The sequence below is a fragment of the Silurus aristotelis genome, assembly GCF_946808225.1.
Source record: "Silurus aristotelis genome assembly, chromosome: 5".
NCBI lineage: Eukaryota > Metazoa > Chordata > Actinopteri > Siluriformes > Siluridae > Silurus > Silurus aristotelis.
The window spans coordinates 3495436-3726390 of record NC_139578.1 but is presented as its reverse complement, the minus strand read 5'-3'; the positions used below and the strand labels follow the sequence as shown (position 1 = coordinate 3726390).

General features: G+C 40.1%; 6 protein-coding genes across 7 annotated transcripts; 5 read left to right on the top strand and 1 right to left on the bottom strand.

Moving 5' to 3' along the window:
• Window positions 1-4147: 4147 nt before the first annotated feature.
• Window positions 4148-9314, top strand: psmb5 (proteasome 20S subunit beta 5). Its single transcript, XM_083541873.1, has 3 exons — window positions 4148-4400; window positions 6462-6768; window positions 8627-9314. The coding sequence occupies exons 1-3, from the start codon at window positions 4194-4196 to the stop codon at window positions 8911-8913; spliced, it is 801 nt and encodes a 266-aa protein (XP_083397999.1). The 5' UTR covers window positions 4148-4193; the 3' UTR covers window positions 8914-9314.
• A 30731-nt stretch (window positions 9315-40045) lies between these two features.
• Window positions 40046-190089, top strand: cdh24b (cadherin 24, type 2b). Of its 2 annotated transcripts, none has more exons than XM_083541609.1 (14): window positions 40046-40319; window positions 102458-104250; window positions 121392-121686; window positions 124666-124785; window positions 130968-131135; window positions 160826-161007; window positions 178917-179173; window positions 180921-181057; window positions 183502-183623; window positions 185552-185669; window positions 186075-186383; window positions 186658-186862; window positions 186943-187366; window positions 188137-190089. In XM_083541609.1, exons 2-14 carry the CDS (start codon window positions 102742-102744, stop codon window positions 189022-189024), a joined length of 4734 nt encoding a protein of 1577 aa, XP_083397735.1. In that variant the 5' UTR covers window positions 40046-40319; window positions 102458-102741; the 3' UTR covers window positions 189025-190089. The 2 variants fall into 2 exon arrangements, with proteins under 2 accessions (XP_083397735.1, XP_083397736.1); XM_083541610.1 differs by lacking the exon at window positions 40046-40319 and adding an exon at window positions 40793-41023.
• A 20767-nt stretch (window positions 190090-210856) lies between these two features.
• gig2q (grass carp reovirus (GCRV)-induced gene 2q) lies at window positions 210857-213984 on the top strand. Its single transcript, XM_083542398.1, has 3 exons — window positions 210857-210897; window positions 212053-212140; window positions 213394-213984. Exons 2-3 carry the CDS (start codon window positions 212067-212069, stop codon window positions 213872-213874), a joined length of 555 nt encoding a protein of 184 aa, XP_083398524.1. The 5' UTR covers window positions 210857-210897; window positions 212053-212066; the 3' UTR covers window positions 213875-213984.
• A 3815-nt stretch (window positions 213985-217799) lies between these two features.
• Window positions 217800-222137, top strand: LOC310726679 (tripartite motif-containing protein 16-like). Its single transcript, XM_083542433.1, has 6 exons — window positions 217800-218196; window positions 218273-218368; window positions 218470-218706; window positions 219788-219944; window positions 220042-220101; window positions 221082-222137. Exons 1-6 carry the CDS (start codon window positions 217891-217893, stop codon window positions 221624-221626), a joined length of 1401 nt encoding a protein of 466 aa, XP_083398559.1. The 5' UTR covers window positions 217800-217890; the 3' UTR covers window positions 221627-222137.
• Window positions 222138-223274: 1137 nt separating this feature from the next.
• On the top strand, window positions 223275-228358 carry LOC310726326 (tripartite motif-containing protein 16). The gene is made up of 6 exons (XM_083541796.1): window positions 223275-224007; window positions 224988-225083; window positions 225173-225415; window positions 225951-226110; window positions 226199-226261; window positions 226354-228358. Exons 1-6 carry the CDS (start codon window positions 223786-223788, stop codon window positions 226911-226913), a joined length of 1344 nt encoding a protein of 447 aa, XP_083397922.1. The 5' UTR covers window positions 223275-223785; the 3' UTR covers window positions 226914-228358.
• Window positions 227692-229014, bottom strand: cUnh22orf39 (chromosome Un C22orf39 homolog). Its single transcript, XM_083541900.1, has 3 exons — window positions 228881-229014; window positions 227922-228089; window positions 227692-227837 (listed from the first exon to the last, which is right to left on the bottom strand). Exons 1-3 carry the CDS (start codon window positions 228905-228907, stop codon window positions 227706-227708), a joined length of 327 nt encoding a protein of 108 aa, XP_083398026.1. The 5' UTR covers window positions 228908-229014; the 3' UTR covers window positions 227692-227705.
• Window positions 229015-230955: the final 1941 nt, after the last annotated feature.

Below are 230955 nucleotides of genomic sequence, written 5' to 3'. Positions count from 1 at the left end.
CACCTCCCGCATACATCATCTCAAGGCAACCTACATGCTAATACCTAGAAAGTTTCATGTCTCGGTGACACATGGGTTGGTTGGCCTGCTTGATTAATTTAAAGACAGATAAAGAATAATCCAAAGAAAGACGAAGTAGAAGATTCAGTCAATTACACAAATACTAATAATCCCCCCCCAAAGTGCTTGGCCCCTTAAATATAGCCTCTAACAGTGAACAGGGCTAACATTTACAGTGGTAAAACCAGCTAACACAGAACATGCAAGTAGCCTTAGACTAGTTAGTGTTTTGTAATGTTCTGCATGGAAGGGGTTTATTGTGAAATTAAAATGAAAAGGAAAAAAAAATCCCAAATGGTATTTTTTGAAGCAGTGATTGAGTTACTGAATATTGTCGCCACCTAGTGTCGAGTTTAGATTTGACAGGTCAAACCCGGTTTTCAGTTTTTGAGATTTACATTCACGTTTATGGCATTTGGCAGATGTTAGAATTGGGCCTTGTTAAAGTTCATGGTGGTAATGGGATTTAAACTTACAGCCATTCAATTACAAGTCCAATGTCATCTAGCTACCAGTTCTCTTCCTGAATAATGAAGAAGAAGCGATTAGCAAATGGTTAAAGACTATTTTTAGTTAAGCAGAAATGAAATGTGATCAAGAAGATCAAGAGGTCCATGCTTGGAAAAAAGAAAACGGTGGATAATTGATCCACATCATATGTGTAGAAAACAGATGTACACTAAATGAAAGTGAAAACCAAAAACACAAGGAATAGTTGTACAGAGCTGTAATTGCTGGATGTTTGCATTCAGGACAGGAATGCAAACATAGAAGGAGCTTCAGTCCATGTATAAACATAGACCTTTATTAACAAAAGGCTTATATTAGGCTTAAAACAAATCAAAACTATCATCATTCTATGGGTTATTCTAAAATAAACATTGAACAAGTGCGTTATAATGCTAATGTTACACTTTATGAATGGCAATAATTATTATTGAGAAAAGTACATGTACAATCATAGATTACAAAGAGCAAAATGCTGCACAAAACTGTATTCTTGCACAGAGAATATTCTAAAGCTGACAGACCAATACAGCAAGTTTGTAATAAAAGCTCTTGTCACCCTATTATTTTTGCTTTCAAGAGTCGCTTCTCTCAGTCGCTCCCAAGCACAATATCAAATGTCCTAGTGTAGGCATATTGTGTGTATGTGTGTGTGTACTGAGAGAGGGAAAGGATGAGTGTGTCCAGATGAAGAGGCGTATCCTCTTCTCTTTGGTATATAATAACAAGGAGAAGATTGGCTTTCTGTCCATTTCATCCGGACCGATTTTTTGCCGCCACTTAAAGTACTTCACTTCTGGAGAGTTTCATTTTGTAGAGCCACAGCAGACATCTGATGGATATTTAAAGAGATCACTCGTTTTTTCAAAGGGATAAAGACTTCAATTTCCTCCTCTCGTACCATACTACTTAGGAACTACAGGAAACCAATTTTGATGAAACCAATTGAGCCAGGGACCAGATCTAATGAAATTTCTCTTTAGTTTCTCCACAAAACCTTGAACAGCAGATATACTCGTTTCTCTCCGAGCTTGGGTGCATTGCAAAGCTCGAATTGGCACCTGGTCGATTTCTTGCTTCGACGTCCTTCGGCTCATTTGCGTCAACCGATATCAATGGATTTTTCCATAAGAAGTCAATGAACAAGCGGGGGTTTTGGTATTAATGATACGCATGTGCTTTCTTCTCATTTAGGTTTCTTGCATTTCGGAGAACCTGGCAAAATGAAGTAATGGGGAGGGGCAAGTATCCTGTTCCTTAAGCCCATTGTACCACCAGGTTACAAATTTTGTTCCACAATGGTGGAATTTTTTTCAGAAAAATATGTGTCTACTCACTCTTGATGGTCAGCACCTTGGACAGCATATATATCCTTGGCAGGTGTGAACTCCAGGAGTCTGGCTCCTTTCCAAGTTTCTCTCAGTGTGTTTGTCCTTGCCAATGTCGCCACTGGTTTTCCCATTAGGGATAAACTTATATTTTACGACGCTAAAATTAATATGTGTGATCTGTTTCATTCTATAAATCTGCTTTAGGACAAGGTTGATTGTTAAAAGTGCTATAAGAATTGAATGGAATTTAAATAAATTGAATTGAACGTAATGCCTCCACCAGCTACATACATACGATTGTGAGTCCTTTCTACAGTCTTATAGTCATTTGAGGTTATGGAACCAGGAGCTACTGAGCAACTCATAAAATAGCTCAACATTTAAGATCATCGTAGATCCCACACCAGCTTCTCCATGCCAGAGCCTTTAAACACTCGAAGAGGTCCAATGTCCAAACTCCACATGAGGTGGAATCCAAATGGCGCTGGTACGTCTCTAGATGGTTCGGGATGTTTGCGGGGTTGGCATCTACTTCTTTAAAGGGCCACAATCTTCATAAGGTGGGACACTACTGGAGCTGGCGCAACCTCAGGATGCCTCGGCTAGTTCACTTTCCAGGTCTGCTAGTAATGTCACATTAGCAATGCACATACACTCATTTCTCACAGAAATAGCAAATATACAGGAAAGATTAGCACCTAAATCACCACACACATGTTGAGTTTCTGTTAATAGCACAAATCTAGCTTCTCTGGAAGCTAATTACTAATTATGGTTTATTACTTTTTTTTTTCTTTTTTTTACATCTTTTGCAAACTGTGTTTTTGTATTTACTCTGGTGATCTGAATCAATCAAGTACAGAAGTCCTAAGAGGCCATGCATCGTTTCTTTCTTGTTTTCTCGTGATCATGACGTAAAAGTCGTTTTCTCACGACCACGTCTTTGCTTTCTCATGATCTCGCCATATCAAAAAATCGTTTTCACGTGATCACAACTTTGTTTTCTTCACTCGCTTGCACTGCCATAAATGTTATTAGCCACGATGCTGCCCTTTAGATCATTTCTTGTTATCACAAGAAAGTTAAGCTGTGATCATGAGGAAACGAGTTTTGTTATGTCGGGATCGTGAGAAAATTGGCATCATAACAAGAAACACCTTTTGTTATGCTGAGATCACGAGAACATTAAGTAATGATAACAAGAAAGAAAACAAGAAAATAATTATTGGAATGCAAGCCCTCTTATGACTTCCGTACAAATACTTTTTCACAGCACTGTACACCTTTTTTGCTTGGTATTGTATGAGGAAGTCTGGTGTGTCAGAGAAGTATGTAAGGGTGGTGCAGGATATGTATGAGGACAGTGTGACAGCAGTGAAGTGTGCAGTAGGAACAACCACTGATTTATGGTGGAGGTTGGATTGCATCAAGGATCGGCTCTGAGCCCTTTCCTGTTTGCAGTGGTGAAGAAAAAAAGTCAGTAGGAGTAAGACAGAGTACATGTTTGTGAATGAGAGAGAGGGCAGTGGAGGGGTGCGGTTGGAGGAAAAAGAGGTGGAGAAGGTGGAGGAGTTCAGGTACCTGGGGTCAACAGTGCAAAGTAATGGAGAGTGTGTTAGAGAAGTGAAGAAAAGAGTGCAGGCAGGGTGGAGTGGGTGGAGAAGCGTGACAGCAGGAGTAATTTGTGATAGAGGAGTATCTGCAAGAGTGAAAGGAAAGGTTTATAGGACTGTGGTGAGACCTGCGATGTTGTATGGTTTAGAGACAGTGGCATTGAGTAAAAGACAGGAGGTGGAGTTGAAGGTGTTGAGTTTTTCATTGGGAGTGACGACGATGGACAGGATAAGAAATTAGTTTATAAGAGGGACATTGCATGTAAGACATTTGGAGACAAGATGAGGGAGGCGAGATTGAGATGGTTTGGACATGTGCAGAGGAGGGACATGGGGTATATCGGTAGGAGAATGCTGAGGCCACCAGGAAGAAGGATGAGAGGAAGACCAAGGAGGAGGTTTATGGATGTGGTGAGGGAAGACATGCAGGTAGTTGGGTTGAAAGAGGCAGATGTAGAGGACAGGGGGGTATGGAGACGGATGATCCGCTGTGACGACCCCCAATGGGAGCAGCCGAGAGAAGAGGAAAAGAAGAAGCTCTCTTCGCTCTCTCTAGGACTATGAGAAATGGCGTGGTTCCTCCAGTACTGTAGATGTCGCTGTTAACTCATTACACCATTTGTGTGCTCCCCGGCAAAGTAGAAGAAGAAAAACCCGGAAGTGAGGTGAAGGTTTGGTAAAGATGGCGCTGGCGAATGTGTTGAAGAGTGAGTGTGCGGATTTTGAGGCGCCTTTGGCGTTCGGTTACGGGTTTAACGACGGCGATGCCGGTTTCGGGGGAACATCCGGAGACCCGCACAGCTTCGTGCTGAAAACCTCGGCAGGAGAAGAGGATGGAATTGAGAGGAAAATCGAGTTTCTTCACGGGACAACCACCTTAGCGTTTAAAGTGCGTGAGTTATCAAAGCGGTGTGTGAATTTAGCTAGTTATATCAAGTTATATTTACAGAATATTCAAGAAAAAATAAAATATATGGTGTTGAAAGACTTGACATGTTGAATGAGAAAAAAAAAAAATCAACGCTAGCTAACCCTTGAACTAGCCTATTCATTACGCCAATTTGCTGTACCTTCTTTCAAACCAGCCGAAAATAACATTAATAAACCATTTTCATCCAAACAATCAATTATTTAAATCTTGTAATAATATTTAATTAATGTACAATTATCCTGAACGCAAACCCAACCGCTATTCCGATTTATAGCCGTACCGCCGTATTATTGCTCGCTTCAATCCCAAATTGCGCCATGTCCCCTACATCAGTGCACTTCGTCTAATGTAAAGTCTTACTCACTCGCGCCTTATATAGTGCACTCGATCTCAGAACGGAGGCAATTTGGGATTGTTCCCAAATAAGAATTGTAATTCTTAGTTTAAAAAAAAAGCTGTTTATTTATTCTTTCTATTTTTTTGTGGTGAATAAATGATTACAATTATTTTGACACAATAGGAAATAAAAGAAACAAATAATACACTTATTTAATTATTATTATTCATTTGCAACAAACTCAATAAATGATTAATAAATACAAAAATTAAATAAATAAAAATTTCATGTGGCTTTATTTAATAATAAAAAAAAAAATCGTATCAGCCCTATATCATCTGTAGGGTCGTTCCGTTCCAGTCATCTGGATAATTTTGTTTGATTAGTAAAAATATAGTTAAAAAAAAGATTTTGTGTGATTTGAGATCTATGACAAGCATAAAGACTGCAGGTTTTTTTTTCATTTTCTATTTAGCGGCATCTAGTGGTAATAAGGGTGAGGTGCACCCTTTGATGTTGAAGAAGTAGGACGTATTAGTGATGGTGAGATTCATTGGCATAAAAGTTAACTACGCGATACATCGATTTATAAAAGTGTAATACAAGTTGAATCACGACGCATAGTTAACATATTTTTATTAGTAAAAAAAACATTTTTATATGTAATTATCAGTAGATGCATTATACTTTTATTATTTAGAAAGTGAAGTCACTTATACAGTATGTAGATTGATTCCTCATCGCTAAGAGGAAGTCAGGTGTGTCAGAAGTATGTAAGGGTGGTGCATCCATGCATGAGGACAGTGTGACAGCAGTGAAGTGTGCAGTAGGAACGACAGACTGGTTCAATCATTGAGTAAAAGACAGGAGGTGGAGCTGGAGGCACCAGAGCTGAAGATATTGAGATTTTCGTTGGAAGTGATGAGGATCGACAGGATTAGAAATTAGTTTATTAGAGGGACAGCACATGTAGAACGTTTTGGAGACTAGGTGAGGGAGGCGAGATTGAGATGGTTTGGACATGTTCAGAGGAGGGACATGAGTTATATTGGTAGGAGAATGCTGAGGATGGAGCTGCCAGGAAGGAGAAAAAGAGGAAGACCAAGGAGGCGGTTTATAGATGTGGTGAGGGAAGACATGCAGGTAGTTGGGTTGAAAGAGGCAGATGGAGATGGATGATCCGCTGTGGCGACCCCTAATGGGAGAAGCCGAAAGAAGATTCCTCATCGCTAAACGGTTTCTCGAGAGCGTTCTCTCAGCCCCACTACTGCTGCCTGAACATGACGTATATCGCACCACTACGGAGTCCATACTGTCCTGTGAGAGTCACATAGAATACAGATTAACATGGCAGAGGTAGAGCTGCATTTTCCTAGAGACAGAACAGGAAAAGAAATATCTTTCTTTCTTTTTTTTGGCAATAAAAAAGCCTGTTTGTGATCGGGCCATGCATTAGAAGGCACTTGTATAAAAAAAAAAAAGGCTGATTTGCTGTCTGTCTGAACCAAAATAATAAAAGCGAACCAAATCGGATCGCACGTGAATCGTATCGCATTTCTAGCTGCTTCATACGAGTCTTTAATGCATCATACCGTTGGCTATGCATTTAATTTTATATCCGATGTATAATCAGATTTTTTGGTAAAAATCTATTGGTTGGTTTTTCAAATCGTTTCTCTCAGTTTCAGCATGGCGTCATCGTGGCGGTAGACTCACGAGCGACCGCAGGTTCGTACATCGCGTCGCAGACGGTCAAGAAGGTGATCGAGATCAACCCGTACCTGCTGGGCACCATGGCCGGCGGAGCAGCCGACTGCAGCTTCTGGGAGCGTCTGCTGGCGCGGCAGTGCCGCATCTATGAGCTGCGCAACAAGGAGCGCATTTCGGTCGCGGCCGCCTCCAAACTGCTGGCGAACATGGTCTACCAGTACAAAGGAATGGGCCTGAGCATGGGCACTATGGTCTGTGGCTGGGACAAGAGGGGGCCAGGTAATGCTTCTTGTTTTTAGGAAACACGATTCGAGTCACAATGGACTTTAAGAGGAAGAAAGAAAAAACCTGTACTGTTCACTACAGACCTACAAAGTGAAATATTATGGGATAAATTGTTAATAACTCAAAATTGAGGTCAGGGATATTCTGATGGCCTCTTTTAGTTATTCTGTCTCTATCCAAAGGAATCATTACATTTACTGATAAGTAATGCTTAAATAATTGAAAAGAATGTAAAGTCCCAGGTTTTAGAGCAGGAGTAAAGCAATCCCTAACGTGATCATGATTTATCTCGCCACCAGATGGCGATGCTTCACCCGCACAAAAAAAACAAAACACACTGTTCCTTAGAGCGCAATACGAAAGTCTGTCTCCAAGAGAGAACAATCCCCCATGTTTAATGAGGCCCCACGCTATGGCACGAAACGGAAATCGATGCGCCCGTGACCGTTGCGTTCCATTGCGATAGACGCCGGTTCTCCGAGAGGAAATTTGGGTCGTGTGTATAATCTGATTGGGTTTATGCAGAACTCGTAGTGACTAAAATAAAAAGACCTTTTTTTTTTTTTTTTTTTTATGTCTGACAAGCGCATGGTTAATCTGCCAGTCAAGTGCAATAATAACGGTTGTATAAAAGCCTCAGTGGCTGGACCTGTCTCTTAAATAAGGCGCGATTGATTTACTTTCTGCATACACATCGTTATTCATAACAAGAAGGGTATACATATTATACTATACATATTATTGTCATTTATAGTTTCGAAGGTTGGGTGTGAATGACTGACTGAAAAAAAGAAAAAAAAAAAAAAAAGGTAGAGGCTCCCAAAATGTTCCAGTCGGACATTTTTTATTTTTATTACTTTCTATATCTTTTTCTAGCTGTGCACGTCACCTTGCTTCCCCTCCATTCAACGTCAGAGCTTATTGTTGGCAGGTTGCGTCACCTTCCTTTCAACCCCCTCCCTCGTTCCTCATGCTAACGCGCACACACAAAGCCATTATGTCGGAAGTGTGACGGCGGGTTGCCTTTGTTGCAAAATGACTTCAGGTGTTTGGGAGACGTGGAGTGGTTTTTATCCGTGATTGTATCCTGAAGTGCACTCGCACAGTTCTCCCGACGAGTCCTCACACATCTCTGCGATGGGAAAGAAACTAGGCTTTTTTTTTTTTTTTTTTTTAAACAGATGTCGCTTTTTTTTTTTTTTTAATTCGCCACCCTGGCAAATTACCCCAAGCAGTCCGGGGGCTGTGGCGATTAACGTGCCGAGCCAACGACCTGCACGGAAGGCAGTTGAAAGCCTTTTCCAGCTAAAACATTTAAAGACTCCTCCGAGAATAGACGGATCTTAAATAGTCGGGTCGAACGCCTGACGTTTGCTAAAAGTTCTTTTAAGCAGGTGGTCCAACTTCGGCCAGCGCACATCTGCCGCCTGTGTGTTGACCGCGTGACTGACTCGTACTCGTTAATCCCCCGTCTGCAACTTGGCTCTGGCTGAGCACAGATGGATACTAGTCACCATTACCAATCTGTGCTCGCACCCCGGAGACCACACAGTGCGGTGCGACGCGTCCTATTGGTTTTCCGTAACCTTTCCAGCTGACCCCCTGGAGGAACGTACTTGGTCGGTTATGAAAGCCTTCCTAACGCTAGATCTGAATAATTTCTCTTCTGTGATTTGAGATCCAATCCTTAGGTATGGATCAATAATTAATTTGAGTCTTTCGGAGACATCGATATCACAAGCACCCCTGTGCCTCGTCAGCATCTTATAGAAGGCTGCAGAGGCACTTGATTCTGGTCTCCGCTGGCATGAGGCAGCACCGAATTACCTTTGCTTGTTTGTTTGATTTTCAGGGCTGTACTACGTGGACTCGGAAGGAAACCGGGTGTGCGGCGATATGTTCGCCGTGGGCTCGGGTTCCATGTACGCCTACGGAGTCCTCGACAGCGGGCACCGCACCGACCTGACCATCGAGGAGGCCTGCGATCTCGGGCGCCGTGCCATCTACCAAGCAACCTACCGCGACGCTTACAGCGGGGGTCAAGTCAACCTTTACCGCGTACACAGCGAAGGTTGGGAGAGGGTCTCGCAAGACGACGTCCTCGCCCTCCACCACCAGTACAAGAGTGAGAAGGCCTAGAGAGATGAGCGGGACGGGGAAAGCAAAGAAGGAAGTCAAACATTTGGAGGGTTTCAGGGTTTAGCAGACGAGTACAGTTAAACAAGGGCATGACTAACAGTCCTTGGAAGCTAGATTTAGCATTATATTCAATTGCATTTGTGCTTTGTGTCTTTCTAACCCAATTCACCACAATTTCAATTTGCTTGTTTTGCAATCTGCAATTAGTTGTTCAGTCAATATTTCAGTGACCTGACCTTTACAAGCCGGGGGCGCCAGTGCCTCATGTTTGGTGCGATTAAACAATGCACATTTCAACCCAGCCATATTGTGCTGGCCAGCTCTGTTAAAGAGGCATAACTGCTTCTCACTACATACATAACTGTTGAACACTTACAATAAACTTGGATTTGTTTTTGCTACCTTTTGTTTACTTGTATCTTGATTTAAATTTTTTACAACCCCCCCAAGTTAACGAGAGAAGGGCTTTACATTGCATGTAACATTACATCATAAATCCTGTGCACCCAGTGCAGGAGAGTACCGTAATTAAAAATGTATTTGCAAGCGTGGTGCCTCAAAAAAAAAAAACCCTTGTGCAATTTCTCCCTTCGCTCACCAAGTCTCGTCTTCACTTTCGTTTTTATGGGCGTCACCCACGCCGGGTGGTCTTTTTCACCTCTGTTTAAGACGTTCAACCGAAAATCTGGGTCTGATCTTCAATTGTAAATTAATGATACATTTTTTTGGTTTAAAAAACATTTTTATTTGGTTTATCAGTATGGATGCTCCATGGCAGCTCTGTTATCTAAACACTGCCCCAGATCAGAGGATGCACACTAAGGTCTAACTCGAGCAGGTCTAACTTTCAGCAGCGCCAAAGATCGGCAAACTAATTTGTTTCCGATGGATGTAAATGAGCCTCTTTTTTTTTTTTTTTTTTTTTCTTTTCTTCTTCTTTCCACTGCGTCGCTTCGAGAAAATGAAGAGGCGAGAGCCTGCTCACTCATAACAAGGCAGCAAATCGAATATGGTAGAGTTTTTTCCCAGGATTAATGTGTAAGCAAACAGTCCGCAACGGCAAAGTGTACAAGGAACCCGGTTTTGTGTAAATATCCGGTTTGCAGCGCTCCGGCATGCTTAATTCAACTCCTAAACACGGACTGCGTTTAAAAGGTTCACTTATTTACCTCCTCTGTTCACATTTCACAAACTGTCGGTGGGTGACCAGGTTGGTTTGTATAAAGCTGGTAATGATTAAAACAACATATAGGGCCATTAGGGAATATCCGGAACCTTGTTTTCTTAATGTAGCTCAGAATGACTGCTTCTTTTAATGTTCCGTTTATACCATGGAATATGGATAAGTTTTGTAGACATCCTGTTCCACATTTAGTTCACATTTGCTCTTATAATGATCTCCACTCTTTTGGGGAGATGTTCCACCAGATTTCGGAGTGTGCTTATAGGGATTTGTGTTCGTTCAGCCACAAAGCTGAATACAGGTAGTCCCCTACTTTCAACAGGGATACGGTACGACGACCCCATCGTAAGTAAAAAATACCGTAGGTCAAAGATGGTACTATTCCTGCTTTGGTCTTTCCAGCTTTTCTTCTTACTACCAGCAGGAGACGTACTTGGTGCTTGGAAGACATGCTTTTATCACTTAAAATACACACCGAGACAATTTTACTTCGTCAACCGCTATCGAGAGTGGGGCATCTCACAGGGCGAGAGATACGTTCGTCCCAGCTGCTCGTCAATCGTAATCCTAACTTTAAAAAATCGTAAGTCGAACCATCTTAACTTTGGGACTGTATACTACATGTGGTATATGGAAAAGTTTATAGATGCCCAATTTCACATTTAGTTCCATTTTGCTGTTAATAACCTCCACTTTTCTGGGAAGACATTCCACCAGATTTCAAAGTGTGAAACTTTGTACGGTGCCACAAAGTGATATCAGGTGAGGAACCCTTGCCTACAGTAAACATTCCAATTCATCCCAATGGTGTTCAAGAGGGTTGAGGTCAGAGCTCTACAGAGGGCCACTCAAGCAGCATCCAAAAATACACTCCCGAGTCCCCAGGTTACGTAAAACAAACCAAAGATGAAGTTGCCGTAACTCATTCTAAAATGGCTGACATTCCTGATGTAATTTGTCTGATTGACACCAACTTTGAAGTAACCAAGTCATTAAAAATCCAGTTACAAATCAGCACAATGATGTCATAATTTGGAAGTTTGGAGGATTGGACCGGTTGTGGCGTCTTAAGTCTCATTCAGCTAAATTAAGCAATTTTTGTATTCAAGCGGTTTCATTAATTTCATGTATTTGAGTAGAATAAAATGTCATTTCGTTTTCAAAAGCCAAAAACTGATCACATTCCAAAGAAGGACAAATCCGGAAAAACAGAAATAATTGATTACTGACTCAACTGAGCGATTTGTTCTTTTTGTGTTTTTTGTAATATGAAAAGACTGTTTCTGCTACTAAGTCAATGCCGGCTGTCAGATGACACTGAACGGATTCCGACCGGAAAACTTTCAGGCTCATTTCTGTTGCCTTTTGTATTTGTCAAATTATAAATGAATGTGTTGCTCTCCGAGTCAACTCTAGTCCATAGTCTTATAAAATACTCATTCAAAATAAACAAAGTGCTCATGAAAGACCCATCAATACAATGATGCAGTATACCAAATACAGTTAAATCCCCCCTCCCCCCCAAAAATAAATAAATAAATAAACTGCCTATGAGCAGTATGTCTATATTCTCCTGAAGATAATTTCCTGTTAATTTGTTATCGAGTTATGCCGTTTGAGCAAATTCGGCTTGCCAAAACCGGTTGCCGTGTTCCGGAAGTATTGTTTTCAATCCGCATTATGTTTTTGCCCTAATCATTTAGATTGGATCTGCGGGATACCTTCTTGTATGTGCGTACTCTCACGCTGAGATCTTTTTAACGAAGGGATGAAGTGCACAGTGTTGATTTGCACGCAGCTGAACCACTTTTGTCTTTACCACTCACAGATGCTCTCTTGGGCAACGTGCCATCTTCCCACCACACGGTTCCTGTTCATTTATTTATTTATTTCCAGTGGCTATGACAAAGAGTGAGAGTCGGAACTAAGTGTTTGCTAAGTTAGGTTAGGATTATTGATCGATTTAAGGTCAGGGTAGGGTTAGGATGTCCTTTAGTTTAGCTTTTTTTTGGTCACATATACATTACATCACTGTGAAATTCTTTCTTTGCAGGCTTCTATTCCAGATTTTTAGAGCACCCCTGAAGCAGAGAAGGATAAGGGTCTTTCTTAAGGTACCAACAGTGGCAGCTTGGCTAAGCGGAAGCTCACACCTCCAACTGGTCAGTTCCAATTGGTAACCCAATGCCTTAAGCAATGAGCTTCCACTTCCCTACTTGTCTTGGGCTAGGGATTTAGAGATTTCTACTCACTGATCCCTTTCATCTGTTTGGTTTTCCCACTGTTTTCCTTTCTGTTTTCACTCTGATATACTACTACAGCGTGGAGGTGGTAGCTCAGTGGTTAAGGCTCTGGGTTACTGATCAGAAAGTCAAGACCGGGTATCACCTAGCTGCCACGCTTGGTGCCTTTGAGCAAGGCCCTTAACCTCTAAGGGTGCTGTATCATGGCTTACCCTGTGCTCCGACCCCAGCTTCCTAACATCTCTGGGATATGTGTAGAAAGATTTTCACTGTGCTGTAAAAAGTACATGTGACAAGTGTAAAGCACCTTTCTTTCTTTCTTTCTTTCTTTCTTTCTTTCTTTCTTTCTTTCTTTCTTTCTTTCTTTCTTTCTTTCTTTCTTTCGAAACCATTCCTTGAACCAGATTTCAATGTCCAAAGGTTGCAGGACAAAAGTCCAGTCTTGGATACTGGTTTGGTCTTGATGCATCTCACTTTTATTTGGAAGCAATCATGACTTGATCTGGACCCACTTATGATTTATTCTTCAGTCGATCTTGGCTAGTCCTGGTTTTGGACTTTTAAACTGGAGGCATTGTCCCACCTCATGAAGATTGTGGACCTTTACAGAAGTAGATGCCATCTGGAGATCTACCAGGGTCATTTGGATTCCAATTAATGTGGCGTTAGGACATTGGACTTCTTTGTTTAAAGGCTCTGGCATGGAGAAGTTGGTGTATGATGATACTGAGTTGCTCAGTAGCTCCTGGTACCATAATATCAAATGACTATAAGACTGTAGAAAGGACATTACTCATAATCTTACATTACAGTGCTCATGTTAGTTCTCACTCTTCAGTGTTCTGAATTGTTTAAAGACTATAATCACACTCTTGATATCACCCAAATGAGTCTGGTTCCTCTCAAGGTTTCTTCCTCATAACATCGAAGGGAGTTTTCCCTTTTTACAGTCACCATGGCTGCTCATTAGGGATAAATACACATCCTTCACCTTAACTGATAAATTCTGTAAAGCTGCTTTGAGACCATGTCCGTTGTGAAAAGCTTTTTGTGAAGTGTCGATGTGGAATTATAGTTTGTCTAAGGTTAGGGTGAAGGTTGGTTTAGGGTCAAGTTGGGAGTTAATATTTACCGTGGCTTTGGATTGAACTGGAAATAAGTTTGTCCTAGGGTTGGGGTTGATGCCAAAAAGTTGACCATGGTGTAAAGTAAGTCTAAAGGCCAAAGTTAAGCATGCGTTCAATACACTAATACAGTAGTTTCCCAGTTTGGCTAAAATTCATATTTACTTACACACTTAAACTTAGGTGCATTTAATCCATGGTCTAAGGGTCTGCACTGGATGGATTTTTCAGTCCCACTCCAGCAAAGCCCACAGATAAAATGTATAATAGTTTTTTCAATGCATTCACTGATTGTTCCTGCTGCTCTGCTTTTTATTAGTTTCACATGCTTCCTTTTTTAATATGAATAAAAAAGGAATTGAAAATTTTATTGGAGTTTGACTTTATGTGTAAATGATGAACATGGACAAGCAACATTTCTGAACATAGAAAATCGACTGGAACGACATCTTATTAAAAAAGAAAACCGGCCAAGGTTTTGCTGTGTTGTCTGCTCCTTTCTTTAATAATGAAGTGAAATCTGTAGCACTCAGTGATTCTTCTCTGTCTTTCAGTTTCAGACGTTGTGCCTCGGTGTGCTCTAGCAGTCTACCGCGCATGAACCACGCGGGAGTTCGCTTCCGATCTTGTGCCTGTAAACAGTTGATTTGTTTTTACTCATTTATTCTTCTTTTTATATTTTTAAGACCATTTTGTGGGAGTCCCTTGAATGGTTTTATTCTCCCGCAACCCGCACCCAAATTCACCCATCAAATCTTGTCCCGTTCCGCACTCGTTAGCGTCAGGTCCCGCGGGTTAGAACAGGTCTCTAGTCTAAGGCTTCAAATGGCCACTAGAGGCCTCTAGAAGTCAAAAAAACATAGGCCTAGAAATTTTTGTTTTAGAGGTTTGTGTGCAAGGGTAACATTTTGCAATATTTAATGCTTTTACCGGGTATTTAATCTATGTACTGATATAAAATACACTTCTATAGCGCGTTTTACAATGGACATTGTCTCAAAGCAGCTATACAGAATGTAAGAGTTATAGCACGATCCTCATTTAGGTGACACCAAGAGTGTGATTATACATCATTAAATTATTACAAACCCCAGAGAGTGAGAAATATCATGAGCACTGGAGTGTGTAATTATAAGTAATGTCCTTTCTACAGTTTTCTACAGTCAGTCGGAGTTGTGGAACCAGGTGCTCCTGAGCAACTCATAAATTAGCTTAACATCTGAGATCATTATAGATTCAATACCAACAACCTCCCTGACCGAGCCTTTAAATGTTCAATGATGGAGAAACAGCATATGTAGAATGTTATTTTGAGTATTAAGAGGTCGTTTATCCTCAAAATCCAATTTCAAAAATATTGAAAAATGAGGCATAGATAAAATATAGATAACAATTTAACTCAACAATCGTGGTCAGGTGGTTTCAAGTAAAAAAAACAAGGTTATTATCATTTATACTAGAAACATATTATTACACCATACAATGGAATTGTATTTAGTCCACTTAAGGTTGTGACACAAATTAAGGGCATAAGGAAAGCAAACACAAAACAAAACAGACATACACTGATCAGGCATAACTTGACCACTGACAGGTGAATAGCACCTTGTGGGATGTTCTCGGTCTGCAGTGCTCAGTATCTATCAAAAGTGGTCCAAGGAAGGAACAGTGGGGAACCGGCGACAGGGTCATGGCCGGCCGAGTCTCACTGATGCACTTGGGGACCGAAGCTTGGCCTGTGTGTTCCGATCCAACAGACGAGCTCCTGTAGCTCACATTGCTGAAGAAGTTAATGCTGTTGATGCTCGACAGGTCAGAACTGTTTCGACAGCAAAAGGCCTGATCTGTGTATATTACAAATGTACAAAATTAAGATCCTGCAGAGTTAGATTGGGTCCATGTTGGTATTCCCATTATAAAGGGGTATGTGTTTGTGTGTGCGGAATATGCAGAGGCTGTCTGTGTAGTCCTGGTGAATATCGCCTTACTGGTGAAAACACACCAGTGGAGAAATTGGGTAATTGTTTTTTATTTGAAATCAAGCTTGTTCATGTGTTCTATAGGCAATCGTGTTTGTGGCTGCCATGACATTTGGTTAAAGCTGGGTCTCAAAGAACAAAAAAAAAATACAATTCCAAGTTGTAATTGTGGCATTGTAGAAGCATTCAAGTGCACTCAACCCGTCTTTGCGAAATTTCCCACAGGGCTCGAAGGCTGCAACAGAAGCACTTGGGACGCAAGTTCAAACACAATGCAGGAATGTTTATTCGTGTCTGATTAACCTATTGTAATATTTGCATGTGGGGAAAAATGGCATTGTTCACCCATCAGCCATAGCGAAAAGCAAACTAATATTGCGTAGGTTCTACTTGTGCCACCAAAATAGCTCTGGACTCCATGAGACCTCTTAAGGTCAGCCATGGGCAAAATCCTTTTTCAGTTAGTAAACATTGTGAGTTTTTTTTGTGGGCAGAGCTTAGATGGGGGCAGAAAGATGTCCCGTGACCTCTTTACTAATGCTAGCTATTAAGTTTTGGGTGTTTGTTTTTAAACAGTAACCTGTCAAAATTCTATTTGATCTGACTATCTAAAGCCACTCACGGTCCAGTACCATGAATGCTATTTGTAAAAGTTAACTTTGGCTGTAGATGATTTTACTTGACTCACCTGGGTCTGAACACAGGCATGAAGATCCTTTTGGTTGGCAAACGTTAGCAAAAAACTCTGGCAAACATTAATCAATGCAAATATTTGAACACACACCTGAAACATAACATTGCAGGTTTGACAACATTTATGGCAACTGTAGAAAAGACGACAGTTTTCTTTGTTTAGTCTCTGGTCATTAGCAAGCAGTTAGCAAACTTATATGCTAAAAATCAACTTGTTTGTTTTTGTTGTTGTTGCCCAATTTCTAATTAGGTTGGCATGCTTAAGTAATCTTTAGACATGTAACCAAAACATATCAACACAAGACAATGTTTCTTTAACCTTACCTGATACGAAGTGTGCGCTTCCAACGCGAGGATTTGTGATGATCGTTTCTGTTCAGTCTGCGCCTTTAATTGCATTTAACCACAGATGTCTTTTATTTTTTATCTGCCAGTGGCAGTAGTATGTGTTGAAATTTCAAATTAAAGACTGTACACCTTCAATTCTGGCACCTAACAACACAAAAATATGACATTTGTATTCCTTGTGTAGCCGATTCTGTGCTGGTTTGTATGGGCCTTCCTTCTGTTTTGCCTCCGTCTAATGATGTAATTGTGACGAGACTTAGACAACAACAAAAATGTTAGCAGCAGGTCTTTTTAATGTTGTTTTAATGTCTATGTTGTAAGGTGGGGCCTCCATGGATGGGACTAAGGGTTATCACGAGCCCAAACCCTTTTTTCCAGTTAGAATCAGGAGTGTCTTCCATCACTTAATGTTCTGCTTACTGTTAAACTGATGCTGAACTGTATGTCCGTGCCTGGTAGATACCACCAATCGGCAATCAAAACAAGTCCAAAACAGAGGGTACCCTCTACCCTGATTGGTCGCTTGCTGCATGCTTGACCAGTTAACTTGACGGACTTCGCAAAATGTAGTTGAGTAAAAAGATATTTGGCTTAGAATGTTGTAAAGTTAAAGTAAACATCTCATAATACCTCAGAAAAGTACTGCTATGCTTAAAAGCTACTTGAATACATTAACAAATTACATTTACACAATTGACTATCTATGGGGTTAAGGTAGTGTGGTAGTGGATCCAAAGCCTTACTCCTTAGGCTACACACACCCAGCCATCCATATAATATAAGAAAACATAAGACCAGGCCAGTTTCTTCCATTGCCTTGGTAGAGACCAGGGGTTACAATGGGCACTCTGACCAGTCTGCGGCTACATGGCACCATAGGTAACAAGTATTCTGCCCTGTATTCTGACACCTGATTAAAGTATAAGGGGACAACCTGCCACAAATGGCTCATGCTGTAGGTTTTGCAGCTTTTTTGGCTGAAATAGGTATAAATAATTGGAGCCAGAGATTGTGCTGTAGATACAGCTAGTCAGTTTGCCTTGTCAGATTGCAGAGACCCTACAGTGCTCAGCTCTGGTTTGCAGTTTTATTTATAATAAATCTGCTTTAAATCATCTACTCTTGGCTCAATTTAACTTGATATTAGCATGATATTGATTCTGAAGCAGGAGCTGTAGAAGAATCCTGGACAAACTAATGCAGATTGGAATCATCTGTGGTTGTATTTAGTTTTTACACAGGTGAAATTTGACATGCATTGCCATTAATTTATTCAAACCCAAGCTTTCTACTACCCAATAAACTATGCATTAGTGTTTACTTGCTGCACAGCCCCACCGATTCATACAATAAATAACGGAAAATTGAAGGGTCCTCGGCAAGTCCCCAAAGACACGTTTGACACCTTGATGTTTATGTGCATCTTCATTGCAAACACAGGCTAAACACAACCTAATGGGGATTTCTAGCACACAACTTTTCCTAACATCCTCCCACCGATTTAAAAAGAAAATGTCAACGCTAAAAAGCAAAGGAAAAATGCATCTAAAAGACACGACTGTTCGGTCTGCTAGTGAAAAACTGGTATCAAAAGTCGCCTCATTATTACATCCTGCTCCTTGAACCTGGCAGCATAAGTGCAGTGTATGGTTTATTGTCACTCCCTCACACCAGGGGAACAGGAGAACCTCAGAGGCAGAAAGCTGGGCCAAAACAACTGCCAGTAAGACATTTGCGATGATCTTCGCTCCAACATTTTGCTTTTTTATTGCTTTCGATAAAACATGGCCTACAGAGATGATGGGAATATATCTTTTTATTGTTTTTCATTGTTTGTGCATTGTGTGTTTGTTGATTTAGAGAAAGGGTACGACAGGGTGGAGAGAGAAGTTGTGGTATTGTATGAGGAAGTCAGGTGTGGCAGAGAAGTATGTGAGGGTGGTGCAGGACATGTATGAGGACAGTGTGACAGTGAAGTGTGCAGTAGGAACGACAGACTGGTTCAAGGTGGAGGTTGTACTGCATTAAGGATCGGCTTTAAGCCTCTTGTTTGCAGTGTTGATGGACAGGTTGACAGACAAGGTCAGACAGGAGTCTCTGTGGACTATGATGTTTGCGGATGATATTGTGATTTGTGGTGAGAGTAGGGAGCAGGTTGAGAAGAGCCTGGAGAGGTGGAGGTATGCGCTGGAGACAAGGGGAATGAACGTCAGTAGGAGTAAGACAGAGTACATGTGTGTGAATGAGAGAGAGGGCAGTGGAGTGATGCGGTTGCAGGGAGAAGAGGTGGAGAAAGTGGAGGAGTTCAGGTACCTGGGGTCAACAGTGCAAAGTAATGGAGAGCGTGTTAGAGAAGTAAAGAAAAGAGTGCAGGCAGGGTGGAGTGGGTGGAAAAGAGTGGCAGGAGTGATTTGTGATAGAAGAGTATCTGCAGGAGTGAAAGTGAATGTTTATAGGACTGTGGTGAGACCTGCAATGTAGAGACCGTGGCGTTGAGTAAAAGACAGGTGGTGGAGCTGGATTTAGCAGAGGTGAAGATGTTGAGATTTTTATTTGAAGTGATGATGATGGACAGGATTAGAAATGAGTTTATTAGAGGGACAGCGCATGTAGGACGTTTTGGGGACAAAATGAGAGAGGCCCGATTGAGATGGTTTGGACATGTGCAGAGGAGGCACATGGGGTATACCAGTAGGAGAATGATGAGGATGGAGCCACCAGGAAGGAGGAAAAGAAGAAGGTCAAAAAGGAGGTTCATGGATGTGGTGAAGGAAGACATGCAGGTCGTTTGTTTGAAAGAGGCAGATGTAGAGGACAGAGTGATGTTGAGACAGATGATCTGCTGTTGCGACTCCTAATGGTAGCAGCCAAAAGAAGATGATTGTTTTCCATTGGTTTAAAGAGTGTGCTTGATAATCTTGGCTTCAGTGCAGAGGTATGCAGAGTACCCAAAAATCATACTTGAGTAAAAGTATACATACGAGGCGGTATAAAAATATTTTCAAAACTTTTTATGCCACAGACAAATTATATTTGATACTCAGTAAAACTAGAAAGTAGCCAAAAATGACTTAAGAACAGAAGTACATTTACTCAAATACTTTACACCACAGTTTCAGTGCCCTTAAATCCTTTGAAGCACTCCAGAATCTGGAATTTGGAAAGCTTTTCAGTTAAACTTGTCAAGAGTGGTTATTTGACGTACCCCAGCCTTCCTTTTTGCTCAACCAAGCCAGTCCCCCTCCGACCTCTCTCATTACCAAGATGTGTCCGTCCACAGAACTCCTGCTCACTTATTCTTTTTTTGGATGAAATTCAGATAATTGTAGTTGTTCCTCATTATTATTCTATCCACAAAACCACAACACTTCTTGCGAAGAAATTATGTCCAGCAAGAGAGATAGAGAGAGTGGTCGAGACAGTACAGTGGAGAAAGGAAAAGGAAAGACAGTAACTTCAAATGAGGAAGGGAGCAAGAAGATGAAAGCCAAATGCACACTGTGACTATTAATAATTAAGCAGGAGGATAGCTAACAAGTTAGACGGATAAATATTTTACTAAGAGAAGGTGTTAAGAGAGGGTTCGGTTCTTCTCGCAATAAAATACGAATGTTTAGGTGTTGTGAATATTACTTAATATGTTTTTTTTTATATTAGGATAGAGTGATTTCCAGAGGGTGAAGTTTAACCTAAAGATTTTTGGGTGCCGTCTTTCCAGTTTTATAGTATAATTCTTTTAGCAATGTTTGGTAGATTGATAGGAGGGGTCTGGGATGCCCAGAAGGGTCTAGGATGGTTTGGTATCTGATAATGAAAAATGGCAGTTGGTTATAACGCTACTGGGCCAGATTGGAATGCCAATGGCATATTATCACTAGGCATATTATTATGGCACTATCATTGAGTTTGTGCCACAGGTGTTGCATATGTACAGTAAGTCGAAGTGGTGTTGAAATTAATAGTTTCTATGATGCGTCGCAATGCGGAAGTGGATGATTCTGTATTAATGCTGTAATAGAGCATAATCGATTACAGCCTACTGTCACACATACATGCTTGTCCTGCTAGCTTAAAATACGAGATATGGGCATATTTTGGCTTTTATGAACAACCTACTAAGCATGAATTGGATAAGACATGCTGTGTGTAAAGCCTGTCACACACACATAAAATATTCAGGCAATGCCACAAACTTAAACCATGTTCAAGCCATTTTCACCCTGAGGTGCTGATGCCTGTCAGCGCCAAGACGGATTTAGCTCAGGCAACATACACATAGTCCCCAAGTTCCGATTGTTCAACTAAGGATTTTTTGATCTTACGATGACTATAAAGATATAAAAAAATTTTTTGCCAGCAGCTGACAGAGTTCAGTTGTCTCAGTGTTAGGACACAAATTTTTAAACTTTTTAAATTTGGTTTTTAGTGTTTCGAAGCCCAATTTTAGCTCTCGTCTCTTTCCTTTTTATCGGCAACACCAGACCCCGAAACAGAGCGTGTCCGACCACATACATATACAGTCAACCCAAATTTGCGGGTTCTCATTAGGTACCATAGGGGCTGCGTCCAAAATTGGCGGGGGACCCCTGTACACTGTAATGTTTATACATTACGGTAGTGTAAATTTAGCTGTTTTTGCTAAATTATATACTGTAATTTGTTAAATTTGAGTATATTTCCCCTTACTATTGTTTAAGACGCCTGAGCAGGCTAGGCCATATCTCCAGTTAGGATATTTTCAAGTTACGATGGTGCCATTTTTCAGTAACTCTTGGACTAAGTGTAATTATAATATGCATGAATTTATGTTGTTTCTGAAGACTGACCATTTTTACACAAAAAATCAGCTAATTGATGTTGGGTTATAATTGAATGTTTTGTGTTTGTGTTAACATTAATTGTTTTTGAAAAAGTGCCCTACACTATATATAAGTACATAAATACAGTACTTTCGCTACATTCAGGAAGTTTACTTTCTGAGCAGATAAAACCAAAAGGGAGTTCATATATCTTCGAATAGTTGTCTTGATAATCGTAATTGAATTGTGGAACCAGTGAAGACTCGCATTCCTATAGTAAGTAGATTTTTCAGGTAGACTCTCCATATCCTGCTGTCTTGATTGTCTTACTGTATAGCCAGTGTTTGAAATTGTTACATGTCTCGATCATTTTTCCTCGGCCAGGCTTTCGGCTTGATATTTTGAAGTCCACGTTTCTTAACTACATATTTTAACTTATCACCACTTCAGGCAGATGAAGGTGCAATTAAAAAGGTGTGTGTGAACTATACTGAGCTACCGCATCAACATTTCTGGCAAGCTGTATGTGGAATGGGAGTAGAGGTGCCAAGCTTCAAGTCGACTGAATGCCAAACACTGAAAAAATGAGTGACAGTGATTTGAGTGGGTCGGGCTGTAACTGGCAGGTTTGGGCCTGGCTGGTGATAGGTATTATGATTATATGATGGATGCAGAATTTGGGAAAAGTGACAAGGTCTGCAGACTGTAAGCAAGACAGTGGTGGTACCATTTTATCGGCATAGTAATGGATGCTGGCTGTGATGCTGTCATGACCTGGTATAGCAGGAAATCAGCCTTTGTATAGATGTTAGTAAGTTTCATTTGCAATCTTAAGGACATTCCTTTTTTGTTTTAAACTTGACCTGCACTGGCTGCCTCGTTTGAAACTCTGTTTGGGTGTAACACAATGCCTCTGTCAGTAGAGGTCGACTGATAGTTGATTTTACCGATAATGATAGATTGATTTGTATTTGGCGATGACTGATTAATCAAACGATATTTTTTTTAAATGGATACTGAATAAAAAAAAAAAAACACTCCATGTAAAATAGTTCTAAACTTTTTAACAAAAATAAAGAAACAGCACTGGGTCATACTTAAATCCTAAAATGTAATGCATTATGATTTTTTCTTTCTTGTTTTCATGTGAGCACGACTACATATTCTCGTGATCTCGACATAACAAAAGTGATTTTCGAATGGAGGTATTGCTAATGAGTCTAAACAGTGCGCTCTGTTTCAGTGCAGGGCAATGCCAATAAATTGAAGAGAGACAAGAGGCTTGGGGTAGAGCTATAAGCGATGGCCACAAATGGTTATGGTTATCATCCATGATGCTGCCTCTAGAACATGCTCTTATGCCGAATACACTCTTGATCACGAGGAAATTAAGTCACGATAAGAAGAAAATGACTTTTGTTATGTCGAGACAATGAGAAAACAAGATCGAAAAAATATTATAATGCATGGCCTCATAGAGTAGAATCATGAAAATATGCTTAAATCTAATTCAAATGAATATATGAATTACATTAATACATATTACGGAAAATAAAATACATGCTGTCAAACTGAAACATAAAGTAAATAAATAAAAACAATTAATATCCAAAATGAAAAAAAGACAATTTTAATAAACAGCATGTGGTTTCAGTAAATTCGTCTCTAGAGGCCGCTCTTGTATTGTATAACGCAACCCGGAAAAACTATTAGTATGGATTTGCCGTTTCAGCAATCAAAAAACTATGATTTGATCCACCTCTTTGTGTCAGTATCTAGATCTCAACCAGTAGTTTGAATTTGCAATGGATCATGTTTAGCATTCGTCCTTGATTTTGGCTTAGCGATTTTCGTTTCATCTAGGTATTTGAGCTCGTGGAACATGGCTTTGATAGACAAGGAGTCCTAATCTTCTGTTTACTGCTCCTCCTTTCCCTCATTAACTGCTGCCGTGACTGTTTCCACTAACAGATTTAATTAGCGCATGCTTGTAGAAAAGGCCGATACACGTCGATATCTCGTGCACCGATTCGTGCGATTCTGTATTCCTTTTCTTCTTCTGCCCCGATTCCTTCACTTGCATCCTCACGGCCATTTCACAAATAATTAATCTGTTTGTTTATTTTCACAGAAGTTGGGTAATTTCTCACTGTGACGATGCACATGAAGCATCTTTTTATCTGGCAGATGGGACCCGCCGGTACTTCACAGAAGCACCATACAGGCTGGGCAGGCTAATGTTGCACAAGTAGACCAGGTGTTTCGCAAAGCAACGGGTTAGCCTGATGTGCTGATGCGTGTCAGTGGAGAGGAAGGTGCAAGGCCCGCTTACAATCATTTCCTTTTTCCAGCTCCGCCAATATGCTCCTCCTAGCTGTAGCTGTTTATTTTGAAGAAACACAGTCAAGTAAGGGAATAGATGGAGTTTCTTGGTACTTGTTTTTTGACACGGACCTGTATTCTGAATAATGTTTCAGGCAAAAATATGCCAATTTGCATATTGCAATGGGTAGAATTAATAATTGTCACCACACATATTTGTCCATATGGACTTAATTAATAATGGAGCTAATTAATGCTATAATACACCTAAATATAACCCTAACCTCAGTAACCAAAAGGCTCATTTAGTTTTGTTAATTTGCAGTTTTTTCCATACTGGGGACCACCCAAATATCTCCACAAGGTGAAAAAAGGAGATACAGTATTCCCATTCATTGTAAGATGTAAAACTACAAAAGTATTTGCTTTCAATTGTAATTAAGTATCCAAAGTGCTATGTTTATTACGACTATAATGTTCCTATTAGCATTTTTGTCACAAGACTCTTTGCTTAATTAACTAAATTTTTGTGAAAAGACTCAAATGTGACTCTCAGCACACTGCGCTATTAATAGAATGATATTGATAAGTCAAACACTGATGAGTCAAACCTTCTTTTCAACTACTTAAAAAAAAACCCCACAAATTATGGTAAGTTCGAATCAGGATTTTTCCCATCATTTATTCCTCTCAAAATGTTCTGCTTGATGTTGACCTGTATGTTGGTGATAAGTAGATGCCACCAAGCGCCAATCAAAACGAGTTCAAAACAGAGCGTGCGCTCGACCCTGATCGGTGGATCAGGTTACATTTTTATCCTCATAAATTTTGCTAAATGTAGTTGAGTAAAAAGTAAGAGATTTGACTTTGAAATGTAGTGAAGTCTCCAAAAATAAAAGTTGTTTGGTAAAGTATACATACACGAAAAAGCTACTTATGTACAGTTTAGAAACTGTGGCATTGAGGGGAAAAAAGACAGGAGGAAGAGCTGGAGATGGCAGAGTTGAAGAGGCTGCGATTTTACATCAGGAGGGACGAGGATGGACAGGATTAGAAAGGGGTTTATAAGAGGAACTGAGCAGATAGGACATTTTGGAGACAAGGTGAGAGAGGCATGAATAGGAAGGCCAAGGAGGAGGTTTGAAGAGGTGGATGATTTGAAAGGGGCAGATGTTGAGGACAAGGTCTGCTGTGGTGACCCCTAACAAGAGCAGCCAGAAGTTCATACATCTATTTTACATTTAAATTTGACATTTGGCAGATGCTCTTATACAAAGAGATTTACAATGATCTTAATAAGGACCCTGCTCAAGGGCCCATCAGTGGCAGCCTGGTAGCATTTTGAGTCCAGAAAGTTTCATAGTTTGGTACATACTATGTAATGGAAACCATTCGGTGATGGTTTTAACAGCTGATGGTTTGTAATTGAAACCAATATAATACCTATGAAAGTTTAGATGCAAAATCTGTTCTTTTTTCGGTATTCGAAAAGAGATCAACATTTGCTTTTCTGAGCTCGTGTATCCGACTCGACAGAATTGGCAGAATGTTTTTCTCTGTCATCAGTTAATTGCATCAATCGCATTTTCTCTCTCAGGGCCAGATGTACATACACGAGACGGCACTGCTGAAAAAAAAAAAAAGTGGTATTATGTGGCTATAATAACATTCAGTTTTCAAAGCCTAAAGCTAATCATGTAATCAGGTCCTCTTATTGCGACTTAATAACTCCCAGTAATTGGGAAAAGAAATGAATCGTGTGTTGAAGCTTTATTTCCAAATAGACAATATAGAAAAGTTTGTGGACACACCTCATCGCAAGATTCGCCTTTTTTTGAGCATCCCATTTCACATTTAGTCGCCATTCGCTATTAATTATAACCTCCATTCTTCTGGGAAGATGTTCCACTAGATTTGGGAGTGTGCTTGTGGAGATTTGTGAGATTTCGTTCAGAATCAAGGGTGTTAGAAAAGGTACTGATGTAGGAGGCCTTGGGTGCAGTCAACATTCCAATTCATCCCAAAAGTGTTCAATAGGGTTGAGGTCAGAGACATCCCATCTAAAGCATATCTTCAGGTTTGGTTCTCCAAATCATTTGAAGGAAATACAATTGTGCGCCTCCTATTTTGTGATATTAGTCTGGGAAGAACCACATATAGCTGGAAAATTAAGGTGTCCCAAAGGTTCTATCCATATAATGTATGCTTGACAAATTATTACAGACATTTAAATGTTCACTGGAGGCCCCTAGTGGTCGCAAATATAAATAAAAGCCAACATGAAACCATGTTTTGACTCATGACACCACTATGAGGCCAATGAGCTGTTTGTTCACATGAATGGTGAGATGTGTCTCTCAACTGCATGCATGAGGTTGCTCAGTTATCATGACAAATGGAAACGAGTCTCCTTAATGAACCACAGATACAGCGGGCACCATAACAGTATCAAGTTTGATTAATGTATGAGGCAATTCGCATTCGACGTTTGTTGCACCACTCTGATTCATTATTTAAATCCGTTTTTTATCAAATGCAAATATATCCAGATGTAACTGGAAGGTATAATATGATGATGTGAAGCAGTTTCAGTTATTGTGCCACAAAGAAGAACAATCAACTTGCAGGGAAAAGGCTAGTGAGCCATTTGGGATTTGGGAGTCGACTCTTGTCGGTGAGCTGAGCGGATTTTAAAGATAAAAACCTACAAAAGAACTCACTGTAGACACTTAATAGGACAGAGATAGGGACATCAAGCATCGATATAGAGCTTAATTTAATAGTGCTCTAGTCAGTAATCTGATTAATTAAAACTTCTGCTTTTTCTATCTCTTTTGCCAAGAGAGAAAATATTGAAAAACTGTAGCAAAATATTTTACTCAACCAGAACAGAAAGTGTCAGGTGACCTTCACAATGTGATTTGTTATTATACCTCAAGGTTCAGCGTATTTAAAATGCTTTTCTGCTCACCATAGTTGTAAAGAGTGGCTATATGAGTTATTGTAGCTTCTTTGCTACAATACTGCTTTGACCATTATTTCCTGACCTCTCATAATTTTTATTTAAATTCCCAAAAAGTAAAACAACCAATCTGGCATCCCTGGGATTTTTCTCTGATCAGCCCGTCACTAAATCTACAGTCGTTCCTAATAAATTGGACATCATGTACACGGCTCTATAATCGGTAGCGGCATTTAAAGTGATTTGCTCTGTGCAAGATCTGTTTGTCGATATTATTCGTATTATACATTATATTCTTATTAGAATAATGCATTGCCATTCATTTGGCAGACAAGATTTCATTTATTATGCATAATGAAACAGCCATCCCAAGTGCCAATCTATAAATCTTTTTTTTTCTTTTTTTTTTTTTCTTTTATATATATATATTTTTTTTACGCCAACAGCAATTTAATACAAACGAGCATTGCAGTATTGCAAATCATAGTAAGAAGTTGATCTTATTAAACCAAAAAGATCCCGACAGAATTGTGAGTATACCTTGAACACTGAACTGTAATTTTTTCAGATGTGGACGAACTTCAGCACTGCCTTAATCCTCCTGGGCATGGAATTCACCAAAGCTGCACAGGTTGTTGCTGGGATCCCCTTCCACTTCTCCATAATGACATCACGGAGCTGGATGTCAGACACATGGCGCTTCTCCACCTCCTGCTTGAGGCCCACAGGTGCTCAATAGGATTCAGGTCTCGAGACATACTTGGCCACTCCATCACCTTCAGCAAGGCAGTAGTCATCTTGGCGGTGTGCTTGTTGGAAAACAGCCGTTCGGCCCAGTTTCCGAAGGGAGGGCTTTATGATGTGCTACTGAAGGCCACAGTACATGTTGGAATCCATGTATCCCTCAATGAACCACAGCTCCCCAGTACCAGCAGCACTCATGCAGCCCCAGACCATGATGCTACCACCACCATGCTAGACTGTAGGCAAGATACAATTTTCTTATACTCCTAAACCAGGGTGTCAAGACAAGTTCATCTTAGTCTTATCAGACCACAGGGTTCCAGTAATTCATGCTTTTGGACAGGTCGTCTTCGACGTTTTTTTGTGAGCCAGCTTCAGAAGAGGCTTCATTTTGGGACGACAGCCATGCAAACCGACTTGTTGCAGTGTGTGGCATGTAGTCTGAGCACCCACAAGTGGACCTTCCCTTTTCTGCAACCTCTAAAGCAATGCTCCAGCACTCATGCTTCTGTTTTTTGAAGCAGCTTCTGCACCTGAGGAACAGCACAAGGACTCGACTTCTTTGATCGACTCTTGCGAGTCCTGTTCCGAGTGGAACCCGTCATGAAAAACCTTTGTGTGGCCCTGACCACAGTACCGTAACTCAGTTTCAGGGTGTTACAAATCTTTTTATAGCCTCAACCATGTTTGTGGAGAGCAACACTTCAAATTCTCAAATCCTCAGAGAGCCTTTACCATAAGGTGCCATGTTGAACATCCAGTGGTCAGTATGAGAGAACTCAAAACAACAAATCTTAACTGCTCTAATACAAGATACACAAATTGGGTGGTCCTGTCAAGCAGACAAGAACATGATGAATAGGATGTGGCTTTGCATGGTTAAACAACGTACAGCTACCATCATTTAGGGTTTACTCACTTTTGTTGCCAACTATTTTGACAATAATGGCTGTATGTTGAGTTATTTTTAGAGGACAGTAAATCTATACTGCTATACAAGCTGCACATTGACTATTCTAAAATATATCTTTCAGTATTGTCCCTTGAGAAGATACTAAAATGGGGTGTACTCACTTTTGTGAGACTCTGTATTTTTGTATATCTTCTGAGAAGATACTCCACTAGAGTATTCATTCAGCCACAAGGGTTTTTAGAAAAGTCAGGTACTGATATTTGTGAGCGGTGAGGAGGCCTGGGGTGCAGTCAGCATTCCAATTCATCCCAAAAGTGTTCAGTAGGGTTAGAGCTTTATAGCAGGCCATTCAACATCTTCTATTCCAAACCATGTAAACACATCTTTATAGCACATTTCCTTGTTTGTGCACAGGGGCATTATCATGCTGAAATAGGTTTGGGTCTCCTAGTTCAAGTGAATGGAAAATTTCATTCAAAGATATTCTATGCAACTGTGCATCTCTATGTGGTAACAAGTAAAAAAAAAAAAAAAAAAAGGGAGTTTCATAATGAAAATGTATTGGTTTATTATTTAACTAGAGACATTGGTGACAATGGCATTGGCAAGGAAACAGTTTCTGAGGCGAAAGGTGGGTGGGTGGGAGGGACCTTGAGAGGAACCTTACTCAAAAGGCTCAAAAAATTGCAAGACAGAAAAGGAATAACAAGTATAGTGGGAAAAAAAATGCTTGTAATTCAAATCTTGTGCTTGACTTAAGCTCATGTACCGGTTGAATGTTAAAAAAAAAGCTGTGTTACAACTTTTTACAGATCGTTAACCAATTAGGAAATAAAAGAGGCCAAAAATTTGTCTGGGGCTACGGATACATTTGAAAATGGCATTTTTGTTTAAAAATGCTCCCCTATCATTTTTAATCATTTACCAAAAGTTGTTTATCCACACCGAAACGTCTAAAACAGCTTTGTTTATTTAGTTTTTAGCTCTTGGAAACATCGCACCATGTCGAGGAACCTGACTTAAAACATTTTTTTCCCCCAAAAGCCTCCGTTTTCACATTCTACACTGCGAGGTATAAATGGTGTTCACTGATGGAAACGCCATCTCAGTGTGGATTAGCGTGGGCATGGCCCCGGTAAGATTGCCTGTTTGGAATACTGTGTGGTGGTCCATCGACAAAATTGTGTCTATAGATAGCAAAGAATATCTTCGATGCTATCCCCATGCATCTGTGTGTCTGATATTTCATGGCGTGAAGATAACATGTACCCTTCATCACAGGATCAAATAGAAAGAGGAGTCAGGAAGGAATAATTTGACGACGGTAGATAAGGATCACTGCATAGATCACCTTCCAAGGTAGAGCTGTGGAGTGCTGCTGTGAGTTTTTTAATTCATGAAGCATGTGTGCAGTAGGGGAGATAGTAGGTTAAGAGGCTGACCCAGCTGCAAAGAGAAAAGTGGACAAAATGAAAAGAGGAATGGTGGAGACATGAAAATGGGTGAGGTGAAAGTACACAATGTGTAATTGACACCAAATGCTGACTGGAGAATTCCATTCCATCTATCCATGTGCTGTTGGCTGGAAAACAGAAACATCTGTCTGTTTCACTGGCTGTATTGTAAGCCACGTTGGTAGCATATTGCTATGTTGAAGGTGGTCCGGTTTCTTTTGTCAGCTAGGTTGTCCTTAACTGAATTTACAGAGTACACAGTATAGATGAGACCAGCAAGGTGTAAAGCTCATTATACCTAATAGGACATAAAAAGAAAGAACCTGGATTTTAATCTCTGATTCTCATTAGACAACACTGGCAATGGATTTCACTCAGCCAGCTGGTAAATTTGAACACTTTAATCATCTCAAATTTCTTACACAAACGTCTGAGAAATAATCGCTCGGAGGGCCACGGGAATCCGAGAACGTAGATCGTGTGTGTGCTCAGCTAGCGCATTTAATCAGTTACTGAATATCGCTTTTTGTTGAGGAAACAAGGCCAATTCAGACGAGGAACGTCTCAACGTATCCAGAGAGGATTTGTTTACCTCAGAGTGTCAGCATGTCGTTTGAAAAGAAAAAATGGAATCGCTCCTGTAGCTATCGGACGTAAGCAGGTTTCACATGGAGGTCACAATGAACGAAGAGCAGCACAGTCGAGAATTAGTTCAGCGATTAAAGTAGAAGCATATCAGATGGCGGATCAGGGAATGAAAATAGAAACGCAGGATGGAATCTCTAGCGCTAACAATAATTATTTGATAGGGTAAACAAGATCGTTAAAAAGAAATCTGTCTATGCTCAGGAATGGGCAGGGAAGTAATGCCTGGCCACTGTATTCAAATGGGTGCTTGTGAATACTTGTTGCTATAGTACAAAATTCTGCCATTAATTCTGTCATGACCTTGAGTTCTGGCTGTTTTAAATTCTTTGTTAGCTAGTTGCAAAATGAGTAAAAATTCTTTATGTCCTTATAAAAACAATCCAGAGGCTTTACATGCTATATAAAGACTAACATTCTGACCCCTTTACCGGTTCACATATGTTATTTACATTCAGAAGATTTTTGATGACATTTACTCCTGTAAAGCGTTGCAATAACGACAACAATCTGTAGGTGGCACTAGGATGGTGCAATTCAAAGATGCATTAAGTGAAATTTAATCAAGTCGATTACATTGCCTGTCATGCCCCTTGCTAGAAATGAGTATAGTACCCCAGTGTATATTTTGGCCCCCCCTGCAGAGGGCTGAGTCGTTCAGAGACTATTAGGAGCGGAACTAGTGTGCAGAATGCTGCTTAGCATAACATGCCTGAGGCTGGATAATTAATGTGAACAATGGACCTCATATATTAATCTATTGGTTGTATGTAAATGTTGGTATAAGCCAAAAGGAACAACAACAAAAGAACATTTGACCAGATTTGGAAAAGTCTCGGAAATACTCAAGGGTATATGCCATATATAAAAGTGTGGCAAATTATATGACTGGAAATCAGCCAAGTAAATGGTTAGACTTTGCATAGATTTGTATGCAGCTTGAAGAACAAGGCCCAATGTCATTGAGAACTTGACTCCTACCCAGGAGAAACCTGTAAGGTATTTGCAACGACTACCAAACCCTTTCCCCTGGAAGGGATAATGCTAAGATTGTAGAACTTGGGAAATTGCATAATTATTACGGCATAGTTAGCATCCATGGTATCAAGTTAGCAAAAGATTCACAATAGGTTATGGTGAATACATCCACCACTCACCAGGCCAGCTGCAGCTTGGACAGGGGAGCTCTCTGAAATTTTCCTCCATAACAATGAGTTTAGCCTGAGGCTCACATTGCCATAGTTTGGCCTAAATAGTAGCAATTTGGCATGTACTGGGCAAAACAAGGACGAGAATGATGTAAGGTCATTGATTCCGTGAATGTGACCTTGGGTTAAAATCCACAGACCACTCTAGTTCAAGGCCCACTCAAAGGTCACTGGAAAGGCTGTCACATACATCTTTCGCTGTCTAGCCATCACTGTAAAAAGGGATGGTGGGAATCTCAAGGGCAGAAAACACCCATGTACCAAGAGGTCTTGCGTTCAGAAGTATTTACTGGACTGCTATAAATCAGATCTCAGATGGGGAGTCATTCTGGCGAGCAAAATCATGCACATGCACAGGTGACCTAGATGAGGGTGCCAAAGCTTTCTGTTCATTCGAGGCAGTAAATCTGCTCAAGGAAGAAGGTCGCCTGTGGCCACATTGTCGAACTGTGTGACATAAATTGGATTCAACCATTCTCAAGAAGCAGTCATAAAATTGACATTTCAATTTCACCTCTACCTAACAAAATCTACCATTGCCAAATCTGATCTACCAGTTGCACATTCAGATAGCACTCCCCAGGGAGCAGGAGACATGTCAGCAGTGCATCAAATGCATGTGTTCCAGCAGATGAGTTTCCCTCAGTGAGGGTAACAGCGACTGGGCCCACCTGAAGAGATTCCCTGCAAGGTAAAAAGTGTTGCTCTGATAGATATGACATGTGGCACCATCTTAGATCTGGTACGGAGAATCAGAGAGCCTCAGTTTCCCATAGTTGATGGGATCTAAGCTTATACCTGGTCGACACACACACCCCACTTGTGCCCCACTGATCCTTAGTGTGTAAACGAAGCATCCATTATTCAACTCCTGCTGGTGGGTCAGCACTGCTATGAAAGGCGCGTACCTCGGTAACAAAAGGCACTAGAGAGGCTCTGATGGATGGCATCCAGAAAGAAAGAAAGAAAGTTATTTGGCAGTGTGCAAAATCAGGGCTAAAGACACCCATGCTTCTTGTTGTGGTTTCTCTTGATTTCTCTTTCTCGGAGTTTAAAGAATTACTTTGCTCAAGGGTTGAGATATGGGCTTGATTCCTGTTTGCTACAGAACAGCACAATTAAGTAAAACAGATACACACATGCCAACAATTAGAGTGATGGAGAGCTGATGGCAGAATATATATAGCACTGATCAGAGCAAAATGGTAAGAGGACTGAGAATGCTCAAAGCTGGAGAAAAGCCAAATAAGGAGAAATGGTGAGCAGAGATAAGTAGGAAGTCACGAAACACGCTCTTGTGGCGAACTCTAAAAAGATCAAAGTAATGATCTGTCGAAAGACCAGATGCCAGAAAAATAGATTCCAATTTGTCCCAGGCAACAGAAGCCTTGAATACACCTTCAATTACACGGCTCTCCATCTGCCTATGAGATAGCATACTTTACTGAGGCCTCCCGTGTACCCAAAGGAAACAAAGTCTTCCCAGAGCAGCTCTTTACACAGCGTGCTTCAGTGGCAATTTGTCTAAAATAGTACACACATGGCACAGAGGAAATTTTTCGCCATCTCGTTACACAGGAATGACATCTATCACTAGTTTTAAATCATGCTTTTTGAGGATTCAGAACATAAAGATGTCCCTGTTGCACTTTTTTCACTTCAAATGTTTATGTACGAAGGGGGAAAACGCTTAGTCATACTCATTTTTTTGGGTTGTTTAAGTTGTTTGAGCTATTGATGATAAACTTTTCATTGGAGAGCTTGGACTGAACTAGGAACAAGGGGTATATCATTGGGCAACATTATAGTGCCACCCCCTATATTATAATAAATATAGAGTGGACTTATGCCATTTGGCAGATGCCCTTATCCAGGGACTTACAATAATCCCATAGATATAATTGAGTAGTTGAAGGTTATGGGCCTTGCTCAGAGGCAAGGAAAGAAAAAGAAAAGTGTGCTCTATACTTCTTACAAAGGGTTTCTGCAGGGTCTTAAAAAGTCTACAATCTACAAATCAAATTACGTTGTACTAGGTCTTAAATAATAATTAAACAGATCTTAATTTTTTTGATGTCCATGTAACACTACCTCTAATGTTTGTTGAATTGCTCCCGCAGAACTTTAGAATGTTTTTATTAGTTTGTTAATGTTGGTGAAGTAGTTCTTTCTTTCGCTGGTCCAAATATAATTCGCTGTATTATGTCTACAAATGAGACCAACACGCAACAGACGATCAGCTTTCTGTTATTGGCGAGAATCTCTCTTGGATTGTACCACAGACGTAAAACAAATCCGTAACAAATTAGCAAGAATTCTGACTCCCACAGACCCAAATTCGTACCGCCCCTTTAGGAAAGAACTCTTAATATCAACTAATGTATATAAAAAGACACCTGTCACAGAATCAACCTCTTCCTTTCAAACCTTTCCAACACCATGGACAAGACCACATAGCTGTCAAAGGATGTCAGGGACAAGATTGTAGACCTGCACAAGGCTGCAATGGGCTACAAGACCATCAGATTGTTGCCTTGGATCCATTAATGGCCCATCTTCAGTGTTCTGGCTGAGGTCAGGAGGTTCTCATCCAGGATTCTATAGTGCATGGCCCCGTTCATGTGGTGACATCTTTCTGTACCCAAAAGCAAAGAAACAGCCCCAAAGCAGAATGTTTCCTCCTCCATGTTTGAGTGTTGATGGTGTTCTCAGGGACCACATCGGTCTCATCTGACCACATCACATTCTCCCAAGCCACTGAATCATTCAGGTTTCATTGGCAAAATTCAAACAGACCTGTTCATGTGTGTTTTTGGTCCCGGCTCCATTGAGATCATTAACAAGCACCTCTAATGTAATTCTGGGCTGATCCCTCACCTTTCTCAGAATCATTCATTCTCCATAAGGTGAGATTTTGCATGGAGCTCAAGAGCAAGGACTTATCTTGTAGTTCTTCATTTTCAAATTATCATGCCAGGTCTTTTACTCAAGAAGCTTCTTGCTGATGGTCTTGTAGCCCATTCCAGCCTTGTGCAGGCCTACAAACTTGTCCCTGATGTCCTTTGACAGCTCTTTGGTCTTGCCAATGGTGGCGGAGGAATGGAAGAGGTTGATTCTGTGACTGGTGTCTTTCATACACATAATGAGTTGATATTAGGAGTTCTTTCTTAAAGGAACAGGACTAATTTGGGTGTGTGGAAGACAATTCTTGCTGGTTGGTAGAGAATCAAATACTTATTTCACACAATCAAATATAATTTATATATAATGGTAATTTATTTTTATTTTTTGTTAAATATTCTCTCAATTTCCCCCACCGTATGGGAAAGTGCAATTTTAGCAATACTTGTTTGGGGTTGTTCTGCAATGAAGGTCCAGAAGGAAGATTTTGAGCATGGCATAACACAAAGAGGACGTACAGTAGGTTGGACTCCCATTTAAAGTAACTTTCTTGTTGCTTTTAAGCACATAGTGATCCATATGATCTTCTCGCAGCAAAGCATGTTGAGAATGTTGGATGTAACCACTGATGGATTATGCGCAGATAATTGATTGGTTATTGTACAAATCCAATATTGTATTGTATTTCTTCGAGGGTCCCACAAACCCAAATAAGTGAAAAAATATATATAAGATGGCAAGAAACTATAAAAATATTTTAAATAGTTTACATTTTGAGTAAAAAAAAGAACAAAAATTGAAAGATATTTTATCATTGGCTTTTCATTTTAAATCAAACAGAGAATAAATGCAATGTACATAAACCCATTATATATATCAATATACAGTTTATTTACTGTCCTGTTGTACCACAGCATTTTTCAACAGTTTTGTAATTCCAACTAGCAAAATATGCAAAATGGTCAGTCTTAAAAGATACACTGGCATACGCAGCTTTTTCTTCTTCTTTTTTTTGTTTTTCACATCCAGGCCATTTTTAGCTCCATTTCTAATGACAAAAATGGCTGCAGGTGAGTGTAATCAAGAATCAGGGATGTGGCTATTTGCAGAGGTCTCTGGTAGATCTGGAGCTACATCTACATCTACATTGATAGCATTTGGTAGATTGTATTATCTAGAGCAGTGGTCTCCAATCTTTTCCAGAAAGGGCCAGTGTGGGGGCAGGGTTTCATTCCAACCAATCAATGGTCACACCTGATGGTCATTGAAAATGAAGATCATTAGATTTGAACAGGTAGAATTTGGTGTGGACTTGCTTGGTTGGAATAAAAACCTGCACCCACACTGGCCCTTTCTGGAAAAGATTGGAGACCCCTGATCTAGAGCAATGTACAACTGAGCATTTAGGGGTTAAGTCCCTTGATCATGGGCCCAGCGTTGGCAGCTTGGAGCCAGGATTTTAAACTCGCATTAGAACTTCTGATCAACATCTTAACCACTTCCCCTTCCCCTCGGAATTAGATTCAACAGCAGATCTTGTTCTTCGAAGCCAGAAATGTAAATGAATGTACTCCAAACTGATAATCCGCCACTGGATTTGCCAAAACTGATTCAAAATTGAAGTGAGCTTTTGGCCTTTCTGCAAGCGGTGGCTCATATGGGAATGCAAGTGAGTCTCACATGGTGTGAAAGAACCGAGGGCTTTATATGATGCAACCGGTGTGAATTCAGGATTACACAAAATGTGTCAGCTATACCGCTGCTTGTGTGCCAAGTGTAATATTTACTTGAGTTCTATTTCACCCATGGAACAGTTCACAATTCAATATTCTTGCCTCGTGGCCGGTTTGCCTTGCACCTCTGGGCTTGGAAGTTCGAACCATGCCTTTTTTCTCTGTGTGGATACAAGTTTGTATTGTGATGCATCATTTTAAACATATTTGCATCGGTAAAAAATATTAATTAGTAAGTGCCCAATATTTGTTACCAATATTTTATTTGTAGATTAATTTCTCCTCGCTAAACTGTTTTTCGAGAGTGTTTTCTCAGCACCACCGCTGCTACATGAATATGCCTTATCCCAGCACTACTGAGACCGAGGCGTGTCCTGAGAGTAACATAGAATAGAGATTAACATGGCAGAGGTAGAGCTGCACCTTCCTAGAAACAGAGGTCTGGTTTTATTTGATCTTTTTTCTCTTTTTTTTTTTTGCACAACAAAGGCCTTTTTGTTTAAGGGGGCCATGTGTTAGAAGTCAAAAGGCTCGTGCATGTGTATCTTTAATATATCGTATCGTTGACTATGCATCGAGGTGCGAATCAAATCGGACTTAGTTATGGAGGTGCACATCTCTAGTTCGCATGAATACCTCCTTCGTTATGGGTGACTTTTAGGCTTTCCAAATGTTCCCTAATTGTCCATGTTTGCATTTGTGCCATGCATTGGGTTGGTTCCCCATCCAGGGTCCTCACTAATTTATGCCGCAAGTTTCCATTGCTCTAGGTCCTCTGCAAACCTGTATAGGATAAGCAAGCATAGAAAATAGATATACATAAGCCACTCTTTATGGCTAACCCCTATTGTATTATACCCAGAGCTTGTTGCCTGTACCCTGCAAAAAAAATCCCTCCTTTTGCTTTTAAATGAACAAAATGCATCGCCTGACCCGCTAACCTTCATCACTGTAGCTGTCTGTAGTCTCTTGTCTCATTTTACAGCATGGTTTGATTAAAAGTCAGGTCACTGTGCTTGCTTTGGACAAGATAAGGTCTTTGGCTTTAGCTTTTGTATTTTGAATAGAATAGGTTATTCAGACCAAAGGTTTTTCGTAGACATTTGGAAAAAAAAACAAAAAAAAACATGCCAACCCAGACCCATATCAAATGCTTCTACAAAACCCACACATGCATAACAGCCTGGGAAAGTGTTGTTGATTTCATTGTCGTCTGGCATGGAATAGAAGCCAAATCAAGAACTTCAATGTCACTTAGAGTTGTCGGAGGATGGCTGGGAGTGGTTAGGTAGGAGGAACGCTTCACGTACAGACGCCTGTCAGCCTCAGGTAGACATGCCGAAGTGGGATGCTCTTTGTTGAGAGAGACAAGGAGTAGGATTACAAAGGAAGTGGACGGCGGATGACAGGCGTTTTTGTTCGCCTGTCTGTAAACCGCTTCTGGTCAATAGGCTGCCGGAAAACCGAAGGGATAACTATAGATATGTCATACAGCGAGCTCCTCAAAGCAGTGCCACTGTTAAATCTATTAAAGCTTGGGACACCGAGTGGTGTTATTTTGTTTGAGAAGCTTTCCTGTCCGCTTTCACACCACTCATGCCCTAAAGGATGACAGGGGGAGAGAAATGGGAGTCATTCACTTGTGCCTATCTACTCGAGTCCATAGATGACTGCAAGGAAACAAACACACACACATAAAGGGTCAGTCATTCACACTGATTACCATAATGAAGCCTCAGCAGTAACGCTGTAGATTGGTGGTTCTCCAAGCGAGGTTCGTCAAGCATAGCCAGTGGTTCTTTGATTGTTTTTTTTTTGACTGTGTAAGAAATAACAATCCAGCATTTTCAAAGATATTGCATTTATTATTGAGCGTTCATCCTTGTTCTCGCTTTAATTGAACGAGTTTCATCCAAACCTCAATAACTTAAAAGAGAAATTGATTTACAAATAACATCACATTGGACCTAATGCTGAATGGGGAAAAAAAGCTCCAGGACTTCAATAAATAGGCAGAATATTATGGTACACACAGGGCTGGTGCTAGCTAAAGACATAGCAGGCAATTGCCCAGGACCTAATTGGAGGCGGGGCCTCCATAACCATAACAAACCTATACACTATTTATAAAATATCATAATACCATCACTCACCTGAAGGGAAACCAGTTAAAATCACTGTTAAAATATGGGTCCCTGGCTTCTAAATGCATGGTGACTGTGTACAGAGATGAACAATTTCCAACTTTTCCGCTTACTGACCCGATGGCTCCGAAACGAACGCATCCGAATGATGGCCCCGAAAAGGGGGGTGCTATGCGAAAAGCTAAACAGGCAAGCAAAGAAGCCGCAGACCATTTTATCGTTATTTGCTGCCAGTGAGCCATCGATCCATGCTGTTTGACTGTACAGGGACATTGTGTCAAGAGCTGACGTCCATTCACATAAAATATATAAATAAACTGATAATGGGTTTTGCATGAATAAAAAAAAGTGACAGTTACATTACAACGTCTTCACCTCTCCAGGTTTAGAGAGCCGGGGCGCACTGTACCCCCGGATTTCTTTTCTTGTCGCTCTGAAAGAAACTGTTCTGTTGTAGCTCATCAGCCTCTAGGTTCGAATCTTGTACATGCTGAGATGCTTTTCTACTCCAGTGAAGGATAATCCCGGGAGATCAGCAGTCTCAGAAAACATGCCCGTGACTTTAAGTATGACTAGACCCAACTGAGTCACTGAATAGTCTCGAAGCTCTTGCGCTGCTACAAAATGATTGGCCGCCTGGATAGACCCATTAATGTCAAGAGTGTCCAAAGTCCAGGTTCTTAAGAAAGTGGTCAGCAAGTATAATTATGTGTAATGGGGAGGTGGGACCACTTTAACCACTCAGTGGTTACAATATTTCGGTTTGGATCAGAAGGTTGTAAGTTCAAATCCCAGCACCACCAAGCTGCCACTGCTGGGGCCTAGGGGGCAAGGCCGTTAACCCCTCAACTTCTCAGTTGTAAATTGCCCTGGATAAGGCCATCTGCCAATTGTAATTATAATACAGCTACTAATACTACGCCTTTTCCTAAACCAAGACTTGAACTTCAAGTCGGAACCTTTGGGCACTTTCAGGCAAGGGGGTACGATGGCTTGCACCACAAGGGATGGCGCTTAGATTCATTCCTTTGCTATTTGTATGGGTAGAATTTGAATCCAGTCCCTGTACATTGGAGGTTTCCCTCTGGTTTTCTTCTCCAGTCCATAGTCCATGCATGATTGGCATTTCAAATGTGTGTGGATTCGCACTTACTGCGATGTTAGTTAGAGTTTTTTCAGACAGGTTTTCCCCCTGTCTAGAATTCCAAGAAAAACCAGGGACCGGGTTGTCTTTTGAGGTTTTTATACGTAGATCTAAAAATCTGTGATTTTTTTTCTCGGCTCAGTGGGCTCATTGCTCCTTCTCTGATTAAGGAGCCTTCACAGTCTGGATGGCATGGTCTCATGGTGGTGTGGAGGCGCAGCAGGTAGAGTCGCTGTGTCGCAGCTTCACGGATTTCCGCTTTTATCCTGAGCTCGGTTTTCCGTCTGCACGGAATCCGCTGCCTAACGTGGGTTCCTCGCAAGTTCCTCCACGTGCTCCAGAGCTTGAACGAAGCCTTATTTCGGTGTCTGGTCCATGCTGCTTATGTCGTGGAGCCCAAAATGTCTTAGTGATGAGTCAGTTTAAAACATAATAATAATAATAATAATAATAATAATAATAATAATAATAATAATAATAATAGGTGCAGTCTATATTATAGTAGATGGTAATGGCAGTTATATTATATAGCATTTATTCAAGAGATGGTTATCCTGATCATTAGGATAAAGCCCTAGGGAGACTGAATTACTGAGAGAGAGGGAGAGAGAGAGAGAGAGAGAGAGAGAGAGAGAGAGAGAGAGAGAGAGAGGGAGGACGTGATGAGGGATTTTAAGACGGTGGCTTTATTATTTGGAAGAGAGGTTGAGATGGAGGGAGGGAGAAAGAGGAAAGGATAGAAAGAGAGAGGGAGGGAGGGAGGGAGAGAGAAAGATGCGATAACACCGTTTTGTCCTGTTCAGACTCCACTCCGTCCTGTCACTGAACACCGGCAGGTTCACGTCGCAGGAAAGAAAGTCCACAAAGGTAAAATACAAAACAATTGGAAAATATGATGCATGATAGAGAGAGAGAGAGAGAGAGAGAGAGAGAGAGAGAGAGCGCGTATATGTGTGTGCATGCATACACTATATATATATATATATATATATATATATATATATATATATATATATATATATATATATATATATATATATATATATATATATATTCTTTTATGCTTGATTGTCCTGTGTTTTTATTTTGTATTTTTTTTTATTCTGGCACGAGAACGACCTCGTTTCATCCTGCTGACTGCACACACATTCACGCACGTGAGAGCTTTCTCTGTGTGTGTGTGTGTGTGTGTGTGTGTGTAGGTAGGTTGTGATTATTTTGAACACTTGTCAAAAGTAAAGACGATTCCTCTTTGCCCGGGTGCTCGTGCATGCGAATAAGTGGGGAAAGTCCTTGCAAGGAGCGCGCGCGCATCTCGGTCAGTCAGTCGGTCGGTCAGTCAGTACGCGAGCGAGAGAGCGGGCGCATGCCAAACACACACACACACACACACCCCAAAATATAGGAGCTGGGTCGGCGCGTGCACAGAGAGCGGATCGGCGCGCGCCTTGGTGAGACGACGGCCTCCCGTTAGAAATCGAAAACGATCTGGGTGACGGAAAGCGGGACGCCTTGACGCACGCGCAGGAGTCCACGAGCGCGTTTTTCAGACGGCGCGGCGGGACTCGAGGGTAACGTTTTACGCGTGCGTGCGCGTGTGTGTGTGTGAGTGCATGCCTTGTTATTAGGAGATCGATTGTGGAAATCGATAGGTCAGCCACCTGTCGCCCTTGGCTTTTTTTTTTTGTTTATCTTGATGGCACGCGACGCGTCTTCCTTCAAGAAAGAAATGTTCCTTCAAGGGAGTAATCGCGTCTGGGTAATGAGATGTTGAGTACGCGCGTGCCACTGAGGACATAATATGGACTCACCTCCTTCTTTCTAAGCTTGATGTCTGCGCGTGTGCGTTCATGTGCATACATGAGCAAAGTCATTAACATTTAAATCACTGGTTTCCATCCATTCATAGATCCATCAATGCATCTATCCATCTGGTCATGCATGCATGCATACATCAATACATCCATCCATCCATCTATCCACCTGCCATTCATTCATCCATTCACGCATACATCCTTCCATGCATGCATGCATTTATCCATCCATTCATATCATCCATCCATCTATCCAATTTTCCATGCACACCTCCATCAATGTATTAATTCATCCATCCACCTCTTAATGCATCCATCCTTTAATGCATCCATCCATCAATCTATCAATACAGCTATACAGTACATCTATGCATAAATTCAACCATCAATCTATCAATACAGCTATACAGTACATCTATGCATAAATTCATCCATCAATCTATCCATCCATCCATCCAATTATACATTCATCAATGCATCTATTTTATACATACATACATGCATACATACATACATACATATATACATGTATCCACCTGCCATTCATCCATTCATCAATCCATTCACACATCCATCCTTCCATGCATGCATGCATTTATCCATCCATCTATCGAATTTTCCATGCACACCTCCATCAGTTTATTAATTCATCCATCCATTCATCCATCCACCTCTTATAGCAGCCATGCATCAATGCATGGGAAATTGCAAAGCACAAACCCCAAGCAAACGGAGATTAATTCCCATGCTATGTACCAGGCAATTCAGGTCACATCATACTTCTCAATTCTTTTGGCTTCAACAAGTAAATATTGACCTTGTAATTTTTTTTTTATCATTTATTTATTTATATATTTGTTATAGCTACGAGCCTGTAACGGCGGCGAGCACGTAATAGTTTACACCCATGAGCGCTCGTATCAGATTTATTCCCGTTGATGTTGAAATAGATATGACACTGTGATTTAGGGGAGTTGATGCCGCCGACGAAATTGCTCCGGTGAAGCATTAGGATGGGGTGTGTGTGTGTGTGTGTGTGTGTGTGTGTGTGTGTGTGTGTGTGTATGTCTGTGTGGTCACACTGACAGTGAAAGACTCAAGTTCTTTTTGCTATGGACACTGTTGTAAATTTCAAAAGAGACTGGGAAAACAGAGAGAGAAAGGGTAAGGGATAAAGAGAACAAGAGATGTATAGAGTGAAACATCTAGATGAACATGTCTGGGTTAGTGGTCTTGGAAAACAACTTAGAGGTGGATTCAGAAAAGAATTTCCAATGGATCATGGTGATATCTCATGTTGGTGGTTCTTTGGAAACTTTTTTTATTTTTATTCAGAATATCACTTCTTTTTCTTTTTCGCTCAGGAATATAATTTCCAATGGATCCTGTTGATATCTCAAGGTAGTGGTTCTCCAGAGACTATAAAAAAAAATCCCCTTTTCAATCCAAAATAAGAAGCACAGTGACCCAGATAACTTCTGAAATATAATTTGTGTGATTCCGAATATTTAATACATGAATATAAATGATTGACGTTCATGCTTGCGTTCTTTGAAGAAAACCTGGTTGATTTGAAAAAGAATTTCCAGAGACTATAATCCAAAACAACCCAGAATAAGAAGCCTGGAGACCCAGAGAACTACAGAAATATATTATATGTATCCTTAAGAATATCTTCTCAACAATATGCAAAGCTGATGGACCACCATGGGGTAACAAAAGAAACTCGGCAATCCGATATATATATAATTTCATTCTAGTTTTCATCCCTGAGATGCTTTATGGGGGGTTTATTTCTAATAAATTTATTTCTAATCTGAATATCATCATAGTGGATGATTCGGTTCCGAAGCACGTGGCTGGCTTCTCTGAGACGCTTACCGTCTAACAGCGTTCATGTTAAGCTGTGTGATTCAAGCCTTAAAAGGAAAAAAAAACAAAACACTGCTTTGGATTCAAAGCATGCTGTGAGTGGGAGGCGAGGCGCGAGAGCCAAGCGTGGGTGAGCAGCTTCGTGGGTTGGTGTGTACCTTGGCTATGAAGCTGAGGGAGTTTTTTTTTCAGCCGGACTTTTAAAATCTAGTGATGATGCGAGGAGACTGAGCAGGTGGAGCACAGTTGACCACGATGACGTCGGTATTCCTCACAGGGACACGTCAGAAAAGGGGTACGTGGGTGATGACAGAGGACGCTACCGGGAGGACTTGGTACCTTTTTGCCTGCGTGGTCATGGGGTACTTCAAACCTCCCTTACGCATAGATCATTGTCATCAACTCAACTTTTAGTTTCAACCTCCGCAGCCTCGCTCCGAGTACTTTCCAGATTTTAAATCGTGTTACGTGCCGAATTAACGGACGACAACGACGGAATAATAGCAGCACAGCTCCTACAGAAAAAGACGCCCCGTTTTTTTTTTCTCTACAAGTCTTTTTTGGCAAAGACGCTGCCTGTCGCAGACAGATTTACACACTCCACTGCTGAAAATCTCCGCTTAAATTGCCACCGTGCAAAACGACATGCCATGCCACATTTGAGATCTGAAAATGCCATTTTGGGGTCTGCCTCGCCGGACTGGCACGTCATGAGATGCCCCCCGACTCCATCCTGTTTATGGGCTGTCACGTTCGCAGTGCGCCGCAGTCCAGAAAGTTGAGACGGATTGGAATAGAAAAACGTTTTATTATTTTTATTCACCAATAGCCGAACGTGACGCTGTCAAATTCTCAAATCTGATTGGCCTATTATTATTATTATTATTATTATTATTATTATTATTATTATTATTATTATCATTATTCTATATATTTTTTACGGGTAGCACCAGACAGCAGGAATTCATATGATATCGGTGATAACTATAAAGGGTCCACTATAAAGTTCGACTCTTATGTCAGTTAGGGGTCCATTAGAGGTCGACCAACACGGGTTTTTCTCCAGCCGATGGCGATATTTAGAAATCAGGGCAGCCAATGGCTGATTGAACAACACAAGCCTCTCCAATCAGTGCACTTTTTGGGAGGTTTTGGTACATGTGCCTACATGTAGTTACTGCCATTCTCTAAATGTTTTTCTCATTCTCTCTTCAAAAGTAGCATCATATTTAACCGATGAAATATATAAGGCTAGATTAAGAAAACAAAGGATAAGAACTTAAAGCCCGGGAAACACAAAGCTAGTTTTTCCGGTGTGTTCCAAACTGTTGGCTCTAGTCGGAGAGTGTCAGCATTTTTTTTTTTTGGATAATTCTTTACGCCGAATCGGAGGCGGAGCTTGTCTGCGGGACGGAGAACCCCTATTGGCTATTCACTTTATTTGGCATTTGCCAAAAACAGATTGCTGCCACCTGCTGGTATGGGAAAATGATGTTCTCTCACTCGAGCATAAAACGTACATGTATCAGATGCGCCTGCCTAATAATCGTCATAATTCGCAGCACAATTGACCGATGCTGATCAATTAAAAAATGGCAAAATTTTTTATGATTGATCGGTTGACTTCTAGAATCGATGCCCCATTCTTCTGAGAACTTACTTTACTGATTTGAAAAGAATTTCCAATACACATCATTATTATCTATCAGTGTGAGGGTTCTCTAGAGACTCTAGTTATTAAAATGATAATTAATTTCTTATAGGTTACATTTGACAGGATTTGACGCCCTTTTTTTCCCAAGCAAGGGTTAAGGGCCTTCCTCAAGGGCCCTGCAGTGTTATCTTGCAATTTCGTAAACTCGCATCATTATGGTCAGAAGTCCACCGCTGACCTACCAATTCTCTGTTTCTTGTTTAGAGTTGGTTATAGTCAGTAATTATTCGGTTTTACAATTCAAATCTCTCTCTCACACACACACACACACACACACACACACACACACACACACACACACACACACACACAAACTCCAAACCCAATAATAATAAGATTTATGGCTCCATTGAACTGCCTAAGTATTAATATTTAATTAGATCCATTCAGAAAATCTGCCTATTTGAGAAATAGTTTGGCACCACTATTTGATAAGACATAACCTCTAGTTTTCTGGGAAGACGTTCCACCAGATTCCCGAGTGTATTTGGTGGAGATTAGGGTGTGAGGCGAGGAGGCGCGATCAGCGTTCGCATTCATCCAAAAGCTCTATAGGTTTATACATTTACAGCAGAAGATCTTCAACACCAACCCATGGAGAAACCATACATTCATGGAACTGGCTTTGTGCACAAAGGTATTGTCATGCTGTAGCAGGATTGGATCTCTTAGTTGAAATACAGGGAAAATTTCCTGCTGGTGCATCAATTCCAAGTTTGCGCTTTCAGTTTGATGAAGAACCAAATATGGCTGGAAAAATCAGGGGTCTCATAACCTGGCTGCGTTTTTTTTTTCTTTTTCTATAACAGTGCAATCTGTCTGGTTTCATTTCCAAATTGTGCTGCTATGACCTATTTTGCATCTAAAAACAATGTTTCACCTTAGCCACCCCACACACACACACACACACACACACACACACACACACACACACACACACACACACACACACACACTCAAATACCTCATACAGTCCCGATTACAATGCATGCTGCCCATCACCAATCACTTACTCTCATTTCAATTTGAGGCGGAACTGCGGCGGTTTCACTTTGCCGTACCTACATCATTACACCCACATCACACACCAAGCTGTTCTGTTTGCCTTCGGTTTTGAAAGCTTTGAAGATTCCCCACCCCCCCTCTTCTTCTTCTTCTTCCTCTTCTTCATCTTCATGCCTAAAGGAGTCACTACATCAGCGTGCATCTGCATGCATGACTGAGATGCACGGCGTTCGGTTTATCAAAGTTCCCAGCTTGCCGATCTGGGCTCGAGATTTCTCTTTCATGTGAAAGAAAACACGATTACGCACCATTTCTTTTTTTTTTCTTTTTTTTTTCTTTTTTTTTTTTTTGAGATAGAGAGCAGCAAAAGGAAGCTTCAAAAAGAATTATTAATAAATAAAACAAGAAACACAGGTAACCTGTAGTATTTCTAATACTTGTGCTAATACCTAAATAGACTCATGCAAACTAGCCGTCGTTAGCTTGTCGAAGAAGTTACCGTTTAACAAGAAGAATCGTCCACTACAAAAATATCCTCATGAAGCTACACTATATTTCCAAAAATATTGGATCACCTGTTCATGATCTTCTAATTTCCTCCACTCTTTTGGGAAGATGTTCCACTAGATTTTGGAGTGTGCTTATGGATATTTGTGTTTATCAGCCACAAGTGTATTATGAAAGGCAGGTACTGATGTAGGTGAGGAGACCTGGGGTGCAGACAGCGTTCACATTCATCCCAAAGGTGTTCAGTAGGGATACAGCAGACCACTCAAGATCTTCCTCTCCAAAGCATGTAAACCAGATCTTCAAGGATTCCACTTTGTGCACAGGGACATCACCATGCTGGAACAGGTTTGAGGTTCAAGTGAATGAAAATTGTATTAAAGCGCATCTAAAGATTTAAAGAACAATTGAGTGCCCCCAGATTTGTGGTAACAGTTTGGAGAAGAACCACATATAGCAGGAAAGATCAGGTGACCCAATACTTTTGGAAATATAGTGTATCTTCATGAGAATTGTCATGCTGGAACAGGTCTGGGTCTTTGAGTTTCTTCCAAAAGCAGAGTCCAAAAAGGTAAAGTGTAGAAATAGGGTATTTAATACATGGTTTTAATGGAATACTTTGAATTAGCGATCGCTAATCTAGTAAATTAACACATTAGCAAAAACACGTCGGCGTGTTCCAAAAGCACAGAATTACTGTATACATCCCTATATACTTAAAAGGGTTTGACCAGAGTTATTTCCATCAGGTGCTCGTTCACTTTCCGTAATGTGAAGAGTTCAAATTCTCCCTAGGAACATGTGGAAATTATTTTCGAGTTGAACCGACAAATACGTCATCGTTTTGAAAAACGATCTCCTTTTTCAGTCAACACTACAATGTGAAAAAGCAAAGTCGCGAATAGAAAAAAAAGAAAGATAGAAAATGCTCTGTCGGTGTGGACGAAAAGCTTGTATGTAGGATGTAAGATGATTCCTAGTAGCATGTATAAAATAGATTTTAGTTGGACCGCGTCATGTGACTACAAATAACAGAACGTTCACCATCTGATGGCGTCAAACGTCACAACAATGAGAAATCCGATACCAAAGTCTCGGATACAACGATCGTCAGATGCAGAAGTTCCGAAATCCGATGCAGCTAAACGTCGTGGTGTATTGCTGCTTTATGTATTACATAATACACTATATTTCCAAAAGTATTGGGTCATCTGACCTTTCCTGCTATATGTGGTTCTTCTTCAAACTGTTTTCACAAATCTGGGGGCACTCAATTGTACAGGACGTCTTTAGATGGCGCTATAATAAAATGTTGCATTCACTTAAACTTGGAAACCCAAACCTGCTCCAGCATGGTGATGCCCCTGTGCACAAAGTAAGTTCCGAAGATCTGGTTTACATGCTTTGGAGTGGAAGATCTTGAGTGGTCTCACAAACATGGCGTTCCTTGCGAAATGAGAAACCGTTTGGATTAAGCGTTCTCTCACTACAGGAAACTCTCACCTTAGAAAGGTCAGTTGATTCACCTAACTCTAGGTGAAAAATGAATTGAATTGAATGGAACCCTTAAGCCTCAAATGGAAACCCATCCACATGTAAATGGACGTTTAGGTTATATTGGAGTTCAAGACTAAAGCCCTGCTGCATCATTCTGTTTAGTTAAGGTGATGGATGAATCTCACAAAAGGTGTAGGAAACATCTCAAGAATTCAAATCCCAAAATTGCCACAATACCATTGTGGGGCACTTAAGCAAGACCCCTCAACCGCACAGCTGTATGAATGAGAACCACCCTGGATAAAGAAATCAGCCAAATGTTTTTAATGCATTTGTATAGATTTTACGGCTTCAGGCATAAATTGTTCCTTTTTAACGAAATACCTTGGAATCAGCACTTCCAGTGTTTTTAAGCAAGAACCTAATGTGTTAGTGTATGGAAATACATAAATATGAAAAAAAAAAATTTATAAAAAAAAAAAAAAAATCAATAATGTTAATGCATGAAAAAATTAGGGATAAATAGAGTTCAATATTATAAATTATATAATTTTTTTATTTTTTTTTTATTGATCAACCGTATTTTTAAAGGAATTTATTTCTGATCATTTATTTATAATTTTTTGAAATTCTTTTAATTTATCTTTATTTATCTTTATATTCTTTTTTTAATCAATCAATTAATTATTTATATTTAATTTTTTTTTTCTTATAATAATATATATAAAATAATTATTTAATGAATAATAAAAAGTCATGTGACGGTCAATCAGCCGTTCCAACTTTTGGGAAATGTTTAAAAAACGATAGTCCGGACACGAATTCGCTTTTAGACCAAAACGCCGTTTCCAGATTCGTCCGAATGACTGTAGACGTCGCCTAAGTGTTGCACTTCACAACCCGAAGCAGGCTCCTAATTGCGTGAGGATACTCTCCAGAGTAGGGCCTTGTGTGTGTGTGTTTGTGTGCCGTTGTGTGTGTGCGTCGGAGGGGTTGGTGGTGTAGTGAGGGTGCGGGGCGAGTGTATTCCAGGTTCATCAAGAGCGTAATTAATAGAGTACGGTTCAGTTATCGTGCGCACCATTGCGGCGCTGGCTTCTACTCGAGGAAGGCTTTTGATGAATGGGCAATTAGAGAGAGCCCCCTTCCGCCTGGTGGCTGAGTGATCTCTTTTTAATAGCGCTCTTGTTTCTTTGATAAAACGCAAAATGAATCATCAATACAGGCAAAAAGAATGCTGAGCTTGTGCTATATATATTTTTTCTTCCTTTTCGTAATACAGTGTTACAAAGTGCGGGTATATGTGTGCATAAGAGAGAGAGGAAGAAAGTAAAAGAGAGGGTTGCCAGGTTCTTATTGGGCTGGTGCGCATGATTGCGTTTATAGTGGATTTCACAGACTAATCGATAGTTAGGCAATTTGATTCTGAGTGTCTCTACACTACAATCAAACTTTCTCACTGAGGTTGCAGGGGTTGAGATTTGAACAGCAACACGATTGGCTCATTCATATCACGTTTATATTAATGCGGAACGCTCGTCAAGTATGCACCAATTGAGATTGTTTCTTTGCTAAAAACTCGTTCGTCGTGACTTGTATACATGTACAGGTGATCGGCTTTATAGGCACAAAAAACAAAACATTTAATCAATTATGTAGATTTTCATAAGTAGATATAAAGAAGGAGTCTTCAGTTTCAGTGCTTTGGAAGGGTTTTTCCACCACAGGAAAGTCTTCAGGACAGTTCAGAACAATGGTTCGGTATTTTTCCTAAATCCAGACGTCCTGACGTGCCCTAATTTCTCAAAAGTGTCTTCCTTAGCGGTCCTCGAACTCTTTTTGCTGATGTAATAATACAAGTCAGAAAGGGAGCAATTTTTCAATCCTGTTTCTTGGGGTTTTTTTTAGGCACAGAGGGTCATATTTTACGCGTAATTAATGCCAGTTGCACCGATTCTAAACAGCCCAAATCCATTTAAATTCGTCATGCTGCCTCTTCTCGGAAATATAAGCTCGTATTTGAATTGAAGCGCTGGAACAAACACGGCCGAATGCACGAGCCAGCTGGTCCATCTGCACACTGCAGTCCTCCATTGCTCTGGCCACGTGCTTCACTTCAGAGCCGGTAGCCAGAAATATGACGAGTTACAGGACGAGTGGACACGTGCAGGGAGAGACTCGAGCCCTGGGTTCGGGGGCTCTGGCAGACATGCCGACAGAGCAACAGTCAAAGTGACGCCGTGCGGAAGGGTGGTGTTAACAGGCAATGGCTGTGCTGGCTTGCTTCCAGTGGATGATTTATGGCAAGAAAGAGGCACTGCTATTATGTCTTCGGTTTGTTATTGGGTACCCTGGCATCAGCTTGGCAATCGGAAGTGAATTGTTTACGATAAACACTCGAAACGCCGCAGTGAATTTCAACGCAAGCTCTCTTTCCTCGCTACGGGACGCGATTCGTCTGAATGATCAGAGCCTCCAATCTTTGTGGAATCAGCTTAATCGCCTTTTCAGGGCTTCATTGTTTGCTGTGTAGAAGTGTTTCTGTTTGTGTGTGTGTGTGTGTGTGTGTGTGTGTGTGTGTGTGTGTGTGTGTGTGTGTGTGTGTGTGTGTGTGTGTTCCTTTCAGCCTAATGGCTACTAAAGAGAAGGGGAAGTCCCATGCTGTCCACTGGAATTTGAAGTTATTTTGTTTTTGAATCTTTGTGGCAAAGGTTTGCGATTTATTAGAAGTACATTTTTAGTTAGCATATCAGCAATATATTATTCTCATTGACCAGTCACTGATCACTTCCCAACCAAACACTATTCTCCACAATTTCCAACAAATCATTACTGATTTTTGATTACTATTGTTTCCAGTTAACAATCAATGATTGCTATTGAACTCAGTGGGCAATCATTATTCGCCACAATCACCAACAACCAATCACCGATCACCACCATTCCCAATGAAAAGTCAATATGACTAATCATTAAACAATGATTAATAATAAATGACTAATCCCCTTTGATGAATCATAGAACACTGTTGTAACCAATAACCAATCATTGATCACTATTGCTTTTAAATGACTAATCCCTGAGCACCATTGTTCCCAATGGCCAATCATTGAATCATTATCGCTACCAGTAACTAATCATTAATCACCATTGTTTCTGATGACCAATCCATGAACATAGTTGTTTTCAGTGACAATCATTTAAACCCCAATGTTAAACTTTTGGCCAATCAATAAACCTTAATGTTACTAATAATCAGTCACTTATCGCCATTGTTTCTAATGACCAATCCCTGAACTTCATTGTTTTCACTGACCAACCATTAAACTCCAGTATTTCCAGTGACCAATCATTGAAAACAATGGTGTTTAATGACTGGTCAAATGGAAACAATTACTTTAAGGGATTGGTCATTAGGAACAATGGCGAAAAGTAATTGGTTTTTAGTAAAAATGATGCTCACTGGGTGATCAGGGACTGGCCACTGATGACAATGGTGTTTACTTATTGGTCAATGGGAACACTGTTGAATAGGGACTAGACATGGTATCAATAATGTTGAATAATTGGTCAGGTAGCTTTCATTTAAAACAATGCCGTTCAGTGACTTCAAATGGAACAATGGTGTTAAGGGATTCATGATTGGTAGCAATGATGTTCAGTGATTGGTCACTGGAAGCGCTGGTGATCAGGGACTAGTCGCTCAGAACAATGGTTCCCAGTGACCAACCACTGAACATCATGGTTACCAATGGCTAGTCTCTGATCACAAGTGTTCCAAGTGACCAATCAGTGGACACGATTGTTATCAGTGGCTAGTCCCTGATCACCGGTGTTCCCATTGAACACCATTGTTACCAATGATGAAATCCTCAACACCATTGGTCCTAATGTTCAATCAGTGAACAGCATCGCTACCAACGACTATTAGCTAGTGTTTCCAATGACCAATCATTCAACACCATTGTTACCAATAACTAATTCCTGAACACCAGTGTTCCCAGTGACCAATCGTTGTGCACCATTGTTACCAATAACAAATCTCTAATCACTAGAGCTCCCGACCCGCATCTTCCTTATTCATTTCAAACTCGACCCTTGGCTATATTCCCTATTTCCACTATTGCATCTTTAAATCTGCATCTTAATAAAAGTGATTCTATCAATTTTATGGTGATACTCAAAAAAAAAAATTCACTAGCATAACATTCTATAACATAATTCAAACGCCATAGCATCTTGGATTTTGTTTTTGCGGCTGCGCCGTTTTTAATGCCGTCCTGTCCAACCAAAATCTATGGTCACGAGCCTGCGCTGAGTAATGTTGCATCTCGGCGCTGTGCCGGCCTCTATTCTAGTCTCCCTTGGGTAAAATCTCCCCGGATAGAAATATTCTCAACGAGCGCCTCTGCCTCTCTCATTGCGTTCATTGTAATCCTCCAGCGTGTAGCTCCACACTGATTAAAATTCTATTCTCATTGCAAACGGCAAACTCCTATTGATTGCATCAATCATTTACGCCCTGTGATATATCCTGTACTCATTTGGCAAGATTATTTCGCGGAAAAAGTACGAAGCGAAAAAATAAAAAAAAGATATTTACATAAATCTGCAAACATCTGTGCAGCGTTGAGGAATGTGAGGAGGAAGAAAGAGAGCTATATTCCTGAAAGAGAGACATATCCGTTGATTAAAAATCTCTGTTCCATACAGATAGATAGAGAGATTGTGAGACAGAGAGAGAGAGAGGGTGGGAGAGATGCAGCTGTCATTGCTTAACCTTGATGTTACAAGTCAAACGCCTATCTTGAATCATGACACAAAAATAAAAAGCATCACCCTTTCTTGATTTTATTTCCTCAGGGGTTAGATATGAAATGATTCAACTTCGATTTTTTCCAACGTTCTGGGTGAATGTGTGGAAAAAATCCTGTAAAACTATAATGGAACCATCGGCATTTCCGTGAACTCGATTAGCTTGTGATAAACAGAGGTCTTGGAAGATCGGTACTCATCCCAGAGTGCCCCAAGATAATTCCAGACTCTGCGATAACCAGTATTCTAGAGAGACAAACTGGGGTGGGTGTAAGTCTGTGGTTAAGGCTCTGGGTTACTTATTAGAAGGTCCGAAAATTCAAGCCGTGGTATTGCCAACAATTCTTGGGCCCTTTATCAAGGCCCTATGTGCTACAGGGGGTGCTGTTTCATCTCTGACGTCAGCTTCCAAAACAAATGCTGGTATATGCAAAGAAAATACATTTGACCTGTTATGGGTATGTGACAAATAAAAGCTATTTTATTCTCCAATGCCAGACGATACATTGAAGACCCTCTGATGATAAACCAGTGTTTAAAGAAAACCAACTATTCTCAGTTTGTATGATCGTTCGAAGCTTTCACTGAAATGTGGGTTTGATCCTATCAGTATATTCAGTAAATACTAACAAAATAATATTGGGACATCTGAATTTTTCTCCAAACTGTTACCATGAATTTGGAGTCTGTCTGTCTGTCTGTCTGTCTGTCTGTCTGTCTGTCTGTCTGTCTGTCTGTCTGTCTGCATTTGGGGAGAACTTTACTACATTTCAAAGTCAAATATCTTACTCTTTACCCAACTACATTTTGCGGAAACAGTCGTTCGTTTTCATTCACGAGGATAAAAACTTAATTATTCAAACACGCAGCAAGAGTCAAGGACACGCTCTGTTTTTAACTTGTTTCGATTGGCGCTTGGTGGTATCTACTTATTACCCAGATTCAAGTTCAGCATCAGTTTAACAGCAAGCAGAACATTTAGAGAGGAATAAACGATGGGAGAAAACTCCTGACTCGAACTCGCCAAAACACCCGCGGTCTTATTCGCGCCATTTTATCGAAATGGTTGAAAAGAAGGGTATCATTTTATTAGATATCAGTGTTTGACTCATTCATTTCATTCTATTAATAGATCGGTGTGCTGAGAGTCACATTCGAGTTGATTAGGAGTCTTGTAACGAAAATAATAATAGGAAAATTATAGTCATTAAATATTATAGTACTTTGGATACTTCAGTACATTTGAAGGCAAATACTTTTGTACTTTTACTCAAGTGAAAGTTTAAAGGGACATTTTTTACTGGAGTTGTATTTTACCTACTGTATCGGTACTTTAACTTAAGTACATGGATTGCATAGCGATAGACCAGTGCACTGTGTGAAAGGGTAAAAAAAAGAAATAAAATGTAATAAAATAAATAAAATAGGTGCTAAATCAAATCCAGAGGAGAAAAATAACACAATTAGAATCCAGGTTTTAGATACAATGGCACTGGGTGAACTTGGGGGAAAAAAAAAAAAAATATATATATATATATATATATATATATATATATATATATATATATATATATATATATATATATATATACACATATACATATACACACACACCAATCGGAGTCTCTTTTTTTTTTGACAAAGTTGAATTACTGTGCTCTAGTTTGTTCTCTCGCCTGCACTCGTCTTTTTTTTTTTTTCTTTTTCCGGCCAAACAGAGAAATGGAGTTCTCAGTTCGCTCAGTCAAACGTGAAATCACCAGTTTCTTCTTTCCATGGCTCACAGTCAGTGAAGTCTCACTCATGCCTGAAGGGAAAAAAAAGATTTCTTTTACAGGGACGGCATAACGGACAGCTATCCACGCACTCCTATATATACATATATATATATATATATATATATACACACACACACATCTCCATCTACATCTGCTTCACCCAAGCCGACGTGAAAACGGCATGTTTGTTTTGTGCGAGGGGGAAAATAAAAATGTTAAAGTGACAGGATAAAGAGAAAAATGTTTTTGTCATGCTGTCATGTTGTCATGGTGTGTTTTTTTTTCGTTTTTTTTTTCCTCCCCCCACATGCTACACGTTTAAAGCGGCAATGGTAGTGACACCACACTAAGTCTCATCAGCGCAGCCAGCAGCCAAGTGTGAATACCTGCATGGGTTATAGGAGCGATATAGAGCGAGAGGGAGGAAAGGATAAGAAACGGGAAAATAGGTGGATTTATTATAGCATATGTCGGTTTCGATTAAGGCTGCTGAGCATGTGGGGAGGGGGGAGGGGGGGGTTCAATGAACATTTAGAGGTGTTCATGTAAGGGTAAGAAAATCACCTCATATCTTTGGATGTAGATATTTTTGTCTGATATTTTAGACGAGAAAACCTTCAGACGAGTTAAACCATTAGGAATAAGTGTCAGGGATGATGGTTTCGTTGTTGGAGCCGTAAACAAGAACAGGAACTCATTTTAGGTCATATTAATGAGAAATCTTGTATAAAAGTAACAGAGATGTTGGACTTTATAGTATGATAAACTTGGCAGGATGATTCTTCTACTTCTTTTTTTTTTTTTCCTTTTGGCTGCTACCATTAGGGGGATCATCCGTCTCTCTATCACTTGGTCTTCTACATCTGCATCTTCCCTCATCCATAAACCTCATCCATGTCCTTCTATTTTTTTTTTCTCCTGCCTGTCGGCTCCATCCTCCAAATATGCTTGGTGGGCTTGGATAGAAATATCATAAATGTCCATGTATTGCAGACTTGCTTTAAATGAATGATTTTAATCCCCCCCACTTTGGTGGGCCTGAACTAGCTGGATTGTGCCCTCAAATATTATGAATTATTAATATAATTTAAGGAAATTCACATCATGATGGCAACGATACAATACAATAAACATTCTTTTGTGCCAATACTTTTGCACACACATTGAATAGACTGCAGACTGCGTTAATCATTTTTCATTTGTGAAGAAAGCCCTGGTGACCACCATCTCCGAGTCGACCAACAGGAGCCCGTGCTTAAGATCGTATTTCTGTGTCTGATTCGTCTTTGTGTTTGTGTGATATTAGTGGGAATTTTGATTGTAGTGCAGCTGGCGATGCACATCTGTTCTCCTCCCAGCCTTGTCACAACTATTATTGAAAGTAATTAGCACAAACACATCTCGTCCCTTGTCCTCCCCACTTCTCTCTTCTCTTTCCTAACTCGCTTCTCCCACTCTCGCCTCATTTCTCCTTTTTTTTTCACAAAGGCAGCCATTTTGGGGTTTTTTTTCATCCACTTATTCCCTATTTGAGTTAATCCTCTTTATTACTCAGCACACTAACACTTACCTAGCTCTGTTATTTCCGTCTCTGCCACCGCTTTACCACCACCCTGCCACCCTCGGCAGCGCTCCATCTCACCTCTGATCTATCGAGTACTCCGAGCTGCTTGTTTGATCATTGCGCCATCGAGTGGTTTATTTTTGTTGCCCTACGGCTCGTGAGGCCCTTCTCACTCCATGTGCCTGTGCTGCCAACACGCCTCGGGCTCGGAGAAAAGCAGGAATAAAAGCTCGTTTTCTCGTGCAATTCATCGTGCGGTGATTGCCCCGCATTTATTGATAATTGCCTTTTCCGTTTAACAGCGACTCCGGCGTTGGAGCATCAGGCGTATAAACTCGAAGAAATGCAGCTGTCACTGCAATTAACTTCTTGCTTTAGCTTAATGAAAGGATTAATCCGCCGGCGAAATCTCGGGGCCCTTTTCTTTTTTTTCCCGACGCGCCTTTCATTCATCGTGCCGCCACAACCCGTGCGGTGAAAAATAGACCAATCTGTAAGCGACGCCAAAAAAGCGCCATTCAGCAACACGGTTTGATGTCAGTAACTCTCGGCCTCTCCGTTTTGTTCCTATTGACTTTTAAGCACCAGCGTTCAGGCTTTGGCTTCCTGCGAACGCCTGCTCTGCCTGCCTGCCTTTGCGGAAAAAAACGGCGCTCTGAATCTCTTTTCACTCGCAGCGGTATCTTCCTCTGGCTTTTTCCCCCCCTCATCCTACCTTCCACAAACACACATGCACATATCCCTTGCATCTCGACATATAGTCAAAGATATGACACATTAAAAACACATATGAAGCAGCTACGGATGCGATGCGATACAATTTGATTCGACGCAATGCCATTCAATGCAATATGATGCAATTCAATATGGTATGCTTTTATTTCTTTGCTTCAGACAGACAGCAAATCATACATTTACTTAAGTGCCTTCTGACCGCTAACGTATGGCTCTTTCACCATCAGGCCTTTGTAGTGTTGTCTCCAAAAAGATACAGCTCTACCTCTGCCATGTTAATCTCTCTTCTTTGTGACTTTCAGGACACGCCTCGGTCTCCGTAGCGCAGTGGTACTAAGAGAACGCGTTCAAAAAACAGTTTAGCGAGGAAAAACTATTTTGTTTTCTCTGCTCTTTCACAACGACACGTCCTCAACCCCCTTGGTGTTTCGGGGTGTCGCTCATGGAAGCCGTACCAGAGTTCGCGATTGTCACTCACTGACCCAGATCGAAAAAAGGAAGCTTGCTTTCAATTGCCAGAGCGAGATCAATCAAGATATTGATCCTGTGCTCTTTTCATCCCGCTCCGCACAAACAGGTTACCCTAATAAATCAGAAATACCGAACAGTCAACGGATTTTATTTGCAGTTTACGCCATTTACCCTGGAACCCTTGATACTTGGACATCGGATTTTTCCAGTCGTATTCATTTCGCTCCCTGAAACAACTACCAAAAAGTCCCAAGGCTGTTCCAGCATGACATTGCCTCTGTGCAAAGCCAGTTCAATGAACTTGTAGATGTGATAAGGATGAATTGGAACTCTGACTGCACCCCAGCTCTCCTCACCTCACCTACATCACTACCTTTACACACCCCTGTGGCTGAAGGAAATCTCACAAATCTCCTCAATCCCACTCAAAAATCTAGTTTGCATGTTGACTCACATAAAGAATGCGAGTCTCACATAAAGAATGTATTAAAAATTAATCACGCCGCCTGGTGAGTTTGTTCCCGGTAAAATCTTCCTTTCGTGTATCTCGGCATCTTGAATTTAAGTAATCCCACTAACCCTCATACTAATTTGCCAATTCCATTTTACAGCATTTGGCAGATGCCCTTATCGAGACTGATTTACATTTATCTCATTCATACTTAGCAGCTATGGGGTTAAGGGGCTTGCTCAGGAGCCCAGGAATGGCAGCTTGGTGTGGCTGGGATTTGAGCTCATGACCTTCGGATCTAAAGTCCAACACCTTAACCACTAAGCTACCACCTTCCTCTAAGCTACCACATCCCCAATATATTGCTTTTTGAGACTAATATTTAAATACAATCATATATTTGTTTGCAATGAAATACAGCTATATACAAAGCCTCAAACACTTTCTACCCATAGAACAATCAGGTCCGCAAAAGAAGGAGAACAAAGGCGATGCCCTTTTGAAGCAAGCCTTCGAGTTAATAATGTGCAAGTCTTCAAGTCACTCGAGACGAGCGTGCCCGGAGAGGTCATGAGAAATATTCATAGTTCAGTTGTCCGCTTTGATGACGGCACACAGGCAGATGAGAGAGACCGAAAGAGGGAGCACTGTCAGATCTCGGCTCGAGAGAGAGAGAAAAAGATTGAAACATCACATTCCGCATCACACAAAATAGAAAGGATATTAAGGACGCTAATACCGACTATTATTTACTTGGGAGTAAAAATCTACTTCATCCAGCAGAGAGAGAACGAGATACAGAAATTAGAAGGACTGGGGGCATTCGGTGCAATTAAATGAGGTTCAAATTGAATGAATTGGTGGAGCGAGTACACAGGGGGCTACTTTTGTTTATTGATTCGCCTTCGATAACTGTGTTAATCCTGGTCCATGGTTGCAAAAGGCCGTCGCAGGAACATTTGCAGGATGTAAATCAGGGTTCACATTCTTGGGTTGATGACTCATCAGAGAGCAATATGAACCCAGACTTTTCATTCAAATTATAGATCATCCACCTAGGGGAACATTCATAACATGAAATGTGGTTTAGGAACTAGGTGGAAAACCAGGAAGCCGGGAAAACAGGACTTGACTTGAAATGGACAGAAAACAAGGTTTGGATTTAATGAGAAGGATATAAGATGGTAGGACATTGTGACCAACTAATCATGAACTTAAACATACAACAGGAAACATAGAAGGGCAACAAAACAGTGAAGCGTCTACACCTTAGGATAGAATTGAACACTGTGACTGCAAAATTCTAGGAATTTTCGAGAATGGAAATTATCCATGGGAATTACCAGGAATTGATGGGAATCAATGAGAATAAATTGGGAATTTACAAAATTGCAGGTGAGCCTATTACAGGCAACTTAACTGTAGTTAAAAAAAATCTTAATTTTGGGTAAAACAACCAGATTTCATTCAATTTCAGTTGAATTTCGACCTGACACATTCATCGTAAATAACATAAAAGTAACATACATTTATGTTTAAAACTTTGTGCTGTGTGTAAGCTATTGTGGAACAAAATTATACTAAGTATAATAATAAGATAATTAAGTCATAGTCAAAAATATATATTTTTTAATCTTTACTACAAAATGTTTCTATTTATATATGTAATTTTATATCAATTTCCCCCATTAAATAAAAATTAATTCCCACAGATTTCTGATAAGTTTCCAAATCAGAATATTTCCCAAATTCACAGATGAAGTTCTCATGGAAAGTTTCCAGAAATTGATCAGAAATTTTCAGGTCACAGGTCACAGGTTTCCTCCTTTCATGTGTCTTTCATTTCTGTCCTGTCCTTGGCTTGCTTTCCTATTGTGTTCACCTGTTTAGTGTTCATTCTATATTCGTTTTTTTATAGCATTATCGTCCGTATGTCGTTATTCTTGCAAAGTCTTAGCATCATACTGAGTCCTGCTTGCATTCTCTTTCTCACCAAACCTTACATTGGTTCCTGCAGTATTTCAGAGCTAATAAAAGTCCCATCAAACCGCTAGTCCTGATTCTGAGTTCATTACCACATATGGACATTGTTTTTGATCTGGTCTATCTAGTTGCATATTAGACTCTCTGGTTTTAAAATTCCATTGTTGCATTCCAGCAACTTGAAAATGTGTAGATTTCCCCCTGAAACCTTTTTTTTTTCTTTTTTGCCAAAACCCCTATGGCTCAATTTCCTGCTGGGTTTCTTAGTGCTGTGAAGTAACTTTGACATTCTACTGTACAGGATTTTTTTTTTCTCTATTGATCAAATCACCATTAGCTGGCAGATAAAAAAAAATCGAGTAATGCTAGAATAGGACGTTGTGCATTTAAAACATTCCGTATTTGCTCCTCAAAACATGCATTCTTCTGGGAAGATGTTCCACTAGATTTTGGAGGGTGCTTGTGTTGATTTGTGCTGCCTCAAATCAGGTTCTGATGTAGGTGTGGTGGACTGGTCAACATTCTAGTTTACTCAAACAAGCTTGAGGGCGGACTTTGAGCTGGATCATCATCTTTGGGAAGACGGTGAGGTCCGCAGGATCCAAATCTGGTGAGTAGGGTGGGTGTGAAAGTGAGATCGTGTCATTTCCGGCAAAAAACCCACGGACAGCTCCGGTTACACAGCTCTCAATATATGCAGGACAATGTCTTTTGGTACACTGGTATATAAAGCGTGGTGCTCCCTGTGACTGTGCCTGCAGCCTTGTGCTGTTGCTGTGTTACAAAACTATTCTTTGTGCTAAGATTATCATCATGTTGGATCAGGTTTGAACTGCTTATTTAACTAATGGGAAGACTTACAGTTTGCACAAAGTGTACAGTTTGTATTCCTTGGTTTGTGGATGAGACACACATGGCTGGAAAAGCCAAGTGTCGGAAATGTAAAATTTTTTTTTATAGGGTACATTCGAAAGGATAATGCAAATCTGTGAGAATCACCAGGACCGCCAGGGACATTTTGACATCTCTTTCTCTTTCAGTGTCATCTCCAGTTCGATCATTAGTCCGCTGCCCGGTTGTGCGTTGCTAATACTTGTCCTGGGCTTAGCACTGGCTGTGGAGATGCTGTAATTTATGGTTGTGTAAGCTCTTCAGCCCTGTGCCAGCATTTTTTTCCTTTTTTTTTTCTCTCCTCCACATCCTCACTCTTTTGTATCCCGTTGTTTTGATCCGTGCATCCTCGCTGACCTCGAACTTGCCTGTCCCGCTGTAAATTCGCGTCACCGCCGATGTGTTTATCGGGACGAATGGAAAGCAAGGAAAATTTACGCTTGCTATTGCATATCGTTCTATCCTTCCTTTTTTGGAGCCTTACCCACGCACACACATAGACACACAACCTCTCACCTCAGCTGCTCAGACATACTAATGACTCCCTGATTAGTTCATTAGCCTGACACTCACTCCCTGCCAGAGTCATCACCGTTTACTTTGTGGACAAAAAAAACCCCACGTCCCTGTCACAACCTTGATCTAACGAGGAGCTTCTGGGGAAAAGGAAGTGCATGCGAACACCTTTGAGGCTGCGGTTCCGATTCGAGGCGACGGCCCTAACTCGCAACCTCCTTTGAAGCGTCCATTCCTTTCACTGCTCTTATTGTATGAAATATAATATCAGGACTCGTTACAGCTTTTTTTTTCCGGGTGTTATTTATTTTCCTGCCGGGACAAAAGAGTTGGCTGGTCTTTCAGACACATTATTTTCTGAAACAGCTCCCCACTAATCTAAGCAGCCTGCAGCAGAAACCTACAGACGCTATCTGATTGGCTGACGAGCTGCCTGCCGGCACTTGATTGGAGGAGATATTACCATCCGTGTACATGTGAGAAAGAGAGAGAACAGATTATATAAAGGGAACGAAAAGGACAAAATAGGAAAGCTGCTGCCAGGTTGAGTAAATAGAAATGAATTGCAATAATATGAGGGTGAGGGTTAAGATGATGTGCAGTAGGGATATACACTAGAACTACTGGAGGCGAAACACATTGCTAGTATCTGTTTAGCACTAATAAAATCTCTGCCTCTTTTTAGAAAATTTGAAAAGATATATGGGTGTAGCCCACAAACATCAAATGCCAGCAAAGTGTTGTGAATTCTTGACTTCAGCTTCATTAGTGAATCTCATAAATTTACATTTATGGCATTTCACTGACACCTTTATCCAAGGAGAATCTTATTCTATTTTAGAATATATCGAATTCATACAACTAAAGTGAGCTAAGGGCCTTGCAAAGGGGCCCAGGAGTGTGGCTTGGTGTGGCTGGGATTTTAACTCATTCAGACATCTAGGGCAAGTTCATTCCACCACCGTGGTGCCAGAACAGAAAAGATTCTTAAAATGGTGGGACCAGTCGAGCAGTGCTAAAAAAATTGAGTTTCATTAGCATAGCAGTGGCAAGAAAACCTGAGAGGATATCACTTTGGCAAGAGAGTAAGTGTAGAGGAAGGAAAGGAAAGGGACACCAGTGGAGAGTCTGTGTGGAGCAAATTCCGAGCCCCACCATGTTACCTGATATGAGTGACCTTCCAGGTAGAAAGAAATCGCCTCTTGCTCACACATTTTATTTTTTTTGAAATAGGGAAGTGGTAGCTTACTGGGTAAGGCATTGGACTTTAGATCTAAAGGTTGTGGGTTCAGATTCCAGCCACACCAAGCTGCCACAGAACAAGGCCCATGACCCTCAACTGCAAAATACCGTGAATGTTTGTGTGAAGTGCAGTCCAGAGTCATTCTGTTGCCTTGGGAACTTTGTTAAGAAGAGGAAGAAAACACCTGAACGAGCCTGTTAGTATTTTGATTACATGATCATACGTCCTTTCTGCGTAAGTGAATACTTATTGTCTAAGTAATGAGGAACTGATGTACAGCAAGGACAGGAAGGTAGATCCAGACAAGAGAAGAAGAAGAAGCCCCGAAGGTGCTTTAGCTGGATAAGGGAGATAGAAAGATAGTAAAGACAGATGGATAATTACATAGGTAGATAGATGCTGATAAATAGGTGCCATTAAGACAGAGATGAAAGTCAGTACAGCGGGTGGCTTTTTCGATGTGCTGCCGCGCTGACGATAAGTAGAGCCCAGTATCTTCCAGCAGGGGTTGGACTAATTCTGGAGCAGCTGCCAAGCTCACAGGGCTATTTTTAATAGCATTAAGCCCATCTTGTTATCGGCGAAGCGGCCGAGCACCGAGTGAGGCGAGATTGAAACAGCGATTTCCAATTTGAGATTGTGTCCCACACATCTCTCTGCTCAGAGATAACATCGGCAAATCAGCCGCCATCATCTCTACCTCTCTTTCACTCTCTTTCTCGCTCTCACTTTCTCCATTTCTCTCCATCTCCCTCTCTCTGTCTCAGCTTTGCTTGCTTGCTTTTGTTTCATTAGTTTGCCACCTCCTCTCTTGATTTTTTCTTCTTTTTCTATAGTCGCAAATAACGTAACAGCGTTCTTATACAAGCTTAAATAAACCGAAAATATTTTCCCAGGTTGTTGGTGCTTACTCTTTCCTTCTCACTTTATCTGGCATTTATGTCCCCCCTGCTTCCCCGCCTTCCTATCCCCTCTTTTCTGCTTCTTTTTTTTAATTTCCGGCACCTTTCTTGCTCTAGCTCTTCCACTTGCTCTTTTTTTTGCTTCTCATTTCTCTTCTTGTCATGATGCATAAAAGCCTCGCCTGCCTTTCCGCCTGCCTCGATTCCCAGCCCGATTCCCTGTGGCCTTTTACGCGAGGAAAAAAATGGCATGACTTGTCAGTAATGCGCCACGCAAGGTTTACCGCTGGCATGACCTTGGCGTGATAGTCCTCTTAATATTCGCTCCAGGTCTCCGAAACTCTCCTTTGGGACGCAAATAGAGTTAAAACCAACGACGGGAAAAGAAACACAAATGGGCCTTGAACCGTAGGGACCTATTTTTTGTTCTTGTTTGCAGCAAATCGGACACCTGCTTTCACAGTGTGTGTTCGGTCACTCAACCTAATATCAGCATGAGTGGCTTGGGCAATTAGCTCAAACTGTATAGTACACCATAGGCAAATTTCTTTTGTCCTTTTGATTAACAGCCTACCTTTTAGACCCTATGTACAATGGCCAGCAAGCAGTGTGCTGGAGATTAACCATGCCCACCCACACATCGAGTCTGCCAGGTGGCCCGTGGTTGGTAGCACAACCGCATCAATGTTAAGCGGCTGCCTGCGGTGATCACTGATCTTTTCAATGCAGCTGGATACCCCCATGGGAACCAGGGCACCCCTCCAGCCCACTGCAGTATGTAAACACACACTTGCACAGATTCAGGCTAGGGAAGAGACACGAGATAATCCGCGGCACCAAAAACCAGCTAAAGGGGCGCTTTTTTTCTGGCAACGAGTTTTTTTTCTAATCGGCGCTCGAGGCACGGGGCGGCATGGCCAGAAAGACAAGCCAATTCTTTCTATCGCTTTTACCATGCAGCAACACGTGTCATTCAACCACGCATTTCAGTGACCTCACGATATAACTCGTTATCGATGACAGATTGGATAAGATATTTTCTCTTTGGGGCCGTCTTGAACATTCCGTTCACATGCCAAGCAAGAACAGGGTTTATTAGTATGGTAACCTCGTTGGCATGTTTCCGTCGGTTTCCTTGTATCCTACAATGACTCACTGGGCCTTAAAAGCCAAATGGGCACACGGGGCATGATTTCAGGTCTATACTAACAGAGTCATGCCAAGCTGCACAAGCCTATCAAGCACCTCTCCTATCTTGCAGCTCTGCCAGGATTTATCCTGCGCTTGCATTATCTCTGCCTCGTTCCTACTCGATGCGGTGTATCCTTCCACTGTCGCTTTTTGCATTTCTCTCTCTCTCTCTCTCTCTCTCTCTCTCTCTCTCTCTCTCTCTCTCTCTCTCTCTCTCTCTCTCTCTTTTTCACTGTCTAGTTTTTTAACTTCTTTTTTCTCTTGCCTTTACACTCTTCCTTTCCCAGCGCCTGGACACGAATATCAAACCGTTTCCAATTAAGCCAGGGCGCTTTGTTTTAGAAAATTTGGCAACGACAACAAAAGAGTTTTAATCCGCAAAAGTCTGGGAAGTCTTTTCCAAATGAAAAAAAACAAAAAAAAAACTTGCCTCTGTAGCACCCTCTCTCCTTGTGTATTTTTAACTTCGGTGGTTGAGTTCCATGGGTACCATCGCTGAGAGCGAACATTATCTCTCTCTCAGCAAGGTACGCCATTATCGTGAGTGTGTACTGTACGCGAGCATGTTTAGCACGCAGCTCTGTGATCTTGATGATGTTGATGTGCCTGTTTAAGGGAGAGAGACACTGGTGGAATTTGTGTCCTTGATGTAGGCGGTGAGAAAAAGGTGTGTGTATGTGTGTGTGTGTGTGTGTGTGTGTGGATTCGGTAAGTGTTCAAACACAAATCCCTTTCATCATTGTCTCATGAACACTTTCTAGCTCAGTTCTCAGGGTCTTTTTTTCAAATGGTTTGTTCTCTACCCACTCTCTTTCATACCATGTATTTTCTGTTGTATTTTCTATACGGACATGCCTAACGTTTCCAGCTGTATGTAGCTCCTCCGCAAAGTTCAAGGCACATGATTGTTCAGGATAATCTTACGATGTTACAATGAAATTTTTACCTTTATTTGAAGTAGGAGACTCAAACCTGTTCCAGCATGGCAATTCCTGTGCGCACAAAACCAGCTCCATGAAGATATGCTTTGGGTTTTGGTGGAAGATTTTCTGCTATAGCGCTCTGACCTCACATTATAATACTTTTATTAACATGCGCATGGACAACTACGAACGCTTTATGCAAATATATGTTTATTATTAGTGAAACCATCCTCAACATAGAGAATGAAAACTGTTTCAAAGGTCTTAGAACTTGTTCATGTCTATTAGACTCATGAAAAAAAGAACATAGAAATACCAGGTTTCCATCAGTTCTCTTTCTTTTCACTGAGCAATTTACTTACACAATTCTGTTTACATTTTAGGATGACAAGGCAGCTCGTAAAAATAGTCTTGTAAATCATCAGGACACCAAACAAAACTTTTGCTATGTTTCCACACGGACGGTTTTAATTGCCGGATTTGTGCAGCAGGCGGATTTTAATCCTGTGTTAATAAAATGTGTTAAAATGAAATGAATGATGCGACATTTTGAACATTTGCCTCAGTAAAAAAATATATTTTTATATATAATTAGTAGTAGATGCGCTATACTGGTATTATTTAATGACCAATTTAATGACCAACAATTTGTGACAAATATTTGATATTTAAAAATAATTCCTGTATGTTGAGTTATTTTATAAGGACATTAAATCTATACTTCTATACAAGCTGCCCATTGACCACTTTAAAATATATCCAAGTTTCATTTCTATAGTATTGTCCCTTGAGAAGATATACTTAAATGGTTGCTGAAATGTGAGCGTTGCACACACTTTTGTGAGGTACTGGATGTTTATATATACACAATAACAAATCAATATTAACATTCTGAGTATCTCACCATGTATTATGCCAATTTTCTGGCCTTCTTATACGGATTATGTGAATCACCTGCATGTAGTTGACATTTACATAGTTGCCAGATCTTTCTTTATTATAGGTGTCAGAGACAGGTTTTTTTTCCCCGATAGTGTCTAGAACCACGCCTGTAAACACAAGCAGACACAAATGAACACTGAAAATCTAGGCCAAATAGCAGAAAATGTGCTATTAAGGGAGCCATTTAAAAAAAAAAAGGCAGAAAATCGGATTGAAACAATTCATTTATGGGAATTTTGTATATCACTCATTAACACTGTGTCCACAAGCGTTTGTGGACACCGGACCATACCAAAGTTGGTGTTATAATAAGTTCCAGTCTTCTGGGAAGATGGTCTACTAGAGATTGGAGTTTGCTGGAACAGGTTTGGGTCCTCTAGTTCATATGAAGGGAAATCCCTTAATACTACCACATCCAAAAATCATATAAAACTGTATGGCTTCAACTTCATGGTAACAGTTTTGGGAAGTTCTACATTAAGCTGGAGGTCAGAATTAAGATTTTGGTCTCTTTCATTGTCCTCAATAGGCAAAAAAAAATTAATCAATAAATATTCAGAATGGTCCAAAAAAAAACAAAAAAACTCCACCACATTGAAGTAGGCACTAATGTCTAAGCTCTCAATACCGTTGCGTACCCCTTCAGCATTTTAAATCCTCCCCGCATTTTACTCGGAACGCATGCCTGAAACGTAGCCATGGATTAACCATGCAGGAGAAATGAATTCCATCACGCAATGCTTGAAAGCCTATATTAACGCACTCGTCTGTAGCTTCTCTCCGGTTTTTAGCACCAAGCCACGTACAAGGGCTGAAGAAATGTCATTGATTTATTTGCATAAGCCAAATCGTTTGCAACCAGGTCGTGTAGCATGACTCCCAATGTCAAATGACTCTTGATCCTCGACTGTAGTCTGCGCCGTCCCGAAGCACGCTTGTTGTGCAAGTATCGCGCAAGCCGAGCTGACTGGTGGAGCTAAAAATACCTGCTACTATCAATTTGTTTAAACGCATACATCATTGCTGATGTCTCCAGCTGTAGTTACATCTCTATTCCTGCAGAAAATATCCGTAATAGTTATTGCGTCCTATTCGTATTCATGCCCTTCATACTGTATGTACACGGTCTAACACACTGGAGCTCTCATGAATAATGTAGAACCACCATTTGAGATTCGGTGTTGTGTATGGGAATGTCGTTGTCGTTGTTGTTGTTGTTGTTGTTGTTGTTGTGGGTTTCTACATCGTCTGATAAAACTTTTTATCAAGCCTCTTTTTCACTCTAGATTATTGATCGATCCAATCAGGGTTTACCGGTTAATCATATTGCTCGGGTTGGAGGTTGGAACAACAGGATTAGCGTGTATGAGTTATTTACCAAGGATATTGCGGAGATCTTGCAGGTAGATATCCGAACACAAAGGATATTGCGTGCACAGTTGTGCACAGTTCACAGTTGGCGAACGCAGTAAATGGATTCGTCATAACCAAATCCATCATGACTATGAGTGGATGCTGTGAAGGTTTCGAAGATTGACAGTTTCCGTCGACCGCCCACTTTTGTGGTTGGAGGCTGGGGTTTTTGGGGGTACCATTGGTACCATTGGAGTTCAGGTACCTGGGGTCAACAGTGCAAAGTAATGGAGAGTGTGTTAGAGAAGTAAAGAGTGCAGGCAGGGTGGAGAGTATCTGCAAGAGTGAAAGGGAAAGTTTATAGGACTGTGGTGAGACCTGCAATGTTGTATGGTTTAGAGACAGGAGCATTGAGTAAAAGACAGGAAGTGGAGCTGGAGGTAGCAGAGCTGAAGATGTTGAGGTTTTCGTTGGGAGTGACGAGGATGGACAGAATTAGAAATGAGTTTATTAGAGGGACAGCCCATGTAGGACGTTTTGGAGACAAGGTAATGGAGGTGAGATTGAGATGGTTTGGACATGTGCAGAGGAGGGACATGGGGTATATCGGTGGGAGAATGCTGAGGATGAAGCCGCCAGGAAGGAGGAAAAGAGGAAGATCAAGGAGAAGGTTTATGGATGTGGTGAGGGAAGACATGCAGGTGGTTGGCTTGAAAGTGGCAAATAGAGGACAGAGGGGTATGGAGACAGATGATCCGCTGTGGTGACCCCTAATGGGAGAAGCCAAAAGAAGAAGAAGAAGATTGGTAGCTAAGCGAATTTCAAACCTCCCAAATAGAATCCAAATTATTCTTATACCATATCAGATATTGCATTAAAATGTCATTTATCACTTCTTTATATAATCTGCTTTTACCAATAGGTACAAGTTATTCAACCTAAAGTACCCAATAATCCCTGTAGTCTCTTTGGAAGTAATTTTCCCTTTCCAGGGCACTTTGAAGAGGTTACAGAGTAGCCATTTAATTTTTTTTTTTTTATGTTGATGAACATCATTTAGTTTCATAAGGGCTCTTCAAATGGCAAATGAAAACCCTGGTCCACAGGTCTTCATTTTTATCTCCTGTTCACAAAAAATGCTGGTCAAGGTTGTTTATATGTGTATTGGCTAAACAACAAGATAAAATTCACTGTAAATGATATACAACACCCTGTCTTTTATGGTTTTTGAGACACATGCATGTTTCTATGCAATAAAATAGGTTAACAAAAAACCAAACACACACAAGAATTGGACAGTGAAAGACCAGAAGTAAGTTCTGTGGACATGAGTCCAAATGTGACATTTTTAGCTCTGACTGAAGAACTTATGTAAGAACAGGAGAGAAGTTAGCAGAAGTTAGCAGACTGCCTCACACCCACAGTCAAACATTGTAGGTGGAAGCCTAATGGTTTTGGGCTTGTTTTGGAGCAGGGAAGGTTGAAAACTTGTTCCAGGTGAAAGCAGTACTGAACCAACATGGCCACCATTCCGTACTTCAACACCATGAAATTCCGTCTGGGCTGCGGCTAATTATTAAGTCAACAAGACAATGAGCAAACTGTCGGATGGAGTGTTATGGTGTTATTTATCGTGGAATGGCCTGCTTAGTCACCGCACCTAAATCCTATTTAACTGCTCTGGGATGCTCTGGATTATTAGAAAGAAATATCCACCACATTTTGCAAGTTCTACAAGAGGCATGGCAAAATATTACAGCTGAATATTTGAAGAAATGAACTGTCTGGATGCCAGGAGTGTGTAAAGCAGCTATTTAATCTAAGAGAGGATTTAGCAATGAAAATAGTCTGTACATTCAAAGTATAAATTTATTTGTATGTGGACCTAATCCATGTTAACATCATAATTAATGCCCATGGGTTCGGCCTGGGTTTAAGTTTTCTAGTCTGAACAATAAATTATTAACCACCATGTTGTAACATAAAATAATTAATTCAAGGGCACAAAAATTGGCAAGCCTAATATGTGCCCAAAGGTTCATAAAGATATCTTAAGCCAAGGCTGGAGTAAAAGAATCCGAGGTGGCCTGACTTTAAGTTATCCATACCTGACAATGAGTCTGATCTCACTAAAGCTCTTGTGGCTGAATGTGCACAAATCCCCACAGCCATGCGGTAAAATCGAGTGGAAAGCCTTCCAAGAAGTCTACCGGTTATTGTAAGAGCAAATCTCTAATTGGATTGTCAAGAATCCACCTACTGTATCGCCATTACCATAATGTGTGATTTGTAGTGTATGAATCGTTATTATTGTATAGTGTGTTAAGTATTACAGAATATTTTCATTTCTGCTTCCCTTCTTCGCAAGTGGCCCCTCATTTGCCATAAATTCAAAGGAATATGTTTGAAAAAAGCATTAAAAACATTGCCAATGGATTTATCTCAATTGCACTGGGGGCCATTTGCAGAGGCCTGGCATTGGCTGAAAGTGATTCAAGTTGCTGTATGACTTAAGAGAGTTATAATGAGCAGAGCTAAGGATTCACCCAATGGTGGCAAGAATTTGGGGTCTGGAAAGGATATGAATAAAAAAAAACAGCCAGCCAATGAGCCAACCAACGAACCCCCCAAAAAACCTCAGGAAATTGTAAGTAATAAACAAAATACCAGGATGCTTTCTGACCTCACTTCAAAGCTGGTCATTCCTTCCACTTCCTTGCCACTTTCCAACAATTACATTTATTTTAACTGTGAGGTCTGGATTCCGAATGCAACGAGAGCCTTCAGGCTTTTTCTCCATCTCTATCGTTTTCTCTTTGGTCCTCTCTTGCACAATATTTAGTTAATCTTCCTCCGCCGAGACAATACCATTTCATGCAATAGGTTTGATAAATGTCAAACGTAACCATTCCGACAACAGCTAATATAATGAATTAGAACGCAAGGTTGGATTGGCTGTCGAGTATCGTCACTCGCCGTCTCTCAAGCGCTGTCATGGTTCGGTGCGTGTTTCTTTGAGAAAACTCGCTCGTGACAGTTGCTCTCCGGCAAACCCGGGCTGTCCTTACATGGCATCTGATGAAACAAACAGAAACCTCAATGGTCTTCCAATATTTTTTTTTAATACCCAAAAAACCCACCTCATGATCCATATGAAAGTGACTCATTTGCATAATCAAACTCTTAATTGTGTTATTCACTGGCTTACAAGACACCTATTTTGGTCTATTTGTAATTTATAGGGTTTTTTTTGGAGAATGGAAACACCATACTATATAGATGGTATGTAATACTTTTCGATAAAGTCCTCAAAAACATCCCATTTCACATTTGCTCTTCTAATAACCTCCACTCTTCTCAGAATATGTTCCACAAGATCTTCGAAGGTGCTTCTGGAGATTAGTGCTCGTCCTTCCGCAAGGGCGTTAAGACAAGCAAAGTCAGGATCTGATGGGTGTAGAGAGTTCTGAGGAAAAAGCACATATGGCTGGAAATGTCAGAGGGTTCTGATGCTTTTGCCAATATAATATATCAATACTTTATTGATCTCACAGGGAAATTATTTCTTCACATATCATAGCCATGTTAGGAAGCTGGGGTCAGAGCGCATGGTCAGCGATATTACAGTGGCCCTGGAGGATAGAGGGTTAAGAGCCTTGTTTAAGGGTCCCAAGAGTGGCAGCTTGGCAATAACCCCAGTGAACCATCAACCTTCCGATCAGTAACCCAGAGCCTTAACCACTAAACTATAAGTAGCTATAGAAAGGAAAATATATAGATAGATAGACAATATAGCTTGATAGACCCTTGGAAGTGTTCTTTTGGTAATTTGACAGATTTTGCAAATACAACTAAATCCGAAATAAGATGTTATAAAGGGAAGATGTAGTCATCAAATAGTCTCGTACACCATGCTGACACAACAGCAGATTTAAGTCTACATACTGCATGTGTCACCTGGAAAAACTATTCTTTTTAAATCCCTTTTTTGAGTAGCAGGATGCTTTTAACTATAGTTTTACACTGTGATTGCATATCAGTGTGGCATGTATGCTACGCACTGTTGAAATTTGAACAAAGAGTTATAATACACTCAATTTATTTCTTCAGGAGTGTTTTAGCCCGAAAAAGATGTCCTGTATTTGCAGATTGTCCTTACTTGCAAAGATTTTCCGAGGTCTTTGCAGTAAAGATTAGGATCGTGTCATACGTTTCTTGAGAGCGAACCGGAGAATTAGAACGTATGCACCATCTCTGCTGACTGGTCGACGTTTTATTGGGTACGGAACAAAGCTGGTTTGGAGTGATGTAGGAAGACTGGGAAATTCAACAAAAGGGTGAATTGTAGCAATCAACAGCAGTGTGAGATAACACGAATGAGGGCAATTAAACATCCTGCTCGAAAAGTAGGATAAAATCCGAATCTTATACAATGGAGCTTTTGAAAGTCAAATGAAAAGCAATACACTTTCCGTATTGTGTTTTATTGTTTGTTTCCTCACCACCGTCGTGGGCTCAGGCGCTTCTGGCATCTTCTTCATACCCAAGCGCCTTTAGTTATATAATGGATTCGCATTTATATCGAAATTTCCTCACAACCCCACAATTAATGACTTCAACCTGGACGATTTGACCTCGCGGCTAATAGACAATCGCATATGTGATATATTGCTAAATATATTGTGAGATCACTAACCCGAGGTCATGTAATTGCCGCTGCCATTGAGCCGTTGAATTAATAGGACAGGAAAAAAATCCCTGTGCTCTCATGTAAAGAAAAAAAAAAAGGGTCTGTGATTCAAACCCCTGTCTTTGGATAGCCATTTTTAATTAAAGTTTTGAAGCAAAGGGATTTGAAGCATAGTGCCATTTCCACCTACATTTTATTTGTAGGAGGGCTGGTGGATGTACAGTATATACATATATATATATTTATATACAGAAACTATAATGCAAAATAGAAGCCATATGTGAACATGGTCCAGAAGCTAATCAACAGCTAAAAATGCTACATACCTGATGTCAATTAACTTGATTATTTGCTAGATCTTTTTTGTTGCCCTGATGCCAACTTTTTTTTTTAAACCTGTAGCAGGCATCAAATTTAAAATGAGCTCATTTCGTGCATAAAAGTGCTCATGTGGTTTGAAAGTCTTTCAGTTTTCATTTTGTTCAAATATAAAAAAAAACGTCCCAACATTTCTGGAATTCGTGTTGTATATTGAAAGAATTTTGTGTACATCTGATAATAAGATTTGTAGGGCAAAACATCCTTTGGGACAATCCACTAGATTTCGAGATGTGTTTGCTGAGATTTGGGTTCATTCATGTACTGATGAGGAATGGGGTCCAGTCAGCGTTTAAATTCAACCCCAGGTGTTTAGTAGTGTTGAGGTCAGAGCTCTACAGAATATTTATGACTCTAACCCATGTAAAGCATGTCTTCATGCAGCTATCTTTGTGCACATGCTGGAACAGATTGGAAACCTTATCAACTTTCAATGAAGAATTGTATATGCCTGGTAAAGCCCCAGGTCTCCTTATATTCTTGTCAATATAGTGCATATTACTGAATACATTGAAAGGACCTATAATTGCCATTGAACAGTGAATTCTTCTTCTTCTTCTTTTGGCTTCTCCTATTAGTGGTCTCCACAGTGGGTCATCCGTCTCCATACCCCCCTGTCCTGTACATCTGCCTCTACCTGCATGTCTTCCCTTACCACATTCATAAACCTTCTCCTTGGCCTTTCTCTTTTTCTCCTTTCTGGCGGCACCATCCTCAGCCAGTGAATTAATAGGACAAAAAACCCTGCTGTCATATAAAGAAAAAGTACCTGTGGTTGAAATATATACTGTACGTTGGTCTATTTAAATGGAGATCAAGAGGTCAACAACAAGATATTATGCAAGCATTCTGATTTCCTGTTGTATTAAACTACATGGCCTTAGGCCAATTGGCATTAGCTGCTTGTTGAATTCCAATGAATCAGTATCTCTGGCCTGTTCAGGATAGACTATTTAAGTTGTTCGGAACAAGCACAATTATTCCATGTGGCGTACATAAATTTGTAAGCGATGCATATGCTTCTGCAAGTCGATGTAATATATGTCTTATACAGGCACTTTCACAGACACAAATGAAAGCCTGAACATTGGTCTGCATCCCATCCTTCTCTCTCTTGTCACCACCCCAGGCTCTTCATCCATCTCGCCTCTTCACTCATTGCTGTCTGTTTGGCTGCATGTCTGCCTCCTCGTTCTCATCCTCCTCCTCGGCGTCCTCCTCCTCCTTTTTCTATCTGACCGGTCTGTAATAACGTGGCCTATAGCTTCCGACAGATGAGGGACGCCAATATTGATGGAGCGTCTTGTGACAAGAAAGACGAAGCCGCACTATTATTAGCCGAGACAATAATAACAACAACACCATAATCGAATGAAAAGTGCCTGCAGCAGGACGTCCAGCCACCACCAGGGCTACTAGATCAACCAAAGTGCAAAAGTGAACACGCAGGTCGTCCGATCTTGCAACAGATGAAACAAGAAAATACCACCTTTATATTTAGTGTCGAGATGAACCCTAGGTTGTGGAGAACAATGCACTTGCAAGAGCATTTGTGCTGTGCAATTTTGTAAAAACACAACACCAGGTACTGGGGAAAAATGCAGTCTGAAAATAACAAGTAGCGCTACCTGGAATTGGAAGACGGTATGTTTTTCTGAGCGTCTGATGTGTTTATTCCTATGCTCCTTTCACACTTGTAAATGAAAAGGATGCTGTTTAAATACAAAGACACACTATTTTCACAGGCCATGAAATATCACAGGTTTTTTTTTTTTTACCCCTCTGAAAATTGCTTTAATATACCGAGAAATGAGAGGACATGCTGCAAATAATGACCTACGGCGTATTTGGTCCTAATGAGAGAAAAATCTGTAGTGGTACACACACTGGTTCATTAGGCCAAAATAATCCACCTGGAGACTCAGGGAAAGAGGAAGAAAAAGAGAGAAAGAGTGTTAAAAAAGCATCATTTGAAAGAATATCACAGATATTATGAGATATGTTGTAACCTGTAAGTTAAAAAAAAAAAACAGGTAGGGGGGGGTTGGAATTGTAGACAGTCAAGGGATGTGTAAAGGACATTACACATTTGATACTGATGAACGTCCTCCTACATCATTCTGACAAGACAGGCATACATGGTGTAGAACCACAGGCAGCTCAAAGTAAGATCTCTGATTATATAACTCATGATGGCTTTTCAGTGACATTGTGTGGAGATACAATGAAAGACCTTGGTGTGATTGCTGACTCCAGTTTCCTTTTTGCTCATGTAGAGATTGCTATTATAGGTGGTTTTTGTTTCATCTCGGAAATATAACTAAAAGATATCATTTTGTTACATAATGGAAGAAAAATACTACAATCACACATACGGGGACTCTCATTGACAAAGCAACAGGGGGCCATTTATTTTTAATGAGAGCTGGAGACTTGAGCAGCTACTGGTGACTAGATATGGGTATGCCCTGTGAGAAGATTAACTTGCAAATATGGAATAACTACCTGCATATTTGAACCATCTACAAATGCGAATAAAGATAGTAAGTTGTCTGTAAATTAACCATCAATGGGCATAAAGGCAGTACCTTGATCCGACTACCAATGGGTGTAAAGACAGTACCTTGAGCCAGCTACCAATGGACCTTAAGACAGTAAATTGATCCAACCACCATTGGGCATAAAGTTGAGCCAACTACTGTACTTATGGTCATAAAGACAGTACCTTTATCTGACTACCAATTGGCATAAAGACAGTACCATGATCTGACTACCATTGGGTATAAAGACAGTAGCCAAATCCAACTACCATTGGGCGTAACAAAAAACAGTTTAGCGCACATGATTCATCTACCAATAGGAATGAAGACAGCTGAGTACTCATAATTCATTTACCAATTAGGGTAAAGATAGTAGACCAAATATGATCAGATCTCCTGTTGGATGCAATGTTGCGTCATTTACTGGTAAAAGTAGGAATGCCTACTGAGCCTACTAAGTGTGGGTACAAAAGCTTGTAAATTGACTACCAATGTGAATTACTTTTGGACTGGTATATACATTCAGTCACCTTTTGGTAAAGGACCAGTATCCAATTTCTAGTTCTGGGGATCAGGACACACCTGGAATTGGACACCAGGCTATTGCAGGGCTTTATAACTACCAATAAAACCAATAAAAATAGTCGTAGGCAAGTGGTAGTGCCTTTTCCTACAAAGCCACTCAGCAATATAACAGCCTTCCTGTTCAGGACTAGGTTTTGTTTTAGCTTAATAACTACAGCAATAGCTCAAATCTGGGGGCAGGGAAGGAAAGGGGACCCCATCGAACTTCACCCAGCTGACCATTTTTGGTTTCCAGAATGTCCTTTTATGGTTTTATAACATAATAATAATTATACAGAGATTATTCCTAGAACATTAATATTTGGTTCCCAAAAGAATTTCAGCATAGGAACCATATTCTAATGTTAGGGAAAAGTGTTTGTTATGGAGGAATTCATGGGGGTAAATAGGTTCGGATGCTGTCGCACTCCCTACCCCTTCTCATACAATCACTCAGGCTTGTTGATAGTGAATAAGTGGGTTGCTGATGTCCCAGGGTGCCCTCATGCCTGTGTTACCTTCTGGCGCTCATTTAGATATGCTGTCATTACTAGACCTGCCTGAGTCCCTGTCTGCATGATTCATCCAGATGCTTACCTTCTTCATCTGCCTTTCACCATGCATACCCCGAAGAGTTGAACTTCCCAATAACATTTAAACCCAAGTCTTATCTTTGTTTCAGTGGATAATCTTACCGGGCTAGTCTAGATTTGTTCCGAATTATCCAAAAGGCTTGCCTGCAGACTTTCTGCAGGGTAGATTTATTGAAACAATTATAAGACATCAGGTCTAGCACCTCCACAACTAACATCTGCAGGCCTGAGTGACTTTATCAAGACCACATCATGGCAAGATGGTGTTTGCTTGTTCTCGAATATTCTGCCACTGGTGGTTGGTGGGGAGTGCTTGGTGGGAGAATGGGTTGACATTAAAGGGATAAAATAAAAGTTTTTGTATTTAATTCTGGTCCCATGGTTAGTGTCCTTTATCCGTGGGTTAAAGAACACAGTGGAGGTTGGTCTCAATATCATGCAATTGCTCACTTCGGTCTTTTTTTTTTCTTTCATATATAATTAATGGATTTTAAAGTAAAACTGCAAAAGTTTTAATTAAATGGAGCAAAGTATTAATTATAATGGGGCTTTAAAGTGCGAATGATTTAGACTGTTAATTAAAGAAGAATTTGTTTTAGCACAATGATGCTGCCTAAAAAAAAAAGAACCTTAAAAAAAACCACTGCCCCGTCCTTGTGTTCTCCTCCTCGACTTCTTTTACACCGTTTGTTCGCGGGTACAGGATAAGGGATTAGTGAGACTCAGCTAGGATGCTGGAGCGATGCGGCCAGGGCCTTCAATCACTTACCTTACCTGCTGACTGAATTAGTGCTCAGCATCCTGGGCGCACGACTTTATATTTCTTCCCAAGGTGTTTTTATTTTTTTGTTCATCTCCAGCCACTCATTTTCTCCGTTCATCTTCACCGGGTGAACGACACTCTCCGTCTTTTTCCGAAAGTCATTCCGAGTCGCTTCCTCTACGGAATCCCTCTCTCGGTGTTTCTCTCTCGCTTTGTTTCCTCGCGCTCTCCGTGCTCCTCTCCGGCGGCAGATGAGATTGTTTTTTGGAGCCATGCTAAATTAGGCTGAAGTGATTAGCTCAGTTTGAAACGTGATTACATTGCTTTGCTGATTTGCCTGGCAGATGCCCTTAGCCACGGAGACTTCGGCAGACGTAGGTTGCGTCTTTACACGCCGCCCGCTCGTGCAGCTGCCGAGTTCGCCAGAGAGATTCAGGTTAATTGCTTAGATCGTAGCACGCCGCATTGCTTCTCGAACGCAAACGCATTACGCACTCCATTGCTCTCTGGAGTCCCGGAAACTTTCTTTCCCTATTTTAAAATGACTGTTTTCTTGCCTTTGTTTCTTTACGCTCTGTATGGGAGCGTCGAATTTAACCGTTAGGGTGAATAATGGCCTTAGATTGGTTCCACATATACCTAGTGCACACATATATATACATATATGTACACACACACCCTTAATAAATAAGTGTATCTAGATAGAGAAGCAGATGCAATCTCAATGCACAGAAGACTACCCACCGGCTAGATCCTACACAGGTCTGGCGCTAATCTCGATTTGCTAGGGCTTATATTATATAACAGCTCTTTCCTTTCTCTCACTCTTCTCTCTTCTCTCTTCGCTCTCTAATCAGCAGCTTGTACTTAGCCTCACTTTTGGCTTGCAGTGATAAAGAAAGCAGTTCACACATGACTCACTAGTTCGGTGCAACGCCGTGATATATTTGATGTTTTTTTTTTCCCTGTTCCATTTTCAGAACTTTTATGATGAGCGATCCGATCGCAGTCACCGGCACGCTCGTGCCGATATTTCACGTGGCCGGAATGAATGGTTTTAATTACAGGCCTAAACTGCGTGCATGAAATCACACGACGTCTGGCGTCTAATGAGGTCGACGCGTACACAAATCGAAGTAGGCATGCACGATTGCCTCCCCGCCTTGCAGCGCTCGCCCGTACATGAAGATGAAGGGGATTGGGGAAAATTACCGCCTGCCGATCTGTACTCGTCTAACTAGGCCCGCTTATCTGTTTATCCGTGCCGCTCTAATTTTCATCTCGTTCTCTCTGTCCGTTGGCCTCATGCAATTCCTTGCTTTAATCCGGTGTCTCATCCTCTTTGTTCGATCTCTTTCTCTTTTGCGCTCGTCTCTTTCTCTCTCTCTCTATCTAAAAAAATTAAAAATAAATATTATATATATATATATATATATATATATATATATATATATATATATATATATATATATATATATATATATATATATATATATATACACACATACATACACACACACACACTGTAAGGGCTGGCAATCGATTAAAATATTCCATCTGTTCTAAATGTACCTTAAATTGAATCCTTTCAAGTGTGCATGGACAAATAGGTGAAACCAAACTCAACATAGAGCACAAAGACCAAATATTGTTAATGTTTAAAAGTAATTATGGTTTTTTAATTGAAATAATCGTAAATCATCAGGACACCAGATGGAACTTTTGCTATGTTTCCACACGGACGGTTTTAATCGCCGGAAGTGCGCATCATTGCGGATTTTGGTGCTAATTTGAAACTTGCCGCATCAGTAAAATAAATTTTTAGTGATTGGAAAAAAATAAATTAATAAATAAATAAATAATATATATATATATATATATATATATATATATATATAATTTTTTTTTCTTTTATATCTGAGTAAAGAATGGAGGTCATGAATAAATGTTTTGCGTTGAAGGTTTTAATTTCACCTCTTTTACATTTTTTTTTTTTTAGATTTGTAATAAATATGGTACACAAACAGAAATGCGCGCTGCATTAATCGCACGTTAACGAAATTAGTGGAGTTAAAATGAATAAATAAACTGGGACAACCCTGATATATAGGGTTTTATATATATATATATATATATATATATATATATATATATATATATATATATATATATATATATATATATATATAGTGTTGATTGTTCTTAAGTTGAGAAGAGTGAGAGGAACCCCTGAGATCGGTATACTAAGCGATAAATTATACATATTTTTTTTATATAAATGCAGTGAATGCTAAATCTACATTACAAAGATGTATATCATTATTTTACTTACCATAATGTTCACCAGGTGAAGCACTACTTTTGCGTTTTTCTGCCATGGTAAGAAATTAGCAAGCGCTACAATCACTAGCAAAAATCACAACAGACTGTACAAATACTGTACGGAACACGTCTTCTCACAACGAAGACTTTGTGCAGAAGAAAGAGGTATTGCTCTGGGTCCCACAGTGCATGCCTGCCAGGTGTTCTTGTTCTTCTCCCTCTGTTTGTGGCATTGTGAAATCCAAATAGGATCCTCTTCCACTCCTCCATAATGACATCATGGAGCTGCTGGAAACTTTTGTCAATATAATGTCTGTCTGTCTGTCTGTCTGTCTGTCTGTCTGTCTGTCTGTCTGTCTGCCTGCCTGCCTGCCTGTGTGTGTGTGTTAGACAAAAAGAAATGCACCTGCATCCGGGTGCATTGTGTATTCGTTTGGCGCACATGTTCATCAAAGAAAAGTCAACGTCTCTCTCTTAACAGTCAAAACAGACAAACAAACTGCAACAAAGCGAAGCACAAGGCTTTGTTTTAGCAGAAATGTTAAACAACAATTTGAGGACGTAGACGTAATAAAAGAGTCCCCCTTTCAAACACTTTTCGACTCGTACAGCTTCGAACTCCTTTGTTCTTATATTGTGCTTTGTAATATGTGATGTGACGTTTTTTTTTCTTTTTTTGGCTTTTCGCTGGATGGTGCCATTCTAGAGATCTGACAAAAAATAACAGAGCTGCATGAAAGACAGGTTAATAGGATCTGATTCTTTGGACCCAAGAGTACTGGATAAAGAGAGAGAGGGGAAAATAATTTGGAAAAAATTACCCATTTAAATATAAAGAAAAAAAGGGATTTTGGAATTACAGTGCTGTGCATAAGTATTCACACCCTTAAACCGTCCTACATTTTGTAGTCATGCAATCTAGAAATAAAAATGACATTTTTATTTTTACTCTTTTGGGGTGGGAACCATAATACTGTAATGAGAGGAAGAAACTCCCTACTGTACACTGAAGCATGCTGATGGGTGCACCCTTGGGTTAACCTTAGCCTCGCTGTTGTTCGCTGTACTTCCTTCTACATTCATTGTTCAACTTTATTTTCACTTGGTAGTAAAGTTGCCTAGGATGTGATAGAAGAGTTTCTGCAAGAGTGAAAGGGAAAGTTTTATAGGACTGTGGTGAGACCTGCAATGTTGTATGGTTTAGAGACAATGGCATTGAGTAAAAGACGGGAAGTGGAGCTGGAGGTAGCAAAACCTGAAGATGTTGAGGTTTTCGTTGGGAGCGACGACGATTGACAGGATTAGAAATGAGATTATCAGAGGGACACTGCATGTAAGATGTTTTGAAGACAAAGTGATGAAGGCGAGATTGAGATGGTTTGAACATGTGCAGAGGAGGGACATGGGGTATATCGGTAGGAGAATGCTGAGGATGGAGCCACCAGGAAGAAGGAAAAAAGGAAGACCAAGCAGAATGTTTATGGATGTGGTGAGGGAAGACATGCAGGTAGTTAGGTTGAAAGAGGCAGATGTAGAGGACAGGGGGGAATGGAGACGGATGATTCGCTGTGGTGCCCCCTAATGGGAGAACCCGAAAGAAGAAATTGTAAATTTGAAAGAATGCATAAGTATTCACCCCCCATCTCAAACACACACATTTAAAGGGGACATAATACACAGTTTCGCCCAATCTATAGAGTGGAATTACATACATCATATCGCTGAAGAGTCAGTACTTCGCTCAGATTCATAAAATAAATATACACTCTCCGAAAAAAGCCGAGCTCCAGGAGGCATGTCGAGGGTGGAGCTAAAGAGTTGTGAGCATGTGCAGCTTTTGTCATAGCGATCATCTGCGAGCTTTAAAAAAAAATAATAATAAAAACAGGAACAAAAACTTAAGTCTTATATAAACTGTCTAACAATCAAACCCAGATGTACATATTAGATCCAGAATCCGATTCCGAGTCGAAAATCGAACAGCAACAACAACAGAAGCAAAAAATGACTACAGCAGAACTTGTCAAATTAAGGAGATAACAAGGTTCTCCTTCCCTCATGTTCAAAAACTTACTTCTTCTGAGACTTTTTTGCTGAAGGCCTATTGAGCGCTGCCAAAAACTTTTGTAATCAAATGAAGGTGATCGGTGTGTTTTTTGCCCTCTCTTGGCTCCAAGAGAAACGCCCATATGGGGAATTTCACCCTTCATGGAAAGAAGTACAGCGAACAACAACGAGGCTACGGTTAACCCAAGGGTGCACCCATCAGCATGCTTCAGTGTACAGTAGGGAGTTTCTTCCTCTCATTACAGTATTTTGGTTCCCACCCCCAGAGAGTTAAAATTAAAATGTCATTTTCATTTCTAGATAGCATGACTACAAAATGTAGGATGGTTTATTGGTGTGAATACTTATGCACAGCACTGTAATTCCAAAATCCCTTTTTTTTTTTTCATTTCTTTATATTTAAAGGGGTAATTTTTTACACATTTTTTCAGGAGGGAGTGCATGTAGCACAGATATATTCTGTCATATGTCCAAATACTTTTTAAAAAACGTTGACCTTGTTTAGCATGAGAATCCGGCGCTTAGATTAGATGTCAGATAGCAGAATATTTGAACATAAATACATTTCTTGTTTCTGTCTACAGAGTTTACACCCAAATGCCAAAAGACTCACCCAAATGAACATCTTTGTAATATTCGTTTTAGCCTGTCGAAACTAATCTTGTGCAAAATGTATAAAAAATAAGAAAGGTTGAAGGTTTGGATAAATCCATTATTTAATAATAAATAGGAAGAATCTGTCACGACATCAACTCTAACTAAAGGAAGCATTCCACCGAAAGTTAACGCAAGAAGGGTTACTCTTTCGTCAAATAAGTAACTGATGTACGAGCATGCAATCAACGCGAAAAGCAAACAGAGACAACACAGACACGAAGTGTAAGAAAAAAGGACTGCAAAAGGGAGAAATGTGTGAACAGGTAAAGAGAGAATATCAGGACAATAGCGAGTTAGAAGGGAAAGGTGTGAGGGATTGATAAATGTGAAAACGCAAAACTAATTCTCACTTCACTCTGAGCTGATAGATTAAAGAAGCATACAAGATCGAGTGGGTTGAAAGAGAGAGAACGGGAGAGTGAGTAAGAGAGAGTGATGAAGTGATAACTTCTACTCTGTGCCACTGAGAGATCTTTGAATGGCTAATACCCTGAAGTAGGAGAGATGATAGCAGGGGATAAATGAGTGATAAAGTAATATAAGGATGGATAAATAAAAAAATGGGGGGAAGAAAGCAAATGCTGAGATTTTTGATGAAAGCCAAGTAGGTATTGTAGAAGTAATGCCTTTGTTGCTCAGCTTTTCCCCCCCGCCGTTTTAAAATAGTGCCTGTACAGGGTTACTTTGGGTACTTGGGGTATATACAATATCGAAAACCTGATTTACCAACCATATTGTTTTTTCCCAAAAATAGTTTGAAGGTACACAATTGTATAGGATGTCTTTGGATGTGGTAGCATGAAATTTGCCCTTCACTTGAGCTTCCCAAACCTGTTCCAGCATAACAATACCCCTGGGCACAAAACCAGATCCATGAAGATATGATTTCCATAGGTTGGAGTGGAAGATATCCTGCTATAAAGCTATGACCTCACCCCTAGTGGGATGAATTGGAACACTGAACACCCCAGGCTTTGTGACTTCCACCTACATCGATACCTGACTTCACAAAGGTGGCTGAATGAGTACAAATCTCCACAAAATCTTGTGAAACATCTTCCGAGAAGAGTGGAGGCTATTATAAGAGCAAATGGAGGCTCGGTTAATCGTCAAATGAGGATGTGTGCAGATGGAGAACAAGATCGATACAACAGAGTTTTATTGCTGAACTCGATACTTAGCCTTGGTTAGTTCGATGTTGTCAAGCCTGGTGCTTGGTTACTTTGTTTTGCTTCTTTTGTTTACTCGTACCAGCAGCATGTGTTTGAAATAGCTAAAAAAAAAGCCACTTGACTTATTTTCCGAACAAGTACGTTCTCTCATTTCAACTTTTGGCTGATTGAACTAAGCGCTTGTGAAATTCCAGAAACTCATTACTATATTAAAGCTGATTTGCTGTGGTTGCTTTGGAGGTCTCTGTCATCTCTGACATATCTTTAAAAAAAGAAATGGATCCAATGATTAAGTCTCTCCGAATGCAACGATGAAATAGTGTTCTTAGCGGACAAAAGGCAAAAAGTAGAAAGCTACGAGTCAAATTTCTGCATAGATAGTACCGCTTTAAAGACACTAAAACCTTCCCCAGTGCTTTCATGCCTTGAAGAATCACATACGGAATCTGATAAAAAAAAAAAAAAAAGAAGACTCGTGGTGCGATCTGTTCCTCAGCGGAAGATATGGTGGCGTCTTTTCTACTTACACGGTTACGGATGTGGGATTTGACTTTTTGGAAAGTCCTCCGAACTTTAAACTGCTTTATATTCCGCTGTCATGGCCTCCTACACTTGGTGCTCTACTTACTGCACTGCCATGCTGTTTTTTCCCCAGTACATTTAAATAACAACCAGCTACTGCTTGTCTACCTGAGGCGACTACTGCGTGCCCTTTACTCGCAGGTTTCGAGTCTTGCCTTTGCATCGTGACCTTGAGCAGCTGTCGAGATGGCAGGAGCAATGAGGGGGGTCAGGGACCACATGGAAATGAAGGGGGAACAGCAAGGAGGGACTGTCTTACCTCTTAGACATCTGTGAAACTGTCTGCCTTTTTTTGGACCCGATCCAGACCTTCTTTCGCTCTTGCGTGACCCCGCAACCACACCCTGGTCACACCTGGTCCCCGAAATACGGTGTCTAAAAAACAACTCGTCGGGTTAGTCAGGCTTCTGAAACACTACTGCTAATCTAGGACTGAAATACTGCTTTGAAAACCAGCCTTTCAAATACATCATCAGAATAAACTCTCCCTGACATAAAAACGGATTTGTCTTTTACGTAATGCAGCGAAGATCAAACTCGAGCCCCGAATGTGTACTGAATTCGAACTAATAAAAAGCCAAGCAACCAGTTTATTGAAGAATGCCCCATAGCACTTCCATAGAACATCAAGGAAATGTATTTCAATGTTTGTACAACGGAGAGCAAACCCAATATCTAAATTCGTACTCAAATAAGGGGTGCTGAAGAAATAAAAGCTGGCTAAATAAAACCAGGAAGCTGTTAGCTTGTCTCATGACACTGAACTAACTACATCTACTGTACCCCTGCTGGCTGGTATCTACCCTGGGGTGCAGTCCAAATTAATACCTCACAGTATAAATGCATGGAGAGCTCTTAATAACCAGATATAGTAACAAACTAATCAACAGCATCAGCTCAGCGAGGTTATACTGTGGCTTTATTACACTATTCAGGCAAAGGTTTGTGGATAATTTGAATCTAATAGAAACTTCCATTCTTCTGGGAAGATGTTCCAGATTTTGGAGTGTACTTGATCTGGGCTCATTCATCCAAAATGGTGTCAGGTACTGATGTAGATGATAGGTGTAAGTGTTAAATAGGGTGTTCAATGGGGTTGAGGTCACAGCAGGCCATTCAAACTCTTCCATTCTAACCCATTTAAACCATGTCTTCATGAAGCTGGCTTTGTGCACAGGGGCATTATTATGCTGGAACAGGGTTCGGTCTGTTATTTTAGGTGGAGGAAAAAGTGTAATGCTGCCACATCCAAAGAAATCCAATACAGTTGTGTGCATCCAACTTTGTGTAAACAGTTTGAGAAGGAACTACATATAGCTAAAAAAGTCTAACTAATAACGTTTTACTGCAAATTAAGTTTTAGGTCAAACATCAGAGGAGCATCATCCATATTTATGATGTGGTGCGGCCCGATTCAGTGGAAGCGCATCTGATTTAAAATAAAGAGTTTCATTGTTTCACCTGAACCCGTTCGGCAGTTTCATTGGTCTAATGTTATGGGGCTCAGTTTTTTGGCTTGAAGCTTGTGAAACCGGAAAAAACCCCAGGAAAAATCCATAAATTAGCCGCTTCGTTGTTTAAGCCTCGGGGTTCAAAGCGTGGGAAAAAAGTAGCGGCTTATAGTCCGGAAAATACGGTATCTATTCAAGCTGCAGTCTGTAGTTACACTATATAAGGAAAAGCCATATATGCTTCTTCCCCAAACTGTTCCCACAAACACATAACTGTATCAGATATCTTTGGATGTGGAAGCATGAAATTTTCCCTTTACTTAAACTAGGAGACCCAAACCTGTTCCAGCATGACAGTGGACAAATCCAGCTCCATGAACATATGCTTTAAATGCTTTGGAGTGGAGTTTGGAGTGCAGTCAGAATTTCATCCCCAGCTATAGAGCTCTGACCATGACCCTATTAAACACCTTTGGCATGAATGTGAACGCTGACTGCCCCCCAGGCCTCTCACCTTTGTGGATGAATCTCCACAAGCACAATCTAAAATCGAGAATATCTTCCCAGAAAAGTAAAGGATATTATAAGAGCGAATGGGGACAAAGAATGGAACGGGATGTTTAAGAAGTATCTGCAAATCTTAGCATGTCTAAACCCAAATACGACTATAAAATTGGGCCCGAAACTGTAATGAGGTTCTTTTTTTAGGAGGAAGAAAATAAATAGAATACAAATTGGACTATATTTAAGAGGAAAAGAAAAGAAAACATCATTCTTATATTAGTGGAATATTATTAGATGTACAAATCAGGCTAGTCAGCACCATGAGAGAGAGAGAGAGAGAGAGAGAGAGAGAGAGAGAGAGAGAGAGAGAGAGAGAGAGAGAAAATGGTAATGGGAAAAGAGCTCTGTGACTTGTGGGATTAAAAACCTGAAGCTTGAACGATGGCATATAACCATACTTATATAGTGGAACAACAACACCAACAAAATAAAACTTTTTCTGAGGGACTATCAGTGATCTCAGATTTAGGAAAAGCTTCCAGAAGATTCCAAATATATATGGACAAAAGTTTGTGGAAAACTGATGATAAGATTCGTATAAACATTCCATTTTACATTGTCATTAATAAGCTCCAGCTTCTGGGAAGATGTTCTAGATTTTGGATTGAGCTTGTGTGGATTTGTTCTCGTTCCACCACAAAGGTGTAGGTGAGGAGACCTGGGGTGCAGTCAGAATTTCAATTCATCCCAACAGTGTTCAAAAGGGTTGAGGTCAGCTTTATATAGGTGGTCCCTCAGTGTCTTCCATATATTCCAATCTCTATGGCTGGAAAAACCAGGCATCTCAGGCATCTACTTTTGTCCATATAGTGTATATGGACACCTTTCAATGAAGGCGATAATAATAATTAATGAAACAAAAGCAGTTGGCCATTTCAGCTCTTAAAACAGCAATTAACAAAGAAATATTGAAACGAAAAGAAATCGACAAACAGGAAAACGAATCAGAGTTAAGCGGAGGACGGTTTTATAGCCGTGCAGAGCGGTGGCTCAGCTTTTTTTTCTTCTACGAAAATGAATAATCCTTATTTATCGAGGAGAGCGGAAAATACAATGTAATGAGAGATAATAGAAGGCTTGGCTCGCCGAGGCATACTGCAAAACCAATGTAATTCAAAATTTGATGAAACCCAGAAAAACAATAGATAATGTTCTCTGTACCAGTTAACATTTAGTTTCAGTGTTAGTTTAGTTTATGCAATAGTTCGTTTAGTTTAGTTAGTAAGTTTTTAGTTTTGATTGTAGTTCTTTTGGTTTACACATTAGTTTAATTAGTTAGTTAGTTAGTTTTAAGTTTCAATTGTAGTTAATTTAGTTTACACATTAGTTAGTTTAGTTAGCTAGTTTTTAGTTTCAATTTTAGGTTCGTTTGGTTTATACATGAGTTAGTTTCGTTAGTTAGTTAGTTTTTAGTTTCAATTTTAGTTACTTTAGTTTACACATTAGTTAGTTTAGTCAGCTAGTTTTAGATTCAATTTTATTTAGTTTAGTTTACACATTAGTTAGTTTAGTTAGTTAGTTTTTAGTTTCAATTCTAGTTCATTTAGTTTACACATTAGTTAGTTTAGTTAGCTAGTTTTTAGTTTCAATTTTAGGTTCGTTTGGTTTATACATGAGTTAGTTTCGTTAGTTAGTTAGTTTTTAGTTTCAATTTTAGTTACTTTAGTTTACACATTAGTTAGTTTAGTCAGCTAGTTTTAGATTCAATTTTATTTAGTTTAGTTTACACATTAGTTAGTTTAGTTAGTTAGTTTTTAGTTTCAATTCTAGTTCATTTAGTTTACTTATTAATGGTTTTAGTTTAGTTAGTACATTCTGTGTTTTGATTGTAATTAATTCGGTTTACACATTAGTTAGTTTAGTTAGTTAGTTTTTAGTTTCTATTTTAGTTAGTTAAGTTTATGTATTAGTTACTTACCATTTAGTTTCAGTGTTAATTAGTATAGTTTATGCAATAATCAGTTTACTTAGTTTGATTTTAGTTTTGATTTTAGTTTGTTTAGTTTACACATTTGTTAGTTTAGTTAGCTAGTTTTTAGTTTCAATTTTAGTTATTTTATTTTATGTATTAGTTAGTTAGCATTTAGTTGCAGTGTTAATTAGTATAGTTTAATGTATTAATTAGTTTACATAGTTAGTTTTTAGTTTTAATTGTAGTTCATATAGTTTAAACATTAGTTTTTAGTTTCAATTTGTTTTTTTTGGTTTATACATTAGTTAGTTCAGTCAGCTAGTTTTTAAATTCAATTTTATTTAGTTTAGTTTACACATTAATTAGTTTAGTTAGTTAGTTTTGATTTTCACTTTTAGTTCATTTAGTTTGCTTATTAGTATTTTTTTTTGTAAGTTTTTAGTTTTGATTGTAGTTTTTTTAGTTTACACATTTGTTAGTTTAGTTAGTTCATTTTTTGTTTTAATTGTAGTTAGTTTAGTTTACACTAGTTAGTTTAGCTAGCTAATTTTTAGTTTAAATTTTAGTTAGTTAAGTTTATGTATTAGTTAGTTAGCATTTAGTTGCAGTGTTAATTAGTATAGTTTAATGTAATAATTAGTTTACATAGTTAGTTTTTAGTTTTAATTGTAGTTCATATAGTTTACACAGTAGTTTTTACTTTCAATTTAGTTTGTTTGGTTCACACATTAATTAGTTTAGTTAGTTAGTTTTGATTTTCACTTTTAGTTCATTTAGTTTGCTTATTAGTATTTTTTTTTGTAAGTTTTTAGTTTTGATTGTAGTTTGTTTGCTTTACACATTTGTTAGTTTAGTTATTTTCTAGTTTCAATTTTAGTTACTTTAGTTTATGTATGTTAGTTAGCATTTAGTTTCAGTGTTAATTAGTATAGTTTGCGCAATAATTAGTTTAGTTAGTTAGTTTTTAGTTTTGATTGTAGTTAGTTTAGTTTACACTAGTTAGTTTAGTTAGCTAGTTTCTAATTTCAACTTTTAGTTTATTTTATGTATTAGTTAGTTAGCATTTTTAAAATTAGTATAGTTTATGTAATAATTCGTTTAGTTAGTTAGTTTTTAGTTTTGATTGTAGTTTTTTTAGTTTACACATTTGTTAGTTTAGTTAGTTCATTTTTTGTTTTAATTGTAGTTAGTTTAGTTTACACTAGTTAGTTTAGCTAGCTAATTTTTAGTTTAAATTTTAGTTAGTTAAGTTTATGTATTAGTTAGTTAGCATTTAGTTGCAGTGTTAATTAGTATAGTTTAATGTAATAATTAGTTTACATAGTTAGTTTTTAGTTTTAATTGTAGTTCATATAGTTTACACAGTAGTTTTTACTTTCAATTTAGTTTGTTTGGTTTATACATTAGTTAGTTTAGTTAGTTAGTTTTCAGTTTAAATTTTAGTTACTTTAGTTTACACATTAGTTAGTTTAGTCAGCTAGTTTTTAAATTAAATTTTATTTAGTTTAGTTTACACATTAGTTAGTTTAGTTAGTTAGTTTTTATTTTCACTTTTATTTCATTTAGTTTGCTTATTAGTTTTTTTTTTTACTTTAGTTAGTATGTTTTTAGTTTTGATTGTAGTTTGTTGGTTTACACATAAGTTAGTTTAGTTAGTTATTTTCTAGTTTTAGTTTTAGTTGGTTTAGTTTATGTATGTTAGTAAGCATTATTTTCAGAGTTAATTAGTATAGTTTATGCACTAATTAGTTTAGTTAGTTTTTAGTTTTGATAGTAGTTTGCTTAGCTTACACATTTGTTAGTTTAGTTAGTTTGTTTTTTGTTTAAATTTTATGTTTACACATGAGTTAGTTTAGTTACTTATTTACTAGTTTTAATTTTAGTAAGTTTAGTTTACACATTAGTTTAGTTTATTTAGTTAGTTTAGTTTACGCATACTAGAAGTGTACAAGTTGACAGACAGAATCTTGCAGCCAGTCAGAAGAGAGAAATATAGAAGTGGATTACAGGGGCTACCTATTTTTCAGTTGTGGAGTAAGTTCTGGAGTTTGTGTTTTGTTTATGACCTTGTGATACTTATGATCAACTACACAATTGGTGGCTACTATGTAGGTGCATTTTTCTGCAAAAAAAAAGTAGTTTGCAAGGACATTTATCTACCAGAGAGGGTGAAAAGTATACATTTTACTGTTGCTTCTATGTAGTGTACATTATATAGACTAAAGTACTAGGACACCTGAATATTCCTGTCATATGTGGTTCTTTCTAAAATTCCAACCACAAAGTTTGAGGCAAACTATTGTATAGGACGTATTTAAACGTGTGAAATTTTCCCTTGAACTTAGGAGACCCAAAACTGTTCTAGCATGACAATGTCCCATGTAGAAATCCAGCTCCCTAAAGAGCTGATTTCTATTAGGTTTCTGTAGAGCTCTGACCTCAACCTTAATGAACACCTTTGGGATGAATTGGAACGCTGACTGCACCCTTCTTACCTTACATCAGTACCTGACTTTTCTAATGCACAAATCTCCACAAATCTTGCAGTGGAACATTTTTCCAGAAGAGTGGAGGTTATTATAACAGCAAATGGGGACTCAATGTGAAATGGGATAGGTTTTTATCACACTAGTTCTATCGATCCGAGAGTGTTTCAACATATGTTTTGTTATAATGAGTCTTGGCACTTAAGTAGCCTTTTGCTAACGTCTCCCAGCCCCACCCCGGCATATTTTTTGTAAAAATCTATTGAACGAAGCAGCCGAAACAAATTTGCCATCGATTCGGTTAGCCCATATGACACTCCAATCATTTCAGAGCCCTGCATCATATTACAGCCCTCACGCCGTGTGGCGGTCGAGTAAAACAAATAAGACCCTTCTGAAACACGACACATCAGACTGCCTTGAGGTGAACTGAAGCGCGTGCAGACGAGCAAGCCCATCGATCTGTGTCCGTTACACATGTCCTGTAGAAACAACCGCTGTCTTCCGCATCGGATAATAAAATGAGCATGTCGTTAAAACCGAGCGCTTTTAAAAAAGGAATTAAAAAACAATCGCGTGTCATTATTCTGTCTCGTTTACATCAGGGGGGGATTTCAGAGAAAGCTTTTAGAGGCTGGATATATTTAAGTTTCAGCCTTAACCTTATTCGGTCGTGGATTTGTTTCGGGGGGCTCGTGAAGAGGAAAATAAAAATAATTAAATAAATAACTCTAGCTTCGCTCTGCAGGTTCGTCCTTGAAAAGTAAAGCAGAAGATAAATACAGAGAGCGAAAGCGAGAACGATTGAAGCAGATATGCTTTTCTGACAGGTTTTGTACACGAACACATTTTCCTGTACTCATGATGCAACCTTGGTTCCGTTCATAAAGGTTAGCGTGTCATTATTAGCGGGTGAGACCAGAAACGTGCAGAATGTGGGCTGGTAAAGTTTAGTGCACGCACAAACACACACAATAGCAAATTGCACAAAGGGTATAGACTCCAGAATCTGGGGATCTTTTTTTGCAAAATGTCAGTTTTTTTTTTTTTTAAGGATCTGATGGCGTTTTGATGTCGAGAGCCACTGATGCAGAAAAAGAAAAAAGCCCCAGTAGATGGAGTATCAGGTGTAATTTCTGCAAATGTCTTTCACACTCTTGTCGCGTCCTCATAGGTGGCTCAGACGCCTATAAGACACTTACTTTGCCCTGGTAATTCCCTAAGCTTCACGTCTCAAGCCACTCATCGTCAAATATCCACTGTATAGACACAGGTTTTTATCCTACAATGAGCTCCTATTTATTCTTATAAAAACCCCTACTCTTCTGGGAAGATGTTCCACTAGATTTTGGAGTGTGTCTATACATCATATAGACAAAGTACTGGGACATCTGACTTTTCCAGCCATATTTTGGTATTTCCACCAAACTGTTCCCACAAAGTTGAAGGTTCACAAATGTATGTCTTTGGATGCTTTAGATATGGTTTTCATGGGTTTAGAGTGGCCTGCTATAGAGTTTTTACCTAAATCCTATTAAATACCTTTGGAATCAATTGGAACCATAAGCACACTCCAAAATCTAGTGGAACATCTTCTCTGAAGAGTGAAGGTAATTATAAGAGCAAATGGGGACGCCGTGTGGAATGGGATGTTCCAAGTACACACCTCCGAATCTTAGGGTCGGGTGTCGATAAACTTTTGCGTGTCTTGTCACCATTGTCAAACATTAGCATTCCATTCTCCAGCCACCTTTTATCGAACATTCGAGATGTAGACATCGTTTTTCTCTCAAATTGTCGCTGAACGGAGGCGTTAAATTATTCAAATAATTTCAGATATTCACCCCGGGCCGGTGTGACATGAACAAATTTCTTCGTACTGTACAAAAGTCTGTATTATAAACACCCTCTCTGTCATACCGTGTTTTGTTCTTGCTTCGTATGTCTACTTGAAATTTTTGCTTTTTCCTAATGGGACTTGCAAACCCTGGGAATCGTATCAGGTTCCAACATAAAAATTTCACCGCTTTACCCAAATCCCCACGGGACACAATCCTTGGCTCGACCCTAACTCTTTGAGCGTTTGCATTAAGGACTCGATGAGGTGAAGACGTGAAGAAGTCATTTCCGCGGCTGAGCTTTTCCGCTAGTCTCACAGCGGGGAGCGCCTGTCACTTTGTGTGGCTTTTTCGTTTCTTTGTGCATATTTGAAGAATGATTCGCTCTTTTTTCTTTTTCCCCTCTGAGCATGCCGTTAAAGAATTGAGAGTCGGCTTCCTCCTCTCCCACTTCTTTGGTCTGGGGCGGCCTTCCCCCGGAGCATCCCTGGCAGGGAAGGGAAAAGAACGCCAGCCGAAGGTTTATTTACACATCAGTGTCAAGCGTGGGAGAAAGCTACCTTGAATGATAATGCGTAGCTCTCTTTTTATCTATGAAATGTATTGTAGGTTTTGTAAGATTGCTGGTTGAATATATGTTTTTATATAAGTGTACATTAGGAGTGTAGCACAATAACACTTTCTGTATTGTATTGGTGCTGAACCCATATATGGACATTGTTTTAAACTAGAATCCATCAGTGGCGGGCCGTCAGGACCAGCAAGGCCAGAATCAGAATCAATGGTTTTATCTTTTTGTCCTTGAATATACAGTGAGGAAAATAAGTATTTGAACACCCTGCTATTTTGCAAGTTCTCCCACTTAGTAATCATGAAGGGGTCTGAAATTGTCATCGTAGGTGCATGTCCACTGTGAGAGACATAATCTAAAAAAAAATCCAGAAATCACAATGTATGATTTTTTAACTATTTATTTGTATGATACAGCTACAAATAAGTATTTGAACACCTGAGAAAGTCAATGTTAATATTTGGTACAGTAGCCTTTGTTTGCAATTACAGAGGTCAAACGTTTCCTGTAGTTTTTCACCAGGTTTGCACACACTGCAGGAGGGATTTTGTCCTACAGATCTTCTCTAGATCAGTCAGGTTTCTGGCCTGTCGCTGAGAAACACGGAGTTTGAGCTCCCTCCAAAGATTCTCTATTGGGTTTAGGTCTGGAGACTGGCTAGGCCATGCCAGAACCTTGATATGCTTCTTACAGAGCCACTCCTTGGTTATCCTGGCTGTGTGCTTCGGGTCATTGTCATGTTGGAAGACCCAGCCTCGACCCATCTTCAATGCTCTAACTGAGGTAAAGGAGGTTGTTCCCCAAAATCTCGCAATACATGGCCCCGGTCATCCCTCTTCCTAATACAGTGCAGTCGCCCTGTCCCATGTGCAGAAAAACACCCCCAAAGCATGATGCTACCACCCCCCCCCCATGCTTCACAGTAGGGATGGTGTTCTTGGGATGGTACTCATCATTCTTCTTCCTCCAAACACCTTTAGTGGAATTATGACCCAAAAGTTATATTTTGTTCACCACATGACTTTCTCCCATGACTCCTCTGGATCAATCAAATGGTCATTGGCAAACTTAAGACGTGCCTGGACATGTGCTGGTTTAAGCAGGGGAACCTTCCGTGCCATGCATTATTTCAAACCATGACGTCTTAGTGTATTACCAACAGTAACCTTGGAAACGGTGGTCCCAGCTCTTTTCAGGTCATTGACCAGCTCCTCCCGTGTAGTTCTGGGCTGATTTCTCACCTTTCTTAGGATCATTGAGACCCCACAAGGTAAGATCTTGCATGGAGCCCCAGTCCGAGGGCGATTGACAGTCATGTTTAGCTTCTTCCATTTTCTAATGATTGCTCCAACAGTGGACCTTTTTTCACCAAGCTGCTTGGCAATTTCCCCGTAGCCCTTTCCAGCTTTGTGGAGGTGTACAATTTTGTCTCTAGTGTCTTTGGACAGCTCTTTGGTCTTGGCCATGTTAGTAGTTGGATTCTTACTGATTATATGGGGTGGACAGGTGTCTTTATGCAGATAACGACCTCAAACAGGTGCATCTAATTTAGGATAATAAATGTAGTGGAGGTGGACATTTTAAAGGCAGACTAACAGGTCTTTGAGGGTCAAAATTCTAGCTGATAGACAGGTGTTCAAATACTTATTTGCAGCTGTATCATACAAATAAATAGTTAAAAAATCATATATTGTGATTTCTGGATTTTTTTTTTTAGATTATGTCTCTTACAGTGGACATGCACCTACGTTGACAATTTCAGACCCCTCCATGATTTCTAAGTGGGAGAACTTGCAAAATAGCAGGGTGTTCAAATACTTATTTTACTCACTGTATGTTTAATTATTCCCAATAGTCTCTTCTCTTAATTTCATAGCGTTTCTTTCGAAAATGTTCGGATTTATTTTTGATTATCCATTCAGAGTTCAGCTGTCATGCATCCTATTGATTCACGTCTATGTTGTCTGAAGCTGTTTAACCAACCAAATTGCGACTTGCTCACTCTAAGACCCTCTAGATCAGCGGTCCGGAACCTTTTTTGCGCCACGGACCGGTTTAATGTCGGACAATATTTTCACGGACCAGCCTTCACGGATGTGGCAGAAAAATGCAAAAACTGGTATTTTTTAAATATAATAATAAACGTGAATCCACTGTGGTGTTTTTTTGTTTATTTATCTCGCTTGGGGGTTTGAATTTAGCGGTAATGTATTATGTGTTAGCAGCCAGAGCAGCCCCTTTAAGAAGGTAGCGGGTGGAGGTAAGACATGTGACGGAGGGAAGCATCATGACATGCATCAAGAGTGAGTCATAGACAGATGTGGCGTAGAGAATCCAGTAATCTTCCAAAATAAAACATCGTTCAGAATCAGATAATAAATAAAATAATGTAAGTTATGTATTCTTTCTGTGCGGCCCAGGGATTGGGGACCACTGCCCCCAATGGTCGAAGAGCGCACTAGTCAGAGCTCGCAACCCAAGTCTGTAGCACAAGCTCAAATATATTTATGTAAATTTAATCAATTTTTTTAAACTCCATAATATCTGATTGAGGAAAAGAAATCGATTTGGACGCAGATACACTCACAAGGACATTCACAAGACGGATTTTCCAAGTAAAGCCGGTCTTTGTGAGAAAAGGTCAGCCGAAAAAGTTAAAAAGAGTTATTACTTTTTTTTTCTAAACCATTTATACTTTTTTTGTGTTTTCTTTCTCTTAGAATTTCCACAATTTGCCTTTGTTTCAAATTCCCAGGAAAACAATAATGCATGCAAAAAAATGCATGGGGGACTTGTTATGAGGTTATCGATGCTTGCGTTAGGGATGATGTATGTGAGTGGTGCAGCTGTGGCTACAGTGAAAGGAGACTTGTTGAATTGTGTTATTTGGGTTTCTTGCAATAGTCATGGCTTTGTATGAGATACCTCTCTGTGGTGCAGCGCTCTGTTATACCACATTCCTTTATTATATTGATGGTTCCTTTAGCTGTTGTGTTATAATAACAGTTGATTAATTTAGGTAGGACACCTCTGAAGGCCTTATCATTGCATCCCAGTGACACGAATCTTTCAATCCTGATTACGGTTCTGTAAATCCTGCAAAATGATTACAGCAGTGATGTTTTTTAATTGGATCTTTTGAATAAGTCATAGTTGCATTCACTCAATACATTTAATTAAAAAAAAAGGCCAAGTTTTTAAGAGACAAATTGGAGAAGTATGATTTATTGAAATTTGCATGTTCAATCCACAAAGTGAAGGTCTATTAAATTCATTCGAATTTCATTTCAGGTACTTTGAATAGAGCAGTCACACATACATTAAAGCTAAATCCATCCGTCCGTCATTTTTACACATACCTGCATAGCACTTTGACTGTACACTTTCCTATGAAGGTATGGTTTCCATCAATTGAAGTAGAACCTGCTTTAGAGCTCTAAACTCAACCCTACTGAACACCTTTGGGATTAATTGGAACACCCTAAGCCTCCTTACCTTCACCTACATCAGTACCTGAATTTGCCTTGTGGCTGAATGAGCCCAACTCTCCACAAGCACACTATAAAATCTAGAACTTCTAGAAAATCTAAAAAAAATCTAACATCTTCCCAGAAGAGTGGACCATATTATGAGAGAAAATGGGGACTAAATGTGGATCGAGGATGTTCAGAAATGCACAAACCATTTTATGGTTACGTGTCCACAAACTTGTCCGTATAGAGTAACCCATCAGATCTCTGAATCAATCCATTATAATATAACGTATTCATATTTAGTTCCATCCTTAATGTTTCTAATGCGGCAGGTCTATACGTTTGCCTGAATACACATTCACAGCTCTTTCTCGGCTTCGGGTTAAGAGTTAACCGCAGCGAAATGCCACGCTTGAAATCAACTCCGGACCGTTTATCTGCTCGCACGGAAGTGAAATAATCAGCGGAATAACCTGGCCGTGTAAGAGCTGAGCAGACAATTACTTTTGGTCACTTAAAAAGAAAAAAGGAAGAAAAAAGAGAAGGACCACTTATAAAAGAGTGTGCTATATTTGCTACATGTTAAAACCTTCGAATTAAAGGTAAAAGTTCATATTGGCTGTTATCTCCAGTATACTGCCATAGACAGTGAAGATTTTCAGTGAGCGCTCCAATTTGCCCTAAAGGTGATCATTAGAATTGGGGTCCTAGCTCTACAGAGGCTACTCAAGATCTTTCAGATCTACCAACCAATTCAATTCAGTTTTATTTGTATAGCGCTTTTATCAATATATATTGTGTAAAGCAGCTTTACAGAAATAAACACATTACAAATATAAATTCGATATAAATCCCTATACGTTCGTTCCTAACGTGTAAACCAGAGGCGACATTGGAAATTGAAACAAATTCCTGACATGGTGTGAGGAAGAAACCTTGAGAGAAACCACACTCAAAATGGGAACCCACCCTGTCCATTCATTATGGTTCTATCAATTTTCAACTTATCATTCGTTCACTGATGGAGACTCGAGTGTAAAACTGTTCATGGTGATTGTAATCTCATTGTTACAGACTGTTTATACACTGATCAGCCATAACATTATGACCACCTGTCTAATATTGTGTTGGATCCCTCTTTTGCTGCCAAAACAGTTCTGACCCTACAGGAGCTTGTCTGTTGGATCGGACCACATGGACCAGCCTTTGTTCCCTACGTGCAACATCCATGTCACCGGTTCACCACTGTTTCTTCCTTGGAGCATTGACCACCGCAGGGCTGACCCAGTCGTTATAATTTTTTCAGACTCATTCAAATCCTTACACCCATTTTTCCTGCTTCTAACACGTCAAATTTGAGGATAAAACGTTCGCTTGCTGCCTAATAAATATGTCCACCTACTAACAGGTGCCATGATGAAGAGATAATCAGTGTTATTTACTTCATGGGTCATAATGTTATAACGTCATAAGTTTGCGAACAAGTTTAGACCTCCTAGTTCATTGAAAGGAAAGAAATTCATGCTACCACACCCAGAGATATCCTATACAACTGCGTGGGTTTGAGAACGGTTCGAGGATGAAGCACATATGCCTGGAAAAAACCTGAAAACGTCAATACTTTTGTCCGTATAATGTAAATAGTCTTTTTATTGGAATGCTGGAATGGAACATCAGGGGGTCGGGAGGAGAGTGGGACAGCGGGAACGGGCGAAACGGCGATCCGTAATTAAAATTTGCAGTCTCGTTAAGTTGGTGACAGCCTTCACTGCACTCCGGATCGATGGCAAGGATACGGCCTCCAATACTAATGAAGCGGGAGATCGTTCGAAATTTTCAGGGGGCTCAGGGAAAGAGAGGGGAAAAAAAAAATTAATTAAGATATTTATGGCTCCAATTAATCAGTTCACTGAGATGCTCGAGATGTCCGGAGGGCGTCAGAGGAAGCTGTGGAAGGCAGTCGGCAAAATGTTCTCAAGCAGTCTAGAGTTACATATCAGTTAAAAACAGAAGCCTATCGGTAATAGCAGTACTTTCCTAACCACATGCTGCCATACAGGCGCACACCTACAGACCTGCACGTTTATTTACCTGCCTCAGGAGAATCATACGCTGAAAGGAGTGTCACTCATTCGCTTACACACTCACACACACAAACCTGGGCACGGTTCGGTCGCCATGACAGCATCAATATGCTGCTGGCTCAGTGTTCCAGCTCCAACCAGTTAACCAGGTGTCCTTGTCAGCCGAACAGCCATCAACCAGCAAATTCTGCCAATAACATGGGCATGGATTGAACTACTAATCGTCATCGTGCTCTAATAAGTGCCCCGAAGCGCCTTCGTCTGCGCCCCCGGCGACCGTTTTACCCTTTTGCATGTCATTCAAACAACCGAGTACATATCCTCGGAAAGAAAATCCAGTCCTGATGTATATTTTTTTGTCTCTCCTCGTGGTCAAACACAATAACATGTTCTGTTTGATTTTCTGAAATCCATGCATTAATCTTTTGGAAAAAAATAAATAAATACACGACTTCGAGTTTAGCTCTGGCCTCGACGCGGGCGCTAGGCAAGCCGTCAATGTCACCAGAGCGGCTGAGAAGATGCTGGTTGATTGAAGCGCGAGACGAAATGCGGAGGGAGAGAGAAACAAAGATAGAGAATGAAAGAGGTTAGGGCAGGAGCATGATTGACACGAGGTAGCCGTGGCCGGGAGATGGGAGACAAGATCTAGGACTGCATACTTAAACAATACAGAGAGAGAACGACGGGGACAGAATGGATGATGGCGAGACACGGAGGGACAGGTGGTGAGTGGGTGAGGTGGTGAGAAAGCGAATTTAAGAGGAAGGGAATGATGCGAAAGGCTTTTTTTTTTCCGTCTTCGAAATGTGAGATTGAGAATGAACGTTGGAAAAATGTGTTTGAACATGCAAGGGAGCGAGAAATAAGGGGTAGGGGGGGAAGGAAGAGGAGGAGGATGAGGAGAAAGGGTGAAGGCAGATCTCGAGGGAAAGCTTAGATCTCAGTCATGGCTCGGCGGACGCCTTGACAGGGTCTCACCGCAAGTCCTCGAGTGTCATACAGCACAACAGACGACACAACACCCAGTGGAACACGGTACAAACATACCCCAGAGCGCAGCGCATTTGGTCGAGAACGTATCCCCCCTCTCTCTCATAAACCTTTCATTTGCTTTCATTACATTATAAGGCTGTTTTGCTCGCAAATTATTTCCACCGACGCCATGCCATTTCCTTTCGGCGACGCCACCATGGTATGTCTTAAATATTTTACCTGATATATTACCCTGGCCTTTAAACACCAGCAATACCGATAAATACTGTTATCACGTCTGGGCTTTTACGTATGACTGACAGCTTGAAAATGAAACTATTAGGTCGCGTCGATGGCATAACAAGTACGATGTGGAAGGAATGATTATAAAACAACACATGCATGTTTAAAAGGATAGACATTTACCACATTTCTTTTTGGGTTTTTTTTTTCAAATGCTTTAATACAGTCGCACCATCGACTTCGCACCATCCAACCCTTTTTTTGAAACAAACCAAAACATGCAACAGACAATTGAACTGCTTTTATTAGTTTTTTTCTGCTTAGATTGGAGGACATTTAATCAACTAGAAGTAATTTGGCATTAAGGAAAAGAAAATAATCTTGGAAGATTTCAAAAATGTGCATCGGATACAAGTTTGCATCCTTTTTTAACATATTTACATCAGTAAAAAAATATAAAGTTGATGCGCTATACTTGATTTCGGAAGTTAAAAATGTATTTCTGACCAATTTTTTTACGTAGATTGATTTCTCTTTCTTTCAGCACCACCACTGACACATTAATATGACATATTACAACACTACAGAGACCAAGGCGTGTCTTGAGAGACACCTAAACTGTAGATTAACATGGTAGAGGTAGAGCTGCATCTTCCCGGAGACCGAACAGCAAAAGAACGTCTGCTTTTATTTAATCTTTTTTCTTTTGTTTGTGAAAGGGCCATGTGTTAAAAGTCAGAAGGCACCCTAAGTAAATTGATGATTATTGGGGGAATTGTATCACATGACATAGGCAGCTGCTTCATATGTATCTTTAATGTATTGTATCTTTGGCTATGCCTTGAGATGCGAATCGCATCGATGTCACTTATGGACATCCCCAGTATCCAGATCTCTCCTGGATCTGTCCTAACACCAGTATACTTCAATTCTGGTTGGGTAGGTGTAACAGTGTCTATACTTCTTGAGATGTGAGAAGTTTATCCGTGCTTGAAATGTGCCCTGAATTGTGGTATGGCAGCGTCATGATGTGTGAAAAGATAGGAACCCTGCGAAGGGTTGTAAAAACCACTCAACACATCATTGGCACCCAGCTACCTGTCATTGCACACCTTCACCACTGTAGATGTCCAAGAAATTTAAAGATGGATTTAAACTGTAATTAATATCAAAAATCTGCTACAATCGCTCAGGATCACAAGTTGCATGCACAGTTTTGCATTTAAGCACCATTCACTGCACAACCCAACAATAATAGAACTGTAATGAATGGACATTAGATGCCACCCAAATGTTCCCTTTTGAATCTGGTTCCTCTCAAGGTTTCTTGTGCCATCTCAGAGTTTATCTTTGCACAGTCACTACTCACTCGCTCATTAACTTAAAGGCACTAAACTTATACATTTTTTTTTTTTACAACTTTATGATGTATCTGAGATCTAACCGCTGCTTTGAGACAATGTCATCAGGAAATTTTCCCATCATGCTTACAAATTGTTCAACCTCATTTTAATTGGATTTAGCTTTATTGACATTGCACAAAACGAAATACAGTAGTTTTTGCATATCTCAGCTTGTCAGGAAGTAGATAGGGTTAAGTGGCTTGCTCAAGGGCCCAACAGTGGAAGCTTTGACGGTTATGATCGCCTGACCCTATGATCAGTAACCCAGAGCCTTAACCACTGGAACACAACTGCCCTGTTTACATTTTACATTTACATTTTACGGCATTTGGTGGATCATTATCCAGAGCAACTTTCAATGATCTCATCCATACAACTGAGTATTAAAGGCCTTGCTTAGTTAAGGGTCTTGCTCAAGGACCCAGCAGTGGAAGCTTAGTGGTGCTGGGATTTAAAGTCATGACCTTCTGATCAGAAGTCCAACATGAGCATCAACTGAGCTACTCCTTCCATGACATCCTGCTATCCAGAAACAGATACAAAACCATTTACACCATTTTCAGGGCCGTTTTTTTCTAAACAACCATCACCTACACCAGCGGTCCCCAACCTTTTTTGCGCCTGACTTACACCACTTGGACAATAAGGTCTCACTGACACGTTAGACATATACCATTCTGTTCCACTCTGTACATTCTACATGTGTATGTATATAGTTTATAATATATATCTGTACAATATTTGTATATACACTGTGTATCATCTCGTATGAACCCTACAATGTATAATGTATGCATATCTCACATATCTCTGACATACATATTGTACATAGTTTCATAAATGAATGTAAGCTATCGAGTTTTAGTTTAATGAAAATGTCTTTCCTGATTGTGATCTATCCAATGTGGCAACATCCAGCCCTATTTCATCCATGCTACTTTTCACCTTCAAACCGTATACACCTGAAGCCGTGTAAAACAGCCTCGAGCGCTCTTGCCGTTACTGCCGGGAATACCTAATTAATGCACAATTTATTATCCCTGCAACATTAACACTGTAAAAGATACACGGAACGGGCAGGACGAAACAATGACGCTTTCAAGACTTACCGAACCCCCCAAAGCTTATCTCCAGTGAGTTACTGTGAAATTAGTAAGCAAGATGAAGCATAGGCTCACATACATATACACACACACACACACACACATATACATATATATATATATATATATACATATATATATATATATATATATATATATATATATATATATATATATATATATATATATATATATATATATATATATGCGCCATAGTAACAGCGTGCCATTGCTGATTAAGATAAGTCGGCGAGTTTGATAACTTCAGTGTGCTGTGATTGTTCCAAAGTTAATGAATTGGCCTGTCAGCTTCCGTGTTCGACTCCCCTCGCTGTGTCAATCCACGTTTAATTAACGTAGCGACGTGATTAAAGTTTTAACGTAATTATCTTTATCTTTCCACTCAGGGCGATCAAGCCTCCATGGGAAAGTGAGTGAAGAATTTTTTGTTGTTGTTGTCAGAAGAAGGAGATACTGTGGAAGGAAAGGAAAAAAACTGACTGACTGACACCTGCCCTCCAGCCCTGGTGAAGAACAGCTAATGGAGGAGTAAAGACCGGGTGTACAAGCTACAAGGTACAAGGGGAGAAATCAAGGTGCTCTTGAAAGAATGAAGACAACCAGAAAACAAGCCTACCCTTTTATTACCTGTGGTTTAAATTAATAAAGCACAATTTAGCGATCACTCAACATGCGAAGATTTCTGCTCCTGGTGTCTCTCTGCCTATGGGAGGGACTTGTAAGGGCAGAGCCAGTCCCAAAAGTCGTTAGAAGGAGAGGACTCCAGAGTCCAGGTCACTCGCAGTTGTATGGGGTGACCAATCAATGGGACCAACCAAGTTTGGACAAGAACGGAGTGCCATTGGTTAGGCTTAAGGAACTACTTAGTGCTGGCAAACTGGACGATGAGTTCATTGGCCACGCAAAAGCCAAGCAAAGCAATGAACCGCTGTCCGTCTCAAACCAGGAAGAACTGCATGACTTTAATGCTAAACAGCCTAAGCAGGAAAATGAAGACGCAACAAAAATGGACTCTAGGGTACTTAAAGCAGCTGATAGCACCAGAGATTTGCTTGAGAATCGAAGGATTAAGAATAACACTAAAAACAGTGAAATCCCAAAACGAGGACGAGTTGATAAAGGAATTCCAACGGACAACAAAATAGACTCTGGTTTGCACTTCAACAGAACCAGATACAAAATGCTGCCGAGATTTAGAGCGAGGCCAAGCCCTGGGCTTCTTAATAATGCCATAGGTCCAAAGGGAATGATATTGGATTCGCCACATAAATTAAACCTGACAGGAAACTTTGGTGTATTAAAACTGATTTCTAAGGACAACCTTGTGCGGATTGTAAATTCCCAACTCCAGAATGGTCTGACCTTTCAGAATAAGATTAGTCACAGTAGGAAGAGAGATTTGATTGATATCAATCACGGGCAAATGGAGGAACCGAAAACAAGGAGACAAGACAGTTCCGCGACTCCGAATGTATATGAATTGGATAGTCAAAACAAGACTTCCAGACTAGCTGTCGAGACCCAGTCAAGCACCATTCCAAATCCAAATGTCAGTCCAGTTCAAATTTTTCGAAGGCCAGTTATTGATCTCAATCCAAATGTAAAAGATGAAGAGAAAAAGACAGAGGCCGAGTCTATAGCTAGCGCAAAAAGCAAACACCACTTAACTCTCCTGGCATCAACACCCCGAAGTGAACTCATGGCCGACATAGAGGCCAATTCTTTTACCAGTCGCACCAACAACTCTGGGATTGTGCATGAAGGAACATCACATGCGCCCTCTGAGGCCGTCTCAGATAAGAGCTACTTTCTCGACTCACAAACTCAGACAACTGCCAAAGAGGAGTCAGGTCAAAAATGGTATGCTCTAGGAATAGAATTTAATGTCACCCAGGAACCGAAAGTTTCCGATTTTGTTGAAGACAGTCACATTCTGAAACTGCGCCCGAATCCAGATGGTGTAGGAAAGGACAAGGGGGAAGTTTGGGAGCCATCGCTTGCCTGGCCTCTGCATGGTGGTCATGGCCTCGTATTTCAGGAGATGGAGGAAGATGTGGGTAAAGGTTGGAGTAAAAAAGAAAGCGATAGGTCTCGATCACGAAGCAGACGGAGTTGGATCTGGAACCAGTTTTTTGTTATCGAGGAGTATTCCGGGCCTGAGCCTGTTCTAATCGGAAGGGTAAGTGAAAAAAACCCTTTCATGTTGTATATTATTCTAAGCAGGCCTCTTGACAATTTTGTTAATGATTAAATATTAACTACAATTACCTGGTGACTTTTAACGAACCACTGATTTCCGACACATCTGGATAACTGAATTACTATAAATGACTTAAAATTAAATAATTACACAGCAAGGCATTGAAAGGTTGCCCCATTCGGCGATGCCTATGTGGGATAACAAATTTATATTCAACTTTCATTGCTTTGTAACCGATCTCCCATTGAGGGCTCTGATTAATCTCTTTTAGAGCAGTGTTAATGCCATTAGACCGATTAATCCAGCCATTTTTTTTCTGTCAATCTTTGTCAATTTGAGTCTCAGCAGAGGCCAACCCCAGCAGGTTGGAAAATAATATTATAATCAGTCCATTAATTTAGAACTCTGATTCAGTGCTCTTTAAAACTACAGTGTACATGGCGATGAACTATTAAAATTGGACCTCCGGCAGACAATCAAGGGCACGGGAGGTGGGGGGTCGGGCAGGAAAACACAGTGCAGGAAGCCATCATTTCTCTGGGTCCTATCTTAGATGACTCATGCCTAAATGTTCTGAGGTGCTGATTTTCCCGAGACAGACTGGAGCTTAAGGAGTGCAGGGAACTGAAGCTGTTATGACGAGAAAAAAAAAAGTATATCATGAATCGGTTGAATTGGCTAGCTGATTAGAGAATTTGCTTAGCCTTGAGAAACCAATTGAGCATGATGTTGCGTGTTTGCCCGAGGCACCCATACGGCGTTTCCTGATTGGAAAAACAAACCTGCGCATTCGTTTTAACTTTTTTTGGGGTTTTTTTGTGCATGTTGCTCCTGCAGTTGCTTAATGGAATCCCTGTAGTGCTAATACTCCCACATATCCACCTGAGTTTAATGGCTTCGGACAGACTGTTTCAAGAAATACAGGCAGAGCACCATCAGGAATTAGTGGACAGTGGAAAAGAGTGAGAGGATGCATGCTGAGTGGTTATTGTGGAGTGGGGCTTATTGACAATATTGACTATGTTTGTTTCGCTGGATTTCCAAAGTCATGTTTCAGCCTCTATCATTGAAGAGCATGAATTAACTTTTATAATATATCTGCCCTCATCTGCTTCCCCTCAAGCTCACCCTCTTGGGTGGTAGTTGGTAGCTTGCCACAAAATCGAGCAATTTAAGCCTGCTTCAACTTCTCTTGAGTGCTGTTTTAGTGTGTGTTGTGAATTTCATTTATTAACTATCATAGCTGCTTCGAGGTTCAGGCGTTAACCACACACTACCTGCCCATGAATTCCCTAACGCCTACATTTACTCTCCTTGCCAGAAATAAATGAAGGATACAAGAAGTCTGTAGAGAGCTGGAAAGGTCAAAAACAGGTCAGATGTTCCCATTTATTGGGAATATGAAAAAACATGGTTGGGAAACGTCCCAAGAATTCCAAGAATGCCAATGAGCTTTGAACACATTGTCAAAATATATATTCTGAGCATCCCCCCTTTCTACCTCATTTGCACTGGTGTCTTTATTGGTAGAGACAAGTTCCCATTCTTACAAGTGTCTTACAATCGCTTTTTATAAAGTTCCTCAGAATGAATGATGGATGCCCTGTCGAAAAAAGTGAACCCAGGCATGGCAGTTAAACTCCCGGTTTCTTTTTTTTTCTGGTTCACTGCTTAACTAAGTGTTCTAAGTGAAAATATCAAATTCTTTATGATATGAAAAACAATCTGACTCCTTTTTTGACAGACTTGTACATTAAATTCGATAATTGCCAACACAAAAAAATACAAATTCCAAAACTTTGTGAGCGTCTACAATCTCATTTGTGCTTTGTTCAACTACAGATGGCTATACAACTATTTGTAATCGCAAAAAGTGGTGGGACAAACCCTATAATATAAAAGAAATTGGTAAGAAAATGTCCCAAGAGTCCCAAGAGCATCGTTTAACTATACTGTACCAATATATACCAATGACACTCAGTTATGCGTCTTGAACTATTCCATGCATTGTAGAGTGTGAGCTTTTACTTATAATGGTATGTGGAAAAATATACCTGAGCAGCACCCAAAATCCTTGCTCCCAACCCCTTAAAATCTGCAGTATTTTCAAATGCTTTTGAACTTGAAATTGACGCTTGCTATTATTAAGTTCTTTATAATAAATGATGAAATAAGTGCAGACATACATGAAATCTAAACTCCTCAGATTTGTGAAGTGTTTCTGGTTGACCTGTTTACTGTGTTTTATGCTTTGAGCAAATATCAATCCCTTTCGGATGCTATAGGATATTTTTTCTAAAACTTAAATGCGTGCTTTACATTGTACGATTTTGGGAGGTCTAAGATGAAAGATCACAATATGAAAGAATTGTGGTGATTTCTCTGGTTGCGGTTTTTGACTGATATCCACCCATTTCTTCTTTTACCTGTCTGTCCGTCCATCCGTCCGTCCATCCATCCATCCAGCCAGCCATCCATCCATCCATCACTCATCAACCACCCATCCAACTACCATCATTATATTCATTAACCTACGAATAGATCTATTGTCCATCTATCCACCATCTGTCCTTTTACCTAAATAAGGTCAGGGGTTCAAGCTCCAGTATTGCCAAGCTGCCACTCTTGGGCCCTTAAGCAAGGCCCTCAACCCTCTGTGCTCCAGGGCCACTAATTCATTTCTGTCTGGGACAATAGTTTTGTACTTTAATATTACCAATCATGACACTATTAGATTTGTTATTTCCTATCAATAAATACAATTCCAGGTAAAACCATTGCAATAATTCCATGGCCTGCTACAATCTTGTTTCGATCAGGTTCCTCCCTTAGACTACAAATACAAAATCTTTAAAAAAAAGTGTCCCAAAGCATCCCAAGAGCAACATCCACCTACACCAGTGACACCCAGCCATTATAGAGTGTGGGCTTCATTTCCCCTGCATTGACCTAAAACCAAGACCTGAGATAAAAGCAATGTCAAAATATATACCTGAGCATTTTACCCCCTCGTATTTCCCCCTGGACCTCATTAGTGAAAATTACACCCAATGACATTCGGTGCTATTGGCAAGTTGTATGATCTAAGACACAGGGCTTGAAAGTGCTGGTGGTTTTCTTACCCCCTAGATAAAAAAAAAGTCAATTTGTTTTCAGATTTGTGTGTTTTTAAGAGGTTAATATAATACAAAGTATTTTATGAAACATTTCAAATTAACTCAAGTAGTAGTATGTAGTATTTTTAGCCTAATTAGTGCACCGAAACACTCAGTGAATCATCTAATATGAATTCTGTGGCATTTTTATTTCTCCCAATGATATTTATAGAACATGCTGCATAATTGCTGTGACTGTAAATAATTTGCTGTAGCTCAGTCATGGACATTTGACTAAAAGACGGGAGGCGGAGCTGCAAGTGGCGGAGTTGAAGATGTGGAGATTTGCATTGGGAGATGGACAGGATTAGAAATGAGAGAAATTATTAGAGGGACACGCATGTAGGACGTTTTGGGGACAAGGTTGAGGGAGGTGCGATTGAGATGGTTTGGACATGTGCAGAGGAGGGACATGGGGTACATCGGTAGAAGAATGTTGAAAATGAAGCCGCCAGAACGGAGGAAAAAGGGAGGCCAATGAGGAGGTTTATGGATGTGGTGAAGGAAGACATGCAGGTAGATGGTTTGAAGGAGGCAGATGTAGGGGACAGGGTAGTTTGGAGACGACTGTGGCGACCCCAATGAGAGCAGCCGAAAGAAGAAGAAGAAGCTCAGTCATGGACATGATAGTTATTATGTATATACATGTTGCTGTTTGAGAGCGATCATGGGATTAATCCTGAGTTGAAGGGAGCCTGACGAAGCTCTTCATTCTGGTTTCGCAATTTGCACTACAGTCTCGACGGTTTTAATTTATCTGTTGAACTAAGGACTAATGGTTCTTCTGGTGTTATGAGACTGTGATGCAACTTTTATTTGACCCCCGTTTTCACTCATATTAACTGTTAAGAAGATGGTTGTGGTGTGCAAGATACAACAGAGCTCATGACTATATCCACCACACCACCCACCCGTCATCCAATATCGACCACCATTATATTTAGTAACCTACCAATAGATACGCTGTCCATCTATCTGCCCATTTGTTCTTTTATCTAACCAAACAATCCATCCATTCATCCATCCATCCATCCACCACTCATCTACCACTCATCCACCTACCATCATTATATTTATTACTCAATAATAGATCCACTGTCCATCTATCCACACACCTGTTCTTTTACCTATCTATCCATCCATCCATAGCTATTATTTTACCCACCCACCCATCCATCCATCCATCCATCCACCCATCCATCCATCCACCCATCTATCTACTATCATTATATTCATTAACCCACCAATAGTTTCATTGTTCATCAATTCACCCATCCTTTCTTTACTCATCCATCCATCCATCCATCCATCCATCCATCCATCCATCCATCCATCCATCCATCCATCCATCTACTACCACTCATCACAGCTAACATCATTATATTTATTAGCCCACTAATAGATCCACAGTAGGTCTATTCACTAATCTGTTCTTTTATCCATCCATCCATCCGTCCATCCATCCATCCATTAATCCATCCATCCATTAAACCATCCATCTATTTCTTCTTTCTTTAATCCATTTATCCACCCTACCATCCACCACTCAGCCATCCCTCCCTTCATCCCTCCATCCATCCCTCTCTCCCTCCCTCCCTTCCTCTCTCCCTCCCTCCCTTCCTCTCTCCATCCACATCTAATTTTCAACACAACTTCTATCCATCTGTCCATTGATTTACTAAATTAACCACCACCCATTCACCCACCTACTATCTATCTATCTATCTATCTATCTATCTATCTATCTATCTATCTATCTATCTATCTATCTATCTATCTATCTATCTATCTATCTATCAACAAATGCAAGTTTATTTTGCACACTAATCAATTTGTGCTGCTTCTGTCTAATTAACCAGAGAATTACATCACATGATGCAGGGTTAAGTGGTGGCTCAACTGACTGTTTAATTGATTTGTGTTTGTATGTGTGCTATCAATGTTAATCCCAATACACGCTTTCCCCGCTCACTCTAACAATCGCATGCTATTAGAAAGAGTTGGAAAGTGGATAGCAAGACAGACTGTGTTGAGGCCACAGCAGACACCTGCTGTGCATGAGATCATGAGAGATAATTCAAGGATGACTCTCAACAAAATAGTTTGTGTTTTTCTTCCCTTTCCTCTCGCTGTGAAAAATATTTAGCCTCAAGGCCTGAACTCAGCAGGAGCGAAGGAGCAATTAGGGTTGAAGAGATGCTGACAAGGACAAAGAGAGAGGGACAAAATAGAAGAGTGTGGGTTAAAATAATAAAGCAACTCGGATTAGAAGAAAATCTGAATGAGGTAGAAGAGAAAAGTCAGAGGCAAATAGCAGGAAATTGCGGGCACAATGTAAAGCGATAAAAAGAGAAAAATGCTGCAAATACTACTGGCGAAAAGAAATAGGGAAAAAACTGAACCATATAAAAAACATCAAGTTTCTGAAAACTTTAAATGGTATAAAGTTGTGTGTTTGTGTGTGTGATGTGATGTGAGTGTGAGCATTAGAATAAGGATAAGATCACCCGGAAAGAGCTAACACGTAAAATATAGGAGATTAATCAGGGTTGAATGAGTGAGACAGGAAAGGGCAGCACAAGAGCGCAATTGTGTTAAATACCATTTTATTACCAACTCCCATGGAGACGAAATTCAAAAGCATTTAGTTTCTGCGTGTAGACGTTACAAGAAACCAGAGCATGGGGGGCCTATTATTGCTGAAATTCAAAGGGAACAATCATAATACACAACAGCGCTCTTTCCGTGTATGCTTTGTGCTTTTTTGGGACCGTGCTAGTTGCTTTGTATGTCACTGCTAGGTGTGCTATATAACACATGATTGCCATCCGTGCCATCCATGGGATTCCGTAAGGTCACTTTAGACTTTAGATAGAAATCCAACAAAGTGTTTCAGTAGACAAAACATAAAAAAAAAACCCACCTGTAGCAAATCTGATTACCTTGATTTAGTCATCTGATCAGACTAGCTAGAAGGCTTGAAATATTTGTTCCAGAATAGGGAAACGTTTTACAGACTTTTTGTACATTCTTTGCAATTTTATACAACCTATATATGAGGTGATTCACGCTGGATCTCAAAGTCTGCAGGAGCCAAATCTGGTCAGCATGTGGAAGTGAGATCATGTGGATTGTACTCCGATGATCATTATGCGCAAGTTGCTGAATGGTTTGAACTTTTTCGGGGGTTGAGCTCATTGGAGGTCTTTCTGATTTTTTGTCTAAAGTTTTTCTACTCTTTTTTGCCACTCAAAACATTTCAAACCAGTCATTGCAGCATCGCTGTATGTCAAACGTATGTCATGTAAAATGTCTCTGTGGCAGATTTGGCCAGTTTCACGCAGAATTTCATGTTTGCTATTGTTTTAACTTGCTGTCTAGGATAAAAACGCAGTCATAGTAACACACGTGGTCAGAATAGTACCAGTTAGCATCATTAGTTTTAAAACGTTTTGATACTACCTTGTATGTCTAGAAGGTCTTTGTATGCTGCAGTATTAAGATTTCCCTTTACCGTAAGTATGCCCATCCTGCGGCCCATAAAGACATGGTTTGCCAAAGATGGTGTAAACGAACTTGAACTGCCTGCACTCAAGTCCTGACCTTAACTCCACTGAACACATTTGGGATAATTCAAAACGTCGACTGTGGGTCACACCTTTAGACCTGACATCGGTACCTAACCTCACTGATGCTCTTGTGGCTGATAGCCCATACTCATGCTTTAAGTCCTAGTGAAAAGTCTTACCGGAAGACTGCTAGCTGTTCTAGGAGTACAGTATAACAATGTCCATGGATTTTAAATAGGATATTCAGCAAGCGCATCTGGGTAATGGTCAGGCACACTGACTATATATGAGCTACATATCAATAGATACACAAAATGAAAAGATAAGCAGAAAACTGGATTCACCATCAAGGTCATACTAGAGTTTTCTGGCCACTAATGCATTCCAAGGCAAGCTTTTAATCATAAAATGCAACATCTCTACTTTCCATTTGTCTAAGAATTCTAAAGAGAGTCCAGCACCAAGAAGAATGCACCTTGCATAGAATGTTCCACAATGCTACGAATTCCCCGATTAAAAATGACAGAAAGGTTCTAGTTTAATCAAAAAGCTGTAACAAATAGTTTCAATTCTAACCTAGGAACATTTGAACTTGTAGGGTTAAGGTCAGAACTAGACCCTTCTATTGAAACTCAGAACTTTTAAATGCAAGTGTAGACATCATCGAATCCTGGCGTTCCTCTGAAACATAAAAGGAAAATGTTGGGAAGTAATTACACTGGACCAATGACTTCAGCTGAGGCTTGATGGCTGCCAAGTTGATATGCCCAGACGTGGGGATCTCATGTCCTGCATAATTTGACTTTCCCCCTGATTTTCCCCTGATCCAATTGATTAGATAATTATTGTAATATTAGATTGATGTGAGCACATGGTACGGACTTGGTGGGGTCATCCAACTTCGCCTCCTAAACCTACATCATGGTTACTAGCTGATTCCAACCCTTGATACAATGTACATTCTGTAGGTTATGCAACCTTGCCACTCCAAAACAAGCAGTTAGCAAATTAGCAAGAATTTTACTTGATTAGCTGGTTAAACCATTCACCGCTATTTTTTATTTCCAGATTATAAAATCCAAATTGTAAAATCTATTTGAGACAATAACTGACAAAATGCAGGGCAAAATGAGCCATATGTACAACCAACCACCTCCCAGAGGCATGTAAAGATTGTTTGTATAGAACAATGGGAAGTGACTAGCCAAATGCAGTTCAGTACTGCTGACAGGGGAAAACTTGATGCTACTAAGCTTGACAATTTAAAAAAGTTAAAAATGTCTATTCAGTGGAGTAGAAGAAACAAAAGGAATACAGGACAACTGTAGCTTCTGCTGTAGTCACAAGTTTCAAGCTTCTCAAGATCACCTAGTCTGAAGGATAAAATAAATCATTCACCATGCCAGCATTATTGCGCCGTACACTACATGGATAAAAGTATTCGGACCTGAAGTTTTAACCATGTGTGGTGCTTTTCAAATCTGTTATCACAAACTTGGAGGCACACAATTTTACAGGACGTCTTTGGATGCAGCAGAATTAAATTTCCCTTCATTTGAACTAGGAGACCCAAACCTATTCTTGCATAACAATATCTCTGTACACAAAGCCAGCCCATGGATATATATGTGTTGGAAGATCTTGAGTGGCCTGCTATAGACCTCTGACCTCAACCCTATTGAACACCTTAGTCATAAATTAGAGTGGTGACTGCACCCCAGAGCTCCTCACCTAAGCTCTATCAGTACCTTACTTTTGTTTAAATCTAATGATTTTAATTTTCAATGACTATTAGGTGTGGCCCTTGATTGATTAGAATGAAACCTGCACTCACACCGGCCCATTGTGGAAAAGATTGGACACCCGTGATGTAGACGATGCTGTCATTTAAAATGGAAAATATCACCATATCAGGCAATAAAATGTAACAGAAAAAAGCACATGGCATTACATTGACCGTGACATGGCCATCCTTAGACATTAAGTAAAGGTCAGAGACAGCAAATTGATTTTAAGGAAAAACTTTAGAATTGGAAATCCATATAGAGGAAAGGAAAAGAGGACCAGACAGCACTAAACTTACATATCTGTGTGTACATATGCATAACTTCGTTTAAAAATGAATTTACAGCTTGAAAACATTTCTAACGTCTAATAAATTATGAAAGCGATCGCTTCCTTCTTAAATAAATGAAATGCAGTGCCAATTAAAAAATGTTTGGATAGCCACTCAAAAAAATATATATATGAAGGAGGCCTGGGTGTAGTCTTACAAAAGAACAAAACGAGAACCTTTTTTCTAACTATTGAAGACATTACACAACACATATATCACCCCGAGTCATAAAAAAAAAAAAAGATCCACGAGTCACACGATCGCCAGTGTCCCGTCATACATCAGCTGATTATGATAGCTGACATTTGCATATTCTCGGGCCCGAATTGCCTTTTGATCATAAATAATTCATGTTTGCGAGCCGAGTATGATAGCGGTAAGTAGGAGAGCGCTCGAAGTAATAATGTAGAGCAATAACGTCCATGAATAATACACACAGTCCTGGCGTGAGAGAGATGGGTCCGAAGGCTAAGCCGAGTCAGGAAGAAATAGGTCAGATCAGAGCCTTTCTCTGCTCTGCTCTGTTCTGTCCCTTCACCCTGCAGAGAAAGAGCTTTAAAGGTCCGTACCCTGGAGCAATGGCTAACTGGCTGAATCGCCACTTATTACAGTAGCATGGCAAAAATATATATTCAGTATTTATAAAAGCAGCTCTTTTTTAACAGAAACCAGGGTTGGTTAAATCAAAGTTTGCGAAGTAAATGTGTTTATCAAGCATCATGTTGCAAAAGTGAACCGATCCGAGAACGGTTTCAAGCTTCTTTCATTTTTTGATTCATACGGGAATAAGGGAGCAGGAGAGGAGTCTGTGGAAGTCAGTTATTCGGCAGAGAAACAGGTGTTGCCTTTTCCCATTGCACATTACTTAACACACTGACTGATCAGACCTAAACAGCTCTAAAATCATTGCACATCCCATAGTCTCTGTAACAGATGCCTTGTGTTCCACAAGGCTGCCTGATTCCCTGAAAAATTTTACTTTACTAACTGAAAATCGAGTATAGTGGCATCAGGATGGTGGCAACAGCTTTCGTTGCTTGTGCATCAGCAAAAAAAAAAAGGGATGCTTAAACCTGGCTAGATAGGGCTTCTGTCAAATACCATAATGCAGCCAATAAACACCATATGGCCTCAGATGCATGGGCTTGGGCAGAGTTGACACCTCACAGTTTTACAATTCCTGGGTTTGAGCCAAGGCTCGGATTACTGCCTGTGCCTGTGTTGGGAGGTGGGTCATCTATATCTCTAAATAAGTTAATGTAGCCCTTAATACTATATAGCCCCAGATGCCAAACTCACGTAGAGTTGACACCCCGCAGTTTTACTATACCTGGATCTGATTGTGAACTGGAATTACTGTCTATTCCTATAATATATCTATAGGTGTTTGTGTGTATGGCCACATTTGCTGCACTAGTGTCCAAGGTGGGGAGTATTCCCACCTTGTGCCCACTGTTGCCTCTGACCAGAATAAAGCAACTACTTATTACCAGTTGAAGTAATTCAAAGCAGACTTGCTCGGCAGACTCCCTAATCTTAAACACTTGCATTTATCTTAAAAAACAGTTTAAAGTTAGGAACCCCTTTTAAGGACCCAGCAGGGGCACCTTAGCAGCCCTAAGATTTGATCTCACAACCTTTTGCTGTTGAGCTACCACTGCCAAAACCTTTGAGCAGCATTGCGGTAACCCTCACCATTCCACTACTGTAATTCTGTGGAAATAGCTGAGTGATTATTGCATTGAGCTGCTAAATGGAAGGTTACAAGTTCATATTCCAGTATAATTAAGCCTTGCCCTCTGTATTCTTGAGGAAGCTGCTTAACCTTATGTGATCTTCTGGGTCCGGTCTTGATGGCAGATAACAGGCTCGGCTGAATTCCCAGAAGAAAATCCTGAATTAAAAGCTTCTTTAAATAGCAGGGCTAATTTCACAACGGTGGTTCTATGCGATTGTGTTGGCTGTAACTCAAGACTACATATCCCACAGCCCAGCATGAGTCTGGTATATAGTCATCCGCTGCACTGCAAAATCATCAGTAGGGAAGCGGCGTATCTGGTGCTCGCCTCAGCTGGAATAAACAGCTTTTAATAATGCAGTTGGGCTGGTCAGGCACATGTTAATTATGTGCCACTAGAGGAGATAAAAGACCCTCCAGAGTATCGTGACAGAGATGCAGTCTCAGGTGTGGTTTTCTAGTCGAAGCATGGACAGATGGGAGATTATTTTGGGGAAAGCGTTAGGGTGGGTTTAAGGGGTCAGGCATCTGGCATGAAATGGGGACGGAGCCAAGCTAGGTCACTTCATTTTGGCAACGAGACTCCGAGAAAGAACCTCATTTGTCCAACAAGGCTGTCACAGTCTCATGAGACATGGCTGAATGCTTGAACTATCTTCCATGCAAACTGCAAACACACATTCATACACTATTCTGTAGTGTAGTTTAAATACCACCAAGGCGGTACATAAAACAAATATTGCACAGTGATGAGAACTACTTGGCTTTTTTCAAATGGTCTGGACCTAGTGTTAAATTATTCGACATACTCTGGCTAGCCGAGTCAGCCAGGCTGTCTAGGAGACCAGGGGTCATAACTGCCCGAGTGTCTCAGCTGATTTCAGGTCAATTCTGTATCAAGCCAGAGTCTTATTCTTTCTTTTTTATATTTCACAGTGTAAGAAGCAGTGGATTTTCTTCCATCACATATAAAAACTTTAATAGGTTTTACCCTTGTGGTCTGTTGTTTTAAACTGGGGTTTATTTTTTAACAGCATTTTGGTAGTCCTTTAGGTTAGGACACATTAGGTTATATGCTTTCAACCCTGTAACCTAACCATCTCTAGAAAATATCTGGAATATTCAAATCATAATTTCCAGAAGATTATATGAATACTTTTTTGGTACCAACTGATAGTCACCTTGAAACCGCGACACATCATTAATTAAAAAGAAACAATATGAATCCAAAACGATTAGCTAGTAATTACATGCTAGTTATCTATATTTAATATGCGAAGAACCTTAACGAAAAGGCCATAAAGCAACCGTAGGATCTTGTAAAATGAGATCTTGTTCAAGGGTTCAATGGTGATTACGGAATCCCCCCTTATAAAAGGCTAGAATGGATTTGTGTTGTGTCTTTGCACGTGAGTGTGTGTGTGTATGAGTATCCTGGTCATTGAACCGCTGTTTAGCACGGTCAAAGCCCATTTCACACAAGGGCACAAGTGTCGTTCTCTCCATCTGTGATCGTCAGCGGTTGAGAATTATATCCGCCGAAGAGACCACTTTCATTAGACTAATGCGTGTATGCAAAAACGCAATTTTTGCCTCTTGATTTTCTGCTTTCGTGATTTATCGTGCAGCGCAAATGGGAAATTGAGTATACACGTATAAGTTATTTAAGTCATTTAGAGGTTGACACTGAAGTTTGTGATGTATGGGTATTGAAAAATGGGAAATCAAGTATAAGCATATTACCTTATGGTAATGAAGGAGGCCTTACAAATGCGCCACGATCTCCTAAACAACTGTCCTCGCTGCTAAGGAGGGCTAACTCGAATGGATTTGATGGTCTGTGAAGTGGCACTGAATCAACCGAAAGGCGTCTTTTTGATGCATTATTACATAAAATCGTTCGAGTGCCATCGTTTCTCTTGACACTGCAGCCCATTAAATAATATGATATTTGAGCATCAAGCTAGTTCAGGCCACATTAGATTTGACAGATGTAATTGCATAGATGATTATTGTTACTGTAATGAGCCCAAACATCTGCTTGGCGTTGCGTCTTTTGTCCGTGGCCCCTTTTCAAGAGATACATGTAATGAAGTCGGGGAAAGAGAAAGAAAGAGAAAAAGAAAACTCAGTGTTTCCAGCAGCTTTTTACTCGTCCGCTCCCCACTGAGCAGTTTCTCCTCTTCGTACATCACCCTGCCGATGCTGGTTTTAATGATTGCAGCAGCTTCATTAAGGGCCTCGTTAAACCCCGTCATTAAGGCTGGTCATTAATGTCTTTCGTTAAGAACCCCAGGTCTGGAACTGTTATGTGTTGGCAGCTTTGACTGACTCTTGAGTGCGAGTCCAGCATTAATGCCTGGATCTTCGAAACCAACGCGTGGTGACAAGTGCACGCAAGTTTCCTTAGCAACAAAGCCCCACCCACTGGGTAGCCTGAGGGGGTCATAATAAATAAGCTTTCACTCCTTGTTGCCATGCAGTGCTTTAAGTGTCTCTTGCAAAGACGGCTTGGCATTATACTTATTGAATTATTATTATATTACGAATGGTATATATACACAGACCAAGCATAACATTATGACATTCTAACATTATTCATTATGGCACCTTTCATTGTGTGGGATATATTAGGCAGCAAGTGAACATTTTTCCTCAAAGTTAATGTGTTAAAGCTGGAAAAAATAGGCAAGGACAAAGATTTGAGCGAATTTGACGAGGGGAAAATTGTGATGGCTAGACGACTGGGTCAGAGCGTCTCCAAAACAGCAGCTCTTGTGCGCTGTTCCCCGGCCTGCAGTAGTCAGTATCTATCAAACAGGGTCATGGCTGGACGAGGCTCATTAATGTACCTGGCGGAGCGAAGGCTGTTCAAGTTTGGTCAAGAGACTTTTATTGTCATTTCTACTATACACAGTGGTATACAGTACACAGTAAAATGAGACAACGTTCCTCTGGAACCCTGGTGCTACACTAAACAACAACATAGAGCTACAACACAACACAAGCTACGTAAAGTGCTTAGAGTGTAACCTAGTGCAAACAGTGCAGACAAAAAACAGTGTAGACAGACAACACGAGACAAGACACAAAACCAGAGATAGTGCCGACCAGTAAACCTACTGTATACTTTGATTATACAGTACTGTGCGAGGAGAACTGTAAAAACTTGGTCCGATCCAACAGACGAGCTCCTGTTTCATGCTTGACAGGTCAGGAATGTTTTGGCAACCAAAGGGGGACCAACACAATATTAGACAGGTGATCATAATGTTATGTCTGAGCGCCATAAAGTTGTGCTTGCTCGGTGTATAATAGGTAAAAACTCCCTTAGATGGTATGAGGAAGAAACCTTGAGAGGAACAAGACTCAAAAGGGAACAAATCCTTATCTGGGTGGCACCGAATATTCATTTATTACAGATAACCATGATTGAGGTGTGCAGTGATGGTGATCAAATGCAACTTGGGGACTCCAGCAAGACTAGCTATGGCAGCATAACTATAAGGAAGAGCCAGAAGATAACACAGATATTAGGGATCTCTCCCATACGGAATCTGATATATAGCAATATATGCAAATTATATATATTTCATGCATTCATATACATATATTTTTTGTAAATGGTGAAAATGTTGCATTTTTAAACATTGCTTGTTAGTTTACAGTTGCTTCCAGAGTAAAAAAAAAAAAAAGCAAGCAGCAGGACATTATGCATTACAGAAATAAAGCAATTGTTTAAAACCTGTGTGCCAATAGTAACAGGCTGACCCCTACTGTATTGTACAGTAATCAATTTGCACTTACTCCTGAGCTGGAACTTGAAACACTGCATTTGATTGATTGTCCCAAACTGAAATCAAAAATCGTATTGTAAGTACCAAAATGCACATATCTAAGAGATTTAATTTAGAGATTTTAAAAATGAGATAACAAAAGACATCAACCCATCAATAAAAACCTTTAACAAAGAAATTACACGAGTAAAGCTAAGTGCAATAATAAAAAATACATACATTTTCATTTAGAGAGCATTCGTATGTTTGAGAGTTAGCATATTAGCAAAGGAAAATGTACGCTGGGATGACAAAGCTTTTAAAAAAAAACATAAATATGTTATCTGTAAAACATGATGCAGTCGACAGGACATCTTATAATAATAGAAATTACTTTATATATATATATATATATATATATATATATATATATATAATTTATTAGTACAAACTAATGAAATGTTACTTCGAACATTTGAGGCATTTAGAAAAAAATCTGATTTTTTCGCGAGTTACCAAATAAAAAGTCACAAACTATCAAGGTCGCGAGTGTCAAGGTCGCGTGTATTGAGGTTCCACTGTACTACTATGTGTGTCTGTGTGTGTGTGTGTATGTGTATATATATATATATATATATATATATATATATATATATATATATATATATATATATATATATATAGAGTGAATATTTAGATTTAAAAAAATTCCCCTTCTGGATCCATTGAGGGAAATGTGCTTAGCTGTTTCCACACATGGATGCTTCCGAAACGCTGCCATCCCAGTTTCCATTTTTCTTCCAAGCTCGCAATGTCACATTTCTGTAGGGAGTCGTGTTATTACGGGGCGCCTTTTTCCGGCAGACACATTCTGGCCACGTATGAGTGGTAATGAGAACGAATGCTGATGCTCAGGGCGGACTGATCCCCTCGGAGCACTGAGCATGAGCCCTGAAGCTTGATTGTGGGAAAGCTATACATAAACCTTCCCCAGCCTTGGACTAGCGCCGATCTGGGGGAGACTGACACGGCGCACTGTCAATTACTCGCATGTGAAGCTGCATAATGCCATAATGCTGTCACTTCCTGTTGTTACCTGAACACTGATTCGTACTTCAGCGCTAAAGCTTTTTTTTTTTGGTGCCAAAAAAATCAGAACCCCTTTAGGGGTTTCAGTTGGAGTTAATAGTGCATATATGATTTTGATGGTATTCTCTTCTTTAAAAAAAAAACAAATCAATTAATCGTATGATTGTCATTGTCATCTCGTGATTAATCACTTGATCACATTTTTATTTAAGCTTTCTGCTAATGTATGTTTATTATTAGCGAAACCAAACTGAAGACAAATTACTGTGTTTTGAATGATGTAAATCATCAAGCGGAAATTTTGCTATGTTTCCACACGGACGGTTTTAATTGGCGGATCAGCGTCAGTAAAACAAATGTTACATGATTAAATATGATTTTTTCGGGGTTTATTTATTCATGAATTCATTTCTGAGTAACGAAAAGACGTCGTGAATAAACGCGTGTTGCGTTGGTTTTAATTGCGCCACATTTTTCCACAAGTTTGGAGCCACACAATTCTATATGATGTCTTCGGATGTGGTAGAATCCAAATCAATTTATTTATATTTATGTTTAGCTTTTTAAAAATGGACATGGTCTTAAATAATGGAGAATCTGAAGATGACCTCGATTCATCTTGTCATTTCATTTCCACCAACGAGGAGGTTACACGATTTGATAATGAGGGTTCTGGTGGTGGGAATCCATTACTGGATCAAGACTGGGTTGCACCATCTGAGACTTAAGGGTTTGATATAATCACGTCCCAGACTTCAGAATTCAGACTCAACCAACAGATAACGAGATTCACGTGGTGAGACGTGGTGACCTTCTATAGAGCTCTGACCTCAACCCTACTCAACACCTTTAGGATGAATTGGGACACTGATTGCACCCAAGGTTTCCTCACCAAACCTACATCAGTATCAACATCGGGCACAATAGAAAATCTTGTGGAACCTTTTACCAGAAGATGAGAGTGGAGGTAAATGTGGAATGGGATGTTCAGAAAAGCACATACGAATCTTGTGTCTATAGTTTGTTGAAAAATAGATGACACTACGTGAGACCACAAGTACAAAAAAAGACGTCCTTTAGCACTTATTCAGACGTTTTTCTTTTGCATATCCCGCCTTTTAATATCACTGTATCTTTATTTCTCATGAGGGATCTCGGAACGCTTTCATCCCGCCATTGTGACAAATATCGTTCCTTAGCCTATTACCGTCAAATTTAACAATCTTTTTTTTTTAATGACTTTTTTTTCTTGTAACATACTTCCTTCAAAGTCACACGGTTTAATCGAATCCAGCGCCTAATCCAGGAGCACTGACAATGAGGCTGGGAATATTTCATATATTTGTATATATACAATTCATATTCACTTCAAAGCATGAAAAAGTCGCTAACAGAGCATTGAATTTAATGAAGATTTGCTTTAATTACCATGAATCAATCAATGCTAAGCCTTCATCTATTTCCCTCTGTCGGAAAACGAATTTTTATTATTTTTGTTCAACAAATTTGCATGTTTTCTGCTGATTGAATCCCAGAACTTGTATTGACACAATGTTGGCCAAAAAAACCGCATATTTCTTTAATATAAGTTCGTTTTCACTTCACCCGTCTGGCTTGTGTTTTAGGTCTAATTCTTCCACCTCTTCCTGTTGTTTTTTTTATAAATTTTTTTTTTAGCTGCACACGGATATGGACAGAGGGGATGGGCGCACCAAGTACGTGCTCCGAGGCGAAGGGGCGGGGTCGGTGTTTGTGATCGACGAAAAGACAGGCAACATCCATGTGACCAAGCCCTTGGACAGGGAGGAGAAGGACGAGTACAGGCTTATCGCCACGGCAACAGACAGCCAGACCGAGCGTGCCCTGGAGCCCTCTTCCCAGTTCATCATCAGGGTGCAGGACATCAACGACAATCCGCCTGTGTTTGAAGATGGGCCATATAGCGCCACCGTCTCTGAGATGGCCAACATAGGTAACTGCACTGGGGAAGGTCAGGTGTCAAAGCCGGCCATCTGTGTAACGTTCCCACATTAGTGCTGGGATTTAAAACAGACGGATTTATGTATACGGCACAAGAGCGCTGATAAGGTCGGCGCTCCGGCATCCGTCAGCTGGAGCTGTGTAAAAAAAAAAAAAAAAAAAAAAAACACACAAATTGCTCTGTGAAATAAGTTTGGCATCCTGAATAAACTCCTAAGTTTGGTGAAACAGAAATATTTATCTTTCAAGTTATAATATTTAATTTATATGCCTCTGTGCTCAAAGACATGTTTGCACCACTTTAGCACTTAATGAATTGAATTCATGTTTGAGGGAGGAAAAAAAACATCCCGCAAAATCTGACGCGTGCTGAATGCTCCGTTTATTTTTTTTGACGATCGGGAAAAAAAAATTTCCCGTGCTTAGTTCTATTCAATTTGCGACGTTTCATCCCGTCTGAATGCATTAACGGCTCGAAAAACGGCGACATCACGTGCCGGTCTTTTCTCGAGCTGAATGTGCACAGATTTCGGTGTTTGTGTAAATGTTGCGTCAACCTCGCCGTGACACATCAATTTTTTGATCTGCTTGTCTGATTATCCTGTAGCGGTGTGAATCAAAACAGTCTCTCTCTCTTTCTCTTTTCCCTCTCTCTTTCTCACGCTCCAGAGTTTTCCATTTATGTCGCTCTGCTTCTTAAGTACCTGTGATAGATCAGTAATCAGAGCAGCCCTGCCCAGCGCTCATTCCAGATGACACTGTCAGGTCTCTGTTGTCAAGAAAGCGGCAACAGCTGTGCCCACAAATCCCTTCTTTCCTCCTAGCTTGTCAGCTAATGCCCCATAGGAAAATGTGTTTTTTTCTCCCAACCATATATATATATATATATTTCCTTCTTCTTTCCCCCACCAATTTCCATTCCTCACATGACGGATGCTGGGGTATGATTTATTTGTTGGGCTGTTAAAGGGGGTGGGGGTAAAGGAAGAAACGTCTATAACTGTCAGGGATAGAGGATAGAAAGGATATGTGGGAATGAGCGAGGGTCAAGGGATTGGCGGGACAGGGGGAGAGGGTGGGGTGGGGGGTGGGAATCAAGTAACCGAGAGATTGAAAACGAACGCGAGAGGGAATAAGGGATGGCGAATTAGGGAAGGAAAAACAAGGGAGATGAAAGGGATGAATTGTGCACGTCTGTATTCGCGTAGGGCTCCATCGATTTGTATGTGTCGCGGAAGCAGAAGTGGGCGTGGCCTAACTTACATTTGTACAAATTCGTTTTTTAACAACTATTGCTTTTTTAATCGTCTTTCCGTAAGCATTGTCAAATAAAAATAAAAAGCATTGGGAAGAGAAGTGGAGGCACTGTCTGCATGGTGTCTAGTTTCTTGACATCACTATATGGTTAAAAATATTGTGACACTTGATTTTTTTCCAGCTATATGTGCTTCTTTCTCAAAGTGTTAAGGGGAACACAATTGTCTTTGGATTCAGAACCATGAAATTTTACCCAAACATAAACTAGGAGGCCCAAACCTGTTCCAGCATGACAATGTGCATAAAACCAGCTCCATGAAAATATGGTTTCCATTGGTTGGACTGGAAGATCTCCTGCTATAGAGCTCTGACCCCAAATCTACTGAACGCTTTTGGGATGAATGTGAGCGCTGACTGGACTCCAGGCCTCCTCACCTCACCTACATCAGTATCTGACTTTACTACCATTTTTGTGGTAGTAAATCTTCACAATGTTACAATCTCACAATCTTGGTATGGTCAGGTGTCCACTCACTTTTGTATATATAATGTACATCACAACTCTGATAACCAATCTTCCAAAATATACCATCTACAATCACACATACTTTATGGACCAAGGTTTATGGACACAGGACACCATACGATTTGTATGACTCTTCTTTAGTCCCCATTTGGTCTCCATTCTTCTGGGAAGGTGTTCCACTTGATATTGGAGTGTGCTTGTGGAGATTTATTCAGCCACAAGGGCTTTAACAAAGTTAAGGTACTAATGTAGGTGAGGTGAAGAGGCATTGGGGTGGACTCAGTGTTCCAATTCATTTCAAAGGTCTTGAGTAGGGTTGAGGTCAGAACACTTTAGGAGGCCCCTTGTGATCCTCCGCTCACATGAATCCCATGGAAATCATATCTTAATAGAGTTGACTTTATCCACAAGGCCATTGCTGGAACAAGTTTGGGTCTCCTAGTTTAAGTGAAGGGAAAATTAATTGGTATTGTATCCAAAGGTATTGTATCCTATTCCTTTGTTTGCCTCAATTATGTGCAAAACAGTTTGGCAATGAAGCACATTTGGCTAGAAAAGTCGAGCCTCCCACTTTTCAACTTACACCGATCAGGCATAACATTATAACATTATGGGTGGTGAAGTGAATAACACTGATCATCTCTTCCTCCTGGAACCTGTTGGTGAGTGGGATAATTTATGCATCAAGTGAACATTTTGTCCTCAAGCTTGATTTTTTAGAAGCAGGAAAAATGGGCAAGCGTAAGGATTTGAGGGAGTTTGACGAGGGCCAAATTGTGACCGCTAGACGACTGGGTCAGAGCATCTCCAAAACTGCAGCTCTTGTGGGCTGTTTCCAGTCTGCAGTGCTCAGCATTTATCAAAAGTGGATTAAGGAAGGAACAGTGGTGAACTGGCGACAGGGTCAAGAATGGTATTTGAATCTGTTTAAATATCATTCGTCCTGTAATATATCGCATTTGTATCTGGTTAGAAATGACAGAAAGGATGGAAAAAATGAATCTACTTGAGGGAAAGCAGGGTCAATGTGTCAGCTTGTATAAAATTTGGTCTCCGGAGGTCAGTTGTCATACGGTGACCAGGACTCGCTGGATGAATGCTGTGAATTGTTCTGTATTGATGTTGCCTTCTATCTATCTCTCTCTCTCTCTTTCACTTGCTCACTCTTTCTTTTGTTTGCGTTCATAGGCACATCCATTGTTCAGGTGACAGCAACTGATGCTGACGACCCCACCTATGGGAACAGTGCTCGTCTGGTCTACACACTAGTGCAAGGCCAGCCTCATTTCTCGGTGGACCCACAGACAGGTGAGTCTGTTCTTTTCCGTCACTTTTTTTTTTCCATTTTCACCAGCTTTTTGAGCATCCCATGGTCCCAGTTTGCTCTTAGTATAACATTCACTCTCCTGCATCCTCTGGATTTTATAGAGAGCCACAAGGGTGTTAGATACTAAGGTAGGTGATTTGAGGAGGCCTGTGGTGCAGTCAGCATTACATTTCCTCAGGTTCAGTAGGATTGAGGTGAGAGCACAGGCCAATTAAGATCTTCCACCTCTCAATACTTGGAAACCATATCTTCGTTGAGCTGACTTTGTTTACAGCGGCATTGTCATGCTGGAATACGTTTGGGTATCCTAGTTCAAGTTAAGGGACCCATACGTTTGCCATATAGTATATTTAATAATGTACCAAATGAGTGATGGAGTAAATATGGTGTTGTTCTACAGGCTCACTACAACAGATTACTGTGCTCCATATTTAATTTGAGACTGGTTTTGTTCCAGATACACAATTCTCCAATATTATACAAATATACAAATTGTGATGACTGTAATGTGATTGATGGGAGCTATAGACAGAATAATTAACAAGATGGCTACCAGTTCTGGGGACTAGTTTTGTGATAAATTCAAACTGAGACTGGTACAACTTTTGGTTGTGAACTAAACGAATAAAGGAGACGTTTGGATAAGTTTGGATTGTGATCTCAACGTTCCTACACATTTTTCATTTCAAAATTCAACACTTTTCCAGACTCAAATATGCAGAATTGCCTTAATATTTTAAAAACCATATTTAACATCTGATATAATGAGTTTAAATTCCAACTATAATCTCTGATGTTTGTCAGAATCGGAATCTCTGATGTTTTCCATGTGTTTAGTCACATGGTCAGAGGCACTGTACTGTCAACTATGCAGATCCCATCTAGCACCAAACTTTTGGTAGCTCTGAGAGTCTGCTCCTAACTCCACGAGTGGCCATGTCCACACTAATATGTTCTCATTCGAAAACGCATCTTTTTTCCTCTCGGTTTTGGCGTTCCGTCCAAACTAAGACCTTTTTTTTTTTTTTGTGTGTGTCAAATAAGTCAAAATTAGCTTTCTAAAAACCAAAGCCCTTCAAAGCGGATCAATTTGCAAACGCTGTTTTCACGTCGCAGTGTGGACTGTGAAAATGGATTCTTTCCAAAAACCGACACATTTGTAGTCATTGCGTTTTCAAAGACCGGAAAAGCAATTAAACACCAGGCAGTAATGTCACGGGTCGAGGAGTCTTACGTTTTTGTTCATGTGTGGTACAGGGATAAAGGCGTTTTCAGACGTTTCAGTGTGGATGAACAACTTTCAGGAAACGATTGAAAACAAAAGCGTGGACGCAGAGAGTTTTTAGATGAAAACGCCATTTTCGAATGCGTCCAGATTAGCGGTAGACGTGGCCTTTGTTTTAGAAAAAAATTATTTTTACAAATTCGTAATTTCATATTTTTGAAAACCAAGTCTAAAATATGGAATACTATTCTTTTATTTTTTCTTTCACATAGTAATATAGACTCAAATCACTCAAATCAAATTCCCTACTTTTTCATACTTTTTCAAAATGCATAGAAACGCTGGATCCTTGCTGGTTAAACAAGAGGAGTAGTGGGTGGAGCCATGATCTGAAGAGAATTTAATACATTGGAGGAGTTCTACATCTGCACATGAGACGGAATCCCAACTGACGAATGTGTAATGATTGGCGGCGACCTTTCACAATATACATGACGCCGACTGAAAGTTGATTTGCTGCAATTTTTTTTGCATTTTTATTCACTGAAGAAATCATTTTGGTGAACAGCTTCATTAGATTCAAGTCACTCGGATGAATTGCTTCTAATATTGAAGACCTATTGGGGACCTTCTATTTGCATCTACGGACGTGGTATCTCAGGGTTTTACAGTAGATTCTGGGTCGAGCCCCGGTATTGCCAAGCTGCCGCTTTTGAGCTCTTGAGCAAGGCCCTTAACCCTCCGTCCTCCAGGGGCCCTTTCTAACATCACTGAGATATGTGAAGCCCCCACTGCTGTAATGCACATGTGACAACCAAAAGGCTTTTTTACCTAATTAACTCATCTTGTATAACACTTGGCTGCTAATTTCTCTCTTTTAAAAATTGTACAAGGCACTTACATATTCACACCTTCGTCTGAATTTAAAAAACAAATGACTACATATTGAAATCTGTTTGTGTGTGTGTGAGTGTGTGTGTGTGTGTGTGTGTGTGTGTGTGTGTGTGTGTGTGTTTGAGGTTATTTGTTTCTAAAAACTGGTAAGGATGACCCAATTGTTATTAAGGGCGCTGATAAGAAAAAAATAACAGAATCAAGGGACGGCGTAATTCCCATTTCTCATGAAATCAAAATTTGACTTTGCTTTGCTTACTCTTCCTGTTTTTCTTTTCTAGTCTCTCCTTTTTTTTTTGCATCAACCTTCCTACATTCAACCTTCCAGGTTCCTACATTGAAACTAATGAACTTTACACAGGCTTTAATGAAAGACAGTGTCTGTTACACGGCTTGTATCTAAACAGTAGCCTACCAAGAAAGTCACTGTTCACTGTCTTCCTCCTTCCTTTCACAACAATTTCTCTCAGGAGTTTTTCTTTTGGCATCGTCGTGCGTTTAAAAATCATCATCGGTGAAGCTTTTCTCCCGATGCCGTGCAGCTCAGAACACAGGTGAAGTGCGTTTTCATGCCCGGTTGTTTTCAGCGTGACGAATAATTCACATTTCCTGTTGACAGTCCGAGTGAGCGGCAGGTCAAACATCAGAGGAGCATCATCCATATTTATGATGTGGTGCGACCCGATTCAGTGGGAGCGCATCTGATTTAATATAAAAAGTTTCATTGGTTCACCTGAACCCGTTCGGCAATTTCATTGGTCTGATGTTATGGGGTTCAGTTTTTTGGCTTGAAGTTTGTGAAACCGGAAAAAAACCAGGAAAAAGCCATAAATTAGCCGCTCCGTTGTTTAAGCCTCGGGGTTCAAAGCGTGGGAAAAAAGTAGCGGCTTATAGTCCGGAAAATACGGTATACAAGCTGAATTTCCCCCAAACTTGAATGTTGTAGATACACTTAATGGAGTAGAGTGTTGGAACTTTTCCCACAAAGTTGGAGGCACACAATTGACTAAAACGACTTTGGATGAAGTAGCATGAGATTTTCCCATCACTTGAACTAGGAGACCCAAACTATTGCCCCAATGGCTGAATGAGCACAAATCTTCACAAATATAGTAGAACATCTTCTCAGAACTGTGGAGGCCTTCTATTTCTCAATAAGTTTGTCGTTTTGCTGTACTGATTCACCTTCCACATTTTCCCTGAGGTGGGTTGAAGTTGTGCTAATCAGTTCGGTGTTCCTATGAAAACTTTTGACACTGCCATTATGGATTAGGATTAGGATTTTCAACATTTGTTTCTTTCTTTCGGCTTCTCCCATTAGGGGTCACCACAGCGGATCATACGTCTCCATATCCCCCCTGTCCTCTACATTTGCCTTTTTCAAACCAATTACCACCACATCCATAAACCTCCTTTTTGAGCTTTCTCTTTTCCTCCTTCCTGGTGGCTCCATCCTCAGCATTCTCCTACCAATATACCCCATGTCCCTCCTCTGCACATGTCCAAACCATCTTAATCGTGCCTCCATCAACCTTGTCTCCAAAAATCAAACCTAGCTTAAGAGTGTCCAAAGGTTTGGAGAATAAATTCCCAGATTTCTATACATCCTCCTCATTGTCACGATTATAGACCGCATTTTCTACAAACTCTGCACACGTGTCGACGTGTAACAATCTGGCTTTCGCTTGTTATTGTCTCTTGTTTCATGCTGATTGTTGGCTTCCTGGTCCCACATTCCTGTTACGTCTATTGTTTTGTGTTTTGTTTCATTGTCTTGGGTTTGTGAGTCATTTGCACCCAGACCCACTTCTCAGATTTTTTATATGACAATGATTAACATCCCATATAACCCTCATTATAGTTTGTTCAATGGTTCAATGCGATTTGGGGCAAAAAAAAAATGACAGTAATACCTCGGTATTCCTCAGCTGCCAAACACGTCAAATTAATCGTTTCGGCAATCGTGACACGCTCAGAAATCGACACCTCAGCTCTTCAGTTTAGCGCTAAAACAGATCTCATATTAGCTCTTGAACCGTGCCATATCGTGCCCTCCTAAGCATTCTTTTGTGCTTTCTGTGCATTTTTGGCCTAAATCATGGGTCCTAAAGTGGTTAAATGTGCCACCAAGAAGCCTGGAAAAGTTTTACAAATATACAGTATCTGATTACAGGATTTCTTTGTATGACTGCAATTGTACAAAATAAAATCGTTGTACAATTTGCCAAGTAAAATTTGAGGAATCTTAATGCAGTTTCTTTATTTTTTATAGGGTTGCAAAAGGGGCAGAACATTTCGGGAATACACTTCTGAAAACGTTCCAGAAACTTTCTATGGGAAACAACATTCTTTGGGGAATATGGAAATATTCCAAGTTGGAAACTTAGCAGGAATTTTTGGGAATTAATGAGAATTTGCAAGAATTAACTAGAAATTTGATATAAACTGGATCATATACAAACATAAATATAAATCTTCAGCTGACACGCATGGAAACTAATACAGATTTTTTTTTATGACAATTTTTTAAACGTTTTAAACATAAATTTATGTAATGTGTATGTAATTTACATGAACACACACATATTCGGACATGAAGGATTCAAGGTTTCGTTTTCCAACCACATTTCCGTTCCCTGTTATAGAACTTATAAGACCCAATTTATTCCCATTAATTCCCATAGAATGTTTCTTGAAAATTCACAGAATTGCGTTAAAAAATACTTGTTTGGTACTGACCAGTTTCAGAGACTTGACTATATTTCTGATCCAAATTTGCATTGGATCACCCCAATCTCATAAATGGTCACATGACTCATTCAGTACAGTTTGACATAATAGTACATACAATAATTATGATTTATGATCTGACTTTGAGGTTCTTCACCCAGAAGATCAGGGGCCCCGCAATTTCTGAAAATTTGTTTCTTATTCTGGTACATAATGTTATGTTTTTCCCTATAACACCCTTTCAAATATTAATAACATGCACTCAGGGAAGGTTTTTTCTGCCACGCACTTCACCACAGGTCTTACCCATGTCACATTGTGGCCTATTGGAAAGGCTAGAAAGGCATGAGAGACGTCAGAAAAGACATGGACGAAGCTTTTTCTGGTAGGAGGACGAACGAGAGGCCATTCGAACACAAAAAAACCTCCACTTGTGCGTTGCTGTGTTTTGCTAGGTGATTGGCTGGCAGCCGTATGAACTGTACAGAGTCTAGTGTTTGCTTTGTTTGCGTGTGTGTGGGTGTACAGAGGCGAGTGTGCATGTGTGTGTGTTTGTGTGTGTGTCTGTGTGTTTTGCCAGAGAGAGCGGGGCGGCTTAAGAAGAACAGCGAGACAGAATGACAGAGCGACGAAAAGAGGGTGGCGATTTTTTTGTGTGTATGTGTGAAAAGAAATTATTGACAAGGCTGTGTGCGCTACTGTATTCAGTCTATGTTTCTATATTACTTTAGGTGTTTAGTGTGTGTGTGTGTGTGTGTGTGTGTGTGTCGGTGAATAACGGGCGGCCCTTTGTGTTTCCATTCCGTTCAGCCGCCTAATGAATCCTAATTAATTTTGTTGACATTTCTGAACCCCATGCTAAAATGCTTTTTTTTTCTTTCCTTTTTTTTCTTTTCTTGAAAGGTTTTGAATGCTAATCAAGCATAATTAACCTCATTCTGTCCTACGTTCAGGGCACATCGTTGCCTTTGTCTTGTTGGCTTCAAAACATTTCATGGTATACTCGTTCACGTGCTCATTAACACGCATAATGGTATGGCGTTTTATAACCTATATCAAAGCCGAAATGGAAGCTATTTAGTGTTGAAAGGAAAAAAAAAAAGTTCGGGTTAAGTAGTGACACAATAATGGCAGTGCAAGGAAAATTATAGTACATGGACGCTTGGTGTAGACGATTTTATCTGTCACACCGTACAAGTGAGGTGGAATGGAACTCGAGCATTAAGTTGAGGGTTAAAAACTTCACTCAAGAGCTTGGCAGCAGTGTTTTTGAATTTACATCTATATTGTTTTCTCTTTCTTTTTTTTCCACAGGAATCTTGCGTACGGCAGTCCCCGATTTGGACAGAGAAACCCAGGATCAGTACCTCATAGTACTCCAGGCTAAAGACATGGGCGGCCATCTCGGAGGGCTTTCCGGAACCACTACGGTTACCGTGAAACTGACAGACGTCAATGACAATCCTCCGCATTTTACCCAGAGTGAGTACATACAGACTGTTATGGACAAAAATACAGGGACGCCTGACATTTTCAATCGTGTATGGTTCTTCCCCAAACTGTTATCACAAAGTTAGAAGCATACAATTGTATAGGATGTGATTGAATGTAGTAGCATGAAATTTAGTAGCCGGTTCCTTGAAGATATGCTTTACATGAGTTGGAGTGGAAGATCTCCTGCTAGAGAGCTCTGACCTTGACCCTACTTAACACCTTTGGAATGACTCAGAATGCTGAGTCCACCCCAAGCCTTCTTACCTCTCCAACATCAGTCCCCCTGATTACTACATGAGGAATGGGATGTTCAAAAAGCCCAATTATACAACCAGATCGCCACAAACATTTGTCCATATAGTATTATTGAGATTATATGGCTGGAATCTACCAAAACAGACCCCAATATTCAAGTAATAAAAAAATTAAGGATGAAATATTGCTGAAAATCATTTACTATACTGTTGAGATGGACTTTTCATATCACAAATCACTACCTGGAATCTACTGTCTCTGTTTATCATATTGAGAACATCATTACCATGGTAGAGCATGGCGGGGGTAGCCTTATGCTGTGGGGATGCTTTTCATCAAGATAAAACCGGTCACGGTTGAGCGAAAGATGGATGGCAAGTCCTTGATGAAAATCTGTGAGAAACTCTGGTCTAAGACAAAGGCTCTTGATGGCCAACAGAACAATGACTCTGATCATATTCTAAAAGGTACCCTAGAGTGGTCCTCACCAGCAAAGGTGGTGGAATGGTTCCTGGGTAAAAGGTGAGATTGCAGTTTGGTGGGGAATCTGAATCAAGAGTTTAAAGGACTTGAGCAATTTTACCTACAGGAGGGTGGAGAAGATTCCAGAAGGGCAATGTTGATTAAGAGACAATAGACTTACAGCTGTATTTTCCAAACTTTTAAAAGAAGGACAGGCACAGGTCAGGCGATAAGTGAACAACGTGAACAGAGAAAGACAGGGACTTGAACAAGAAGCCAGAGGTGAGAACAAAAACAGTTAAACATGGAACATAAAACAAAGGTTTGGTATATGCATCAAGCTGGCTGTAATACTTGTCAAAGGCATGATGGCAACAAAGGGGTATTTATATACCTATGAATTATACATGGAAGTAGAGACAGATGTGAATGAGACAACAAGTGAACATGAGGACCAATGACAGGACAGGGATTGAGACATTAGAGAAAACAAACACATATACACACATGGCTTTGAATCTTGAGAATGGCATGTGGAAGTGCATTGCAAAGCATGCCAGCATGGGCAAATAGAGTGAGTGTGGAAAACAGTGACATTGGGTAACATTACGCAATGTAGGGAAGTTCAAGAGGGGGTAAAATACTTATGCAAACCAGTGTATACTGGTATGTGTATGTTAAATCCTTAATAGACAAATGTAGCAAACTTAGTTCGGATAATAGGACGCTATGACAATGCGTTCCTCATACACAGTATGGTTATTCACACACACACAGAGGCGAATGCATCCTATTGTAGTCTTTTCTCTGGTAGTTTCTTTATACTATGTTTTTTATTCACCCACACCATTTGTGAATGTGTAGAAGCTCGTGTAGGACATGCTCTGACAAACAGGCATGGCTAAGAGGCTTTGCTTTCTTTAGGACTATGACAATGCCGATGCCCTTGTGGGGCTGGAGGACTGAATGCATTGCAAATTTTGGCCTTTTTCTAGTTTCTCAATCTTTCTCTCGCTCCCTCTCTTGCTGTCTGTCTTAGTATAAAAAAGTGCCAATTAATAAACCAAAATATATCCTCGATAAAGTGTCCTAGGACGATATGCAAAAAGAGGGTTTTTTTGCAGATTTTAAAAATGTCCTAAACATCTTTTGATTTCTGGAAATTTATGCACAAATGGCATTTGAAAGTAAGAACCCTACACTGGCTCAAACAGCTAATCTTGAACCATCAGTTTTTAAACTCATGCAGACATGTGGTGGTTAAGGCTCTAAGTTTCTAATCAGAAGGATGGGGGTTTATGCCCTGTAATTGCCAAGTTGCCACTCTCAGGGCTCTCAAGCAAGGCCCTCTGTGCTCCAGGGGTGCTGTACCATGGCTGACCCTACACTCTGATCCCAGCTTCCCAACATCGCTGGGATATGCAAAGAAAGATTTCCAAACTTTCATATTCTTGATCTTGGCTGACAGGACCTGAAACCCGATGTGGCCTTCTGCTATCATAACCTGTACTCAACCATCAAGGTTGGATGTGTTGTGTGTTCTGAAATGCTTTGCTGCTCGCCACATATGTTACTAGTGGTTATTTGAGTTATTGTGGTCTTCCTGTCAGCTCAAACCTCTTTAGTCATGTTTTGCACAAGAAAGTGTTTTGATTTTGCATAAATATCTCAGGAGATCAGCAGTTACTTAAACAGTACCTGAAGCACTTTACCTGTATCTGTCTGAGAATTCTATTTATAGTGAAACATGGGGGTGGTAGCATTATGCTGAGGAGATGCTTTTGATCAGCTGGAAACTGGTCACGGTTGAATGGAAAATGGTTGGAGATAAATATAGGACAATCCTTGATGAAAACATTTAAGAGAATTGGGTCGGAGTTTTTTTAGGTTAGTGTTCTAAGAGGGCCATGACTCTAAGCATATTGTAAAAGCTATGTTGGAATGACTCATTGTCAAAGGTGAGATATTAATCTGGTTAAGAATCAGTGTTAAGACCTGTCAAGAACTAATCATCTTAAGCAATTCTGCGAAGAAGAATAGTTCTGCTAAGGTATTTTTTTCTGCTGATGTCACATGATTGATCTATTGGATAATTGAATACTGAATACATTATAGCTAACCTGATAGGTGCCAATTCATCCTTCCTGAACTCCTTACAATATATTACTGGCAAGACTACCATGCTGTAGAGGCAAGGCCAGATTAGACCAGAGCTATTTGATCAAGGGGTCACTGTCATGGAATTGACTCTTATTACGCTGGTAGCTTCTTGGGTGGCAGCATCAATGAAGGTGACAGAAACAAACTGGCACTTTTAATGAGCCTGAAAATGTTCTAGGACTCACTGGATGTGTAGCTCTTTTGTTTCCGACAGTTTTAATTTACATTTGCAGCACTGTTTTTATCGCCTAGGGCACAACCAACAGGGTGGGTAGGTGGAGGATACAGTGAGCACCCCATGCCACTCCATTGCCCTCACCTATTTAAACTATTTATATGTTTAATATACAGCATGTGTACTTACTTGAATTCATGCACTTTTTCAATGTTTATTAAATGTGTTTAACCTTTTTTATGCCGAGGGGGCACTTTGGAAAAGAGAGGTGAATAACCTGGTGGGCCTATAGTACCTGTAGGTTTGCATTTTTTTAAAGGGTTATGTTCATCGTCAGACATGTAAAAAAATTGCACAGCTTTCAAGCTTTGTTTATTAAACCACCATGATACAAGGATTTTATTGGTTGCTTTCAGGAATCCTAATAATCTACCTGACCCAAATATTCCTTTATTGTCAATAAAGGTTCATTTTGTTTAAAACATGTTGCTGTCAGGGGTCATGGTGAATTTTTGGTGGAAAAGTCTACCAAAGGTCAAGTAACGGGGGGAAGTGGTGGCTTAATCATAAAGGACCTTGGGGACATGGCAGGTTAGTGGTAAAGATCTTTTGGTTAAAAGCCATGAGTTTAATTCCCAAAACTAGCCAATTGCCACTGGTAGCCGCTTAAACAAGGCCCTTAACCCTCATCTGCTTAGTTGTATAAACAAGATAATTGTAAGTCGCCCTTGAAACAGGCATTTGCCAGAAGTACTTAGATGTTCAGCAGTAATTTAGTGTCATCTTTGGAGTGACAGCAATTTATGTTACCAATTTTATTTGCCACTTATTTCATCACATTTTGCCATTTCTTACTTGTTTATGCACCTGCCCCCAAGGAGGAGAAGATTTTCTTTTTGAGTTTATATGACCTGAATTACTAAGTAATGAACAAAAACACGAGGGTTAAAGTGTCCTCAGAAAAAGGAAGGAAAAAAAAAACATATGGAAAAGGATGATTAGTATGCAGTGAAGTAAATATTTCCTCTATTCGTGGTCTTTTGCCTGGAACTGAATTTTAAAGAAAGGAGATATTTAAAAAGCTCAAGGAAAAGTGCATATGTACAGTACTTGTCTAAACCTGAGCTAGAATTAGATGGTGATAAACAGTCCTTTGTACAGAGGTACTCAACCAATGGGTCTGACCCAGTACTATCATGGAAGATGGGCAAATGTGTATAAATAGGACATCGAATTATGTATTGGGAAGTGCTAGCCAAGTGGTGAAGGCATTGGTCTTTGGGTCCGGGGCTTGTGGGTTTGAGTTCCGGCCACACAAGGCTCTCTTAGGCTCTTGATCAAGGCGCTTAACCCCCAATGGGTGCTCATTTGTGGGAATGGCGATAAGGTACCAATGGATGGTCCCAAGCCTGGCTTCGAAAGGAATAGGGTGGGCATTTGTCTTGCAACCCAACCCCGTTACAAAACTGCTACAGAAACTGCAAGTAAGCCATCAGGCCCACCTAGTGCACATTAGGGTATCTGAGGACTTAAGTATATATTTATATACTAAATTTACATCCAGACCTTCAAGCCACCCCCTACCTTTGCAAAATGTCAGAATAGCTTTGTTTTTATAAAATTGAGGTTGGGATGATCAGTTGCATTGTATCATGCATTGTCCTGTAAATACTTTAGTATTTAAGGTCTGGGTTTGGACGACTTCTCTTCTGGTCAGAAATGAAATTTGCACAAAAGGTCACCCCCTTTCCCCGAAAAGCACTTCACAATTAATTGACTTTCTCTCAGATTGCTTAAGACGGTGCCGGAATAAGATTGATCTGAAAGTAGTACAAGGGCCGAGGGTCCTAATGGAACGAGACATGACAGAATTAAGGGCGCATTAGTCGAGATTTGCCTATGAACCATTTTTCATGCGTTTCTATCAGGCATCATGTTTGAACATTTTAAACAAAGCGCCATTCTCCCTTCTTCAGTCATCTTTTTTCTGTAGAAAAACAAAACAAACCATGCATTTCTGTGAGGAATGGTAGCTTCCCTGCAGTTTAAACCTCCTCTGGAGTCCCATAATATCTCTTTCTTTCACTCTTTCACTCTCAGTCTGTTTCTCGCTCTTTCTTTCTGAGCTTACCTTATGTTTCTTTCTCGGCCTAACTCGATATATCGCTTTCACCTTATCCATCATTCTTCTCGAGATATCTCAAACTGTGCTTGCAGGTATTTTATAACACGATCAAAGGCGGCCTCCTTGCAATTCTGCTCGATTACTTTAAATGGCTTTTGGAAAAAAAAAAAGTGGTCCAAAACCTGCAAGGTCAATTCTGCCTCACATGTTTTTTTTTTGTTGTTGTTTTTTTTTACCTTTAATGTAATAATCCAAGTGAAAAATAACATAGAAATGTTTTTTGATGGGAACAATAAAGCAAAAGCAAAAAAAATAAAAAGTTTAACCTGGTAACAAGTTTTCTGCCAAAATAGATTCGTATTTTCGACAGTTTGGCGTGATCAAAGCCTATACAAGCCTATTCAATGCATGAACCAAAGGTGAAAAGCCTCCTGATATGAAGCAGAACATATTAAAATAAAACGACTCCTCATACAAAGCAGTAAATGATCTTGCTTTAGTGATGGACAAAGTACAAAAACCATGTACTTGAGTAAAAGTAGAGATACAGTGCTCCCTTTAAACTTTCATTTGAGTAACAGTACAAAAGTATTTGCTTTCAAATACACTTAAGCAGGGGTCTCCAATCTTTTCCAGAAAGGGCCAGTGTGGGTGCAGGTTTTCATTACAACCAATCAATGGTCACACCTGATAGTCATTGAAAATGAAGATCATGAGGTTTGAACAGGTAGAATTTGGTGTGGACTTGCTTGGTTGGAATAAAAACCTGCACCCACACTGGCCCTTTCTGGAAAAGATTGGAGACCCCTGCACTTAAGTATCCAAAGAAGTTAGGATTCGGCGCTCTCACCGCTGCGGCCCGGTTCGATCCCCGCTCAGGGAACCAACCCCAGCCATTAGGGTTGCACAAGCCAGTGCACTCTTAGTGCCGGTTCCAAGCCTGAATAAATGGAGAGGGTTGCGTTAGGAAGGGCATCCAGCGTAAAAACGTGCCAAATCGAACATGCGGATCATGAATACAGATGATCCGCTGTGGCGACCCCTAATGGGAGAAGCCGAAAGAAAGTATGTATGTATCCAAAGTACTATGATTTGTTATGACTATAATGTTCCTATTATCATTTTTGACACAAGTCTCTTCGCTGATCTTAGTTTATGTGAAAAGACTCGAATGTGACTCTCAGCACACTGATCTATTAATAGAATGATATTAATGAGCTAAACACTGATTGATTTCTATTCATGAACCCAAACCTTCTTTTGAACTACTTGAAAAAATGCGCCCATGCAAATTCCTTCCAGCATTTATTCCTCTCTAAATGTTTTGTTTGCTGTTAAACTGATGCTGAACTGTATGTTGTTGATAAGTAGATACCACCGAGCGCCAATCATACAAGCTCAAAACAGAGAACCCTGATTGGTGGTTTGCTGCGTGCTTCACCGGTTCTGTTTTTATTCACTCATAAATAAAAAGGAACGACTGATTTAGCAGAAGGTATTTTAGAAAAAAAGTAGGATATTTAACTTTCAAATGTAGTGAAGTAAAATTCTCCCCAAATGAAAATAATTGAGTAAAGTACAGATACGTGAAAAAGCTACTTAATTACAGGGACGAATTGCATTTGCTTTGCTACTGTCCACCACAGTCCTTCTCATACCATGGTCACTTAACCTCATTGATAAAGATAAATCAAATGTTGTTGAGGTTTGCAGTGTTAAATCTGACGGAATGGGTAAAAATAATGCTTCACTTTATATACAGTGCAATAAGATTACATTTATTTAAATGAATAGTGATTAAAAGAGAATGTGAATGTATTGATGAAGCTGTTGAAGTTACACAGCTTACAAAAAGATTCCTAATGCTTTTTGAACATCCCATTCCACATTTAGTCCCCATTTGCTATTATAGTAACCTCCATTCTTCTTGGAAGATGTTCTACTGGTTATTGGAGCGTCTAAAGTCAGGTCCTGAGGTAGGTGGGTGATGTGAGGAGGCCTGGTTTTGCAGTCTGCATTCACATTCATATATAGTAGGATTGAGCTCTAAAGCAGGTTACACAGGATCTTCCAACCCATGGAAACCATTTCTTCATGGAGACATTTTCATGCTGGAACAGGGTACATGGTAAATTTTATATATATATATATATATATATATTTGTGTAATGGGTTGCATTTGCAAAACATAGATTTGGCAACCACGATAATAGCACCGTGCTCACGAATGCACGCACGCATTGAGCCGAACATTTTTCATACTGGCAATTTTCCATGTTTTATCGGTGCCAAAAATAAGAGAAAGCTACTAAATGATAGGCTAATCAAACACCATATTAGCTGTAATACCATCCTACGAAGTGTCGACTCTTTCTGACAGGAGAGTCTTCATTTAATAAAAACATTTATTAACACACTAACCTCTTTTTGTTTATATGGGTGTTTTTTTTTTACACCGATCGGGCAATTACACGCAATCTTCACACTTCGTTAGGAACGTTTTTAGTTGCCAGTTCCAAGCCTGGTGCGCTAATGTGGAGGAGCTTTGCGGCGGCTTTGTGATGCTTAGATACGCAGATTTTGTGACGGATCGCTACACCGCTCGACCCAATAAGATTTTTCGACGCGATGACTAGATGAACGATGAGTTCTTACGTATTAGTCGTTTATTTCTCTGGAGCCTGTGACAGAGAAAGGAAGGAGGGAGGTTAAGAGAAGGAAGTCGAGGAACAGCTCGAGTTTAAGAATAGAGTGGAGAAATGATAATCACGGTAATTTGTCCTTAGGGACAGTAAATGAAAGAAACGAGGTAAAAGGGAAGATGTGCACAAAGAAAACACAGAGGCTGGAAAGTAGCAGTCACACAGCCAGGAACAGGAAGCAGACTTAAATCTGCTCAAGTGTACTGCGGGAGCTTTTTTTTTTCATTTATAGACGGATGTCTCTGAGTGCTCATGCTTTTGTATCATCTGTTACACAAGCACTGTTCATTCCATCTGGCTATCACACGTGCACACAATTATATCCTAGTCTCACATGCAGTGTGACTCAGTCTGGCATTCGACTTAAAAACACACACACACTGAGATAATAAAGCGAGATAAAGAAACTCAGAGGTGGCAAACTTTGTCTTTTACCTAAAAGGCTAATTCTCTCCCTTCATCACTCCATCCCACTCGTTCTTTTCGTCTACGTCCATCTGGCTCGCCTTTAAAAGCATCGCAGGGGCCAATCATTCACGGCGAAAATAAAAACACAAGTGCCCAAATGGGTCTCTTTCCCCTCACTCATCAAAACACTTACCGCGTGCTCACGGCAACGTCGTAAATCACATTTATTAACAGCAACATTTATGCCCTCATAAGCCCATAAATCTCATTTCCACTGCCGCCCCTATGCTCGCGCGTATCTCCTAGTCCGCGCGATGATTAATACAAAAGAGCGTGGAAATAAGACACTGTGGCAATATGATGACAAGCTCAGCTTCAAATCATGTTTGAAGACACTCGTGATGGAGAGAAATCTGTAGACGGAGGCAAGTTGTATGTGTAACAGAGTTCTTCTAGAGGTATTCACGCTTTGTCAGACGTACTTGTCCTATAGATTGCTCAGACAGGGAAAATACATATCTAAGTCTGAGATATACAATGGTGTGAAGGGAAGGGGGCACACACTTTTTCACGCCACTGTAGCTCCATCACTGTAGAAATGGAGTCATTAACAAAGTGAAGGTTCTTCGTTCTGGTCTTTTGGAACATGTTGGGCTCTCAATCTTGATTTGTTTCTTACTTTCTGCTGATGAAAAAACATCCTCATATCGTAATACTGCCACCACCATGCTTCACTGTGTGACATGGTCTTTAAAAGATTGTGTGATAAACTCACTAAACTTTTTATCATTATTGTGTTGGCCACTCATTGGTTTGTAGAGTGCCATCTAGGGTTAGAGTAAGGGTTAGGGTCTGCTGCCAAGCATTTTTTTTTATTAATTTATTGACAGTTGTGTGGTATGTTCAATGTGTGAGATAATAGATAACCATTGATAGATAATAGTTTTTCCACCTAAGTTTTTCTAAAGCAATGCCCAGGACCTTCTATTGGATCATGATGCCAATTCAATGTTTGAAGTCATGTCTTAAAACTAATTTGTTTGTTGTTTGTCTTGATTTCTATGATTATCACACAATTGTACAGTGCCCTAGGGCGTTTGGAAATATGCCTTTAAATAAAATGTATTATTATTATTCATTATTTAGATATGCTCTTTAACAAACGATGGATTTTACAGAAATAGATCTTGTGACACAGGTAGACTCCATCATATCTAATAGAAACCAGAACATGTAGTGGTTGCAATGCAAACAGCTTGGACTTTGGGTTGTGGGCTGTTTTGAGTTCATTCATGACATTTCAGGCATGTCAGGCAATATGACATTCAAACTTTATGACGGGTAAAGGAAATAACAAGGAAACTTCATTATGACACCTGTTAGTGGGTGGGATATATAAGGCAGCAAGTGAACATTTTGTCCTCGAAGTTGATTTGTTAAAAGCTGGTAAAATGGCCAAGCGTAAGGATTTGAGCAAGTTTGACTGGCGTCAAATTGTAAATGCTAGACGACTCGGTCAGAGCATCTACAAAACTGCAGCACTTGATGGCTGTTCCCGGTCTGCATGGTCAGTATCTATCAAAAGTGGTCCAAGGAAGGGACAGAGGTGAACCAAGGCTCATTGATGCATGTTGAAAGCGAAGGCTGACCTGTGTGGTCTGATCCAACAGACCACAATTGCTGAAGAAGTTAATGCTGTAATGCACAATGTGTCAGGACTTTTTTGGGGGCGTTAATATAAGTATATGCCTGGTCAGTGTATTATTCCAGTGTATTATTACAGTTAATTCCATTGCAGGTTCACGAAAATTTCGAGCTGGTTGAATGTTTAATTTATGTTTTGTCCCAGGATCCTACCCAAGGTTTGAGATACTCCCAGTGGTCTGTGATGCATTAAAGATTACTTGTTAGAATGCATAAAATTGCAGTCCAAGGGCCAGGCATTCAGGCATAAAGGATTCACAAGGGAAGGTGAAAGAGGGAGGAGAGACGCACTTCCATGTCATGGCTACACTGACAGCCATTATAATTTAAATCCGAATTAGTTCCGGATCTTGCTGCTTTAAAACGGCACTCCCCCCGGTGGTGCTGATGATTTGGTCCGATTCAAAAAGTAGAGTGGAGAATTTATTTGGCTCCCTGGCTCCCTGTCCACTGTTTTGAAGGGGATCTGTAGGGGATCAGCAGGTTGATAAAAAAGAAAATGCTCATTAAATCATACAGCACACTTTTCCGGATTGGTCCCTAAAGCCGTGTAAGGCTGTGGTAATGCTTTAACACCTTTTTTTTCTAAAGTCAGGCAACTGAAGAAAGGATCAGTGGGAGTAACTGGTAGTGCCTTTTGGGGGCATGGGGGTTTAACATAAATTCACTCTCAAGGGCAAGTAGTCTGAGAGTAGAATGGCAACGGGTGAAGGATCAGGAGGATCAGGAGTTGTGCTGACTAAGCAGTTAGTAAATTAGCACAAAACAAAAAAACCTAAATATTTCATAAAGCTTAATGATAAAGTAAAGTCTAACTTAGAAGTACTGGGGCTTGGGGGTTCAACCAGAGCCTTGACCACTAAACAACAGCTGCAAAAGTAACTGGTAAAAAAAATGTTCAGACTGGTAATGGTACTGGCATGGTTTTAACCAAGCATCGACTGCTGGGATTTTGAGAAACTTTAATATATAGATACGATAATTGCTAGTTACAAGTGCATCTTCCAAATGCTGTAAATGAAATTGGCTGCAAACAAAGTACATATACTGCCTCTGTATCATACATGTTTTCCAACTGCCTGGCTATTTGGCAGCGCCCTCCATAGTGTACCCGACTAGTCTATACAACACCTACTCTGCAGTGGTTAAAAATTGATACGAACTGAATTAATATTGACCTGAGAAATGTAGTTAGGCTGACATTGTCTATTACTCAGCGATTTTTAAAGGGGAAAAGCCCCGTAATCGGTAGAATACATCAGCGGACTGCACGTTTCTCCTTTGCAGAGCAAAAGGGGCATTAAGGGGAAGGTGGCAAATGATTTCTCTTCCCTTGTCAGAGCCTGGCAGAACGCCTTCTTGCAGAATAACAGGAGTTAAAGTGATTCCCATTGTTCAGCGGCTTGGCAGGGAGGCGAGTGAGCGAGCGAGGCGGACAGAGTGAGAGCAGTCATTTCTACTATAATGCGAGTTCGCTCAGCAGGGTGCCTGCATCACTCTGATGAACTTAGCTGTTGTGTATGGCACCACGGATGTCTCTGACACTCAGCCGCAAGCCTGCTGCTTGTTCTCTCCGAGAAAATGCAAGGGATGCTGGGAACACATGAGTAGCCTTTGTAAACACCCAGAGAAAGAGAGGGAAGATCCGCTTGAGTGAACTTCAAAATTCCAGATTAATTCTAAGACTTCAGGTGCAGGCCAAATAAACCTCCAACCTTATTCTCTAAAGCAGTGGGGTGCAGTGATTTCAGGGATCAGTGATGCACAACCCGGACACTCGAGAGAATGTTCTCCATATATGTGTGGATATATGAAATAAGATTTTTCAAGTGTTATTTGTGTTACAACCTGTGAAACCCTTCACCAACAGAAACTACTATATATTGTTTTGAAAAATATACCACAGGACCAAAATCTCATTCCGGACTTAGTACCACTCCCCACCATTCATACTCTGGAAAAGCAGTTCAGTACATTTGGGGGTCATGCAATGGTGATTTGACCCACATTTGTTGGCAATGGTGAGGTCATGCACTGATGTCAAGCAGGACAATAAATAGTACAAATGTATACTATATACTATACATTTTGTATGTTAGACTATATAATATACATAGATACAGAAATTACTATATATTATTCATTCATTCATTTTCTCCCGCTTATCCGTAATTCGGGTCGCGGGGGCAGCAGTCTAAGCAGGCCCCCGCCTTCGACTGCTGCCCAATCCTCACAGCACCGTCCCTTACGGTCCCTCCTGCAGGTGGTGAGCCCACGGGAAGACTATATATTATACTTAAAATAAACATATAGAAACAAAACTTAGAAATTAGATGTTTAGTCCCAGGTTTAGTCCCACTCCTCTTCATTCCTGTGAATCGGAAAGGCAGTTCACTACATTTCAAAGTCATGCTATGGCGATTTGCCACACAGTTGTTTGGTGAGGTCATGCGCTGATTCTAAAGAAAATTTCAGATAGTTTCAGATACAAAAATGATATAAATAGTAGAAATGTGTACTATACTATATTATACACTATAAAATATATATACACTATACTGTATACTATAGATACAGAATGTATGCTATATTTATAAAGTTTCACCATTCAGAAACTATATATAGTACTGAAAAAATAATATTGTGCCAAAACTTGCTCAATATTCTAGCTCGACTTTCCACTATTTATATTCTGGAAACGCAGTTTGCTACATTTGGGAGTCATGCTATGGTGATTTGCCCCACAGCTGTTGGCAATGGTGAGGTCAGGCAGTAATGTCAAGCGAGAAGATTTCAAATAGTTTCAGATACAAAAACGATATACTATAAATAGTAGAAAACTATACTATATTCTATACTTGCTATATACTATACCATATACCATAAATAAATACAGAATCTAAACTTTAAACAGTTTCAATTCAGAAAGTACTATATATTTTACTGCAATACACAATATAGGGCAAAACCATCATCATCTCATTTCAGATTTAAGCCCACTCCCCACTATTTCTTTCCTGGAAAGGCAGTTTTTTCACATGGGAGTGATGCTATGGCCATTTGCCCCACATTCGTTGGTAATAACGAGGTCCTGCACTGATGTCAAGCAAGAGGAAGGTGATTGGTGTCAGGGCTTTCTTTTACTCCAACCTTGGCAAACATGGATCTTGCTTTATAGGGACGTTTAAGCTCAGTGGTTAAGATGTCAGACTTTTGAACGAATGGTTGTGAGTTCAAATTCCAGCACTACAAAATTGCCACTGCTGGGGCCTTGAGCAAGACCCTTAACCCTCGACTGCTCAGTTTTATGAATAAGATCATTGTCACAAGAGCCGATTGCTGTAAATGTAAATTAAGCACAGTATCATTGTCATGCTGAAATTTGTAAAGCTACGGTTTAGAGTTAGAAGAAGATATAATGGAATAGCCTTTATTTGTCACATATAAATTACAGTGAAATTTGTTCTTCGCATATCCCAGTTTTGCTTGGAAGCTGGGGTCAAAACGCAGGGTCAGCCATGATACAGCGCCCCTGGAGCACAGAGGGTTAAGGGCCTTGCTCAAGGGCCCAAGAGTGGTAGCTTGGCGATACCGGGGCTTGAACCCCTGACCTTCCGATCAGTAATCCAGTGCCTTAACCACCGGAGCTACCACTCCCTAATTAGACAAAGACAAAGACCCGTTAGACAAAGACATACAAAGACTTTCTATACAGTTGTATGGTTTCCAAATTTGTGGAAACAATCTAGAGAAGATTCGAATAAGGTTGTGAAGAGTTCCACAAACTGTTTAACCACACAGTGTACGTTTAATTTTTGGCATGTCCATATCTAGCAGGTACCAACCTCTGTCTTAAGTTGTCCAGTTGGCTGAATTTCTTGTTATGACCCCCTTAAAAACGGTTGTGTTTGTTGTTTTGACCTTCGACAGTCGTATCTGATCCTGAATCATTAGGCATATGCCTATTTATGAAACTACACCATATGGACATATGCTTTGGGAACACCCCATTCCACATTTAGTCCCTATTTGCTGGTATAATAACCTCCACTCTTCTGGCAAGATGTTCCACTAGATTTTGGAAGTGTGTTGTGGAAATTTGTGCTTTTTAACCTCAAGTGCATTAGTATAGTCAGGTACTGATGTACTGTAGAATGAGGATATGTGTGCATTTACAATTCATCCCAAAATCGTTCAATAGAGATCTATAGCAGAACTTCCACTCCAGTTCACGAAAACCATATCTTCATGGAACTCAATTTGTGCATAGGAGCATTGTCATGCTGGAACACATTTTAGGTCTCTTAGTGGAAGTGAAAGGACAATTGAATGCTACCACATTTAAATACATCCTGTACAATTGCGTGCCTCCTGTTTTTAGGAAGAACCGCATATGGCTGGAAAAGTCAGGTTTCTCAATGCTTTCTGTCCATATAAAGTGTCTAACAACTTGATCAAACCGTAGCATCTTTAGACAGATCAAATTTTAGCCAGACTTCAAGGCATCGTGAATAAAAAAAAGACTTTTCGAGCCTTTCGCTATAATATATTGATGTTTCTTTAAAGCAGAGCTGTCAAGGTTTATTACTGGTCAGAACCAGATATGCAAGTTGTTGTTTTTTTCCGTGTTTATTTATTTTTTTGTAGGCTGCCTCATATATCTTGTTTATTCATCCTCTTTTGCGTGAGGTGAATCCGAAATACACGTCTGAAGCAATGCATGCAGCATTTAGAAGCGCTCCGTTTGAAATGCACCTCCCTGTGCGACAAGCTGGCTTGCAGGGCTGTGGGTCGGCTCCTGTTTATCAGTTTACCCCAACAGTCTCTCTCTCTCTCTCTCTCTCTCTCTCTCTCTCTCTCTCTCTCTCTCTCTCTCTCTCTCTCTCTCTCTCTCTCTCTCTCTCTCTCACACACTCACTTTCTCTTGCTCTGTTTGCATGTAAATAGGATCTGATATCTGATATTTTCTAGGATGCACGTTTTTGTGACAGCTTATGAACACACATATAGACAAACACACACACACACACACACACACACACACACACACACACATACACACACACACAAACATGCTCATAGGATTTGGCTGTGTCTCATTCATTGCTAATTAAAATGACCCGAGCCTCCATCACCAGGCATTGCTTGGGTGGATGAGGTTTTTCAATTTTGTTCTGCTTAGAATGTCCGGACACAAAATAACAACAAAAGAAAATCGCAGTAGTGCAGATAAGAAAGAAATAATTAGCTGTAATTCCAGTATTAGTTTTGTGTGCAGGGAAAGATCCATAATTAAAACCATGGTCACCTCTTTTTTATACACAACCAAATTCCAAAATAGTGTTGGGCTGCTGTAAAAAAAAAACCCAGAATGCATTGATATACAAATCTCATAAAGTCATACTTTATTTATAATAGAACATCAAAAATCTGTCAAATTTAGAAATTGAGGAAACAAAACACTGTTATTTTAACTGTCATGGCTGTAACACGTCTTGAAAACCATGGGCAGAGCAACGAAAGGCTGGAAATGTAAGTGCTACTGAAAAGAAACAGCTGGAGGATTGTTTTGCAACTAATTAGGTTAATTGGCAACAGGTCAGAAACAAAATTGGGTATAAAGAGAGTATCTTAGGGAGGCATAGACTCTTTTAGGAGTTGCTTAGTGGTTAAAGCATTGGACTTTGGATCAGAAGGTCATGAGTTTAAATCCCAGCCATGCCAAGTTCTCACTCCTGGGCACCTGAATTCATTGTATGAATGAGACAAATGTAAGTCACTCTAAATAAGAGAGTCTGCCAAATGCCATAAATGTAAAACGGTTAAAGCTTTGGACTTTGGATCAGAAGGTCACGAGTTCAAATCCCAGCCTCACACTGATCTCACCATGATCTCACTCCAGGGCCTGTTACCCTTTTGCCGTTTAGTTGAATGAATGAGACAAATGATTCATTATCCTTTTCAATAAGGGTGTCTGCCAATATGGTTAAAACATTAGTTTTTGGTTTAGAAAGAGACAGGCATAAATCCCACCTTCAACTAGCTCCCACTCCTGGGCCCTTGAGCAAGGTCCTTAACCACTCCGCTGCTCAGTTGTAGGAATGATACAAATGTGGTTAAAGCATTGAACTTTGGTTCAGAAGGTCATTAGTTCAAACCCGAGACTCACCAAGATCTCACTCCTGGGCCCCTCAACCACTCCGCCATTCAATTATACAAATAAAACAATTCTAAAACATTTTCAATAAAACTGTCAAAGTAAAGATGGGCAGTGGTTCACCAATCTGGAGAAGGTGGAAGCTCAGAGGTTTAGGCTATGGATTACTGATTAGAAGGTCAGGGGTTCAAGCCCCGGTATCGCCAAGCTGCCACTCTTTTGGGGCCTTAAGCAATGCCCTTAACCCCTTTGTGCTCCAGGGGCACTGTATCATGGCTGAATCTGCGCTCTGACTCCTGTTTCCTAACACCAATCAGCTAAAAACAAACAAATCTACAAATTGTGGATTCTATATATCTCACTATCTACAGTTCATACTGTCATTATAAGATTCAGAGAATCTGGAGAAATCTCTAGGGACAAGGGTGAAAATCAATAATGGATGCCTGTGATCTCAGGTCCTCAGGCAGCACTCCATTAAAAACAGGAATGAAGTATTGGAAATCTTTGCATAGGCTCAAAAACACCTCGGGAAATCACTGTCTGTGAACACAGTTGCAGGTTAAAGCCTTAAAGAAGAAGCCACACGTGAACATGATTTATAAATACCATTGAGGCCAAGGTTTATTTAAAATGGGCTGAGGTCAGATTAATTAAAATTTGAAATTCTTTACAACAGTGTTTCAACATTTTTGGAATTGGGGTTGTAATTTGCTGTGTATTTATTTATTAATGAATTACATTTTTCATTTATTCATATTTATTTTTCAGTGAAATTCACAGCTGGAGACACATTGCGCTTACACACATTCTCCTCCGCCGCCATCTCTTTTTCCACTTCCATCCATTCGCTCATCTCTCCCTCTGTGTCATCTCTCCTTTATGTAATCCAGCCATTTTTTGTTTCTCTGCACTCTCTTAATTCCCCCCTGACCCCCCAACCCCCAATCCAATGAAACATGAACAAGGTCCAGACGTCTCCTTTTGCAGTACCGTCACATCACGTCGCTTTCTCCGGAAATTCTGCGCAATTTATCATCGTGTATCATGTCGAGTTTCATAAATCGCATGTATCCTCAACGCATTTCTGACTTTGAAAAATGCCCTAAGAGCCATTTGCACTCGATGCAAAAGCTAATGAGCCAGTCAGTCAATACTTTGTCACTGTTCTTACAAAGCAGCTCACAACAATCTCATGGATACGCTGCGTCATGGGGGCACAATGAAATGTTTTTCATCAATGTAGTCCATCTGCCACTATTAGTTCAAACCTCAAGAAATTGACATGTCCATTCTTGAAACAATTCAGTTCCTTTCCGAATTCTTACCACAAAGATTGATTCACACAATTTCATAAATTGTATATGTATTTGGATTCATTAGCATTTCATTTTCTCCACACTTGAACTAGGAGCCCCAGCCCCATGAAGATCTCCTGATGTAGAGCTCTGACCCTCATCCATACCGAACACCTTTGAGATAAATTGAAATGCACCCCAAGCCTTTTCACCACACCTATATCAATACCTGCCTTTACTAATACCCTTTTATTAGTAAATCTCCACAAATGTAGGTAAAAATGTATATTGTATGGTATTTTCAGAAGTGTAGAAGTTCATATACAGCAAATGGGGACTAAATATGGAATATGTTCCAAGAGCCCATAGTCAGGTGTCCATAGAGTCGCTGTAAAAACTGGTAGTTTCTGCTTGCATTCGAAATTCATACACATTGCTAGAATTGTTTGTATTTATTTCAGGATTGCAGGATGCAACTCGAACGCCACAAAGTACACTCTTGTAATTATCGTGCCCTAAGATGTCTGATATAATTTCCAAGAAAACATAGAAAATGTATCGAGGGCTCAGCATAATTGGCAACGATAAAAGTTCCCTGCGTTGCCTGTTTTTTTTTTTTTTACAGCTACACCATCAACTATAGCGCAAAATACGGAGTGTGAATCGCCACCATCTGTTGAAGTGCAAATCACAAAATGGTCACATTCGGTGTTTTCTTTTTTCCCTCCTCCCAAAGATTTTGTTTAAAGGACCGGCTTGAGAGCCTGCGCGAATCAGCTCGACAATCGTTCTGAATCTTGTACATAGGGAACAATCGAAGCTGTGTTATTTATTTATTTATTTACTCCAGACAGGGAGTCCGCAACGACAATTGACACCGCAGCTATTTCCATAATCGTGTTTCCGGGCAAAGCGATCTGGTATAAACGTCTCGAGAAGTCTTCTCTGCCGAAACACGGATTTGTCCGAGGTTACTTATCCTGATGCTACGAATATACACACTCCCACACTTTTCACATTTGCAAGCCTCGCGTCGCCGAACGTCTGGCGTTCGCGCTAAACGAATGGAGATTTTATTCATACGATTTCCTAGCTTCAGCCAGCTAGACACTTTTTAATGACACTCCTAACTCGACACACCGCTCTCCATGGCGGCATAAAGCCTTTCCGCTGATAACACTGTTTGGCCACAAGTTTTTTTTTTTTCTTCCCCTACCCCTGGTCTCTGGCTTCTCATTATTGCTTCTGGATTAATAAGCAGGCAGCTTTTTTTTGTCATTTGCTTCCAGCTTAGGTTCTTATTTCAGCCCAGTCCTGTCTATTGTATGGTCAGTTTACCTTTTAAAAACCCCTAGAAGTAATTGTGCTGTGTTTACCAGGCTAAACCTATATTACGATGGCAGACCCCTAATTAACTTCTACTCGTTTCTCCTGTCTTGGTTTCTCTGTTCTTGAAACTCTCTTCCTAATTGGATACCTTATTCAGTCCGACTAATTTGTGCAGTGACGCTGGTGGTCTTTGGATAGCGGGTTCCAATGTCTAATACGTCTGCAATTCGGACATTTTTCGTGTGTGGGTTAAGACCAGAGACACCTGAATTTTCGCAGCCGTATATGGTTCCTTCTCAAACAGTTACCACAAAGATAAAAACACACCATTGTATAAGATGTCTTCGTATAAGACCGCAACCTGTTCTAGCGCACCAGAATGAAGATATGGTTTAGATGGGATCCAATCGAAGCTTTCCTGCTATAACCCTATTGAACACCTTTTGGAATAAATTGGAAAACCAAGTGCACACCAGGCCTCATCACTATCTGATTTACTGACACACTTATAGGTGAAGATGCCCAAATCTCTACACAACATCTATTGCAATCTTCTTCTCAGAAGAGTGGAGGTTCCTTATAAGAGCAAATTGTAACTATACGTGGAATGGGATGTTCAAAAAGCACATACCGATCCTTTGGTCAGGTGTCCACAAAGTTTTTGTTTTGAACAACCTGCACTTTTAGAAAAAGATTGGATTTCACCTACAGCACAGCAGGTCATTAGAGTAGACTACAGACTTAAATATCGCACCACATGGACATGCAGTAGACGCTCACGCTATAGCATGAATATTGGATTTTGACTCATTTAACTTTAAGCGTGCCGGCTTATTTGTAATTCAAATATCCACGCTTTCGGTGTCCTGGGTAAAAGCCACTTTGATTAACGTGACAGTATGTTGGACTCCGCGGTGTAAAAAGGGTTTAAATGGCTGTTCGAACTAAATGAAGGCTAATGGAATATTAATCGTAGTAATCTGGGTGTTTTTTTGTTCATATTAACCAGTAGTTTTATGCATAGAACTTATAAAGGAGGGTGAGTTTAAATAAATAATAAAAAAAAAAAAAACCCATCATCTCGATTTGAATCTCAGGTCACCCTGTGCTATGGTTAAGAATCTTTGGCTTCCATAAATGAAAATAAGATTTGTATTTGCATTTTAAACTTTCCCATTCCACATTTAGTCCTCTTATAATAACCTCCACTCCTCTATGAACACATTCCATTAAATTTGGAGATTTATGTGCATTCAGATACATGGGCATTGGTGAAGCCAGGTATTGATGTTGGTGAGGTGAGGAGGCCTGGGGTGCAGTCAACAATTTCCAATTCATCTTAAAGGTGTTTAATAAGGTTATAGCAGGCCACTTGAGATCATCCACACCTCCCAGCCAATGAAGCTGGCTTTGGGCATTTCATCCTAGAAAAGGTTTGGGTCTCCAAGTTCAAGTAAAGGGGAAATTGTGTGTGGTTGTACTTTGAAACACTGTGACATGGTACTGAAGATGCCTACCAAAGATATTGTAGTGTCCATAGTTGTGGTTGAGATACAGGTTCACCTTCTGTTTGGCAGCTGTTATATTTGTGGTCCGGTCCTGGAAAACTGTTTTGAAAATTCTTTTGACAGGTTTGTGAGACTTATTTTTGGGATGTTGTTTGCCAAATTTGGCGCCAATTGGACGAAGCTTGCAGGAGAAGTCCCTTCAAATGGAAGGGAAAATTGTGTGATGATGATGATGATGTAGTGAACTGCCTCCTAATGCAATGCCCTTGTATAAACTGAGGACAGGATAATATATATCTCCTATCATATAATTGAAGTGCAAAGACTTAGGAGGGTATTTGAAGTGGATTGGAGCAGACTAAGCAAATATCCCCAGGAGTGCAATTACAGTGCTGAGAGCTGTGGCTACAAGCCCTTGTGCAATGATTCTCCTCCTCGATGCTGTTCCATTGGCCCGCTAAAATCCTGGCCTCCAGAGACCAGCATAATAATGATGTCTGATCACCCAGAGGATAGCGAGTGTGGGTCTGTGTGTGGATAGTAGTGAAGTGAACTCCTGGGGAAAATGATGAATTACTTTTTTTGTGTGTGTGTCTGCACCAGAGACACCTATGTGAGTTGAAAGCAGAAAGCGACACCCGACAAGACCACAACGTCTCGCTCTTCTCACACACTATATTGATGCAGTGTGTGAGTGTTGGGGGGGGTTGGGTTATGTGAAAAACCTTTCATACGGTCAGATCTTGACTTTTCTCTTCTCTGAGAACAAGAGGCTTTTTTTGGATTCGGTGTGTTATTTGATCTCAATCACAAAGCTACTTCGAAAAGAAACCAAACGAAAAAGAAAAACGAAGGAGAAAATTGTATTTCTTTCACATTCCAATTCAACCAAATGACACCACTGAATGGGTCCAAAGCAACTGATATTTCTTGGTTTATTTTTATGGTTTCATTTCATGCGAAAATATAAAAGATAATTACGAACGATTGAAACTATTATAAATATATTTCTAAATATTCCTAGGATAACTTTTGGTTTTACAAGATAATATGAGACAGATGTGGATATTCGAGGAGGATAGTTTTTAACAGTACCACAATTTGGTGCATAGCCTCAGGAACTGAACATGCCTACCAATGGTTCACTTCCTATTTTGCAGCTGTTAGATTTGTTGGCCCATTACTGGAAAATTCTTTGGAGTATTGTATCTTTCGGCATTTTTGTAAAGCATTTTTGGAGATGTTGTATGCCAAATTTGGTGACAATCGGATAAAGACCGAGGATTATGTCCTTATTATTTTCTGATGCTCATTTCTAAGTTTCTTTGGCTAACCCGTAACACTGTTGCCAAGAAAAATAAAAAAGCACGAGTTTTGGAAACCAGTCTGTGCTTATATGATTTCTGTTGCAACTGGAGTTAGCGTGCTCTCCATTCACCCAGACTCAACGCGTTACAACGGCTTGTATCTAAACAGTAGCCTACCAAGAAAGTCATTGTTCACTGTCTTCCTCCTTCCTTTCACAACTATTTCTCTCTGGACTTTATCTTTTGGCATCGTCGTGCGTTTAAAGGTGAGGTGCGTTTTTTTTGTTTCCGTTCTACAAAACATTAAAAAATTACGACTTCAACATAATAAGAAACGATCAGTCTCTGAGTCAACGCTTAAATTAATATTTGCTAGAGATTTAAACTCTTGCACTTAGCTGCCAAGGTTTTAACCATCTTTATGCAGATTGTTTTTACTGCCTAGTTGGTTAAAATGATTCCTTTTACAGTATAATGTGATCTTTCCAGGCAGACAGCCAATGCAAGGTTAACGGTTTAAAGGTGCTATAGTCTTACTTGTATATATAATGTGGAATTTATTTAGAACATGAATAAACCAAAAAAAAAATAAGGGTTAATCTGTGCTTTAGCAAATTTAGCTAGAAAACCCCCCCAGCATGGATCTTTGCAAACATGGGTGGGAATCATTTAAATATCAAATTCACCTAACATCTTTTCATTCTTTATGTGGATTGGTTCTATTTTTGCCTACTTTATTTTGTTGAAATAATCTGTTATTTTTTTTATGTTGTTCCCAATTGGGTGTTTGATTCATTGGGAGTACTAGAAGCACCTGTAAGCCGGAAACCAATTTCTTGGCCAGTAAAGCTGTTTCTATTGTATTCTTTACATTGCTTACATGTGTGTGTGTGTGTGTGTGTGTGTGTGTGTGTGTGTGTGTGTGTGTGTGTGTGTGTGTGTGTGTGTGTGTGTGTGTCTGTTTGTGTGTGTCGTGTCATTGCCATCTCCCATTTATTTTCCAAAGGAATTGCCCACCTGCATGCACCATATTGGCTTTCCAGTTTTAAATCAAGTCCCTATCTCTAGCAAGCACTCATAACAAGCCCACTGGTGCTTTTTTTTTTTTTTTTTCTTCTGCCCACTGAAATTGGCCGGTTCACAGAGTGACAGCTTTGTAAATCGGTATCAGACAAAGCCTAACATGAAGCCATCTGGATATGAGAGGACGTCTAATTTTCATAGATTCCTGCCATCCGGAGCTGTTTGTACCGAAGGCGCACCGAGCAGCTTTGAATTCGCCTTTGATGCCAGACCGTTGCTTTTTTTCCCTGAACTTGTATTTGTGCGAATTTGCCGCACGATACTGTTAATATTGTCCAGACTCTACGGTTCTCCAAAGAAAGGATGAACTGAATTCGATCATGTCCCTTGCCTTGATGTGTACGCTTTTGCGTCTATTCCACCGCACCTCGTTCGAGCCTCTGAGGAAGCAAAGACTTAAGATGTAAGATGTACCTGTGGCAAATCGCATGTAGCAAGCTACAATTAGGCAGCCTGCGAGCACCGAGTCCCGTAGCAGTGAGTCAGCATAGCTGAGCTAATGTGCTGATTTAATGCAAGCCCTAAGAAGAGAAGGTCACTGTTGTGCCGTGGTAGCGCTGAGAAAGTAATACGGTGCGTCAAAGTGTCAATCCTGCGAGCCTGACAGCTGGGCTTGTTAGGGACCTAAAGAAGATTGAAATGAGATGCGGCGCCATTTGCTTGAAGCGGTGGCTCAGAGTGTACACAGACCTCCCAGTCACCTACCTTGTAATGCCCATCGTTAACATTATTTTGTCAAACCAACTCCAAGTAAGCAGTCACAGACTCGAACGCATGTTGATAGTCACCCTGTCAGTCATTGGAAAAGAAATCGCAGGAGCAAGCGATATTATTTGGAAGCTGAATGAAGTATGTTTTCTTATTTGCAGCACAGCATCGATGCTAAGCGGCCTCTATTGATGCAGAATTGCTGAACATTTAATAGTCTTTATGTTGAGAACAATTTATTGATCCCATAAAGAAAAATTACACACTTGCTGCTTTTCATACATTTTGCACCCATCTTTAATCCTCCTGCTACTAATGGGTAGCCAGTGTCTGATCTGAACCTATGCCTCAGTTTAGGCTTTGGGGGATGGACCCGCATGAATAGCCCAAATCTATTTTCTGGGATTGACGCTTATTATTATATTTAGAAAATACTAGTTTTTGTGCCGGTTGTATCATTTTACTTTGTTGTATTTTTCCACCACACCTTAAAGGCCCGTCCGTGAAAATATTGTCTGACATTAAACTGGTCAGTGGCACAAAAAAGGTTGGGGACCACTGGGTTACACAACCACCAGATTGTATTTGATTAGCGGACTACATGATATATAATGTAATATATACAGTACAATATATACACTGACCAGGCATAACTATGACCACCTGCCTAATATTGCGTTGGTCCCCCTTTTGCAGCCAAAACAGTCCCGACCCATCAAGCATTGTTGCCCCACCTGCATCAGTGACCCATTGCCACCGATGACCGCTTGACCGGTTCACCACTGTTGCTTCCTTTTGATAGATACTGACCACCATTTTGTCCCTTGTCAAACTCGCTCAAATCCTGACAAATGTGCAGTTGCTTCCTAATATATCCCACCCACTATCATGTGCCATGACGAAGAGATAATCAGTGTTAATTACTTCACCAGGCATAATGTTATAATGTCATAATATTATGCAAGGTCGGTGTATAATACTTATGGAGTAGCGGTAGCTACTGATCAGACAGTCATAAGTTCACATCCCATGACCACTGAGCTGCCACTGCTAAGCCTTTAAACAAGGCTCTTCAACTTGTAAGTCTCTCTGTTTAAGAGCATCTGCCAAATACTGTAAATATATAATCTTACCTATGTACTATAGACTTGTACCTAAAACTGTCCTGTGCTCCTGGTTATGTTTAAAATAGACAGTAAAATTATTCTCTTTTTTTTTAACTAGAGGTGTGTATCTGTGGAAATGGATCGATGGAATGTCAATAAAAATAAAATGGTTACTGGACCACCAGATATTATTTGGCTGGTGGACAAGGTGGTGAAAAATCGGTTGGTTCTGCTGAATTGTACACAGGAACTGTCCTCAGCTCATCCCAGGACAATGGAAAATAAAGAATGGACATCACTAGCAATTAATAAAACCACCCAAATACCTTTACTATAGCACTGGGAGGTTTTTATGACAGTATATGACAGGGTATATGCAGGACAGTGTCATGGCTCCCCAACCAAGTTTTTAGACAGGGTTTTTTTCCCAAGTATTTTTCTATTAAATCAGGAACCAGACATTTTATTTAAAATGTAGTCTTGAATCACATTTTTTGTTTATTTAACAACTTAACAATAAAAACATTCAATAAAGTTGCTACTGCATCATACCTGATAGCACGGCTCTACCTAAGTCTTGATTCCGATTGGCCAGAAGCTGTCCGATTGTTTTATCTTTAACAAAGTCTTACACAAAAGCTGTACATCAATTTAAAATTTGGCACATGGTAATATAAGTCTGGCCATTTAGGCACACATTAAGAAGGATTAGGTAAGCTTCTTACTTTGTTTTTGGCTATGAAGATCTCTGCAGTCCCAAGCACATCCAAGACAATATTTTGGAATAGCATCTGCCTTTAGAGCACTGCCTTTATTACACAGATATTGGTCAGGTATTTTTATTTGGTAGACTAGTTTCTTGCAGGGAGGTGTGATTCAAAGCTGGATCAATTAAACATCAGTGGTAAAGGGTTACAGGACCATGAGATATAATGGTGGAAACAGCTTACAAAACATCTTCCAATAAAGGTACTGCAAATGTCCTAGACAGGGTTTTGGTATAGTTTCTGCCTATAGACTTTTTTTGCACTATTATTAATTGGATTTTTATGGTAGACTGTGTTTCTAAAGGTGTGTATCGGACTGAGATCTCAACCAGAGGAACCAAAAATGTATCAAAACTGCTTGGGTACAAATATTTTATGCATCGGGGGGTTGGTTGCCAGATATGAAGAATTTGCGACTTTGGTCAGTGTTCTATCCTGAGGTGTAAATAATAAATGTTTTTATTTTGTGGAAATAGAGGCAACCAAATTCAGAAAAGACTACCCTATGAGGTGCACATATGTATTCTACTCGTGATATTGAGGTGTTAAACCCATCGCAGCAATGCTGCTTGTATTGTGTTAGTCCACACACACTAGCAGTGTCATGTGTAGAAGCAGCACATTGGAATTCCACTCACTCAGCTGGGAACTATGCCTGTGCATCTGTTCTCTTAATTGTTGTTTAAACTGTTGATGTGTTGTGTGGCTACTTCAAACATTAATTTACCTTCCTTCTGCTTTTTCTTGGTTGTGGGTGGGGGTCTTGGTGGAAACAGGCTGAGAAGGTCAACCCAGACTTTTGGATCCCCAGCTACTGATTCTTCTTCCTGGGGGATGGATATAATCTCTCCAGCTGGTTCAGGTCTGCCCCAGGTCTGCCCCAGGTCTTTGTCTGGCAGGTCATGCCTGTCAGACGTACTCTATCAGGAGAGCTTGACTGAAATATATTTCATGCAGCTATTTGTAAAAAAGGAAAGCTTTCACTAGTCTTAAGGAGATTTATGGTTTTGCTAAGCTACAAACGATTCCGTAAATCATTTTTAACAGCAAACCATATCCAAGGAGATCGTGCTATACCATGCCAACAAGAAGACACAGTTAAGCCTTTCCGACCTTCTGTGCTTCCTCGGAATCCAAAGAACAGTCTGATTTCATTGCTTGTACACCCAAGCACCGGATGCAATGCGAAGAAACAGGGTGCGAGGGCGGAATAGGAGACGCCTATGGCGAAAGTACACAGGACCCCCCCCACTTCCATCTATAATCCTTCCGATCTACGCCCGATTAACAACAACACGGTACCCTTTTTGTGCGTTCAGAAAAAAAAAAACTTCCCATTCCAGACTGTGTGTATAAACACAATAAACACTGGTACAGACCCTATACTTTTAGGCTGAGGATATAAGATAGTAATGTTGAAACGCCGAGCAGGATGCCAAAGCAGTTTTGTCTGCTGTATGAAGCTACATTCTGTTGCTTGTTTTTTTTATGTTCTTCCTAGCAGTTAAGCAGCAGGATCAGTCGCTATCATCATGAACACCAAGAGCTATAAACTATCCAGATGCCTCCAATATAGCACTGGGAGATTTGAATCAGTGCAAAGTAGACAGTATGATTGCTCCCAAGCAAAGTTTTTTTTTTTGGACAAGTGTTTTAGGAGAGGACAAAGGGTTTATGAGTTTAGAAAATGACCACAATTCTCTTCCAAGATTGTACCCCAGTCTCTGGTGCAAAGTTTTATTGGAAGAGCACTTTATTGCTACACATAGGATATACCATAATGCCCTTATCATTATGCCCATTGTTTAAAGTCCCATGAGTTTGTGTAATCCTCAATCAGTTTTACAACTTAAACAAGCACTTCGCTACAGTCAATCAGTAAACAATCTATTTTTGTCTATTAAAACTGTATTTAAATGATTCCCAATAGTCGATTCTCTTCATTTTCATTAAAGTTTCTATCCAATCAGATTTCAGCAATCACAAATTGCTATGGTCAAAGCAATGTGCCTTGAGGCCTTCAGACTCAATAGTGGAGGCACCTACTGTATATCGTAATGTACCTGTAGCTTGAAGGCTGTTGCCTTAACCAATAAGATTTCGAGTTGGCAAAACCGGGGCCATCTAGCAGGCGTACAACAATGTCGAATTATTTTTTTTGATTGGATGGTCAAAGAGCGCACACTATTCTGAGCTTGCAAACCGCATCTGTAGCAAACTGCACAAGCTCAAATATATTCGTGTAGATTTAATAGCTTACCGAGTAAAAGAATTTGATTTTGGTCACAGATACACATATTTATAAAATGGATTTCTCAAGAAAAGCTGGAAATCGTGAGGAAACAACAGTTCAAAACAAGTGTTAAGCTTAACAAAACTTAACCGTTTGTCTTTTTGTCTATTTTCCCTGTAGAATTTGTACAAATCGCATAGTTTTGTATCCATATATGGATAATAGGTTCAACGTTGTGCTAAATGTACAATGTTTGCATCACTAATTCTTTTCCTGTCCTGCTTTAGTCCTGAAATTCTGCATTCTTTAGTCGACATCCCATAATATCTCCTCAGATGTGGTCCTGTAGTGTTTCCTGCTTAGTGATGGACAATAACAGATGGGCTACTCTCAGCGATCGCACACCTTCTGAGTAACCTTTATGCTAATCGGCAGCGCTGTTTGTTTTTATATATATATATATATATATATATATACAGTGGGTACGGAAAGTATTCAGACCCCCTTAAATTTTTCACTTTTTGTTATATTGCAGCCATTTGCTAAAATCATTTAAGTTCATTTCTTTTCCTCATGAATGTACACACAGCTCCCCATACTGACAGAAAAACACAGAATGGTTGACATTGTTGCAGATTTATTAAAAAAGAAAAACTGAAATATCACATGGTCCTAAGTATTCAGACCCTTTGCTGTGACACTCATATATTTAACTCAGGTGCTCTCCATTTCTTCTGATCATCCTTGAGATGGTTCTACACCTTCATTTGAGTCCAGAAATTTTTGATTATACTGATTGGACTTGATTAGGAAAGCCACACACCTGTTTATATAAGACCTTTCAGATCACAATGCATGTCAGAGCAAATGAGAATCATTAAGGTCAAAGGAACTGCCTGAAGAGCTCAGAGACAGAATTGTGGCAAGGCACAGATCTGGCCAAGGTTCCAAAAAAATGTTTGCTGCGCTTAAGGTTCCTAAGAGCACAGTGGCCTCCATAATCCTAAAATGGAAGACGTTTGGGACGACCAGAACCATTCCTAGAGCTGGCCGTCCGGCCAAACTGAGCTATCGGGGGAGAAGAGCCTTGGTGAGAGAGGTAAAGAAGAACCCAAAGATCACTGTGGCTGAGCTCCAGAGATGCAGTCGGGAGATGGGAGAAAGTTGTAGAAAGTCAACCATCACTGCAGCCCTTCACCAGTGGGGCTTTATAGCAGAGTGGCCCGACGGAAGCCTCTCCTCAGTGCAGGACACATGAAAACCCGCATGGAGTTCTCCAAGATGGTGAGAAATAAGATTCTCTGGTCTGATGAGACCAAGATAGAACTTTTTGGCCTTAATTCTAAGCGGTATGTGTGGAGAAAACCAGGCACTGCTCATCACCTGTCCAGTACAGTCTCAACAATGAAGCATGGTGGTGGCAGCATCATGCTGTGGGGGTGTTTTTCAGCTGCAGGGACAGGACGACTGGTTGCAATCAAGGGAAAGATGAATGCGGCCAAGCACAGGGATATCCTGGACGAAAACCTTCTCCAGAGTGCTTTGGACCTCAGACTGGGCTGAAGGTTTACCTTCCAACAAGACAATGACCCTAAGCACACAGCTAAAATAACGATGGAGTGGCTTCACAACAACTCCGTGACTGTTCTTGAATGGCCCAGCCAGAGCAATGACTTAAACCCAATTGAGCATCTCTGGAGAGACCTAAAAATGGCTGTCCACCAACGTTTACCATCCAACCTGACAGAACTGGAGAGGATCTGCAATGAGGAATGGCAGAGGATCCCTGAATCCAGGTGTGAAAAACTTGTTGCATCCTTCCCAAAAAGACTCCTGGCTGTATTAGATCAAAAGGGGGCTTCTACTAAATACTGAGCAAAGGGTCTGAATACTTAGGACCATGTGATATTTCAGTTTTTCTTTTTTAATAAATCTGCAACAATGTCAACAATTCTGTGTTTTTCTGTCAGTATGGGGTGCTATGTGTACATTCATGAGGAAAATAAATGAACTTAAATGATTTTAGCAAATGGCTGCAATATAACAAAGAGTGAAAAATTTAAGGGGGTCTGAATACTTTCCGTACCCACTGTATATATATATAATATAATATAATATAATAAATACTGATCTCTTATAATGTCTCTTCTCGTTTCTATCTTTAAATTTTTTATCTCCTCCCATTGTTCAGGCTCCTGGTTGTTCTCAGTGTCGGAGTTGGCGGCGCCGGGGGCGGAGGTGGGCCGGATCTCAGCAACAGACGCTGACCTGGGAGAGAACGCCAAGCTGGAATATACCATCCTAGAGGGGGAGTCAGGAGACACCTTCAGCATTACCGGAGTCAACCAAGAGGCCATCATTACCCTGACCAAAGTAAGATAGTCAATATGTGTGTGTGTAATTCAGTGAGAGAGCGAAAATTAGTTTCACATGTAGTGTTGCGGTCAAAAAGTACATCACGCAGCAGGTAGAAGGAACAGGTCATCTGCTTGCTGTGCCAGGTGTCGTGATAAAAATGAGCTATGTGTATAGTAAAAAGGAAATCTCTAAAAAAAAAAAAAAAAAAGAAAGAAGGAAAGAAAAGTTAGTTCGGCGAATGAGTGCAGTGTTTAGCGTGAGTCAGAGCAGTTGAATCAGCTCTTTCACAATCTGTGAGAAAATTGGGCATGTGTGTGAGTGAGTGGTGTGTGAGTGAGTGTGTCCATGTTGGAGGGTGTGGGTCAGGCACTGGCATCAAAGATGGCAACAGAAGATCGAGTATGATTAGGAATGATGTGTCATGTTTTACGTGTGTACATCTACCAAAACATCACGCCTATGAATATTCTACTTGTTGAAGGAGATCGTTCAGTGTTTAAACAAAAGTTTGTGGACACCTGAGCATTAGGTTTTTAAACATCTTATTCATCTATTGAACATCTAAAGGTGTTTAATGGCGTTGAGCTCATAGCTTTTGAGCAGATCTTCCACATCTCTCAACCCATGGAAACCATAAGTTAATGGAGTTGGCTTTGTGCACAAGTGCAGCTCAGGATGGTTCCCTTTTGAGTCTGGTTCCTCTCAAGGTTTCCACCTCATACCATCTCATTGGGTTTGTTTCCTTGCCTTCCTGGAACAGGTTTGGGTCTAGTTCAAGTAAATGGAAAATTTCATTTTACCACATTCTATTTTCAATTATACATTTGTGTACAGAATGGAGAACAAACACATATGGCCAGAAAAGGTTTCCTGAAACTTTTTTTCATAGAGTGTACTTCACCTTTGCTGTAAATTGTCTTTCGATTTGACTCTTTTCAGGAGCTGTCACACTGTTGAATAATAAATATTGGTTAAATATTTATTGGCGTAGACGTGGATCTAAATACCTTCCGCTCCTGCCTCTGCAGAAGTATTTTATTTTTGTTTTTTGCTTTTTACTAATTTTGGTGCAGCAAGCTTTTTCTTTTTACGGAATTTTGTGGGTGTCGCCCAAAGCAAATAAGCAGTGCCGGGCAAGCGGCTGGTAATTTAAAGAAAATTGGTATGCATCAGCACATGCATTGGTGTTTCACATGGAAATCGGTGTTTCTAAAATCTGGGAAAAAATCCAACAATAATAATTTGTGTAAGGAACATTTTACACAAGTTTTGTACTTAGAGATTGATACCTGACCATAATATTTCCTCTTATGATAAGCCTCAATCTTACTAGATTTTAGAGCGTGCTTTGATTATTCAGCCACAAGGGAATAAGTTAAGTCAGGTAGTGATTTACTGTAGGTGAGGTGAGGAGGCCTGGGGTGACATTTGGCGTTACAATTTATCGCAATGTTTTTATAAGGTTGAGGTCAGAGCTCTATAGCAGGCCCCTCAAGATCTTGCACTCCAGCCCATGTAGATGATAGATAAATATATGTACAGCAAATAAATATAAAAGCCCAAAGAGTACAGTAAAGTAGTGGGCTCAAAACACAGCCCTGTGGTATGCCAGTGTTCAGATTGGGGGTTGTGGACACGTGATTGCCCAACCTAATAGACTGATGTCTGCTGGTGAGAAAGTTTAATATCCATGCATGTAGATGTGCAGATAACCAGATCACTGAGCTTAGTGATCAGTTTAATGGGAATTGAATGAGAACTGAAGGCTGAACTAATGTATACCATATCTTCATGGCTTTTCGCTTTGTGCACAGGAGCATTGTCATGCTGGAACAGACTTTGGTCTGCTAGTTTAAGTGAACGGAAAATGTAACGCCTTCCGCATTTAAAGGCATCCTATTCAGTTGTTTGTGGTAACAGTTTGGGGAAGAACCACATATGCCTGTAAAGGTCAGGTGTCCCAATACCTTTAAATTATAAAAACTTTCTTTCGGCTTCTCCCATTAGGGGTCGCCACAGCGGATCATCTGCATGTTTGATTCGGCACATGTTTTTATGCTGGATGCACTGCTTAACGCAACCATTTCCTTATCCGGGCTTGAGACCTGCACTAAGAGTGCACTGGCTTGTGCAGCCCTAATGGCTGTGGTTGGTTTCCTGACCGGCAATCGAACCCGGAAATACCTTTAATTGATAGATGTTTTAAATTCTGCTTTTCTTTGGGTGCTGCTCTTTTGTTTTGTTTCACATTCCCTTTTTGTTTGTGACATGCTTTGTTTTGGTGCTGTCTTTTCACTTCTCCTTTTATGACGATGCCTAATTACCCTAATGTGTTCACCTGTTTTGTGTGCTGTCATAATTCATTTGATCATTTTTGCGCTCATGTTTTTGTTCCTCTTCGCGAAGGCTTGTCATGCGCCTCATTAAAGTCATCAAAGCCGTGCATCACAAGTTTATGCAAATAGGTTATAATACAGTCGAGCAACAAATCCAAACATTTAGCTTAAACGTTTCCTCAGACCAATCGTATGGCATTCATTCCACTTAATCCACTGTTTGATTTTGTGGAAAGGATACCAGAAAGTGGTAATTTTTATGTTATGCGCTTGGAAACATTACAAGGAACATCAAGATCATTGTTGTTTTTGAGGAGGGTTGTCTAGCTAGTACAGTTAGCTTGTAATGTTCACGGCTAATACGGCTTCACACATTTATAACCCAATCCATCTCGAGGACATTTTCAAAACAAATCAGTCATATAGTGTAGTAATCATATGCTCTAGGCAATGTTTTGGCTATGACCGTTTCTCATCTGAGCTGGACGGATGGTACTTGTCCACAGGTGCACATGAACGTAGAGTTATATTTCCTGGTTCTATATATAGAAAGGTAGGATATTGAATGGACACATAGAGAGAAAAAAAAGAAAGTTTTTAGAGATGAAGCTGATAAAAACCCCTACCTACCACATTAATCACCCACTCATTCTATCTAACCCTATCCAACACCTTAACCACCCACTAATTCTATTTACCCCACTAACCAGATTAACCACCCACCTATTCTATCTAACCCCAACCACCAAGTTAACCACCCACTAATTCTATCTAACCCCACCAACGATCTAAACCACCTACCCATCCGATTCAACCCCACCTACCACCTTAACCACTCACTTATTCATTTTTAACCCCATTTACCACCTTATCCACCCACTCATTCTAACTACCTACTTACTCTAACCACACTTTCCACCTTAACCACCAAACCACTTTAACCCCACTTATCACCTTAACCATTTACCCACTATAACCACAACTACCACCTTAACACCAACTCATTCTGTTTAACCCTAACCAACCACCTTAACCACCCACTCATTCTGTCTAACCTCACCTACCACCTTAATAACCCACCCACTCCAACCCCACCTATCACCGTAATCACCCACTCACTCCAACCCCACCTACCACCAGAATAACCCACCCAAAGGTGGTAGCTAAGTGGTTAAGGCATTATGCTCTAGATGAGAAAGGTCACAAGTTCAAATCCTAGCAAACTGATACTATAATGCCTTTGAGCAAGGCCCTTAACCCTCAACTGTTCGGTTGTAAGCTGCCCTGGATAAGGGCGTCCGCCAAATGCCATAAATGTAAATGTAAATGTTACCCCACTTACTACGATAAAATCATGGTGATAAATGCAGCCGAGTCATCTAACAACTGTCAAGCAGCCAAGATATACGACGTGTCAGAATGTAATGTCAGGAGATGGTGAGCCCAAAAAGAAGTCTAAAAAATGCTAATAATGGTAGTTAAAGAAAAACTTACCAAGTGTGTCTTGTGGTAATTCTGCACTGCGATTGGATTCTCCAGGCATGGGTATGGTCATGTTTTTTCACAATGAGATGGACAGCTTGTTACAGCACAATTGTTATTAAATCTAGATAGAGGGTTAAATATGAATTTGAATGCAGCCATAAGACTTTTGGTCTTCAGAAAGCATTTTTTCAAAAGGTACACTTTGAAGGGGGTAAATCTTATAATCAGGGTCATCTTATATTTGGGACAATGCGGTATTTCCTGGTTACAACTTGTATTTTGTGAATTTTGATTCCCCCAACTTAAAACCCCACATGGTAACTTAGCGGTTAAGACATTGGACTTTGGATTTTCCAAAGATTGTGATTTCAAATCCCAGCCTCACCAAGCTGCCGTTCCAGGGCCCCTGAGCAAGGCCCTCAACCCCATAAAGGCATCTGTCAAATGGCATAAAGGTAAACCCCTCAGCAACTACACTCTAAGGTCAAACAAAGCAGAAATCTTGGTATCTCTGTGAACTTTGGAGGAATCAGTGGCTTATTTATTCATTAGAAGCGGCGGATTGAATTTCACATCGCTATTGTGTCCCAAGCCCCAAATAATTCATAACCCAAAAGTAAAAGAGGGAAAAGAGAAGGACAGAATGAGAGACACACAACAATGGATGAGTGTTGCCTTGCTGTGTGGAGAGAAGTAAATTTCTCTGTGGCTCAACAGCCAAGCAGACAAGCTGGTGAAATTATGGATAAACAGAGGAACTGGTCTCTTCTTGGATTTGCATTTTATCTGTATACCCTGATAAAAAAAAATTCAAACTACTGAGTCATTTCATCTTGAAAAAAAAAACCACACACACACGAAAAAAAAAAACGAAAGGCCAGACTGGCCTATTTTTTCTTTTTTTTGTGTGTCCACAGCTCTGACTTTCAGAATCCAGCTCTACAGCACAGTGATACTAAAAATAAGAGACGGAGAGAGTGAAAAAAAGAGAGAGTGAGAGAGTGTGAAAGAGAGAGAGAGAGAGAGGGGGAGAGAAAGGTGCAAAGAATGTATAAAGAGAGCGATGAGTGGAGAGCATCGTGGGAGGAAGTGAAAATGAGGCTTTAAGAGGTTGAAAGAGGATTTGAAGATGATCCAAAAAAAAAAGAAAAAAAAAGAAAACAAGAAAGATGCCCATTTTTTTCATTTATAAAGTCCAAATTTGCCCCAAATTCCGAATGCATATTTGCCACAACCAAAACAGCTGTGTATGAGAGCTGGGGTCCTTTGAGTTGTCCTCTGGACCCTCTTGTCTGCCTTCCAAACGAGCAGAGCGAAATAGAGAGAATAGGAAAGCGTGAGTGACTGAGGGAGAAATAGAGCGATGCACACAGAGGGTCGAGACTAAAAGAGCAATAGAGTGATACAGACAGAAAGAGATAAAGAAATTGACAAAAAGAGACAGAGTGGGGGGAACTGGGAGGATAAAAAGAAAGATTAAAGGAAAAATAGAAAGGTATTAAAGATGGTAGAAAGGTCAAAATGACTGACTTTCCTCCACCACCCCAGCGAGCAATTCGAAACGCCAACCTCACCTACCACGATAAACACCATCCCCACTTTAACCCCACCTACTACCTTAATCATCAAACCAATCTAACTTTATCTACCACCATAATCACCAGCCCAATCCAACACCACCTACTACCACAAACACTAACTCACACTAAACCCCATCTATCACCATAACCACCAACCACCCCTCACCCTGCCTACTTCCAAAACCACTGACCCACTATGTCTCCATGTTCAACTATAAATACCCATTCATTCTGACTCCACCTACCACCATCAACATTATCACCAACCAACTTTAACACCAAAAACAACCATAAACAACTTACCCTAACCCCACTGATCTTTATAAACACCCACCCTACCCCCACCTACCACCATAAACATGACCTGACCTAACTTTACCAACCACCATAAACCCCGACCAACCCTAACCAGACCTTCCACCATACACACCAACTCACCTTAACCCAACTATGAACACAAATTTACACTGTCCCCACGTACCCTATACCCCCATAAACACCAAATTACCCTAACCCTACCTAGCACCATAAAACCCTGACCCACCCTAACCCCACCTCACACTATAAACGCCCACCCAAGCCCCACCTTATATCATGAACACCTACCCACTCTTACCCCACATACAACTATAAACACCAACTTACCCTATATCCACCTACCACCATAACCACCAACTCACCCTAACCCCACCTACAACTTTAAACACCCACTAACAGTAACCCCACCTCTTACCATGAACACCAATTTTCCCTAACCCCACCTACCATCATAAACACCTACCCTAACCCCAACTACCCAATAAACACTAAACCAACCTACCCCCACCTACCCCATACACGGCCCACCAACCCTCATAAACACCAACATACTGTAACATCACCTACAACTATAAGCACCCACCCACCCTAAGCCCACCTACACCTAAAGCCTGATTTACCCCTAGCCCCACCTACCCCTATAACCCCAACCCAAAATAACCCCACTTACTGTCATAAACACCCACCAAACCTAACCTTACCTACCCCTATAACACAAACCCACCATAACCCCACCTACCATCATAAACCCTGACTCACCCTAACCCCACCTACCCCTTTAACCCTAACCCAAAATAAACCCATCTACAATCATAAACCCTGACTCACCCTAACCCCACCTACCCCTATAAATCCAACCCAAAATAATCCCACCTACCATCATAAACCCTGACTCACCCTAACCCCACCTACCTCTATAACCCCAACCCGAAATAACCCCACCTACCATCATAAACCCTGACTCACCCTAACCCCACCTACCCCTATAACTTCAACCCAAAATAACCCCACCTACCATCATAAACCCTGACTCTCCCTAACCCCACCTACCGCTATAACCCCAACCCAACCCAACCTACCCCATAAACCGTGACCCACCTTAACCCCACCTACCACCTAAACCATAGGTATCAGGGACAGACATAAACATCAAGAAAGATGGAAGGGTCAAAAACTGAGAGACGGACAAAAGAACAGAGAAGGAGAAATTAAGAGAAAGAGATTGAGAGAAATGTGATGCGAGAGAGGGAACAAGAGAGAGGGAGAGCTTCCTGCTCCAGGGAAGAGTGGAGCATTTATCATTGAAAGAAATTTCATTTTAAAGTCTTATGGATCATTTTGTCTCGTTATTTTTTTACCCATAATGTCCAAACCTTCAGATATTCCTAACCTTGATAATACACACCCAACACACACACACACACACACACACACACACACACACACACACACACACACACACACACACACACACACACACACACACACACACACCTAACACACACCACACACCCTTTCTTTCTACCCTGACCATAGATGCTGTATTGAAATTTGATTTGTAATTATCTTATTGAACTCTGTTTACATTTAATTAGTTCTGTTAATTACTTCGAGAAAAAAAAAAAATGGACACTCGCATCAAAATAGCCAGGAGAGATACGAAAGAAAGGATGAACGAGGGATAGATAGAGCAGGTTGTGCGTTTGTGTGTGTGTGGTAAAGCTGTTGCCAGGGAGGCTGGGGATATTAACGCTGTGCTATCTACTAGCTGTGCAGATGCGACCTCCATGTAAATCTTGGCTCTCAGTGCTCGAATAAAGCGTTCAGTCATCTCTCTCTCTCTCTCTCTCTCTCTCTCTCTCTCTCTCTCTCTCTCTCTCTCTCTCTCTCTCTATCGCTTTCTCTCTCTACTCCCTCACTCTGTCTATAGAGCGTTCATCGCTCAGGCAAGTATTTATATTTGAACTCTAAGCCCCATTTATTTGAGTTTGAGACCCGCTCCATTAACTCCGTGGAACAGTTGAGATGACCTTCAGGGGTCACGTGGGAAAGAAAGCCTCATGATAATAAAACAAATAAACAAACAAACAAAGAAATAAACGTTCAAATTATGAGCATTTCCCGCATTGTTCCTAACGCTATGAATACAACGAGAAGAATCGTAATTATACAGTGTGTGTGTGTGTAATTGTAGGTGTGTATCTCCGTTCTGTGTGTATAATTGGGTGTCTATGGGTGGTATGTTTCTCTGATTAAATGCTGATTGCAAGACGTCTGAGTCAGTGTGTGTGTGTATGTGTGTGGAGGGGTGGGGGATTGTTGGTTGCAGCACCCGTACAAGAAGCGCTCTTGCATTCAGCGAATAAACACTTTTAACTCCAGATGTATGCCCACATCTGTGTCTCTGTATAGTTTATAGCACGAGGGCTGTCATCGAACTCCACACACACCAACTTGTCAAATTTGGGATATTTAACCTGCTTTTCATTTTTCTTTCTGAGCTTCGTTAGACTGCCCCCTAGTGGAGACGGGTGAACTAGAGTGTTCCCAAAATCCTGGTTCAAACTTATACGTGTTTGTCCTTTCCAACAATTTACAGTATGTGCTTGAGTGTGCTATCATAAGCAGACTTTATTTCAAAATGTAATCGTTCAAATGTTTCAATTATTGTTTTCTAACTAAGTATTCACACATAGGAAAGTCCATTCATACACATTTTGGACAAATGTATTTTGGCAATTTTAAAGGATGCTAGGGGACCCAAACCTGTTCCAGCATGACAATGCACCAGTGTACCCCAATGCACAAAGTCAGCTCCATGAAGATATAGTTGACACGGGTTTGGGAGATGTGGAAGGTCTCCTGCTACCATATAGAGTTCTGTCCTCAACCCCATTGAACACCTGGCATGAATTGGAACACTGACAGATCTCTACAAGCACACTCTAAAATCTAGTGGAACATCTTCTCAGAAGAGTGGAGTTTACTATAAGAGCAAATCGGGAATAAATGGTCAGGTGCCCAACATTTTCTTGGTCTATATGATGTCATCCCATTCAAATTTGCGGAATTGTGGAAATGCCATGGGGTTATGCGATGGCCGAAATTCATGCTTGCTTCGATACGATTAAAAGTAAATGAGCAGAAAAAAAAGACTTTTTTGAAGGACTACATGGAACAATGATCGACGGTTTCTCCTTCAGCGTGCGCCCTGTTTGTAAAGGAGTGGCTAATCCGAGGCCATAAACCTGCAGCCCTGGCAGGATTAGGGGTGTTTGCTTTTGCAGTGTGAAGAGAGATTGTACTAATCTTTTCAGAAAGTGAGAGAGAGAGAGTGAGAGGAAAAAACGAAAGAAAGATCAGAGGCAGGCGATGGGAGGGTGTTGGACAGAGAGGGAAAATGTTTTCCAGACTGGAATGCAAGGTGAAAACAGCATGGCTCTCAGGTATTAGACTTGCAGAAGGCACAAACAAACGATACACCTGAATTTTCCTACCACATGTGGTTCATCCCAATGTGTGTGAATGAGAGGGAGGACAGTGGACTGGTGCGGTTGCAGGGAGAAGAGGTGGAGAAGGTGAAGGAGTTCAGGTACCTGGGGTCAACAGAGCAAAATAATGAAGAGTGTGTTAGAGAAGTGAAGAAAAGATTGCAGGCAGGGTGGAGTGGGTGGAGAAGATTTGTGATAGTATGGTATCTGCAAGAGTGAAAGGGAAAGTTTATAGGACTGTGGTGAGACCTGCGATGTTGTATGGTTTAGAGACAGTGGCAGTGAGTTAAAGACAGGAGGTGCAGCTGGAGGTAGCAGAGCTGAAGATGTTGAGGTTTGTATTTGGAGTGACGACAATGGACAGGATTAGAAACGAGTTTATTAGAGGGACAGCACATGTAGGACGTTTTGGGGACAAAGTGAGAGAGGCCCGATTGAGATGGCTTGGACATGTGCAGAGGAGAGACATGGGTATATTGGTAGGAGAATGCTGAGGATGGAGCCACCAGGAAGGAGGAAAAAAGGAAGACCAAAGAGGAGGTTTATGGATGTGGTGAAGGAAGACATGCAGGTAGTTGGTTTGAAAGAAGCCGATGTAGAGGACAGTGTAGTATGGAGATGGATGATCCGCTGTGGCGACCCCTAACGGAAGCAGCCAAAAGCAGAAGATGTAGTTCATCCCCAACCTGTTACCACAATCTCTTTATAAGATGGTAAATTTTCCCTTCACTTGAACTCGGAGACCCAAACTTGCTCCAGCTTGACACAAAGCCAGCTTCATGAAGATATGGTTTCCATGGGTTGGAGTGGAAGATCTCCTGCTATAGAGCTCTGACCTCCCCCCTATTAAACACCTTCAGGATGAATGTGAATGCTGGCTGCACCCCAGACATCCTCATTCTTATAGATTATCCAAAATATGAGTTGAAAGATTTTGAGTGGCCTGCTATAGAGCTCTGACCTCAACTATATTCCCCTGGTTGAATTGGAACGCTGAAACGCTGACTGAACCCCAGGCCTTATCAGCTACATCAGTATCTGACTTTACTAACACCCTTGTGACTGAATGATCATCTCTAGAAAAATCTAGTGGAACATCTTCCCAGAAGAGTGGAGAATATTTCAAAAGCAAATGGGGGCTAAATGTGGAATGGGATGTTCGAAAAGCAAATGTCCTCAATATTTATGTGTTAGAAGCATGAAAAATGGGCCACCATAAGGATTTAAGGGGATTTGACACGGGCCAGGTTTTGATGACTAGGCGACTGGGTCAGAGCATCTCCAAAACTGCAGATCTTGTAGGCTGTTCCCGGACTGCAGTCGTCAGTATCTATCAAAAGTGGTATAAGAAGGAACCTGTGGTAAGCCGGCAACAGGGTCATGGGCAGGCAAGGCTCATTGATGCACGTGAGATGCGAAGGCTGGACCGTGTGGTCCGTTTTAACAGACGAGCTCCTGTTGCTCAAATTGCTGAAGAAGTCAATGCTGTTGATGCTCGACCGGTCACTATTGTTTTGGCAACCAAAAGAGGACCAACACAATTTCAGGCAGGTGGTCATAATGTTAAGCCTGATCGGGTATATATTTAACTAAACAAGCCCAAACCTGTCCTTAAGGAGTTCTATCATTTGAAAACCACTCGCTGATGCTCGCTGGCTCCATATGGACCGAACCTCACTTGAGATTACAATAGAAAGTACCAATTAGAAACCATAGATTTACAAAAGTTTTGGGTCATCTGGTCATAAGTACGGTATGTGATTTTTAAACATCGCCTTTCACATTTAGTCCCAATTTGCTCTTAAAATTCCTTCCACTCTTCTGAAAAGATGGTCCACTAGATTTTATAGTGTGCTTATGTATTATTTGTGTTCATCAGCCACAATTGTGTTATGAAGGGTAGGTACTGATGTAGGTGAGGAGACCTGGGGTGGAGTCAGCGTTTACATTCATCCTAAAGGTGTTCAGTAGGGATGGAGCTCTAGCAGGTCACTCAAGATCTTCCTCTCCAAAACATGTAAGCCATATCTTTATAGAACAGGTTTGCAAGTTCAAGTGAATGCAATATTATATTTAAGCGCATTAAAAGACGTCCTGTACAATTGAGTGCCTCCAGGTTTGTGGTAACAGTTTGGAAAAGAACCACATGTAGCAGGAAAGGTCAGGTGACCTAATACATTTGGAAATATAGTGTAGTTGCATACAGATAAAATTGGCTATTAGTCAATGCAACTTACTTTCTTTACCTCTCTATCTCTACTTTATTTATATCATTTTGAGTGGGCAGAATTCTTGAATTAAACTTTCTTTCGGCTTCTCCCATTAGGGGTCTCCACTGCGGACCATCCGCATGTTTGATTTACGCTGGATGCCCTTCCTAATGCAACCCTTCCCATTTATCCGGGCTTGGGACCGGCATTAAGGCTTGTGCAACCCTAATGGCTGGAATGAATTCCCTGACCGGGGGTTCGAACCCGGGCCGCAGCGGTGAGAGCGCCGCATCCTAACCACTAGACCACCAGGGAACATAGAATTCTTGAATTAGCAAACCATAAAAATAATGAAAGAAAATGAATCGACACTGGAAAAACAAACTTGTTATAGGCTATTTTTTGTGTCGGCCAAATATTAGCCTTCACACCGCTTAATTTCCAACTAGTGCTACATAAAAACAAGAGCGACAACAAGCTAATACAAATACAAATTCCCCCTGTTCAACACATATTGTATAACGGCTTACAAGGAGGTGTGTCCAAAGCTTTTTTTTTTACATATTATTTTAACAAATATCTGGACGGATGTGTTATGAACCAGAAAAAGCTGAGATTTATTTACGTAAAAAGTCGCAATCAACCGCAGTCAAAACAAAGTTTTGACTAACGAGTTTTCTTTGTATATTTACACAAAAGCGTTTTTTGCGCATAGAAACTAATTAGTAGGGCTAATCAAAATCCATATCCACTGTATTTACGCCCTTCACACTGTTTACTCGTCATTATTTCAATTAAAACGCTATTCGTTTTTTCTTCCCTCGCACTTTGACTTGCGGCGTACATGACATTTTGCACACGCATCGTATCCCAAAAGTATTGGGACGCCTGGATTTCTAAATATATGTCGTTATTACCCGAAGCTCAATAAACATATGATTTACATTTTCTGAATTGGAAGTTCTGGGGGGAAAAAAGCACACATGCATCTTCTGGTCAGGTGTCCAACTCTTGATTATATATTTTGTCCATATAACTTTTTTCACGACTTCATTTTGGAAAAACAAGCTCCTTGACACTTTGAAGCAAATACAAAATTGCATTTAATAATTACCTGTCAAGAGAAGCACAAGCGTAACCCTATGGTTCTGGTGAGAGTGTGTGTGAAATTAGGGTTCTCTGTGGGTGTGTGTGTGTCTGTAATTCGAAAACTCTTTCCCCAGAAAGGTCTGATGTACAAGAGAATGGAACAATGAACCACATCTATCACTGAGATATAGTTCTCATAGATCCCTTTTTTTAGTGATCCTAGTCCATTGAAAATAGTTTTGGGAAGATCAGGACATTTTAGTGATTGAACGAATGAATAAATCTTTTTTAAATAATTGAGTTCATTCATTTAATCCTTTAATTACATTCATCACGTCACGTCACATGACAAAAGAACTAATAACCCGGACCAGAGGACTCATGAAATGAACTCAAATCTGCTTCCTGTGTGATGCACCGCACAGCGTATATGGGAGTCACGTGAAAAAAGAACGAACGACTCGAACAAAAAGAGTTGAGAGATAAGTCGAGCTACTTCTCAATTCTTTTTTCTGTACATAACTTGGGGAAATATTACGAATTACGAAAATAAACGAATCACTTTTTGAGACGAATCGTTCTTCTGAGTCACATTAAAGGCTCGTTCAAAATGAACGAATCGTTTATAAACGACTCATCCTTAATTGAGTATGATCTCTGATTTGTACTTGTACTTCATCCAGCTCTGATGAATAGGTAGGCAGGGTATTAACTGACAAAAGCTAGCATTCATACAGCTAGCATTCATCCTTAGTGCCTGCCTGGTCAGGGTCTGCATCTAATGCGTATTTCTTATGCAGATCTTACCACAGAAATTCTCTCTGAACTCTCGTTAAACTACAAGAAGGTTTTCTGGCCACACCTAATTTTTGTTCGAAATTTGAATACAGACATTAACGTTGATATTTTGGAACGCAACCCACAAAGAGCGCAAACCCAAGGACTGCCTATAGGGGGAGCGGAAGAGCTTTTTCCAAGCTCAGAAAGTCATGAAAGTGTTTGCGAAGTGCTTAATTAATTAAATTTCACTGGAGAGTCATTCACACACTTGTGAGGGCAGGAGGGAATGTAAGGCAGGGTTTGAGTGAAAGAGAGAGAGAGAGAGAGAGAGAGAGAGAGAGAGAGAGAGAGAGAGAGAGAGAGAGAGAGAGAAAGAGAGAGAAAAAGAGACTGATAAATAGAAGGACGACGTGTAAACACACTTGAGAGAGAGTGATAAGTGTGTTCTCTAGCTGTGTTAAAGTAATGGAGTAGGAGACTAAGAAAGAGAGAGAGAGAGCGAGAGAGAGATAGAGGAGTAGGAAGTCTGAGGTGTATGGGAAGGGAAGAAGGTGATGAGTGTGCATTCACAGCATAAGTGACGTCTCTCCTCCCCAAACAGATTGTTGCTACAGTGTGGATTTTTCACTAGCAATGCGTTTAAATTAGTTTTGTTCCGCTAAGCGCCGTTTAAACGTTCTCAATCTTTCTCTCTCTCCCTCTCTTTCTTACCACATGAGTTATTGTAGCACATGGTTTCTGCAATTACCTAAATGTAAATTAGCGTAAGGCGTGTACCATAATATCTATTGGGACACCTGATCTTTTCAGCCATATGTGGTTCTTTCCCAAACTGTTCCCACAAACTTGGAAGCACACAATTTTATAGCATGTCTTTGGAGGTGGTAGCATTATACCCTTTACTTGAACTAGGAGACCCAAAACCTGTTTATAGAACTAGCTCCAAGAAGATATTGTTAACATGAGTTGAAAGATTTTGAGTGGTCTGCTGTAGAGCTCTGACATCAACCCAATTCCCCTGGATAAATTGGAACGCTGACTGAACCCCAGGCCTCCTCACCTCCATCAGTACCTGACTTTACTAACGCCCTTGTGGCTGAATGTGGCATCTCTACAAATTCTGGAGTGGAACATCTTCCCTGAAGAATAGAGGTTATCATAAGAGCAAATAGAGACTAAAAAGTAGAATGGGATATGACGCATCTACAAACGTGGACGCTTAGTGGTTAGGACTCTGGGTTACTGATTGGAAGGTCCGGGGTTCAAGCCAATGGTATCGCCAAGCTGCCACACTTTGGGGCCCTTAAACATCTGTGCTCCAGGGGTGCTGTATCACCCTATGCTCTGACCCCCAAGTTCATAACATTGCTGGGATATCCGAAAAAAGAATTTTGCTGTGACAACTGACAGCTTATTCAGGGTTCATAAATGGTCTTTTTTTTTTTGTTTGTTTTTTGTTCTCAATCCCATATGCCGCCCTATTATTTTAATACATTAAACCAGAGTGAACCTGACCAGGCAACTAAGGAAAAAATAAATAACTGCTCTAATATGGATGAACACAGGCATTAGGATTTTTGTTGTTGTCAGTTTTTACTTCTGTATTTATGTATTAAGTAATTAATAAAATGTATTACTTTATCAATCAATTCATTTATTCAGTGATTCGAAAATGTTATTGTGGGAATGCCTGGTTGTATCTTGCAGAATCAGAAAATTCATTCTTGTTCATACCTTGTGTGCATGAATGTGATTGTAGCATGTTTGTGTGTGCGTGTGTGTTTGTGTGTGTGTGTGTGCTGACAGCATGAAAAAAAATTCAAGTTGCCAAGTTTGTGTCCAGTCAGGCCAGTTTAATTCAGCTCATTTTCCCTCTGTGCCTCCGTCTGTTCCGCCAAAACACACAGTACCCATGGGGGACCCCAGGGACTTCGGACTGTGTGTGTGTGTGTGTGTGTGTGTGTGTGTGTGTGTGTGTGTGTGTGTGCGCTACAGTGCAACCTGGGAGTTAGTATAAGGAAGTTGGCAGTGTGGTGGCCAATAGAACTTGCACTCACCGATGTAGTTCAGATCCAACCTTTGCACTAGTTGACAACCCCCCAGACACACACACACACACACACACACACACACACACACACACACACACACACACACACACACACACACACAAACGCTCAGAGAGATTTGCTCAGGTATTCTATTAGAAAAGCTTTACTTTGTCCACAGCTTTTATGATAATGATGAGAGAGAAAGCAGGTATGGTTCAATTATGCGCACTATCCTAATAATGAATATGAATATATGAATTTAAACACTATGCATAGACATCATTTGAATCTTTAAACTTTAAATGGCATGAATTTAGAGAATTAGTAAAGTAGGTGAGGTGAGGAGGCCTGCGATTGCAGTCAGCGTTCCAATTCATCCCAAAGGTGAGAATAGAGATGAGGTCTGGGCTCAATATAGCAGATCTTCCACTCGAACCCATGTAAAGCATATCTTTAATGAGCAAGCTTTGTGCACAGGAACATTGTCATACTGGAACAGGTTTGCGTGTCCTAGTTTGAGTGAAGGGTAAATGGGTCAATTTCATGCTACAGCATCCATAGGCATCGTATACAATTGTGTGCCTTGAAGTTTGCTTTTGAAAAAGAAGTACATATGTCTGGAGCAGCCAGGGTGTCCCAATACTTTTCAGAATCAGAATACTTTATTAATCCTATAGGGAAATTGTTTGGTTGCAGTTGCTCACATTAAAGATTAGAGTAAAAAAATAAATGTAAGAAAATATATATAAATAAATAGACATTTTAAAGTATATATTAAGTAAAATGAAATGTGTAGCAGAATGAAATGGAATTTGTAGAAGCAGTTAAAAAGATAATATATATATATATATATCTTATATAATATGCTTTAATTAATTGATTAAAATATTATAAACTCTAAATTAATATTTTTTAGTTGTTAATACTCTAATCAACATGTGCATTTACAAATATGGATGCTTTATTAAATACAACATAGAGCAGGATTACAAAATATTTTTGTTAATTATTGTAAAGTAATTATAGTGTTTTAAATTACATAAATCATCAGGACACCAAACGGAACTTTTGCTATGTTTCCACACGGACGGTTTTAACTGCCGCACCATTCGGATTTTGCTGATTTGAGACTTGCCGCATCATTAAAATGTTTACTGATTGAAAATGACTTTTCAGTGCAATGTATTTTTGTTATATCCGAGTCAAGAATGGACGTCGTGAATAAACGTGTGTTGCAGTGAAGGTTTGGATTTGAAAGGTTATCTATTTATTTATTTATCTATTATTAATAATTAAAATCGTCCAACAATTTCACTGCATTCGTCACGAGTTATTAAAATTCGCGGCATTCAAATTTTTCGCTAATAATTTCACTATATATATATATATATATATATATATATATATATATATATATATATATATATATATATATATATATATATATATATATATATAGTGTATGTGTATGTAAAATTAGCACATTTCTGTACATTGTAGCAGCGAAAATGCAAAAACAGTGCCTTATAGGTAAACTATAGATGAATAATAATATAATAATTAAGGCGATATATACTCATGTTAAAAAAAACGCATACCTAGAGCTGTATATATCTAACCTGTGGTAAAGCACTGTGTCAGCACTTTCTCTGCTGCAATATACTGTATTCTATTTGTGAGGAAAAACATGGTAGGCACAAAAGCCTTCTTCTATTTTTTCTTCTTTTTTTTTTTTTTCTCATATAAAGCCCAGTACAATGTCTTAAGTAGTTTTGTTTTTGAAATAACATGAAATGTGCTGAGCCAGCACAGTTGTTTAGCAGTAAAGTTTTTTTTTCTACACTCTTGCCACTAAAGTAGCTAAAAGATGTCAAACTAGCTAAAGATCTGGATAACAGGAAAATAATAGCATGCGCTTGATTAAGCTCTATTTTCTAACCTGATGAGAAAAGAATTGGCTGTGATTAAAGTAAAAGACCGAACCATGGATTATTCCTGTTCTAATATATTAGCGATTCATCATGCTAGAACCGTCTTCGATGTGTAATGCAGTGTTTGCTATCTTTAAAAAAAAAAGATTTTTATGAACATCCTCCCAAACCCCAGTTATCGCTTTGTACTATAGAGCAATACTGATTTGTTAGCCCACTATATGGTGTTGGAGGTGCTCTGCCCACCCTCATAATTCTTCCCAAAGAGTGTTGAGGAGCAAAACCCATCAAATCTTTTCAGGAAATTTACTAGTCTGAGGTAAAAAACAAAACAAAAAAAAACCCACCTCAGACCTTAGCCACCCAGCACCTAATCAGTTTCCCAGACATTATCGGAGTATCCAGAAATGGACAACCAGGCTCGGTGTTGCCTGCAGGCGATTAAATAGTTTCCTAAATAGCCTCTAGTGCAGTTCATTCCCCTGTTCCTACTGTCATAGTGTCAAAGTCCTAGAATAGGACCAGGCATCAGAGATTGCGAAAAGAGCGTAGAATAGATTTAGCCTCATCCTCACACTAATAAGCGGTCAGAACTCTGAGCATGTTGCTTATGTTACATTAGTCAATTCCATTTTGTTTTTGTTTGCTTGCAGTCTGTCGACTATGAAAGCCGGAGCTCATATTCTTTTTCGGTGGAGGTGATGAACCCAACTGTCGACCCACGTTTCCTGCGCCGTGGGCCCTTTAAGGACCGGGCCTCCATTCGAGTGGCTGTACTGGATGCAGACGAGCCCCCACGTTTCTCCCGGACCAGGTACCTCATGGAGGTTTCGGAGAACTGCCCCCCGGCATGCACTGTTGGCCGTGTTAGTGCTGTGGATCCAGACACAGGACTCAGCAGCAACATCAGGTAAGGGGATTGACCAAGAGTAGGACCAGAGGCACGAAAACAGGGTATATGCAATGCCACACAGGGCTGGGCGCCATTGATTGTAGTGTATTTATTCTGGTATTTACTGCTCTTTTTGTGGAAGGGAAGTGGGGCGCCAACCATCATCTTGCGTACCACTTAGCAAATGTGTAGTTGCACCCCTGGGTAGGACTTAACATTGTGTAGCAATGTAGTAAAAGTTGTACCATTTGTCTTTCGGTAATTGCGACCCAGATTCCAAGAGAATGTTTTTTCTATTTAACATCTCTGCTTTCCTTGTGGATCTGTAAAATTAGAACTTGCATTTTGGTTCTCATTTTGGAGCTTAGCATCTTTATGCAGGATGCCCTGATCAACACCAGAAGTAGTCCTTAGTCGCAAAGGATTTGTCTATGAACCCCATAGAACAAGGGACCGCTGTGAATTTGGATATCCGGAGTGATCTACTCCTAAGCAAGGTGCTATTCAGTTGACTTCAAGATACCATTTCAGGTTCCATCCCTCACGTCATTTATGACAGATTTTGAACTTGATAGGCCTGCAACCAAGAAAACCCACTGACTTAGTTTTATCCAGAAACAGTGCCATGTCTCCAGCTTTGAAAGAGACCTCTCTGTCTCTCTAAAATCTATTAAATCTACTACAGAAAATTGCTTGAATTGAACATTTATTAAACTTAAGCCTTTCCAATCAGTGCACTTGTTTGCAAGTTTTGGTACCCATGCTAACTTGTAGCCTAAACTACAGCTGGTTGAAGGATTGTTAACAATACAGTAATATATATGGCTAGATTAAGAACAAAGGATCAGCACTTAAAGCCCAAGTGTCACGCATACACCAAGCTGCTGGTCGGCTGTCGTGCAATGTTGGGTGGTTTTTGAGCATCGGTCGGCATCAGTGTCTTCCACACCATTGGCTGTATTTGAATGGCATCAGCTGTTTTTCAGACGATTCTGCATGTCAAATCAGCAGTGGCGCTCATCAGTGAGAAAGAGAACTGTAATTGCATATTCAGCTTCGCGAATGAGCACACAACAAAAAAATGAAACTGGCAAAAGCAAACAACGATGGAGTTAAGAGGGAACGCTTGACAGTTGTCATTCATGCCCTTGTCTTTGCAACTTAGCAGGCATGATTAAAAAAAGCTACACGAATCTGTTAGTAATGATCGCTGTTCTCTTTATATAATCACGGTTCCAGCTCTTCCGGTTTCCCTGTTTGGATGCCGAATAGAGACTACTGCCACCTGCTGGTTTGAGAGAGTTATGTAGTATATTTTAGTATAAGAGTACAAACACGCACGGTTTGGTGTGTCAGATGCGCCAGCCAAATAATGGGCTTAATTTGCAGCACAATCAGCCAATGGTGATTAATAAAAAAATAGCAAAAATCAGTCTGCTTAATCAGTCGACCTCTAGGAGTCTCCTTTAGGTCTTCCACTGGCAAAAATCCAGGAGCATGGCACATTACTTTTGGCTCACTTTCTTCCAATGTTCAGTTTTGGCTTTGACCGAATTTTGGAATACATCTGCACACCAGGCTGCTGCAAAAAATCAGACAAAAGGTCCTCTTTGATTGCACTTTTATCTAGCACATGTATCTTACTGGTTTACTAAATGTTTTTATGCCTGTATCACAGTGTCACTGTTTGCAACCATCCCCTGCATGTCTTTCTCCTACCTCACCTTAGTGTTTGATTTGCTCTCTCTCTCTCTATCTCTCTCAGATACTCCATTGATCCACAGTCAGATCCGGAGGCTTTGTTCCGGATCGCCCCAGACACTGGGCTTATCACAACAACAACGGAGCTGGACCGCGAGCATGAGCAGTGGCACAATATCACCATCATCGCCACACAAAGAGGTAATAACCAGCCTTCGTCTCTGACACACGGTTTGGATGTGCAGTGCACAGAATATTTGCATATCAACAAAATGAAGTCAACTGTCGGCAAAATACACTTATTTTTTATTTGCAGGCGACTGCAAGTGGTCCTCTGTGGTAGTCCTCTAACTGCAATATGTACACTATATAATGTGTAAATGATGAATTTTAAAATGGTTACCTTTTGGATTTATTATTAGCACCGATTCTTAATTAGAATTGACCTTGGGGGGTGGGGCGGGGGGATAGGAGATTATTACATAGTATTGATTGATTGTTTTTTATGAATTTCTCCAGGTTTTCACATACCACTTGTGTGCATTTTATTTGATGCAAAATAAATAAATAAACGATGGGCAAAAATGAGAGCCGAATCCACTTCTTTTATCTGTCAAAGTCTGCTTATAAAAAGTGAGGATTTATTATTTCAGGCAGAAGGAACCTATTTCCAGTAATGTGCTGCAGCATGCTTTAATCTATAAAATGTTAGTCTAGGTGTGTGTGTGTGTGTGTGTGTGTGTGTGTGTGTGTGTAAGAATGTGAATACTGTCCATTCCAAACTGGAACGTCTGGCACTGAATGTTAATATGAGGAGATCTTCAGAGGAGCACTTCCTTAGACCCAGAATCAATCAATTAAGTCTGAGTATATGACAGGGCCATACTGTCCAAGACAACAGGGCATGAGCTAGTCATTTGATATGACAAGCAATAATCTGGAAGGGAAGAAATGATCGAAGATCTCCTCAAGTCTATTTTCGTAAAAGTGTCACACTCTGGCAGTACTCCAGCCAAACTGTGTAGCAACCAGACTCTCCTTGTGACCATACATGCCCGGCCTGTTTGAACTGGCCTATTGATTGTCCACTAGCCAGCCAAAACAGTACATTATACCAATGGTGTCAGGGGCCTTAAAGTATGGACTTTGGATAAACTCAAGGTGATGGAAAACCAGCAAGGCCTTTGCTATCCGATTCTCTGACTTACGTTTTTGTCCATGAATATATATTCAATTATTCCCAATAGTCCATTCTATTCATCACATAGTACAAGGTTAGGTCAGAGTTTCTATCAATCAGATTTCAGACATCACATGCTGCGGAGTCAAATGCATCTGTCTGGTCTTCTCAGTCAGCACCTGAAACCTAAGGATTTGTCTATGAATCCAATGTCCTGAGAATAAGGGAAATCTGTGAATTTGAAGTACAGTAGTTTTAGAATACTGTGAACTACAGCTAAGCAAGGTGCTCTTAAGTTGGTTTCGAGATTCCTGTCTTGGACTACCATCCCTAGAACTAGAGAGCTCTGCAACAAAGATACCCATGGAATTAAAGTATTGGCCAGAAAGAGGACCATGCCTTCAGCTTTGATGAGCCCTCCCTGAGATGTCTATCATTCTGTAGACAAGCTAAGATGAATACACCATGGTCAGTTAGGAGTTCCCTTTAGGTCTTTTATGGGGTAATTTGAAATTAGGTGAGATGCCGTATCTGTCTGGCCTTCGCAGTCAGCAGCTCTCATATTGCAAATATACTCCATGTTGCATAAGCTGTTGCTTTAACCAATCAGACTGCAACTTAATCCCTCCGAGGCCCTCTGGAAGGCTTCCGATCATGTGGCTATTTTCACATCCTTTGATTGGACGGTCAGAGAGTGCACTAATCAGGGCCCTCAAACTGCATCTGTAGCAAACTGCACAAGCTCAGATATATTTGATTGGAATAAGTAGGTGTTTTTTCGTTTAACAATGGCTTACTGAGAAGAAGAAATTGATTCGGTCACAGATATATTCACTTTTACATGACAGACTTAAGGTGGGACATTATGAGAAAAGGTCGAGCAAAGTAGTTCAAAACAGTCGTTGAGGTTTGTGTTTTCTTTCCTGTAAAATTTGCAACAAAAGCATGCAAGTGCAAATCCCCAGAAAAACTTTAATGCATGGGAAAAATGCATGAAAAACCCAGGGTCATTTTATGAGGTTAATATCGATGCTTCTGCTAGAGATGATGTATGTGAGAGGTGCAGCTGTGGCTACAGTGAAAGGAGACTTGTTGAATTGTGTTCGTTGGGTTTCTTGCTTTAGTAATGCCATTCATTCTCACTCTATGAGATTACTGTCTGTGATGCAGCTGTTATTCTGAGTTTCTGTATAATAGTGATGGTTTCTATAGTTGTAGTGTCATAATGATGCTATTAAGAGGTGGATTGACTGAGGAAGGCTTAGGTGTAAAATGCACGGCCTGCCACTCACTAAAGGTATACATGAAGAAATGAATCATAGGTTTGCAAAAAACGCATTAACCCATTAGGTAACAGACAAGTGACATGCCAGGCATAGAGGGAAACCCCAAAAGCGCAAAGGGGGACATCCGTGATACTAAATGCCTAGTAACCAAATACCACTTCATTGTTCTGTTACATCAGATAACCCTAGCCAAGTTTCCAGAGCGCTGGTTGCCATACAAACGCTAGACCAGAACGACAATGCTCCAGAGCTGGACCGACAGTACACGACGGCCATGTGTGACTCCACCTCCACTGGACAGGTAAGCCGAATCACCAAATATAAGACTAATAACTTTTATGTTTACTTTTATATTCATGTACATATATCGTTTTGCTGTAGTAGAAAAATAATCACTGCTATATCAATATGATACACCCAAACATTACTTTTAATTACACCATGTCTTGTAGTGTGAACCTCCTATCACAAAGAAGGAGACTTTTTACATAAATGTTAAATATTTTCTTCTAGACAGCTTAGTTTGTTGGTGTAATTATAATTATTAGCATATAATGAGTGTGTTTTAATCCCATTAAAATTTATATTTAATTAAAATTAATATTAAATTAGACCCATACACCAAGATTTTTCTCTTTATAAATCATCTATAAAACATCTATATCAGTCCCTGTTTCCCGTCTCACCTTTTTTTTTTTAATCCCCCAACTAATTGAATATCTTCTTCACTGTTTGTTTTGCGATTTGCTGCTCGTCTCACTGTGTCACGATATTTTCCCACATGTTTGGTTTTTAATTGGGCTCCCATGCCCATCTGCTCAGCTTCCTGAGCACATGTCTTTTTCTCAGACGTTTCATCCGCACTCATTTCTACAGCTCCTTTCGACTTTCAGAACGTTTGCAACAGGAACAAGTCCCGGACTTTGAGATGTCCTAAGCTGCTAATGTGAATTGATGCTCTATTAGTTTTCATGCTTTGTGTAAATAAATAAAAAAAAATGCAAAAGAAAATAGATTGCATAGTGTCAAGTCAAGTTTTTCTATAGTGCTTTACACAACAGACATGGTCTCAAAGCAGCTTTACAGAATCTAACAGTTAAGTTGAACGATGTGTATTTATCCCTGATGAGCAGCCATGGTGAGTGTGGCAAGGAAAAACTCCCTTAGATGTTATGAGGAAGAAACCTCGAGAGGAACCAGACTCAAAAGGGGAACCCATCCTCATTTGGGTGATATCAAGAGTGTGATTATAAATCTTTAAACAATACAGAACACCAGAGAGTGAGAATTAACATTAACCCTGAAATTTGTGATTATGAGTAATGTCCTTTTTACAGTCTTATACAGTCATTTGAGATTATGGAACCAGGAACTACTGAGCAACTCATAAAATAGCTCAACATTTGGGATCATCATAGATCCAACACTAGCTTCTCCCTGCCAGAGCCTTTAAACACTCAAAGAGGTCAAATGTCCAAACATGAAGTGGGATCCAAATGGCGCTGGTACGTCTCTAGATGGTTGTCTGTTCTTCCAGCTTCTGAAACACATTATGTCCTGTTTTGAAGGGTAGAACCTTGATGCAAGATGGTAGGGGGTAAAGGCCTGTGTGAGTCTCTTGGGATAAAGATACCCTATATGGACAAAGGTATTGGGACACCTAACTAAAGTGGTATATCTTAAGTTGCCTGCTATAGAGCTCTGACCTTAACCCTATTGAACACCTTTGGGATGAATTGTAATGCACCCAATGCCTCCTCACCTCACCTACATCAGTATCTGACTTTACTAACACCCTTCTGGCTAAATAAATCCCCACAAATCTCCACAAGCACACTCCAAAATCTATAGGATCATCTTTCCAGAAGAATAGAGAATATTATAAGAGCAAATGGGGACTTAATGTGGAATGAGATGCTCAAATGATCAGGTGTCTACAAACTTTTGTCCATAAAATAAGTGTTTAAGCATAAGGTAAACTTGGATATGGATTTCGATTCATTTAATTCATTCATTCGCTGTCTCATCATTAGAAATGCCCCCTTAATGCGATAGGATCCCTCACCAAAGGGCAATTTATTAATTCTAATGAGGTTAATGCTGATAGTTGGTGTGAATCTAAGATGTATAAACGACCTTAATATCATCTCTCTCTCTATCTCTCCCTCTGATTCTATTGCTTGCTTGTTTCCCATATCACTCTCCTTCGCCTCTGTCCCTTCCTCCCAGGTGGTGCAGGTCTTGAGAGCGATTGATAGAGACGAGGGAGGCAACGACAGCACTGTGTACTTCAACATCCCTCCGGAGTCCAGCACCGCACTTAACTTCAGCATCCGAGAGAGCGGAGGTGTGCCTTGTTTTCCACCTGGTCTAACACTCTAATATCAAGTATCTCTCCCCTTTATCTTTTTCTCCCTTACCTGTTTCCTGTCTCTGTATATATTTTAGACTACCTTTCTGTCCTCCTCTGTGTCTCTTTCATGCACTACTACTTTGTTTGTCTTTGCCACATATATCTTCTCCTGGTGCTCAGAAAGAATACGCTCTTTACACCGTTCAGACTCAATGGTCTGAACAAATGTAGTCCCGGGAGCAATAGAATTAAACTTCACTTGACTGAGTTTTGTGGAATTAAATGTCTATCACTCTCCATTTGAGCTTAATATGGAGCCTTCCGGGTTTTGCTTAGTTTAAAAATCTAACCATCTATCTCTGTGTTTCCTCTTTTCCTTTTTGGTTGTTTTTTCTTCAGGTCCCACCGCCAGCCTGGTCCTCGTCTCACCCTTGCAGGCGCTCTCACGTTCTTCCACTTCCTCCCTGACACTGCACGTTCCTCTGGTCCTCAGGGACGTATCATCAGGCCTGACGAGCACGGCGACCGTCACCGTGTCAGTGTGTCCCTGTCTGAGAGGAGGCGCCCGAGCCGGCGAGAAGGAGAAGCAGAGCGATGCGGAATGGGAAAGGGAGACCATCTGTCTACCCCAGCACTCCTCCCTGCCTTCTCCAGGTCTCAGCACAGCAGCCTTGCTGGCCATCTTAGCATGCGGTGCGACACTTTTGGGTAGGACCATAAAAAAGATCATATAATGACTAGTCATTTATCCGTGTGTCTGTCTGAGTGCTTGTTGTTCTAATGGCCTATTGGAATAATTTTTTTCCGTCTCTTTTTCTCCCTATCGCTCTCTCTCTGAAGCACCCTGCAATTTTATAAAAAAAAAAAAACGCATCAAACTACAGACAGTATGTATTCCATTTTATAAGGGACAAAAATACTGATTCTTCTTCTTATTTTCTTTCTTTCTTTTCCATTTTCTTTTTTTTCCCTCTCTCTTTAGCTGTCACTGCTCTGTCTCTATCCCTGCGCAGACAAAAAAGAGACTCGCTTTCTCCTCTAGAGGAAGACGATGTGAGGGAGAATATCATCACGTACGATGACGAGGGAGGTGGCGAGGCTGACACTGCTGCTTTTGACATCACTGCCTTGCAAAGCGCCCCCCACAGTGCTCGTAGGGGATACAGAACCCTTGACAGTAGGAACATGTGAGTCAGTACCTATGGATTTATACCCGTTCTCCTTGAAGACACTATTTTAACTAACGCTCCTTATATTCTCTCATCAGACGTCTCTCTCAACGTGGCCAGGATAAATCGTGCACATACAGCAGCTGGGCCCAATCAGGAGCTATGGATGGTGCGCAGTACCCAAGCCAGACTCCTTTATATGGCCGGTTGTGTTACAGCAGCCAGACCCTCCCAGTGCAACGGCGATCACAGGGCCCATACGAACCTGGCTTGACGGAACTTGGATATCGTTTCTCTGCTGGCCAGCCAGATCACTCCCTCGTAATCCATAACCAAGGTGCAATGGTGGGAGCACTGGAACCAGGAACATTGTACATGGGGCCTAGCGAAGTTGGGAATAGCTCTAGAGAGGGAAATGCATCCCAGGATGGAGCCACTGCATCTGACGAAGGAACCCCACACAAAATTGATATCAAGGAAGATTCGGGAAGTGATGCGCAGCGTGTCCAGGAGCTTAACTGGGTAACAAATTATCTCCTTTCTTACAATAAAAATCCTGGTTATTTTTATATAATATTGAAAATGTAACAACTTCAGATAAATATAAATTTAAACTGACCATCCATAACATTATGACATTATAACATTATAAACAGTGAAGTAAATAACACTGATTATCTCTTTATTATAGTACCTATTAGTGGGTGGGATATATTAGGCAGCAAGCAAACATTTTTTTTTATTAATGTTGGTGTGTTAGAAAAAAATGGGCAACCTTAAGGATTTGAGTGAGTTTAATGAAGGCCAAATTGTGATGGCCCGATAACTGTGTCAAAGCATCTCCAAAACTGCAGTTTATGGGGTGTTCCTGGTCTGCAGTGGTCAGTATCCACCAAAAGTGGTTTAAGGTGGGAACAGTGGTGAACTGGCAACAGGGTCATGGGTGGCTGAGGCTCATTAATGCATGTGTCGTCCGATCCAACAGATAAGCCACTGTAGCTCAAATGGCTGAAGAAATTAATGCTGTTAATGCTTGACGGGTGAGGACTATTTTGGCAGCCAATGGGGACCAACACAATATTAGGCAGGTTGGCAAAATTGTTATGCCTGATCGGTGGCCATAAAGTTATGCCTGGTGGGTGTATATTGTTTTTATGTAATAATTTTTTTCTCTTTGCTTTCTAATACTCACCCCACCTTACCAATCCTTCTCCTTTTCATTCTCCTTCATTTATAAGCGTAAGCTCATCCTAACCCGCTTTAACCTTCCTGCTCCTCCCCGTCCCCAACAGGTGCAGTCTGATTCTGCTCCAAGGGAACTGGTGCTGACTAGCACAGGCACACTCACCAGGCCCGGGGTTTCAGGTGGCTGGTTGTGTGATTCAGCCACACTGCCCATGGCAGGTCGGCGCTCGTCACGTGCCGGGCTCTCACCAAGAAGGTGTGCAGCTGGCTCTGCAGAAGGCGCAGATGGAGCAAACAATACCATGCAATCTGTCAGCCGTAATTACACCACTGTCCTGCAGGGGGAGCAGCAAAAGGACTACACAGCCAGCTTAAACCAAGGAGGATTAGAGATGGGAAGTAGTTTTGTGGTGGCGAGGCCAGAAGGTGGGATTCCGTTGTGTGTCGCAGATAGTACGGGCTATGTGGCTGACTGGAGGGAACGGGTGGGTATGGGGGCTTACAGCCTGGGCAGGAGGGATATGATGCCCCAGCTGCTGCCCTACCCTGGGCAGGGTCGAGGAGCATTTGGAGGGATTCTAGGATATGGAGGAGCTTGGCCTACAGTGCCTGAAGCAGCAGGAAGGGGCATTCAAGGGGGAAGCGGCCAGTCCTTGGCCTTAAGAGTTGGCGAGTTCTTGCGGCTACGCCTGGCACAGGTGTCTTTTGATCCAACGCAGCCACCGTATGACTCGGTGCAAGTGTATGGCCTTGAAGGCACAGGGTCACGTGCTGGCTCACTCAGCTCCCTGGAAAGCGAAGGAGAGAAGGATGCCAACAAGGAGGAGTGGGGAGGTGGGCTGGAGGAGTGGGGGCCCCAGTTCCACAAACTAGCCCAACTCTTTCAAGAAAGGGAGAAAGAAATCGAGGATGAAAGCGAAGCAGAGACACCCAAGAAACAAAATGACAAGGAAAAAGACGAGCAGTCCGGAGATGAGAGGAAAGACAAAGACTGAAAGCTAGAGTCCGGGATGGTGTAAGGGTATGGTCGGGAGAAAGGGTATGGTGTGAGTAAGCTGCAACCAGTGCTGGAGTAATAGGTAAAAAAGAGGAGAAAGAATGAGAGGAAGATATAAAGGAAAAGTAATTGGGAGAGACACACGAAACAAACGTGAGCTAAATAGAAAGCGAGAGGAAGCTACAGAGTGAGTGATTGATGCAATTTAAAGCAATATGTGTCAAAAAGCAGAACAGAAGTAGAGAGACTGAGAACGCTTTGTTTTTCTTCAGAGTGTTTACCATTCTCTAAGTGTTGCAAGCAGGAAATGGTTGGAAATGTCCATAGTATCTTTTCTATTCACAATTGGTGAGAATGTGTGTATGAGAGAGAAAGAGTGGTACTGCAGGTGACTCATGTTTTTGGGGCAATGTGCAAGACAACACAACCACCAGGGAGTCTGGGGTGGGGATCATATAACAACTGATAAATACAAAATAATACAATAGTGGTGAGAGGGAAAGTTTTTGTTCAGGGGTTCTGGAGTAAATTTGTCTGCTCATGGTTTCGAAAAAACAATACAAAAAGAAAAGCTAATCATCTTACTTTCTACTTACTTTGATGCCTTTTCAATGCAAAACATCTCGACTTGGATTCAAGACGGACCCACAAGAGTTCATGTTTCATGTTTGGATTTCAACTGCCATATTAGAAACCTAAAGGACATGCATTTAAATGGGGCTGCAGTTGTAATGTGGTATCGTGTCACTGTCCCATTGTTCCTGGATTTGTGTATACAATATTGGAATTACAAATCTTCTTATTTTTTGTACATTTTCCAATTGTTTGTTGATTCCTGGCACTTTTTTTCGAACAGCAATTATTCTAACGTGCAACATATCGTCCGGATTCCGGAACAATTAATGTAGAGAAATGATGTCAAGAAATTTGAACTGGCACAATTCCTCAAGAGAAATCAGGCAGGACGCAAAAATCTGAGCTGGAATGCACTTTCATATGCGACCCTCAATAAAAGACATGATAATACTGTTGTTGTTTTTCCATATACAAAAAAGAAAGAAAATCAGAATAAATATTACAACATTGTATGTAAATGTAAATATCAAAAACCATGGTGTGAAGTGATTACTGAGTACTGAGTGAGTACAGTAGTATTCAAAATAACAACATGCAAAGTCATTTTCAAATAAAAAGAAAAAAAAAACAGAAAACTGGAGGAGATAAAAGATTAAAATGTCATGTCGGATTACGGCTCTGAGGGATGAAATCACCTGCGAAGGAATAAACTGAACCGAGCGGACTTGTCTGGATTATTTGGGATTAAAGCTACTGCAGGGGATCAAGCCCAAATGGAATCCCGGACTGATCTACCTGACTATGCTGGAAAGTCAGAAATAGTTTGCCCCACAGCCAATGAGTGTCTGGGGATGTTTTCGAATGCCTTCAAATGTACAGAATTTTGACAAATCATCTAAAAAATGGACATGTGGATGTAGCCATTTTTTTCCATACTCTGTACAAGGGTGAACATACACACATACGCATTCACACACAGAGGGTTGCATCGTAACAGAATACCAGTAATTGCATTACCTAATCCAAATATGTTGAGGAAATGCCTCAGTGTTATAGTGTATATTGGGTATGGACTGTGATTAGGTCAAGGGTTACTGCCAGGAGTGTAAGAATGGCCTTAAAACCTTAATGTGTGCAGGCTGAAACTTTTCTGCAAGGTCACAAAGTGATTTATGGCTGTTTGTTTTGGCAGGATAGTGGTACAGCAGGTAGCAGGTACAGTAGATGCATATTACCAGCTCATGCTCACCCCCAACTTTATGAACAGTGGCATGGTCAATTGACCGATTCGCTAAAGTGTGTTACAAGAGCTTGTGCAGAAATTCTAATCTGCAAGGTGAAACCCCAAAGTCATCAGGCCATCAGCAGATGTCAGGCAAACTAAGTGCCAGGATGTACAATTCTCCCACATTTTGCTGGAGAAACTGCTAGCAAAATGCAGTTGTCAAAGACACCTACTTCAGGATGCTGTCTTGAATAAGTAAGGGGCTCAAGAGACTTCAATACAAGGGGGATATATCTGTAAAAGGGGGAAATGTGGATACAGGTACCACAGCCCTATCAGAACAGCACTAGAGATGCCATTCAAGTGGAGTATACTGTACCACATAGCCACATATACCAATAGAGTCATGCCTAGTAGTTCTCTAAGAAAAGTACCCAGTTGGATGTAGCATCGGACTGTATCCTGGCGTAGATGTCCTACCATTGGACACTTGTCCAGCATCCCCACAGACTCCCATTTACCCCACAGATTTTACAAGCTGCCACTAGAACATCATTCATTTAGTGCTTCCAGAGAGACCACAGGCGTGTGGCTCAGCCGGATCTGCTTGTGATCCATCATGTTAGCTAAATGCTGTGCCATGGACTTACTGTACCTGTCCAAATCCTCCTTGAAAACTCAATGAAATGCTTGCCCTGTAAAATGGTGCATTCCTTGTGAAACATGATGTGTATGTGCTTGGGGTTGTGCACTATCAAATCCCACTTGAGACTTTGCTCTATTAAGAATCATTGCTAAGGCAGCACTAATGCTCTGGGTTACTAATCAGAAGGGTGAAAATTCAAGCACCAGCACATCCAAGTTGCCACTGTTGAGTCTTTAAGCAGGGCATTTTATGTTCTTTGCTTCAGGGGGGACTGTATCATGGCTGAACCTGCTCCCCAACTTACTAACAAGGTGGGATTTGTGAAGATAAGGATTTTACTGCAGCATAATGTAGGGACAAATAAAGCTTTCTTCTTTAGGGCATGTCTAAAATTGGATGTGGCTTAGCCTGAGAGCAAGGGAGTGATAATAATGCATCGTATGCCTAAAGAAAAACCACTTCAAAACGATTCCAGGATTTGGACATGTCGGCAAAGCTGAAACTAACTAGTTCCAACCGATAGTTAAGGATGCCCACTCAGTCACATTGTAGTCTCAGTCTTGCTGGTTGGTTAGATGACAGGGGGGGGGGGGGATCATGACATATTTGGAGATAGAAGGCAGAAAGGTCCAATGCCTTAACCACTGATCTACCACTTTCCACCTCCCACCTCAAACTTGTTGCCTATGGATTTTAATGTTGCATTTTCAAGCCACTGGCATTGGCGTTAAATTAATGGTACCAACCAATTCTAAAAATAATTAATAAAAAAAGTTTCTATTGTAAAATCATGCAATGATGAGCACATGAGGAGTATTCCGACCAACCCTGCACATACATCAACACTTACACTCAAACACACAATTACACATACACCTTCTCAATGTCCTGCGTGATTTGATCATTAAGTGGGACATATTGACTCAGAGCCACTGTGACTGGGTCAGACCAGATCTAGATCCACTGTATTAGTGTACAATCATGATAACGGGTAGAGGAGGAGGCCGAGCCACTTCAACCCCCCTCACATCTTTTATTCACTAAACAGTGCTCCATTTCTTCTTCTCATAGGAACGCTACCCAGGTTTTCATACATTAGCAATACCTTCGTTATAGAATATTCGCTTGTCATTTCGACTAGCATTGTGGTTAGGACTGTCCAAGGAATTTACTTTTGTCCAAGGCTTGTCTGTATCACTAGCCACAATGGCTCTGCCTCCTTTTTGTTTACCCCCATTATTGACCCTGCTCTATGCAGAGTAATATTGAAATCTCACAATGCCATATGAAACAGATTGAAGTTTATTTATTATATGATTCTGTTGTATTTTCTCTTTTATTTTTTGTAAATTAAAATAAAGACATATGTTTTGAGGGATTTTTTTTGGGGGGTGTGTGCTTAAATAAATAATTTCTTAAATAAAACTAAAAATAAATCTTCCAATTGTCCCTTTTGAGGTATTTATCTTTGCTGGCAAAATGTTCTATTTATCGATCTGTCCGTCTGTGTGTTTGTCTGTCTATCTATCTAATAATTATAGTACTCCAGCTACTGAGATCTACTTGGATGCACTCCAGGCAATGTCAATGCTGGAAGACTCCTATAGCGAACAGTGTGTCCACACCAATCTCTTTTTCTACCCATCTCTGACAAAACAGAACGTCGATATTAGAGCACAGGCAAGGCGATCAGAACTTTAAATAAGACAAACACTGTCTCTGAAAGTGTAACGCAGAGATAGAAAGATATGAGTCACGAGAAATATATCCAAAGAAATAAAATGTCATGTATCATATCTATCAAATCACTGTTGCTTTCGATATGAAATTACAGCTGACTTATCGAATAAAATCGTAAAGGTTGACTGCAGAGCGGGACAGATTATATTGGTATGACAAAAAAGGAGCCTGCCTTTTTAAAATAAATTATTACAATGCTGAAAGTGAGGAATCAAACATTGCACCTACTATACCAAAAGTTTGTGGACACCTGACCCAAAGATGAGTTTGCTCTTTTTGTACATCGCCTTCCAGATTTAGTCCCCATTTGCTCTTATAATAATCTCCACTTTTCAGGGAAGATGTTCCTCCAGATTTTATGGAGATTTGTGCACATTCAGCCACAATGGTGTTAGTAAAGTCTAATGTAGGTGAGGTGAGAGGTGCAGTCAGAATTCACATTCATCCTAAAGGTGTCCAATAGGGTTGAGGTCAGAGCTCTATTGCGGTAAATCGCCACTCCAATCCTCCACATATAAATAAAACAAGCTGGGAAAGCAGGTAGAGAAGTGGTAGCTCATTGGATAAGATGTCAGAATTCTAATAGGAAGGTCATAGGCTCAAATCCCACCACCACCGAACTACCACTGCTGGGCCCTTGACCCTCAATTGCTCAGCTGTACAGTATATCTGAGGTAAATGTCAAACGCTCTGGATAAGGGTGGCTATCAAATGCCATAAATGCTAAATTTAGGTATCTTAATACCTTCGTCTATATTGTAATTATTTCCTGTGTAAACTGTAACTATAGAAAATCGGAATAATCAGAATGAATTACTCAGTATTGCCATGTGATGTAACAAACTTTCTTTTTTTTCAGTTTAATGAGGCTATTAGCCTTCCTATTCCCACAGCCATTCAATATTCACCTAAGCTAACTACACGTTCAAGCTCAGGAGGAAGATAAACGCAGAATGTGTGTCTATCCACTTTCTCTATTAAAAGAGCTCTTGCACATCCCGTGTGTGATATTACAGCATGCTGACGTGTGTTTAGCCCACCACCTCGCATTCTGACCTTCTCATTTCTCCCTCCTGATAATCTTTTCTTTTTTTTTTTCTTTTTAATCTTCTCCTTTCCTGGGGCGAAGGGGCATGAGAGTGCACCTGTTCAGGTATTGCATGTACAAATGAAAGGCGTTTTTTTTTTTTTGTTGTTTTTTTTTTTTTTTTTTTCCCAACCATAAATCTGTCCAGGATCTCATTGAGGCGTGACAAGTATTTTGTCTCGTCGCGACTCGTGCACATCTGGAAGGTGATGATAAAAGAGGAGTGGGGGGTCGGGTCCTCTGAGGTCAGCAAAACCATGCGAAGCGGGAAGGTAATTGATGATGGTAATTAGATGCGTGGCGTTCGACCGTCGGCAAATTTCTTTCTGTTTCCCCCCCACTTCCCCCCCGAATGGACAAGTCCTGTCTGAAAAACAAAACAACTCTGAAATATTGATGTCTTTTAAATATACCTAATAAGATAAATGATACTGCCAAAAAGCAAGTCTTCGTGAACAAGTCAAGGTTAATACCGTGAAGAAGTCCGAAGCAGGAAAGTACAATGCTTGCGTCACCACGATTTAATTAACTGTGTAAGCCATTATATGAGCACGAGAAATGGGTTATCCCAAAGTCCTTTTTGTAAAGTCTGTCCACTTGGCGACAGTCTTGGCAATGCTCCCAGGCAGATATTTTTACACCGGGCTTACGGAAATGTTGAGAAAATGACCTTTTAAATGGATGCTGTATAAAAATCAAACAACAAAATAACATGTGGCAGATTACACAATCTAGTGGAAAAACTTCCTAGAAGAGTGGCGATTAGGGGGAGTGGTAGCTTACTGGTTAAGGTGCTGGGTTACTGATCGGAAGGTCGGGGGTTCAAGCCCCGGGATTGCCAAGCTGCCATTCTTGGGCCCTTGAGCAAGGCATTTAATCCTCTGTGCTCCAGGGGCGCTATATCATGGCCAACCCTGCGCTCGAACAAGCAAGCTTAGAACAAATTTCACTGTGCTCTAATGTATATGTGACAAATAAAGGCTAATGTACTGTATGACAGAGAATGAGGACTAAGCACAAGCAAAACTTTAGTAAACATAATGTTTACATAGTGTGTAATATGTATAATAGATGCCTCAGTTTCTTCTCTGACTTTCAGTACATGGCATAGGGGCAAAAAAACGTCATAAAGGATTCCCTGATGTTTTTTGTAAACCAAAACCTGATTGATATTTATCCAAAACCTTATTCCTAGGTTTGATGGCCTTCTGTAAACTCCAGATGATACGTCAAAGAACCAGACGCTAAATGGAATACATCCTCATTTGGGGGCACGTAATGTCCAGTCATTGCAGTTTTGCACAAAAAAATTTATATAATAATATTTAGAAATATAAATTCTTTATATAAAAAAAATATCAATGTACAGATGGATTCACTTTATTTTCATTGAAAAATCCACCATTAGCATGAATAATAGCTTTACACACTCTTGGCATTCGGACATTTTGTTGTTCCAAAACGTCTACCTATTGAAAAAATTGTGAGAGATGTTCTACACTAGTTGGAGATTTTTATCTAATGAATTAGGTGATTAGGTAATTAGGTGCAGTGACTGGACAGGCCATTCCAAGATAGATAACACTCCAGATGACAGTTTGCTTTTTTAAAATATATCGCTTACAAAACTCGATTATATACTTCAGGTCATTTATTTGTTGTATGGTGAAGTCTGTTCCAATGAGCCACAGTCCAGAGGGAATTGCATGGTGTTGAAGTATGAAATGTAGCCATTTTGGTACAGTATTTCTTTCACCCAGATTAAGTCTCCAACCTTCTCTGCTCCAAAACAACCCCAAAACCATTAGGCTTCAACCTCCATGTTTAATTATGGGGTGAAGCAGTCTGGCCACATTTAGACTCATTTGTCCAAAAACCTTTCTTACAGCCATTCCCTGTCCAATTCTTGTGTCTAGTTTGTTGCATATAAATAAAAGGAACATGCAGGCATATAAAAAAATTTTTTTTTTGAAACATGGGCATTTATACATACTGTATGAGGGAAGATATTCTTAAAAAAAACTTTATAAAAAAAAAAAAAAAGAAGTAAAATGTTGTACATAGAGGCTTAAGTTATATGCCTATCCTTTGCATAAAGCATACATTTAAATTTGTCTGTAAACATTCCAAGATGTCCGACAAATCGGATTTTATCGTGCCCCATCTAACCTCAGGAAGAAGAAAAATAAATATGCTGCAGTGCTTGGTGTAGCACAAACTGTTCCCGATCAATAGTTTCAGTTTTGCAGTCCCACAGGGCTACCATTTTTATCCCATGATTCATTTTGTGAGAGATTACCCACAAATTACAAGGCCATATATTTCTGTGAAGAAGACATTTCGCAGATGTCGTACCCATCCAAATCGAGTGTGTCAATGAAATAACTCATGAGAGAAGTTTTCGGAGACATGAACAGGACTTTGAACGCGTCATTGTGCTTCTTTATTTCTTTCTTCAAGGACTTGTTATTGGAAATTTATGTACTCCTTTAACTTCAGTGACCACTTTATCCAAGTCAGTTGATCAGGAACAAAAACTCCATAGAGTTTTGTCCTTGACACTGATTTGTGTCTTTGCCCAAAATTAGGTAAGGCCCAATTGAATAGAATGGCTTTGGATGTGGTAGAATTAAGTTTTCTCATCATTTCAACTAGGAGACCCAAATCTGTTTCACAATGCCATAATGCACAACAGCTAGCTCTGTAGCTAGCTTTATAAAGTTTTGGTTTACATGGGTTGGGAGATGTGGAAGATCATGAGTAACCTGCTATAGAGTTCTAACCTCAACTAAACACCTTTGGGATGAATTTGAAGACTGACTGCACCCCAGGCCTACATAAGTGCCTGACTACTTTACCATTTGGCTAAATCTTCACAAATCTGCCCAAGCACACTCCAACGTCTTCCCAGAAGTGCGGAGCTTATTATTAGAGCAAATGGGGACTAAATGTGAAACGGGATCACATACCAATCTATTGTCAAAGACTCACACTCTTTTGTCTATATAGTGTCGTGTTTGAGGACCATGCAGCTGGATTTCTGGTAATTATTTCCTCTGTTCGCTGTTATACTTAAGCAATTTAAGTCATAACAAAAGAATGCGTCATTCGACAAAAAAGAAATGATGCCCTAAATCTTCCTAAACACCAGCAACGGGCATAAAGGAACACTAGTAATATATGAGACATATTCACTAAGGCACTAAAAGCTTCGCACAATGAAGACTTTGCAAGCAAATTGTTCTTGTCTTGTACTATTAAAAAGAGTGTCACTTTTTTCAGCAGCACAAACTAAAGAACCCGGTAGGTGGGCGAGCGCCGGTCGGTTCGCTGAGATACGGCAGGTGAAGATAACCACACACTTTGTAATTAGCCTGGTGAATAATTAATGCGGCAAAGCAGTGAGACAGAAGTGCAGGGCATAAAGTCCTTCGCTAGCATCATGGCAAATGGTACAACAGGTAGGTGGGTTGTCAGGAGGAGACATTCTCCATTCCCCGGGACACATCCCCCAGGCTATTACATATGCTACTGAAAGTGCATTGCAGTTTTATTTTGCAGGGGGGTTGATTTACTGCCGATCCACGTGAAATGTCCTGACCTGCACAGCGAAGCAGACTGTTTTAGCTGAGAGTTCCTGCACTTCCAATGCTCTCTGATCGAGATATATCGCACTGCAGGACCGCTCCTTCCGGTTTGCTCTGTTCAATAAAAAAATTCACTGCTTCTTTTACATCTTCCCGAGTGCTTGCCGGGTTGGAAAGCGGAAAATTAAATCTTCATTAACAATCTTAATTAGCCTTCGATCTCCCTCAGGTAAGCCGACAGAAAATCCATGCATGGATAAGTTGTGAGGCAAGAAGTTTGGAGAGGGTGTTATAGAGGATTGGATGACAGTTAAAGGGATAGCAAGTGCAGAAAGAGGCAGTAAGCTGCACATGCGTGCGTATATTCAATTGACGTATAGAACTGCAATTGATGGGGTGTGCTAAATGAAATGCTAAAGGTATGTCTTTGCTTGGAACATGAATACAAAAGAAGTTCTGAATGTGCAGGTTGGGGACTCTGAAGTATAACCAAGAAGTACAGATATTTGTTACTTTCTTTTTTTGTCAGGATTTACAACCAACTAGTATAAAATAATTTGATTAATCATTTGACCTTTTACATAACTTGAATGCAGTTAATCCAAACCTTTATAACTTAAAAGCATGTCAACTTGAGCCAAGAACAATAGTCAGAGGCTTTAGTACACTTAATATCGACCCCTAGAAACTGAGAAGTTGAAAAACTTAACCCCTACTCTAAACCCTAACCTTAACCCTAAACCCTAATCCTAACCCCTAAAATTACCCCCTAAATCTTTAACCCTAAACCCCTAACTCATAATCCTGCCCCCTAAAATTGCCCCTAACCTCAACCCAAACCACTAACCTTTTAACCCTAACCCCTAAAATTACCCCATTACTTTGACCCAAACCTTTTAACACTAACCCCTAATCCTAACCCCTAAATCTATCCCTAACTTTAAATCTAACTCCTAACATTACATTTAATTTCTTCATTTCACTTAGCTTTGACTCTAAACCCTAACCTTAACCCCTAATACTACTTTTTATAATTGCCCCCTAACTGCTAACCTTTTAACCCTAACCCCTAATTCTAAACCCTAAAATTACCTCCTAACTTTAACCCTAACCCCTAACCTTTAAATCCTAACCCCCTAATCCTAACATTGAATTTCATCCTCTAACTTTAATCCTTAACTCTAACCTCTAAGAATTACCCCTAACATTAACCATAAACACTGAAATTAACCCCAGTCCTAACCCCTAAATTAAACCTTAACACCTTACACTAACGCCTAATTTCACTGTAACCTATATAACTTCATCCTAAACCTTAACTCCCAACTTCTAACTTTAACCCTAAACCCTGATATTGACCACAACCCTAAACCCTAACTATAACTTCATCATCAAACTTTAATACCAAACTTTAAACACCAACTTTACCCACAACCTCGAACCTTAACCCTAATATTACCTTGAACCTTTAAAATTACCCCTAAATTTAATTATAACTCCTAACCTTACCCTATATACTTAAATTAACCTTTCAACTTATCCCTCATTATAACCTTATTTTCAAACTTTAACCCCTTCCCCAAATGCTAACCTAGAGCTCTACCCCTAAACCCTAATCCTAGCCCCTAATATCAACCCCTAATCCCTCATGTAAAGGACTACTTCTCCTAATACTTCATTCTAATACACCATCTCCCAAAGCAAACATCTGGCTCCATATACACATCACAATGTTCTTAGCTCCCTGTTTGCCACTGCATTCTATCTTTGGGATTTGTTCGAATAGGCAATTCACAGCATGTATGTGCATTTTCAGATATGTGGGATGCTCCATAATAGAGCACCATTAAAAGAAATCCTTTGAAATTCATGAAAGAAGAACCACCAAGGCTATTCAGATGGCAAAGGGAATCCTGGCCAGTATTAGTACGGTGTTTTTAAATTCTTAGAAACCCCTACACGGTGCATGTCATATTAACCAAGCAAGCACAGTTAATTTCTGCAAAGCAAAAGAAGGTTTTGACTAGCCACACAAAAAGTCAGAGGGTAATAATATAATTGTTTACCAAGCATATAATTTATCCCTATAGTTACAAAGTTAGTACAGCTGTAACATTCCCTGTCCAATTTTGATGAAAGCTTGTCTTTATTTCCCTGCTGTGCTTTTAGATTCACCAGGACCTTGTTTATCCTGAAATAGGCAGCTCCTCTGAGACAAAATAACATCAAATACCATGTTTGTCTGTCTGATCTGTTTTAAAGGAACAGCTCGTCAAGAGTCCAGCCTAACCACTGTGCCATGTTTGCTCCCCTTTCTAGATCGTCCTGAAAAGAAAGGCCAGCAGCTCAAAACATTTCAACATTGCAGCAGGGGCATAGTAGGAAAAGAAAAAAGTGTATTATATATTATGAATGAGTCCTTGGAGTCCTCATAGTAGTGTTTACGATTACAGCAGACACAGTCTACTGTATTTGTGTTAGATGATCGTCTGATGCAAAGGTCAGGCCTAAGTGTAAACAGTTTATGGGGTGAAAGTGTGCCTCTTTACTGGATCTAGTAGATGGCAAGCATCACAATGATAAATCAGAGGGGTTTTTAGTTATACTTTCATGGCTACCTTTATCCAAAGGGCCTAGTAGTGGCAGCTTGGTGTGACTGGTATTTGAACTCATGACCTTCAAATCCAAAGTCCAATGCCTTAACCACTAAGCTACTACCTCCCAGGTTAGGGTCTTTGCTCAGGGGGGCCACCAATGGCAGCTTGGTGCGACTGAGAGTTGAACTTGTGACCTTCCAAATCAAAGTCCAATGCCTTAACCATGAAGCTACCACGGTATGCATTACTAGTAATTACATTTATTGGGATTTAATTTATCTTCTAACAATGGACCCTGCCCCAGAGCAGCGTTACAGAAATAAACATATTAAAAATGTCAACTTTCAATTCAGAAATTAGTCGCTGTAGTTTGATTTTGTATTATTTTCGTTTATTCCTAATGAGCGAGCAAAGGTGGTGATGGTGGAGCCATGGTGCTGACTGAATGACTTCCTGAGGCAATATGAGGAAGAAACATTGAGAGGGACCACAATCAAAAGAGAACCCATTCTCAACTTGGGTGATACATGGATATCTATTCATTACATTTACTGTTTACTGATGGACTGGAGGAAGCCATCATAGCTTTATATATTACTACAATCCAAAACCTGTACCTGTATTTTTAGGCTACCCATGTCGAATTATCCTTAGCAGCAGCGAGTGGTTTCCAAAATGGTATGCAATATACAGTGTCATATTACACCAAAACCTTACTATTTAATACCAATTATTTCAAACTACTGAAAGGATACAACATGCATTTTATCCTTACTATTTAATACCAATTATTTCAAACTACTGAAAGGATACAACATGCATTTTATTGTCTACTTCTACTCAAATAGTGGTGCAATAATCAAACCAATCCCTGTCACATACTTTAAGCTGCTATATGACTGAATATCATTCTTGCAATGTGAGAAATCCATCAATCATATTAGGCAAATGTGATCGGCGCAAACAGAGGCATTTGAAATTGATATAATATGATCTAATAAGAGATGCAAAACATCTTTATATTAATTTACTTTAATTTAGTTTTAATCCATTTTTCCTGAAGATAAATGCAGGCTTTGGCAAGAGTTACCAATAGAAAATACCAATGCTGCCACCTAGGGGCGCTTAGTTTAATTTACAATTAATCCTGACCAAATCTTTAACTCCATTTACTGAAATGCAGGCTTAAACTTGCAAGGATCCTCCACCATGCTTCACTGCTGCATGCAGACAATTATTATACCATAGTTGATTTGTTTAACCTTGTTTTCATGTCAGCGTTTTGGCTTCAATTCTTCCATGAAGACCACGTCTGGTCAGACTTTTCCACAATAGATGGGTCTCACTGGTTTATGCCAGTTCTTTGCTGATGGCACTGCCGGATGTCTTTTGATGTCGAAGGAAAGCATGATGTGTCTTTCATCCACCATATTAAGGTTTCTTGGCTGACCACTGCAACTATGGTCTTTGTTTTATTGTGCTTTTTTTTAAATAGCTTGAACAGAACATCTTGAACCCCCAGTCTGCTTTGAAATCTTTGTCAGGGAGACACCTTGCCAATGCAGTATGTCTAGCTTGTGTCTTGTTGCTGTGTTTAGTCTTGCCATGGTGTATGACCTTGACATAAACCTGTCATTCTTCAACCTCACATTAGCAGCAGAGTTTGGCGGTTTTCTTCTCAGCCTCCCACACTGCTGTTTCTGTTTCTGTTAATGACTGTATCTCAACCAACATATGAAATTAATGATCATCAGCACCTGATTGGTATAATTGACTAATAATACACATGACTCTAATTCTACCAAATCCCTGACTTCTGCAAGTATGCAGTATAAATTGGAAGCCTGAAGGATGGTCACAACAAATATTGATTTGATGTAGATTTTTCTTCAGTTCACTCACTTTGCATTTTGTAAATTAATAAAAATAAAAATGTTAATAATTTTTTTTCTAACGTTACATTTAGATATGGTTTGCATGAGTTGGAGTGGAAGATCTTGAGTAGCCTACTATAGAGCTCTGACCTCAACCCTACTGAACATTTTTGCAATGAATTGGTATGCTGACTGTACCCCAGACCTCCTCACAATCAGCACAATCAGTATGTGACATTCCTTACACCCTTGATGCTGAACGAGCACAAATCTTTACAAGCACACTCCAAAATATGGTGGAACTTTTTCCTTCAAGGTCCAGGTTCTAATTTTGGGGGATTTTATTAGAGGATTAGATTATTTTTTTTTGACTAGTGTATCTTTTTTGGTTTACCTGATTATGGCTTGGACATTCAAATAAAGAAGCTGGATTTTATATAAATGCAAAAAAACTTGAGAACCTTGAAGTCCTTGTACAGTCCAGTGCAGGCTGAGATAAATGCTCTGAGGTGGGGGGTGCTGGTCTGTTTTAGACTTTGTAGGCAGGAATTAGAGTTATAAATCTCATGTGGGAAGCTACAGGAAGCCGATGGAGGGAGCATTGCTTTGGGGTGGTGTGGAAGAACTTGTGGAAGGTTGAAAACATTCACAAGATGAATTCTGGAGCAGTTGCCGAGGCTGAATATCCCTCAGAGATAGACCTGAAAGGAGTGAGTTGCAATAACGCAGTGTAGAAATGACAAGGGAGTGAACAAGCACCTGACTGGCCTGAAATGAACAAATCCTTTTGATGGTTTAAAGGAAAAATCGACATGGGATTGTCAGATTTGCAATGTGTTTAATCGATCAACATAACTAGGTGTTAAAGGAGCAATGTTTACTAACAGCAAACCATTATTAGCACTATTAACATATTTTTCATTCAAACGGTCTTTGAAAAGTTTGCTGAAACCATCCAACAAGCATCCACATGATGCTCTTTCATGCTTTACATCAAACTTGTTTTATCCTGTGGGATACTAATCCCAAAGCAAACCCCATATCAGCAGTATTCAAGCTAGCTTTCAAAAAGAACCCATAAAGGAATACTTTAACATCTGTCAGATCAAACATGGGATTTTTTAAAACTACTTTTAAGATACATCTCCTCTAGACAAAAAAGTATTTGTTTTCATGTTGCATCATAAAATGGTATGTCTGATCATCTTCCCTGTTTATTTTCAGCAGTTTAATTCTACTTTGCTTTTGGCTATTAATAATTCGGCTCATCTCTAATCCAGTCTGATGCTGATCAACCCGTCCTGCACCTGATCCTGGCTCTAGCTAAATCCTGACAAAATAAATAAAGCCTGCAGCCAGTTTTGGCAAACTACATCAGACGTTGTGTCTTTGAAGGAAGAATTGTAGGTGAACAACAACAGCAGCTAGCCTTCATTCATGCCACTTCCCATTAACAATTTAACTGACTACAATACTCCCCCCTCCTCCGTTCTCTACCTCCTCTGCCAGGCCTCAAATTGAGCTTGTAATAGCAAAACACAAAAAAATATGTACTTCTCTGCTCGAAATCTTACCAACAATAACAACATTGTTCACCTAAATCGAATGCTTATGACCAAAGCATCAACCTCACTAATGTTGACCAGTTGAGTGATCATTTCATCAACCTGTTTTGTAACGTTCTCCTGAGGCAATGAAAGCAAGCAAATGAATTGATTGCTTGTAAAAGACCCAAACTATTTCACAGTGTGCACTCCATCATACAATTCGTGCAGCAGAAAATGATTGGAAAGAACTAGTACCCAGTGTCCTTTCCATTTAGAGCTTTGACAAGACACTCAAACAATCGACATGTGAATTTGAGCCACATTTAATCCCCTTATTAACATTTTACAGAGAAAAGACATTCAAAATATCTTAACCATGTGTAAACCTAAACCTACTGGCTCGCGCTCACCCCACCACCAAAAGTCTGTATTGGGAAATAGGCCTGTACTTTCATTATAGAAAACAAAGCACTCAAACTCCAAACATATACCCACCACAACCATCACACACCCTCCACAAACAAAATTCACCAAACACAACCATTACACACCTTCTACACACTAAAGAGGCTAATCAGCGGTACCCTAAAAAAACTACAACAGCAGTTCTCAGCAAATGACTCGCCAATGCTTTTGTCTGGAAAGGGCTCAGATCACAAACCTAAACCCCCTGGGGTTTAGCCTGAACGAGTTTTACTGTCACTTTGAAAGAGCTGTACACCTTAACACCTCCCTCCTCTCCTTCCCCAACACAAAAAAAACCCAATCTCTTCATCTAAGAGAGAGACAGAATCTTTAAAGGGGGGAACACACCAAACCAATGCCAAAGAACTAGCTCTGAGGAAAGCACCTGGACTATCCAGGAACCCTTGCCAGGATCCTGTTTGTGGATTTCAGCTTCGCCTTTAGCACAGTCATCCCTGCTCTGCTACAGGACAAGCTCTCCCAGCTATGCCTGATGCCACCTGCAGGTAAATCACAGAGTTCATGTCTGAGAGGAGACAGCATGTGAAAATAGGAAAGCATGTCTCTGACTCCCAGATCATCAGTACTGGCTCCCCCCAAGGCTGTCTGTCTATAGGTGGGAAATTAACCATCTGGTGGACTTGTTTAGTCAGAACGACGTGGAGATGGAGATAGACTTCAGGAAGAACTGAGCCCCAGTCTCCGCCATCATATTGTGTGACTCCACTGTCAACACTGCTGACTCACCAGTGCACACCAGAGGTTGTACTTCTTGTGACAGCATAAGAAATGCGATCTACCAGAGTCAATGAAAGTGCACTTCTACACTTCCATCACTGAGTCCCTACTTACCTCCTCCATTACCCTCTGCTACTGCTAAACAATAAGGTAAACTGCACAATGCCATCCAATTAGCTAAGAACGTGATCGGCTGCAATCTGCTACTTCTACAGGACTTGTACACTTCCAGGACTCTGAAACAGGCAGCTAGGATTGTGGTTGACCCCATTTACCCTGAGCACAAACTTTTTTAATCACGCCCCTCTGAAAGAAGGCTGAGATCCTTCAGGATCAAAACCTTACACCTCAAACTGTCTCCTTCTATCCACAACTGACCTCATGAACAACACCAAGGACCCACCATTATCTCTTATCTGCCGCCAAAAACACCTAACATTACATTATGTATTCACATGCATTACATTAACGCAAACAACCAAGACTACTGTGTTGCACCCCGGCACCTTTGAACTTATTTCGAAAATATTATCATTTGCACAATCACTTTTACATGCCTGGCACTCATAGTACAGTCAATGTCTATATTTTAATTTATTGCTTTATTACTTTATTATTTTATTTTCCAAGGTTTTCTTTATACTTCTTTCCCACCAGCCCAACATGACACATTCCTTGTACTTGTAACCCATGATACTTAGCAATAAAATTTATTCTGATTCTGATTTTGATTAGACCTTCTATATATCTAACTCATGCACTTTTTTTCAGGAAAATTTCCAGGCCAAAGACCTCAGTCTAGAGCACAGTAGACTCTACAGTACATTCAGAAAGTATTCAGACCCTCTTTACTTTTTTCAACTTATGTTGCAGCCTGATACTACAATCATTCAAATTGATATTTGTTTCATTGATCACTCAGTACCCCCTAATGTTAAGAACAAAATTCTACAAAATTCAATATAAAAAAACCTGAAGTATTCAGATCAAAAGCACTGCCTGCAGAGCTCAGAGAAAGTATTGTTGTAAGGCACAGATCAGGGGAAGACTACACAAAAAAATGCTGCTGCACTAAAGAGAGCAGTGGCCTCCATAATTCTCAAATGGAAGAATTTTGCCACAACCAGGACTCTTCCAAGAGCTGGTCAATAGCAAAAGAGGTCACCAAGAACATGTTGGTCACTCTAACTGAGCTCCAAAGATCCTATTTGGAGATCAAAATGTTCCAGAAGGATAACCATTACTGCAGCCTTCCACCGATCTTGGCTTTATGGCAGAGTGGCAAGATAGAAACCTCTACTTTTTGAAAAACCCATAGAAGCCCACTTGGAGTTTGCCAACAGGCACTCAAAGGTCATTTAGACTGTGTGGAACAAGATTCTCTGATCTGATGAAACCAAGATTAAACAGCTTGGCATAAACTTTTGACCGGATGAAGCCAGGTACCACTTATCACCTGCCAAAAACCATCCAACCAAGTGTGGGTTTTACTTTTGCAGCAGGGACTGGGCTACTGGTCAGACATGGAAAGCTGAATAGAGCAAAGTACAGAGCTTACAATGGGACAAAGGTTCACCTTTCTACATGACAATGACCCTAAGTACACAGCCAAGACGACGCAAGAGTGGCTAAGGAACAACTCTGGGAATGTCCTGAAGTTGTCCAGCCAGAACCCTGACTTGAACTCTATTAAACATCTCTGGAAAGACCTGAAAATGGCTCTCCACCAACAGTACCCATCCATCCTGACACATCTTGAGTGAATTTTTCATGGGGAAAGTATGTGGGATAAACCCAGGTGTGCAAATCTTGTTGCCTCAAACCTAAAAGACTTGAGGCTGTAATTGCTGCCAAAGGTGCTTCAACAAAGTAACAAGTAAAAGGTCTAAATACTTTCTGAATGCAGTGTAGGTGTTCAGGTTTATCCAGAAAGGCTTGTTGTGGTAAAGGTTTTCATTCTACCCAAGCATAAGCCACACCCGTGATTCAACTTTATTGTCGTTGTGCAGGGTTGAAGTGCAGAGACAGTGAAATGCAATTAAAGAGCATAATAAAATCGTTTGTATTTTAGATGTGAAAAAGGCCCATGCATAGCTAAATGAATGCTTAAAAAATAAACATTGTCAGAACTCTTAGAAATAGCTTAGAAAGAATCATAGTTATGTGCCCAAGGTTTTGTCTAGCACTGTAAAACGGTGTTTTTAGAGTTTGCATGTTTGGGGCTATCCTTGATTGATCTTGGGCACCTTGTGATTCCATCAGAAATTACTACAGTACAGGTTTTTTTTTCCAATAAAATCAAAGATTCTCATCAACATTTGCAGTTCGGATGACATAGAATAGAGTGGAAGATCTTGAGAATCCTGCAATAGAGTACTGATCTTAACCCTACTGAACACCCTTGGTATAATTTGGAACTTTGACTGCACCCCAGGCCTCCTCAACTCACCTACATCCGAGCCTGGCTTTTACTAAAACCCTTATGGCTGAATGAGCACAAATCTCTACAAGAACACTACAAATATAGAAAAATTTCCCAGAAGAGTTATTATGACAGCAAATGAGGACTAAATGTGGACCGGGATTTCCAAAAAAACACACCAATATTCTCATTAGTTTTCCACAAACTTCTGTCCACATAGTGTATCTTTTGTTTATAAAAGATAACAATTGCCACTGAATGTTGTTTACTTTCGGATTGACTTCAAATTTTAATCCTTTTCATTTGTTGCATTGCGTTCATGTTTGCAATCCAATGCAGTCTTTGTTCCACAAACTTATGAAAGAATGCTGATCAGTTATTCGTAAAAAAAAAACAAATCTGTTCCTGTTCAGTTACATAGCTATGCATACAAGAAGAGAAGTTTAACCCTAGATATAAAGAGCTATGCAAATTTAGAAAAATAAAACAATATAAAAGAGAGCTGCAGGTTGTTCCAGGAAGAGTTTTTCTGCACTACAGGTTTGTTTGAATCCTAATCAAATGTTCTCTCTCTCCCTGTCAGTATTTTTTAGCTAGAATTCTGTTTAGATAACGTGTACTGCTAAAACATAGTAGAGTCCAATTAATGGAAAAAGAATAAATCTATAGATTGCAGGCAAAGATTTTTCATAATTTGAAACATTATACCATGGAAGCATATGTACTTCTATTTGTAACCTACAAATGAATGTCACACTTTTTTTCTGTTCTAAACATCCTATCTTATACAGATGAGTACATACAACACAGATTTTCACATACACTATATATAATGGACAAAAGCTTGTGGACAACCTGACTATAATATATGTATCATATTCAAGTCTCTGGGAAGATGTTGCACCAGATTTTGGGGTGTCTTGTGAAGATTTGTGGTTATTTAACCATAAGGGTGTTAATAAAGGTACTGGTGTAGGTGAGATGAGGTGAGGAGGCCTAGGGTGCAGTCAGAGTTAACATTCATCTAAAAAGTGTTTGATAGGCTTGAGGTCAGTGCTCTAGGGCAGGTTTGGGTCTCCCAGTTCAAGTGAATGGGAAAATGTAATAAAACTGCATCCAGAAGAATCCTGTACAAATGTTTGGGAAAGAACCACAGGTCTGGAAAAGTCAGGTAACCTAATGCTTACGTCCATATAGTGTATTCTCCATTGCATAATTACACATTTGATTTAAATAACTCATTTTTAATGGAATTAAATGACTGGGTTTTTGACGATTTTAAAATAAACACGTATTCAATTTTATAGGTTCAAATCGGGAACATGGCTGAAGTACTGAAAACTCTTAAAACGATGGAGGATGAACTGGATGATGACTTCCCTGTTGGCTATACTAGGTGTGTATGTGTTTAGTGTGTGATTACTGTAAATTCTGTGAGCTAAATGACAAGGTCATGAGATTTGTTTGCGCTTTTATGAACACTGTAAACATGTAGTCCTTGTTTGCTATTTTATTAACTTACACTCTTCCGGGAACATGTTCCGAAAGATTTTGGAGAATGCATGTGGAGATTTGTGCTCATTCATCTACAAGGGCATTAGTAAAGTTTTATCCTGAAGAAGTTCATTTGGGTCGAGGTCAGAGCTTTATAGGTCACATTTTGTTAACAGTTTAGGGAAAAGTCAGATGATCTACATGTTGCTAATGAAGATGTCTATTCCTATATCCTAAAAACGATAATTTTTTAAATATTGGGCTTAAATTGCATTCTTTTGCTTTAATAAATCTTGCTTTTCCGCTAACAGTAGCCTACAAAAATATCATAATGAGACGGATGATGACGATGGAGAAAAAGAGGTGTCCGCTTTCTGCCATCTCCAAGGTCAACGCTATCCCGGACAAGGGTTCTATGTTATGTATCATGGCACTACATGTAAAAATGTTTCAAAGATCCAACGCGGAGGCTTTGTCCCTCCAAAATCTTTGTCCCTTCTCTTTATCACTCTGTCATCTACATCCACCTCTTTCAAACCAACCACCTGCATGTCTTCCCTCACCACATCCATAAACCTCCTCCCTACCCCATGTTCCTCCTCTGCACATGACCAAACCCTCTTAATTGCGCTTCTCTGACCTTGTCAAAGGAAAAACAGTTGACCATCAGGCAATTTGTCATTCCTTCATAATTCACTAAAGATCTACAGTATGGTCAAAATTTTATGGTCACCTCTATCAAAAAAGTACTTGGTGTGAATCGAGGTTAAACATTTAAAAAAATTGGTATGTATTTTTGAGCATCCTATTCTTCATTCAGTCCCTATTTACTCATAATCTTCACTCTTCTGGGAAGATGTTCCACATGATTTTGGAATGTCCAGTTTATGTAAAAGGTTTTCAGTAAGGTTAAGGTCTGAGCTCTATAGAAGGCCACTCAAGATGGCGGAAACTATTGTTTTCCATATAATATAGATCACTTAATGATAGTGAGAAATTGGTGGGATACTTAATATCTGTAGTCAAGATGACATTGATTGGACTGTAAGATCTAGAGTAGCCTTCATAGACCTCTGAACCCTATTGAAAACCTTTTGGATGACTGTAAAAGACTGTAGAAAGAACATTACTCATAATCTTACACTTCAGTGCTCATGTTAGTTCTCACTCTCCAGTGTTCTGTATTGTTTAAAGATGTATTATCACACACTCAATGTCACCCAAATGAGGATGGGTTCCCCTTTTGAGTCTGGTTCCGCTCAGGGTTTCTTCCTCATAACATCTAAGGGAATTTTTCCTCACCACAGTCGCCATGGCTGCTCATCAGTGACAAATACACACCATTCACCTTAACTCTTAAATTCTGTAAAGCTGCTTTAAGACAATGTTTGTTGTGAAAAGCGCTATAGAAATAAACTTGACTTGACTTGATGTGACTTGACTACATCAATACCTCGCCCTTGTGGCTGAATAAGCACAAAACTTGCTAAGTATGCACCAAAATCTAGTTAAACATCTTCCCATACGAGTGGAGGTTATTATAAGAGCAAACAGTGACTAAATGTGAATAAAAAATCACATCCAAATCTTATCAGGTTTCCACAAAACGTTGTCTTTATAGAGTATCTGTCGTATAAAATAGATGATAATAACCACTGAAAGATATCTGATCGGATTTACCTCAGATTTAATCGTCTTGATTAGCCACATTCCGTTAATGTTTGAAAACACAATCTTTCTTTGTTCCACAAGCTGCCACGTGTTTATATAAAAATTACGAAAGAATGCTAATCATGTCTTATCATGCAAAGTCAGGAAAAACGAAAGTAGACAGCTGTAGATTGTTCCAGGAAGGATTTTACCTGTGGTACAGGTAAGTTTGGATTCTTGTTATTACTGTATGTTTGTCATTAATCTTTCTCTCAGTATTTGTAGCTACAATTCTTTTTTGGTTAAAGTGTATCGTCTCAAATCCAGTTGAGTCTCTGAGAGAAATGAAATCTATACAAACAAAAATTTTACATAATTTCAAAAAGGTAAATGTGCTATCATAGAAGCACATGCACTTCTCCTTAGTACTAAAACCATGTAAGTTGATTGAACAGCGTTGATTAAAGCTGTTGCTAAGAAAAGACAGTTGCTAAAGCTTTTTAATGAACCGTTTATATTTTTGCATTTTCTTTCCTGTAGCATATGCACATAAAATACACAATTTCCCTTCATTTTAAGAACCCAGGAAAACTGTAATGCACAGAAAGAATGCACAGTAACCCGGGGTCATTTTTTATGAGGTAAATATCGATGCATCTTTAGAAATGAGTTTATTAGAGGGACAGGGCATGTAGGACATTTTGGAGACAAGGTGAGGGAGGTGAGATTGAGATGGTTTGGACTTGTGCAGAGGAGGGACATGGGGTATATTGGTAGGAGAATGCTGAGGATGGAGCTACCAGGAAGGAGGAAAAGAGGAAGGCCAAGGAGGAGGTTTATGGATGTGGTGAAGGAAGACATGCAGGTAGTTTGTGTGACAGAGGCAGATGTAGAGGACAGGGGGAGTGTGGAGACGGATGATTCTCTGTGGCGACCCCTAATGGGAGAAGCCGAAAGAAGAAGAAGAAATATCAATGCTTCTGCCTGCTAAAGATGATATGCGAGTGGTGCAGCTGTGGCTACAGTGAAAGGAGACTTGTTATATTGTGTTCATTGGGTTTCTTGCTTTTCATTTGTTCTTGCTGCATTTCTGTCAGTGATGCAGAGCTTTGTTTTACTGCGTTTCTCTATTATAATGCTGGAACGGGTTTTGGGTCTCCTAGTTCAAGTGAAAGAAAAATGTTATTGTATTGCATCCAAGACATCCTGTACAGATGTGCAGGGAAGAACCATATATGGCAGAAAATGTCTCCAATTACTTTTGTCAATATAATGTATTCTAAATTGCATAATTGCATATTTGAATAATTAGTTTTTAATGGAACTAGATAACTGTTATATTGACCATTGTGAAATAAACATGTATTCGATCTCCTAGATTCAATTAGGAACATGGCTGAAAGCTCGAAAACTCATGAGAAGATGGAGGATGAACTGGATGATGACTTCCAGCTTGGCTATTCGGGGTATGTATGTGTTTTGTGTGTGGTTACATTTTAAGCTAAATGTCAAGGTCTTATGTCCTTCAAATTAAGATGCTCTGAAAAGAAAAATTATATACTCTATATATGTATATATATATATATATATATATATATATATATATATATATATATATATATATATATATATATATATATATATATATACACTGGTAAATTCCCATGTATTCACTGTGCTTATATATTTTACAAATATTCCATTGGTTTTTACAGCCGATACATTGCATTTCCGCACAAGCGCTTGCCTTTAATCCTGAAAAACAAATCAGGACAAAAAAAATTCAGATTACAGAAGAAAATGTTGCTGTTTATTTGGGTTTTTTTTTTTTTGTGTGTGTGTGTTTACTTTCTTGACTGTCAAATGCAACACTATAAAACATAACAGCAATCTAAAAAAGAACCAAAAAAAGGTTGATTGACGATAAATAAATAACAAGAATTTGAATCAATATATAATGTTACTCTGGTATTCTGTTAATATGATTGCATAATACACTAATGATACCAAATACTAATCTTAAGTCATAAAGGCATTAGAGTATATAAAAAAAAACTGATTTCATAATTGGAACTGATAATTTTTTTTTACAAGAATTCATTTAGTCTTTTTGTACATTCAATGTGCCCCTTCGAGTCAAAGAATAGAAATTCGATGAGTAAACAGTCAGCCTTCCATTTTATCCCATAGGGGTTCAATTGGGTTGAGGTCAGAACTCTATACAGTAGCAGGCAACTCAAAATCTTCCACTCACTCCATCCTATTAAAAGCATCAAACTGACTGGTTTCCGGCTGGAAGAAAGACGGACAGGCAATAGTTCACCAAGCAGAGCTTTGAACTTTCTGCATTCGTGTGTCTCTCTCTCCCTCTGAGGCTGTGGTCTTTCTTCTTTTTATTGGCATCGTCAGACTAAAACACAGCGTATTGATTAGTCTCATGTGCTACAGGTGAAGTCTTACCACAGCCACATACAGGTTTGGGTTTAAAAAAGGCAGATCTAGAGGACAGAGTAGTATGGAGACGGAGGATCCGCTTTGGCGACCCCTAATGGCAGCAGCCGGAAGAAAAATATTTATAAAATTTGCTTCTTAAGACGGTTGCCATGTTGCAGATTAACATATCTTCTCCTATTTATTATAATAAATAATAATGCTATTTTAAGAGTGTGCTTAAATGGCATTCTATTGCTTTAATAAATCTGCCTTCTTTTGCTAACAGTGGCCTAGAAGAATGTCCTAACGAGGATGATGATGACGATCTTATGAGCGAAGGAGCAGAGGTGTCCGCTGACTGCCATGGTCACCATCAACACCGGTCACACCATCACAAACGAAGGTCCTATGTTATGTATCATGGCACTTCATGGGAAAATGCTGTAAAGATCCAACGCGGTGGCTTCATCCCTTCTTTAAGTGGCATGCTGGGCCGTGGGGTGTATTTGAGCCGTGATTTTAACAAAGCGGCTAAATATCCATTGAAAGGACGAAACCAGGCTTTGGCGGTCATCCAGGTGAAAGTGCGAGTGGGTAAAGTGAAAAAGATCGATTATCGAGGCCATCCCCTGCAGACGACGTGGCATCAGCATGGTTATAACACAGCCTGGGTACCGCCGAACTGCGGAATGGTGGCTTCCGGGTTAGAGGAGGACTGCGTGTACAATCCGTCGCGAATCAAAGTCGTGCAGATCCTTCCAAATTAGCGACATTAATCCCGCTGTATGATATATCGGCAAAAGTAGCTTGTACGAGACGTTGTTGTACGGATATGTTCTTGTACCATGAGTTATATCAGTAAATGATAAATATAGCATTTGGTTGTTTATTGTCATTTTATTAAGATTAGAAGCTACTGTGCAAAACTGACTGTTCTTGACTTCCCATGTGAACTCAAAGGGCCCTTTTCACTTTCTGAGAAATATATACAGTATAATGAAGGTCAGGGTTGGGCAGCTGGTGGCCATGAACATGTCAGTCTGATCACTGAAAAATAAAAAAAAGTCTGCTTTTACATTAGTTTGTTCATTCTTCAACCAGCAGAGGGTGCTAGTATATGCCAATCACCATAGTAATTAAAACATAGTAGAATATCGCACTATGGAGAACGATCACCAAGATGAGTAAATAGAAAAGAGAAATTGACAGAGAAAAACATGTTTTCCAGGCAATAACAATTGTGCATTTGCAGAAGAAGCCAAAGGTTTTTCAAATTGAGGCTTTCCAGTTTCTTTCAAAAAGAAGGTTTGCATGAAATTATGTAAAATATTCTAGTCTGGATTAATAACCTGCCCCTCTGGTATAAAGGAGAAAAAAAATCTGGCCCCTTATCACTATAAAAGTTGCCCCTCCCTGATGTAGGTAATGAAATCATTTTCTCATAATTTCTCCTAATGGGATTTCCCAAAGCCAATTCCCCCTTTTGTACAATCATGAGTGCAATCAAGAGCTATTTCTTGTCACTGGGTAGAGAATCATTGGCCCAAGTGCTATTAAAATGTTATTATATTGTACTGTTCCTGGAAGAACAAAGCTCCCCATTTTACTGTTATAATAAACTCCACACTTCTGGGAAGATGTTTCACAAGATTTTAGTGCGTATTTATGAAGATTAGCGCTCATTTAGCCACATGGGGGTTAGTAAAGTCAGGCACTGAAGTTGGGTAACGGGAAAGGGGCTTTACAAAAACAAGAAAAAATAAGGAAATCTGGTAGATTGTATAGAAATCTTTTTTATCTGACTGGGGTGCCCTCTAGTGGTACATGAAGGACGTGTCTTTGATGATCAGATCTTTTTACTTTTTAAGTTTGATAGGACTGCTTTATTGTTTTGTTTTTTGGCAAGAATGACTGGAATTCAATTCAAATGCAATTATATTTAAATAATGCAATAAAATAACAACCTTTGGGAGCTGAGAGTTCATGTTCATCAGAACATAAATTTTAGCTTTTGAAAGTATAATGTTTGTTAACACACACACACTATATGGACGAAGGTTTAAATATTCTATTTCACATTTAGTCCCCATTCCTTTTTATAATAACCTCCACTCTTCTGGGATGATGTCTCACAAGATTTTGGAGTGTGCTTATGGAGATTTGTTCCTGTTGCACCACAAGGGTGTTAGTAAAATCAGGTACTGATGTAAGGTGAGGAGGCCTAGGATGCAGCCAGTTGGGTGTTCAGTTGGGTTTATATCCATATAGCAGGGCATTTAAGATCTTCTACTCCAAACCTTCATGGAGTTGACTTTGTGCATTGTCATGGTGGAACAGGTTTTGGGTCTCCTAGTTCAAATGAAAGGAAGATTGTATGCTACCACATCTATAGACATCCTACAGAATTGGTGGAGGATGAATGAGCACAAATCTCCACAAGTAAATTCCAAAATCTAGTAGAACATCTTCCCAGATGACTTACAGAGAGGGGTCCACAAGCTATTTGAAACGATGGTCTTTTTTCCCCTCTCACCCGGATGCATTTTAATAATAAATTTGTTGCTTTTGATTAGTAAATAAGATTCAAATTTGATTTAGTTCTATAGTACAGATGAATTCTTCAGTCTGATTGATCAGATTGTTGATAATCTTACACAGGTTTACATTAGTTTTGCTTATACGTTAGCACTTTTGTGAGAACATGCTCACGTGAATTGTGAGCGATGAATCACTCAGCGGGTGAGGGGGGCGTTAGTCATCAAAATAAAGGAAGAGTCGCACCACTACTTGTGTGGCAAACATATCACGTTGCAGCACAATAAGACACGTGGCATGAGTCAGACAGACGCCTCAGTGCATGGGTTCCTCACAAATAAGTCACACTTCAGTCTGGTCCCTGCCAACAGGATATTCATTGGGCATGAAGACGAGTGTCACACAATACCACACCTCGTTAGAGGAGAAATAATGTAGTGCGTTGAGGTTGGCATTTACAAAATGGACTTGATCTAGTTCCACAATAATGAAAAACAGAAACAAACAAGACCCCAAACTAACAATATTGCATTGTAAGGAATGCTGGCTTGCGATTGGTCTTTTTCTGCCAAAATCAAAAGTGTTGTGAGGCCCTGGAGCACAACATCGGGAGATGATGTGATTAAAACAATCATACAATTATGGGTGGCCACTATTTATTTCATTTATGGATGCTTGGATAGAAAATGTGGTTTATTACATGGATGATTGGCTGTTTAATCTATGAATGGATGGATAGACGGTAGATGGATTGATATATTTCATTTTTACTGCTGGATATATAAATGGGTGATACTGTTGTCATTAGTTAGAGAGATCGATACTTGTTTTTCCAATGGATGGATGGATGGACAGATGGATGAATTGATGGATTGATGAAAGGAAGGATAGGTCGATACTATTTATTTGATGGATGAATGTACACAATTTCCTTGATGGATGGACAGAGTAAATAAGTAGAGAAGTATGGATACTGTTTTTTTTTCCAATGGATGGATGCATGGATTGATGGATGGATGAATATGGTAAATATACTTGATGGATGAATAAATGGCTGGATTTCGTTGCTATCTATTAAGATGGATACTGTTTTTTCAATGGATGGATGGATGAATGGATGTATATCGTTAATTTCCTCAATGGATGGATACATGTATGGATATTGTTGCTATTCATTAGCTAGAGAGATTGATAATGTTTTTCCATTGCATGGATAAATGGATGGATTGACAGATAGATGGAGAAGTAATAGGTGGATAGTGTTTATTCCATAGAAGAATAGATGCATAGATGGATGGATGGATGGATGGATGGATGGATGGATGGATGGATGGATGGATGCATGAATGGATGATTGGATGATTGGATGATTGGGTTTTTATACCACAGATGGATGAATGAATGTCATTTGTTTTATGGATGGATGGATGAATGGATAGATGGATGGATGGATTGGTAAATTGATGGATGGATGGATGGATGGATGGATGGATGGATGGATGGATGGATGGATGGATGGATGGATGGATGGCTATTGTTAATTTCCATGATGGATGAATAATTGGCTGTTTTGTATTGTTTTTCTATCCAATAGCTAGAGAGATGGATACTGTTTTTTCAATGAATAGGTGGATGATGGATGGATAAATAGGTGGATTTTGTTGCGCTTCTCGATAGCTAGTGAGTATGGATGGATGAATATAGATAATTTACTTGATGGATAGATAAAGGGGTGTTGTTATTTAATAGCTAGAAAAATTGATAGAGTTTTTCTGATGGATGGATGGATAAAAAGATGGATGGATTTATCAGTGGATGAATATGGGTAATTTCCTTGATGGACAAATGGATGGATACTGTTGCTATTCAATAACTTGAGAGATTTTTTTTTTTTCAGTGAATGTATGGATGGATGGATAAATGATTATACAGTAGGTAAACAATCCAGCTATCGGATTTTACTTTGGAAACCGAAATTGGGGCGCCTGGAGCTGTGAGTAAGACTTCTACTCCCATTGTACATAGTTGGAAAGATATTTTTGGAACAATTGGTCATAGGGTATACATAGAGCAAAACAAAATACCAGAACTGGCTGTTATTGTGGTTAAGTGAATAGCACTCCTCTGAGTCAGAGCGTAACATCTACGATCCAAATCCACACCCACACCAGACCCTTTTGCATTCTGGCACCACCTTTGTTTGCGCTTCGAAACGAACCAAGCTGCCACACAATGTTTTTCTAACATCATGGATGGAAACACAGCCAAACCTTTGGATCTGAGCTCTGCCGCAGACTCAGATGTTTGCACCGAAAGGAAGCGTAAAGCGACATCATTCTGTGAAGACCATAAAAACCAGCATGGTGTTCTGGAGAAAAGACAAAAGATAATGACGGCTACGAAAAGCCTCAAAAGGAGCCTTTGCCCCCGGCATGGCAAACTCATGGAGCTTTTCTGCCGCAAAGATCAGCAGTGCATATGCAACCTGTGTCTTACCTATAAACACAACAATCACGATGTCGTCTTGATTGAGGATGAGGTGCCTGAGAAGAAGGTATGTTTTTTTTTTTTCTACTAAATATCTGAGATATGAAATGAAATGGTTATTGCATTCATTTCTTGCTTTTCAGATCAAGCTGGAGAAAATGCAAATGCAGACAACCAAGTTGATTCAGACCCGTGAGAAACAGGAGCAAGCTTTAAAACGAGCTATTCATTCGTTCGAGGTGTATTTATTTATACATGTGAAGTAGCTATTAAATTTTGTTATGAAGCATTTGGCCTTTTTGTGCATGTAAAGTCTTTTTTTTAATTTTTTTTATGTAAGACATCAGCAGTGCGAGCGGTAAAAGAGAACGACAAGAGCTTTACCGAACTGATTCGCTCCATTGATAAGAAGCAGCGTGCAGTAAAGGAGCTGATCACGGCTCAGGAGGAGGCTGTCTTGAAGCAAGTCAATGCACTTTCTGAGAGACTGGAGCGGGAGATCAGTGATCTGAAGAGCATCGATGCTAAACTACAGCTCCGGCTCTCTCAAGCAGACAATGACATGGGTTTTCTGCAAGTGAGTACAGGCGCAAAAGCACATATTCTTGAAAAGGTAGAATGTCGAGCAGGTGGAGGAATGCATCGATACATTTAGGATTATTAGGGCAGTTACAACGCTTGTGGAAGTTACTCACTAGTAAGTGAATAGTTGGATAAATAAATAAATTGATAAAACAATGAGTGGATGGATGGATGGATGGATGGATGGATGGATGGATGGATGGATGGATGGATGGATGGGGTTTGTTGCATAGTTTGACAGATGGATAATGGGTGGACACTGTTAATCCCATTGATGAACTTACGATGTGGTATCAATTGGTTTCAAAACTGTTTCAATACTGCACTCCCAGCGTACCTGCCACTTCTGGAATGTGTCCTGGAAGTCTTCTTTTTAAAGCGTCTCAAGCGTCTTCTGCGATTCGCCCCGGATCTCCACAACGGTGTCAAAATGACGGACCTTAGAGCTGGATCTTCATCTTCAGGAAAAGTGCAAAGTCAACAGGAGCCAAATATGGATGAATAGATGGATTGGTGGATGGCTGGATGAATGGATGGATGGATGGATGGATGGATGGATGGATGGATGGATGGATGGATGGATGGATGAAGTATTGGATGGATATATGGATGGATGGATGGATGGATGGATGGATGGATGGATGGATGGATGGATGTTCATTCAGTGGATAGATGGATGCTGTTATTCCACAAATAGATGATATATCAGTAAATGGATGGGTACTATTTTACTGCATCAATGAATGGATGGATGGATGGATGGATGGATGGATGGATGGATGGATGGTAACTATTTTACTGCATCAATGAATGGATGGATGGATGGATGGATGGATGGTTACTGTTTTTATTCCACAAATGGATGGATGTTGTTTATTTTATGAACCTGTATATGGAAGGATACTGATAGAATTGAAAAATTGAGGGACGAACGGATGTTGTTCATTTCAATTGATGGAAGGACCGTGAATAAATTGATGGTCTTGAGCTCTCTTGCTCTCTAGAGTTGTAAAGTTTTAATGAGGCAAAAGTTAAAGCAAGGCAGGGAATCATCTAAAAATCTTTTTTTTTTCCAGACTGCTTCTATTCCCCACCTTCCAAAGTCCATCCAGATCCCAGCTCTAGCGGTCCATCCATTCGGTCCATTTCAGCTTACAACTAATGATGCCTCAAATTTAATCAAACAACTACGCCTACTCTGCCAGTGGCGATTTATGACTATCTCTGAAAGAGGTATTGTTTATGCGTATTTTGTGACTTATGACTATCTCTGAAAGAGGTATTGTTTATGCGTATTTTGTTGCATGAAATTCCTTTATTTCTTACACAGTAAAAAACACTGGTATCATATCCACACCTCTACCACAGACATACCAGGAGCTCTTAAAATGTGAGTAGCTAATTGGTTTTCTTTTTCATCAGTAATAGGAAAAAAAACCTATTTTTAAGCTATTGTCAAAATAAAACATATACATAATGGAACAGGAGCATATAGATATTTAAAAGAACTTGTCAGATATGTGAGGCTTCCACTTCCTATGGTCACATGGACTACTGATTTCTCAAGCGCAGCAATTATAAACCTCAAGAAAGACATTCTGTGTAGATCATGTGAAAGGTAAAGTTTATCGCTTATAGTAAGTGTTAAGATGTTGAACTTTTCATCAGGCTGCCACGCTCAAATGCTCAGTCACTTAATTAAGTCACTCTGGAAAGGGGGTCTGCCAAATGCTATAAATGTAAGGGGTTACACCATTGTTCTTAAAAACACCACTAAAGTTTAGTATGCCAAATTAGCTAGATCAATATCTAGAATATGACTATGGCTTCTGGAATCGATCCTAATCAAACTTGATATCAAGTCAAATCAATTATATATAGACATTAGCAAAAAAACCTAGCCAAACCTTAAACCTTAAAGCTATCTCCTTCTTTAAATTATATGCAGTTCATGTATTCTAATAGGGTACAATTGGGAAGTTGGTAACTTATTGGTTAAGGCATTGGACTTTCTGATCTGAAGCTGGCACTCATGGGCCCTCAAGGCCCTTAACCCCATAGCTGTTCAGTTGTATGAATAAGTCACTTTGGATAAGGGCATCTGCCAAATGCCATAAATGTCAATGAAATGGAGTTACTCCGAAACGTTTCCTTGACTTTACTGAACTCAAATACAAAAAAGAAATTATTTCGCACTGGTATCACCAAGGGTTCCATTTGGAGTCTGGTTCCTTTCAAAGTTTCTTCCTCATTAAGTCTCAGGGAGTTTTTCCTTGCCACCATGTAGCACTGTATAAATAAAACTGAATCGATGTTTTACATTCGCCACTTTACCAGCTACTGACTTTGTTTCAAACTCTTCCACAACAGATGCCTTCAAACTTACTCTGGATACAAATACAGTGCATGACCTCCTCAAACTGAGTAACTTGAACAAGGAACTGACTGCTGTCGAAAAGCCAGAGTGCCGTCCCTCCCACCGGGACAGATTCGAAAGGCGGCTGCAGGTCTTATGCCGAGAAGGTCTGCGCGGTGCACCGCAATACTGGGAGGTCGAGTGCGGTATGAAAGGGTCATGGGTTATTATCGCTGTCTCGTACAAAGGGATAACAAGGAAAGGAAAAAAGGCTCCTTTGTTTGGCAGGTGCAAAAATTCGTGGGCCTTGCGCAACTACGGGGGTATATACGAATTCTGGCACGACGATAAGTGCCTGAAAACCCACAAGGACAGCTCTTTGGATTGTTCTAGAATAGGGATTTATCTGGATCATGGAGCAGGGGTTTTGACCTTTTATAACGTCTCGGGAAACGTCTTCAGCAGGATCTTCAAGGTCCAGACCCATTTTGAAGAGCCTGTATATGCTGGTTTCGGGCTGGTAGGGATAGGTTCTCGAATTCGACTCTGTGATTTATAAGAAAGTTATTGGCAAAACAACATGGCACACTAAACCTGCACAGGTTTTTTTTTTTTTTTTTTTGCATCATTCAATTTTGCCATATTGTTTTGCACTGAACATCTGGAATACAAAGCTTTTAAGCCTTTCCATGCCTCCTGAGTATGGCTTTTGAACAGTGATTGCATTACAGCTACAATGCACTAATGACTTCCTTGCATGTCTGACAGAAATTCAGTGTATAATCTTTTTCTTTTTTAAATAAAGACACCTATCATAAAAACAAAATTGTCTTTATCTTTGTCCAACACTCTGGTAACGAATATTTTTAAGTGAGTTAAGAATGTTCTATATGCTAATCATTGTATAGGCTATTTAGAAGTGCAAATATGAAAAATTTATGCTTTAAAATCTTGTATAGTATGTTGTTATCACTGATTTTGAATGTAAGCTGTTATGTTGGTAATGCATTCATGCAGTAAAAGCTATTTGTTATTGTAATAAACTAATAAAGTCACTGTAATAAAGAATATACTGTATATATTTTTTTCTTATGTCCATGTTTAGATGTACTTCAGTAGACCAAAACTTCTTCAAAAGAACTCTTCTAGTTTGTGAATCCATAGCGTGTAATAATCATAGCAGAGAACTAATGACAAAATAATTCAGGCCAAAGCATAATCTTGGCCCAAAAGAATAAAAAAGATATGAAACTATCTTTTCTCCATACAAACTATATGGACAAACGTTTGCAATTCGATTCGTATACGCTTTTGAATATCCCATTGCACATTAATCTCCATTTGCTGTTGTAATAACCTCCACTCTTCTAGGAAGATGCTCTAGATTATGGAGTGTGCTTTTGAAGATTTGTATAAAATTCATTCAGCCACAAGGGTGTGAGTAAAGGTACTGATGAAGGTGAGGTGAGGAGCCCAGGAGTGCAGTCACATTCGTCCAAAAGATGTGTAATCGGTTTGTGGTCCGAGCTTTATAGCAGGCCACGCAAGATCTTCCACTTTAATCCATGCAAACCATATCTTTTTACACTGGTTTGGGTCTCCTAGTTTAACTGTAAGGAAAATTGTATGCTAGACAGAATATACAAAAGAATCATTCTATTTTTTCAGCAGTGGAACATATCACATCGCATGCTTATTCAGCCACATATTTCCAATCTATCACCTTCTAAGCTACAAGAAAGCAGTGGAAGGACCTCAGAACTGAGGTCTTGAGATGACAAGAGAATGAACAAGCACCCAAGTGACCAGTCACATTGGTCACACTAACTTTTGAATGTGATTCATTTTCACACAGGGTTCATATGACTCAAAAGCATTTCTTAGACAAATTATCCATTAATTATAGACTCCTTCAAGCTTTCAAACTACATGTGCTACATATATACACATATATTTTCCAAATATATGTGTATATATATATAATATAGATAGATAGATAGATAGATAGATAGATAGATAGATAGATAGATAGATAGATAGATAGATAGATAGATAGATAGATAATATAGATAATATAGATAATATATATATTTTATAATTAGATAATGAATATTATAAAGTAACCTACATTCTCCACACTCAGCACAGTCCTTCAGTCTGTTCAGACTGATCATGATGTATAATCATGAAAGATCACATTTCCAGAAAGTCCCATACACTTACAGTAAGGGAATTTTAGAGCCTGGTGTGGAATTTTCAAAATGTACATTCCCATTCATGGCATTTGGCAGACACCCTTATCCAGAGCAAACTACAACACAGCAGTTAAGGGTTAAGAGCCTTACTCAAGGGTCCAGCAATGGCAGATTGGTGGAATTTTTCTGGGAACAATCCAGAGTAACAATGCCTTAGCCTTTGAGTTACTACCCCCCTTCAGGTGCTAAAACTATTTCTCACAAGGTCTGATTTCTTTTCTCCATGGAACAAATACAGAATAAAAAACATGGCCTGTTGTGTTCATATTGTGGTTAAGTAAATAACAGTCCTCTGAGTCAGAGGCTTAAACTCCCCAAATCCACACCCTCCATTAAACTCAATATTTGGATTTCCCCTCCTGGCAGTGCCACACTCATACTTCAGGAGAAACGAAAGAAACCACTACCAGACTGCTTTTGTTGCTACCAATCTCTTTTTTTTTCTTTTTGCAACTATTCCACTATGGATGAAGAAATAGACACATCGCCAGATGTTGCGTGTAATGCATGCACAGGAAGGAAGCGTAAAGCAGAGGAGTTGTGTTTGCAGTCTATGGCTTCCTACTGCATGGACCATTTGGATATGCACAATGTTTTGCACCTGAACACCAAGAGACACAAGCTGGTGGGGGCTACAGGAAGATTCGAAGAGCGTCTGTGTCCCGAGCACGACAAGCTAATGGAGGTGTTTTAAATTAATAAAAAAAAAAAAGATAGATATTATTACTTATTATAATTTACATATATAACATTGTATGCCATAATTTATAATGAATAAGTATATTTACTCTGGGGCCGTCAATCGGTTAAACTATTTATCGCAACATAATAGCACATTTTTATCCGCACAAAATGTACCATAAATAAATACTTTTCAAGATTTCATACTCTTATAAACATGCGTATAAACATATATGGATGCTTTATGCAAAGGTATGTTTATTATGTGTGAAACCATCCTCAACATAAAGCATGACAAAATACCGTTGTAAAAGTTTTAAAGTAATTATAGTGGTTTAAATGATGGAAATCTTTAGGACACCAAATGGAACTTTTGTTATGTTTCCACACGGACGGTTTTAATTGTCGGATGTGTGCATCATGGCGGATTTCGGTGCTTGATTTGAGACTTGGCTATTGATAAATTTTGAGAGCTCAAATTTACACATATTTCTAAATTAATTATTTAACGAAAATTATTTTACTTCAGTGAAAGTAACTTTTTAAAAATGTTTTGGACAAAAGTATTGGGACACTTCTATATCTGCTTCTTCCTCAAACTGTTAAAGTTAAACTGTTGTTTAAAAAAAAGTAAGGGACAATTTTATAGGGTGTCTTTGAATGAGGTGGCATGAAATTTTACCTTCAGTTGAACTAGGAGAGCCAAACCTGTTTCAGCATGACTGTCCCTGTGGACAAAGCCAGCTGCATGAAGATATGCTTTACATGGGTTTGAGTGGAAGATATTGTGGAAGATCTTCTGCTATAGACCTCTGACATCAACCTTGTTGAATATGAGGAATTGGAACGCTGACTGCATCGTTAACTTACTTGACTAACACTCTTGTGGCTGGACGTCCTGAAACAGCAAAATCGTTATTGCTGGGTGTCCACAAACTTTTTTCCATACAGTATATATTAATCTTTTGTTTGTCTGTTTTTCAGTTGAAGCTCGGGAGCATACAGAAAGATATTAACGACAGGATTAAAACCCGACAGCGTGAAACAAAAGAATTAAAACGAGCGACTGAGGCGTTCCAGGTTTTTTTTCACATTTTTTTGCGCTTTCATTCGTTCAATTATTCGTTCGATCGTATCATGTTTTGCTTCTCTATTTCTTTTCACAAAAGACCTCAGCCAGGAAGGCTGTCGAAGAGAATGAGAACAGCTTTACAGAGCTGATCCACTCCATTGAGACTAGACAGCGTGAGGTGAAGGAGCTGATCCTGGCTAGAGAAAAAGCTGCCGTGGAGAAGGCTAAGGAACTTTTAGAGAGGCTGCCGTCAGAGATCTGCGATCTGAAGAGGAGGGATTGTAAACTCCAGCAGCTTGAAAGGCTCTTTCGGGCAGACAACCGCGTCCATTTTTTACAAGTAAGCTCCAGATTTTGTCCAAAATATCAAACAATTATTAATCGAAAAAGAGTATTTATACAAAGGGTTGCGAATTGATGTTCAATTAATTGTTATTACTTGTCTTACCCATGTGAACTACACTATATGGACAAAAGTATTGCGATACCTGTGTTTTCCAACCAAATTTGAAGACACAATTGTATAGGATGTCTTTGGACGTGGTAGCATTAATTTTCCCATCAGTTGGCCTGCTATAGAGCTCCGACCTCAACCCTATTGAATTGGAATGCTGACTGAAGCTCAGGGCTCTTAACCTTAAATTAGCACCTGGCTCTACTAAAGTTCTTGTTGCTGAATGAGCACAAATCTCCACAAAATCTTGTTAAACCACTTCCCAAAAGAGTGGAGGGAATGTAAATGTGGAACGAGATGCTAAAAAATGGTGCATAACAATCATACACCCAGGTGCCCACAAACTTTTGTCGATATACATATACAGGGTTGAAGTTTTACCTCAGACCACCACATGGATATTTTTTTATCTTGTCCCCAGCGCATTCTGTCCACTCCAGCACTTACTTCATCCCTGCCCTCCCCTGTTCTCTTCATCCGTCCATACTCTTCATTTGATCTCGCTTCTGAAGCCGTCTTGGACCTTGTAAACCGCTTGAGACATGTTTGCAATTTGCACTTCACAGCCATCTCTGAACACGGTTAGTCAAAAATGACCTCAAACAAAAATAAAACACAGCACGCGTACACTGTTGTTACGTCACCGTTGTCACTCTTTCTTTTGAGCAGTGAAGACTGCGAAAATCCTGACATCGCCCCCCGTTTTCACGAAGCGGGACGATTTTATGCAGAGTAAGTTTGCTCTGCTCCAACACTACAATACAGTTGTTCAGTAATCCTACATCCAAACATCCTAATGACCCCAATGTTTGCCATAAATCTAGGTGCTTCCAAGCTCACGCTGAACCTTGACACAGCTCACGTGTCCCTCCACTTGTCCCAAAATAATACCCAGGTGACAGCCGTGCATCCATTGCAGCACTACCCCAAACACCAGGACAGATTCGACTGCAGAGCACAAATCCTGTGCAAGGAAAGCCTTCGAGGTGCTCCGCACTACTGGGAGGTCGAGTACGGAGGCAACAACTGGGTGTGCATCGCCGTGTCCTATAAAGGAATCAACAGGAAAGGAAAACGGGCTCATCTCTTCGGAAGGAACCGGTGTTCCTGGGGCTTGCGCTGTTATTCCACTACTTACCAATTCTGGCATGCTAACAAATACGTACCTGTTACACATAGCAAGCATTGCTCTAGGATTGGAGTGTATTTGGATCAGGGGGTTGGAATTCTAGAGTTTTACAATGTTTTAGATGATATGAGTCTCATCTATAAAGCGCAGATCGGGTTTACGGAACCGGTATATGCTGGGTTCGGGTTGGGAGGGAAAAAGACTCACATCAGGCTCTTCAATTTAGAGAGAGATGAGGCCCTGAGTGGAAAATAAATGTTAGCTGACATGGATTAGAGATTGTTACAAGGAAAAGAAAAACCTTGTCATACTTTATTTATATATCTTTAATTCTATTTTCAATTGTCTTACCACAATAAATATTGATGACTCCTTGAATCGGATTGGTCAAAAGGCTTTTCCTTAGGTTCTTGTATAAAAAGTGTGTGTTGGCATTCTCAAATCATCATGAGCTCTACGGTTTGTTCAGCTTGCTTGAAAAAAAATTATAAGTTCAAACTCAACTCAAATCTGGACTTCAAATCTCCACCCCATGAGCAAGAGTTTGTGTCTTTGTCTCAACAATCCTCATAGGGTACTTCTGGTCAAAAGGGAAGTGGTAGCTCATTGGTAAGATTTTGGGCTTCTGTTTGGAAGGTCATGAGGTCAAATCCTAGAACACCAAGCTGCTTGGGAAGTAGTACCTCAGTGGTTAAAATGTTGGGCTTCTGTTGGGAAGGTCATGAGTTCAAATCCCAGAGAAAAAGCTGGCAGAGTAATGGTATCAGAAGGAAGAGGTAGATCATTTATAAAATGTTGGGCTTCTGTTGGGAAGGTCATGGGGTCAAATCCTAGAACACCAAGCTGCTTGGGAAGTAGTACCTCAGTGGTTAAAATGTTGGGCTTCTGTTGGGAAGGTCATGAGTTCAAATCCCAGAAAAAAAAGCGTCTACCAAAATGCCATTAATGTAAAATAAACGTCAACAGCGTATATATTGGATGGTGTAACATGTCAACCAGAGAAATGCTGCAAAATAAAAACACGTTTAACACATTCTTTGCGTGCTTTCAAGAATCTTTTATTTTGTCCTCGTCAAGTGGTAGATGCCAGTCAGCCGGTGGTTTTTGCCTCATCTCCCAAAATGTAGTCAAGTTCTTCTGTTCAGAAACTCGATTCCTTTCGCTCATCTGAAGACTCTCCTGAAAAAAAAGAAGCAAAACAGTGAAAGTCACTCGTGAAACGCGCTGTGGTGAAAAGGGGGCGGCTTTATAATAGACGCTGACCTTGGCGTGTGGACTGCGGTTCCTCTCCCACTCTCTGCAGGCTTCGTAGTCGTTTTTCCACTGCAGGCAGACGGGCGACGTGCCGTACGTGTAGTAGTGATGGAAACGGTGGTGTAAACTCTTGCAGTGCCCGAATTCGGCCCAGTAAACATCACAAGAGCGTGGCGGCTGAGATAGAAAAACGTGATCAGTCGCGGTATTAGAATCGGTTGCTGTTAGCGTTAAGATGGACGTCACACTGGTTCTCTAAACACGTTCCTATGTTGTCTGTTCAGTGTCTATAGGATGTTCATGATGAGTATGTAGGGTATACAGGAAGTCTTTATCTGGGCTCACACATCTCTAGTTACTATGTCTTCTAACCCAATCAAGTTTTTTTTCCCGTGTGTATATATACTTGTCTGTTATCTGCAATAAACTGAAGAACATTTACGCCATTCCGTGTGCTGTGATTCATTCCTGATCAGAAAAGACACCACGGACGTCGTGGATCGCATGGGAAACCTCTCCAAGAATTAAGTTTTGTTTGATTAAAAACTAACAGTTGCTACTGGTGTTGATAAAGTAGAAGGTTTGATATTCCAGAGCTCCAAAAGCAGCTAAAATGGCCAACTTCCATTCAGACTCCAGGAAATTGAGCACATCAGATGGTACTTAATGACGTCACAACCTAGTTCATACTGTTTACCGTCAGCGTGTTTATTAATAAACAAACGTTGTACACACCCTACGGCAACACCCGAGCAAAACATCTGGCTGACTCACCTAGAACTGAACGATCACAGCAACAATCATCTATAATACAACTGTACATAATACGTTCATTCAAACCCTAATCGTGCGCGCATGCGTGATCGACAGCCCTAAAACAGATGAGTCATCCAAATCCGGCAACGTAAACGGAAAAAAAATATTATATAACAAAAATGAATAACATCATAAAAATCAGGAAGACCTACTCGCCAAGGTAACGGCGTCTCTCCCATTTCTGCAGCTGTCCCACTTCTTCTTGGGTTTGAATTCGGCTTTTGTGATTCTCTGCTGCCACCTAGTGTTGACTTCCGCAATTACAGACAGACAGACAGACAGACAGACAGACAGACAGACAGACAGACAGACAGACAGACAGATAGATAGATAGATAGATAGATAGATAGATAGATAGATAGATAGATAGATAGATAGATAGATAGATAGATAGATCACAGACAGGAATCTCACAGATAGAATGACCATCATTACCGAAGCAAGAAACACAATGAACACATGAATGAGCAGAATCATCTATGATAAGCTTATAAAAACCTTATAACATTCCGGGGGATTTGAAATGACGTGAATTGTGTTTTTTTGCAAATTCTATGCGAAAGAAAATTTTATTTTCTACGTTGCCCTACACAATGGACATTGTCCCAAAGCAGCTTGACAGAACTTAAGAATTGAAGCGAATGAGGTGTATTTATCCCTGAGGATGAAGCCTGGGGCAAGGACAAACTCCTTTAGATGTTATGAGGAAGAAACCTTGAGAGGAACCTGACTCAAAAGAGGAACATGTCCTCATTTGGGTGATATCAAGAGTGTTTCTTAAAACAATTTAAGAAAAGTGTAAATGGTTTATGAAGAAGCTTAACAACTGTTTTGAACCGTTTCCTCACGACATCCAGTTTTTCTTGAAAAGTCCATCTTGTTAAAGTCTTTGTAAAAATGTCTGTCACTAAATCAGTTTCTTCTTCTCTGTCAGTCATCATGGAATGAAAAAGCAGCTATTAAATCTACATGAATATATTTGAGTTTCTGCAGTTTGCTACAGATTTGCTCCGACTAGCGCCCTCTCTGGCCACACAACAAATGCCCATGTAATTGGACGCCTGCCAGATGGCCTCGAAATCAGAAACTCACAATCTGATTGGTTAAACCAACAGCTTAACATATGATCTACAGGAGATCTAACGAGCATCTTATGAACGTTTTAGGGTCTGGACATTTTTTTGGATTGTTTGTTTTTGCTTTAGCCACCAGATGTCGCCACTGGGCGCTTAATTTCCCGCACCTGCTCCTTTTAGTGTTGTGTATATAAGTTACACCTTTTGCTTTGGTCTTTGTGGGTTCATTATATGTGTCATTATTTTTGTCGTGGTTTATTCGTCTTTATATTAGTTTTGTTTTATTATTTTGTATTGATAAACCCACTCTGCCTGTGTTCAATTTTTGTTTTGGACTTATTATTTTCATTAAAAAATACCTGACAGAATGTTTTTTTTCTTTCTTTCAGTTGCACCATACAAACAGTAGAGGGCAGAATAGATTTTTGCAAAGCTCAGTGGGGGAAAATCATTCCTTCATCAGTATATTGAAAACAATTTGTACCAATGACAGTGAAATCCTGTAATGCACTAATGACTGATTAGACCATATTTAATGAAAAATTTTTTAATCTAATTGCTAATAAAAAGCTAAGAAAAGAAGGGTCTTCAGAGCCAGGGAAAAATAATGACAAGCTCAGAGAAGCGAGAAAACTACCGTTTATAGCTGCAGCATAAGTGATAACAGTAGCTACAATAAAAAAAAAAAATAAAAAAAAAATGTCTCATCTTCTTGCATATTTTCTTATCACAGAACAATACAGAGTCTATTATTCCAAATTTATGGGAAAGTAGAAGCTCAATCAAAAGGTTGGGGGTTCAAGCACCAGTTTTGCCAAGCTGCCACTTTTGGGGCCCTTGAGCAAGGCCCTTAACTCACTGTCCCTTAGGGGTGGATCAAAGCTGTTCTGTAACTTATATGTGACAAAAATCTAATGTTTTTCCTTTTTTCTAAGACTTTACTGGGGAAAAATGCTAAGCAAAACGAAGGTCTCTGTCAGATCTATACCAGGACTTGGCGCTTGACATGCAACACCTTAAAGCTGCTTACTGCTAATGGACACAAGAAGTCGATTCGGATGCCAGTCTGACATATGTGATATGAGATAATGCGCTTTCAGAGGCTGTAATTAGCTAACGCTTGCTTGATTACACATTTATATTTATAAACT

Excerpts from the sequence above, each read along its gene's own strand:
- psmb5 (XM_083541873.1), top strand. The coding sequence starts at position 4,194 with ATGGCGCTGGCGAATGTGTTGAAGAGTGAGTGTGCGGATTTTGAGGCG. Across the intron at positions 4,401-6,461 it reads CAACCACCTTAGCGTTTAAA|TTTCAGCATGGCGTCATCGT; the intron begins GTGCGTGAGTTA and ends CGTTTCTCTCAG. Across the intron at positions 6,769-8,626 it reads CTGGGACAAGAGGGGGCCAG|GGCTGTACTACGTGGACTCG; the intron begins GTAATGCTTCTT and ends TTTGATTTTCAG.
- cdh24b (XM_083541609.1), top strand. The coding sequence starts at position 102,742 with ATGCGAAGATTTCTGCTCCTGGTGTCTCTCTGCCTATGGGAGGGACTT. Across the intron at positions 104,251-121,391 it reads AGCCTGTTCTAATCGGAAGG|CTGCACACGGATATGGACAG; the intron begins GTAAGTGAAAAA and ends TTTTTTTTTTAG. Across the intron at positions 186,863-186,942 it reads ACCCTTGACAGTAGGAACAT|ACGTCTCTCTCAACGTGGCC; the intron begins GTGAGTCAGTAC and ends TTCTCTCATCAG.
- gig2q (XM_083542398.1), top strand. The coding sequence starts at position 212,067 with ATGGCTGAAAGCTCGAAAACTCATGAGAAGATGGAGGATGAACTGGAT. Across the intron at positions 212,141-213,393 it reads TTCCAGCTTGGCTATTCGGG|TGGCCTAGAAGAATGTCCTA; the intron begins GTATGTATGTGT and ends TTTTGCTAACAG.
- LOC310726679 (XM_083542433.1), top strand. The coding sequence starts at position 217,891 with ATGGATGGAAACACAGCCAAACCTTTGGATCTGAGCTCTGCCGCAGAC. Across the intron at positions 218,369-218,469 it reads GAGCTATTCATTCGTTCGAG|ACATCAGCAGTGCGAGCGGT; the intron begins GTGTATTTATTT and ends TTTTTATGTAAG. Across the intron at positions 218,707-219,787 it reads ATGACATGGGTTTTCTGCAA|ACTGCTTCTATTCCCCACCT; the intron begins GTGAGTACAGGC and ends TTTTTTTTCCAG.
- LOC310726326 (XM_083541796.1), top strand. The coding sequence starts at position 223,786 with ATGGATGAAGAAATAGACACATCGCCAGATGTTGCGTGTAATGCATGC. Across the intron at positions 225,416-225,950 it reads ACCGCGTCCATTTTTTACAA|CGCATTCTGTCCACTCCAGC; the intron begins GTAAGCTCCAGA and ends TCTTGTCCCCAG. Across the intron at positions 226,262-226,353 it reads GCGGGACGATTTTATGCAGA|GTGCTTCCAAGCTCACGCTG; the intron begins GTAAGTTTGCTC and ends CCATAAATCTAG.
- cUnh22orf39 (XM_083541900.1), bottom strand. The coding sequence starts at position 228,907 with ATGGGAGAGACGCCGTTACCTTGGCGA. Across the intron at positions 228,090-228,880 it reads AGACGCCGTTACCTTGGCGA|CCGCCACGCTCTTGTGATGT; the intron begins GTAGGTCTTCCT and ends TTTCTATCTCAG. Across the intron at positions 227,838-227,921 it reads ACCGCAGTCCACACGCCAAG|GAGAGTCTTCAGATGAGCGA; the intron begins GTCAGCGTCTAT and ends CTTTTTTTTCAG.